The 288,358-nt window shown below is 42.5% G+C and overlaps 2 protein-coding genes and 1 long non-coding RNA gene across 7 annotated transcripts in view; 1 reads left to right on the forward strand and 2 right to left on the reverse strand.

The window, feature by feature from the left end:
* Positions 1 to 3,953: 3,953 nt before the first annotated feature.
* LOC122462357 lies at positions 3,954 to 17,369 on the reverse strand. Its single transcript, XR_006284854.1, has 3 exons — positions 17,262 to 17,369; positions 7,997 to 8,006; positions 3,954 to 3,966 (listed from the first exon to the last, which is right to left on the reverse strand). It is a non-coding gene; the product is annotated as an uncharacterized LOC122462357 (long non-coding RNA).
* A 9,849-nt stretch (positions 17,370 to 27,218) lies between these two features.
* GRAMD4 (GRAM domain containing 4) lies at positions 27,219 to 164,875 on the reverse strand. 2 transcript variants are annotated; one of them, XM_037889086.2, is made up of 20 exons: positions 164,605 to 164,875; positions 127,811 to 128,021; positions 111,286 to 111,406; positions 63,251 to 63,371; positions 55,767 to 55,828; positions 53,425 to 53,557; positions 52,549 to 52,574; positions 50,980 to 51,071; positions 49,133 to 49,224; positions 47,674 to 47,722; positions 46,674 to 46,745; positions 44,635 to 44,678; positions 44,422 to 44,531; positions 41,785 to 41,939; positions 36,985 to 37,002; positions 36,235 to 36,382; positions 35,630 to 35,723; positions 34,388 to 34,472; positions 32,476 to 32,544; positions 27,219 to 31,195 (listed from the first exon to the last, which is right to left on the reverse strand). In XM_037889086.2, the coding sequence occupies exons 1-20, from the start codon at positions 164,631 to 164,633 to the stop codon at positions 31,094 to 31,096; spliced, it is 1,833 nt and encodes a 610-aa protein (XP_037745014.1). In that variant the 5' UTR covers positions 164,634 to 164,875; the 3' UTR covers positions 27,219 to 31,093. The 2 variants fall into 2 exon arrangements, with proteins under 2 accessions (XP_037745014.1, XP_037745015.1); XM_037889087.2 differs by lacking the exon at positions 36,985 to 37,002.
* Positions 164,876 to 226,796: 61,921 nt separating this feature from the next.
* CELSR1 (cadherin EGF LAG seven-pass G-type receptor 1) overlaps positions 226,797 to 288,358 on the forward strand; it is a 262,839-nt gene continuing 201,277 nt past the window's right edge. For all 4 annotated transcript variants that reach the window (XM_037901572.2, XM_043551096.1, XM_043551104.1 and 1 more), the window contains exon 1: positions 226,797 to 234,294. In XM_037901572.2, the coding sequence (XP_037757500.1) occupies positions 230,553 to 234,294 (3,742 nt within the window). In that variant the 5' untranslated portion in view covers positions 226,797 to 230,552. The remainder of the gene's footprint in view (positions 234,295 to 288,358) is intronic.

The following is a 288,358-nucleotide window of genomic DNA, read 5'->3' on the forward strand; positions in this document are numbered from 1 at the left end:
AACACCTATCTTCCCAATCAAGCTTCAAGCTCCATACCAAAAACTTTAGGCTCACACAATTTAGTTACACAAGACATCGCTGAGTTTGCGCTTGGACTGAAGTTCTCTGTGCTTCTGAGGGTGGCCTGGGTGGAGGAAGGACAGTGGACTTGGGGCCTCCAATTAGAAGGCACCTTCTGGAATTAAATTCCTTCTCTTTGGCCCCTGCCACCCCATCATCTGCCCCCTGCACAATCCTTACCATCCAGGGCTGTCCTGTTAAAAAGCCATCACTACAAAAGGTTTCCCCCCACACACACACCCCGCTTCTCCTGCTCGTAATAGCTCACCTTACCTGATCACTCTCCTCACAGGGTGTATGGTAACACCCATTGTTTCATGTTCTCTGTGTATATAAATCTCCCCACTGTATTTTCCACTGAATGCATCCGATGAAGTGAGCTGTAGCTCATGAAAGCTTATGCTCAAATAAATTTGTTAGTCTCTAAGATGCCACAAGTACTCCTTTTCTTTTTGCAGATACAGACTAACAGGGCTGCTACTCTGAAACCTGTCAAGTGATAATGAAGCCATTTAACAGGCATTTGCCAACCCCCAGATATATACCATCAGTTTTTGAATTTACTGACAAAAACAGTTGTGCATTACTGTAATATTTACAGGACTAGATTTCCATTAAAAGTTTCTTATCTACACTCAGACTTTGTTCTGTGAGTGGAGAAGTATTGCCTTTCAGAGGCACCCTGGGGTGGTGTGTAATTTTCCCAGGTTACTGGGTGGGGGCTTGAGCCAGGTCTGTGTTGTATTGTTGAAAAGGAGCCCTAGATATTGAACCTGGCCCTGGTTGCTGCCGGCTCCACCTAGCAGAAGGCATTATACAGTTAACATTTACCAGTTGTTACTACAGATATTTTCTGTTCTAAATTATGCCTCTAAGTTATCGCAGATGTATTCTTTGCTAGAACTGTGAGAAAATTGGAATTTCTGTCTTACAAGAAAATCTGATTTTTAAAAATAGTTTGTCCCAAATCAGGTTGAAAAGTTGAAATATCAGGGATTTTTTCATGGGATTAAAAATTCAGAAAAGTTTTTGATCCAGAAACATATAAATGTTTTGTTTCCAGTTAGTTCTACATTAAACTGTGCCTGCCTTTGATGCTGCAGTGTCTCATGGAAGTTGTAATTCAGGTACCTCTTGTCCTGGACTCCCAGGGTGGACTCCATCTCCCAAGATGCACCTGAATGTCACATGACTCCCATGATGCTCCACATGGCTCAGTCATAGGGGAGATGGTGGGGCAATCTCATGGGAGATGTGGTCAGTGAAGAACCCAGCCCACAGGAGAAAATATGGGCATGAGGTACTGCAGCAGTTTAGACAGATGCAATTTAATGTTTAACTGACAAATCTAAATGCTTACTTTGTGTTAAATCAACCCAAACCAAAAATATTTAATTTTAGGTTTTCCTGACAGAAAACTGAAGCCCTTTGGAAAATTTTGATTTCATGGAAGCAGTTTTCTGTTAAAAAATCATTTTGAGAGAAAATTCCCAACCATGGGAAGACGACAGAACAAGGAGCTAAAGAAGGAAAATTTTAGGCTAGAAATTATGAACAAGTTCTTAAGAGTAATTGGGCAGGGGAGCAATAGGCTAGACTACCAAAGTACAGTTAGCAAACTCAGGATTACTGCAGATGTTCATGAACAGGTGAGATAGACTTCAAAGGAAATCATATAGTGAGCAAGCCTATAAACATGTAAGGGATCAGAATGGGCCAAGTGGTTTCTTCTGGTCCAATTATATAAGAGTCTGGGAAAGAACATTCTCTGCAATATGTGTGACCCTCACTCCTTTCTGCGGTTAAACTGTGAATTCAGCTCTCATAATGTGAAACATTCTTACTAGCCCTTTTCAAGCTGCAAACATTAAAAACTTGTCATCTAGATCTGTTGAAGGAATACTGTCAAGTGTGGTTTAGCCACAAATGTAAGCCCTGCTCCTGCAATGTAGATCAACTTGAGGCCTAAATTTGGGCCAAACTAGAACTGATAGTGTCCCTTGAATAGATATGGGGCCCCATCTGGGTACAAGGGTTGACTGTGTAGATCTGACTGTAGGATCAGTAGTGTTCCACATGTGACAGGTTGCCTCCCTTCAAGATGTCACCTGGTGTGCTGAGATACCACAGAGCCCACCTGTTCTGCCAGCATGGGCCCCCTTTAACCTGTCTTGCTGAGCCAGGCTCTTAAGCCTCTTCTAGAGCACACACAGGCACGGCAACACCCAGCCACAGACACAGACTGAAGTCAGCTCTGTGTTAGAGGATTCACCCAGCACTCATGTGTACACCCCTTTTGGGGAATAAACCCAAAATAATACTTTCTTGCACTGTACAGAAATCTATACAATGTAAGCTCATAAATTTGCCCCCTCCCTCAGTGAGGAGGAGGATATGCACAACTTGTTGGAGGACTCCATTGGAAATTGCACAAACTGAGTTTAATAATAACACAAACAAATTTATTAACTATAAAAGGCAGATTTTAAATGGTTAAAGTGATACAGAACAAAGCAGATTACTAAGCAAATAAAACAAAACACGCAAACTAAGCTTGATTCACTAAAGAAATTGGCTACAAATAGTAATTTCTCACCCTGGATATTGTCACAGTCAGATTACAGAGAGTCTTGAAAGCCAACGGCACTGGCCTGCAGCTTGAAACTTCAGGTATTTCCACTCTCAGCCTGTACGCCCTTTTAGCCTGGGATCAACTCTTCTCCCCCAAGTTCAGTTCTTGCTTCGAGGTGTTTTTCAGTGTCTCTAAGTGGGGAGGCAGAGGAGAACCACGATGACATCACTCCCCTTCCTTATGTAGCTCTTGTGTAGGGCAGGAACCCTTTATCTCCCAGTGGAAGAACACTGGCATGCCAAGGGGTGGGTCCTGTACCAGGTGACTCAGACCCATGTCTCTGGAGGGCTATGGCAGCCATTACTCACAGGCTGTCTGGAGCATCCACAGGAAGACTAAGCCCTTTCATAGTCCATTGTCTTTGCTAATGGGCCATCAGCCCTGTCTGGCTTTTCATTGTTGTACCCGAAGGGCTAGTTGTGGGTGACACCCAAAGTAGCACATTTGAAATACAGGTACATGGTCCATATTTCTAATTTCAGATACAGAAATGATACAGGCATACAAATTGGATAATTACATACAGTAAATCATAACCTTTCCAATGATATCTTACATGAGCCATCTTGGATAAAGTATATTTCAGTTATCGTATCCATATCATAAACATATTTTCATAGAGACTATGGAGTCTAACATCACAACACGCTTTCAGTTTTTATTTGTAAAAAAAAAAATCCAGGAATATTTCAGTGTTTATTTTCCAAGTATTAAAACCAGGTTGAAATCTGGTTAAAAATGATAATTAAAAAAATTGGAAAAAACGGGGGAAAAAAGAAAAAAAACGTTCACAATATACTCATTTTACTACAGTATAATGGAAGCTTTTTTTTAAATGTACAAAAGTATTTTGTCTCTCTCAGAACTAGTAGTTTTTCCAGAAATCCTTATTTGCATATGCTTGCATAATTTTCTCCAAAGTATTCTCACTCATATTGAGGCTTTTGCTGTCTTGGAGGCAGTCCCACTTTGAATATAAGCACTCTGAGTCAATAGATCCAGGGGGTACACTCAAAGCTCTCCGTGCCACTTTGCTGAAGTTGGAAAGAGTGTCTTGATGACTGTTCCAAAAAGCCAGCACATCCAGTTTCACATTGTCAGGGTTAGGCATGTTCATGTAAGTAGTAAATACCTCTTTAACGAAAGGAGAGAAGTCACATGACATTAATAAGGGAAAATGCCACAAGCAGGATTCATATTTACAGGACTAGATTCATAAACAGAATTGTGAGCAGGACACCCACCCCAGAGTGCGCAGGGCAAAGTCTTCTGCCTCATGTTCTTGAATTCTACAACCAAAAGTTCCTTTTCAGTGCCCTCTCCCCCCTGCTCCCTCACCATACCCACTCACAGTGGTTGTCTTTGGTCAGTGAGGACCCAGGGTTCAGAGGTGCATCTGTGTGAGTTCACCTCCAACCGGGGGAAGAATGCACCTAGCTTGCTCCACCATCTGAGCAGACACTGTTCCTCACCACCTGGCCACCCTGACAGCTGCTGTTCCTTGCCACCTGGCCACACCACCAACCACTCCTGCTGGCCGACTGCTCACCACATTTGCTGGCCACTCCCACCAGCCAGGTGTGCTCACCACTTTCACCAGCCACTCCCACCAGCTGCCTGTCAGTCACCTTCTGATGCCACCTGCCTCTCTTAGTGATTTTTAGCTCTCAGCAGGCTGGGCAAAAACACTGCCCCACCACAAGTGATTTCAGCTCCTATTGAGTACTTAAAATAACAAAAGGCTCCTAATGAAGCCTATCTTTGAACAGTGGGGAGGAACAGGTTAAACCAGACTGGGGACCCTTAGGGAGAGTCCATACCTCCTGGCTGGGACACCTGTTCCCATTGATCTCTGCTTTCACAGGGGTCTGGCTTTCACGCTCCTGCCTTAGCAAGTTCCTTTCAAATGAGGGTGACCCCTCAATCAGGACAGGCTCAGTTCAGTTCTGCTCCCCTTTACTCATGCAATAAAGATAACATTTCACTTCCCTTGCATTCAGTACTACAGTGTATTTTAACCCAACACCAGCCAAAGTTGATCACTGTTGAGCAACACAGCTCCTGTCTGCTGGATACCTATGCAGAATAAGTGTGTTCATATAAATACAGTTTGCTCCCAGCTAGCTGTCAGGGGAGAAATCATTCAGACCTTGCTTACACAAGTATTGTGTGAAGCATGCTGCATAAAGTATTACCTCAGTGGATTATATGCTGTAGAGATGTGTGGTCTTACGGGTAGACCCTGATTATGGCTAGAGAAAACGAGTGCACAGTGTTCTGCTTTAGAGATTGTCCAAACAAGATTTGTCCACCACACCTCTAGCAGAACACAAAGGATTAGGTAATAATAGCTCATTGGTTTATCAGAGTCCATTACAATATGTAAACTGTACCCTTATGGAAAATCCAATAGAGATTCAATTAATAGAATTCAAAAGAAATTACTCTACAAACCTACAGCATTTAATTCTGTTCAAATGGTTGTTTTAAGTTAAGCTTTCCTAAAGAAGGGATATGATTTGCTATTAGATTCTATGGGATGGTTCACAAAGAACTTTTCCGTAGTGTTAAATGAGATTAGATTGATGTAAGTATGTTTTGATTAGAAGCAGTTAATAAAATGCTCTTCACTTTTTCTCCCCACTGTTGCTACCCATGGTCTCCCATAGAAACAGAGAACAAAGTCTGTGGCAAACTGTAGCCTAATAGTTTGAGTGACATTTTAAAATAACTCTTCATTTTTGCTATGTCAAATATCCCCTTTAGAAGAAGATCCAACATTTCACACTAGTATTTATGCAAATAACAGACCTCCCCCAACATGCTTAGGGCTCATTTCTGCAGTTCACTGACTTGCAGTGAAGTCCAATTCTATATTTATTAATTACTGAACATAAATATATACCAATAATAAATGCTTTCAGTCTTGCCGTCCTGCTCATTTGTTAATCAAATAAACAGGAGGAAGCTGGTTAATTTGATAGTGTGGAGGCTTCCTTCACTGAGACATCTGGTTATTAGTTGTCTTCCTTTCAGTGATGAGTTATGGATTGCTCCCTCAAGGAATCCAGGTCTGTAATAAAGACAACTGATCTGATGTTACATTTAAAAAAAATAACAAAACAAAACATATCCCTCATGTCTACTGTTAAGTGAACACATTAAGACACTTGTGAAGAAGGGTTATTACAGAAAATAAAATGTAAAATTTATTCACCTTGATCGAGCCGTCCTTCAGCCCTCGTATAGATTGCGCTGATCACAGCACATCTTCCATTCTTCTCGTATCTTGGCCTTCCTTCTCCATGTGTGGCCATGTCTTTTCAAGATAAAATCTTCCCATCTCTTTGGAGGTTGGCCAAGTGGTCGTTTCAGTTCCCATGGGTAGCACTCGGTAACAGCTGCAGTCCATCGATTGTCAGTGAGCCTCGCTATATGCCCAGCCCATCACATTTTATTGTACTTGCTTTCCAAAAGGACATCCTGCACTCCACTCTGCTGCCTGATCACTTCATTGGGGTCTTGATTATGGATTGACATTCCCAGAATTCTTCTTTCCATCACCCTCTTCATGACAGACAGTTGCTGCTCCTCTGTCTTTGTCAGCACCCATGTTTCGCTGCCATACAACATTGCTGGCAGCACTGTTGAGTTGAAGAGGCTGGCGTGTGTTGCTCTGTTGATTTTTCCTTGGAGGACATCCCTGCTCGAATTGAATGTGCACCAACCTGCTTTCTTTCTTCGCAAAAGTTCACCTTCCTGATCGTGGCGCATGTTAATTTCTTAGCCCAAATAGAAGAAGTTGAGCAACGTGTCTCCCTTGATTGTTATTTGGGCTGTTGGCAAGGTATCAGACTGCATACATTTAGTTTTGGAGTCATTAATTTTCAGTCCAACTTGGCTGCTTTTTGTGTTGAGTTGTCAAGGTTCCTCCCCCACTCTGAACTCTAGGGTACAGATGTGGGGACCTGCATGAAAACCTCCTAAGCTTACTTTTACCAGCTTAGGTTAAAACTTCCCCAAGGTACAAATTAATTTTATCCTTTGCCCTTGGAATATCCACTGCCACCACCAAACTCTAACTGGGTTTACTGGGAAACGTAGTTTGGACACATCTTTCCCCCCAAAATTCTCCCAACTCTTGCACCCCACTTCCTGGGAAAGGTTTGGTAAAAATCCTCACCAATTTGCATAGGTGACCACAGACCCAAAGCCTTGGATCTGAGAACAATGAAAAAGCATTCAGTTTTCTTACAAGAAGACTTTTAATAGAAGTAGAAGTAAATAGAAATAAAGGAATCACCTCTGTAAACTCAGGATGGTAGGTACCTTACAGGGTAATTAGATTCAAAACATAGAGAATCCCTCTAGGCAAAACCTTAAGTTACAAAAAAGACACACAGACAGGAATAGTCATTCTATTCAGCACAGTTCTTTTCTCAGCCATTTAAAGAAATCATAATCTAACACATACCTAGCTAGATTACTTACTAAAAGTTCTAAGACTCCATTCCTGTTCTATCCCCGGCAAAAGCAGCATACAGACAGCCACAGACCCTTTGTTTCTCTCCCTCCTCCCAGCTTTTGAAAGTATCTTGTCTCCTCATTGGTCATTTTGGTCAGGTGCCATCAAGGTTACCTTTAGCCTCTTAACCCTTTACAGGTGAGAGGATTTTTCCTCTGGCCAGGAGGGATTTTAAAGGGGTTTACCCTTCCCTTTATATTTATGACATGAGTTCTCACAGCATTTTCTGTAGTTTGATAGTATTTTCAGTGATCAACAATATCGTCTGCAAATCTGAGATGGTTTAACTGCTCTCTGTTGAAGTTGATTCCAGCCTTCCAATTCATCCACCTCATTACCATTTCAAGGCAGGGTGTGAAGAGTTTCAGTGAAACCGTATCTCTTTGTTTTACACCTTTCTTAACTGGGATGCGAAGGGGGGTATCAAATAAAGTTATATCTATAGTGCAGTCAGAATTAGCTTCCTTTGATATAGAGTTTGTGTCGATGTCCTGCTCTGCAAGAACTTTCAATACTGCATTGATCTCTACGCTGTCAAACGCTTTTTCATAGTCGATGAAGGCAATACATAAAGGGAATTGGTATTCCCTTGAGCATTCCAATAGCTTGTTTATAGTGAAAATATGGTCAATTGTGTTGAAATTCCTTCGAAAGCCTGCCTACTCTCTCGGCTGCTGCTCGTCCAGACTCTCCGAGAGTCGTTTTGTTATTATTTTGGTGAACAGCTTATGGACATGTGAAAGCAGGCATATTGGATGATGGTTCTTTAGATCTTCACAGTTGCCCTTCTTGTATAGTGAAATGGTGTTGGACTCCTTCCAGCTAGATGGTATCTTCTGCATTTCCAAGTAATGGCTAAACCTCTGAGCAAGGGTTTCCCAGAGGTCTTGGCCTCCAGCTCTTATTTTGATTGTCAGTCCATCTTTATCTGGGGCTTTTTCTTCTTTCATTTGGTGAACTGTATGTCGAACTTCACTGACAAGGACTGGGAGCACATGCTCGTTGGTCTGTTGAAGTGCTGGTACTGGGACATTTATCTGAGACACAAACAGTTCAGTGTAGAAATCTTTGCAGACCATCTCTGTTCTGTCAGTTACTGGTTTTCCATTCCTGTTCTTCAGCACCATTATTGTAGACCTGTACAATGTCAATTCCCTTTTGCATTTTTTGAGGCTTCTGCCATCTTTAAGAGCCTTTCATTTGGGTAGCATAAACACTGCCAAATTAAATGTAAAAATGAAATAAGAAAAGCCAAAAAGGAGTTTGAAGCACAGCTAGCCAAAAACTCAAAAGGTAATAAAAAATGTTTTTTAAGTACATCAGAAGCAGGAAGCCGACTAAACAACCAGTGGGGCCCCTGGATGATCGAGATACAAAAGGAGCATTTAAAGACAATAAAGTCATTGCAGAGAAACTAAATTAATTCTTTGCTTCAGTCTTCACGCCTGAGGATGTTAGGCAGATTCCCAAACCTAAGCCGTCTTTTGTAGGTGACAAATCTGAGAAATTGTCACAGATCAAAGTGTCACTAGAGGTGGTTTTGGAATTAATTGAGAAACTTAAAAGTAACAAGTCACTGGGACCAGATGGCATTCACCCAAGAGTTCTGAAAGAACACAAATGTGAAACTGCGGAACTATTAACTATGGTTTGTAACCTGTCCTTTAAATCAGCTACTGTACTCAATGACTGGAAGATAGCTAATGTAACACCAATATTTAAGAAGGGCTCTAGAGGTGATCCTGGCAATTACAGACCATAAGTCTAACATCAGTACCGGGCAAATTAGTTGAGGCAATATTAAAGAATAAAATTGTCAGACACATAGAAGAACAAATTGTTGCTCAAAAGTCAACATGGTTTCTGTAAAGGGAGATCGTGTCTTACCAGGCCCAGTGCAAGGACGTTTCACGCCCTAGGCGAAACTTCCACCTTGCACCCGCCACCCCCCAGGAACCCTGCGGCAGCTACCCACCGCCCCCCTCCACCCTGAGGTGCCCCCCCTGCAGCAGCTCCTCTCTGCCGCCACCCCCCCTACGCCCAGGGAGCCCCCCCTGCAGCAGCTCCCCACCACCCCCTCCCTTCCCTCGGCCCCGGGAGCAGTGTGCGGCAGCTCCCTGCCCCAGCTCACCTCTGCTCCGCCTCCTCCCCGAGCACGCTGCTGCTTCTCCCGCCTCCCAGGCTTGTGACACCAATCAGCTGTTTGGCGCACAAGCCTGGGAGGGAGAGAAGCAGAGCGGGGCGGTGCTCAGGGGAGGAGGTGGAGCAGTGGTGAGCTGGGGTGGGGAGCGGTTCCCCTGTGCGCCGCCTCCCCCCCCGTTACTTGCTGCAGGCGGCCCTCCCCGTGCCCCCCCAGCTCCAGCTCACCTCCGCTCCACCACCGCCCCCAACCACTTGGCGCCCTAGGCGACCGCCTAGTTCACCTAGTGGTTGCACCAGCCCTGTGTCTTACTAATCTATTAGAGTTCTTTTAGGGGGTCAGCAAACATGTGGACAAGGGGAATCCAGTGGACATAGTGTACTTAGATTTCCAGAAAGCCTTTGACAAGATCCCTCACCAAAGGCTCTTATGGAAATTAAGTTGTCATGAGATAAGAGGGAAGATCCTTTCATGGATTGAGAACTGGTTAAAAGACCGGGAACAAAGGGTAGGAATAAATGGTAAATTTTCAGAATGGAGAGGGGTAACTAGTGGTGTTCCCCAAGGGTCAGTCCTAGGACCAATCCTATTCAACTTATTCATAAAAGATCTGGAGAAAGGGGTAAACAGTGAGGTGGCAAAGTTTGCGGATGACACTGAACTGCTCAAGATAGTTAAGACCAAAGTAGAGTGTGAAGAACTTCACTAAGATCTCACAAACCTAAGTGATTGGGCAACAAAATGGCAAAAGAAATGTAATGTGGATAAGTGTAAAGTAACGCACGTTGGAAAAAATAACCCCAACTATACATACAATATAATATGATGGGGGCTAATTTAGCTACAACTAATCAGGAGAAAGATCTTGGAGTCATCGTGGATAGTTCTCCGAAGACGTCCACACAGTGTGCAGCTGCAGTCAAAAAAGCGAAGGGGATGTTAGGAATCATTAAAAAAAGGATAGAGAATAAGATGGAGAATATTTTATTGCCCTGATATAAATGCATGGTACGCCCACATCTTGAATACTGCGTACAGATGTAGTCCCCTCATCTCAAAAAAGATATACTGGCATTAGAAAAGGTTCAGAAAAGGGCAACTAAAATGATTAGGGGTTTGGAATGGGTCCCTATGAGGAGAGATTAAAGAGGCTAGGACTTTTCAGCTTGGAAAAGAGGAGACTAAGTGGGAATATGATAGAGGTATATAAAATCTTGAGTGGTGTTGAGAAAGTGAATAAGGAAAAGTTATTTACTTTTTCCCATAATATAAGAACTAGGGGCCATAAAATGAAATTCATGGTCAGCAGGTTTAAAACAAATAAAAGAAAGTTCTTCTTCACTCAGCACACAGTCAACCTGTGGAACTCTTTGCCTGAGGAGGACTATAACAGGGTTTAAAAGAGAACTGGATAAATTCATGAAGGTTAAGTCCATTAATGGCTATTAACCAGGATGGGGAAGGAATGGTGTCTCTAGCCTCTGTTTGTCAGAGGGTGTAGATGGATGGCAGGAGAGAGATCACTTGATCATTACCTGTTAGGTTCACTCCCTCTGGGGCACCTGGTATTGGCCACTGTGGGTAGACAGGATACTGGGCTGGATGGACCTTTGGTCTGACCCAGTATGGTTATTCTTATGTTCTTATGTACTTCTTGAATTCCTCCTTTAGTCTTCTTCTTATCAACTTGCAGAGGAGAGAGTACTCAAGTTTGTCACCATCATTTTGCTTCATACTCCTTCGCTTCTCTAGAAATTTCCACATTTCCTCCAAGATTCTTCCCTTCACTCTTTTTGGTCTCTCTTTCTTGGTTAATTTCACGCATTGCTTCAATTTATCATGAAGTTTTTATAATCCTCATCGCAGTTATCTATAAGACTCCAGTCTTCCTTGGAAATATCCGCTTTCAAGATTGTCTCATCAAATATTTTTGGCCACTGATTTGCTGTCTGTAGTGCTTTCTTCTCTACCTTTTCATTGAAGTTGAACCTACTCTGAGCAAGCGATGGTCACTCCTAGTGTTAAATGATGGTACTACTGAGATGTCTTGTACAATGTGCTGCTTATTGATCAGAACATAGTCATCTCATTCTTGTTCTTCGTGTTGGGCGCAATCCATATCCACCTCCTCTTGGCCTTCTTCTTATACCAGGTATTACCAATAAATGTATGACCAACTTTAATCCATTTTGAATTTTTTATTTAGACCAGTTCTCCTGGCACAATGAGCTTAAGCTCTGGAGAAGCTGGGTTTCTTCTACAGCGCTCTGATAAGCAAGCCTCATGATGCACTGAAGTGTGAAGAATCACAGTTCTGGGCTGAATCACTAGATCAACATGAAGATGGAACAACGCTAGAATTAGATGCACTATCAAATATATTGATCCAAACCTTCACTCAGAGTCTCTTACTTTTCACTTCCTCATGCACCTTTTCCTTCCGCTGGCAAGCTGTCCGTTTCCAACTCTGGCACTTTTATGATGAAGTGCCTGTTGAATTTTCAGATATTTCAAAGGCATTGTGGCTTTGTTGTTAATTTCAGCCCTGCAATTGTACTTTACCGTTCACACTGGAAGTCTCATATGGTTGGATGAGATATCACGTTTGATGGATTTTGAGTCAAAACAAAGTTGCTCTGCATCCCAGATCTGCCAGGTGGGGCTATTACAAACATTTTAAACATCCCTGCATTTCTTCTGCTTTTGTGAATGAAATCACAGGCTACTTTGATCTTTGCCAAGTAAGTGATGATTACTCCAGGCTGCACAAAGAATGGTATTTTAAAGTAGCTGAAAGCAATTATGCAGTACACCCATTAATTTAAATCCAAATTTACCTCTCATCTACATAAGAGGAAATTACTTACCTTGTGCAGTAACGATGGTTCTTTGAGATGTGTGTCCCTATGGGTGCTCCACTTTAGGTGTCTGTGTGCCCCTGACCCTCTAATCGGAGATTTTTGGTAGCAGTGTCCCGTTGAGCCTGCGCATGTGCTCTCCCTCCCTCATGGTCTGCCTTGAGACTATTTAGCACTGCACGGGTGAACCCCCCTCACTTCCTTCTCTACCACAGAGCCCTGTAGAGAACTCTGAAGTAGAGAGGAGGAGGGCAAGTTGTGGAGCACCCATAGGGGGACACATCTCGAAGAACCATAATTACTGCACAAGGTGAGTAACTTCCTCTTCTTCTTCGAGTAGTGTCCCTATGGGTGCTCCACTTTAGGTGACTCCGGAGCAGTACCCACCACTGGAGGCTGGGACTTGGAGCGGAGTCTTTTACTACAGAGAGTACTGTGGAGCCGAAGATGGTGTCAGCGACCAAATCTTCAGTGATCGCATAATGTTCTGCGAAAGTATGGACAGAGGCCCCAATCATTGCTCTATAGATTGGGGAGATTGAGGTAGGAACCAATCTCATAGAGTGCGTATGGATGGAAGCAAATTGCGCCCTTGCTAAGTGATTAATGCAACTAGAGATCCATTTGGATAGTCTTTGAGGAGATATCACAGAGCTTTTGGATCTTTCTGTGGATGAAAGGAAGAGTTTAGGGGATTTCCTGAAGGCCTTAGTCCTGTCCAAGTAGAATGCTAATGTCCTTCTAATATCTAGCATAAGCACAATTGTCTCCCAGTTGTCACAATGTGGTTTTGGGAAAAAACAGGGAGATGGATCTGTTGATTCATATGGAAAAGTGCAAAAAAATTAGGGAGAAACTTGGGATATGGCCTTAGAGTTTGTTTAAAAAAAAAAAAAAATGTAAGGCCGTGAACGATGGGTGTGCCATCAGGGCCACTATTTCTCCTATGTGCCTAGCTGAGGTGATGGCAATTAGAAATGCCGTCATCATGGACAGGTGTAAGAGAGAACAAGTTGCTGTGGACTCAGAGGGAGGTCTAGTCCAAGCCCTGAGAACTAGATTAAATGCCCCCAGACAGGGAAGAAAAGTGAAGTTCTTTTCCTTTTTCTCTTTTCTTTTTAAACCAAAGGAATAAAATAAAACAGAACACTAGCCTGAATACTTTTAGGGAGAACAAAGGTAAAAAAAACAAACACTGCTTATGCTAATGACACAGATAAAGAAGGGACAGCTGCTCCTTAGGTCAGAGGCCGAAGGTGGTAGATAAGGAAGCGAGGGGGGTTCCCCCGCCCAGTGCTAAATAGCCTCGAGGCAGACCATGAGGGAGGGAGAGCACATGCCCGGGCTCAACGGGACACTGCTACCAAAAATCTCCAATTAGAGGTGCAGGAGCACACAGACACCTAAAGTGGAGCACCCATAGGGACACTACTCGAAGAAGAAGCCTGCTGTCGTCTGATGGTTTACTACATGCTCCAGACTGTGGTTATGCCTCTCCTGTGCTGAGCCAGCAACGGTGATCAGCACCTTTGTGACACTTCCATTGACCAGCCACAGCGTGCTCTGATCCAACACTTGCAGTCTGTACAGAATGTAGCAATTCCATTCTTATTAGACGGACTCTGCGCCCCCCTGCCTGCTGTTGGGCTCCCTTAACTACTGTCTGCATGGGCAGATCTTGGTTTTAACTTTTAAGGCTTGAATGGTCCCAGATACTTTTTGGACTTCTACCTCTGTTTGCCCTGCAAGGGGATGAGGCTTGGCTTGCCAGGCTTGCAGGGGAAGTGTCTCTCTGCTTCTGTGGCCCTGGGATAGTGCTAAGGAATGCTCTTGCTTCTGCACTGAAGATGACCAAAGAATCAGATCCATTTAAAGCCCTTTTTAATTTGGGAGTTTTTTAACATGATCCATTCATCTGATATATGGTGATATATTGGAGGAAATTAGGGGGAAAAAACCTTCCATTCCCCCCCACCTCTGGATTTTCCATTGCATCCTGTCTTCGGTGTGTCTACTTTCCAGAACAGGGGTTCTCAAACTTTTTTTTGCTGGGACCCCCATTGAAAATATTTCAGGCTATGATGTTGCCCCCATACCATGCCATGCTTACTTCTGTGCTGCTGATGGCACTGCCTTTACAGCGGGGCATCCAGCCAGCTACTGCCGCTCTCTGGCTGCCCAGCTCTGAAGGCAGTGCAGAAGTAAGGCTGGCAATACCACGACCCACCTACAATGGCCTTGTGACCCCCTTTTGGGTCGGGACCCCCAGTTTGAGAAACGCTGTTCTAAAAGAAACTCTGCTGGAGAGAAACTGTATTATATTGCATTATACAGCTCCGAGCATACTGGTCAGCACTACGCAATTTAAATGATAATGGGCTTGCATTTATTTCATTCTCAGCTATTTTTAGTGAGTTAGGGCCTGATTCTCCTTTCACTTTACACAAGCTTTATGGCACAGTAACTTCAGCATATGTCCCTTGACTTACAACACCATAAGCGAGACAAGAATCTGGCTCTTACCTGTATTTGTTTCATTGTAGAATGTCATTGCAGACAGACACTATATAAAATATTCTGGAAATTAAAATCCCTTATAAAAATGCTAGTCACATTCCAACACACTAGAGCATTTGGAGCCAATACGGTGGAGTGTGTTCTAATAAGTATGAATTTAGAACTGACATGAACAGATGCATAAAACCAAGGCTATAGGGAAATGCATATTACAAGGCAAACTGTAGAATATCTATTGTGGAATTAAAGCATTTTGCACCCAGAAGATTTTTCATTTGCAGCACTAGAAAAATAAGTGTGTAGCTATTGAGATTTTTGGTAGTGGTGGTGGTGTTTTACATTGGGTTTTTAGAATGAAACTAGCAATTGTCACTGAATAAAAATCTTTTGCTTTTCCTATAAAAATATTGAATTGCAAATGCCCCCTCCCCTTGCCAGTCATTTCTATGATACTTTGCTTATAGCTATACAACAACTTTGGTAGCGATGAACTAAGGATACTCAGAGCAACTGTAACAGGCACTAGAGCAGCAGCTGCAGTGACATATGTTGATTCAACCTGACAGTAAGATCAGATGTAGCCTATTAGCTACATTCAGTAGTGAAAGTAGGGCAGTACTCTCCAGTACGCAGTACCAGCAAGAGATTTTTTAGCGGGTACAGGGTACCGGAAAGACTTGAGCAGAACAAGGCTAGGGAGGGCATTCATTCTTGATATGGCTTTAACAGCACAATACGTATGCTAACAAACTTAAACAAAGGCTTTAAGTTTGTTAGCATATGTATTGTGCTGTTAAGTTAGGAGTCCTCAAGAGGGGAGAGGTGGGTGAGACAGAAGGTGTTTAAACAGTGTTTTTGATTCTGTTTCTCCACATTGGTCTGAATTATCCATGACATTCACACTGCATCACATCAAGTCCAAATCATTAGAGCAGGGGTCCCCAGTGTGGTGCCCGCCGGGGCAGTTGTGTGCGCCCTCAGGACACCGTGCCACCAAAATGCCGCCACCAAGCGTGGCCACCTGAGAACTGTCCTCCGAAATGCCGCCGAGAAGCATTGCCGTTTCTCGGCAGCAAGGCTTCTTTCCGCTGCTGCTTCTCAGCAGCATTTCGGTGGCGGGGTATTTGGCACCTGCCACAGTCGTTTGGGAATAGGAATGTGCTATTCCCACAGAAAGGTTGGGGACCACTGCATTAGAGGAATGCTTCTGCTTGCACTGACCAGAGGATGTTTGGATTCCGATGTCAGCCCAGTTCTGCAGCCTTTCAGGAATCAGGGGGTTTCCCCAGTGTACACAGAATTCTTCTTTGCAGCCAAATTAATCTAACATGCATTTTGTTAACTGGAACTGGAGCAGCAAAACAAAGAAAACAAGTGCCTCATTTTCCAGCTTTGTGGGTGAGAGAACTGTAAGTGAAGATTATAATGCTGGACACTGACGGCCTTAAACCAGCTGCCTCAGGAATCTGCCAAGAACTTTGCTGACAATATGTTCCTCATCTTAGCAACGGAGCTAAGACTTATCACACATCTGCCCACCTTTATTTGAATGAAGCTCCTTCTGATCCGACAGCTCAGCCATTGTCAGTTTCATCCAGAACAATTTACAAACTTGGAACCTAATCCTGTAAACCCTTAATCATTTGATCAATCAATCAAGCATGTTGATGTTTGTATATACAAACACACATTTCATCACTGTACCAAAAAATATAGCTGAAATTAATTTTCTATGGAATTTGAAGAAAGTTTAACAGCCCCAATTGTTTTCTGTGTTAATCAGCGTGTACCTGAAAACATGACATGCCTTCTAAGAGAACAGAATCAGTCTACACTAACTGAAAAAAAATTCCTTCCAACTGGTGTTCAGAGGAGTGCTACAAGACACATACATAACCTCATGAGCAGAGGGTGGAGAGGAGACCCGCCCACATTATGACCAGCAAAAAAATTAATAATAATAAAATCTCAAAGAGGCAGTGATTCACAGATTTGCACACCTAAAAACCTGTGTTATGCTTTAAACCACCTCAGCATATAACTTTTTAATGTTCATAAACCTGGCAACTGCAAAGGAACGCTGAAGCCCCTGATCCTGAATGTGTGCCAGCCAGTCTGCCCTCGCCGACTAAAGGCTCAGTCACACCCGAACAGCTAAAAATTAACCTTGCCCTTTTAGGCTTAACAGGGTCACGTCACTGGCTTCATCTCTGTTGTTACATAACAGATAACAAAACTCCAGTGGGGCCTGGTGCTGACACATAGGGTCTCAGGTATGTGGTGTGATTTTGCAGAATCTCTTTCGGGAATATGTATGTGAAATAGCTGGTACTTATGATTATGCTATTTCTATGCATGTATATTCATCTCGGTATCTGAAGTTATGAATATTAGCTGTGTTTACTACATGTTTGCTCCTGTGGTAACACCCACAAGGTATTTAGCCAGCACATAAAGGGACAAGTCAAGTTGAACGGCCCATTAAGGAACACTTAGCTCACAATGGACCCTGAAAAACACCTGTCTACACTAAATGGACTTTTTGTGAACGTTCTAACTAGAATATGGGTGGGGGGTGATGGACATGTAACTTGCCCATGTGACTCCAAACACCATCTTTCACAGTAAGAACAGATTTCACTTCAATTAACACTTGGCAGAAGCTAAAAGGCCCTGGCCTGGAAACATCTCCATTTTGCCTCTTTCCTGCTCCAGTCTCTGGCCTATGAACATACACTAATGGAAGCATTCTAACCAAGGGACTGAGGACTTTAAGGTAATCTGGAGCCTTCATATTTCCTTGATCCTTTGCAGATGGACTTATGAGTTGGATATGGTACAGAGAGACTGTTCTAGCCTCATTGATTGCTGATTTCTCCCTTGCAATGGACAAAGATCAGGTGTCTGCTGACTTTCTCACATGAGCCAGCAGCCTTTGATACCTGGGGTATAAGCAACATAGCCCTTGCTCGAGTGGTTTTTTTCTTTCCTCTCCAAATGTCAAAGCCTGTTACCATTGAACTCAACAGCAAAACTCCTTTTGATTTCAATGGGAACAGGATTTGGCCCCAAGAGATCAGAGAATGTGATTTTGATCAATTGCTTATCTGTCCAGAGACAGTTCTCATGCATGTTCTGCCAGGCTGATTTTGATTGCCCCTCCTGTATGTCAAGCTGAAGAAAATAATAAAACAGTTTGGGCTGTAGTTCTATCAAGATGTCGATGGCACCCACAGTTCTATGCCTCTTTTCTGTCAAACCCAAATGGCGCAGCATCTTTGCTTTCCTCGTGCCTGGCAGAGAGCAATACTTAGATACAGGCAAGCTGGCAGAAGCTTAGATTGGACATAAGGGAGGCACTAATAGTGTGTTAAGGGAAAGTGGGGTGATTGTCCTTCCTACCCTCCTTTCATTTAAGAAGTTTTCAATTTGGGGTGCTGCCGGATCCTCAGTGACACCTGGAAGTACAGGTGGCACTGGGGGCCCAAATCATAATTTTACAACTGCATCTGTTTAACAGTTGCAGTTGTAAAATTTTAGACAGGTAAAGGGAGTGTCAGAGGGGACGGGGAGAGCATGGGGCCCCGGGCTGGGTGGGGAGGAATCACATGGGGAGGTCACGTGCCCCGCCCTTGTGTCCCTCCCATGAGTGCAGTACCAGTAAGAAATTATTTCTACTTGCACCACTGGCTACATTCACAAGTAAAAAAGGGTCTGAGTTCTGTCTGAGGCTCTGATACTACTCAAGGAAAACCTTAACTTAAATTACAACAAACAAACCTCAGTTAACGTCAAAGGAAAACCCGAGGAAGGGGATAGATTTGGCTCATCTCATCTGCAGTTTATATGTATTGTGTCAGAAACAGGGTTGAAATGCCATCTGCTTGCGGACCAGCTAATGGCTGTCTTTCAAAGGGGCTAAGCAATCTGTTTAAGTTGTAGTTATAGCAATAGTTACCATAGTATCTAGTTGCTATATCTTTGCCCATGCAAATTAGGAGAAGGAAACTAAGATTGGACATCTGGAGAAAAGGAACACTGGAGCTAATCCAAAAATGTTGTAACACAAATCCTTTTAGTTTTGAGAGCTGGGCTACACATACTAATGAAGACTTCTAACACCTGGACTTGCAAAGCCACACAAAAACAAGGAAAAAATGAAGAGACACTATCTTTGATGGGACGTGACTAAGGCCACATTTTAGTCACGAGTATTTTTAGTAAAAGTCATGGACAGGTCACAGGCAGTAAAGAAAAATTCATGGCCCGTGACCTGTCCATGACATACTATATACCCCTAACTGAAACTTGGGCCAGGTGGGCCATGGGTGCTATGGAGGGGCGGCCCTGGTGGGGGTGCTGCAAGTGCTGGAGGGTGGGGCGGAAGCACTCAGCCCTGGACTCCCGCTCATACTCGGGGGGAGGTTTGGCAGGCTCCCTACCCAGCTCCCCAGAAGCAGCCGGCATGTCCCTGAGCTCCTATGGAGAGGGGAAGGCCAGAGGGCTCCATGCACTGCCCCCGCCATGAGCGCTGCCTCTGCAGCTCCGATTAGCCAGGAACTGCAGCCAATGAGAGCTGTGGGGTGGTGCCTACAGGCTGGGGCAGCACACAGAGTCCCCTGGCTCCTCCACCTAGGAGCTGCAGAGACATACCGACCGCTTCTGGGGAGCCCTTCCCCCGTACCCTAACCCCCTGCCCCAGCCCTGAGCTTCCTCCCACGTCCAAACTACTGCTGCTACTGGTGGGAGGGGGTGCAGTAGCCCAAGACTGCCCCAGCAGCGGCCAATGTGGCTGGCCCAGGGCTGCCCGTTGATCCTGATGATCTAGCCAGCTTTCTATCCACTGTATAGTCCATTCATCCAATCCATACTACTTTAACTTGCTGGCAAGAATACTGTGGGAGACCCTATCAAAAGCTTTGCTAAAGTCTCTGTATATCATGTCCACTGCTTTCCCCATATCCACAGAGCCAGTTATCTCATCATAGAAAGCAATCAGGTTGGTTAGGCATGCCTTGCCCTTGGTGAATCCATGTTGACTGTTCCTGATCACCTTCTTCTCCTCCAAGTGCTTCAAAAGGGATTCCTCGAGGACCTGCTCCATGATTTTTCCGGGGACTAAGGCAAGGCTGACTGTCTGTAGTTTTCTGGATTCTCCTTCTTCCCTTTTTTAAAGATGGGCACCATATTTGCCTTTTTCCAACCATCCGGGACCTCCCCCGATCACCAACCGTTTTCAGAGATAATGGCCAATGGCTCTGCAATCACATCAGCCATCATGTTCATCTCTCTTTAAAACGGGTTTTTAAAAGCACACATTAGTCATGTTTCATTTTATATGCCTTCTGCTATGTCAACTCTTAAGTTTCAAGGTTTTTTTCTGCTGTCTTGAGGGTTGGAAACATTTATTTTAAGTGAAACATAAAATTGTCATGTACTCCCATGACTACAGGAGCTGGGGATAGAAGACACACACTAAATCACAAGCCTCAATAAAATCATACAAGTTGGCAACAATGAGCCTGAATTAAGCAATTTCTGACAAAACGGAGCTCTGACCCAGAGCTGTTTATCACACGGGTTCCCACACTTCAGAGTCCTGTCACTTTACTTACACACCTTCAAATTATTTCAGCTGAGGGATTATAGGGCTGCCCAGCAGCTGATCTGTTTATGAACAATGTAATGAGATTACTGCAATAAAAAAAGCTGACAGGTTGCAAAACATTCTTGTTCAATTTGAGCTGAGTAACTCCTTGTCACCAATTTAAAAAAATAGCCTTAATTCCTGAGTAGTTATGAACACACACAGGCAGCCAAAACATGATCATTATAGTTTTCTGTGATGGTCAGTGGGGAAAATGTTATCAGCATCTGATGATTATAATATACAGCCAGTAGGATGCATCTAAGCATTCCAATTACAGAAAAATATAAATAGCTTAATGTAAAGCAACTCATATGAAACCAGCTTTCACACCTACTGTAAAACTTTCTTCCTGTAAACCACATTTAAATTCAGTCATTACATTTCAAATATGGAGAAATATTTTAAAGGCGCTATTTCAACAGCAGACATAAGCCCAAAATCCCTTCGTGACTTCCAAAGCAATTGCACTTCAGAAGGGCAAACATAAAATTTTTAGACTGCATCCACTGTAGCAAAATATTGCATGCTTGAGTCTCTTTCAGGCTAGTGCCCTCCTCCACTTTGTAAAACCAATAGAACAGAACCAGAAAGACTGGAAGGTTCAGGAAGGCAAGGCTTCCATTAACTTTCTTCTGATGCAGGCTGGCAGCGCTGAATTTGCATCTACTGCCAACTCATGCAAATCCAAGGTTGATCCTTTGAAGTTTGCTTAAGAATTTTACAGACCATGCAACACAGCAGCCTTGGAAATAATTTAAGGGCGGGAGAACATTCATACACTTGGGTTTCCTCTGGGCACCTGAGAAAGCCCAGGTTATTCCATTCACCAAAATCATTTCTAAGGCTGGGGAGCCATCCTGCCCTGACTTTTATCAAGACAGCCGCTCAGGTGCCACCCACCCACGTGCTAGAGCCCATATTTCACGCAGACGCACTTTAATGGAATGCTAGGACCCTAACTGCTTTGCCAGAACTTGCCCAGTCACAGCGTCGGGTTGCCCCTCGAGGCTCTGGTGATAAAACAGTCACCTCAGGAATTCTGCTAGTCACCTCCCCCTTTTGGCTGCTTGAGGCGGCTTATGCTTCAGGCAGCCATAGCCTCTGCCTCCAATATCAGGGCATCCCTGTGTGCTCTGTTGGGGAACAAGCAACCCTGGTGTGATCTCAGCCTAACCCCCCACCCCACCCCACCGTGGGCTAATGGAAGTAGGAATCCAGGGGGAAAGGTGTGGAGCCTGCAGGGAGGTGGGAGCTGGGGAGTGAGAGGCTGCTGGAGCCGGCCTGGGTGGTGATGGAGCAGGGAACAGAGGCCTGGTGGCAGCCAGGAGATGCTGGGGAAGGGAGCAGGGGCTGCAAGTCGGGAGGATTAGGCAATGGGAGGGAATTGGAGAGCACAATCACATTTGTGTGCATGCACATTCTGAATGCGATTTCAACCTGTAATTGTGTCTGTCTCTCTCCCACACACACCGACGCCAGGAAGGGGAGGTGTAAAAACTACCCAAATCCCTATTTTGTTTTTCAGTCTCATGACTTTGGAGTGCTGACTCCGGAGTTTTAACTCTTCCTGGGTGTGGCGATACTGCCCAAAGCTAATAGAATACCTGCCCCATCTGCATGCAAACACCATAACGTACATAACACTAGAGTGGTCTTTCCCTTGACAGGGTTCAAAGATGGATAAGCTGGTTTCTATGCACACAGCTTCTCCAGGCGTAGAAAGTCTGTTCCAAACTGACAGGCCAGTGGCCTGCAAGTCCCAGTAGAGGACCAGGTCCTCCAAAAGGAAACCGGTAGGACAGAATGGGGGAGCAACAGGGACTCAAAGGAGAACCCCTATACTTCCTCCAGCCTGTGCCCTTTGGAGCCCTCTCACCTTTCCCTCTCTTGATTACAAAGCCCTAAGGTAACTAGCTGCTCTGCCTCCTCCTTGCTCCATATTTGCTGGGCATCACCAGAGGGAGCCTTGAGAGAGGAGCAGGTGAAATGTTACCCTGCCATTGGTGTAGATCCCCCAGCAAACCCTTGCAGGTAGAAGGGTAAAGTTTGCTCAGTTCCTGCAGCTCTGCTCACTAGGTGAGACTTTAGCTGGAGCTGGAACAAGCACACAGGAAACTCTAAAGAGAAAAATCTCAATGATTTGCAACCTTATCTCCCAATATTGTAATTAAAAAGATAGGGGCTTTTAAACAGATAGCGGCTTCTTCTACTGCTCTAAGTATTTGAGCAATTGGCTTTTCAGACAGCAAACTGAAAAATGTACAGTTGAAAATTAGCTCATGTGATACCATGCATCTTTAAGTGAACAACAATTACAGATACTACCATGTATCCGATTTATATTGAAAATTTACCCCAGAAATGTCTCTGTATTTTGCCATTGGTCCACATTTCAACAAGACAAAAACCAGTTTCTAGTAGAATACTCGCAAATATCAATTAAAATAGCATGTGTTCCTTAAAATCAATCATTTTTCCTAGACTTGGTTGAATTATTCTTTGCAAATATTTATTGCAAATTTAGCCCTTTTTTCCTGTTCACAAATCTTTTTCAAACTGGAAGACTTTTTACACAGGAGACTAATTAATGATGAGTAGGGATCAGTGTATATACTTGTTTCCATGCAAACACAGGTATTTATGCAAATAGCAATCATTCTTGCTACATTCACCTGAACTAAAACCTAAGGTGGGATTTTCCAAAGCACTCAATATCCACCTAACTTCCCTCCCAGAGCAGAGGTAGGTCAGCACTGAACAATCCCACCCTGAATGTTCACAAATGGGACAGGAGTTCAGAGGGTTGGACAAAGACAGTTGGACAGTGATTTGGAATTCAAACAAATGTTCCCAAACATAATCTTGCAATATCCAGCGTGCTTTAGCTTTTCCCCCTCCTTCAAGCACATGTTCTGCTGGATGAAACCAAAGATTGCATTTGTATGGAAGGTCTTGTAAAATAGTTTGTCTGTCTCTGCTAGAAAGAGCATACATAATATTATGGACCATACTCTGACCTCAGTTAAACCCAAGTTGTGCAGGACCTTGAAGGCAAAGGTGAAAAGTTTAAACTTGATATGATGAGCAAATATGATCCAGTGGAAAGATCAGAGAGGGCATGATGCTGACAGGGCAAGGAAGATAATTTTAGCAGCTATGATTTGTACAATCTGGAGGGGCTGATATGGAGGCCAGAAAGGAGGAGGTTGCAATAACTAAAGCATGAAATGATTATGGTGTACACACTTATTTTAGCTGGCAGGGCAGGAAGGTATGGATTGTTTAGATGTGAAGATGCACCAAAACGTACTTAGATGTGAAGGGAGAAAGAAGGCAAAGATGAGCGGGGTGACTGACAATGGTTGTAGTGTCCAGAGCACTAGAGAAAGAGTAGTGAAGAAAACATGGGAAGACAAAAGAGCCACTTCTCTTTAGCCATATTCAGTTGAGCTTGCACCAGGCCATCTATGACAATGTGTCAGTGACAGTGGAGTTATATCAGACAGAAGATAGGGCAGGATGGAAGGAGAAGTTTGTCAGGTTAGCATGCAGGTAGCAGGTAAAATATGTAAACAGATGAGGTCACCCAAAACCAAAATATAGAGGAGGGAAAATCACAGAGAAAGGGATAACTGGGAAAAAACAGATGTCAAGGGGCTTGGATGAAGGGCACTCCAGTATGCACTGAAGGCTGGAGCCAGAAGGAGAAGATGACAGGGAGAAATTAGAGCTGGTGCAAGAGAAGTCAATAGAGAGAAGTGGGTGAACCCCAGAGGCCAGGTAGCAAGCAGGACACCTTAGGATCAGTAACTGGTAGAGAAGAAAGGGTATGGAAAGAGGCAGGTTGAAGAAAAGTAATGCTATATACCAGGATTGGCAAACTTTTCCGAGAGCCACATCGGGTTGTGAAACTTTATGGAGGGCCAGGTAGGGAAGGCTGTGCCTCTGCAAACAGCCTGGCCCCTGCCCCCTATCCGCCCCCTCCCACTTCCCGTCCCCTGACTGCCCCGCTCAGATGCCCCGACCCATCCAAACCCACCCTGGTCCTTGTCCCCTGACCACCCCCTCCCGGGTCCCCTGCCCCTAACCACCCCCCAGGACCCCACCCGCTATCCAACTCCTCTGCTCCCTGTCCCGACTGCCCCGATCCCAATCCACACCCTCACCCCTAACCGCCCTCCCGGGACCCGACCCCTGACTGCCCCCTGGGACCCCCTGTCCCTTATCCAGCCCCTAACTGCCCCCTTATCACACCGCTCAGAGCAGCAGGAGCTCACAGCCATGCCGCGGCCCTGCCTGGCAGGAGCAGCGCGCCAGAGCGCCGGCGGTGCAGTGAGCTGAGGCTGCAGGGGAGGGGGGACAGCAGGGGAGGGGCTGGGGGCTAGTCTCCCCAGCCGGGAGCTCAGTGGCTGGGCAAGATGGTCCCTCGGGCCATAGTTTGCCCACCTCTGCTATATATGGTCAGTTTTCTCCTAAAAGTGGGCAAGGAAAGTGGAGAAGCTAAGGGAATATTGCACCCTTTATTTAAATCCCAAATAGAGGCATTTACCACTGACTTGATTGTAAACTCAATAGCACAGAGGTAAAGACCATGTAACCAAATAAGGGCAGCTTAGATATCTATAAATGTCCAAAGACAGGGAAGCCTCCAACACGTCATTCAAATACAGAGTAAATCCAGCTTTAAAGAAATCTTTATATTCTCAAACCTACATGTTGAGAATAACTGTCTCCCTAAGACATCCTATTAAGTGCACGTGCACTTAAAGGCTGCCAGCAACTGAGTTGGGGGGATTGTTCACTGGAAAATACCCTACTTCTGTCATTCAGAAGACAGACGGAATCACTTACAGCTTTAGTAATTTGTTTATAATGTAGGAAAGACATTTGAATCTCTTAAAGGAACTGGTGGCCTGCTGACAAACTATTTTAGATAGTTATGATTAGCTAACAGGAGTGTTTGTGCATCATAAAGATTTCTGGTGAAGATGCTGTTATTGTCAACCAGACTCCCATCTCTGGCTCTAGAGGTCATTTTAAAAAGTACCCAAATTCAACTCTGGTGTAAACTAATGTAAAGGCCATGAAGGTTCCCATGAAGCCTATAGGATGCTGCACCACAGGATACCATGGTTTCCTATTTCCTAATTTAAAACACAGAATACATTTATGATGCTATGCAAGTAAGACCTGGCATACTTGCTTTCTTCCCAGCCCAGTTAAAGTTGTGTGAATAACCTGTAATAAACAGTTCATTTAATGAATATAATCACTTTCACAGACTGTCAGAACAATCACAATTTTCATGATTTTATTTTAGGAAAGATTGAGAATCACAAGTTTTGTTTACTCAGTAGCTTGCTACTGGAAGTCCAAATTCTGAACATGTTCATCAACATTTGTTTGCTTCAAACATTTAAGTGTGCATGCCTCAGACTCCGGCCTGCCGATCAGAATTCACTTTCTGAGTACTGGTACAAATAAAACCCATTTTGCACAAACAGTCATGGAAACACACACAAAAGGGACATGAGCATGTTCAAAGAAAAAATTTTAGAACTGACAAATTTCAGTCAGGAAATTGCCAGCTGTTTTATTAGAATAAGAAGGTATCCGAATAAAGGAAGCAAACGTACTCATTTAAAAGAAAAATCATGATGGAGTGAAATGCACGAGGAGGATGGTCGTGGCACAGCAACATGGCTGGACTAGTTAATCTGTGAAGTCTAAAACCTCTGATTTTGTATTTCTAAATCAATCAATTGGCTGCAGAGGCATGTGTCGCCCAACAGGCCATGGAACGGTGCAGTGCTGCTGCACAAGAGGAGCAGGATGTAGTGAACCTGTGAAAAGTCTCTTAACACCATGGACACTAGAAGCATGATCTGATGGAAGCTTCAACCACAACAGTGCAGGGGCTGAATCAGGTGCAGGAGTGGCCACTGGATCAGTGATTATGGGATTTCCTAGCGCCCCCCGGCCCCTTACACAGGTAGTAGGGTAACTGCAGCCCATGGCACAACCTGACCTGGAAGTGCAATTAGGCCCTGTGGAACTCTCCTGGGAAAAATCCAGCTAGTATGATTATAGTGAGGGACTGGAACTTAGCCCTTAATAAAGGATCAGAACAGAAAAATGTTGTGAATTTTGTTTTGTGAACAGAGTTTTTGGGGGCAGGGGAAGAAAAGGAAAGGAGTGGTGGTAAGGGAGGCGACTTTCCAGAAACTAGGGAAATTTGCATTATGTATGGGTAATATTTATTCCTCATTTACATTCATTTGTGTTAAATGCAATATAATGTAGACACTTCAAATGTTTAGCAAAGTTTTTAAAAAATTCCCCATGTTGTGTTGATAAAACATTTTGAATGACCATACTTTTAAAAAACAAACATGCATACCAATAGATAGTTACAGTGGGCGGGCTGTGAACTCTTGCCAATTGTAACATTCATGGTGTTTCTTACAGTAAATACAGCCATGTAGAAGGGAATACATCATATTCTCAGGTAAGACCAGAAAATGTTAAGGGCCACCACTGCAAAAAGAATTTGTATGAAAAAAAATATCTGAACAGCATGAAGACAGAAAAATGTTTTTTTTTTTTTTTAATCTCAAACAAGTTATATGAGCTAATTCAATAATGGTTTGTGGATGTAAAAATTCAAGCAACAGCACATAAAACTGCTACTTATAAAAACCTGTTACCTATTTGATCTTCTTGATGGGGTTATAAACATACCAAAAAAATATTTTTTACTAACCTTAATCTGTGGAAATAAAGAAAGACTATGTTCACACTATCTGAAGGATGAAAAGTTGTTAAAAAATACCTGTTAGCACAAAGCATTTGTAGGTTTATTTAAATAAAAATTATAATTTATACAATACTTTTTTTAAACAAACAAGATTCTTAAAAAATGTACAGGCAAATTGTTTCATTATTTCAATTCTTCACACAGTATAAGTCTTTTGTTGAACAAAAGTTACACTGCCAATGCATAATTATTTACAACTTCAAAATAGACAAACTTCAGACATAAAAACTATTTTAACATCCATTCTATTTCAGTGATTAGTAATAGAAATTAAATATCAGCCAAAATTTACAGAATTCGATAAAAACTACCAGTTTTCTTTGCAGGAGTTTAAGTTGCCAAAAAAAATGTACACACGTTCACCTCTTAACTCTCACGTAAAATATCTTCTCTCTTGGTCTGCATGGACAGTAATAAGGTTTTGCTGCTGGCTTTTTGTGCAATGTTGCCACTTATAAGTAGCTCATTTATAGTCAATCTGACCTCACAAGAGTGATAAAGTACAGAAAAACATGATGATGTATCTGAACTTTTCATCAGGAATTTGTATTTAAATGGTCACTGATGAATAATAAATGTGGTAAGTTTTCATCTCCCTTTTTTTCTTGAAAGGAACTCAAACTAACCACTACACTTCTAGGAAAGAAGTTAAACCAATTAAATGTGAATGATCCAACAATAAACCACATACATCAACAGAATTACAACAAATGACAGCAAATGAACAATAGTATGGCAAAAACATCACTTTTTGCTGTCAAAAAGTAACACTTTACATTAAGTGGCACCACTCAATCTTGAATCAAAAGAAGACTATACTGCATATTGTATGCAGGAAGGTAAATTTTAAATTATTAACCTCAGTGCAATTACCCAAGTAAATTATGTATTTGTCACTGCCTCCCAGCATTTCAGGACCCAGGAGAAACAAAAGTGTAGCAATACTCACAAGTAAGAGCACTGAAGTTATTGTTTAGTGCCTTTAATTATGTAACACAAGAGCAGTTACTCTGCAGTAATTCATATAACCTAATGTAAAGTGAACTTTGCAAAATATATACATGAATCTTTAATCAGTTATATTACACATTTTACTCTTTAAAAAAATCCAGTTCATTTTATTTTTATCAGCATGAACCAATGTTGCATTGTAGTTTGCAATAAGTTTACTGCTTTAACAATTTTTTTTAAAATACATATTGTTAAAGTGCAGATTAATTTTAAAGGACAAATCAGTATTAGTAGGACGGTTATCTTTGTTGACCAAACTAAAGTTTTAAAAAAGTATATTTTCTGTAGGAGGATTCTAAGTCTGGGAAGATGGCAAATGACTTATTATTTCTTTTAAAATGAGTCTTGTTAATTGTCCTGGCATCATCAACATAACAATATTTTAGTCTTTCAGGAACCAAAATATAGGACAATTTTACATACTAGTCAGCCAGTCGGGGGGGGGGGGGGGGGGGGGGGCGCGTGTTGGGGGGTAATAAGTGCAGTTACCAGCAATTACACTAAAACCACTGCCTTATGATCAGAGTGAAGGTAAAAATTACACGTGAAAATGATACAAAAATAAGAAAAACCACTTGCTCTGTAAAAAATATAATCTTCTGTTTCTTCAAAAAAATGACAACCTCACAAACACCCAAGGGATTTTAAGACAAACTGAATGAACTATGAATATGACTAAGTTGCACATAACATTAAGCTATATTAATGCTTATTTATTCGCCACTTATTGTAATTCATCTGCCACTTTGATGCTTAAAGGAGGCTTTATAAAAGTCTAACTATATAATAAATTGCTGTTGTATAAATGACAATTTCTTCTCTTTAAATCAAATTGCTTTTTAAAAAAAATCTTCAAAATTAAAAGTAATAGTTTTACTTAAATATAAGCCTGTATATGCCAAATGAATATCTATTTGCCAAATGAAAGTAGCTTCAAAATGGTATTTGGTTAACATCCCTGTTATACAGTGGGTAATTGGATCACCTACCAATTTAAATTATACTCTAAACTTTCAAGGCCCTGGTTCAGGAAAACATCCCTCTTCGTACTGTATTTAAGCATGTGCTGAGGTCCATAACTATTCAGGACATTTGAATACATGATTAAGTGATTTCCTGAACTCAGTGCATGGATATTAATTTTAAATTATTTAAGATGGATTGTGCTACATATTTATACAACACAGAGCTTTAACATGAACAACTTTGTGCCTTAAATATTCAATTGAGTGAGTCCCAATGCACATGAACTTTAAATACAATATGGAGAAATACTGTCATTAACTATTCATATTAATATTAACATTATCTTCACTGCCACTTCAAATAGGTTTCTACAGTTTCAGAGTGCCATTTTTCCCTGGATCTTTGTATTGTTGTTATCCTTAACTGAATGTAACCCTGGAGTTCGTTTAAAGATCTTCTGTGTAATGATGTCCCATAAAACTTGTTTAAATAGAAAACACATGGCTAAGAAGTGTATTGACTTTAAAATCAACACTTTGTAGATCGGCTAACAGAATTATCTTCTTGATCTGTCTTTTGGGAAAGTTTGTGAAATAAAAATACTACTAAATTCAAAAGTGCAGTAGGGAGAAAATATACTGGGGAGCTAGTATACATTCTGCTGTGCCTTTAGGAGAATGCAAATGAAATCCTAAACTCTCAGATGGGCTTTATATTACATGGAATATGCCAAGCTTTCAAAATTTAAAGTAAGACCAATATTATATGCGTTGCCCCTCAATAGAGAAAAACTATGGAGAAGGCAGGCACAGTGTCACTGCTCCATTTGACAAAGTCAGGTTCTATTGTTGGAAAAATGGAATAAAGAAAGGGGAGATCAAAATAGAATAATTTCTTCTGGAAATAATGTCTTCATTTGTTACATTGTCCTGACATTTCTGTTGTAAGGGATTCTCGCAAACCCTCCCCGCCCCCACAATCCCAAATATAAATGAATATATAACATACAAATCTGATCTCAAGTTTTGCTTGGGTGTAATTATTCCAACTTCCCCCTGCATCAGAAAAAGATGGTCATTAAATCTTTTTGCATGAACGTACGTGCATCTTGCTACATTATATGTACAAGTACAATTATTGAGCCCTTCCATGACAAATATCAATAGGAATACAAATATATGTTGCCTAACATTTTATGAACAAAGTTTTGATGCCCTCAGAGAACAAGTAGTTCTTTTCTTCCACTTGGGTTGATCAGAAAAGGAAGGTAAGGTTCCAAACATTTCCTTCTGCTTTGTAATGCTGAATTCACTGTACAAGGAATTTGAAACTATGTATGCACCAAAAATTGAATCAGGTCAAACTGTTCAAAAATAAACCCTTTTATAATACAGAAATCAGCAAGAAAAATTGCCTTAATATCAATATTCTTACCAGCTAATAGTGATATTTCGTAGGTGTTGATACTGGTTTGATAAAGTACCCAATTCAGTGATTGTTGTACTCAAGAAACATACACCAGACTATTGTAATGTGTTTCTACTCATGCAAAAACAACAGACAGTGGGCAAAATTAATCCCTGATGATATCAATGGAGGTACCCAAGGGATGAATCTGTCCCAGTGTCTGATATTTAGGCAGTTCTCCAAGTATCGTCCTAGCTTTTAATGTCAGTAAATAAACATTAAAAGTGCTTAATGTGCAAGGCTAATAGTGATGATAGCACTTTCACTGTTTTTTTACAAAAACCTTAAAAACAAACATGAAGGCATATATAAAATACACTTGATTCATGTAACAGACAGACTATAAACCATGTGACAGGAAAAATTATTGCAAAATAGATGAGGATGTTCAATTATTCACTACCAAGTTGTAAAATAAAGTCTCCTCTAGATCGTCTGAAGATAAGACACTAGCTTTCACTGTTCGATGCTGCAGAGATTATTTTCACATACTGGTTGAAAATGGTCTCAAAAGCTTCATCTCTGTGTACCATGGCACCAAACACTAATGGCTACAAGACAAAAACAAAACAAAACAAAAAATGAAACCAAACTATAGGCTAAAGGAAATCAGAAAGTTTCCTGAAGTCTTTAGAAAAAAGTCTGACCAGGTTCTTTCAAATTAACACCCTTCTCCCCCCTTCCTTTTTAATAAGCCTATCTTAGATTTTTAGGTTTTTTTGGTCCAGTGAAACAAACAGGATTCGAATGGAAGTTATAAGGGGCTTTTTCCTAAAAGTTTAAGAATCCGTTCAGTGTTCGATTCCTAAGAAAACCTCCCCCAGGTATTCCATTTCTATCTCCCATTTTCCTCTGCTAGTGCACTGGATCACAACTATCATTTGCACAGAATGTTCACAGATGTTCTATACCAATTGTTCTATTTCACTTTCCAACTGTTTGGGACCTATAAAGCCTTCCTGATAACCAGAGACAGAGCTTTTTTAAGATAGTCTTAGGATTTCTAAAATGGTGCAGTGGCACTGAGTTTTAGATCACTAGATTTCCAATTTAAACATCCTGAGTAATTAGTTGTCTATTAAAATTATCTTAAAAAAAAAAAAATTTTCAAATGCATGCCCAGGCTCAGCACACTAACTAGCATATGAATCAGAAGGAACCTCTTTACAAGGAAGTAGTTTGATTAGTTATCAAGGTTCAGTAATATTTCCCTGCTTATTAAAATGGCTTTTTGTAAACCTGAAATGCTTATTAAAAACTAAATAACGTTCATGACTTTTTAGTTTATTTTTAGTTTAGTTCTTGGAAAGTCACAACATGACTAAAGCTGGAAAACTTGGTGGATTTCAGCCACGCTTTGGAGGACCTGTCAAAATCATATTGGCCTTCAAACTACCCCAATTATACTACTCTTCAGGTGCACTGTGGACACTGTTACCCCAAGGCACTATATACAGAGAATGTGGCCTCCAGTTTCTAACATGTTTGCAGCAGTGTTACTAACAGCTCCTATGGTTGCCATGAAGAAGGTTGGTAAGAAAATGGTCAATTTAAGTTTGGAGTAAGAGAGCTGTGGGCACCACAGGTGAGGGGATGAAGTAAATCCATTTTAAAACAATGTCAACTATACTATATAATAGATATACTCAGCTTCCAAAATATATTAAACTGAATAAAACATAGCAGAGTGAGAGCAAAAAATTTAAACGTGTACCCCCCCCGACACAAGCTATAAAGAAATGGAGGGCATTTATGTTGCTATTAAAAGAGAATAGGATCCCTGAGCACATGAGGGTGCAGTGCAGCGATACGGACAGAGCAGGCTACTTACTTTTTGTGTAGCTGGTGTTGATACTGCAATACCCATCCCTGATCCTGGGAGAACAGAGAGCACTTTGTACTACAAAAAACAAACGAAGATACTTTACAGGCTGAACAATTACAAAGGGGCATGAAAGAGAATGTGATGTAACCTGTCTACTGTGGATCCTCCCACCCACCTCTGAAGCTTGCCTAAAAGCTGCCTACTTATACTGTTTAAAAGTGTCAGATGTGGCTGGTATATTTGGCTTAAGTTGGTCCTAACTTAAGCCAAATATATCAATGCAATAAGTTTTCCTTGTACTTTTAACATGTTTGTGCACAGCTTGTTCTAAGATCATTGGTGGAGGTCTGCCTCGGCAAGTGCATTAAGGAGTTCACAAACTGATATGATTAAGGTGAAATATAGATAAGTGACAATTCAGAGAATCAGTACGGGAATCATGGCAGGAATCATAGCTTCCTATTGGGCTAAAGAACTCTCATCACGCGAATGCAGTACACTGAAAATCCAACAATGTACTGTACGCTGCCTTTCGTAAGTACTGTAGCAAGAGTGGACCGCTTGAATAGAAACCAAAGCCAAGCAAAAGGAAGTGCCAGCAATAATATTCAAGAATGTAAGTTTCTTCTGTGGCATGTTTTTTGTGGGACTGTTCAGTTTTCAGTCTCTTATTTCCTACCACCTAAAGGCCCCACATGAGATTAAACCCTCATTCTTAATGACGAGAGCTGGAGAGCATCTTTGTCACTGTTGGATCAGTATGAAAGAGGGCAGAGGAGAGAGATTACTGGATTTAAGAAACAGGATTTAAGGAAGTATTTAAAGTAGAGGAAAAGAATACTCAGACAAAATACTGGAGATAGCTGTATGTATGAGAGGCTGGATAAAGATTTGAAATCAAGGGGGAGAAGGGTACGGAGCCGCATTCTGGATGGGGTGGAGGGGGTGAAGCGAGAAGCAGGATACAGTAATCCATAGGACAGGGATTTGGCATGGATCACGATTTTAAGAGAGCAGGAAAAGGGTAAAATTTTGGTGACAAAGTTACTGTGATGACATACTAAGAGACAGAAGAGAGAGTCAAGCATAACAGAGGCTGAGAGTTTGAGATGGAAAGGGCAGTTCACCTGTCAGTAGCGATAAAGAGGCCTCAGGAGGAAAGAAGTTCAATTCTGGAGGGACAGATTGAGAAGGAAGTGAAAGGTAACCTGGGTATATCCCACCTAATCAATTCCCTGCCACTTCAGGGGCCACAGGCCTGGCATGGGGACACCTCAGTCTCTCCTGTTCTCTGGTGCACAAAAATTTACTTTCCCAAAGTAAAAAATTTACTTTCCCAAAGATTGAAATGCTTTAGTTTAACCCACGTTATCAGGCTCAAAACAGGGGATGAAATTTAATGGCCTGTGATATATAAAGGGTCTGACTAGTTGATCTAATTGTCACTTCTGGCCTTTAATTCCATGAAATCAAATAGGGAGGAATGAGGATTTCAGGAAACTGAACTAGAAGAACCCAGTTTCCAACTTAGTTTTATATTATAATCAGTCTTCAATAGGAAAAGACTATTACCAGAGGAATCACCAGAAAAGAACCCTAATGTTTGCATTTGAGCTATTGTGAGTTCAAAGCACGCCATATACTCCTGTAAACATCTTTTGCTGGAAGACTCAAGTTGCTTTGCATTATTTCACATTCACCCCAATTTTGCATTAGGAAAACCCCAACGTTCAGTTAAATAGTTTTATGAATTTGTCACCTTTGCTCAGATGATTGCATATCTACTTGCATTATAAAATCTAAAACCCCACCGTCTGATTCTTAAATACACACTCCTTGAAAACAAAGTAAAATTAGCAATGGAACAGAAAAAGTGAACTTCCCAAATTACTATACACTCAACAAAACAGATACATACCTTCTGAATATCTGTTATCTCCGTTAGTTTAATAACTTTATTTCTCTTAGAAGAGCCAGATTTGGAGCTTTCAAAGCATAAGTAACTGAAGACAAAGGGGGGGAAAAGTGTTTATTTGGTACAATAATCTGAAAACCAAAACTCTTAAAATTCTGCCTTCTTCCAAAGAGCTTTGAAATTCTCTAAATTAAAAACAGCTTTGCAAGGAATTGTGTGAAAAACGTAATTTCCAATTATGATTTTATGTTAAATCAAAAACTTTCATAAATTCCATCAGTTGAACATCTAATTCCTCTGAAGGATCAGTAACCTACTGCATGCACAAATATTTCATACTCATATTCTTACAGTGAAAGTCTATGTAATGAGAACAAACATACAAATCTTAAATGACAGCAAAAGTAGGCCACTGTACTGAAAGTTAAAAAAACCCACTAAATCCATATAACCTCCTCCCCTTCCAAGTGAAAACTAATGAAAAGTTGGACTTAGCTGCACACTACTGTAATGCAGACAAACCTGAAGATGTGCTAAAATAATGCTTGAAATTCTAGATGTTAGAAGAATTATTTCCATCACTAGAGGGCACAGTATACAGATAACCTAGGTTTAGTTCCACGAGGTTCTAATACACTGAAGGAATTTCAGTTTAAGATCCCAAACAGCATTGGTAATACCCATTCAGTGTGTGCGGAGAAAACGGTTTTGATCTTGAAACCAAAACTTAACTTACTCAACTGTATTTTCTGTTTTTAAAGAAGCCATACATTCATTTTTAACGGGGTTTACACAGCACTCAAAATACACAGCAAAACACAGAACATTTGGTAAACTATAATGAGCAACCATTTGTATCGCACTTAATAAAAGTAGCTAGTGCTTTAAATTTTCATAATTTAGTTGTCCCGTTCACCGTAACAAGCGCTAACATACTAAACACTGATGCTACGGTTTCCTCATCTACAAACATTTCGGACACCTAATGCATTTGTTAAATCCTACCATGCTCCAATTTCCAACTGTCCTTACCCTGTACAGTTTCTCTATATGTTTAGTATTATGAAAAAACATTGTACATCCAAATGTCAGGAGGCTAGGTAGTTAAAAGCTTTTCCTATAGGATTACATTTAAATTTGCATTTCATTGTTTAACTGTATTTACAAAACAAAATGAGTTCCCAATAAGTTTGTTCCCCTGTCCTCCCTTCCCAAATAATGTACTGCCAAGTGCCAATGACTTACTTTTCTGTAACATAAAGAACCCCATTCCTAATGTAGTCCGTGGGCATCTTCTTGTCTCTGTTAATCAAGCAGCAGCGCCAACCATTTTCACATACTACCAGAAAATACAATACACAAAATCAAATGTGTCAAGGAAAGAGTTTTAGGAAAGAAAGAAAGATACAAGTTTTAAAAGCAGAGAGATGGCTCCCTATCAATTAGACAGTTCTCCTATAAAAAGCAGCATATTCTGCAAATGAAGCTTCATGTATGTTGTGATTGCAAAGCTTTTGCTCTATAGCCAAACGTGAAAATATTTGTTTCAAAGAATGGGTTAAATTACTTTCTCTGAGTTGACTAAGCATCTTTTGTGGTAATACAAATTTGATAGGGGGGAAGAGACAAGCCAGGCTGTGAGCACTGGGTTCTTTCAGAGAATCTTATGGATAAAAGATTAACTTGATCTCCCGTCTATACCAGTTTAGAGTAGATAATATTACAACACAGTTCATTTCTAAATAGTGCTGGGATATGCAGACAAGGGCCCAGACTTCAAATTACATGTCTGACTAGTTCAAAAGAGTTAATTTTTCCCACGACTGTAACCTTAATATCTGTACAAATACCTGCCAAAGGACGCTCATTTTCTGATAGGTTAAAGACTTCATAGAAATTGCCTCTTTTGGTGGTATGAAAACGACTACTGTCTTCATCTTTGTTTACTCCAGCTGGGGCACCTGAGCCCACACAACTTCTCGATGATGCTGTTTGAACCTGCAGGGAAATAAATTGGATTAATTTGAACAGCAATATTTAATTGCACTCTTTAAATGATTAGTTAATTATTAATTTTAACTTTCATTTAAAGTCAAATTAAAAAGGATAGCTAAAAATAACCTTGAATAGCATTCTTGCTGTCTCCAGCACAAATTGGACTTGGTACAATACCATAGTATTCTTGCTATACCATAATGCACTAATATCCCATCTGAAGATAATTTTTAAGGGGTGTTGGTTCACTGCAATTTTATTCTTTAGACAGATGCTGTCTCATGCCTCCAAAAAACATTCTGCAAGAGGTATCTGTATTTAAATACAGTCTCTGCACACCAAGGAGTACATCAGATTAGATGTGGATATGTCACTGCACACAACCCAAATTAATTTGCTAGGGGGGACTTCCCCACGCCCAGTTAATATATAACCAGTAGCAGTATTTAAGATTTGTCTTCGAGACATAAAAACCAAACCCAGAACACTCAGTCTAAATAAAGAACAAAAAAAGCAAACATTAAAAGCACACACAAAACAGCATCGGCTCATTATGAACACAAATGCCCAAATTGAAAGAAAGTTTTCCACACTAAGATCCATACCTTTTCATGCCCTGACAGCTAGCAGGAAAAGAAACAACAAACACAAATGTGACAGTGACAAAAGAAAAAAAGTGAAATCTATTTAACAGTATCATATACAGAATAAAACATAAATCGAATGAAGCTGCAAGATCTTACTCACATACCAAGAAATTGCACACAATGAATGCAATTTAAAACAAGTTATCAGTGGTTAGAGCACACCATTTTAATTTATTCATATTATCTTAGGGTGGGCTGGCCTTCCAACTTTGGAAGCTGATCTGAATTTCCCAGGCTAACACTCTTAAAACTGGCATGGTTATTACTGAACACTGATGATAGGAATGGAGATTTCTCAAACATGTTCTAAAGCAAAATCAACTTTCAAACAAAGCTCCTAAGTCATTGGATGCTGCCCCATAATAAAGGGCGAGATCCACAAAGCGACTTAGGCAGCTAACAGCCACTTTAGGCACCTAAATCCAACATTTAGGTACCCCCTTTGATCCTTGAAACCCCTACTCAGCTGTCGCCTAACCCTAGTAGGCATCTGCAAAACTTCTTAAGTCCTGATGCCGCCGAACTGCTCTGAATCCTAGTCCAGGTGCGATTCTCAAACGAGGCATTCCCTCTCCTAGTTCACCTGCAGAACCCAATCCAAGGGGCCTGCTCAGAGCACAGGCCATACACAAAAGACAGCCGGGGATGCACATATCGGGAATTTTTGTGGCTAGCTGCGGGGTTCATGATTAATATCCAGTAGCCCAGTGGTTTGGAGTACTCCCCCAGCATACGGAACACAAGTTCAAATCCCCACTCAGTCAGATTTGGAGCAAGAAATTGAACCTGACTCTCCCACATCCTAGGTGAGAACTCTAACCACTGGGCTACTGGCTACAGGGGACCTCTCTCTCATTTTTTGCCAGAAAGGGCTGACCTGGCTTAGGTGCCTAAATCAAGGAGAGGATTCATAGCTGGGAATCCCGAGCACAGGGAGCCATAGAATATTACGGTTGGAAGAGACCTCAGGAGGTCATCTAGTCCAATCCCCTGCTCAAAGGAGGACCAACACCAACTAAATCATCCCAGCCAAGGCTTTCTCAAGCCGGGCCTTAAAAACCTCTAAGGATGGAGGTTCCACCACCTCCCTAGTGAAATAGTGTTTCCTAATATCCAACCTAGACCTCCCACACTGCAACTTGAGACCATTGCTTCTTATTCTGTCATCTGCCACAACTGAGAACAGCCTAGCTCCAACCTCTTTGGAACCCCCCTTCAGGTAGTTGAAGGCTGCTATCAAATCCCCCCTCACTCTTCTCTTCTGTAGACTAACCCCAGTTCCCTCAGCCTCTCCTTGTAAGTTATGTGCCTCAGCTCCCTAATAATTTTCGTTGCCTTCCACTGGACTCTCTCCAATTTGTCCACATCCCGTCTGTAGTGGGAGGACCAAAAATGGACAATACTCCAGGTGTAGCATCACCAGTGTCAAATAGAGGGGAACAATCACTTCCCTTGATCTGCTGGCAATACTCCTACTTATACAGTCCAACATGCCATTGGCCTTCTTGGCAACGAGAGCACACTGCAGACTCATATCCAGCTTCTCGTCCACTGTAATCCCCAGGTCCTTTTCTGCAGAACTGCTGCTTAGCCAGTTGGTCCCCAGCCTATAGCAGGGATTCTTCCTTCCTAAGTGCAGGACTCTGCACTTGTCCTTGTTGAACCTCATCAAATTTCTTTTGGCCCAATCCTCCAATTTGTCTAGATCACTCTGGACCCTATCCCTACCCTCCAGCGTATCTACCTCTCCCCGCAGTTTAGTGTCATCTGCGAACTTGCTAAGGGTGCAATTCATCCCATCATCCAGATCATTAATAAAGATGTTGAAAAAAACCGGCCCCAGAACTGACCCCTGGGGCACTCCGCTTGATACCGGCTGCCAACTAGACATCGAGCCATTGATCACCACCCGTTGAGCCCAACGATCTACCCAGCTTTCTATCCGCCAGTCATCTCCCTCTGCCCCAGAGTTAGGTGCCTAGCTCCCTTTGAGGGCGGGACTTGGCATTTCCTACAAGCTAACTTAGGTGGCTCCCCGCTCAGTTTTCTGACTTCTGAGAATCCCCTTCTTGAGTGCGTGACTCTTCCCATGCATTGTAAAGGGAGCTCAGGCACTTAAGTAAGGGCTCTGACTTCTGTCTGCAAGCAGGGCACCTAAGAATTAGGCATTGCAAGTCTTGTGGCGCTTTGTGGATCTAGCCCAAAGCCTGAATTCTGACAAGGCAGCGCACAGCTGAATTTGGAAAGCTTTCTTGCACTTTATTTTCTTATGTCTTGACTGGTAGCACAATGCACAGTTCTACAGGCTGGCATTTCTCACAGAAATTACATATGAAGGGCTCCATTCTCATTCTCATCACCCACATGCATCACCAGCTGGGTAATGCACACATGCCCGACATGTGGGTGCAGGATTGAGCCCTTAATCTATAAAGAGACAATCCTGGGAAGGGTTGACTACCCTTTGCTGCTTCTGATTTCTCTGTAAGTTCATGGTACTCTCAGTATTGAGCCCTACAAGATGAAAAAATTCAAAACGAATGACATCTGTGCACTGAAACTGAATCAAGTTTTACAAAACAGCTAAGCAGACATGGGCTATTTATCATCTTGCCTTTAGGGTTATTGTAGTACAAGGATGCCTCAGTGGAAAAGGATAGGAAAGAATAAAAAAGCGGTAAAGTGCAAGTCTTACACTCGTAGTACATGGACTGTATTATATCCTCATTCTCAGCCCCTTGCTTAAGGAGCAAGCAGCTGGTTTAATGTTAGCACTACTTTTAAACAGAGCATGAGTCCTCCTGTCAGAGATTCAGAAAAGTCTTGAGTCATGAACATTTTATCCCCAGTTAAGGATTGTGTGGAGAGTAGATGGGTTTGGGATAAAGTTGGCTACCACTTTTGGTTTCATTCAGTAATTTTACAGATTGGATCCATAGCCAGGTTCGTTAAACCTGACAATGCCTCTCTCTACGAGTGCTAGTGGTTAATTTAGAAACCAGACACTATCAAAGTGGGGAAAGCAGGGGGCAGGGGAGGAATCACATCTATTGGAAAATATTGTACTTTTAGAAAACTAGTATTTTAAAAATCTTTCAGATAACAAAAGAGATAATACTGTTCTTTAAAGGTTGATTATAGTCCTATAAATCAGTGGTTCTCAATCTGTGGTCCGTGGATGCCTGAGGGTCCGTAGATTATGCCTAAGGGGTCAGTGAAAGGTTGTCATTACCATAGAAAAGTGATTTTCAGACTGTGGTCCGCAGACCTGGAGGTCCGCAAACTATGTCTACGATTTCCAAAGGGAAATCCATTTGAAATTTTTTAGGGGTCTGCAAATGAAAACAGGTTGAGAACCACTGCTATAAATGATTGTCAAAGTACTCAGATATTACAGTAAGGAGCACTATACAAAATTCTAAGATAAAATTCTATTTCCATCTAGCTCTATTTCATGTAAGCATTCCTTGTAAGTACATCTTCAGCAAAGTTTTACTGAGCTTGGCAGTGTTCACAACAAGTATGTGGAAAAGCATGTTGCATTCCAACTTGCTTCATGAATCAGCAAAGTTATTGTTTCTTATTCCAAGAACTGTACTGCTAGTAATTATGTACAAAGCAGAATAAGATTGCAGTTTATATTAATGGTACATGTATCAATAGTTTATAAAAGAGTTAATAATGTTTTAATAAATGGTTAATCAATTGTTAAAGCCCAAAATGTTGAAGGCTCTTTATGACCATGGGTTTATACTCATCTACCATGCTTTTTACTGAAGCACTTATAACCATCTCTATAAGACATACTACTTATATCTAGCATTCTTACAACCATCTATTAATCATTTATTAAACTAAACTATTAAACTTAAACTATTTATTATCCTATGGGTACTTTTAAGTGTCACAGTGATTCTTTATCTAGGTAACCCAAATAGCACATGGTAAATAGGCCTAATGGCCTGTGATGGGATATTAGATGGGGTGGGATCTGAGTTACCCAGGAAAGAATTTTCTGTAGTATCTGGCAGGTGAATCTTGGCCATATACTCAGGGTTTAGCTGATCGCCATGTTTGGGGTCGGGAAGGAATTTTCCTCCAGGGCAGATTGGAAGAGGCCCTGGAGGTTTTTCGCCTTCCTCTGTAGCATGGGGCCCGGGTCACTTGCTGGAGGATTCTCTTCTCCTTGAAGTCTTTAAACTACGATTTGAGGACTTCAATAGCTCAGACATAGATGAGAGGTTTTTCGCAGGAGTGGATGGGTGAAATTCTGTGGCCTGCGTTGTGCAAGAAATCAGACTAGATGATCATAATGGTCCCTTCTGACCCTACTATCTATGAAATAGCACATTGAGTATTCACTTCTGGCATATGGAAAAAAACCCTTGTTTTTACTTGTGATGTAAGCAAATTTCTTATGGAAATACAGATTAATATGGATACCTATATGTTATTTTTAGTAATTTTTCTGGTTATAAACATTAGAACCCCCGAACCCTCCACCCTTTTTTTCGTTTTAACTAAAAGAAAATTCTTTGTCCACAAAAAAGCAAGTCACTTGATGAATACTGGGACCCTGGATTTAAAAATAAAGACACGTCAGACTGCCATTGAAGTGTAAACACTGAAATTAGGTGTAACAATTACCCCTCCCTCAATGTGCTCTAGTCACTGGGGGGGCGGAGAAAAAAAAAAAAAAAAAAAAAAAAAAAAGAAGTGGACTTTGCCTGATATGTAAAAACATGAAACTTTACTTACCCGTCTTGACACTGTAGCATTAGACCTTTCTTTGAGTTGAGGATCTGTAGGCAAATTTGTCCAGATGATATAAGGAGTATCATACTTAGCTCGAAGTCTTGGGCATCGTTTGAAGATAAAATCAATAAGGAAAAACTTAATTCCAGCATAAAGTCCTGAACAATTGAAAAAAATCTGTTTTTAGCAAACACAGTAACTGGCATTAAGATTGTCAGATTTTCCATCACTTTTCCATAAAGTCCATCTATAAACCATATTTTTGCAATTATATTTCTAATCAATGTTGTATAAAAAAATATAGCACACCCACATACACACTTTCATCTCACAAAAGTAATTTAAGTGGAGAACGTGGGAGCTACAACTGCAAGATCTCTGCAGCTATAATTTTGGTTTCTTTGCATAAGTTTAGTATTTAATGCTGAGAAGTGTTAAAAAAAATTCAAACATCCATCTGCTGTTTTCAGAACAAAACCGAGAAATATGAGAGATGCCCTTTTGCCTATTTTTCTATTAAAACAGTAATCCGCTATAATAATCTAAATAGTAACAGAGAGCTCTTGGACAGCTGATTATGTCCTTTTATCTTACACAAAAGATCCTCTTCCTTTATGCTAGGTTACTGAACATATTTCAAACCTCTAATCTCTTAACAGAGACTAATGATTTTAAAAGGAGTCTTCAGAGTGAGTGAAATCTCATTCTGAAAGCCATTGGAAAAAAAATTCCAGCCAGTCAATTCAACCAGCATATAAAGTGACCCAATATGTGTAGTAGGTGTTTAATCTAATGCAGCAGTGTAAAGTCAATGCCACATTTAAAATATTACCTACAGTTTAAGAACTGCACACGACAGTCACAAGCTTCATTACAGAGACATGGTAGCAGGGGTGCTGGAACAATTTGTATAGTGGGGGAGCTGAGAGCCATTGAACCAAACTGTAAACCCTGTACATAACGGAAACCACTTCAAGCTGGGGGGTGTGGTAGCACCCCTAACACTCCTAATTCCAGCATCTGTGCATGGTGGGCACTCCTAATTCGTAGGGCATGGTTACATGTTACACAGAAGAGGCTTTTCTCTCCTGACTTCTCATTTCAAAAACACCCCACCTCGCCCCCCCATACTTCAGAAGCTTAGTATACTGAACGCAGCAGCCAAAAAGCATCCTTGGCCACTGCTCACACAGCTTTCCTTCCTATTCAAACCCTCTACTGACTACCCCTGGCCAAACCAATCAAATATAAAGAGGGACAAATGTAAAGGGACAACTTTGCCCCTACTATTATTGTTCATTATGTCCTCGTTCTACCAACGAGGTCACTGCTCTTTTTTTTCCCAAATATTCTCAGCTTCATGACTTCTTCCCTGCTGCCCGCCATGCCTCACACTTACATCCCAAGTTGCCACTGTTTTACACACTTCCTGAAAATCTGAGAGGTCTTCAAACTCTAACCCAGTGTTTTTCAAACCGTGGGTCGCGACCGAGTACTGGGTTGCCTCGCTCTGGTCAGCACCGCTGACTGTGACGTTAAAAGTCCCATCAGCGGTGCTGCCCAGCTAAGGCAGCCTACCTTTTCTGACACCGCGCTGCACCCCAGAAGCAGCCAGCAGCGGGTCTGGCTTCTAGGCGAGGGGCCATGGGGCTCCACGTGCTGCCCCCGCCCTTAGCACTGGCTCCGCACTCCCGTTGGCTGGAAACTGGCCAATGGGAGCTGGGGGTGGGGGGAGGAAACAGTGTCTGCAGGAGAGAGTCGCGCTTCTGCCTAGGAGCCGGACCTGTTGCTGACTGCTTCCAGGATGCAGCGTGGTCCGCGGTGCCAGGAGAGGTGGGAAGCCTGCCTGTGCACCTCGGCTGCACCACTGACCTGGAGCTGCTGGAGGTAAGTCCGAGCCCCAACCCCACATCCCAATCCCCTGCCCCAGGTCTGAGCCCCCAAACCCGGAGTCCCTTCCTGCACCCCAAACTCCTCACCCTTGGCCCCACCCCAGAGCCTTCACCCCCAGCTCAGAGCCCTGACCTCCCTCCTGTACCCCAACTACCTGCCGCAGCCCTAAGCCCCCCCCCCAAACCCAGAAGCCCTTCCTGCATCCCAACCCCTCCATCCCTGGTCCCACCCCAGAGCCTGCACCCCCAGCCCAGAGCCCTAACCCCCTCCTGCACCCCAACCCCCCAGCCCTGAGCCCCTCCCCCAGAAACCCCTCATACCCAGCTCTGCTGAGTCGCGGGCATCAGCAATTTTCTTCAACTGGGTCCCCAGAAAGAGAATTTGAAAACCATTGCTCTAACCCATGTCAACAGCACATCATCACCATGCCTATTTTGTACAACGTCCCCCACTTCCCAAAGTTACCATTCACTAGCTCTCCTGGTACATTGTCTATTCTGTCTTCTAGACTGTGTGCCTCATGGGGCAGGGACTGTGCCTTTATTCTGTGTATCTTACACAGTGCCAAGAACAATGCTGCTGCTTTAGGAAATATGGTGCTTTAATGTATGGACTTAAGTTTTGAAGGAAGGATGACATTATCAAAACATTTTCTTCTTAAACTGGATGGTATTTCAAGAAACAAACTCTAAAATGTAAAGAGCTACATCTATCCTATGATATAAACATCATATATGTAATTTTTACCCATTGCAAGCCCTATAATCCTGTAGGGAAAGAAGCAGGATGCAATAAAAGCTGCCCATAGAACAATATATAGCTTCTGTGTTATTTCTGGCTGGACCCACATGAACAAGCTGTAAAAACAAAACAGAAATAATTGTTACAGCATTTTGTTTTCAGCTGGTCAGAAGTTGTTCAAATGGTTTATTTAGGAGAAAAAGAAAAATATAAACTTACTTCTTGATTTTTTCCAATATGTCTGCCATTTTGCCAAATAGGTTCTGCATTAAAAGCAAGAGACAGTTAATTTGCAATATACTTTTTGCCTGCAGAGAACTTTGCTTTCCACCAGTTTCAGTTATTTTCTATGTTAAGTGATTCTTGAAAGCCAACCACTTAGTTTCTCCTGGCTTTAGTTAAAAGTCTAGAGAATTATGAAATATGCACTATTAACAACATGCATGTTTTCCCTTTAAAATTTATTTAATCAGCATTCAGGGGATTTCCATTTTGTTGTCTACCTCGTTCTTCAATTTCTGACCTATTAATCACTGGTTATTTTAAGAAAGTGGAAGGAATTGCTTAACTTTATTGTTACGGCTGGAAAATGCGTGTGTCCTGGTCGTAGTTTCAGAATAATGGAGAAGTCAAAAGACAAACTACGTAAGTAGACAACACGTCAAATCTGAACTAATAGGTTTTCGATGGGACTAGAATTTTGGGAAGTCGTTATTGTAAATGTCATGGTTTGACCATTGGCTTCTTTGGTTTGGAGTCAGAACCCACCTCTCTCATGAGGGTGGTGGATCTATTTGAATGGTACACTCTTTGAAGCAGATTGAGCCTGTTAGATTCTGACAGCTCTGATGAAGAACACTGTTTATCCAATACGTAACCACTCTACTGATGGCCTAGTAGAATTTTCTAAAGATCATTTTTCCTTGACCCTTGCTATTGAGGCACCATAAATTACATAGTTTTCAATAGATCCCACATTAGGCTCTACTAAACATACTGAGGGCATGGTCTCTGACTGTTGTGGGAGAAACAGATAAATAGTACATTGATGTTGGCATCAATGATAACAGAGAAGGATGAGGGTCTGTGAGGAGAGATGAAAAAAGACAGATGTGAATAAATGAGGGGCAGAATTACACAGGAACTGGAAGACAGACAAGAAGCTTCAACTTGATGCAGTAGGGGAGAAAGTGGGGGAGAGGGCAGAGGCATTCAAGGTATTGTGAGAACAACAATGAGCCAGGAAAGTTCTTAGCAGCCATGCTTTGTACAGAACAGAGGGGTTGATGCAGGTGTCAGGGAGGCCAGGGAAGTCGCTGGAGATGATGAGGGCATGAATGCGAATTTTAGCTGTTGGGTGAGAAAGGATGTCAGACCATAGTGGTGTGGATGAAGAGGTAGTAGAATTTGGAGACTGCTTGGAAGGTGTTGGCTGAGGAGGAGGAGGGAGGAGTTGATGATTCCCTTCAGGCTTAAGTTACATGACAGATGGTAGTGTGTTCAACAATCACAGAGAATGGGGTGAGCACAGAGGCTGTGGGATGAAAGATAAGGAGTTCAGGTATGATCAATTCAAGATGATGGCAAGACATTTAGGAGGAAATGTCAGACTCCCTAAATGAAGCTGCATGTCTGTGTCATCTCAAGATTACAATACTGCAACATGGGTCTACATCTTGGGACCATTAGCTACAGTTAAATAAAGCTAGTGCAGAATGCAGCAGCTCACTTATTAATCAAGTTTTCATAAAGAGCACATTGCACCAAGGGAGCCCAGAACAGAGCGTGAAAGCATATTAACCACGAGGTGGCATTTAAAGTGTTGGTTTAAGTTATTAACTTTCCCCAGGAGGCCACCTATTTCCAGCTTTTTTTAAAAAAAAATAAGGGATGGTGGTTGAAGATGGTGGGCTCTTATAGGGGGTTATTATTTTACTATTCTGGGTTAATATTATTGGTCTGGATGGCCAGGAAGTTCACTTGCAGCAGTTTGTATGTTGGATTTTATTTCTTTTTATAGTTTATTTGAAGTTTTCTTATCTACTTCAGCATGCGGTTTTCATAAAATCGAAAGCGGCTTAGCATGATTCCTACCTCTCCATTACAGGGTATTTCTTTTAAATATATAAGGGTACAAGAGATTACGAGGTAAATTAATTTGTTCTGACCCATTTTCACACATTGTACACTACGTTCTTTCAAGATGTATCCTCTCTTCATTCAGGAAACACAGACGAAGTCTGAGTGGAGTACAGTACCTGTGCTTTTTGTGCCACATCTAGAACAAGCTGAAACTTTTCTGACACTGTCAGGTCTTCCTTTGGAGGTTCCTTGGACAAGACAAAAAAAAATCCAATTAAATATAACTTTCAGCTTTGTCACTGCTCTTTATATTTTAGAAAACTGCTAGTGACAAAAATAAAAATATTTAATATACAATAAAGCCACCGAGTGTACATTCTGTATCCTAAATTTACTACATTCCACTTACGGGTTTTAGTTCTTCTGTGGCTAGCCATGATTTGTATTAGCAGTAGCTAACAAATTGCTCTCCTCTGACCTAGACAAATGTTGTGCAAATTTGTTGCCCTTCCTGCTCTAGATACTAATCATTTACATTTCTGTTTAAAAACTATTTAGTAAAGTTGTATGTCTAGAAACTTATGATAAAAATAAATATCTTTTGTCATTTAAGACCACAAGGTTTTCCCTGGAATCCCAAAATCCTCAATACATCTTACTGAAAGGTGTGTCATTCAAATAGCTCTTTATCTATTATCAACAGTTGTTCCCAGAACTCTTGCAGATAGTGTAAATTTCTGGGCTGTTTTTTATTAATTTTCACATGCTGAAAGCTACTGACAGCTTCACGCTGTTACAGTGGACTTTCAACAGCAGTATAAGCAAGTTTCCTGAACTGAAAAGTCCATTGGATTCAACTGTGAGACTTATATCAAATCTCAGTTTAAACCAGAAATTCAATTTACACTTTCATTTATGACACTGCCAACGTTTTCCAGTAAAAAAAACAAACAGAAAAAAAACAAAACAAAAAACAACCCACAACCAATGCTGGCTTCGAAAGTGCAAGTAAGAAAGACCAAAGAGTGGCAATAGCTGTGTATTTTTACATCCTCCCAAACTGAATGATGAAAAATGGGAAAATCCTCTGAAAGGACAATTTTCACATAGGCATTTCTGTGTGTGTTTTGGAATAGCATTACAACATGCAGTGCAAAATGAGGATTAAAGACTTACAATGGGCTCAGAAACTTCAGGCACAATGCTCCACTGTATTCTCCAACCCCTAAAAGTCAAACAAACAAACTATGTAGATATCTCTTCTCCACAAGTCTACCAAGCAGGGTTTAAAATGCTTTTCTGCAACCAACACTTATGTGGCTTTAACAAAATAATGATGTTTTTAAATATCTATGACAGGGTAGCTAACAGTGTCCTTTCAAATCTACACACACATTCTCTCTCCAATAACCAGTCACATGGCCTTGATATTTCAAACATTTTACACGGATTTATGGCAATGAAATGATAGCCACTTGTATGTTTAGAATAGACATCAACTGTTCAAAATCATCATTTGTGCTGGGAGTTCTATTTTAAAAAAATAAGCACATCAACCCCTTTCTGACAATAAGCAGTAATTAAGGAATTACAGTATTGTTCCATAAATATATACTAATGCTGCACAGGCCATTTGCAACTGAACCATCAAAGTTTATATTTTTCTTCTTAATAACTGAATAATTATACATTATGGTTCCAAGTCGGCACTGGTTTAAACAGATGAAGCTGTCATGAAGTCACTGGAGTTGCACACCCCCACACAAACTAAATTTGACCTGGTAAGTTCTAATTAGAAAAGGCTTTAGTGCAAGGATCTGAGCTTTCCCCCTTCCTCTGCAGAACTGTTGATATATATTATAGCTTGAAATAAGTGATCAGTATTGGAAGCGAGACTTTGCACTCTTAAGAGTCCTAAGCCTGACACTGAGGTTTTAGTAGGAAGGATTTTTCATGACTCTCAGGAAATGGACATTTTCAAATACCTCAGTTTCTCAGAACAGTCAGCATATACTGTATTTTTAGGTTTCTTGTACAAACAGATTTTATATAGGGGCTGAGTTTTACATTTACAACAAAAAATGCCATGACATCTAAGAGCAGGAAGCCTAGTTAGGTTTAAAATTGTGAAAAAAATGAAATATCTTTTCATTAACATTTGTATCCAAGTTAAAATATTAATTCAACCTGTGTTATGCCTGGATGAAAGAAAAAGTTCTTTCTATAAAAATGTGAACAGGCTTCAGCCTGTAACGTGCTGCTCTCCAATCGCCTCCAGTACTCCTGGAAGATGGAAACTGGCTCCTTTGGGGGATTTTACTATAACAATAAATCACTGCATTAAGTGAGTGAATGTGCAGCATCCCTTATGGCGACCTGAGTCATTGCAAACCAAAAGTATTACTTACAAGGGTGATAGATCTTTATGACAACAACAAGACTAGTTTGGATTCTATGCCTTTTCATATTTGTCATAGCTTTAGAACCACAAATTTATTTAAACCCACATTTTAACCCTTGCTGATAGCAAAGTTAACAGCTTAAAATTATTTCAGCGTAAGAACAAAATAAAAGCCTGTAGATAAATTAAGTTACACGAATGGCTAAATCCTTAATATTTAAGCAAAGTAAATACCTGGCTATGAGGTAATTTAGGGATAACCTCAAAATTGCTAAAAATAAGAACATAGGAATGGCCCAGCCATGCCATACAGCATTCATGTAAATCTGCAGATAAAAAAGGAAAGAGTTGCAGATTACAAGCTAAATTACAATGATTTGCATGAAACAATACCTGAGCTGTGTTACTAGGTACACTGCTAAAACACAACTCCCCAGGCTATTAACACTTAAGGGTGTGAAAGCACCCCTGTGACGGATGAAAACACAGCAGATTCATACACCCAGGGTCAAACATTAACTAGGAGATTCAGTCAATCACAGTGAATTGCTACTTCAGCAGCCCTGAGCTGCATGCATGGCAGATGAATCTCTCATAGTCGCTTGAGCACAACAATAACAAAAAGTCATTAGATTAACAGAATTTAAGACAGCAGGGGCAATATTATGATCATCCAATCTGACCTAGCAAGGCCACACTAGCAGTGAGTCAGAGTGCTGAGTGGAAGTCAGGGTAGTTCTAGCGACTGGGCACTTGAGGGAGAGGAAGCAGTATGAGCGCCAAGATACTGAATTGTATTTTATTCACAGAAGCAATACTCCAATGTGTCACCAAGTTTAATACCATTCAGGGGAAGGAAAAGTGAGATGTCTAAGAAGAAAGGGGAAAAAATTATTTAGCACTCGCATAACAGATTACACTTCAGAAGTGCTTTACATACATACATTACTCCTCTCACCACCTTTGCAAAGGCCACTTTATGGACAAGTAACATAGTAAGGTGTTCTACTCGAAGCCACACAACAAGACAGTGCCCAGCCAGTATCAGGACTAGCAGCTCCCAGATAAGGCTCTTCTATATATATAGCAGACCACGCTGCTTCTATATAAATCACTTTTCAGATGAGAAGCAAGAATTTGTGAGATGAAGAGATGAAAGAGGTGGATAGAGGTTTGGGAAAAGGGGTGTAGAGGCAGTGTTAGAAGGGGGTAAGGGAGCCCAGAACGGAGGTGATTCTTTTTAATGTTCCTTGATTGGTGTATTAAAAAACAGTATTAAATCAGCAGCCCATGTAGACTTACGGGGTTACAATCAATGAAAGTGCAGCTGTAACTACATAAAATAATGAAACTTCACTTGCATGTTTTAGGATATTGCTAGAACTCTTCCATTCAGTTATCTGTAATTTATTTTTAAATTAGAATTTAGATTTTTCCAACATATTTTAAATTAGATGTGGTGTGGATAAAGTGTGCCACACAGACAGATCTAGAGACCAAAGTTCTGTAATTATCCACAGACAAAGCAGTACAAGTCCTCCTCACAAAACTCTCACCAGTGTACATCAATTCTAGTTCAGTCTGTATGCCTATTCCCTGGGCCTCCCTTCTGACAAAGGGCGCCAAATTAATGCAAACTATGTTGTTATGGTGGGGGTACTGACAGGAAAGACTTTCATTTGATGTGGAACTGTCCACCCTAGGAACTGGACTGAGATTGATAAGATATTTCACAGAGGAACATCAGTCAGATGATTGGACACATTTTCCGGGGGGCAGGGAGGGAGTGGTGGCAAGCGCAGGCACAGGATGATATCCCACTAGGCTGTAAACCATTGCAAATATGGAAACTTTTGTTTTAATATCTGACATTGTTAAAAAATGAGCAAAGAATCCTAATATTAAAAATAGTTCTGAAATAAGAAAAATCATTTTAATATAGAACAAAATTACACTACACTGTTTTGACTTTGCCATGTTTGCTAATGCTGAATTATAGTAGACACTTTCAAAGAATGCCACTAGGTGATGGCTATAGAGTTTTCAACCGTTATTACACCTGGAAGAAAAGGATAACTTACAATAAAGGCAATAGCAGAAGTGTAGATAGAATACCAATCTGATAAGGCAGAAAGATTCTTCACAAAATTAGTAACAGGTTTGGCACCTCTCTCTAGGCAGAAGAAAAAAACAAATGTGGTAAATAATTAACAGCAATTAAATCATTTGTAAAACAACAAAAGTAAATTGGGAATAATCTGAGATCTTTATTGAATGTTAAAGACAGATTTATGGATTGGATTACATACATTTTTATTTAAATGCAAGAGCTGCCCAAAATCTCAGCGCCCAAATTAGTTAAAAAAAAAAAAAAAAAAAAAAAACACACACAACAAAAGAAAGACTTCAAGATTACTGAGCAATTAAAGAGAATCACACTCCCACAAACTAAAAAGGTTTTAACACAAAGAAGTACAAATATGATTTGAACTGTGGTTTAGATCCTTTAAATACTCTTCTCCTTCCAACCCTGTACCCTGTTGATGGGCCCAGTCTGATCTCCTGTCGTCCTTAGTCAAGACTCCTGTTAACTTCCAGGAGTACAGGACAAGGCCCTTAATTTCTATTGCTCAAAATTCAACTATCCCTGCTATGCCTTCCATGGGAAGTTCTTAAACAACCAGGGCTAGATTTGCAAAAGGGTAGCTCTAAGGACCAACATCACATCCTAAGGATTGCATGGAACTAGCTGGGAGGGCGATAGCACCAGAGGAGCTCATTGGTTTAATTGCTCTCTACAGCAGCTACTGTCAACAGTGCTGTACTGCATTAAGATGGCTGCCCAGCCTTTGCAAGACCCTCAAAAGAAGTTAGCACTGCTTGCCTTCCTTTGTACCTAGGCACAAGGAGTCTGGATGGCTTAGGGAAATCTTTACAACCCCTTACTTAAGTCAGTCAGTCTAGCCCTCACTGCTCACCTGAAGGAATTAAGAACTATTCGGATCTCCTACGTAAATATCAAGGGTGCAATCTTACATTTTTTACTCAGACAGGACTCCCCTGAATTCCTAATAAGGAGGACAAGCCATAGAATAGTCTCCCAAAGCAAATGATGGAAGCAACACACGATGGTAATTTTACTTTAAAAACTAGGCTGTACAAAGCAGTAGGATAGATGGAAACAATGAAGTATTCCTCCTGGTCAGTTAGGGTTCATGCCTGCAAACTTTTACTGACTCTAGAAGGCCTCTATCTCTGCTCATAGTTCCATTAACTAAGTGGTAGCAAGGGTATGTAAGATAGGCTTTCAGTCACCCAGCTCTGAAGAGTTAAGTTTCACCAGACTGGGTATTTATTCAGCATACCGTATTACAATTTTTATGGGAACGTCCTGTTTACTTAGAGCTTAACAAGGGAATAGCTTCTGCCACTATTTAATAATGTGGCAGACAGCATCATCCCTGGTGTTATACTCCTTACTTAAGTTACTATCTACAACAAAGATTAATTCAAGGCTTCAGAAATGCTTCCACCTATAAACTGACAGAAGAATTTCTCAGGACTTCTGCATGTTTATATGCACAAATATTAAGTTAAGTGATAAAAAAATCTGATTTAATGTCAAGACAGTGATGTTGCTGGATACTTACTTAATCTTCTCATATTTTCAGTTAACCTAGAAAAATATGGATAATACAACATGATGTTAGGCAGACATTAAGCATTTCAGTGCAACTCAACATACCTGTACTTCTGTTCTAGTACAATATGTACAGCACATACATTAGACTGCATGTGTATCAATGGTGTAAAGCTACTCTCAGCTGCCAAAATGCATTTAAAAATGAATTACAACTAAGCCCTATCTGATATCAGATCAAAACTGAAGCCAAAACCAAGCCTAATGAGGTACTTAGCCTCAGTGCTAAAGGAAAACTTTTCTTGCACCCTGCGGACCCAGTAACTAGTTTATGGGTATGTCTACACTGTAGCTGAAGTATACTTTCCAGCACGACTAGACAGATGTGCTAGCCCTGCTTGTGCTACCATGCTAATAATAACAGTGTAGCAAGGAATAGCATGAGTGGCAGCTTGGGCTAACCACCTGAGTACAAAACTGCCTGGACCCTCAGGCTGGCCACCCAAGTATGTACTAAAGTTGCCACCTGTGCTATCCCTGGCTACTCTGCTATTTCTGGAGTGCCCAGCTTGAGCGGGGCTAGCACCTGTCTGTTTACCCGAGCTGGAAAGCACACACAGAGATGCAGCGTGGACATACCCCAAGTCTAATTTCATTCTAGACATGCAGAAAAATATGGGATTTCAACTCTCTGCTGTTAACACTAATTTAGAAGCATACATACAGAGCCAAAATTAGCCCTGCTTCTTCAACTTCTATAACTTTTTATACAAATATATTTCCTTACATGTATTTCATTATAGTAGAATCATTTGTGACAAGTTTTATGCTAGTTTATTCAAAAAGAAAAAACAAACAAACAAAAAAGTTCTACAAGTATTTTTACCTTCTAGCGCTAAGTGGCTCTTCAGTTTCCACTGTGTTTTCCTCCGGCTGAAATCTGAAGTCTTCAACATACTCCCCAAATTTGTCATAAAACCACTTCTGGACTCTTGAACACATCATCTGACTGCGTTTATCTATAAATCCGAACAGCATGTTTTGTATGTTAGACAAAAAACAACTTTTGAAAAATCAACTGAAAATAACTCATTTTGTAACATGCAACTAGAACTGCTCCGGATCTAGTTTTTCTTTGTAGTTTAGTGGCATTCTTTGTAAGTTATCACCTCCCTCAAGAACCCCACTGCAGATTCCAATGGGATTGAATGGTTCCTTCTCCACCAACTCTGGAAATTAAAAACAATCTAGAGCCATCCACTTTTTTAAATTAACATGTGTCTCCTGGTCTTTAAGGAGAAATATTACAGTTAAATGTAGATGCTTCTAGATAAAAGTTTTATTAAAAGTAGCAGTAGTTCATCTAATTTGTATGTTTCTTCTGGATTGCTTCTCTTTCAGATACTCTGCCAATTATATACAGTAGGCAACTACAGGCCAGTAAGTCTAATTTTAGTACTGGGCAAATTGGTTGAAACTATAGGAAAGAACAGAATTATCTGACACATAGATGAACATAATTTGTTGAGGAAAGAGTCCACGTGGTTTTATTTAAAGGGAACTCATGCCTCACCAATCTATTAGAATTCTTTGAAGGGGTCAACAAGCATGTGGACAAGGATTATCAAGTGGATATAGTATACTTAGATTTTTCAGAAAGCCTTTGACAAGGTCCCTCACCAAATGCTCTTAAGCAAAGTAAGCGGTCATAGGATAAGAGGGAAGGTCCTCTCATGGATTAGTAACTGGTTAAAAGACAGGAAACAACAGGTAGGAATAAATGGTCAGTTTTCAGAATGGAGAGAGATAAATGGTGGTGTCCCCCAAGGACTGCGACCAGTACTGTTCAACATATTCATAAATGATCTGGAAAAAGGGATAAACAGTGAGGTGGCCAAATTTGCAGATAATACAAAACTACTCAAGATAGTTAACTCCCAAGCAGACTGCAAAGAGTTTCAAAGGGATCTCACAAAACTGGGTGACTGAGCAACAAAATGGCACATGAAATTCAATGTTCATAAATGCGAAGTAACGCACATTGGAAAACATAATCCCAATTACACATATAAATGATGGGGTCTAAATCAGCTGTTACCACTCAAAGAGATCTTGGAGTCATTATGGATAGTTCTCTGAAAACATCCACTCAGTGTGCAGCGGCAGGCAAAAAAGCTAACAGAATGTTTGCAATCATTAGGAAAGGGATAGATAAGACAGAAAATACCATATTGCCTCTATATAAATCCATGGTACACCCACATCTTGAATACTGCATGCAGATGTTGTCGCTGCATCTCAAAAAAGATATACTGGAATTGGAAAAGGTACAGAAAAGGGCAAAAATGATTAGGGGTATGGAACAGCTTCCTTATGAGGAGAGATTAATAAGACTGGGACTTTTCAGTTTGGAAATGAGACGAATGACAGAGGTCTATAAAATATTGTGTAGTGTGGAGAAAGTAAATAAGGATCTGTTATTTACTCCTCATAACACAAGAACTAGGAGTCACCAAATGAAATTAGTAGGCAGCAGGTTTAAAACAAACAAAAGGAAGTATTTCTTCACACAACGAACAGTCAACCTGTGGAACTCTTTGCCAGAGGATGTTGTGAAGGCCAAGACTATAACAGGGTTCCAAAAATAACTAGATAAGTTCATGGAAGATAGGTCCATCAATGACTATTAGCCAGGATGGGAAGGGATTCAAAACCATGTTCTGAAGTGTTCCTAGTCTCTGTTTGCCTGGGAACAGGCGACGGGATGGATCACTTGATGATCACCTGTTCTGTTCATTCCCTCTGAAGCACCTGGTATTTGGCACTGTCAGAAGACAGGATTCTGGGCTAGATGGCTGTTCTGATGTACTTATGTTCATCTTTGCTTTTAGAAGAGGACAAACAAACATTCTACTTAATGTCAAATACTAAAGAACATTTTAACACCAGCATTCTCATTTAACTTCAAAGGAAATCAAGAGTGACACAGAGCACTCTTTCCTTTCATCCTGTAAACTTAGGTTTGTTAAGTTAAACCATGGCTGTGTGAACAGAAGAGTATATCCACATAATCTTCATACGTAGCTTTCCAGAAGCCTAAATAAAGAACCAACAACTAGTACAGAAATGTTCCAGTATCATCTTGCAGATCAGTTCTGAGAGAAGAGCTTGTGTGAATAAAAACTGATAAGTGAATTAAATCACTAGTACTGACTTAGTCAAAACTACCTGTTCCATTGACTTGTGTTGGTGGTTTTGCGGGTTGCTGTGTTGTAGGCAGCTCTTCTGTTCTATAAAGAAAAAAAGCAAAAAGAAGAGATGAATTCCTGTAGAATCAGAGTATTTCATGCTTATAATTTCCCATGAATGAACCAGATGCATATTTTCATGCTGCAGGACTGCCTCTGCTGGGGAATGGGAGAAGTGCTGTCACTGTCTGTTTCCATGGCCGAGGCAGCACAAGAGCGTGGGAGGAGGGAGGCAGGAGGAAGAGTTAGGTTTGTTTCCATTGCAGTGCAAGCTGTGCTGGTAGCCAACGGGGAAGTAAAATATTCACTGTAGATTTTCACAGATTTTTAGAATCCGTGAAAACAGAATACGTTTACAGCGAAAGGCTAAAGCATGCCCCTCTTCCCTGACTGTTCAATTCCTCCTTCCTTTAGCTCTACAGCCAGCCATTCTACAGTTCATTCCAAGATATCTCTGTACACGTGTCGCATGTACAGTACAATGATCCAGAACTGATGTTCCCAACATGCATCAGGATTTCCTGACCATGCTTCCTTCCAATACTGCTGACTGGGTGGGGGATTGAGAAGCACAGTTCTAGAACAATACTCCAAAAGGTTTAATTATGCCATCATTACTACTAGAGCCACCAGCTACTTATTTTCATTAAATTAAGAATAAGACAAAGAGTTTCTTTAAATATGGTACTGTTTAAATTCCTATACAACAATACAGAGTGCACAGATATCAACTTATGATGAAATTACTTTTAAAACTTGCTGTAGTTAAGTTAATCATTCTTTCACTAGTGGGAAAATACAGGTTATGCAAAAGCTCAACATTTCTGTATATTGAACATACCAGGAGAGCTGAGGTGATAGATACCTGAAATGCCTAGAGCAAACATGATTGGTCATAACAGATGAGATCAAAGGTCCTTCAAGTCCAATATCCTGCCAGTTTGAAAAGTTAACTTTGGTACATTTATATTCAAATGTTATCACAATGTATTTAGATGCATATACGTGTCTGTTCCCATACCTAGTTTTCCATTTTGTTATTTTTACACTAATTTTCAGCAACTCTATTTCGATCCATAGCCAGCTGCTGTTAGGATGCTCTTCGATAAAACTGTGACCTTCAGGCATCTTCCAATCCATACAGCATGGCTCTGATACCATGCAACTAAACTGCTCCACTGGAGAAGTTACTCTGACCGTGTAGGATATAATAAGAGCTTCTTTAACATGAACTTACATGATTTCCAAACCTACTGCTTGAAGCAAAGGTATGATAAGTCACATACACGCATTCTCAAAGTTTTATGATATAGGTGCTCTCAAGTGTATTTTTCTCCATAAACACTAAGAGCCAAATCCTGCCTAGGTCAGCAAACTGCAGATGAACCTTCCTCTAACTACAGGAATCATGCATACAAGGCAGAATTCCACCGGATAGTCTGTGGGGCTCAGAAGTGCAACTAGCCCGATGCAATGCTGCTTATCTGTACAGGAGCAGCGTTCACCCCTAGCTGCTGATCACTGTAGGCTGCAGCATATACAGCACTGGGGAAGAGGAAGGATCCTGTAACAGATAGAACATGGCCCCTCAAAGACATGATGCATCAGTCGGCCTGCTAGTCAGCTAGCAGCAATTAAAGGTTAACAGATTTCCCAAAGGCCCAGACCCTATTGTTGCATGGGGAAGAAGCTCCCTTCCATCCTCAAGTGGTGCACCGCAAGATAAACCTATGCAAATCATAACATCATCCAACCTGGATTAAACCCCACTACAGCCAGGGGAGGAACACCAGATATAATGTGGGCAAGCCATTGTGGAGATTAAGCATGAGGAAAGCCAGGCAGCTCTCTCCATCAAAGATGTCCAGAATGCAATTTGAATTCAATGTCTTAGTGAGCTAACTGACTACAGTAAAAAAAGGATGTGAGGCAATGCTTCACAAGCCTCTGTTATGCACAACCTAATTAAATTGCAAAATTGATTTACAAGGATTAGATCCAATACCAGAGATCTGAAAGTTTCTAGGTCTTGCCAACTAACTGATCTTCAGACAGCCAAGTTATGTCACTACCTACCTGACCATAAGGAAAGGCAAAGAGACACAATTATTTCTCTGTGAATATGAAATGCAAAGAACTCGGCAACATGACACTATTCAGAAACAGAACTGAACATAGAGAACAAATGAAGGAGGGGCAGGTAATTTAGATCTCAGTTCCAAACATCTTTATATATTCTAATATTTTACAAACCTCCTCTATCCTGAACAATTCCCACAGAACTTTTACAGATTCAATATTGAGGAATAATTCACTTTCTGAAATGCAGACTACTAAAATTACAATTTAAAAAATGAAAGACAGTGATGTGCCGCCTACTCCTCCCTGGGCCTTTTCCATGCTGCATGGCATTCCTTTTTCAGCATCAAGCATTTTAACTCTCCTTCAAACCCTTTCTGAAAATTCATTAATTTAGTCTTATTGCTTAATTATGACTTCTGCACATGTATTATCTACTTCTCTAGTCTTGCCCTATTTATGTTTAAGCTTTAGTCACTTGCTATACAACAACTCATTTTCTCCCTCAGCTCTCTTTCCCTACCCAACTCTGTTTTACTTCCTGTTCCGTCAGCCTCATTACAGGCCTGCTCATTTTGCACTACACATGATGGTGTTTGCAGAATCAGGCATTTAGATTGTAAACTCTCTGTAGCACAATGTCTTTTTTAATCTGTAAAGCAATAGATATTAATAATGCCACCAGCAACTTCTCCTACTGACCCTGAAATATCAGGTTTAGGTAGGCAGGATATAATTATTCAAGCAAGTATTCTGCCAGGACACTGGGGTTCACACCTGCATTCTTACAAAGACGTACACAAAAGTGCCGCAGGAACCAATGGCCATAAGCAGTCAGGTCCTCTGCTTTGAATCTTATTTGAAATACAACACCATGAGCAGCACAGTGACATTTTTTGTCACATATTTCTCGGAAGGAGAAAGGATTTTAACTTATGATTTAAAATTAGTTCTGAATGCCAATATGAATAAGATTAATGCAACCTTGGGTGGTAATTTCTTGATATGACTAAGCTAACATCTGCTTGCCACTCACCTCTGCCCACAGCCTGACCGCTCAGAATCAGGATATGAGATGATAGTCCATGGCAGCTTTGGTTGCATCTGGGGGGTGGGGGTGGGTGGCACAGGGACTGTAATGAATTGCTTCAGACAGATTCATAGGGAGAAGCCATGAACTCCTTTGTTTCAGGCTTGTGCACTTCTAAAATAGTGGACCAAGTACTAGAACTAGGACACATTGAGTAAACAGGCTGGGTTGGAGACATCCTCTCTTCTCTGCAGCTCCTGAGCTCCTCCTTCAGCCAGGGAAATCCTGAGGCACACTGGCTTAATCATTGTCCCCACAACTCCCATGCCACCTGGAGCTGGGCAGCATGGTACAAGCTTCGTAAATCCACTCCAAATCCAAATTATCACATCAGTTCTACTGCAACTAGGAACTCCCACCCAGAAAAATGGGGAGAGGGGAAGGGCTAACTCTAAGGGGTACTAGCGTTAAGATTACAGTAAGTCATATGCTTACTCAACCTCAAATTATCTGCACTTGAACGCAAGGACTGACTAAATTGATAAAAAGGCCACTGTACCCAATAGAAATGCAGATCTTTTTTAAATGGGTTCATTTGTGCTTAAGCATATTGCAATTAGGAAAGCATGAAATGTCATTTATAGCTGTTCGTAAGTAGCAAATGACATGTAATATTACACAGTGGCAAAGTACAGGGTCACATGCTTCCACTCAGTTCTGAACCATGGAAACACCCTGCAACAACATCAAGATATTAGTAAGCATGAGTTTTATAGCTGCATGCATGATGCATAAATTAAAAAGGAAACCTGACACCAGACATGCTGGTTATTTACTCCAACATTCTCAAAGTGCTACGCAAACCCAAGTGTTTTTTTGGAAGTTGCATGACATGACCATATCATTACAATTTTTGCAGGAAAATTTTTTTTAAAAGATTGGAGCCACTGTATACCCATTCTAACCATACTGAGGTACTTTGGAATTAAATTAAGTGTACTTTGCCACAAAGTGCATCAGGTTGTGGACAGAACACAGAGGTGGTCTCCAAAATGCCAGTATTCTAACATCAGCACTTCACTGGTGACATAACTGGCCTCCTGATGACTGCTATGGAAGCTCAGAGAAGCAGAGATTCTAGCCCTGCATTTCTTACTGCAAACAAGTTCAGGGTTAGGTTATAAGTGTCCTCCAACCCTTGAAATATATTTATTTTAAAAGGGTGTAGGTAGACAATGACACTATTCTTCTCAAACTGGGGCAGGAAAAGTGTCATCCAAATTGTGCCCATGCAAAGTAAAGGTTTCTGAACTTGGAGTAATCTTACGTACGGCAATAGGTGAGTTAACACAACAGCTACATATATTCTGGATTTCACTCCTCTTGTTTGAATACACCCAACATTATTTTCACGTTAAATTTACTTCAGAGGAATGATTAAAGATTTACAAAAAATACACTGACTTCCCTTTCTCCCTGCCCACCAAACACTCCCATACTTGTAAACATCTAGCACACTTTATGTAGCTAACATCCTATGCTTGTAGGTTCTTTGCCAACAGAAACAGGACCACACAGGAGATCCTGTCAACAAAACAATACTGGTCCATGTGTTTTTAGGATGAACAGATGTTCCTGGGATGTTAAAAGGTTTCACAACAGATAAAAACATTCTCAAGAGTAGTACTGTACATGCAACCTATCACTATCTCAGGCAGATTAAAAATAAATAAAACAAGAAGTGCAGCCAACTGGATGTTTCGCAGACGGGTGTTCTGCACTGTCATCCAAAAGAGCCAGATAAGAATCTGTGATGTGGGTCCTGGTCTCTCATTTGCTAACCTGGCAGATCAGTTATGCATCATTCCACTGGCAAAGCACTGCAAGCTGCAGCTGCTGTACCAAAGACTGGGCAGTCCAAGGACATCCCTACAAAAAAGCCTCTATCTGGGTGCCCTCATGTTCTCAAACAGTTCCTTCCCAAATACTGTATGTTGGTGTGGGCACCACAGCTTCAAAATCAAGAACAATAGAGAGAAACAGAAGAAAGAAGCCAGGTTTTTGACAAGATGGTCCTCTTAAGCATCCCTTTTCTTGCCTTCACTGAATTGTAGTTGCAACATCTGTATTTGTCTTGGGGTACTTACAGGACCCAACAAAACTGTAGTATCTGAGTACCTCCTAACTAGTTCAAAATGGAAACAATCTTCTTCTTTCTACTCTACAGCTTGATTAGTTTTGGTTTTGTTTGGCTGTTCACGTTTGTAAGCAAGAGCTGCATTATGTGTCTGTGCGTGAAAATCATTTAAGGTGTTTTAAAATACACTTTGTGTTACGCGTAACTGATCAAAAAGAAATAAAAGACACTTAATTCACTCAAGTGGAAGGCACCTTAAAATAAAGACTGAGCTGACATGAGCATAAACATGGAAACTTTCCCAGTGCTGTTGTCTTTTTGGTCTTACACACATCTGCATGCCTCACAAACAGAACAGAGGGCAGAACTGGTGAAACAGGAACAAACTTGGGGGTTCTGACAATTTGGGGAATCCATGTGCAACTTTTGAATTCTGTTTGATATTATGGACTATGTATCTATATCAAACTACAAACCCCATTTTGATTGTAAGGCTGGTCTGTGCCTTCTCTGCCTTTTTAGCTCCATCTTGATCTGAAATTCCAATGGGTGGTAACACAAGGATTACAGTGGTCTTCTATTTAAATGGAGGCACCCTAGTTCAATGAGCTGGCTACCATCAAGAAGAACCAGTCCACCCAAGATGGGCTGGAATCCAGACAACTGATTGCCTGACTGGGGGTTTGAGGCTGAACAGAATATCACCTGATAAAGGTGGCTGGAAGTCATAGAAGGAAGGAAGAAAGGAAGGCAGGCAGGCAGGCAACAGCCATTTTACAGAAGGAGAACGAGAAGGAAACTGGCTACAAGAGTGAGAGCTGACTCCATGTTACAAGGAGAAGGCATAAACAAGACCTGGAACCCTGAAAAGACACTAATCCTGACCCCAAAGAACACCTACGGTGGCAAGGAAACTGAGGCAGGGAATAGTGTTCAGGCATTTGTTTTTATCTAGATATATATTTACACACTTCTTGTGGGGTCTAACGCAAAGAGCGATCGTTTGCAGAAATCCTTTTGCACAGTCTGTGCCTAAGCTTTAACTATCACATATTCCCAAAGACGTAAACTACGTATCAGTGTCTACAGGATGAAGCTCTGGGAAGGAGTGTACTTGAGCTACTGGAGTTTCTTGGGCTGTCAGTACTGGCCCTGGGGGCTTAGGGTAGCTGGGCCTCAAGGCTCCACTTCCAAAAGGGGTATCAGACAGTTTGGCATACAAGATGTGTGCCAGAGAGGCTGGACCAGAGACAGTGCTGGAGCCTACCCAGACCAAGGGAAACTTACAAATTACATAAGCCCAGCATGTGGGTCCAACTACAGCATTCTGATGAGTGTCCAGTAGCAGGAGCTCAACCAGGGCTGTGACAGGGATCATGTTAGATCATCAGCTGAACACGAGCTTCCAGTGCAACTCTGTGGACAAAAGGACTAATGCAATCTTTGCATGCATAAACAGGAGAATTTTGAGTAGGAGTAGTGGGGCTTACATTACAGCTGTATTTGGCACTGTGTCCAGCTTCAATATCCACAATTCAAGAAGAATATTGATAAATTGGAAAGGGTTCAGAGAAGAGCCATGAAAACGATTAAAGGATTGGGGGAAAATGTCTTATACTGAAAGACTCAGGCTGAACAGATTGAGCTCCTGAAAAGACATTTAAGGAGCAACTTAATCAGTCTGTAAGTACCTACATGGAGAATAGAAGATTAAAGAGCTCTCTTTCAAATTAACAGATAAAGGCATAACAAGATCCAGCGGCTAGAAGCTGAAGATAGACAAATTCAGACTGGAAACAAGGCATTTAAAAAAAGAAAAGAAAAAAAAAGAGGGTGTGTGTGTGTGTGTGGGCGGAAGGATTATTAACAAGTGAAACAGTTCACCAACTTATTCCAACGGTTGCGGTGGATTCTCCATCACTGGAAATTTTGAAATCAAGACTGGATGTTTTTCTAAAAAAACATGTTCTAATTCAAAAGAATTAATTCAGGAAAGTACAATGGCCTGTGTTATGCATGAGATCAGATTAGATAACCACAATGGTCCCTTCTGAACTTTTTAATCCATCAATTCTGACTTCCCTATTCTCTCTAATGAAACCCTGGGTGAATAAACAAGCATGAGTTTTTTTAATGTTTCTCTGTAACTCTTCACTCAGTGCCACCCAGATAGTTCAGCTGACACTTGAGCTATACTTTATGCAGTGATTTCTCTTACCTTGTTTTAAGTACTTCATTGACCTTTTGTTCTAGTTCCAATCTCCTCTGCCGTTCTTTTTCTAGTTCTTGTTTTAAGGTTTCGGCGTTTGTTTCTTCTCTGAGCTTCCTGAGCTCTTCCTCTGTTAAGAAAGGAAGGAAGAAAGGTTTAATTACCTTGAAGTGTTAAGAAAAATCTAAAAGCAACCCATCAAGACAAATAAGTAACCAAATGGACTGCTTTACATGCATGTCTATGCAAATATATTGTCCAGAAGAACAGAAAGACCAATTTATATAATATTTTGTTATTGCTGTTGAATATGCTCTTCATAAAAAGGAAGTCTATTTTTCAACATGTCCATATGCACCATAGAAGGGTAACATTGGTTAACAATTATTTTAAAAGGATGGGGTTAATTACAATGCACTTGCAAAACAGTTAAAATAGTAAAAGAAACATGAAATAAACTTGAGGCATAAGCTATCAGTACCCAATACAGTTTTCTATATTGGATCCCAGGAACAGGGAAGTTTCTCAAGTGATAGAAGGGTTCTTCACAGCACAGGAAATACAAGGCAATTTTTTATTTTCCCTTTACATTAGATATAGGTCCAAACCAACACCCTAGATCTGAGCACTTTTAAATTTGGGCAAGTTTTTAATATAAACTTTGCCACTGAGGCCCATTCCTACCCAGGATGTAGGTTACATTTTTATGGCCAATAGGGTGTTATGATACATGCTTTTACGAAAAGCCTGTTGTGTTGAATCAACCAGTACAACCAATGAAAAGCCTACTTAATGACTAATTAATCTTGCAGTCTGGGAGGTTGGAGAGTTTACTGATAGTATCCTTTTCACAATTCCATATTAGTCTCCAATGAACAAAAGGATTCAATGTCACTTCCAGCACATCACTCTGAACAGATGCACAAAGGCATGAAACAAAACAAGACAGGAATTCGCATTAAATTTTTAAAAATGAAAGTTACTCTGCTCAGTATTTTGTTGCTTTTTTTTTTAATTGCCTTGACAATAAGCAGCAGAACAGCTGTAATGTCTCAAACTCAAAGCAAACCAGACAAGGGAAACCAGCTAATCCTGCTATCCCCACAGAAACAGATCTATGCTATAAGTTATTTCATACAAACTAACAACACATGCTTATAACAATATGTCCTGTCCTCTGGCTAGCTGTTCTGTGCCTATCCATATCACTTCTTGTAAGTCTGTACTAATCAGAGGGTTGTGCAATTTGCAAGAACATTTTAATATATTTTAAGTGAGTTGGTCGTAGATAGAGAGATGTTCTGTCCACTCTCCATTTCCCTAAACTCTGAATACACACTAAATGTTTACAGTACATTTGGGGTAAAATAAGTGACTCAAGTGACTGATCATAGGATACAGCTCCATTTATTGCTAGGTTACTGGTTCAATTTCCACCCATGTCTGGAGGGAATGAAAATTTTTATACCACTGATGTCTTGTAAGGAGTCCCTACAAAAAGACGGTCAAGTATTGAATGAGCATGGAAACAAAGCCACCCTCAAATCCCTAAAGGAGTTTCCTCTGTGTCAGTGTTGTGGCACATTAGGGAAAGAAGGAGGAGGAAACTTTGACAGCTATTGCACAAACTGTATCTGTTTTGTAGATAAACAAAACAGTTTCAGCGTAACAGTCAATGAGCCGGGGTGACAATTCAGAGTAGTTAAAAGTTAGTGAAATATTGCAACAAAGTATCAGGTGAAGCCTGAGTGCTGGGTAAAAATGTAATGGGCCAGAGCGAATGAAATATACAGATTAACATTACAACGAAGAAAGACAAAATGATTTTACAGTGTATATGTACACAGCAGACCCACCAAGTGGTGCATATAAACCTCAATCACCATGAAAGATTGTTGCTTAGACCCTATTTCCTTTCCACAGTTTGTTTTCATTGATTCAGTCATACAAAATTAAATTGAAAAAAGTCAAGCATGTGAAAATCATACACGTTGCCTGAATCATCACACAATGTATAACTTATGAGTTCTGGTAGATATTATAAAGTTATTATGGAACTATTGTACCATGGAATGCATAAATATAGATGTGGTACTCTAGGGGGGGATTCTGTGCCAAAAAAATTACAAATCCTGAAAATTTTGTCAAAACAAAACACTATAATCTCCAGTTTCAATTGTTTTGGTAAGTTATTTAAACTACAATACAGAAAAAAGTCACGAATAACTATTCAGCATTTCCTAAATACATAAAAGTTAAGTTACAAAACACTTGGTAACTAATAGCCTGCATTTAAATTACATTACAGAACACCAAACAGCAAAGAAAGAAAGAACAGAATGTAGTTTTAAATTGCTCAGACTTTCACACATGGAAGTCATACAATTTCGCTAATCATTGTCCTGGACCTGGCTGGATACTTTGGGAAGCATTTGGTTCTGATTTTCCTGACATTTTATTTACTGCTTGGTAAATGTATTATTTGCCCTCTTTTTTTTAAATGAGTAAGTATAATAAATCCTGAGCTGTAATCTAACCTCATTGTGCCACTCTGGCACAGGAAAAAAGGGAGAAAGCACATAGATCTGCCTAGCTGATTCCCTTACTGTCATTTATAAGGCTTTACCTCACTCTGGCAATGGAGGGGCCTTAAAGGTTTTACAGAATGGGAACAATTAACTAACAATAGGAACATTAACAATGTTACCAAGCTGGCAGGCTGCTGCACATCTGCCCCAGGGAATGAGATCAATTAAGCATCAACAGCAACATTAACAAAATGTGGGGTTGGTTTTTTTACAAAAGCTATTTTCTTTAATTTCAAAGCAAACAATTTTCAGTAAAATGATACTATTTAATTGGGTGTTTTTCGATTCTCAAAAAGTTACAGGCATGTTACTAGGCAGGCAGGCTGCTGCATTTCTGCCTCAGCAAATGAGATCAATTAACTAGCAGGCAGGCTGCTATATTTCTGCCTCGGGGACAGAGTCTTGCTCATGCGTAATAAAAAGAACTAGCCCCCTCCACGCCCGGCGAGCCACATTAGTAAGCGAGAGGGATAGTCTCTCCCTCGCTTGTTAGCCAGCCCAGCCCCATGACAATGATTAACATCTCCCCCATAGGCACGCCCAGTCCCCTCCACCTGCAGTGATTTGCGTCTCTGAGGCTGCTCCAGGCATGCCGGAACAGATGCACTGCCTGGGCTGCTGGGGAAGAGGCATATGTCCCCCTGCAGATTTCTTTTGCATTTTTCTGTACAGGGGGACACAAAAATATGCAGACCGGAGCATAGAATTCTGTCAGGAGTAATGGAGTCTGCCATGTGCTGTCAGTGCTGTAGTGTGTCCCTCCCAGTTCAGGTGCAATGGTGGATTGTTGGACCTATAATTTTTGGTCACCTATTCAAATAGAAGCACTTTGGGACAATGGGTTGGCTAATGCCAAGGGAAATCAATTTAATGAAGTTTTGTTTGCATAGGGCCGTAGAAGTGGAGAGTGAAAAACCCTCAGCAACAAAATAAAGAAAGCAGGTTGTTGTTGGGACATGTAAACTGGAGAGAGCCAGATGCACAGGAAATTTGGAAAGGAGAGGGGAATGCTTTCATAGCAGAGGGTCCTGCTTAACTGCAGGACCAGCCAGGAAAGAAGAGTGCTAGCTGACTTTAAGAGGGGGACTCCATGATCCTGGACCCCTCAGAGGTCTCTGCCCTCAATCTAAAGGACTCTCCAGAACAGTGACAAAACTGACGCAGAGAAATGTGTATAGGTGTGTTTATTATTTTGTCTAGATTTGTATTTCTTGTAATATCTAAGTAGAGTGATTGTGTTTAAAATCCTATGCAAAAGATGTCTGTCTGGGTGTCTGTTGGCCTTCACTTTCACATGGCCCTGAAGAATTAAACTGCAAACCCAGAGCACCCTCTGAGCTGGAGTTCTGGGAGAGCATGTGCTTAAGCTATGAGCAGAGTCTGAGGAGTCAGCACTGTCCCAGGTACAGGCAGTTGGACTGCAGGGTCTCATTTCTCAGAAGATAGTGCCAGATCAATCAAGAATATGCCTAGACAGCCCAACCAGGGGCAGTGCCTGGACTTTGTTCAGATTCAGAAGGTTTAAAGCACACAGCCCACTTTGCTGGGCCCCAACACAACCACCTGGTGAGTGTCCAGCCAGGAGGGGCTCTACCACTGCTGTGTATGACAGTTAGCAAATTCCTGAATATAGGTTTCATGTGGAACCTTAATTCTGCTCTCTTGTGCATTCATCCTATACATTGAATGAGGCAGGGATCCTATGGGAAAAAATATGTGATCATCATATTTAAGACTGTACAATAAAGCATATGCACAAGATAGCAAAATTAAGATTGCAAGGACAACCATAAATCTGACATTTCCTAACTTTCAAGTTCATAATTTTGGAACTCAAATAATGTTCCTTTAATGTCGACTTTTAGTATGTGATTTCCTAGGTTTTTGGGGAAGGTTTTTCTAAAAGGAAAACAATGGTAAAAACAGCCCCCATATCAGAGGAGTTTGAACTCTAGACATTCAGAACTGCAGCATATAACTAACTACATTAGGTAGAATCAGCAGAAGACCTATCCCAGAAGGGAAGCAGAAAGGGACCATGCACTGGTCCAGGATATGTTGGTGTTGAAGACGACACCTCCTTCCCCCAATTTCCCACCAATACAGCTGCTTTGGAGCAGTAGCAGACACTCCCAATGCAATGTCTGCTACTTTTGACAGCAGTGTAGGTCTGGCTCTTTAGAACGTTCATGTGCAGTTAGTTTGGCATGCTTACAAATCCTGCTAAGTAACTGAGGAGTAAGTGGTGGTTTTCAACAGTTTATAACTCAGGCAAATCTGAACACAATTTAATGGGACAAAGATAGACATGTCTCTAGCTCCAGCACTTTGTCCCTGCAGAATTTCAACGGTCTGCTGCACACAATGGAGTTCTTAGAACTACTCAAAAAAAGTCCACAAGAATCTTTTACAGGGGAAAATTCTTCAGGGTACACAGCAACTTGTCTGTAAAGTATTACAAATGGGTGAATCCTACTGCACCCTCAACAGATGACAAAAACTTGAATTAGTACCTGAAACTCAGCCCCCCCTCCTGTGATTTGATCTTAAAGATCCCACCCGCAGTTCCCAGAATACAGATACACATACACACGCCAGAAACCTCAGTTTAAGTTGGCTTTTGCTACAGTTTTCTTCCAGGACCTTCTATGTTGTAGCTCCTTACGTCCCTCTGGCCCAAACATACACTCCCACACACTTTATATACTGGACCTACCTACCAGCAAAACTTTTCAGTAATTACAATGTACAGTTTTAGCACCACGACCAAAGGTGATTTTAGAAAAGCGCCCTGCAATTTTTTCTGTAACAGGGTCATGTCTCATTCTATTACAAAGACTTGGGTGTTGTATAAATAAAAATTATTTTAAAAAAGTCATTAAAACAATGAAGGGAAATTATCTGAACAAGTTTAAATCGTAAGATTTAAGTACAACTAAATAGTTTATAGTTTAGGCTAGATAAGTATATAGTACAATAGACCCTAATAGCAGAAATCATCAGCAGTAGGATGAGATTCCAAAACAACTTTTGGATGCAAGATGAGATTCCAAAATAAATTTAGGGTCTTCAGTTTTTCCAAAGCATCCCCCCTCTCCACCAATGCCTTCCTCAAATATTATAGCCAAATTCTGTATGCCTTAGATCTAGAACTTCATATGACAACAGGAAGTTTGTCTGCATCAAGAATTTTTGTCTGCACAATAACATCTTGATGCCAGAATAAAATGTCTAGAGGTTGTAATGATACAAAAGGCATTTAGGTCAGTCAGACATCTACAGCTCCGTGCAGATAATGCACATTTCAGTGTTTTCCTTATCAAATATCCTTTGATGATACTAGTTAGCTAGAAGACCACCTTTTCATTAGATTGAATACTTTTGAAGTGAAGCAGGTAATTTTTGGCAATGTCTGTATGTAAAATAGTAACATAGTACATTATAGACTAGGAAGACTCATTATGGCAGTAAACTAGATTTCTAATCTCGTCACAAATGCACACACGGTAAGGAGGACAGTCTTCTCTTAATACCGATCATAAACTGCTGCAGTATCTATTGTGCCTTTTACCAGATAATCTATGTAGCAGCACTGCTTGCTAAATATAGAGGTATGTGACACACTGGCAGACCAGGTGCCAGCTCATTCCAAGGTCACTGGGCCGCACTGAACACTTAACTGACAAATGCATAGCTGGAAACCAGTCTGGCTCGCCTGGGTCCTAGTGTTGTTAAAACAGACAGTTGTAAGAACGTGTTTAGACATTATGAAATGCTTGTCAGATGCTGCATGTAGTAATCTTATTTAGAATATCTGTATCCCACATTATAGGGTAATATTTAAGTGTTTGCTCTGTAACTATAAAAACATTTGATAAGACTATAAACCCCACAGTAAGGAGAGAAGCATTACTAAGTGTGAAATACCAGTTTACCACAACTTGTGTCATCTCCTTCCCAACAAAAGAAGGCCTATAGACTCAGGCCAAACCATTGTTGAACATCAGTGGACAAAACACTTTGTTGATTGCTTCCCCCACACCCATGAAGAAGGTACGTGCATAAGCCCTCATCCCATCACAGCTTGAACACTGGGAGAAGGGAATAAAAACCCCTGCTAAGGAGAAATTGTTATCACTATGTTGCTTGGAATTCAAAGAGGGCAATATTTATAAGCATAAGCAAGGGATCCCCAAGCTCCTTCGCTTGGGTTAGCCACAAAGAACATATAGAGAGCTTGTATGCAGTGTTGTGGTAGCTTTGTCAGTCCCAGGATATGAGAGACAAGGTGGTTGAAATAATATATTTTACTAGACCAACCTTTGTTGGTGAGAGATACATGCTTTCAAGATTATACAGAGCTCTTCTTCATGTCTAGGAAATGTACTCAGATTGTCACAGTTAGATACAAGGTAGACTTGCATATTACAGCAGTTACTGTTAACTTTTGAAACCTAAGTCTGTAACTCATTTGTGTGTGTATGTTTACCTGCATTAACTTTTTAAATAACTAGTTCCTTTCTTAGTTAATAAATCTTTAGTTAGTTTTTTTTACAGGATTGGCTATAAAGTGCATACTTTAAAGAGAGCTCTGCAGTGCAATTAACCTGGGGGTAAGTGATTGGTCCTTTGGGCCTCAGAGTAATCTGAATATTATTGTGATGTAAGGGACCCTCTATCACAAAGGCAGGATTGCCAAGGTGGCAAGATAGAGCGGAATATCCAAGGGGACTGTGTGATTCCATGTTAAGGCTATTGTAGTGCTTGTGGAGTTCATACTTGTTACTTAGCTGGCAAAATCTAATTATAGAACATATAACCGATTTGGGGTTTGTGCCCTGCTTCTTGACAATCTGCCCTAAGTTGGCACCCACATTCATGAGCCACTCCAGGCAGCCTGACAGTATGTTTGTGTGACAGTACCTCAAATTTCAGGGCAGTGCTGGAGTACAGCCCATAAGACAAGATTTGTGTTTACCAAAGCAGTACAGTATCAGGCACTGTATTATACTGACTTTGAGGACAATAAGTTGAATAAAAGTGGCAATGGAAAGGTTAAATATATGCTCTGGTTATAGACAGTTAAACACTGATGTTTCCCAGTGTAAGCTTAAGACAGAAATAGTTCCTCTATGTCCGTGTTAATTATGGCAAATCCGCTATGACTCCCTGAATACTATTTCAGTTCAAGCATGTTGTGTAATTGGTACAGACTAACATACTAAATCCCAGTCACACACTGGGAAACTGGATCCGTCAGCAACAATGGCAGTGCCAGACACTGTAAAATAATTTTAACAAGTACTTACTACCATTGCCAGCTTTGTTTTTTCCCCCGAAGCGAACATTTAAAAGTTTTCCAAGAGGGTCAGACATACAGTACTGCTTGCAGAATGTCAGCATCTGTCTGACAGAGTTCAGAGTAGGACTCTTGACATATTAACTACCAGGCTTGTTCCTATTTTTGATACAGATTTCAATCAAAGCCAGTAACCCCAATATCAGTAATAAAATAAACTATAAACTAACATTTACATATTCAGTCAACCACAGAGATCAATATCCCATTTCCCCCTATCTCCTGTGGTGTATCCAATTGCTCAAACATTCAGAGGAAAGCTCATTTTCTGCCTGAGGAGAAACACAGATGAAAGCCTAAAAGGCATCCATGCCATTGCTTGTCATTTTCTAATTCACAATATTTAGCAGCCAGATCTGCCAAAAGAAAAAACTCCATAAAAAAACCCCAAATTGTTTTTTTGTCTCCTACCACCACTCTACCCTGGGCAAAAGCAGGAAAGCTTACAATTCCTTGAACATGGGAATGAGTTTGTCCACTCCCAGTACATATTCTTCAAATAAAAAATCTGGCAAAACATTTTCCAGTAGTGATCTGCCTGGGAACCATAGTATACTACCAAAACCTGAGAACAAGGGTATGGACGAGGGTATGGACAAGCGTGATCCAGTGCACTTAGATTTTCAGAGAACCTTTGACAAGGTCCCTCACCAAAGGCTCTCACGCAAAGTAAGCTGTCATAGGATAAAAGGGAATGTCATCTCATGGATCAGAAACTGGTTAGACGATTGTAAACAAAGGGTAGGAATAAATGATCAGTTTTCAGAATGGAGAGAGGTAAATAGTGGTATCCCCTCACGGGTCTGAATTGAGACCAGACCTATTCAACATATTCATAAATGACCTAGAAAAAGGGGTAAACGGTGAGGTGGCCAAATTTGCAGAGGATACAAAACTACTCAAGACAGTTAAGCCCAAAGCAGACTGCGAAGAGCTACAAAGGGATCTCACAAACTGGGTGTCTGGGCAACAAAATGGCACATGAAATTCAATGTTCATAAATGCGAAGTAACGCACATTGGAAAACAATTCCAACTATACATGTAAAATGATGGAATCTAAATTTGCTGTTACCACTCAAGGGAGAGATCTTGGAGTCATTATGGATAGTTCTCTGAAAACATCCATTCAATGTGCAGCGGCAGTCAAAAAAGCTAACAGCATGTTGGGAATCATTAGGAAAGGGATAGAAAATAAATAGGGCCCTACCAAATTCATGGTCCATTTCGGTCAATTTTATGGTCAGAGATTTAAAAATGGTAAATTTCATGATTTCAGCTATTTTAATATGGATTTCACAGTGTTGTGATTGTAGGGGTACTGACCCAAAAAGGAGTTGGGGGGGCGGGGAAGTCACAAGGTTACTGAAGTGGGGGTTGGGGTACTGCTCCCCTTGCTTCTGCGTTGCTGCTGGTGGTGGCGCTGCCTTCAGAGACGGGTGCCCGGCCAACAGCCACCGCTCTCCAGCAGCCCAGCTCTCAAGGCAGCGCAGAAGTAAGGGTGGCAATACCGCAACCCCCCTGAAACTCCCTTTTGGGTCAGGACCACCAATCTGAGAAACACTGGTCTCCCCCTTGAAATCTGTATAGTATAGGGTAAAAGCACACAAAACACCAGATTTCACAGTCCATGATGCGTTTTTTCATGGCCACGAATTTCGTAGGGCCTTAATAAGACAGAAAATATCATACTGCCTCTATATAAATTCATGGTATGCCCACATCTTGAATACTGCGTGCAAATCTGGCAGCCCCATCTAAAAAAAAAAAAAGATATATTGGAACTGGAAAAGGTACGGAAAAGGGGTAACAAAAATGATTACGGGTATGGAACTGCTTCCATATCAAGAGAGATAAATAAGACTTGGACTTTTCAGCTTGGAAGAGAGACAATTAAGATGACAGAGGTCTGTAAAATCATGACTGGTGTGGAGAAAGTAATTAAGGAAGTGTTATTTACCACTTCTCATAACATGAGAGCTAGGGGTCATCAAATGAAATTAGTAGGCAGCAGGTTTAAAACAAACAAAAGGAAGTGTTTCTTCACACAACGCACAGTCAACCTGTAGAACTCTTTGCCAGAGGATGTTGTCAAGGACAAGACTATAACAGAGTTCAAAAAAGAACTAGATAAGTTCATGGAAGATAGATCCATCATGGCTATTAGCGACGATGGGAAGGGACGTAATAGCATGGGAGCGTCCCTAGCCTCGGGATTGCCAGAAACTGGGAGTGGACGACTGGATGGATCCATTTGATGATTGCCGGTTCTGTTCATGCCCTCTGACGCAACCTGGCATTGGCCACTGTCGGAAGACAGGATACTGGGCTAGATGGACCACTGGTCTGACCCAGTATGGCCGTTATGTTTTTAACCTGCTACAAACAAGAGCCTGTGTAAGTGGGGCATCTCCCTCTGCAGCAAGACCTCACACAAATTCCAATTTCCTACTTGCATGTGTAGTATTAAACTAATCCTCCCTTTACCTCTACCTAGCTGCTGCTATATACAGCAACTGTCTCCCAAAACCAATACTCTAGGCTCCTCATTTCCTCTATTTCCTGTTCCCTTGGTTTCTTTACCATCTCTCTGCTTCAGGCCTTCTTTCATGTTTGATTTCTACGCTTAGCGCTGACCCTCCCCTCTGCCCCCTATTTCATATATGCCTTAGCATTTTATAGCAGGCCTGAGAAACAGTTTCCATGTCCCTCCTCCCTTGCCTCCAAAATGTAACCAATTCTTGTCCACCATCATGCACAAATACTAGCAAGATGAGTCTGAGAGACACACCAAACTTAACTAGCTCACTTTACATAAAAATCCTGCTTCTTTCCTCTGGAGAAACTTTGCTACAAACTGAAGCTCTGAACAAAGGACTGAATGACCTATCCAAGCTGTGGATGTATTCGTGACTTGACCTAAGCCAGCAGTTTATTCCATCACTGCTACAAGCCTGAACCAAGAACTTTGTCATTACTGCATGTAATTGATTCCTTTAACCAATTTTAACTCTCACCTTTCTTTCTTTTTATAAATAAACCTTTAGATTTTACATACTAAGGGATTGGCATGATTTTTGGGTAAGTTATATATTGACCTGGGTGTGTGGCTGGTCCTTTGGGATCAGAAGAACCTATTTCATGAGACTAGTTGTAAAGAACCACTCATCTCTGAATCTAGTGTTTTTGGTGGCGATATAAGAACTGGAATGCCTGAGGAAACTGCCTTTATGTTTTCTTGTTAGCCAGTGTGGTGAAACAGGAGTCTACTTTTGTTGCTGGTTTGGTATATCTTATAAAAGATTAAACCACCAGTTTTGGGTTGTGTTGGTCCTATTTCTCAGCAGTTTGTCCTGAATTTGGCATCCTCAGCTGTGACCCACTAAGGCACAGTTACACATGCGCACACACGCTTTACACTCTACCTACACTGCTGCTAACCTGGAGCCCAGGTACTTATTTTCTTTTAAGCCTAGCAATCACTGTATAATTTCAATGCTATCCTTACAAGGAAGTGGGCTAGGAATACACACACATACATGTATCCGGAGATTTTCCTTTACATTTACAGCTCCCTTAAATCAAAGAGGCCCATAACTGTGGACTTTGCAGGGCACAAAGACCAATTCTGGCATCAAAAAACCTTCCTCCTCCAAATTCTTCCTTAAAACTCACTTTGGGGAAGTTTTCCTAAATTGACCTTTTTGTACCCATACCATGCCACTTTGCTTTTGTATTGCTGCCTCATGTCTATGTTTGAGTTAAACTATAAACCTCTTGGGACAGGAACTTTCTGACTTTGGCCAAACTTGTTGCTTTGAGGGTGGGGACAGGGTGGGAACAGGAGGGAGAAAGGGGTTGTTTGTTTGAATCTATATTTAGATATCCAGATGAATGATGAGTAAACACGGATCTTGCCCTACATGTTTTTGTGTAAGGGTGTATACTTACAGCAGGCTAAATATTGCATGTATCATTCTCTTCCTGCTTATGAGCCACTTGAGCTATCCCTGTACACAGCACAAAACAAAGGTTACTACAGTGTTGCATGTATGATGAATGCTATACAAAACTGTTGCAATTCCCAATGTATTGGTGTCTGCAACAGCTTCCCCATTCTTACTTGGCTGAGAGTTCCAATGAAAACAGAATTAAAAACATAAAGTCTTTTTTTCACTAAGGGCCTCTCCCCTCACCTCATTCATCATCCAAATAAGTCAAACCGCACTACTCTGTTTAAAATGTACTAGGATTCATTTTTCAATCAAAAGTCAGTTTTCAGGGCACATATAATCAAAGTAACGAGTGTCAGATTCATTACTACTTCCTAGAATCATTTAAAATTGAGTTATAATAAATATATTGTACAGGAAATTCTCATGGTTAGTTTGTTCTATTGAGCTGTCATGAGCAGCATCCTACATTCAAGATGTAATCCTAATTGTACATATTAATTTACAGGAATAATGTCTTAGTGACAATGTACTTTAATTTCAAATATCACGTGTGTTTAACGAGACTCATTTTGGTGAACTGCCAACCATTGCAGATACGCAATGTTGGAAGATACCAGATTTTACCATCTGAAATGGAAACCCAGACCTGAAGAAGAGCTATGTATAAGCTTGAAAGCTTGTCTCTATCACCAACAGATGCAGATCCAATAAAAGATATTACATCACCCACCTTGTCTCTCCAAGCACTGCAGAGTCAAAAGATAATGTAGGTCAGCATATCCTGTGTCATTATGATTGTTTTATTAGAGACATTTATCTGGTGTAAACCTCAACAGAAGAAAGAAATCCATACATAATGCAAGATAAATAGGTGGCAAATGTGAAAGACCTCAAGCAATGCGTGCTTAGAAATAATAAACATGCCTACCTAAAAAAGATGACAATCAGACCTGCCATTGAAGTCAAAATTTGTTACCGGTGCACAGGAAGTGGAAGAAACAAAAAGGGGTGAGGGGAAAGAGGATTGCCTGCCTGAAGAACTTCAGTGTGATCTTTCAATAAATGGGCATGACTATTATTTTTTGAAGTGGCAGATCACTTCCTTCTTCTGCCACCTCTGCATGTGATAACCTCTCTCTGTCTATCTTATTCTTAGTTATTGTGAACTATTTAACTTTCTCAAATACAAATAGTTAGTCCACACAGCTAGTCAGACCTGTTTGTAGTGAGAGAAAAGGAAGTGTTGTTCACCTCATTCAGATTTCCTCTGAAATGCAATCGTGAATGGTAGGAAAGGGACACTATTAGCTTTTCTGTCTGAAGTTTGACACCCACTAGTTTCAGCAGGAGAATAGTAAGGTATTCAGAAACTAAGGTGATAAGGGCCATGAACAGGACACAGTCCCTTATAGGTAGTAACAAAAATACCTAAAGTCATTATACACAAAAGATTAGAGAGAAAACAGTTCTCTGCTAGTTTTGTTTACTTCATGTGTTTGGCAACATACTTGTGTATTGTCAATTTAATGAATTCCCATGTGCAGGCAGGCAGTCTTCCTCTTGCCTGCATGGCTCTTTTACCCAGTAACTAGTGAGAGAAGCATTTTTAAGAATAGGAAAACATGATTTGGTTACAGCCATAAATATTGGCAGGGGGCAGGTGCTGTACCTGAAACTACATTTAGATTTTTTTTTTTTTTTAAAAACGGATTAGATTTCAAGTGCCTGTTTAAAATGCATGTAACATTTTTCTTCTTTAATATCTGCATTTCCTCCTCCCTACCAATCCCCTCCTCTACCAAACAAATAGTTTAAACTATTTCCATACGATGGAAAGTATGGGTGAACCTGACATTAGTAGAGACACAAGGTGGGTGAGATAATATCTTTTATCGGACCAACTTCTGTTGGTGAGAGAGACAAGCTTTCAAGCTTACACAGAGTTCTTCTTCAGGTCATTTGTAGAAAGAGAGAGACTTGTATGACTTCACAGAATCATAGAATATCAGGGTTGGAAGGGACCTCAAGGAGGTCATCTAGTCCAACCCCCTGCTCAAAGCAAGACCAATTCCCAACTAAATCATCAAAACTGGTCCCAGGACCAACCCTTGGGCACTCCACTTGATACTGGCTGCCAACTAGACATGGAGCCATTGATCACTACCCATTGAGCCTGATGATCTAGCCAGCTTTCTATCCACATTATAGTCCATTCACCCAGCTCATACTTCTTTAACTTGCTGGCAAGAATACTGTGGGAGACCCTATCAAAAGCTTTGCTAAAGTCAAGGAATAACACGTCCACTGCTTTCCCCTCATCCACAGAGCCAGTTATCTCATCATAGAAGTCAATTAGGTTAGTCAGGTAGGACTTGCCCTTGGTGAATCCATGCTGACTGTTCCTGATCACCTTCCTCTCCTCGAAGGACTTCAAAATTGATTCCTTGAGGACCTGCTCCATGATTTTTCCAGGGACTGAGGTGAGGCTGACTGGCCTGTAGTTCCCCGGATCCTCCTCCTTCCCTTTTTTAAAGATGGGCACTACATTAGCCTTTTTCCAGTCATCCAGGACCTCCCCCGATCACCTATATAATAAAGATAATGGCCGATGGCTCTGCAATCACATCCGCCAACTCCTTCAGCACCCTCGGATGCAGCGCATCCGGCCCCATGGACTTGTGCTCATCCAGCTTTTCTAAATAGTTCTGAACCACCTTTTTTCCACAGAGGGCTGGTCACCTCCTCCCCATGCTGTGCTGCCCAGTGCAGCAGTCTGGGAGCTGACCTTGTTCGTGAAGACAGAGGCAAAAAAATCATTGAATACATTAGCTTTTTCCACATCCTCTGTCACTAGGTTGGCCTCCCTCATTCAGTAAGGGGTCCACACTTTCCCTGAGCTTCTTGTTGCTAACATACCTGTAGAATCTCTCCTTGTTACCCTTAACATCCCTTCATAGTTTCAACTCCAATTGTGATTTGGCCTTCCTGATTTCACCCCTGCATGCCTGAGCAATATTTTTATACCCCTCCCTGGACTTAATTGGTATTTTCCAACTCAAGCTGATGCAGGGTTCACTTGCATGCAGGACTCACTTCAGAAGTGGTAAAAGGAGGAAGTGATCTGCTACTTTAAAAAATAACGGTCATGTCCATTTACCAAAAAAAAAAAAAAAAACCACCAACCCACCCCACAACATCCTCAGTCAGGCAATCCTCCTTCCCTCTCACCCACGCCCAGTTTTTGGTTCCGCCACTTCCCTATGCCTGAATTTGCTTTTCTAGAGGCCTGTCACTGACCAGAAACAGATTCTGTTGACAAATTATCAGTCTTACTATGTGTCTACTTCTCCACCTCCTTTTCTAACTACAGATATTTATCAAACCCTATCCTAAAACCCTACTGACAAACAAGCTATTGTTCTTTCCAGAGTTTCCGAAGGGGTGCTTTTAGGTCAGTTTTTGGCCCACAGCAATACAATTAAAAAAAATTCAGACAGCTTCACCCAGAGTCATAAACAAGGAATTGTATAGGGTCAGATCTACTTTAAAAATTCATCTCTTAGGTAAACTGATCTGGCCCCCTCCTTCGTTGTTCATGCAGCTTCCAAATACCTTGTCTCCCTGCTCCCCACACTCCGATAGGCACTGATGCTGAGCTATCACCCACAAATATGATTTCCAGGGAAATAATTTTTCAATTTCTCTATTTAAGAAGTTACCAAATCCATCTAAAATCCTAACAACAAGCTATTATACTTTCCATAGTATTGAAATATTTAAGGATTGCCATTATGTTTTGCTTATGTGCATAACAATATTTAAATCTTTTAGTATGCGAAGTGAATTTTGTTATTAGAATCAACTTTTGGAACGGCACCTGCATTAGTTTCTTTTTCTTAAAAATAAAAAAAGTTTGCCAATAAGTTAAAGAATTAAAATGTGTCATTATGATATATATAAAATAATTATACTAAAGGTTTAGGAGCAAATGTACTATGCATCTATATATAAACCTGCAGTGGTTCTGTACACCTTTCCTCCTATGTTTCTATTACTCAGTAATTGTGATAAAGGTGCAAAAATCCTGAGAAATAAGTGCCCCTGGTTGGCAGAGAGAGTTTCATATATGAAAACTAGGTTTCCCAGGCTGCTAAATGCTAAGCTTAGCAAGATACTTTGAACATCAAGCCTGGTTCAATTTTAAATTTAATTGTAATGGTTGTGATGGGTTTGGGCCCTTTGGGGTGTCACCTGATGTGCTGCGGTGCCACTGAGTCAGCCTATTCTGCCAGCCTGGGTCCCGTTTACCTGGCCTTGCTGGGTTAGGCTCACAAGCCTCTTCCAGCCAAGCACACAGGCAGGGCCACACCCAGCTGCACAGAGACATAGAGACCCACTCTGGAAAGATTCAGCCTTAGCGGCTTGCCCCAACACCCTGGTGCCCACTCCCTTTAAGGGGTACCAACCCAAAGGTTTTATGAAATTCGACCCCTCCCTCAATCTGGAGGGAGATATGTATAACTTCTTGCCTCTCCCCAGTTAGAAATTACATAAACTGGGTTATACACCTCTACCCCGATATAAAGCAGTCCTCGGGAGCCAAAATAATCTTACCGCGTTATAGGTGAAACCGCATTATATCGAACTTGCTATGCAGGGCGGGGTAGAGAAGGCTGTGCCTCCCCAAACAGCCTGGCCCCGCCTCCTATCCGACCCCCACCTACTTCCCGCCCCTGACTGACCCCTCAGAACCCCCGACCCATCCAACCCGCACCCCCTCGTCCGCCACCCGAGACCCTCTGCCCCTTATTCAACCCCCCCAGCCCCCTTAACACGCCACTCAGAGCGGCGTGTCAGAGCCAGACATGCTGCCGCCATAGGCACCGACTCAGGGGCTGGAGCACCCATGGAGAAAAATTGGTGGGTGTAACTCCCCGCCCCTCCTCCGCTACCTCCCCTGAGCGCGCCGCCGCTCCGCTTCTCCCCTCTCCCTCTAAGGCTTGCGACAAATCAGCTGTTTGGCGCGGCAAGCCTGGGAGGGAGGGGGGAGAAGTGGAGTGGTGGCGCGCACGGGGGAGGAGGCGGCGCGGAGGTGAGCTGGAGCGGGGAGCAGTTCCTCTGCTCCCTCCCCCGCCCCAGTTACTTGCTGCAGCCCTCCCCGTGCGCGCCCCCCCCCCGCCGCCCCAGTTCACCTCCGCTCTGCCTCCTCCCCTTAGCGTGCCGCCACTCCGCTTCTCCCCCCTCCCTCCCAGGCTTGCACAAGCCTGGGGGGGGGAGGGGGAGGAGAGGAAATGCTTTACCGCATTATATCCCAATTTGTGTTATATCAGATTGAGTTATATTGGGGTAGAGGTGTATTATAAACAAGAAATAAGTTTATTAACTACAAAAGGTGAATTTTAAGTGAATAAGAGATAACAGACAGAACAAAGCAGATTACTGACCAAATAAAGCAAAATATGCAAGCTAAGCTCAATATACTTAAAAAAACAGGTTACAAAACGTAAATTCTCACCCTAAATGTTATTTTAGGCAGGTTGCAAAGTTTCTGTGGTTCAGAGTTCCATTTATATTCCTTTTCAAACTGGACCCGTCTCTGTCTGGACTCCCCCCTTGCCTTCTCTTCAGGTGGCTTTAGCAGTCTTTCTTCTTGGGCACACAGGCCGTGAAGAGGATGAGTCCTGTTTACATTCCTCCTCACCCTTAAAACAGGATTTACATAAGGCAAGGAATCCTTTGTTTCCCAAACTTGACCCCCCCCCCCTTCCCTTCCAGTGGAAAGTTACAAGTCGTCCCAGGTAATGTTTAGTATCAGGTGACAAGATCACCTGATTCTGTAGTATCTGCAGGATCAGCGTCCTTGAGTCAGTGGCAGTTTGGAGTGTCCGCAAGAAGGCCAAGCCTTTTCACAGTCCATTGTCCTTGCTGACGGGCCACCAGCCCTGTCTGGCTTTTCCATTTTGTAACTGAAGTGTTAGCAGTGGGCGTCACCCAAAGTAGCATAGTTGAAATACAGATACATAGTCAATATTCCTAACTTCACATACAGAAATGATACAGGCATACAAATTAGATAATCACAGTCAGTAAATTATAACTTTCCAATGATATCTTACAAGACCCATCTTGCATAAAGTACATCTGTTATGTCATATTCATATCATAAAAACGGTTACTCACCTTCTCGTAACTGTTGTTCTTTGAGATGTGTTGCTCATGTCCATCCCAGTCAGGTGTGTGCGCACATGCACAGTAGCCGAAAGACTTTTCTCCTAGCAGCAACCGTAGGGTCGGCCTGGGCACCCCCTGGAGTCGCGCCTTCCTGGCACCCAATATAGAGCTCTGCCGACCCGCCACCTCCTCAGTTCCTTCTTGCTGGGTACTCTGACAGAGGGGTAGGAAGGTGGGTATTGGAATGGATATGAACACCACATCCTGAAGAGCAAAAGTTATGAGAAGGTAAGTAACCGTTTTTTCTTTGAGTGCTTGTGAATCACCTGATTGGAATTGACAAGCCCAAGTTCAGGAGGCGGGGTCAGAGTCTTCCACCGATTGGAGCCCTGCTCACCCGAAGGCCGCATCATCTCTGGCCTGTTCCATAATCACAAAGTGTGTGGTAAAGGCACGGATGGAGGACCACGTCACTGCTCTGCAGATTTCCTGAGTAGGGATCTGCGCCAGGAATGCTGCTGATGAAGCCTGTGCCCTGGTGGAGTGCGCAGCGATCGGGGGTGTGGGAACATCCCCCAAGTTGTAGCACTCGCAGATGCAGGATGTGATCCATAATGAAATGCATTGTGATGACACAGGTAGCCCTTTCATTCTCTCTGCCATGATTAGCTGAATCGATTTTCTGAACGGCTTCATTCTCTCGATGTAGAAAGCTAGCGCCCTCTGGACAGCTTGTGAGTGGGATCTGCTCCCTGTCGCTAGAATGGGGTTTAGGGTAGAACACCATGAGAAAGATGGCCTGGTTAATGTGAAACTGGGACACCACCTTTGGAAGAAAAGCAGGATGAGGTCTGAGCTGCACCTTGTCCTTATAGAACACAGTATAAGGAGGCTCTGATGATAGGGCCCTGAGTTCAGACACCCTCTGGCCGAGGTTATCGCCACCAGAAATGCCACCTTGTAAGAGAGGTAGAGGAGGAAGCATGTTGCCCAGGGCTTGAAGCGTGGTCCCATGAGTCTAGAAAGGACCAGGTTGAGGTCCAGACCGGGACAGGCTGACGGATATTATGGTATAGCCTGTCGAATCCTTTTAAGAACCATCTGACTCTGGGGTTAGCAAACCCCAAGCGGCCCTCCTCACCCAGATGAAAGGCCGAGATGGCAGCTAAGTGCACCCTTACTGATGACAACGAAAGCCCCTGCTGCTTCAGATGGAGGAGGCAGTCCAGAATAAACAGCACTGATGCTAGTGTCAGGGACGAATGGCGCTGCGCCAACCAGACTGAAAATCTCTTCCACTTGGCAAGGTATGTGGCTCTTGTAGAGGGTTTTCTGTTGCCAAGTAGACCTGTCTAAACTGGTCTGAACAGGAAAGCTCCATCAGGTTCAACCATGGAGCTTCCACGCCATGAGGTGAAGCGACTCGAGGTTCGGATGTTGAAGACAACCATGATCTTGGGTCAAAAGGTCCGGGAAGAGCAGCAGGGTGATCGGGGTTTCCATGGACATGTCTATGAGAGATATGTAACAGTGCTGACTGGGCCAGGCTGGTACTATCAATATGATCTGAGCTCATTCCCTCTGGATCTTGAGGAGCACCTTGTGAACGAGCAGTATGGGTGGAAAGGTATATAGGAGACAATCTCACTAGTGGAGGCGGAACACATCCGTGCTGGAGCCCGGGCTGTGATTTTGAAAGGAGCAGAACTGCTGGCACTTCTTGTTGTATTGCATGGCGAACAGGTCTATCTGGGGAAAGCACCACCTCTGGAAGATTGAAATCATGACGTTTGGGCGAAGGGACCACTCATGGCTGTGAAACAACCTGCTGAGGTGGTCCGCCAGCTCGTTCTGTACCCCAGGGAGGTATGATGCAGTATTGAACGTTCTACACAGAAGTCCCACAGCATGAGGGTTTCCTGGAATAGGCGAGAGGAGCGTACACCCCCGTTTGTTGTCCATCATGACTGATGCATATTGTCCCATTAAGTATGCCCGGAAGATCTGACATGCCAGGCACACCACTCTCAGCTCTCTGACCTTGATGTGGAGAGCCAGATCTGCCTGAGACCTTGAGTACTGCAGTCTCCTAGATGTGCTCCCCAGCCCAAGTCTGATGCATCCGCCACTAGTGACAGAGACAGCTGTGGACTGGCAAAGGGAATCCCTGAGCATACCTCCTGAGGGTTGAGCCACCAAAGGAGGGAGTCGAGGACCGGGTGAGGCGGGATCACTATCCTGTCCAAGCTGTCCCTGGCTGGGTGGTACACTGTCACAAGCCATAACTGAACAGGTCAAAGCCTGAGTCTGGCATACTGTCCTACGTAGGTACAGGCAGCCATGTGTCGGAGAAGCTTCAGGCAGTTTCTTGCTGTGGAAGTGGGAAACTGGCTGAGGCCTCGAATGATATCGGTCAGGGCCAGAAATGTCGCTTGAGGCAGGTATGCCCTGGCCTGGGTCGACTCCAATACTGCCCCTATAAATTCTATCCTCTGGATGGGGGACAGTGATTTCGCTTTGTTTAGGAGACCCAGGTTGTCAAAGGTGGCTCTGATCAATCTGACCTGAGCTTCCACTTGGGTCTTGGAAAGGCCCTGGATCAGCCAGTCGTCGAGGTACCCTGCCCTGTACCCAATGCCTGTGCAGAAACGCAGCAACAACTGCCATGCACTTGGTGAAAACACAAGGTGCTGCTGACAGGCTGAATAGGAGGACTGGAAATTGGTAGTGGGTGTTGTTCACCACGAACCTGAGGTTCTTCCAATAGGGCTGGGTGACCGTGATATGAAAGTACGTGTCCTTCAAGTCGAGGGAGGCATACCAGTCTGCTGGATCCAATGAGGGAATAATGAAGGCCAGAGAGACCATGCGGAACTTGAGTTTCTTCACAAACTTGTTGATTTTTCGCAGATCCAGGATTGGCCTGAGGCCGCCTTTGGCTTTCAGTATTCGGAAATACCAGGAATAAAAGCCCTCGCCCCTATGCTCCTGAGGAACCTCCTCCACTGCCCCTAAAGATAGGGGTGATTGCACGCACCTCCTGGATAAAGAGCTGCTTATGAGAAGGGTCCCTGAAGAGGGACAGGAGAGGAGGGGTGGAAGGGAAGGAGGGCACAGAATTGGATGGAGTATCCCCCCTCTACCGTGCAAAGCACCCAGCGGTCCAAGGTGATACGGGACCATGCACGTAGAAAGGGGATAGTTGGACAAGAAGGTAAGATGGGATGGATCCATTGTCAGGTCTGGTACACTGTCCTCGACCGTGCCTTCAAAAGGCCATCTTGGCCCCCCTGAAGATGGCTTCGGTTGTCACAAGCCCTGGCTAGAGGGTTGGCGCGGCATTCTCCTGCCATTCTGATTCCTCCTTCTGGACCCGTTTTGGCGGTTCCGCTGACCGAACCGCTGCTGGGGCTGTGGATGGAAGTCTCTGCTGCTTTGAAGGAATATAGAGGCTCAGGGGCCTGAGGGTGGCTCTGGAATCTTTAAGGCAGTTTAGCCTTTTGTCTGTCTTCTCTGAGTCTTGGATGGTTTGCTGTACCTCATAGGGGAGGCCAGAAACCTGGAGCCACGAGCCTCTTCTCATAGCCACTCCAGTAGCCATAACACTGGTTGCCACATCTGCCCAGCGAAGTGCTGCCTGTAGGGATGCTCTGGAGATCAGTCTCCCTCCCTCAACCAAAGCCAAAAATTCAGCACAGGAATCCGAGGGGAGCAACTCTGAATTTAGCCATTGCTGAGCAGGTATTGTAGGCGTAACTGCAGACGATGGACTGCTGGTTGGATATTCGGAGTTGCAGTCCCCCCATGGAGTAGATCTTTAGCCTGAAAAGGTCTATTTTTTTGGTGTCCCTATTCATCCGCGAAGGGCCTTGAAATCCTTGCCTCTCCTGCTGCTTAGTGGCATCGACCACCAGGGAATCATGTTGAGGGTGGGAATAGAGGTGTTCATAGCCCTTGGAGCGCACAAAGTACTGGTGCTCATTGCGCTTGGCCAGAGGTGGGCAGCGAGGCCGGGGTCTGCCAAAGGGTCTTGGTCATCTCCATGACTGTCTTTATCAGAGGTAAGGTGGTAATGGGCAGGGCCAGAGGGAGCCAGGATGTCCACCATAGGGTCCACATCATCCACAACTTCCTCCACCTTAATGCTCAGACACCCGGGAGTCTTCCAGAGCTAGGGCTACTGAAGTGCCCACTTGAGACTCATCTGGTGAGGAAGAGACCACCAGGGGAGGTGGTTGCTCCCTACCATACCCACCCGAGGGATCTCTTGACCCCGTAGAAACTGCGGTAGGTTGGCCTGGTCCAGGAGCTGTGAAAGGTGTGGTGTCGGTGCCAATGTGGGGCCCCGTGCCGGTGCCTGGTGCAGCATGTGTGCCAGGGTTCCTGTATGTGCCATCGCAGCCAATGCCAATGACGCAGGCGGTGTCTGTGCTGGCACCCGTGTCATCGTCAGTGCAGAGGGTGCGTCGTAGCTGCAATCAGGGCCGCTGATTCCTCCAGTGCCGAAGCAGTCAATGTCGGTGCTGCAGTCAGCGCCAGTGCTAATGACCAAGGCACTGGATCTGGTGCCAACAGTGGCGGAACCAACGTCATAGACGCCACTGATGCTGCACCCGATCGGGAACCCTGGCTCCGACCCTGGGCTTGATGGAAAGCCCATGGAGTATAAAAGGTCCACTGTGGCAGATTTTTCCATTGAGGGGCCCACTACATCGGGTGGGACTGTTGGATCATATTAAAGAAGTTCTGTATTAAAATCACAAATTAGTTTGATTCCCCATAGTTTAAATTCCAGGGTATTACTAATTAAGAGGTCTCTTGGTTTTTGGTACTGTTTCTCTCCCTCTCTGTCTGAAACTTGCAAGCTGCTAATTGTGTTAGTACATCCAAAGACAGAGTCTGTTCTTAAAGCAATACTTTGTAACAACAGAAATAGGACACAGACCCCCCGCCCTTTCGTTGTATTCATCTCGCTTTGTTAACAATTGTGATTAAAATAGTGATAAAGGATGTATGTGGATGGATGCTTGGCGTGAATAATAAATGAATGATCAGGGAGGTGCCAGCCTAAGAATACAGTGTCCATCAGCGGAAGAAGGCGGCAAGTGGAAATAATCAGAGGACCCCTGGAGGGCAAACTGGAATCCACCCAACAGCCTCAAGGATGGGAGAACCGAAGAACAAGATAACATCTGGCAGCACAGAGCCGTCAGGAATGTGCCATCTGCTGATTGATTTAGCAACAGCATGATGAAGCAATTCCCATAGACTGGCATAGGAATAAACTCCTATAAAAATGGACTCTAGAAACTGAGAACTTTGGGGTCCGAATCTACAAACCAACTTCCAGGAGCGTCAAATGTACATCTGACAAGGCCCTGCTCCCTCCTCGTGTCCAGACCACCTGGCCAGTGGCTTGACATGAGCAACTCTAAGGCTGGTAACTATGATAACAACCTTGCAGATCCTGTGTGTGTGTGTATGAATGAATGTGTGAATAAATATGAAATTGAATGGAATGTTATAGATAACTGCTTACTATGATTCTTTCTATATTCACAATAAATGTGGCATTTTGCCTTTTCCCCTTTAATAAGATCCTGCTGGTTTTTATTTTATTGGTATAACATTTTGGTGGAGAATTGCGAAAGGGGAAATATTGGTAAAAAACCTCAGTTATTGTAAATATTGGTGTGCACACCACCAGCTCTATTGAACTTGGCATTTCTATTTGGTTAACCAGCCTTCTGGCCTCCAGGAGGCAGATGTAAAACATACAGAGCTCATATTACTAAGCTACGATTACAGAATCCAAGTCCTATTGTTCACTGAAGTATCAGGGACAACAAGAAGGCCTAAGGGCCAGGCAGTGCTGCTCGCTGGAACAAGGAGTAGCAGGATCAGAGAATCTAGGCTGTGTCACTTGCTGACCTGTGCCAGGTGTGATGAGGAAGTTTGATGAGCTACGATTTCAGAATCTAGGCTGTGTCACTCGCTGAGTAATACCAGGAATGACAAAGAGATTGAAATACCCGTGTTAAGATGTTTAAAAGAAAACAGGGTAAGCCGGTACCAGAGGGAGGAATGGAGTCAGAAGGAACTCCAACCTCACCTTTTGTTAAAGAAATTACACCTTTTAAACAAATCCTTCAAAAATCTGGGCACAGCCCTTGGACTAAACAAGCCCTAGCTGATGTCTGCACTATTTTGGACCTAGAGGATAGATTGGCTCAATATATCCTCATATACATACCTCCAAGTGCTACCAAAAGAGATGCAGCAGCAATTTGGTTGTTGTGGGAGGCATGTAATGATTCCTACCTCTGCTTGTCTTCATGTAAAGAGGAAAAGGCATCTGTCATAAATACAGATGTGGGGACCTGCATGAAAACCTCCTAAGCTTACTTTTACCAGCTTAGGTTAAAACTTCCCCAAGGTACAAACTATTTTACGCTTTGCCCTTGGACTTCCACTGCCACCACCAAACATTTATCTGGGTTTATTTTTATTAGGACAGCGTTGTTTGGAAACGTCTTTTCCCCCCCAAAATCCTCCCAACCCTTGCACCCCACTTCCTGGGGAAGGTTTGGTAAAAATCCTCACCAATTTGCATAGGTGACCATAGACCCAAACCCTTGGATCTTAAGAATAATAAAAAAAACCTTCTATTAAAATCCTTTTCAAAAACTGAATAAGTAAAAAGTAAAAAAGAATCACTTCTGTAAAATCAGGATGGTAAATACCTTACAGGGTAATTAGATTCAAAACATAGAGTGTCCCTCTAGGCAAAACCTTAAGTTACAAAAAGACACACAGACAGGAATAGTCATTCTATTCAGCACAACTTAATTTCTCAGCCATTTAAAGAAATCATAATCTAACACATCTCTAGCTAGATTACTTACTAAGTTCTAAGACTCCATTCCTGTTCTGTCCCCGGCAAAAACATAACACAGACACAGACCCTTTGTTTTTCTCCCTCCCCCCAGCTTTTGAAAGTATCTTGTCTCCTCACTGGTCATTTTGGTCAGGTGCCAGCGAGGTTATCCTAGCTTCTTAACCCTTTACAGGTGAGAGGATTTTTCCTCTGGCCAGGAGGGATTTTAAAGGGGTTTACCCTTCCCTTTATATTTATGACAGCACCTTTACAGGAAAAGCTAAACCAAACGGAAAAGGGAACAGACAATTGGAAGGTGCTGGCTACAAATACCCAGAGTCAGCTGGAAATAGTGAGAGACACACTCCAGGAATGCACAGAGAGAAAGATTCCTGGCAGACCAAGCTAAAGCCTCTGAGAAAATTGAAAGAGAATCATGTGCTCCAAGGTACAGTGAAGAAATTAACCTTGAAGCAGGGCAGAGCACCTGCAAATCACAGTTGTCGTGAGAAGAGTCAGACAAAAATTGGACTTTGCCACTAACCAGGTAGCAGCTATTACAGTGGGTGAAGGGGGAGAATGTCCTATATACGGCACCCCCAGGCAAAACTATGAAAAGAAAAGAGTGAAAAGTTAACTCTGCAGAGGCTGGAGAGAATTAAGCAGTTAAACTTTGTGAAAATGTTAAAAAGAAAAAGCAATGTTAGAAACACTGAGTCTTAAAATGGCTCTGAGTAATCAGACGGTCACTTTGATAAAGGTACATGAAAACACTGTAAGCACAAAAGAAATAGTTACACCTTATGTAAAAACTGATAATGGATAATGTTACACTACGGAAGTTACACTACGGAAGGAATGCGCATTTTCCCCAGAACATGTGCAGTGTATATTGTATAAGGGGCAAAAGAAATGCAAACATACCATGAAACCTAATTAAAATGCTATTAGGGCTCCAAAGGGAGCCACAATAGGTTGGGTTTTGTTTTTCAGATTACTGTGGGTTTTGGAAGCAGAAGTTAAAAGTAATCAAAACTCTGGTGAAAGTTAATTGTGTCCCTTTTACGATAGTCTCTGAGCTGCTGATGGCTTTAAATCCAAAAGCAAGCAGGAATAGTCTGTTAAAATGCAAATTACCTAAATGATAAAGGAAGGAAAGAACTAGCAGCACAAAGGAGCTGCAGACAAAGGACATACCTGGTCAGCAAACAAACTGTCTAAATAAAAGGCATGGTATAACAAGGTAACTTTAATAAATTTAATGATAATAAGTACCCCTGTAACAATGCATAGTGTGTATGATTTTTGGAAAAATCCTTTAAGGTCATATGGTAATGATGCTTCTCAGCTATTACCTGTAAATAAACGTAAAGCTTAACACAGCAGGAAAAACATTATAAACTTGGTCTACTGTATAAGAAGGGAAACTGAGGTACCCCACCTCAGGGATTTAATGACTAAACAGTGGGATAATTTCCCCATAACCCTTAAAAGATAGAAGCTATTGAAACCTGGCTTGCCTATAGAACACACACAGGAAAATATGGGGGTAATTCCTCTGTTTTGCCTGCAATCAGCAAGGGTATTTGTAAAAGAAATATTTTAAGCAATAATCGGCCACCCCAAAAGGGGTAGAAACATGTTCTTTTTGTCTTTCAGAAAATCAGAAAAAGCTGATGCCAGCTGAAGAGCAACCCAATACCATGAATCTACTGTCACAACAGAAATTGTGTTTTGTTCTACGTTTTGTCTTTTGTTTTGTCTTGTTGCTAGCACTGTTGTGTGTTTAAAAAAAAAATACCGCAGACCTGCAGGTAATTAAGAATAAATTAAGCTCTCTGTCCCAGCTACAGGACAGCCTAATGCAAAAGCAAAGAAAGAGATCATTGTTTGACACTTATCAATATGAATGGATGCAATCCGTTTCCAGTACTGTAAAACCAGACTTGTTAATGGGAGATATTGTTGTCAAAATTGTACACCAACAGTCCCTGGAGGCAAAGGTATGGAAGGTTAGCCCATTCCCCATATTACGTATGGGATCCTTCTGGCTACCCTGGACCTTGAGCCAGTGGGCTGGGGAGGGAGGAAAGCTACTGGACACTCAAGGTTGTACCAAATGGACTCCTCAAAAGTGGGTGTGCCTCACCTTGCCTGTTCCAAGAACCTTGTAGTAAAGATACATCACTAGGATCACGTATGTGGGATGAATTGGAATCACAAACTCAAAATACCCCACAGTACCGTCTCTTGAATAGGCTACATAGAAAGTGACACTGACGATTTTAAATCTTAATGTCAAAAGGGGGATTATGCTGGATCATATTAAAGAAGTTCTGTATTAAAATCACAAATTAGTTTGATTCCTTATAGTTTAAATTCCAGGGTATTACTGAATAAGAGGTCTCTTGGTTTTTGGTAGTTTCTCTCCCTCTCTGTCTGAAACTTGCAAGCTGCTAATTGTGTTAGTATATCCTAAGACAGCATCTATTCTCAGAGCAATACTTAGTAACAACAACTACTCACACAGAGAGACTCAAAGCGATACTCTGTAACAACAGAAACAGCACCCAAAGACTCCCCACCCTTTTGTTGTATTTATCTCGCTTTGTTAACAATTGTGATTAAAATAGTGATAGAGGATGTATGTGGATTGATGCTTGGTGTGGATAGGTTTCAGAATAGCAGCCGTGTTAGTCTGTATTCGCAAAAAGAAAAGGAGTACTTGTGGCACCTTAGAGACTAACCAATTTATTTGAGCTTAAGCTTTCGCGAGCTACAGCTCACTTCATCAGATGCATTCAGTGGAAAATACAGTGAGAAGATTTATATACACACAGAACATGAAACTATGGGTGTTTATCATGCACACTGTAAGCAGAGTGATCACTTAAGATGAGCTATTACCAGCAGGAGGGGCGGGGGGGAAACCTTTTGTAGTGATAAAAGGGGAGGGGAATAAACAAGGGGAAATAGTTTTACTTTGTGTAATGACTCAACCACTCCCAGTCTCTATTCAAGCCTAAGTTAATTGTATCCAATTTGCAAATGAATTCCAATTCAGCAGTCTCTCATTGGAGTCTGTTTTTGAAGTTTTTTTTGTTGAAGAATAGCCACTTTTAGGTCAGAAATCGAGTGACCAGAGAGGCTGAAGTGTTCTCCGACTGGTTTATGAATGTTAAAATTCTTGACATCTGATTTGTGTCCATTTATTCTTTTACGTTGCGACTGTCCAGTTTGACCAATGTACATGGCAGAGGGGCATTGCTGGCACATGATGGCATATATCACATTGGTAGATGTGCAGGTGAACGAGCTTCTGATAGTGTGGATGATGTGATTAGGCCCTACGATGGTGTCCCCTGAATAGATATGTGGACACAGTTCGCAACGGGCTTTGTTGCAAGGATAGGTTCCTGGGTTAGTGGTTCTGACAAATCAGATGTCAAGAATTTTAACATTCATAAACCAGTCGGAGAACACTTCAATCTCTCTGGTCACTCGATTTCTGACTTAAAAGTGGCTATTCTTCAACAAAAAAACTTCAAAAACAGACTCCAACGAGAGACTGCTGAATTGGAATTAATTTGCAAACTGGATACAATTAACTTAGGCTTGAATAAAGACTGGGAGTGGTTGAGTCATTACACAAAGTAAAACTATTTCCCCTTGTTTATTCCACCGCCGCCGCACCCCCCCCCCCCCCGCACTGTTCCTCAGACGTTCTTGTTAACTACTAGAAATGGCCCACCTTGATTATCACTACAAAAGGTTTTCTCCCCCCCCCCCCCTCCTGCTGGTAATAGCTCATCTTAAGTGATCACTCTCCTTACAGTGTGCATGATAAACACCCATTTTTTCATGTTCTGTGTGTATATAAATCTCCTCACTGTATTTTCCACTGAATGCATCCGATGAAGTGAGCTGTAGCTCACAAAAGCTTATGCGCAAATAAACTGGTTAGTCTCTAAGGTGTCACAAGTACTCCTTTTCTTTTTGGTGTGGATAATAAATGAACGATCAGGGAGGTGCCAGCCTAAGAATCCAGTGTCCATCGGCGGAAGAAGGCGACAAGTGGAAACAATCAGAGGACCCCCGGAGGGAAGACTGGAATCCACCCAACAGCCTCAAGGATGGGAGAACCGAAGAACAAGATAACATCTGGCAGCACAGAGCCGTCAGAAATGTGCCATCTGCTGATTGATTCAGCAACAGCACCATGAAGCAATTCCCATAGATTGGCATAGGAGTAAATTCCTATAAAAATGGACTCTAGAAACTGAGAGCTTTGTGGTCTGACTCTGCAAACCAACTTCCAGGAGCATCAGAAGTGCATCTGACAGGGCCCTGCTCCCTCCTCGTGTCCAGGCCACCGGCTTGGCATGAGCAACTCTAAGGCTGGTAACTATGATAACAGACTTGCAGAACCTGTGTGTGTGTGTGTGTATGAATGAATGTGTGAATAAATATGAAATTGAATGGAATGTTATAGCTATTATGTTATAACTGCTTACTATGCTTCTTTCTGTATTCACAATAAATGTGGCATTTTGCCTTTTCCCCTTTAATAAGATCCTGCTGGTTTTTATTTTATTGGTATAACAGGACTGCCTATGGTGCCACAAGGAGGATCTTCTGCTCCTGCTACAGTCGGAGCGGTTTGAGTCAAACTCTGACGCCAAGTAGGAGGACCAGGGTGGCGCTGCTCCTCTCGAGGTAGAGCATTGAGAAGCAGGGGACTGACTGCGCTCCTGGGATGGCGGTGCTGGAGATTGGCGTGCCATCATCGCCAGCTTTCCCTTTGACTGCACAGGGTGCCGGGATGGAACCTGCGGTGCCAGGATGCTCTCCTATCTCGGCGACGAGTACGGCACCATGAGCCTCAATAGGTCCTGCACCACCTCGAAAGCCTCTGGGATGGACGGGAGAGGTAAATGTTCCGATGGGAGCCCTGAGCAAGACGGGCCTAGACTCGACAGCCTCACTTGGGCAGGAGTCAACGTGGCCCCACTCTGAGTCTCCGAGCCGTGGCCTGACTAAGGTGCCACTGGTGACTGTTCCCTGAGTCTTGCCAAGGGAGATCGGCCTCTCTCTAACCTTTTTTACTTCTGTGCCGGTGATTGGGACCAGTGCCAAAGGCTGGAATGTCCCCGAGACGCTCCATGCCAGTGCTGAGCTTCCTTGCCAGCATCTTTCTTCGGCGCCGGATCCTTTGAAGACAGCACTGGAGTGCTTTGCACTGATGATAACATGCTGGGAGCAGGGGCCCCAGTGCCTTGATCTGACTGAGGTCGGAGAGCTGCCTCCATAAGAAGAATTTTGAGACGCTGCTCCATTTCCTCAATGGTTCGCAGTCAGGAATTCCCGACAGATCTTGCAGCAGTCTTTCTGTGACCCTCACCCAGGCATCGTAAGCAGGTGGTGTGGGGGGGGGGGGGGGGGGGGGGTTCGCTTTTTGGCATGCATTTTGCGTAAATCTGGCAAGTATTAAAGCCCAGGGATCGCAGCATGCCCTGGTAACAAATATGGGGGAGGAGATGGGGCGGGGCAGGGGGAGGGGAAGGGGGAAGGTAACTCCCTGTAACTGAAGCTTATACAGAACTACTAAACTATAGTAACTACTGGACACTAACTATGTACAGCATACAGCTAAAGCACTGCTACTCCACTTGCTGAAGCAAGAGAAGAGCAAGGGGAAGTTCCAACTACTGTCACTGGCGGTAAGAAGGAATTGAGGGGGTGGAGGGTCGGCAGGGCTCTATATTGGGCACCGTGAAGGCACAACTCCAAGGGGTGCCCAGGCGACCCTACAGTTGCTGCTAGGGGGAAAATCTTCTGGCTACTGTGCACATGCATGCACACACACCTGATTGGAATTAACATGAACAAGCATTCGAAGCAGCAGCATATTTTCATAAAGAATATGGAGTGAAACATCACAATGATAACTGAAGTCAAAGAATTCCAAGTACACTACTTCAATGCTCACTTGTTAGTTTAGGGCTGATGTAGCACCTGAGGTCTGAAACACAGTCAGCCAAGTTAGGCCATGTATTAAAGCAGATGCTTACAAGTTTACTGTCCAATACCTGACACTGGCAAAGGTACTGCTAGTGTTACTAAAATACAGGCACTCCTAAGAAGCAACAGATACTGGGTACTGTGGCAGAGCTCTGACCTTGTCCCCATGGGTCCCACACTTCCAGGTGGCTTATGCTAGCCTCAGAGGCTCATTGTGACCCTCCACATAGCCCTTCTCTCTCTCTCTCTCTATGGCCAGGGTACAGTTTACTGAGCCCTTTTCATCATAAGCCAGCAAGGAGGTTGGTGAGAGAACTCCCACAGTCTCTGTTGTTCCTACGGCTTATTCCAGAGCAGTTTAGCCTCTTGTCCTGACAGGGGCCTGTCTTCCCCTCCCAGGTGGTGTTTCTGTAGTGGTGGGTTGGGGGGAACCTGGGCCCGCCCTCTACTCTGGGTTCCGGCCCAGGGACCCTAATGGCAGTAGGTGTTGGCAGCCGACCTTTCACTGCCAGAGTTGCTACATTTCCCTGAGCCTCTTCCCCACAGTTCCCCTGCTTCTTTCTTTCTCTTAACGCCTTCTTCACCCTTACCTTAGGGCTCCCTTTCCAGGGGTTTGAGGGTGTCTTCATTACCCAGCCCTTCAGCCACACTTCCTCTTCTCTGGCTCCCTTCGGCCTGACTGGAGCAAGCCCTCTTATAGTATCAGAGGGGCCTTAATTAGAGTCAGGTGTTCACATTAGCTTAACAGCCTCACCTGACTCTTTGCAGGTTAACTGGAGTCAGGTGTCCACCCTAGCCTGGAGCAGCCCCTGCTCTGGTCAGTCAGAAAATAGAAAACTACTTATCCAGTGGCCAGTATATCTGCCTTCTATTACTCTGTTGTACCCAACTGGCCTGGGTCTATCACAATATGTACGTGAATACACTCCAAAAGATTAGACACTGTACATCCTGACCTAACATAAGGTAAGAGGATTTGACAGAAGTGATGAATAGGGATGTTTTGCCTGAGACATCTGGAGCAAGGTACAAGGGGAGGTAACAAGCAGATGTCATGAAACACGTAAGGTGGTATGTCAGTTGTCTCAGCCTATAAATTTCAGGGAACCTCACCGTAACCCTTTGTCCAGCATAGGGAGCAGTGGAAAGTCCTGCCGCTGACTCAGCTGAGTCCTTGCCACTGGGCACTCATGTGTTAGTGTAGCTGTAGACATTGATCCGGGAAGCCAGTACTGTGTCCTGAGGACAATAAACCTGGCCGAGCACCTTCACCACTGAACCAAGTCTATGGTCCTTCTGGATAATACTATCGAGGTCTGCTGGATTGGCTATCTGTGCAGAGCCGGGACAGCACATGGCGAGAACACACACACTTGCCAACTGACAACAACTGCTACAAAACACCTAGCTGCAATGTTTAAAAACTATGATTACAAATAGTGTTTTCACAGCTATGAAATAGTTGACAGATGCTTTTCAGAACTATTATTTTATTTAATGGATCTATTCACTGTAGCTGAAGTGTTAACTCTTTCAAGAATGATTTCAGTGCTCTGCTCAGTATCACAGAGCAGCGATAAAAACTAGAATGTGGGTTTACTATATGAATCATACAAAAAAAGAGAAGAAAAACACTAAAGGTGAACAGCAAAGGGTGTGAGAGGTGTGTGGGGGGTGATGATTGGGTTTTTTTGGGTAAGAAAACTGGTTTGCTCCCCTTTCTTCTTCTTTATGATGTATAAGGGCACCAAAAAGGTACCCTTCCCTCAGACCTTGTTTTTTGTTTTAGTTTCTGGGTGTTTTTTACCTTAGAAATATCAGCAATATCTTCCCTGGTTTTGTTAGAGGACAATATCTGATCCCATCCTGCTGCCAGTGCATGATTCCTCCCTACACTGGTGCATTGGGGCGAGGGAAGAGAAGAGGACCCACTTCTCAGCCTTTCCTGGCTGCCATGCCTAAAGGCTTGCTGGGAGCACTCCTGAAAATTGGCAGCTTACTAGCTCAGTCTAAGACCTGATGGAGAAGGTAAGTGTGAATCAGCAGGACCTAGCAGCGGGGGAGCAATGCTCTCTAACTACAAGCCAGGGCTGTCTGAAAAGCCCACTCACTTTGTCAATGTACCTGTCCACTGGAAAGAGAATAGGTGCTTTTTTTCTAGTACAGCCTAAAGCCTAGATACAGTGACTTCTTTTGGACACAATTATCACCTGACTCTCTAGCTGACACAGGCTTGTTCAAGATTCATTGTTCTATTTCGCTAACTACCACAGCACTGTTGTTGTGTTCAGTGAGCTAGCAGCAAAGTGGTGCTCCCTAAAATGCTGCTCGCTGAAGTGCTGGCAAGCAGATTTTCTGACAATAGGATTTTAGACAATTTCACTTCAAAAGTCAGAACTCACAATGCAGCCAGCACTATAGCGACGTATCATAGAAACTGAACGGAAACAAGGAAAAGAAATATAAGGAGTGGGATAAGATTTCATTCACTTCCTAGACAGTCAAGCAATTTTATATTGCACACAAGCTCCAATTCCACAAAAGTACCCACGTGATAGACTTTATTTATGTGAGTAGACCTATATGAGTTAACTCAATGGGATTATTTCCACAGTAAAGTTAGTCAAGTGAGTAACTATTTGCATGATCAGAGCTATAGTTAGGCATACAAGGGAGAACACATATTCACACTTCAGAAATCACAAAACAGACCCCCCTGAAGACATGATCATTTTTAAACCAATCATTTTTTTAAAAGCCTCAGAGAAAAACTCTGCTTTCCCCAATTCCACGTATGCATTTCAGGATGAAAATTCAGGCTTTGATGTACGCACGCAATTGGGCAGGTCTCCCCCTCTTCAACCCTCCCCATCTATCCAAGCTCTCCCCTGTTTTCACTTGCAAGCACTGTTCCCTGCTCTCTGCCCTGGGTACAGACACAAAGCAGCAAGACTACAGCACTCCCATTATCAAGTGAATTTCACTGGCTCCCCATGCATATCAAGCTCCAGTATAAAGCTGTAGTACTGCAGGACCCAGGGGCCACAATCAGGATCCCTGTGTTAAGTACTGTACAAACACACAGGAAAAACGAACAGTCCCTGTCCCCAAGATCTTAGAGCTAATTGGAGACACAAGTGAATGAAAACAAAAAATGGGTAGGGGCACAGGTAAAGGAGAAAGAAAAGGAGTACTTGTGGCACCTTAGAGACTAACACATTTATTTGAGCATAAGCTTTCGTGAGCTACAGCTCCCAGTGAGCTGTAGCTCACGAAAGCTTATGCTCAAATAAATGTGTTAGTCTCTAAGGTGCCACAAGTACTCCTTTTCTTTTTGCGAATACAGACTAACACGGCTACTACTCTGAAACCTGTCATTATGCAAGGTAAAGGAGAGGAACTGATAAACTCATGCAGTGATAAGAGGCTTGCTATGTGCACAATTTGATGTGGGAACTTCCCACGTGTATTCACACAGAGTGTGGCTGAACTGTGCCACTGTGAAAACCTTAACATCTCATTCTGACTTGTGTTTAAATTTGAAACATTAATGGTACATCGAATAGTTAAGTATTTAATTTCCTTAGTTTTTTAAATTTATTTATTTTGAGGAAAGTGACCTCAAAAGCATTCTTTGTTGATTGGGTTAAAGTTTCTCTGGGGGGTGGGGATCTGGTGCACTTCAATATGGTGCCACAAAGGAGCCCTGAGCAGTTTTTCTTCAAAGAGAAATTTCCCTAATGATTTTTACCTTAGAAATATCAAGAATGCTATACCTAGCCTTCCTAGAATTGCTGGAAGACATGGACGTCTCGGGAGCAAGGGGCATTTAATCTGTAAGGAAGACAACCCTTTCTCCCAGAGCATGTGCAAGGATGACACATTAAACAGTGACTAAAATCCCCTTCCCTCTCAATTGCTCAGGTTTGACTGTCTTGTAACATCATATTTTCACTAGATATTCAAATGCCATAGAGTTCTCCAGGGTAGACAAAACCTATTTCTAAAATTAAAAAAGGAGAAGGAGAAAAGGTGGGTTTTTTGTTAAAGAGATTAAATTGAATGAATTGATAGTTATGTGGTTAATTATAGTGTCACCCCCCTTACGTCAAGCATCCTGAAGCCTTGTGGGGCTAAGCTGAAATCTTACAGGCCTCAGCCTATAGGCCTTGCATTACAGTCATGCTTTACTTATATATATGGCCTATATACCACAAACACAGTTACAGCATGTGAAAGGCAAAAACCAAAAAGGCACAAGACCAGCTAGTTTTCCTTACAGATCACCTTTAAAAGAAAAAAGCTGCCTACTAACATTTAAGATATCCTAAATAGTTTTAGACATGCAAACCTTACTAAAGTAAATGTAATGTGTGGGGGTGAGGGAAAGAACAGATACGTTTCTATCTTGCCTGCCAGGGACACATTACAAACCAGCAAGGTTTTTAATTAATGGTTGTAAAGTTCCAGACATTTATCAAATGCAGCAAAAAAATGTTAGCTCCATGGGGCAGGGATAGTCTTTTTGTTCTGTGTTTCTACAGTACCTAGCAAAAGGGGTCCTGATTCCTGACTATTGCTCCTAGGTGCTACAGTTAATACAATAAATAAATTGCTGAACCTATTTAGAACTGCAGGAACTACAAAATTTTCTGTTGCTGTTAATGCTTTTTTATTGTATTTTATTTCTTGTGCTTAAGAGTTTCAGTGAGAAAGAGTTTTCTTCAAGTGAACTGTCCAGGCAGTGAGGCAAATCTGGGTTAGTACAGATGGAGAGGGAGAATAAGAAGCTTGTCCAGCCCTTTAGCAATGTCACACAGGGCATGGAGGGCTCTGTACACACTACAGCTTATGTCGATATAAGTTATGTCGCTCTGGGGTGTGAATAAGCCCCCCCCCAGCAATGTAAGTTACACAGACTTAAATACTGGTGTGGACAGTGCTATATTGGTGAGAGATTGTCTATTGCTAACATAGCTACCGCCGCTTACAGAGGCTGGAGTAATTAAGTTGACGGGAGAACTCTCTCCCGTCAGCTGAGAGCATCTGCACTGTAGTGTAGCCATAGCCTAAATGTCTTAGCTGATTGTGACAGTGGCAGACCAGGTGCCAGTTCTTGCCAGGGCCTCAGGCCTCACTGAAAACGTACAAATGCATAGCTGGAAACCAGTCTTGCTTCTCTGTGTGTTAGCAACATCTAGTATTTATTTTGATAATAAGTTGATAAGAGTATGTGTAGTGTTTTATAAAATGCTTGTAGGATGTTGAACGTATTGTTCTCACTCAACTATACCCCATGTTATAAAGTGATAGCAAGCATTTGCTATGTAACTCAGACAGGGAAAAAGCCTTGTATAATGCAAATGATGGTCCCTAACAACATGTTAAATCCTGTTCATTAAACGCAAATGAGCCACTGTGCGAGATCAAGGATCAAAGACTTAATTAAGTGCATTCCTCCCTGGCTCCATGAAGAAGGGACCTGAATGGAAACTGGTGCTGTCAATTTGTTTTCTGAGAGAAGATATAAATATGGTCACAAGGAAAAATTCTTCCTCTGTTGGCTGTTTAGATTCTAATAGGGCAGAGAACTGAACAAGGAGGTGGAGATTCCCCAGGTATTCTGGGTAGCCCTGAAAAACACTACATCTCTGCTACCTTTTGAAATTATAGACTGTGACTTGCCTGCACATATATTTTACCCACTTTACCCTCAATAGCTCACATTCTTTTTTCTTAATAACTCTTTAGTTAGTTTACTACAGAATGGACAACCAGTGCTGTCTTTGGTGTGAGATCTGGGATGCAAATCGACCTGGTTGAGTGACTGGTCTCTTGGGACTGTATGTAACCTGAATATTTTGTGATTTTTGGAGGAACTGACCATCTATCACATAGTCCAGGTTGCCTGGGTGGCAAGATAGACTGGAGTGTCTAAGGAGACTGCCTCAGACTCCATTAGAAGACTATTGCAGTACTTTGGGAGTTCACATTTGTTACTGGTTTGGTGAAATCTAATTATAGCACATACCACCAGTTTGGGGTTTTTGCCCTGCTTTTGACAGTCTGCCCTAAGTAGACACTCATGGTCGTGAACCACTCCAGACAGCATATCACTGATCTCCAGCAAGGATGATCAAAGTGATTCTTTAATCATTCGCAACATTAATTTACTCCACTTCCCCCAACTTCTCAAGGACTCCCTTGTGGAGGAAAGCTGCATACAAAAGTTTGAAGATTGAACTGGAAAGCAAAAAAGTATTTTTTTTAAAAAAGTGGAAATTATCTCCCTCACTGTTCTGTAACTCTGAAATGGCCAAAATTACTTTTGCTCAGACTTGTAAAAACAAAAACACAAAACCAAAAAAGTTAAAGTCAACTCTAATCTGAAACCAAGCATGGGAAACGCCTACACAAACAGGAGAATATGACAAAAATACGGTAAGTATGTGCAAAAAGGTGGCTATATAATGGAAACCAGAACTTAGTGCTACCTGTAGTTTTTCCACGAGCTCTTAACATTTGGCTAAGTTTTTTTTTTTTTTTAACATATTTAACAGCACACTCTGTAATAGCCCCTCTAAGATCAGTATGAGCAGCCTCCATACTCCTCATTTGTTGAATAATATTCATAATTAACTCCTAATGAAAATCCTTATATAAAAAAAATATATCTCACATAACCCACATTTCCTTAAAAACCAGAAATATCCCAATTTGTCTTTCAGAGCCCAGTGCTTTTATCATTGTTTTTAATCAATCCCTGGAGATCCACCAAGTTTGGAGGCAGGCGCCATGGCCTTTTCTGAAGGGGCTGGGGGGCACATAAACACTACTGGGAGCAAACTCTATTCCTGTTATGGAAAGTTTTGAGGGTAGCTCCAGAAGGAGACCCACATGCAGAGTTCCTCACCCAGAATCACCTACTGTGGAATGGGAGGATCTGGGCCCTTATTAGATGGGAGACTTCCATTTCCAACACTGATTCTCTGTATTTCTCTGTGCAAGTCACTTAACATACCTATAAAACCACCATCTCACAGGTAAAGCTTGACATGTCACAAGCACAAAACTAATCTCTAGTCATTAATATATAAATTCACCATTTTCTAACGCAAAAAATGTAAAAAATCTGAACAAATGTAAACTAAATGATTATTTAAATGTGTACACATATAGTGTACCCTCTTTGGTAGCAAAAAGCACCACCAAATCTAGTGTAAAGGCTATATTAAGTTGTAAATCAAAACATCTTAATGGTTGCTGTCAAGGTTCCTTCCCCACTCTGAACGCTAGGGTACAGATGTGGGGACCTGCATGAAAACCTCCCAAGCTTACTTTTACCAGCTTAGGTTAAAACTTCCCCAAGGTACAAACTATTTTACCCTTTGCCCTTGGACTTCCACTGCCACCAAATATCTAACACTGGTTACTGAGAAAGAGTTCGTTTGGAAATGTCCTTCCCCCCCAGAATCCTCCCAAATCTTACCCCCTTTTTTTCCGGGGAAGGTTTGATAAAAATCCTCACCAATTTGCATAGGTGACCACAGACCCAAACGCTTGGATCTTAAGAACAATGAAAAAGAGAATTTTAAAAGAAGAAAAAGTAAAAAGAATCACTTCTGTAAAATCAGGATGGTAAATACCTTACAGGGTAATTAGATTCAAAACATAGAGAATCCCTCTAGGCAAAACCTTAAGTTACAAAAAGACACAAAAACAGGAATATACATTCCATTCAGCACAGCGTATTTTCTCAGCCATTTAAAGAAACCAGCATCTAACGCATATCTAGCTGGATTACTTACTAAGTTCTAAGACTCCATTCCTGTTCTGTCCCCGGCCAAAGCATCACACAGACAGACCCAGACCCTTTGTTTCCTCCTCTCCCCCTCCAGCTTTGAAAGTATCTTGTCTCCTCATTGGTCATTGTGGTCAGGTGCCAGCGAGGTTATCCTAGCTTCTTAACCCTTTACAGGTGAGAGGATTTTTCCTCTGGCCAGGAGGGATTTTAAAGGTGTTTACCCTTCCCTTTATATTTATGATAGTTACCAACAAATGAGAATTAACCTTTCTTTAATTGTGCATTGTATTTATACTAGTTATTTTCCTAAAGTCTACAACTTAAATCAAGGTTTCCTGCTTGCTGATTTAAATCAATCCACCCTGGCCAGGAGTAAGCCACTTAGAGAATATGTATTATATTAATTATCTGAATGATGCCCAAAGCCAAGATCTGAGGGGGATGTAAATTCTATGAGATAAGAGGTTAAAAGAGTAAACCAAAATGAAGCATCTACTAAAATAACTAATTTTCTGGGCTTGATATTCATGATAATCAGTGTATCAGAGTTGAGGATCACATCTGGACACCTGATGAGAGACTGAGTAATCTGCAAATCTATTAAAATAATTACACTAAGAAAGGTTTCAGAGTAGCAGCCGTGTTAGTCTGTATCTGCAAAAAGAACAGGAGTACTTGTGGCACCTTAGAGACTAACAAATTTATTAGAGCATAAGCTTTCGTGGGCTACAGCCCACTTCATCGGATGCATAGAATGGAACATATAGTAAGAGACAGATAGATATAGATACACATACAGATAAGTTGGAAGTTACCATACAAACTGTGAGAGGCTAATTAGTTAAGATGAGCTATTATCAGCAGGAGGAAAAAAAAACTTTTGTAGTGAAAATCAGAATGGCCCATTTAGACAGCTGACAAGAAGGTGTGAGGATACTTAACTTAAGGAAATAGATTCAATATGTGTAATGACCCAGGCACTCCCAGTCTCTATTCAAACCCAAGTTAATGGTATCTAGTTTGCATATTAATTCAAGCTCAGCAGTTTCTTGCTGGAGTCTGTTTTTGAAGCTTTTCTGTTGCAAAACTGCCACCCTTAAATCTTTTACTGAGTGGCCAGAGAGGTTGAAGTGTATTCCTACTGGTTTTTGAATGTTATGATTCCTGATGTCCGATTTGTGTCCATTTATTCTTTTGAGACTGTCCGGTTTGGCCATTGTACACAGCAGAGGGGCATTGCTGGCACATGATGGCATATATCACATTGGTAGATGTGCAGGTGAACGAGCCCCTGATGGCGTGGCTAATGTGATTAGGTCCTGTGATGGTGTCACTTGAATAAATATGTGGACAGAGTTGGCATCGGGCTTTGTTGCAAGGATAGGTTCCTGGGTTAGTGGTTGTGTTGCTGGTGAGTATTTGCTTCAGGTTGCAGGGCTGTCTGTAAGCGAGGAATGGTCTGTCTCCCAAGATCTGGGAGAGTGAGGGATCATTTTTCAGGATAGGTTGTAAATCTTTGATGATGCGCTGGAGAGATTTTAGTTGGGGGCTGAAGGTGACAGCTAGTGGCGGTCTGTTATTTTCTTTGTTGGGCCTGTCCTGTAGTAGGTGACTTCTGGGAACTCTTCTGGCTCTGTTAATCTGTTTTTTCACTTGAGCAGCTGGGTATTGTAGTTTTAAGAACGCTTGATAGAGATCTTGTAGGTGTTAGTCTCTGTCTGAGGGGCTGGAACAAATGCAGTTGTATCTTAGAGCTTGGCTGTAGACAATGGATCGTGTGGTGTGACCTGGATGGAAGCTGGAGGCATATAGGTAAGTATAGCGGTCAGTAGGTTTCCGGTATAGGGTGGTGTTTATTAGCTTATTAGCACAGTGTCCAGGAAATGGACTGCTTATGTGGATTGGTCTAGGCTGAGGTTGATGGTGGGATGGAAATTGTTGAAATAATGGTGGAATTCCTCAAGGGCTTCTTTTCCATGGGTCCAGATGATGAAGATGTCATCAATGTAGCGCAAGTAGAGTAGGGACGTTAGGGGACGAGAGCTAAGGAAGCGTTGTTCTAAGTCAGCCATAAAAATGTGAGCATACTGTGGGGCCATGCGGGTACCCAAGGCAGTGCCGCTGACTTGAAGGTATATATTGTCCCCAAATGTGAAATATCCTGAAAAATGATCCCTCACTCTCACAGACCTTGGAAGACCGGCCAGTCCTCGCTTACAGACAGCCCCCCAACCTGAAGCAAATACTCACCAGCAACCACACACCACACAACACAACCACTAACCCAGGAACCTATCCTTGCAACAAAGCCCGATGCCAACTCTGTCCACATATTTATTCAAGTGACACCATCATAGGACCTAATCACATTAGCCACGCCATCAGGGGCTCGTTCACTTGCACATCTTCCAATGTGATATATGCTATCATGTGCCAGCAATGCCCCTCTGCCATGTACATTGGCCAAACTGGACAGTCTCAAAAGAATAAGTGGACACAAATCTGACATCAGGAATCATAACATTCAAAAACCAGTAGGAGAACACTTCAACCTCTCTGGCCACTCAGTAAAAGATTTTAAGGGTGGCAGTTTTGCAACAGAAAAGCTTCAAAAACAGACTCCAGCAAGAAACTGCTGAGCTTGAATTAATATGCAAACTAGATACCATTAACTTGGGTTTGAATAGAGACTGGGAGTGCCTGGGTCATTACACATATTGAATCTATTTCCTTAAGTTAAGTATCCTCACACCTTCTTGTCAACTGTCTAAATGGGCCATCTTGATTATCACTACAGAATGTTTTTTTTCCTCCTGCTGATAATAGCTCATCTTAACTAATTAGCCTCTCACAGTTTGTATGGTAACTTCCAACTTATCTATATCTGTATCTATATCTATCTCTTACTATATGTTCCATTCTATGCATCAGAAGAAGTGGGCTGTAGCCCACGAAAGCTTATGCTCTAATAAATTTGTTAGTCTCTAAAGGTGCCAGAAGTACTCCTGTTCTTTATACTAAGAAAGTGTCACAGTAGATAAAATAAGGCTTTTAAATGCAAAAGAACCAAGTAAAGCAGCTCACAGCCTTTCATTTTTTACAAATTCTTCCTGATATTCAGCCTAAAGTTTACCTGCCCCTCAATTTCTTCCTTCTATGACTAGTTACAGCCTTGTGTACCACCCTAAACTATTCCTCCAAATCCTCGCTCTTCACACCCTCAAATTATTTGTAGGCTATGTCTCTCTACCAAATCACTGCTTAGCCAAGCTCTACTTCTTTCACTCTTAAGCTTTCCTTGTAATTTAACCACACTAGTTCATTGATAATTTTTGTTGATCTACTCTGAATTTGCTTCAGCTTCTCACTCTTTTAATGTAGTGCACACAAGTAGGCACAATATTCCCAGTATGGTCAGACCAAAGCTGAGTAGAGAGAAAGTCAGTTACCCTCCTACTGTATTAGGTAATATATTTGCACATACAGCCCAGAACTGTTTTGCTGAACATGTTTAACATGTGGTGAATTTGCCAACACCGTGGTCTCTTTTCACTATTATTGCTTCCCAAGTTTCTTCCTCACAAGATATATTGAGCAGAAACATCTCATAATTTAGCTTCCATTTTTCCAAATAGCATCTCATTTTGTTATTTGTTGTCCATGTTTCTGATATGGTCCTTCTGTATCATTTTCTTTGGTCTTGAAGAGTGTTCACAATTCCAACTTTAGAATCAACTGCAAATTCAATTAACATGCCATTTTCTTACCTTTTAAGGTCATTATATTCATAAGTTCAGAGCAGTCTGTTCACCAGTCCTTGTAGTACCCCTCTAGAACTATCCATCCAATTTGATACATTGCCAGCTCACCTTTGTTTAGTCTTCTCAGCCACAGGACAGAGTTTCTATCCTTTTAATAAACAGAGTTCCTATTCAAGCCAACAGTTAATTTTTTAAACTAAGAACTTGAAAGACATAATATCAAATGTTACATCCACTGCATTTCCTTCATCTACCAAAAGGAGAAATTCAGGTTTGTCTGAACACTCGTACACTATAATATATAAATATATACTGTATCTCCTATATAAAAGGGAGACACAGTTTTTCCCTTAGCCCCAGCTGATGCCATGACTCATGTTCTTATAACAAAATATTATTTGGCCATGCTAACAATTTAAAGACATTTTCAAAGCTTTTACAAAATCTCTTTAGGCTTCAAGTTTAATTCCAGGACATTTGCTAAATTAAGCAAAAACAACTATAGGCGGGCACACACCATTTGCCTTCCATCTCTTTGTGGTTATTCAAACTTGCAGCTTTGGTGAACTGGATGGATATATTGTGCAACTAACATTAAAAACAGAGCCACTGAAGGCCATATTTCATCAGATCCACAATTTTAGCATCTCGGTTCTAGTGACAATGAATAAAAACATTTACTATCCAAAGGAACATTTCTGTGCTTTATTGTATGTACCTTTTCTATAAACCTGATATATACATCAATAAATAGGTACTGCCTCCTCCTTATGCAATGAACTTAATTTGGGATCTAAAAAGTGAAGATTTATGGTTCCTTGCCATTACTCAATAATTCTCAAGATTATCTTTGCCTGAAGCTTGTTGTTTTGCATTGAGGAAGTAGTTAATTAAAACTGAGGTTTAGAGACATTCCAAAGGCTAACTGACCTAACCTCAGCCCCGTGTTTTCTTGCTGACAAGACAGAAATGTGTTAACTAACCATATGAGAGAGAAAATATAGTATGATTCTCCAAGCTGCTTTGGACCCTTTTCTAGTACATACACAGCATAGGAGCATTAGTTTAGTATCATGTTGTGGTGACACAGTTGGCGCTTTGCTAAAATGTAACACATACAGATATCAGATATCTAAGGGCAACATACAACCTTAAAGAAAAAACTGCCTAAGCATCAAAATAGGATGTATTAGCAAACCTACCACAGTAAGTGTACTAATTATAAATGCACTAATTTATACAAGTCACCCAATTATGTATTACTATTTAAGAATAAGTGAACAAGAAACTGGCGTAGAGCAAGTTCTGAGTGCATCAAGGTAACCCAGATATACCCTGGTACTACCCTAAGCCACTCAGATGGACTAACTTAGACTTCTATCATCCTCTCCACTGCTTCACTCCCTCCACACACCCAGTCTTTTCTGCATTTAATATTTCAAAAAGAAAAAGTGTCCCGCATTAGTCTTAGCCTTTGATCACAAATAAAAACCAGTAAAATATACCCATAAGGAAACCAAGACCACAATTGCCATTAAACCTGCTTTTTCCACCTACAATCAGTCAGGAAACAAAAATTGTTTCTGAAAGAGACCCTCGTTGGTGCTAACTGGAAGAAAAAGTCATACGTACATATATTAACAAAAAATGGACACCAACACTTCTTTGCTAACTGTAAAGACGTTCTAAGATATTTCTCTTTCACAACACAGCTTTTTTGTTTGGTCTGTTATCTAAGCCAGTCCTGTATTTGAGACATCAAATTCATTGCCATGGAGATGTAAAAGTCAAAAATTTAACACAACAGGTCAAAATTCTGCTCCACTTGCACCATATGTGCATCCTCCACTAACCTACATGGAATGGAAATGCGCAAAAAAATATGGCCCTTTACAATGTTTCCTCTAATTTTTTTCATCCATGTGCACCAATATTGGCGTAATGTGCAGATGTATACCACCAGTAGAAACAAAACACCAAGATGTAATATATATTTTTAAAAAGTTACCATTGGGATAATTACTCCAGCCAGGACAGGTTAGGCATTTTAGAACTCACTACTCAAAGAATTAAAAAAAGAAATAAAATTATGAAATGCATAGACCAGTCGAAAAACTAAAATAACAGCACTTTGAAAGAATAAAATTACAGAGGCGTGTGTGAGACCCAGAGAGAGAGAGAGCGAGCTAGCTGCTGGGGAAGCATATGAAAGACCATGCGCTGTCTCTTTAAGCAGACAGAAAAGGAGTACTTGTGGCACCTTAGAGACTAACCAATTTATCCGATGAATCCGATGAAGTGAGCTGTAGCTCACGAAAGCTTATGCTCAAATAAATTGGTTAGTCTCTAAGGTGCCACAAGTACTCCTTTTCTTATTTCCCCTTGTTTATTCCTCCCCCCTCCCCACTGTTCCTCAGACGTTCTTGTTAACTCCTGGAAATGTGCTGGAAATGGCCCACCTTGATTATCACTTCAAAAGGTTTTCTCTTCCCCCACCCCACTCTCCTGCTGGTAATAGCTCATCTTAAGTGATCACTCTCCTTACAATGTATATTTTTTCATGGTCTGTGTGTATATATAAAATCTGCTCACTGTACTTTCCACTTTATGCATCCGATGAAGTGAGCTGTTGCTCACAAAAGCTTATGCTCAAAATAAATTGGTTAGTCTCTAAGGTGCCACAAGTAGTCCTTTTCTTTTTGTGAATACAGACTAACACGGCTGTTACTCTGAAACCTGTCTTTAAGCAGACAGGCACTCACCAGTCTGAAGGCTCATTCAGACCTCAGCAGCAGCAGCCACATCTAACTCCCAAGCCTTGTCCTTCCTTCCTCTGCAGAGATGGGGTACCTGGGCGGGGGGAGAGAGACACCCTGACATCAGCACCCCCTCCCGCTCTGCTCAGCAAGCAGGAGGGTCCCGGAAGCAGCTAGCCAGGGGCTTCAAGGAAGAGGGCAAGAGCAACGTGGCTGCAGAGGGGCAGGGGAAGGGGCATCTGAATGCAGTTGCTGGATGTGCACAGCTCTGCTAATCAAGTGCTCGGCACTTGATTGACTCTTGGCGGCTGTCTGGCTTAGAGGGAACACTGACCCATAAATTCTCTATGTTCAAACAGAATGATTATTCAGCATGCAGTAGCGCCCAGAATACACTAGCTTACAATCTGGAAGGAGAAAGGTAATGAAGGGGAGGAAGGGAAAAGATACAAACAGAGGGTTCAAAGGCTGACAGTTGGCACACATATTGGTAGTTCCATGGGGCTGCCTTTTGTTTATTCATGAACTATCCCCCAATCATCCTCCCGTCTTGTCATTATTAGCTGACTAGTTTCTTGTAGGGTTCCTTGGGGAAAATGGGAATGAGATGTAATAGAAGAGCACTTTTTGTTTATACATAAATGACTCTTAAGAAATATTGGTGAAGAGAGCATCCATTTATCCTACTTTTCAAAATATCAAATTCCCTCTTTATACAAGATGTATTTTGCAGACAGCTGCATGACAAGCCTCCCTTTACTGTTTTCTATATTTTACTTTTGACAGCCCCACTCTCGTCCTCCATTTTGAAATCTATCCTCCAAGGATAAAGTAAACAGACTTCACGTTTCAATCATATTCTTCTATTCAGCATGTATCTCCCCCTGGAGGCAACCAAACACTGCTAGAACCACAGGATGCTCACCATTATCTGGGCTGATACCATAATCTATAAAAAAAAACACCACCACACTTAGCATTTGTTCAAGCTAGAGAGCATGAGCAAGGGGGGCAGGGAATGGAAAGGAGAAAGGAACCATATCAGGAAAATAAATTCTGGTCTGGTACAATAGATCAGCAGCCAGATTAGAATAATCAGGCTAGAAATGTATTTTAAGATGTAAAATTTTGGTGATTTCTTCACTACAAATCCCCTTTTTGTATCCATATTTGGCTGCTACCCAACCTCAGTCAGGACAAGATTCTGTCACTGCAGCATAAGCAAGGCTGCTGCTTTGACAATACGACAAGGGGTTTCTTACAAGGAGCGGGGGAAAATTGATCTGGATTTCATGAGTAAGGCTATGATTTTGTCACGAAGGTCATGGAAGTCATGGAATCCATGACTTCCAAAGACCTCTGACTTCAGCCCCAGTGGCTGGGAGCTGCAGGGTCCCACCACCTCCCACAGTGGCACGGAGCTGTAAGGTACCCCCGCTGCCTGAGGCAGCGAGCCTCCAAGCTCCCAGGCCATTGCAGGCAGCAGGGTTCCCCGCAGATCCCTGGCCGCCACTGTGGGGTGGGGAGCAGGGGGACCTCCGCAGCTCCCCGGCTGCCACAGTGGGGAGAGCCGGGGCACCCCCACAGTTCCCCACTGCAGTGGCAGCAGGGGGGTTCCCATAGCTCCCCGCTACTGGGGAGGGGGACCCTGCAGTTCCCCTGTGCTGCTGGAGGCAGAGGGACCCTGGAGCTGAGTCCCCATGGGTGGTGGGGGCCCCAGAGCTGGCAGCTGCGGGGTGGCTGGGCAGTCCCTTCCCATTTTATCATGGATATTTTTAGTAAAAGTCAGGGACAGGTCATGGGATTTTATGAATTTTTCTTTGAAACTTAATATTTTGAAGTTTTAAAAAAGTACATTAAAATTGCCTCTTGTAGGGAAGCAATTGAGCGAGAACACCAACTTTGACAATACATGAGCACCAAATTTTATGATCAGTCAGAAGAAGAGATTTTCTTAATATCAGCTAAAAAGAGAATTTTTTGCCTTTCACTCCTATCCTTAATGTTTGTCTTAATGTAACTACCTGGCAAATTTGAACTCCAATGTTACTAACATAGAAGTGCAGTCAGATTCCTATAGCTTTTCTATTCCACAATACCGTAACTTCTGGGTATGAATGGGAATTCTTTCATGCCTATATTTCATTTAGTTGCTATTTTACGGACCACCAACGTTTTATATTTAGTAACAGTTTCCATATAATTAAAAGAGAAAAACATACATATTTTAAGATGTGTCTGGCAAAGCAGAGCACTTGCTAAGGAAATGCTTAATTTGACTTATTTAAAAAAAAAAAAAACTTTTCCCCCTTCTCATAATTAAGCTACTAGGATAAGGGAAAAAAATAGCACATTGTTATTTTAGAGCTACCCTCAGATGTCAATATGTATGAAACATTTACCAACTGCATATAGTACATAAAATATTTGAAAGAAACACTTATTTTTTCCCTTTTCCTACAAATTTATAAATAGATTTTTTCAAAAACCTACCGCCATTCTGAATTATTCTGATGAGGCTTTTTTTTTTTTAAAAAAAAAAAAAAAAAAAAAAATACACCTTGTCACTTTTCTGAAGACCACCTTATATGTGGTACACATCTTGCATCAAACCCAAAGACAGACGGCATGCACCAAAAAACCTCAGCCACTGCCAAACAGGTTTTCCATATTTTCCTACTCTCCATGCACGCCAAGCCATATTTCAATAAGCTCGGACATTTCTTATTCAAGAGCATTCTTTATTACTTACGTAAAAAGTGTTTTTCCAGTAAGGCGATTTCCAGGTGACCTTTGATCTCATTTAATCTATCAGACTCTGTTCTGTTAAAATCCTGGACTCCTGATGCCATGTTGATGGTCCCTGGACCAGCCTATGAAAAAGGATGGGGAGGGGATGGGGAGGGGGGTGGGGAGAGAAAAAAACATTGACAACTCAGAAGGAAGCTTCTCCCTGAAGTGTCATTTAAATACTTCAATTTACCTAAAAGACAGTAAACAAAGAGCTGTGTGAAAAAACGTGTAAGCATTTGAAGCCAACAACTCAGCAACGCTCTTATTCAGCATTAGAATTACTGAAAATGAATCAATAACAGCTGATCAAACATACATCATCTCCCTCAAACAGGTTTGCTCAGTGTGCTTGCCTAGAAAGATTCTATATTTGCTGCAACATGACGATCATTTCACTTCCCTCCCGCTGGCTGAAGGTGCATTTCAAATAACGCCCCTTTCCTTTTAATTTGACACATGGCCAATTAAAACAAAAGAAAATCCAATATGCACACAAGCAACAATCTTTGTCCTGGTCTACACTTAAAACTTAGTTTGACATACCTACAGCTCTCGGGGCTGTTAAAAAGCCACATTCCTGAGTGCCACAGCTATGCCGACCTCAACACCCAGTGCAGACACAGTAAGGTTGATGAAAGCATTCTTCTGCTGACCTAGCTACTGTTGCTCAGGGAGGTGCAGTTACTACAGGAGGAGTTACTTCAGTTGCGGTACTGTCTGTCTACACTATGGTGTCACAAAGGCAGAGCTGCAGTTCCATAGCTATAGTGCTGTAATCCCCTGTAGCACAGACAAGCCCTAAGAAAAACAGATTTTCTAAGCACCAACTACCATTCTGTACAAATCCTCTCTCACATATATGTGAATACTTTAGCATCAAGACATAATCCTGAAAGAAGAAAATCTACAATCCTGATGCAAGAAAGGCAATAAAAATCCAGCAGGGCTATTTTGTTTCATTTTTAAATGAATGTGGGTAGCGTCCAAAAGATGATGCTGCAGGACAAAAACTCTAGGCTCTTGCATCTTTTGGAGGTGATCTATCATCATCTTTACCAGCAGTGGCCACATAAACTAAGCACTGGAAATTCTGCAGAATGTGAAAATCAAAGAATGCATGGTTTCAGACTGAAGCAGCAGCAGCTTGCACAAAGTGAAACAACAAAGGAACAGACGTACTTTCATAGTAAGAGGCAGGTGAGTATGCTCCATTTTTGGAAATAGAAGTCTGTTAAATTACAAGGAAGACAGATTTCTGTTTTGCAAGACAGTTCATTAAAACAACATGTGCACTCACAACTAGCAATGTACAAACCCTATAGATTGATTTTGGGTATAAGCTCTTGGAGCTACTCCGGGTATTAAATGCTTACCAGATGCAAGCTTTTTTAGTATTCATTTTATAAGTAAAGCAAAGGTGAATTTTTATTCTTAGCCCATGGTTGTGTCATCTGTATACATTCAGCACTCAAGTGAGAACATGAGTACTTTTGAAAGAAATGAAACATTTTCTACAAAAATAAAATCCAGTAACTGAATTAATATAATACGATCTAAATATAGTCAAGTAATTCAGCAAGTTAATAGAACTGTTTTAAATTTTAAAATAAATTAAATGTTTAAAAACAAAAATATTTAGTTTTAAAGTGTTCTTTTGTATGTCATCCAAAAGTTTTAAAAGCAGATCAGTGATTTATTCACAACATACACAGCATATACATTTTCACTGTTAGGAATGATTTACACTTTTTAAGTACTCTGTCAATGTACCTGTAATACAGAGGTCCATTGGTGCCAACAGGCAAAAGGGTTCACTGTTCTCTATGATCAAGTCCTATATCAGACCCCTCTCGTCCCCTAACGCCCTTACTCTACTTGCGCTATACCGATGACATCATCATCATCTGGACCCCTGGAAAAGAAGCCCTTGAGGAATTCCACCATGATTTCAACAATTTCCATCCCACCATCAACCTCAGCCTGGTCCAGTCCACACAAGAGATCCACTTCCTGGACACTACAGTGCTAATAAACGATGGTCACATAAACACCACCCTATACCGGAAACCTACTGACCGCTATTCCTACCTACATGCCTCCAGCTTTCACCCTGACCACACCACACGATCCATCGTCTACAGCCAAGCTCTGCGATACAACCGCATTTGCTCCAACCCTTCAGACAGAGACAAACACCTACAAGATCTCTATCAAGCATTCTTACAACTACAATACCCACCTGCGGAAGTGAAGAAACAGATTGATAGAGCCAGAAGAGTTCCCAGAAGTCACCTACTACAGGACAGGCCTAACAAAGAAAATAACAGAACGCCACTAGCCATCACCTTCAGCCCCCAACTAAAACCCCTCCAACGCATTATTAAGGATCTACAACCTATCCTGAAGGATGACCCAACACTCTCACAAATCCTGGGAGACAGGCCAGTCCTTGCCTACAGACAGCCCCCCAACCTGAAGCAAATACTGACCAGCAACCACATACCACACAACAGAACCACTAACCCAGGAACCTATCCTTGCAACAAAGCCCGTTGCCAACTGTGTCCACATATCTATTCAGGGGACACCATCACAGGGCCTAATAATATCAGCCACACTATCAGAGGCTCGTTCACCTGCACATCCACCAACGTGATCTATGCCATCATGTGCCAGCAATGCCCCTCTGCCATGTACATTGGTCAAACTGGACAGTCTCTACGTAAAAGAATAAATGGACACAAATCAGATGTCAAGAATTATAACCTTCATAAACCAGTCGGAGAACACTTCAATCTCTCTGGTCACACGATTACAGATATGAAAGTTGCTATATTACAACAAAAAAACTTCAAATCCAGACTCCAGCGAGAAACTGTTGAATTGGAATTCATTTGCAAATTGGATACAATTAACTTAGGCTTGAATAGAGACTGGGAGTGGCTAAGTCATTATGCAAGGTAACCTATTTCCCCTTGTTTTTTCCTCCCCCCCCAAGACGTTCTTGTTAAACCCTGGATTTGTGCTGGAAATGGCCCACCTTGATTATCATACACATTGTAAGGAGAGTGGTCACTTTAGATAAGCTATTACCAGCAGGAGAGTGGGGTGGGAGGAGGTATTTTTTCATACTTTGTGTGTATAAAAAGATCTTCTACACTTTCCACAGTATGCATCCGATGAAGTGAGCTGTAGCTCACGAAAGCTTATGCTCAAATAAATTGGTTAGGCTCTAAGGTGCCACAAGTACTCCTTTTCTTTTTGCGAATACATACTAACACGGCTGTTACTCTGAAATATATCAGACCTGAAACTCACTACACCTAATACACTGTTTCATGATAATTTATCCACAAGGAGTAGCTTATAAGGTCTCTACTGAAAGCTTGTAACTTATCATCAATACCCTTAATAATTACAAGATGTGTGTATGGAGATAATATTTAAGGAATAATGTAACTGTTGAAAAATTATACCCTTATGGTCCTGGGTGAGTGATCCAGGGAATCATGTGTCGGTAACGACCCTTTCAAGCGGGAGGGAGTTGTTACCCCTCCCTGGCAGGCCAATTTTGTAATATATGGTTCAATCGCCTACCCTTGCCCCATCCCCGAACAGTCAATGGAAAACTAACTGTAAACAATCAAAGCCATTTGAAGGTAACAAGAAATATTATAACAGACTTTGTGGCTGAGTGGTGTCAATATCCTCAGAAGCAGAAGACACAGTTCCTAGTCTAAGGAGTTTGCGAACCCTGTTAGGCCTGATCTACACTAGGGTGGGGGGGGGGGAGGGGAATCGATCTAAGTTATGCAACTTTGGCTACGTGAATAACGTAGCTGAAGTCGTCATACTTAGATCTACTTACCGTGGTGTCTTCATTGCAGTAAGTCGATGGCTGACGCTCTCCCGTTGACTCCGCCTGCGCCTCTTGCCCTGGTGGAGTACTGGAGTTGACAGGAGAGCGCTCGGCGGTCGATTTATCGCTTCTAGACTAGATGTGATAAATTGACACCCCACCCCCTCCCCCGGGATCGATTGCTGCCCGTTGATCCAGCGGGTAATGTAGACAAGCCCTTAGTGAACAGAAACAAAAGACTGATTCAGTATGTGAGAGAGAAGAGAAAGACCTTCCGTGCATCCATTCACTGAAGAGATATCTTGTTGAGCAGGTGTTTTTCCATGAAACCTGACTCTCAGTCCTGGGTACCTCAAGAACCATCACAGTACCATTTTATTAAATGTACATGTTTTCTTGATTGGAGTTATAAAGATGCAGAACTTGAATTTCACACTAATGAACTGTAATATAACAGATTCTGTTCTTACAAGACTTCAAACCAGGATTGATAAAAATTGATGATTAAAAAAAAAAATCTGATTTTTTAACTTCAAAGGTTACTTTTAAAAAAAATAAATATAAAATTAAATTTGAAATTGATAACCTATGTTAAGGCCTAAATTTATTATAATCTATTAAAATCATTTAATATTTTGTACTTAATTTAAACAGTACATTTTTCTGCCAAGTTTTAAAGAAAGTCAGACAACAGGAACCAGAACTTGCTGAAGTGCTAACCCAGCTTTCGATAGCACTAGCCTCTTCTGCAGGTTCAGAGAGACTATTTTCTTCATTTCAGTTTATTCACCTGGTTCAGTTCGATGACTACTTCATTCAAAAGTTAAGTAATGTCACCTGGAAGTTTAAGAAGTAGGCAAGGTTGTTTTCCTCTTCCAATTTATGAATAAAAACTAAGCGTAAGAGAATCAGATCTACTAGTTCTAAACTGCGGAAGGACATGATTACCAGAAACAAGCATTTCAAAATATTAAACTACAGATAATACTTCCTCTGTTTAGTAAATCAGTTTTCAATGCCAAAAAAATGATTTCCCTTATGTACCCAGCAACTTTAAAGTTAGCTTTATTTAATTAGAAAAATAAAAATAAACAGTTGTTTTTGATCATTAACTGAATTTGAATTTCAATCCTAGTAGAGCTTGACACAAGTCTCAAGATATTAATCTAGTAAATAAGAAATGAATCATTCACCATTTTCTAATAAAAATGTAAAAATTAAAAATCTCAATACATGTAAATTAAGTTATTTAAGCAATTATATAGGTGTGTGTAGATACTATATATCCTCCTAGCTAGCAAAAAGAAGCCCCAAATTTAGAGTAAAGGCTATATTTAGTTGAAAAGCAACATATTTGAATTGTTATTAACCAATGAGAATCAACCTATCTTTTGGAAAATTATTAAGTCTATGATTTACAAATCAAGGTTCCCTGTTTGGTGATTTAAATCACTAATTTAAAAATCAATCCAACCTGTTTAAAACCATTGTTGAAAACTATCTTATTGGCTAGTTTCCTCATCTGTAAATATGGATCATCTAGTACACTTACAAAGCTGTTACAAAACTTCATTTGTTATTATTTGTAAGACATCTGAAGAAACTCAGGCCTACTCTACACTTAAGACTTAGGTCAACATAGCTACAGTGCACAGGGGTGTGAAAAAGCCACACCCTTAAGCATCAGCTATCAGTTATGCAGTCAGCATCAAGCACTTACAAGTGACAGATCCTCAACTCCCAGTGTAAAAGAGATAATACAGGGCTGTTTAAGGAACTGTGCCACAGCATACCACACATCAAACTGCATAATGTCACAGAACAGGATGCCATACCAAGCAGAAATATTCACTGGCCAGCAGAACCATATCAGGAAATCTCTAAGGACACTGCTTTTGAAGAGCTACAACCCAGTCCCCACTATTCAATCACTCCACCAGTCTATTCCATGTGATTCTGGAAGCCACCATGGGATTATTTTTTCTTAGTTTAAAAAGAAGTACATTTCAAAATTGGATTAATATCAAATACATAATACATCCCTGAATGCCTGGGAGCAACCAGGAAGGGGGAAGCAAAGCTACCAGTAATCCAGGATACAAAGGAGTTAGCAAGGTTTGCCAGTGTGGCCAAATGCAGGAAAATTGCTCACTTTAAAAAGGAAGCGGAAGAGGGAGGCAGGCAGAAATCAGGCTTATGCCCCTTCTTGCATCTTTGTGATATGTAGAAAAAGCCTGGAAAGAGATTCCCAAGCAGAATAGTTTTCTGCTAATTTCTCACATTAGGCAGTTCAGTTCCTCTCTAGCCCATACAAAATTAGGACTATTTGATATGATGCTGACCACAAAGTGTTCCTATATACAGAGTTGTAGGAAGCATCACGGTAGTTAACATTTGAACACAATTAAATTTTATAGTGAAGACAAGGTCTAAGATTTTATGACAACATCACAAGAGCCAAGAGAGTGACGGCTCAGCAATGGAAGGGAGTAGCGCGAAGGAAGACAGTGGCACACATGCTTCAGATCACCACCAAAGTTCTGTGGTTTGAAGCAGTAACCCACCAACTCAGGATTTAAAGGGTAGTGCATATAAAAGCATTTCACAATAAGCATCTCTCAGCTTCAGTCTGCATTCAAATTCAAATTGCAAACTCCCTAAACCAGAAACTATGTGTCTTCTGCTTGTTTAATACTGAGGATATTGACACCACTGTCACGAAGTATGAGAACGGTAGTTGGCAATGCATTACATTAAAAGCAATACACAAGTTTAAGGGCTACTCCTTGGGGAATTCTGCACAAAATTAAAAATTCTGTGCACAATATTTTAAAATTCTGCAAATTCTGCATATTATAATCTGTACAATGTAATCAAGCTGGTTTCAATTATTTTGGTAATCTATTTAAACTACAATACAATGGATGGAGAATGGGACTGGGGAGCATTGGAGGAAATCACCAAACCCCCTTTCTCTAACAGTAATGGAGCTCATGTTGACCCGTTTAACTTCTAGTTATTAGTCAACAAATATATGCAGCCATATGCTTAGTGTTACATCATAGGCAACTGAGGGCTGGGGAATCAAACTCACAATTTATACTAGCTACTGACCATCTCAAAAAAAGGTCAGTAGCAAACAGTTCATGGAGCACATTTTGATAGGAAACTTTTTCAGTCCAAACATTTAGATCAGTTCTAATCACTAAAGCACCATAAGCATTTATAAGGCCACACTGTCCTTTACAATAAGGCTCCTTTACATCACTCTAGCAACGTAAAGGAGCGTTAAAATTTTTTACACCTGTTTTATAGTCCTGGGGGAATTCACTAAGAACAATGGGAACAATTCACTAAGCAGGCAGGCTGCTACATTCTGCTCTGCCTGAAGGAACAGAGCCTGCCCCACGCCTACCTCTTCAGAAACACCTCAAAGCCCTGCCCAGTGTGCCGCAATAGCGAGCGAGAGGGACAGTCTCTCTTTCACACACACGACTGCCCAGCCCCAATCCCCCCTCACCCTGGCGGTGATTTATGTCTCTACTGGCTGCTCTGGCTGCCCAAACCAACCTGCCTGCACTGCCAGGGATGGGGCACATGACCACTCTTGCGGCTTCCCTTTGCTTCCCTATCAGGAGTCATTTTTCTGCAGGGAAGCAAAGAAATCTGTGGGGAACATGAATTCTGCACAAGCACAGTGACGCAGAATGCCCCCAGGAGTAAAAGGCAACAGACTTACTCAAGGCTATATTCCACCAATGTCTCATTTTTCACTCATTCACATCGAACATCCAAAGCAGAGATCTTAACCTATTATTTAAAGAAATGATAAAAGACGTATAAGATGTTGGCCATTGACCTCACTGACCAGAGCACCTAGCCTCCTCATTCCCAATCCTGTGCTTTAGCTATTAGACAACGGTGCCTCTTATTTAATATAAATATATCTTAATATGGTGAATATTGTGCACTGTTGGTCAAGGAGGGTAATTGTAGTTGTAATTTGCCTGGCTTGATGGTTTGGTTTATGGTAAATGGCACAGTTCAGGCATCTGGTATTTTTTCTTGCCATGTACTTTGCATAATGTCTAGGACACCTTCAATATATGATACACTTTCTAGGAAGCATAAATCTAAAGGAGTTAAAAATACAAAAAGTTCAGTACAATCAAAATACTATGTACAAAAATGAGCATCTGGACATTTGAGTCTGCAGCTAATTTTGAGCACCTAGCCATGGAGAATGAAGAAAACCACAGTTTGATTAACTGGTTTAGGATAAGAAGAGTGTGTCAGGTCAGGCTTGCAAAACTGCACTGTAAGCTAATGTACTTGCTTGTTCTATGTGTATCTTCTTAGATACTGACATCGTTCTTAAGTTGGTCTCCTATTACCGAGGGCAACAACATGTGAGCGAGTGACAAGGCAGCATACCAAGCCCTTGGGAGATAATACCACTTGTCATTTCAAGGTAAACTACTTGGCCATCCAAAGAGTGGCCTTGGTTATAAAGGGAGGCAAGTACTGCCCAGTACTTCTGACTGGAAGGACGGTGTGTCTGGAACAAAGGGCTCTGGGATGTGTTAAAAAAAAAAAAAGAGAGAGAAAAGTGAAAGGAAAAGTGGGTAAGTTGGTAAAACTCTCTGAATTAACATGTAGAATTTGGAATTATTTCCAGAGTTTGAAGAACAGCAAAAAGTTAAAACTAGGGACCCTGTTGCATGCCACACAACCCCAAAAATCTAATACTATTCTAGTTTAGATATTAAATACTGAAAGATATTTTACAGAACTAGTAGCATACACATGGTGCTTTGCATCTTCAGAGCAATGTAGAAATAGTTTGGGGACAGTAATGTTAAAGGTTCAATTTAAAGTGATGCTCAACAACTAATTTTTTTTACACATTTTATACACTACAATAACTCAGTCAGATTTAATCCTAGGAGTCAGGTGGTGGACTTTCATTGTAAGTAGCACTACATTGTGTTTTCAGATGACATGCCAGTTACAAAAGAGTACCCAGTTAAGGACAAAGTAGCAGCATCAATTTGCAGTCCTCACTTTGTCCGTTCAATGCAGGTTCTTAATAAGTTTTGCACAGAACCTTGGTTTTTCCAAGAGACTATATGAATTATCAACAAACCAACCGCCCACGGTTCCTTTGCACACAAATATCAATTAATCCCATTAAACAGCATTTAGCACTGTAAAATGTTTTCTCCATCCTTTGGACACAAAAAGTTTTACAAAAGTGAATAAGCATTACCATCTTATTTCACAGCTAGGAAAAGCTAAGGCACAGAAGTCAAGACATTGGCCAAGGTCACAGCAAGTCAATGGCAGAGCTGAGGAATAAAAGGCAGATCTGTTGTTTCCAGTTTGAAGCCCGAGCCACTTTAACAGGTTGCATCTTACCCAACAAAGCAGCAACAGTAATGTTTTAATGCATTTTAATACAACCAAATGCAAAGTTATACTGTCCATCTAGGAATAGGAAATGCAAGCCATACCTACAGAATGAGAAACTGTACCCTGGAAAGTAGTGACTCTAAACAGGATTTAGGAGTCTGTGCACAAACTCAACATGAGCTCAGAGTATGACATGGCAAAAAGGACTAATGCGGGATCCTTGGATATGTAACAGCAGAGTAGTGAATAGGAGTAGGGAAGTGATTTTACCTCCATATACAGCATTAGTGAAAGATACTGGAATAATGCATACAGTTCAGATGTCCACTTCCTAAAAAGGATTCTGAAACATAAGAGTGCAGAAAGGAGCCACAAAAATTATTCAAGGTAAGGCATTTTCTCCATCCACTGAGAGATTTAAACAGCGCAATCTATTTAGTTTATCACAAAGATTACTGAGAGGCAACATGGTTACAATCGGGGTGAACTGATTTAAATTAGTGATTTTTATCAACAAACTTTGATTTAAATAACTAATTTGAATCAATTTTCCTAAAAAAAGGTCATTCACTGGTATCCACAGAATCATACAACGATAGGGTTAGAAGGGACCATAAGGGTCATCTAGTCTAACCCCTGCCAAGATGCAGGATTTGTTGTGTCTAAACCATCCAAGACAGATGGCTATCCAGCCTCCTTTTGAAAACCTCCAGTGAAGGAGCTTTCACAACTTCCCTAGGCAGTCTGTTCCATTGTGCTAATGTTCTTACAATTAACTAGTTTTTCTTGAGATTTAATCTAAATCTGCTATGCTGTAGTTTGAACCCATTGCCTCTTGTCCTGCCCTCTGTGGCAATAGAGAACAACTTTTCTCCATCTTTTTTTAGACAGTCTTTCAAGTGTTTGAAGACGGCTATCATGTCCCTCCTTAATCACCTCTTTTCCAAACGAAATATACCCAGTTCCTTCAGGCTTTGCTCATATGGATTGCATTCCATCCCTTCGATCATCTTTGTCATTGGTCCTTGGATCTTTTCCAGTTTCTCTACACCCTTTCTAATATATTGGTGACCAAAATTGGACACAGTACTCCACCTGAGGCCTAACCAGACCCGGGTAGAGTGGTACTATAACCTCCCATGACTTGCATGCTATGCCTCTGTTTAATGCAACCCAAAATTGCATTTGCTTTTTTTTTTTTTTTTTTTTGCAACAGCATCACATTGCTGACTCATGTTGAGGTTGTGATCCACCACAACTCCCAGATCCTTCTCAGCAGCGCTGCTACCAAGCAAGTTATCTTCCATTCTGTATTTCTCCATCTTACCTACCAAAATGTCATGTGGGACTGTGTCAAAAGCCTTGCTAAAGTCCAGGTATATTATGTCCCCCTGCATTCCTTCTATCCACCAAACCAGTTACCCTACCAAAGAAGGAAATCAAGCTGGTTTGGCATGATTTATTCTTAGTAAATCCATGCTGGTTGCTAGTGATTACCCCTTCATCCTCCAGGTATTTGCAAGTTGAATAACTCCCCACGTATTGAAGTCAGGCTGATTGGTCTATAGTTCCCTGGCTCCTCCTTTTCCCTCCTTTTAAAGATGGGCAATACTCTTCTCCACTCTTCCAGGACCTCTCCTGTCATGCATGAGTTTGCAAATATTATTGCCAGTGGCTCTGAGATTTCTTCAGCTAATTCCTTCAGTACCCAGTGGTCAATAGCATCAGGCCCTGCTGACTTGAATTCATTCAAATTGGTCAGAAGATCTCTGATGTGTTCTTCACTTATCCTGATCTGCATCCCTTCCCCTTTACTGTTTATGATAACTTTGCTAGTTGTCCAGTCACGTTATTTGTTGTGAGAAGACTGCAGCAAGACAGGCATTGAACAGCCCTGCCTTCCTATCATCTTCCGTTACCAGCTCACCTTCTCCATTGAGCAGCAGACCCACATCTTTTTTTTTTGTCTGATTTATTTGTAGAACCCCTTCTTGTTGTCACAAACATTCTTTGCCTTAGCTTTCCTGATTTTGTCCTTACACACTCGCACTATTCCCATGTATACTTCCTTGGTGACATCACCCTCCTTCCATTTCCTGTAGGTTTCCCTTTAGGTTTTTTGATAGCTAAAAAGCTCCTAGTGCAGCCACACTGGCCTCTTGTGGCTCTTATCTTTCCTCTGCATCAGAGTACCTTGATGTTGAGCCTCTAGTATTATATCTTTAAAACTGCCAGCCCCTTTTGACTCCTTTTCTTTCTAATTGCTCTTTCAATGGGGCCTTTCCTACTTCTCTCAGTTGGTTAAAGTCTGCATTTCTGAAGTCTTGTGTCCTTGTTTTGCTGTTCTCATGTCCTCCTTTCCTTAGGATCTTGAATTCTATTAGATCATGATCCCTTCCTTCCAAGTTCCTGACCACCTTCATGTTTGCAACTAATCATCCCTGTTCGTCAAAACCAGATCCAAAATGAATGATCCCCTTGTTGTTTCCTCAGAAGGTTGTCCCCTACACATGCTAAGAACTTGCAGGACATATAATATTTTGCTGTAACAATCTTACAGCAGATATCAGGAAAGTTAAAATCCCCTATTAATACTACTACTAGCTCAGGTGTGTTAGCTAATCTTGTCATCTGCTTGCAGAATGACTCATCCACTTTCATTATAAAACATGTACATTTGCAATTAAACATAGCTTTCATACTAAATATGATACTAATTACCAACCAGGATAGTACACTATAGCCACACATTTATTTAAGCAGTTATGCAGCTTACAACATATTCAGATTCTTAAGTTTCACTTCTATTATCATTTCTTATTTGATGGTGATTGATGATTTTTTTTATTTTTTATTACAAAGCTCTGTTTGGATGGAAATTGGACTTCAATTAAGGCACAGGAACAGCATTCTAAAGTTGTTTTTCATTAGTTAAAACTAATTTAAAGGTGCTGGATACATAAGTAAAGTTTATCAAAACATGTTTTGCATTTAAAACTGATTAAGCGAAGGTTAACTGATTATCTGCAGTTAATCCATTGATCCTATTATGTCTGGTCACCATAACCTTTAAGATTTTACAACTAGAAGAACTTATCTTCACACCTTATTTTTATTCATGATTGGAAAAGGAAACAAGCTTTCCCTCTTTTTCAGCCACCAACTGGTTTCTGAACTTTGAATAAACTACTCACTGAAATGAACTGAATGAAATTAAGAAAATAGTCTCTCTTCACTGACAGATGAGACTACTCCTAGGCTGGTGTAGCACTTCAAATTCTGGTTCCAGGTATTTAGCCAGTGAATTCTACCAGTTCAGTGGTCGGGCTTTCTTTAAAACTTTACCAGCAAACCTTGGGATTTTGATATTTTAGAGATTTCTTTTCCTCAGGTAAAAGAGTTAGAACACAGAGTTTAAGGCCAAAAGGGACCATTAATCATCTAGTCTGACTACCTAAGTTCCCATTAAGCTGTGCGGCTGCCTATTAAGTGCCGCGCAGGCGCTTAGGGCTGTGGTGGGGAGAGATGCCTCTCCCCAAGCCCTGGACCTGCCGCAGCACCCCGACCCAGCCCAGCATGGAACCTGCCAAGACTGGGGGAAAGGCACCCCTCCCCCGGCCCTGACCCAGCCTGGCCTGGCCCTGCTGTGGTGGGGAGAGGCACCTCTCCTCCCCCTCCCCCCCAGCCCAGGTGCTGCTGGGGATGGGGAGTCCTCTCTCCCCACCATAGCCCTGGGAAGCCCCACTGAACCTATCCCCTCATCCCCAGCCCCATTCCAGAGCCCGTGCCCCCAGCCAGACCCCTCACCCCCCCAACCCTCTGCCCCAGCCCTGAGCCCCTCATCCCTGGCCCTACCGCAGAGCCTGCACCCCCAGCCACAGCCTGCACCCCCACCCCGTACCCCAACCCTCTGCTCCAGCCCTGAGCCCAGGCCCACACTCCAAACCCCTCGGCCCCACCCCACCACATGAATTTTGTTATGTGCACCATATTGGTGCACATAACAAAATGCGTTCCACACAGTAGTGGGAAAAATTAGAGGGAACATTGTTAATTACCTGTACATCCGAGGCCATTCAATTTCACCCATTTATCCCTGTATTGAGCCCTATAATTTGAGTCAATACAGGGATAAATGGGTGAACGTTTGAAAGAGCAACCATTACATTTTGTTCAGCGTTACAAACAACCTCCATTCCCAAGGTATTAACTCTGAGGTTCTACTGTACTCACATTTGGTAAATAATCCCTCCAATTTACAGTCACTGTCCTTAAAACCAGGCACCATTTATCTCTATCCCTCACTCTCTCACACGTGCCACACACACACACACACCCCCCTTGTCAGTTAATAGGAGTTTTGACAGCAGGACCTACATTTTGATTAGCAGTTATACAGCCCCGATCACTGTAGTATTGGAATCTCAAACCATTAATGTACTTATCCTCCACACCCCCTTAAGGTAGAGAATTATTTTATCCCCATTTAACAGTCCACTACCTTAAAAGCAAAAGGATTTCTTTCCTCCCTGATAAATCTGATTATTTGTCACCCAGGACAAACATTACAGACATTCTTATCTTGCGCCGATATCACTGCCACCTTAGGTGCAGTTTGGAGTTCCATATTAGTCATAAGCAGGGCCAGAAACAAAAGGCTTTTAATTTTAACTAGAAACTCTGCTAAACCCTAGAAGGAAAATCAGAGTAGCTTTCTTGCATTTATATAGTCAGTATGGAAAGAAACCCTCTCTTACATAGACCAAATACAGCGAAGCGCCCATTTTTGAGAACATGGAGCTGCCGGAACATAAGCACATACCAGAGTGCTTTACAGCCTAGAAAGTCTAATGGGAAGAGGTACAGTCTTAACTTTATATGCAGAATGACTCAATTCCCTGTATAGAAAGAAAGATACCCTTTCTGGTGTACTTTTCCTGCCCAAAGCAATGCATAGCTATTGATTTCGACGTAATTTAAAGAGGACACAGAACTAAACTCTTGCATAAAATTTAGGGAAAAAATCCACAACCCAAATTCCTGTTAAATTAAGTGACATGCTTTAAAGAAATAGCAAGACATCTGATAGGATATGGTTACTTAAAAGCCAGATAGCTGTTGAATTTATCAACACATTATTATATTTCATCAGCAACATTACATTAAAAATACATGCCTTGTGCTGATCAAGCTAATCTGATTTAATGTAAGGTTGCCAGCAGCCTTTAAGTAAAGGGGATAGAGTAGAGATAACCACTGGACATACAGGTACAGCAGAAATACATCAACACTGAACTAGTGTCCCAGAAAGTAGTTAGAGAGCACCATTTCAAATTTCAGATAACATGTAAGAACAAAGACCATCGGTGGTCAATAAAGATAATACAGCATATTTCTTAATAAAAGGGGTGAGAGTTCTGGTGTCCAGGCCCAACTCCAACTCTGGAAACTTGTCTGTACAAAAAAGTTCCCGTGCAATTTACATTGTACACAGTGGCCAAAATTTTTAAGAGTAACTAGTGATTTTGGATGACTATTTGTGGACATTCAATCTGAGACAACTTAAAAGTGGATTGATTTTCAGATGACAGATGTTCATCCTTTTCTGAAAAGTCACTCTTTTTTTAAATGTGTCTCAGTCTGGGGACCCATAAACAGAGGTGTCCAAAAGCACTAGTAACTTTTGAAAGTCTTGACCTGTGTCCTTCACCTCCCTTCCTCAGCTGCTGCATAGTGTTAAACAGGCCTTGTGTTTCACACCAAAGGCTGCTGCATTTCATTAGAGAATTAAAAAGTGACACACCCCCACCCCCCACACAGGGCCACTGCAATTTTTAATGGCCAGATTTTCCACAAGTCCTCAGTACCTCTTATTATTCTGAATGGAAATAGGGCACTTTTTAGATCTGGACATTGCTGTTTAAAGCTTTTTGAGTTTCTCAGATTAAAGGCATATAGCAGTTTCAAGTCGATGCATCATGGCTCACATAGCGATTTATGCCTTATACCCCTTTGCTGTCTCTTGTCAGTACACCCATCCTAGTAAGAGGGTGTGGGTCTCCACTTCACTCAAGGAAGCATCCTGCAGCTCTGCTACTGTTAGACTGGACCCCTAGGCTTCAGCCCCCCTCCTCCCATATTTCACCATGGCTCCTTTAGCAGAGCCAATTTGGCTTGGCTCCCTGCAGGAGTCTTAGAGGAGGGGGAGAGAGAGAGAGAGAAAGCGCGCGCTTTGTAACCAGAAAGCGTATGCAGCAACACAGTGCAGCCTTTTCAAAACAGAAGGTTTATGTATTACTCAACAGGAATACAGTAGTTAGAGAAATGGATTAAAATAACAAGGCGGCCTAAACATGCATCTTAGCCAAAACTTGCATGAGGTTTAGGTAAGTTCCACTCAGCCTAGAGACCCCTACTCCTGCACTGGGAGAGACACAGCCAGCCCCAGCAGCATTCTCTAAGTGAGGCTTTGGCCTGGGACAAATAAACTAGGCTTTGGCCTGGGACAAATAAACCTTTTGACCTAGCAGGAGCTAGGCAGATGGGTATCTCCCAGTTAATTGCTCCCCCCATTGTTCTGCTGGTGTTCTCTCTAGAGGTATCTTCCCTTGTCAATGTTTCATTTGTTTTCCCCTAACAACCTCCTGTGATTTAACTCAACGGCAGTCAGACAGAATAATATCAAACAAGTAAATTAAGGGACAAATATATTCACAGAAATACAAAAATCTCCCACATTCTCCACAGTATGTTAGTTTGTTGAGGGAGACTTGGTTAACATTCTGCCACCACTTAACTGTCCCGAAAAATCCGAGCTGGTGTTGCTAAGCGTCATTCTCCTTCCTTTCCTGTGCTAACTACATCCATAGACCTATGGGCCCACAAAATCCAGGGGAAGCAAGAGCGGACAGCATGAATAAAGAAACACCACATTTTAAATACAACTTTATACTTCCATGACATAGATAGCAGTGGACCATTAGAGTAAATAGGCTTAACGTCCACAAACAAAAAGGAAGAACTGAAGTCGAGTTACAAAAACATGAGCATGTTCAAAACTGCGCACCTCTTTTATTTGCTTTCTTAATCCTGAAATATTACTTCCAAAAATAAAATAAAATAAAATCAGGAGAGCAGCATTAACAGCTACCATGTTCCATTATTTTTTTAATCTGATAATAGCTTTAAAAATGTAGCCAGATTGAATACTTACAGGGTCTCTTAGTTCGTCATTCTCTCTGAGTGACGTTCGAGGTATTTTCACTGGGATTTCATCTCCACATTCAGTATCTGAAGCATTTGGAGACTCTGCTAAATCAAGGAACTCATCTCTCCTGTGACCTCTGAACCTTATTTTGTCTAACCTCTTTAGCATGTTCAGCACTGCACTTTTCTGCTTTACCTTAACATGACGGTTGGAGTCCCTACAAGAAATAAAAAAACAATATGCTTTATTAAATGATTATTATTAAAACATTTGCAGTATGCCTGAATACAAACATTCTAATTACAAAGAGTGCTTTTAATCATTTTTCAAGTGCTTTCTGGTTAAACAGTTATTTATAGAAGGAAACACTTTAGCGTTCCAAGAAGCACTTATTTTCAAGTATGACAGTGAGCAGAGCCTTTTTTTAATAGCTGATAATTGATGGCGACCTTTCCCAGCAGGTACCAACCTGCTAACTCAAGTGACCCACAAAGGATTTTGTTTGTTTGTTTCACTTGGATTTTCTGCTTTTTTATTAAAAGTCTATTCTGAGGGTAAATTCACACACACACGGACTTGCTGCAACATCTAATCAAGATATACCACTCCTCCACTGAATAGCTGAGATCACATTTTTCAAGAGACTTACAAATCATAGCAAGAAATTGGTAGTTTAGAGGCCAGCACATTGCTAAAGTATTACTCAAGGACTTGCATAGATACTGCATAGGATTTACTGAAGAAATCTACTAGACGACCAACTGGAATCAAAGACTTCATCAAAATTAAGAGTATTCAACAGAGGCAGTGACCTACATTCAATCTGTGCAAGCAGTCATCAGATCCATCTCCAAAACCACCACTGCTCGCTGATCCACACAGAATTCTAAAGAAACAAAGCCTTGCTAAGAGAGACTTCTTCTCTCTTGCTTCTCCGGGATGGGGGAGGGAAATTAGTCAAACCATTATTTTTTAAAAACACTTTATTTCATGAAGAAAAGCACTGAAAAAATGGAACTGAGCAAGACACATAGCTAAGAGTTTTCTATAAATGGAATAGTTTGGACACCATATTAACATGTGAAGAATTTGTGAACTCAGTCTTTCATCAAAGACGAAGATATAAGTTAGTTACCATCCATAACATCTCTACAGCTAATGTCTGTTATATTTTAAAACACGGGTGGAAAAATTAACGTCTGAGGTTTAACTGCTTTCCCTTCCAGTTTGTATCCAGGCTAAACTTAAACAGGGAAAATCCACCCATTACACTCAAGATATTTTCTTGGTGGGAGAGGTTGATTTTTGAGGGAGCACATTTTAATTCTTAAAACAGATTCAATTATTTGAGGCAGAAAAGCATTTGATTTCAAAAGATTCTTTTGAACAGGATGCAGCTTGACTCACAAAGCCAAAAGCAAGCATATTTGTTGTTTACTGAAAGACTGGAGCAGGGCAGACTTCCTGGCCCTCTCCTCTTTGTATCATATAGAAGCCTGAATGTTCCCTCCCAATCCTCAGGAAAATGAACCTCCCCACTTCAAAACCTCCTGTCAGGACTGGAGGCCCCCTGCCCCCTTCTCATGCAGTGTGCCTAACACAAGTTAGCCTTCCTTGCTATCCAACGAGTTTTCCCTTACCTGCCTTGCCCCTACTGTCACCCTCAGCAATGATACACTGCTTGTTCTATTCTTCTTCAGCCTCATATTCCAACACAACATTAGATAATATTGGGAATACAGATTGGAGAAAGAGCCCAGCAGAAGCCCCTCTTCAAATTCCAGCAGCCTGAACCAATCCTTGCTTTCCCAGCATAGCACCTCAGCTAAAAAACTGGTCTCTCCAAAGCAGATGTGAAGTCTTAGAAGGCACATAATTTATATCATGGCAAAAGTCCTTTTAGTATGTTGACAAGACTACTGACACATTAGAGATGTGAATTTGAAAGTGACAAAAGTCCCACAGTAACCCCTTTCCATAGCCTACAAGACATTTACCTATTAAACAAATATGGGCTGGGGAGGGCACAGCAGAGAATGGATGTGTAAGAAACCCATGTAACGAATATTAAAAACATCATCTGTGATTAAAAACAAGTCTTTTCCAAGCTAAGACTTACAGGTCAAGAATCTATGCTACACTAGTTTCATGCATGTTTTGATTCATGGTACACAACAAGTTTAAAGACTGAATTTTTGACAAAAATATTTTCTTTGCATCTGTTAGTGGCATGATGGCAGCTTGATGTTATTTAAATGCAGATTTCTGCATTAGGTATACAATAGAACCTCATAATTATGAGCAGCAGAGTTACAAACTCACCAGTTAACCACACACCTCATTTAGAACAGGAATTGCCTAATCAGGCAGCAACAGTAACAAAAAACACAAATAACCTGTGCTCCCATTTTTATAAATATTGCCGAAGTGTTTAGCAGAAGACTTGTTTTCAGTCTGAAGCTTACTTAATTTTCTAGCTTGGGATGTCCAAAGCTGTGAGAAACTAATTCATAATGCTGATCCTGGGAGTCTACCTAAGTGTTGCCATGTTTGTTGACCTTCACTTTTTTAGCAGCTAGTTGCAGAAGTATGACACTAGGTGTGTTGTAATCAGACAATGCTGCACTTCTGTATAAAAACTGAGTTTACTTATGTCCTAGTAATGTTGCAAACATAGTTTTCTTAAAGGAATAAATTGTGAAGATGGTTGTAGCCATAAGCAATATTACGGAACCAGAAGTCGGGAGTTCTCCATAGTACAGTAGTGTGTTAAATGTAAGCTTTTAAAAAAATAAAGGGAAATTTTAAAAAAAAAAAGACATGGCAAGGTAAGGAAACTATTTCTGTCCTTTCAGAGTAACAGCCGTGTTAGTCTGCATTCGTAAAAAGAAAAGGAGTACTTGTGGCACCTTAGAGACTAACCAGTTTATTTGAGCATGAGCTTTCGTGAGCTACAGCTCACTTCATCGGATGCATAGCATATCGTGGAAACTGCAGAAGACATTATATACACACAGAGACCATGAAACAAAACTTCCTCCCACCCCACTCTCCTGCTGGTAACAGCTTATCTAAAGTGATCATCAAGTAGGGCCATTTCCAGCACAAATCCAGGTTTTTGTGCTGGAAATGGCCCTACTTGATGATCACTTTAGATAAGCTGTTACCAGCAGGAGAGTGGGGTGGGAGGAAGTTTTGTTTCATGGTCTCTGTGTGTATATAATGTCTTCTGCAGTTTCCACGATATGCTATGCATCCGATGAAGTGAGCTGTAGCTCACGAAAGCTCATGCTCAAATAAACTGGTTAGTCTCTAAGGTGCCACAAGTACTCCTTTTCTTTTTATTTCTGTCCTTGTTTCATTTAAATTAATATGGTTAAAAGGCAGCATTTTTCTTCTGCATAGTAAAATTTCGCTTTATTAAGTCAATGCTCAGTTGTAAACTTTTGAAAGAACCACCATAACGTTTTGTTCAGAGTTACAAACATTTCACAGTTACGAACAACCTCCCTTCCCGAGGTGTTTGTATCTCTGAGGTTTCACTCTATTTAAAACATGGTCAGGTTGCTTAATTTGCCACTCTAATTGATATGTCCACCTTTAATTGGGTTATTACCACCTGTATTTTAAAAGTAAAATACTAACAAACTTGCTCTGCTGATCAAAATAAGTCTTCAATTTAAATTTTAAGCTCAAAAATAGGCTACCACAAGATACAAACATTGGCAGGGACCAAAACAGCTTATCAGGCTGATCGTTAAAAAGGAAAGGAAATAGTTCTTAGTCATTTTCCTCTCTCTTTTTCAGGAAAGATGTTACTGGTCAGAAGTATGATTTTTTCAGTTATAAACTGAAAACGGTGGTACAAATTAAAGCAGCATTTTTTCCAGTACAGGTCTGAAAACTATGGAGAACTCCCGAATTCTGGTTCCGTAATATTGCTTATGGCTACAACCATCTCCTTTAAGAAAACTATGTTTGCAACATTACTAGGACATAAGTAAACTCAGTTTTTATACAGAAGTGCAGCATTGTCTGATTACAACACACCTAGTGTCATACTTCTGCAACTAGCTGCTAAAAAAGTGAAGGTCAACAAACATGGCAACACTTAGGTAGACTCCCAGGATCAGCATTATGAATTAGTTTCTCACAGCTTTGGACATCCCAAGCTAGAAAATTAAGTAAGCTTCAGACTGAAAACAAGTCTTCTGCTAAACACTTCGGCAATATTTATAAAAATGGGAGCACAGGTTAGAATTAGATTTACTGGTAAATTACAGATACATTGCAAACATGCACAATAAACCCCCACCCTGCCCCAAAAGATTTGCCATGCATGTCCCAATCTCCACTGTCAATTTCATACTGCTTCTAGTCATTTTTCCCCCACTAGGGAGCAAAGTTGATAGCTGGATTGTGTATGCAGGACTATAGGAAAATAATCTTCTAAAAAAAACCAAAAACAAAACCCCACTACCACACAGTAGCAAGCCAGAAATATCTGCTTATACGGAGTTTTTCAGGTGTATATTTATTAACTTTAACACAAAAAAAGCCATTCCTACAAACACATTTTGAAAAATAAAGTCCTCAAAACCAAAGATGTAGAGCAATATTTTCCCCGCAACTATATAGTTTAAATAGCTTCCCTCCTCCCACCTTTCCCTTTGTGAAGTTAATTCTGGTAACAGGAAACAGATTACACTGCCCATCAAATTTCCACAGCATGACAAAAGGAGTCAAACTCACAATTCTAGTGGTTTATGAGATTTATGAGCTTAACTATCACATTGTTTTGAAAATTGTGTCCATTAGATTTTCTTTTATTTACATTCTCATGGTCAAGAACATCTGCATGGTCCAGCAACTATATTATACTACTATGTAATGAATGGTTTTGTTTTTACCCATTTCTAATTTCTTACCAAGTACCTACAATTCCAGAAACAGGTAACTAGTTCAGTACTGGCTCTGTGGTGAAACATTCCTCCTTACAATTACAATAGACTAGTTTTAGAACATAAGCCCTAGGGAAAAAAGCACACTGCAAAATAAAAGTGGCAGAGTGTGTAATTTACATGAAAAGAGTGTTCAAAACAGTGTGCTGCAGATGACTCAGTTCGAAGACCTCAGCTGTTCTCAAGAGCAATGAAATTAATAGAGAGCAACAGACTTCTGAATCACACTCAGCATAGTAGGTTAAGGGGGAAAGAATCATGTCACTCATATTTAAGTGATTAAAATTAGGTTCCATTGCTACATTTCACCACCCAGTTAAAAATTTTAGCCCTTAATTCTATCTTACGCTGCCATGAAAAAACACTCCTGATGCTTTGTATTATACTGTAGGGTAGTTATTTTATTATCACATCATTGCCACTAAAAGTTTCAAGCTATTCTGATTTTCTTGTCTTTTTTTAATTGCCATTGCAAGATAAACAGAGGTTAAATCTTTGAAGGCATCAGAATTGTAAGAATCAAGCTGCAGGACACTTCATTTTTCAGAACATTCAACAAGAAGAGACATCTAGGAATATCAAGAAGCTTTCAAAGAGATGCATTTTGAATTAACTAGTTAAAAAAAATCAAACTTCTGATCCTGCAACCTTTAAATAAGGGGTCTTGAGATTTCCCTGAACTTCTTCATAAAAAACTGTTGTTTATGTAAGGGTTCTTCCTGCTTCCCTATAAAGGAACTTTTCAGCAAGAAACTGTTGGCTGGCTCAAGAAAGAAGAGAACCTGCCCCATGCACCTTAATAGGGTATTAATTGCAAGACACACTGCTGCGGGGAACCCGTCACTACTAAAGCGAGCACAGTATGCAGCAGCAAGAGAAGAACACAGCAAGTCTGGCAGATTTAACCCAGATATTGGTGTATGTACTGGGGAACCCCCTACTGACATCCCTGCCTTTCCATTATAGACAGACATCTGCTATTCCTGAGGTAGAGGGAACACCTGCTGCCACTCCTGAAGTACAAAAGTGGCATCCTCCCTACTACCACCACCTCTCTACATGGTGGAGAGGGCCACAGAATGGAGGCAGAGCCATGTGCGCCTACAGCTTCAGATTACCTTAATCCAGCCCTGGGTGGAGGATCTCTTTAAAAGTGGATTATAGATTTCCATTATTTTTCCTTGCACCTCCTTTATGGCTACCCCTGCTTTTTGGCCACAGGGAATCTTAAAATCAGAGGCACAGCATGATCTAGTGGATCAGACTGAGGGTCAAGAGTTCTGCCTAACTCTGCCACTGGCAATACGAGTGATTTGCCCAAGGCAACAGAACTCATTTTCCCCAAGCCACAAAATTGCGTAGGGAAGGGGAAAACTGAACATTGTGAGCATTATTGTTTTTTATTGATCTCCAAAACTGGAGAGTATTCTGGGTTAGTTTTACATCTGTACAAAGGGTGTACTTCCTACACCTCTGAAGCCCAGCATTAAAGGACATGAGAGTGGTTCGGGGCCCGTATGGGCCTTTTGCACTAGAATTTCACTGTGTGCATTGTGACCAAATAAAGTAGAGATAGTGTCCCAGAATGCAGGGTGTTGGAAATAATTTTCCTTTTACCATGACTCAGTTTCCACCCAAGCATTCCTTTACTAATCTGAAGGCCACTTGATGCTGGCTACATCCAAAATATAAGTATAAGCACATACACACCCCTATATTCTATATCCTAGCAACAACAATTATAAGCTTTGGCCAAAATACTTACAACAGGTTCAATCGCAAGAGACACCCTCCCATCATGGTGTGACTCCAGATGGGCAAGTAAAATTCTGACAAAGAAACCCCTGAGAAAAATTGATTTTATACATTTTAACAAACAAGTAATGTTATTACTGGTTATTGGACTTCAGCCAAAGACAGAAAGGGAGTCTTAGCGCTGAACTCTGCAGCTGGTACTCAATTAACCATGTTTTCTAGATTTCTATTACTTTATCCCAGACCGTCAATAAGATAACATTGGCATTTCCAGGGTCAATACATATGTAACACAAACAACTCTTCTTTTTCATGATCTTACTCTTTTGGTCACAAAAAGCAAATCACAAAGGTTGTGAGGTACTGAACTTTTTTTCTAAAACTACAATTTAAACTAAAAAAAAAATCTTGCTCCCCGCTCACCCTCTGGAGACACTGATTATAAACACACTTACATGAGCTCTAGGGAAAAAGAAGCTTAAACATGAGACAGTTTTGGCAAACAAATCTGTTTAAAATATTATTAGTTAAACCTATCACATGATGACTAACAAGAGTTTGTTGGAAGAGAGTGACCACTTCCTGTGCATTTTGACAAATTGCTCAGGGGGGAGGGCACGCAATGGTGATTCAATATGTTGCAAGTTTAATCAGTAACTACAGTCATATTACGGGCATATTGCACTAAAAACTTAGTCAACCTACGTTAGGTTGACTTATAGCCACCACAGTAATTACCTGTGGTGATTCATGTCCACACTGCCCTTCTTCAGTAGATGGTGTGCGTCCTCACCAGGAGTGCTTCCACCAACCTAAGGGGAGCAGCGTGGGGGACTGAAAGCCTCAGCTCCAAGCACAGCTCCCCCTGGGAGCCAGGCTACCCCTGGGCTCCCTTGAGACTCCTGGCCTCCTCAATGGGAGCCTGGGGTCTGCCTGGATTTCCTGCTTGGAGCCGGGCTGTTGCCCTGGTTCCCAGCTCCCCTGTGGGCTGCCCCCATGCTTCCCACTCCCTGGTGTGCTGCCCGAGGCTCCCCACATCCCATTCCCAGCTGCCCGAGGTTCCCTGCTCCCTGCCAGGAGCACAGCAGACACCAGGGCTGTTGGCTCCCCACTCTCTGCCAGGAGCACAGCTGCCCCTACCCCCTCAACACCCTGCTTCCCGTTGGGCGGCTGCCATGCTCCCAGCAGGGAACGGGGAGCCAGGAATCCGAGCAACTGTCCAGCTGGGAGTGGGGAGCCCAGGCAGCAGCTCGGCTGGGAAGGGCAAATCAGGACCCGGGGGCAGCCCAGTTCAGAGCAGGGAGCCCACTATCAGCAGTTACCAGTCACCTCTGCTTGAAGAGATACTACAGCTACAGAAGAGTGAGATGGGTTTTATTCCTTTTTGTGTGTAAGAATTCTAATTACACAGTCAGTTACATCTGTTCAAACCCACTGCATTCCATAAGTTAGCCTGTAAAATCTTTGTTACTGGTGATATGCAAGAAAGAAGCTCTACTTTCAGATTGAGTTGGCAGCAGTGTCTAAATAATCTTTTCTGCATTTCTAAAGACAGCACATTTTATATAGAAACTAAGACATGGCCATTTTGGTAGTTCTTTGCAAGGCAGAATTTTGAAGTCTTATTATCCACAGAACAGTTACACCTTTTGCAGAAGCATTGCCATTATCCCTATCCATCTACCCCAACAACGACCAAGAGGATTGAGGCACATTAGCTCACTGCCATTTAGATTTAAACCAAGTCAATTTTGGCTCTCTGATAATATTAACAAAATGTGTATGTGGTGGCAGTGGCAGCAGGATGTGTTTGGCAAAGAGGAGCAATTCATTTACACACCCAGAGAACCACGTTCTCCAAATTCCCTTAGAGAGCAAAATCAGTTGAAAGTTTTCTAGACAAAAGCAGAAATTCACTAGATTCTGGGAACAGGCCTGGTTTAGGAGGCAAAACCTCTCAGAGTCCAGGTGTTAAAACCTCAAACCGAGGATCTAAATAGTGAATGGTGTCTTGAAAAACTGGCAGGATCCAGGATTAGCAAAACAGACCCCTAAATAAGTCTGGGGAAACACATGCATGCAAGTCAGCAAGGGGTGAAAATTCACCATCTTAACTCAGTTCATTTTCTTGGCCAACCTAACAATTGGAGAGAACATAATAAAAGGCATAAATCAAAAGACTAATTTAGGAGAATGACTATGCATTCACGCCCCCAACCTAGGATAGGCAGGCTGGTTATAGGTTTCCCAAGTATCTCTGTGCCTCCCCAAAGTACCACAGAGTCTAGCTACAGCCATTTGTATGTAGCTACATTGCTGGAGCAGTGATCATTCACCTTCCTGTTTTCATTCACCCCTACCTTCCCAAGAAATGCATATGACATAGCACAAATTGTGCATGCACACGTTTATAGGAAAACTTCACAGAATTGAATGAGTCACATGCCCCAGCACCTACACATGGGATTGTGTGTCACATTTTAGCATGCAGTAAATTTTTACAAACAACTTACCGAAAGGTGTGAAAACAGAAGAGCTGTAGTACAGCCACAAGAATTAGCTTTTGTGCAGCAGGGTGGATAAAAATAATTTAAAAAAAAATTTTTTTTAAATCAGATTTTTTTGATAAAATGCTTTGAGGAAAAAACCTATCTAAAGACAGTTTTAATTAAGATACATTATAGCTCAAAGATATCTCATCATGGAATAGGGATTATAAATTCTAATTCTATAGTAGGAGACAATATATTCATGTAATGTTTAAGAAAAGTTTTGTAAATGAGTTACAATAGTTCATGGACTAGGGACCCAATCTCATGGGGTTCCAGGGGCTTCTGTATAGAAGCATTAACCTAAATCATCTACCCACCCAATGGGACTCAAAACTCAGTCTAGAAGATAAAATCAGGGATGCTTAGTTTTGCAGTCTCAAACTGTGGATTTGTGTCTCTAGAGATAACATGCTTGTTAACAGCAAAAATGTTTTTAAAATAAAATAAATAAATAATATGTTGAGGTGAGAAACAACAGACCTTAACCCTATTGTCCCTCTGCAAATTTGTGTACACAGAGTCAATCCCTTATCCCTCTCTAAAAGTGCAAAGTTTCTAAAAGTTCAATGAATAGAAGATTGTTGGGGGCAGAATACATCTGGACAAGGAGAAGTAGTCTGGAGATAAATGAGAGAAGGGAGGGACAGGCAGTAGAAACAAAAGTGAAACTGTTTGAGCAGCATATTCCAGAAGTCTTGAGGTCTTTCTGAGTGTAGCCTTCATTGATTTGAGATCTACTGTACCATTCTCTCACTAGAAGGGAAAACCTATAATGGCAGCAGGCCGTAAGAGAGACCCAGTTTGGGAATATTTTAATGAAGTTCCTCTATCTGTGGGTAAGACAGGCACGCGTGCAAAATGCAAACAGTGCAACAAAGAAATGCAAGGCCTGATTGCCCGAATGAAACATCATGAGAAGTGTTCCTGCTCAGGAGGAAGCTGCACTGAAGATGATGAAAGGAACATCACTTTAAAAATGTATAGTGTGTACCTTCTAAAAATGAAACCTACATCTATCTCTGAGTTGTGAAGAATATGTATTAAGGTTATAACAACCAACAACAATGTACTTTTATGTAGAAATCCATGATTAAATCGAGTCTTCCTGACTAGTGATTTAAATCAAATCCACCTTGTACAGAAGCTCAAAGAAGCAGAGATTCTAGCCCTGCATTTCTTACTGCAAACACATTCATGATTTGGCTACATGTGTCCTCTGACCCTTGAAATATATTTATTTTAAAGGGGTGTAGTTAGATAACGACACTATTCTTCTTTAACTGGGGCAGGAAAAGTGTCATTCAAATTTAAATCAAATCCACCCTGTTGTGCAGTGAAACAGATCTTGCTACATAGTACCACCGTTATCTTCCTCAGTCCTCAACACATTAACAGCAGCGAATCCAAGAAGACAGAGCCCTGCATTAACAACTAACATTTCTGCACTGACCAGGAAATATATTAGGAAGATTCTTTCCCTACCCCACCACACACACAATTTTCCATTGAAATTTTCTCCAAACAGCTCTATTAAGTAGATGTTTGTTGCATGAATATCTTTTGCGATCAAAGGTGATCTTTCACAAGAAATCACACATTTCAAGGACAGTAGTAACTATGAATAGAACATTTGCTGCTAACCTGTAACTGCATGGTTCTGCAGTTTGAATGAGATTCTTTTAAACATTAAAAAGAAACTGGACTGTAAAAAAAACACGAAAATGTTATCCAAACAGAGACATGTTATTTAATTAAGCATTCCATTTCAGTGTCTGAAGCCACACAGCCCTCTGCTAGTTGTACAGTCTGCCCTCGCGGTTCAGGAAGGCAATTTTCAGTTCATTTGAGTTTGCTGCCCAAGGTTTAGGTCTCCCTTCCCCCCCCACCCCCACCCCCCCACCAAAATCCTTGCTTCCATCTTAGCAAAAGATACAGAATCCCCTAATTTTTTATATTTTTTAACAGCAGCAGACAGCAGCAGAGTGACTATTTTGTTTGGAGTTAGTCAGGGCATTGGTCCTTGGCCAGAAAAAACAATCTTCTGGAGAAGTGTCACCAAATATAGCAGAGGAGCCAGCATAGTGCAATAAGAGGCCCTAGGTTTAAAGTACTGTGAGCTTAAAAAACCTAAAATCAACATATCTGAAAATGTAGGAAGACATCCAAAAATATTATACTAAATTTAAACTGGTATTCTAGTATTAACAGTGCAATTAAAACTGTGATTAATCATGATTTTTTAATCAAGTTAATTTGGTTTGAGTTAATGCTTGAGTTAACTGCAATTAATTGACAGCCCTAATTTAGATTCTGTTTAGAAAAACAAGTTTGTATCTAGCTTGACAATTTGCATGCAAAGTTTCAAGCAAATGAAAATAAAATTGACCAAATTACAAATATATAGGGCTAATGTGTTTTTAAAAAAACACTTCTAAACTGCAGGATCAGCTGAACATATTTTCCCTTTGAGATTGAAACAAGTAGAAAGCTCAAATATTCGATATCCTAGAACAAGTCTTAAAGCGAACAGGGTCAGATGGAAAAATCCAAGCTCCCCTTCCCCCATTACATTCATTCATATTCTCTCTCTCTCTGAGACAAACACACACCTCTGAAATGAACTCTGATACAGCTATGTCTGGAAGCAACCTTCCCCCAATAACAGAGTGTAGCATCAGGCATCACCATCTCCCTGGATATCATTTCTTTCCAGAACACACTGCCATAGCAATGGTGCTTTAATACACACATACAAGACAGGCTTCGGAGGAATGGGGTGTTTGGAGATAAGTCTCACAGGTAATTTAGGTTTGGCTTTCAATTTTAAACAAGTTTAGTAACATAGTTATTTACTGTTTGAGGAGCACCACTTCAGATGCTAAAGTGAACACAGTACTATACCCATCTCATACTCCTTGATCCACTCTGTTTCTGACATGCTCTATTTTAAATAGGCTCAGCAGAATTCAATTTTAAAAAATAATTCCAGTGGATAATATATTTTACATGTTTTTTATATTTCTAATAGAGTTTAAATTCAGTTACCAAAATTATGCATGTTAAGTATTTCCCCCCCCCCCCCCGATTTTTATCAACTTATTTTCACAGTTGTGGGAAATATTGTCTGGACCCCCTCCACCCAGTTAATTAATGACAGACACTGAGATTCAAAAAGTTAAGGCTTTATAACCATTAAAACACCAATTGTCAACATTAACATGGCACACACTGAACAGATGAAAAACTAGCTCACAGAGAGGTCTCAAAAATCTAATTGTAAACAGGGAATCGTCATCAAGCAGGTCTGTTTCAAATGGCAATCTGCAGCAATCAGTTCTTTGCCCCTTTGCTGTTCAACATTTTTATCAGTGACCTGGAAGAAAACAAATTCATCACTTAAAGTTTGCAGATGACAAAAATTGAAGGGTGTGGTAAATAATGAAGAACACAGGTCACTGATTTAGAGCAATCAGGATTGTTTGGCAAACTGGGCACAAACAATATGCATTTTAATATGGCTAAATCTAAATGTGTACATCTAGGAACAATGAATGTAGGCCATACTTACAAGATAGGGGGACTTTATCCTGGGAAGCAGAGACTCTCAAAAGATTTTGGGGTCATGGTACATAATCAGCTGAAACTGAGCTTCCATTGTAGCAAAAAGAGCTAATGTAATCCTAAAATGCATGAACTGGAGAATCTCAAGCAGGAGCAGAGAGGGTTATTTTACCTCGAATATTTGGCACTAGTGTGACTGCTGCTGGAATACTGTGTCCAGTTTCTGTGCAAACAGTTGAGGAAGGATGTTGATAAACTGAAGAGGATTCAGAGAAGAGCCATGAGAATGATTCAAAGATTAGAAAACATGCCTTACAGTGATAGATTCAAAGAGCTCCATCAATTTAGCTTAAAAAGAAGATTGAAGGGTTACTTGATTACAGTGTATAAGCACCTGTATGGGGAACACATTTTATAATGGGCTCTTTAATCAAGCAGAGAAAGGTATAACACAATCCAATCACTAGAAAATGTATCTAGAAAAATTTGGACTGGAAATGAGGTATACATTTTTAATTATGAGAGTAATTAACCAACGGGACAGTTTAGCAAGGGTCATGGTGGATTCTCCATCCTTGACAATTTTTAAATCAGGATAGAATGTTTTTCTAAAGACAGGCTCTAGGAATTATTTGGAGGAAGTTCTATTGCCCGTGTTACACAGGAGGTCAGACTAGGTGATCACAATGGTCCCTTCTGGCCTTGGCAGCTATGAAAAACACGTGTCAAAATATACAAATAAGTATCCTTAAGTCAAACATTTTCTGACTTGCCTATCATCATCATCAATAGAAACATTTTTTTCATTGGCTTGGGTGTGTACAGTGAAATCGACGTTTACTGACACTGAAAAACCTAATCCTTCAAACCCAAATTTTAAATAAAACATTTTCCTGTCCCACAAAAGGAAACAAAAGCATCATTAGTGTTATGTAAAACTGTCAGATATCTGAAATGTTGCAACAGACTAAGGAAATTCAATTGCTGGTGAATAATCTAGCAATTCTTTGAGACTACATAAATCCTACCTCAGAAGTCTAATAAATTCATACAAGAAGTTTAAGAAAGAAATATATAAACCACACAATAACAGAAAACAATTAATCCACTCTTGAGCTTAACTATAACCAGACCAACCAGTTTTCAAGCAAGCTGAAGAGTGGTTGATATTTATGCCTCTAAAACTGGGAGCAGAGCAAAAATTATACCAGTCAGAATTTAAGGATGTATTTTTGCTATGCTGACACTTCAGTTCATAATGACAAGGTCCAGAGATCAACGTAGTTTTTATTTATAAACATACTTTATCTGCCTAAATAGTCAAGAAAGAAAATAATGCAACGCAGGCAAATCAGAAGCCACAGAAAAACATTTTAGCTATATGCATTCTGAGAGCTTAATATATGTAGATGGATAAGGTGCCTTTGCATAGATGCCCCTTCCCGCCAACAGATACACTCCCCTCCCCCAGCCCGATATTGGGATCTTCTAAATCTTGTGCCACTTCAGCAAAGAGAAGCAGAAGATGACAACTCCATCTCCATCCTCCATCCCATGGCAGGATCATAAGAGCAACTTCACAAATGAAAACCCAGTGTCTGCACTCCCTATAAAAGGAATTCCCCGAAGAGAGGAAATATTAATATCGTGTATGTTCAGAAACTGACATTTGAGGAGTAGAAATTAAACTCCAGAGAGCAGTGGAAATAGACAAGCAGTGGCCTTACCTGTTTCTTTGTTATTGTTGCTTTAAGTCAGTGGATCTTAACCAGAGGTCCAAGGCCCCCTTAAGAGGCCATGAGCAGGTTTCAGGGGGTCCACCAAGCAGGGCCAGTGTTAGACTTGTTGGGGCCCAGGGCAGAAAACTGAAGGCCCACCACATGCGGCTGAAGTCCAGGGCCCTGAGCCCCACCACCCGAGGCTGAAGCTGAACTTAGCTTCGCAGGGCCCCTGTGGCATGGGGTCCCAGGCAACTGCCCTGCTTGCTACCCTCTAATGCTGGCCCTGATTTTTATATGCAGAAAGCCAGTTGTTATGACGAAGGTGGGCTGTGGAGTTTTTATAGGATGTTGGGGAAGGGGCTTAGAAAGAAAAAGGTTGAGAATCCCTGCCTTAAGTGACAGAAACGAAGAAACTTCTTCCAAATTGTAATTTACCTGTCCAGTTTGGCATTTCCATTGGATTCATGTACTCAATGCCTGAAATGTCACAGATATCTTGAAATATTTAATGAGACAATGTGTTAAAAAGCTTTTGAAAGCCTAGCCAGCTGTCAGAGTTGAGCTCTGGTTTTAAACAGGTGAGATATCAAGCTGAAGTGCTAGCCATTCCGCTTTATCTGAGTACACCAATTTTTCAACATCATATTGACAGATACGCACTTTTCCCCCTCATTCATGCAAATACAGAGGTTAGAACCCAATACATTACAAGACCCTTGAGTACTTGAGAAAAATACCTACACTACAACAACACAAGCAATTAAGGAACAGCAGTTTTTCACTTGAAGATGAAAACAATACGTTTTCCTCAGCTTCATCAATTGCCTTTTTTACAGATCTCCAATCCTGTCACTAGCGGGACAAAGTTCCTACTGAACCCTTTGGGATTATTTTTCCCTTATATCCATGTAATTTTTTGGTTTTATTAAGTTGCACTTAAAACAACATTTATATGGAGGTTTTAACCATGAGGGAAAAGTCATTTTTCAAACAGTGGTTACATTCTACCTCATATTGATATTTCACTTACAATAGGGTTTGTTGCAAACTTATGTTTTTTTTTAAAAAAAAAAAAAAAAAAAAAACACTTTTGTATTGTAATTCGCAGTTTACAAACACATGACTGAAGTTCACTTTCAGACTGAATGAGTTTCTCCAATTTGGTTAAAACTCCTGAAAACAAAGCACTTTACACACAGTTTAATAGTCACTAATTAACATGCCTCTGCATGACAACACCCATGCACTGGAAGCTCCCATACCCTTTCTTTTACTCCTAAAAGGGGTTAAAGTTGTTGGTTTTGTTTTTCTAATTACAGAAAGGTGTACTGAACACTATACAATAAACCAACAGCTGTAACCAGCCCATAAAAGGGATTTTCAAAAGTGCAGGAGAATCCCTCATAGTCCAGGTTTTCTTTTTTGCTGCAGCTCCACTGCCCAACAATGTGTCATTTAGATGTGTCAGAGCTCCTAATAACTCATTGTAACAATGGATGAATTTCATGAGGATTCACTTACTGCTGCAAGTGCTGCTTTGAAGAATGTTTGCATGTCCTAGAAGGTAGACTATTTTTGTTTATATGCAAACTATGGTAGTGTCCAGAGGGTTCTTGGTACCAGTACAAGAATCAAAAGAGAACAGAATCGTAGGAAGGCACGGTTCCTGCTCCAAACATCTTAAAGTCCAACTAAATAAACATTGGGTATGGCTGGGAAGGGGTAGGGAACAGACTCTGTGTACAAGTGAAGGGGCTAAGGCAATGCTAGTTTGCCTAGCAAAGGCACACACATGCTACTGCGACAGTCTTCCTTGTGCTATATTTAGGACAGAGGATACAAACAATTAAAGAGAAAATAGTCTAGGGATGCTGAAGAGAATTGGGTTTTGGGTCCCAACAGAAAGACTGTGTCCCATTCAGTAAGGAAACACGTTTTAATTAATAAGTTGCTGCAAGATTTATTGTATTTTCCTGTTCTTCCCCCGAACAACAAAAAACAAAAACAAAATTGCTTTGTGAACATTTATACCTGCAAAAATGTCAAAGCTATTCCAAATACTGACAGACATGATTAGAAAGCTTGTCATCCCATCTGGAAAAGAGGGTGAACAGTGAGGTGGCAACATTCACAGATGATACAAAATTACTCAAGATTGTTAAGCCCGGAGCTGACTGCAAAGAGTTACAAAGGGATCTCACAAAACTGGGTGACTGGGAAAAAAAACGGCAGAAGAAATTCAATACTGATAAATACAAAGTAATGCAAAATAGAAAATATAATCCCAATTACACATACAAAAATCATGGAGTCTAAATTATTTGTTACTACTCAAGGAAGATCTAGGAGTCATTTGGACAGTTCCCTGAAAACATCCACTCAAGAACAGCAGCAGTCAAAAAAGCTAAAACTGTTAGGAACCATTAGAAAAGGGAAATATAATAAGATAGAAAATATCATGTCAGTTTATAAATACATGGTGTGCCTATACCTTGAATACTGCATGCAGTTCTGTGTGCACCCCATCACAAAAAAGATATATTAGAATTGGAAAAAGGACATAGAAGGGCAACAGAAATGCTTCAGCTTCCATATGAGGAGAGATTACAAAAAACTGGGACTGTCCATCTTAGAAAACAGATAAAGGGGAACATGATAGCGCTGTATAAAATCATGAACGGTGTGGAGAAAAGGAATAAGGAAGTGTTATTTATCCTTTCACATAACACAAGAACCAGTGGTCACTCAATGAAATTACCGTATATACTCGTTCATAAGCCGAATATTTTTGGTAAAAAAATGACGCATCAAAGAGCGGGGGTCGGCTTATACATGGGTCTACACCAAAATTTCATTCTTTTAAACTCTATGAAATCATTGAATTGAATTTCTAATACACTGTCGTTTTGTTTACCCGGAGCGTCTGCAGGCATGGAGCCCCTCAGTTCCCTGTGGCCGCATTTCGCCATTCCCAGCCAATGGAAGCTGCGGGGTGTGGCTTTATTATCAAAGATCGCAATCCAGCAGTTTAGCAATGGCACTGAAAGGGTTTAAATTTGAGGTTCCCAGACCAAGCATTTCAACAGAAGCTAAGACCAAAAGTACTGCATCTATTTATTGTATAAGCAAATATTTCAGCCACTATTAGCATCGTATGTACTGCATTTTAAAAAACAAAGCAAAAACTCTGTAAGTTTAACTATATAAAGTATTGTAAAATGTTTTTATATAAAATAACATTAATTTCCGATCATAAAAAAATAAAAAAATAAAAATATAATTTACAGTATATAAAAAATACAATATATAAAGTAAAAAAGGGCCTTAAGCAACATAAAAAAAGGTTGCTCTCTTTTCTCACCAATGTAATATGGCCATAAAAAAAGCAAATACGATCCTAGGATGCATCATGTGATATATTTCCAGTACAGCTAGGGAAGTATTAATGCCTCATTTGGAATATTACATGCAATTCTGGTCACCCATATTCAAAAAAAGATGAATTCAAACTGGAACACATGCAGAGAAGAGCTAGTAGAATTATCGGGGAATGCAGAGCTGACCTTAGGAGAAGAGACTAAAAGAGCTTAGTCTTCATTTTGCTAGGCTAAACAAGCCAAGAAAGCATATGATTGCTCTCTATAAATACATCAGTGAAGGAGAAGAGCTATTTAAGATAAAGAAACAATGCTGGCAGAAGAACAAATGGGTATAACGGGCTATGAATAAATTTTGGATGGAAATTAGAAGTTTTCTAACCATCAGAGGAGTGAAGTTCTGGAACAGCTTCCCCAGCAGGAGTAGTGGGAAAAACAAACAACCTAATTTTAAGATGGAGGTTGATAAATTTATGAACAAGATTATATGATAGTGTTACCTGAAATAGCAGGTGGCTGGATTCCATGACCCAAGAAGTCCTTTCTAGATCTATATAAAACAGTATGTCTGTAATCAAAGTTTTGCACTGTGATCCTTTCAGGTCTCAGAAGCCAAGTAGGGCTGTGCTAAGTCACCGATATCTTGGAGGTGATGTTGGCGATTAGATAATGGCGTTTTTATCTCCAAGTCACTAATAAATCAGCACCCCAGCACGGTGTTAAGGAACACTGCTCCTGAATCTCACTTGGGATGAGAGACAGAGGTCCTGACAACTATAGAAGTCTGTAATTTTCCTAAGAGGCAGCAACTCACTCTGCCTATCTGTAATTTGTTAGATACGATATTCTTCATTTCCTGACTCAAACTGTTGAGTAACACTGCTGTCAAGCTGCTATGTCTCACTCCAGAGGTGGCTGCATGAAGCAATCCCACATGTCCCTCAAGAGGGTTGGGCACTGCAAATTAATGTATAAAAAGTACTTTGAAGTCCTTGAATGAACGGTACTATAGAAGTGCAGAGTTATAAATTACGGTTAAGAGGACTGGAATAAAGCCTAGAAACAGTTTTTAAATACAGTTGTATGCGTCAGGTTAAGCATGGAGGCAGTTAGACAAATTCCATTAATGCTTACCCCTCCCAATGGTATTGGTCCTAGCTATACATTCAGCCAGAGTCGGTATATGGCTTCACAATATAATAAAAATAGGCTCCAGACCAATCAGACCTGGGATTTGAAGATCAGTATCCAAAGCCACCCAAACATTAGAGTTAGCAGTAGGACATATAAACCTGTAGTCACGCAACTGTCCCTGTAGCAGCAATAGTGGATGCGGCAGAGGGCCTCCCTCCAGAAGACAAAGAAAGGCTGGAGATAGAGGAAGGCAGCTCTTTCACCCACCACATCATCTTGTAGGAAGGAAAACAGACTCCAGCATTTGTTTCTGCCACATAAAAAACAGAAGTTCTAATCTAGATACTTCAAGTTTCAAATTATCTTTGGTTTAGCTGAAGACTGTTATATACACAGGTTTGTGTATTCCTCATTGAAAACTCGAATGCCAACTTTCAGCCGTCAAAACTTGGTTTTGCCTTTATTTTGTTTTTTAAATAATAAATTCAAAACATAAGTAAAAATAACCTCATACCTGAAAGGGATATGAGATGAAAGGGAGAATGATTTTTAGAGGCAATGTATAAATGGTAAGTAATAATATGAGGCTCTAACGCAAGTCTCTGACACAGTCTTATATTACAGGGCTGATAAGACAAGTTTTTTTATAACCCTAAGCGAGAACGTCGCAACGCTGTAAACTGCCAGTGTAGACAAGCCCTTAGTCAATCACAGGATGACTATACTAATTACAGGCCAGGCCTCAGCTAGAAATTAACACATGGAGGGAGGCCTCATTTCTTGGATGATAGAATTAGGAAGGTTTCAGAGTAGCAGTCGTGTTAGTCTATATTCGCAAAAAGAAAAGGAGTACTTATGGCACCTTAGAGACTAACCAATTTATTTGAGCATAAGCTTTCGTGAGCTACAGCTCATTTTATCGGACACATTCAGTGGAAAATACAATGGGTAGATTTATATACATAGAGAACATGAAACAATAGCTGTTACCATACACACTGAATGAAAGCGATCACTTAAGGTGAGCTATTACCAGCAGGAGAGTGGGGGGGATTGGGGGAGACCTTTTGTAGTGATAATCAAGGTGGGCCATTTCCAGCAGTTGACAAGAACGTCTGAGGAACAGTGGGGGGTGGAGGGAGGGAATAAACATGGGGAAATAGTTTTACTTTGTGTAATGACACATCCACTCCCAGTCTTTATTCAAGCCTAAGTTAATTGTATCCAGTTTGCAAATTAATTCCAATTCAGCAGTCTCTCGTTGGAGTCTGTTTCTGAAGTTTTTTTGTTGAAGAATTGCAAATTTAGGTCTGTAATCGAGTGACCAAAGAGATTGAAGTGTTCTCCAACTGGTTTTTGAATGTTATAATTCTTGACATCTGATCTATGTCCATTTATTCTTTTACGTAGAGACTGTCCAGTTTGACCAATGTACATGGCAGAGGGGCATTGCTGGCACATGATGGTATATATCACATTGGTGGATGTGTAGGTGAACGAGCCTCTGATAGTGTGGCTGATGTGATTAGGTTCTATGATGGTGTCCCCTGAACAGATATGTGGACACAGTTGGCAACGGGCTTTGTTGCAAGGATAGGTTCCTGGGTTAGTGGTTCTGTTGTGTGGTGTGTGGTTGCTGGTCAGTATTTGCTTCAGATTGGGGGGCTGTCTGTAAGCAAGGACTGGCCTGTCTCCCAAGATCTGTGAGAGTGATGGGTCGTCCTTCAGGATAGGTTGTAGATTCTTGATGATGCATTGGAGAGGTTTTAGTTGGGGGCTGATGGTGATGGCTAGTGGCTTTCTGTTATTTTCTTTGTTGGGCCTGTCCTGTAGTAGGTGACTTCTGGGTACTCTTCTGGCTCTGTCAATCTGTTTCTTCACTTCTGCAGGTGGGTATTGTAGTTGTAAGAATGCTTGATAGAGATCTTGTAGGTGTTTGTCTCTGTCTGAGGGGTTGGAGCAAATGTGGTGGTATCGTAGAGCTTGGCTGTAGACAATGGATCGTGTGGTATGATCTGGATGAAAGCTGGAGGCATGTAGGTAGGAATAGCAGTCAGTAGGTCAGAATTAGGAAGGTAAACAGGTCATTAGGCTGAAAACAGAAATCTGTGCTAAATGAGATAAGCAAGCACTTAGTCACTAACTGTATGCATAAGAGTAGCATGGAGTGCATGGCTTTGCTCTCTTTAAGATAAATATTGCCTTTCCTCTCATGTTATGCAACTATTTTTTGCATATATGTATTATGCACATATAACCATAGCATATGAAGATGCAGAGCAAAGAGAAGTGATGTAAATGTCAAGTAAGTTTGCCCTTCCCTTGAAGGCTTTAGCTAACCTTCTTCACATACATTTCTGATCTACTTTCCTGCTCTTTCACATACATAAATCTTCATACTTTTCTGCTCGCTCACTTTAAAAAAAAAAAAGCCACTTTCATATCTTATTTACTACCACCTCTACAGAAGAACTTTCAAGCCTGTACGACCTCTGCCAAAAGCCACCTTAAAACCAACTTTCAGGAGTTCTTCCTCTTTTCACTAATAATTTCACCTCAATCTCCTTTATCTGAATTGCTGTGGTGGTTGTTTTTCTTGTATTTCCCTCCCTCCCTCTCCTCCAGTTAAGCTCTTCAGGGCAAGGAACTTCTCTAAATCTTTAAAGTACACCTTGCAACACCCAGCAATTTTTAATACAAGTTAATACTTTGGCAGCTTTGGATAAAATCAGGTTTGGTTTTTGGATTTTTAGTATTTTGATGGCTACCCCAAGTATACTGAAAAGGCTGCCCATTTTTGACACGGCTAGCAAGTAGCCTGGCAATATCCAACACTGAAATGCTTTTTTCACATGCTGTAGCTATACTCTCTCACATGACTGGAAAAATCCACCTGCCAGAGGAGAGTGGAAAGCTTCTCCAGGGCATTACCCATAAATGTCTATAGATTTTAGTCTTCATTTTTTTAAATTGAGTTTCTAGCTCTTATAATAGTAGAGAACATCCTAAACATGAAGCAAATGTTATAAACTGTTATATATATGCTGCTCTCTGTTCTCAAGTCTGCCTGCAACCCCAGTACATCCTTTATGGATCATAGCATTGCTACCCAGAGGCAGAGGGAAGTTTACATGACTGTCAGGTTCACTGCTGCTGCTTGTGGGTAGCAGTGAAACTTTCCATCGTGACAATTTCATGATGTTGGCCAGGAAAAGCCAGGAACGGAAGCAGAGTCTTGAGTTATTCATGAAAGAGACCACACCGAAAAAAAGCTAGATGTGAGAGTAGAACAACAGAGGAGGAGTACTAGAGATTGAGGATAATTGTGAGGATAAGGTGATGCTTCACCATTCAACCCCTCACCCCCAAAAATCCTTAGCAACAGCCCTATGAAGAAAAAACTGTTAGGGCAACAAGTATTTCATGAGACTTGGTGGGGAGAGGAAAGAGAAGGGAGCGTAGTTCTACCAGTAGTGAAGCTGTATTTGCACGACAAGGATGTAGCGCTCTTTATACCAATGCCAATATTACTAGCTCATCCATCTGTATAAATAATATTGTGAAGGCTCCACTAGAGTCCACAGACATAAAAAGCAGGGGGAGGGAGGGAACTTGAACTTCACTCTGTTTATCTCCATTTTTAAGCCCAGCGTTGACCTCATTAACGTCTTTAGCCATGTCATTACAGAATTCAGTAGCCCAAGAAAATAGTTATCATAGGTTATTTAGTCTAGGGGCACTCCAGTTCACCTGTTCCTAATACAACTCACCATTTCTTCACCAAGTAACATAATTACATCCATTACTGTGCTTATCCAGTGAAGCTAGACATAGCATAGCATATATCTCACCAAGCCATCAAAAACTGTACACTTGTGTTCCAACAGTAGCAAAGAATTTAACAAAACAAGATGGAGTTAAAATAAAAACTAAGCACGTCTACAAAATAAGGGTGAAGTTACCAGACAAGAGGTGGACTTACATTACAGCTATATCTAACAAATACCACTTAAATTTGTGTTCAGCTTAGAAAGTCCTACACTGAATTTAACCAACATTTTACACACAATGGTTTTGGTTTTTGTTATTTGGTGTTTTGAGACACAGTACCCATTTGAAAAAGCTTTCGGGAGGGGGGGAGGGGGAGGAGAGAACACGCTCTCCTCACCTTGTACAGTTAATATCACCTCACTCATGACTACGGCCCTCTGCAGAACACTAAAAAAAATTACGACAGTGTAAATATCAAAATACTGAATTTCACAGACCTTTCTTTAAATGAATTTTATGACCAAATTTAGTCAATTTGAAGGGTAGGATGAATTTACAAGTACGGCTTTACTTTCCACCCTTGAAACTGACTAGCCTAAGGTAACTTTTTTTTATTAAAAATTTTGTTGCAGACATTTTCCTTTTTCAAAAATAATATTTAAAATATCACAGTTTGAGAACATTTTCATGATTTCTGTGCCCTTAGTGAAATCTTGATTTAGACAGCATCTTAACTCATGATTTCTAGAGCATGAGAAATGCTCACTCTGAACTGCAGCCACGGTGGATTGATTTAAATCGTGATTAAAATCAGTGATTTAAATCAGCAAGCAGAAACCTTGATTTAAATAACTGATTTTAAAACTACTTTTGCATTTATACTTTAGATATTTTCCTAAAGAAAGGATCATCCTCATTGATAGGTAACCACTAAAACAGTTGCTTTGCTATTAAACATACATTTAAATTAAACTTAACACTTTTTGCTAACTTATGTTCTTATATAAGAACGGCCATACTGGGTCAGACCAAAGGTCCATCTAGCCCAGGATCCTGTATTCCAACAGTGGCCAATGCCAGGTGCCCCAGAGAGAATGAACATAACAGGTAATCCTCAGGTGATCCATCCCCTGTTATTCATTCCCAGCTTCTGGCAAACAGAGGCTACAATATCCCTACCCATCCTGGCTAAGAGCAATTGATGGACCTATCCTTCATGAACTTATCTACTTTTTTTTTTTTAACCCTGTTACAGTCTTGGCCTTCACAACATCCTCTGGCCAGGAGTTCAACAGGTTGACTGTGCAGTGTGTGAAGAAATACTTCAACTTGTTTTAAATCTACTGCCTATTAATTTCATTTGATGACCCCTCTTCTTGTGTTATAAGAAGGAGCAAATAACACTTCCTTAATTACTTTCTCCATACCAGTCATGATTTTATAGACCTCTATCATATCCCCCCTTAGTTGTCTCTTTTCCAAGCTGAAAAGTCCCAGTCTTAATCTCTCCTCATATGGCAGCTGCTCCATACCCCTAATGATTTTTGTTCCCCTTTTCTGACCTTTACCAAGTCCAATATACTGGTTTTTTTGAGATGGGTCGACCACATCTGCATGCAATATTCAAGATGTGGGCAGACCATGGATTTATATAGAGGCAATATGATATTTTCTGTCTTATTATCTATCTCTTTCTTAATGATTCCCAACATTCTATTAGCTTTTAGACTGCCGCTGCACACTGGGTGGATGATTTCAGAGAACTATCCACAATGACTCCAAGATCTCTTTCTTGAGTGGTAACAGCTAATTTAGACCCCATCATTTTATATGTATAGTTGGGATTATGTTTTCCAATGTGCTTTACTTTGCATTTATCAACGTTGAATTTCATGTGCCATTTTGTTGCCCAGTCACCAGGGTGGATAATAATCGATGAATTTAAAAATCGGATTTTTTGATAAAATGCTTTGAGGAAAAAACCTATCTAAAGATAGTTTTAATTAAGATACATTAGACCTCAAAAATATCTCATCGTGGAATAGGGATTATAAATTCTAATTCTATGGTATGAGACAATATATTCACGTAATGTTTAAGAAAAGTTTTGTAAATGAGTTACAATAGTTCATGGATTAGGGATCCAATCTTATGGGGTTCCAGGGGCTTCTGTATAGATTATTTAGGTTAATATTTCTATCTACCCAATGGTACTCAATACTCAGTCTAAAAGATACCATCAGAATGCTTAATTTTGCAGTTCTCAAACTGTAGATTTGTGTCTCCAGAGATAACATGCTTGTTTACAGCAAAAAATGTTTTTAAATAAATATATAGAGGTGAGAAATAACAGACCTCAACCCTATTGTCCCTCTGCAAATTTGAGTACACTGAGTCAATCCCTTACCTGTCTCTACAAGTGCAAAGTTTCAAAAAGTTCAATGAATAGAAGACTGTTGGGGGTGGAATAGGTCTGGACAAGGAGAAGAAGTCTGGATATAAATGTGAGAAGGGAGGAACAGGCAGTAGAAACAAAGTGAAAAAAATTAAAAAAAAAGAGTCCCACAAAAAGTGGAAACTCTGTCAAATTACAAAGGATGAATATAAATAACACAAGTGAGTTGTAGCTCACGAAAGCTTATGCTCAAATAAATTGGTTTGTCTCTAAGGTGCCACAAGTACTCCTTTTCTTTTTGCGAATACAGACTAACACGGCTGTTACTCTGAAACAAGTATGTAGGGACAAAGTTAGAAAATGAGGGGAGAAAGACAATAACAGAAAATGTGGAAATGGCAGAGGTGCTTAATGACTTCTTTGTTTTGGTTTTCACCAAGAAGGTTGGTAACGATTGGACATCTAACATAGTGAATGCCAGTGAAAATGAAGTAGGATCAGAGTCTAAAAGGGAAAGAACAAGTCAAAAATTACTTAAACAAGTTGGATGTCTTCAAATCACCGGGACCTAATGAAATGCATCCTAGAATACGCAAGGAGCTGAAGGAGGAGATATCTGAGCCATTGGCAATTATCTTTGAAATGTCGTGGAAGACAGGAGACATTCCAGAAGACTGGAAACGGGCAAATATAGTGCCCATCTATAAAAATGGAAATAAAGACAACCCGGGAAATTACAAACCAGTCAGCTTAACTTCTGTAGCTGGGAACATAATGGAGCAAATAATTAAGCAATCAATTTGCAAACACCTACAAGATAATAAGGTGATAAGTAACAGTCAGCACGGATTTGTCAAGAACAAATCATGTCAAACCAATGGGATAGCTTTCTTTGACAGCGTAAAAAGCCTTGTGGATGGGGGGGAAGCAGTATATCTTGACTTTAGTAAGGCTTTTGATACTGTCTCGCATGACCTTCTCATAAACAAACTGGGGAAATATAATCTAAATGGAGCTACTGTGAGGTGGGTGCATAACTGGTTGGAAAATTGTTCCCAGACAGTAGTTATCAACGGTTCACAATAAAGCTGGAAGGGCATAACAAGTGGGGTCCCGCAGGTATCGGTTCTGGGTCCAGTTCTGTTCAATATCTTCATCAATGATTTAGATGATGGCACAGAAAGTACACTTATAAAGTCTGCGGATGATACCAAGTTGGGAGGGGTTGCAAGTGCTTTGGAGGATAGGATTAAAATTCAAAATGATTTGGACAAACTGAAGAAATGCTCTGAAGTAAATAGGATGAAATTCAATAAGGATATATGCAAAGTACTCCACTTTGGAAGGAACAATCAGTTGCACACATACAAAATGGGAAATGACTGCCTAGGAAGTCTGGGGGTCTGGGGTCATACTGGGGTCTGGATCTGGGGGTCATAGTGGATTACAAGCTAAATATGAGTCAACAGTGTAACGCTGTTGCAAAAAAAGCAAACATTCTGGGATGTATTAGCAGGAGTATTGTAAGCAAGACAGGAGAAGTAATTCTTCCACTCTACTCCACGCTTATTAGGTCTCAACTGGGGTAGTGTGTCCAGTTCTGGGCACCACATTTCAGGGAAGATGTGGACAAATTGGAGAAAGTGCAGAGAAGAGCAACAAAAAATGATGAAAGGTCTAGAAAACATGACCTACGAGGGAAGATTGAAAAAATTGAGTTTGTTTAGTCTGGAGAAGAGAAGACTGAGAGGGGACATGGTAACAGTTTTCAAGTACATAAAAAGTTGTAACAAGGAGGAGGGAGAAAAATCGTTCTTCTTAACCTCTGAGGATAGGACAAGAAGCAATGAGCTTACATTGCAGCAAGGGCAGTTGGACATTAGGAAAAACTTCCTAACTGTCAGAGTGGTTAAGCACTGGAATAAATTGCCTAGGGAGATTCATCACTGGGGATTTTTAAGAGCAGGTTGGACAAACACCTGCCAGGGATGGTATAGATAATACTTAGCCCTGCCTTGAGTGCAGGGGAATGGACTAGATGACCTCTCGAAGTCCCTTCCAGTTCTATGATTCTATAATTCAGTGGTAATGTCACGGGTCCAACACCTCTTGTCAGTTAAAATTAGGGAAGTAAAGTGAAAGTAACTTCCAGCAACACAATCAGAACTAGAGCTGAACAAGAAGCCATTTTTCCATCCCAGGAAAATTTGAGATTTTGAAATTTTTTCCCCCAATCCACATAAAAGTGAATCTCAAAAATTTCTACCTACCAAAAATTTAAAAAAATAAAATATAATTAGTTCAGGATAAAGTGTTCTGTTTTGATTGGGGGGGAAGGTTAATATATACCTTAAATTTCAAAATGCATAGTCATTTTGAACCAAAAACACAGAACTTTGTTTCAAAAATGTCCAAATGGAACATTTTTCCAATTCTGAAGCTTTTCAAAAAAATCTGAAATGTGAAATTCATCAACTTCTTGCCAGAAGTTTTGGTTTTGATGAATCAGTATTTTTGATGAAAAACATTTTGCTGAAGGATTTCCAATGAGCTCTAGTCAGAATGCCATCTTAGAGACTGTTTATAGAATATGGGCTGGTACTGGAAGTGGGGGAAATAATCATTTAGAAAGGAAGGGAGAAAAGACAGTGGCACAGAATACGGGCATGAAAGCTTTAGAACAGCCATTTGAACTTTTAACTGTTACCTTTAGACCTTATTCTCCAAGCCCATATGGGAGACCGGCAAGCAGAATCAGGTCCTTATACTGTAGCTACTGCTTTAGGAAGGTTCAGTTACTGTTGGCATCGTTAGGCTTGATAAACATGGGGGATCCTGACCAGCTAACTAGCTTTAAAGAAAATTTCAGCCAATCATGAGTGGCCTAGGCAAGTCATCCAACATTCCTAAATGGCGTTCCAAATTCATAAACACAAAACAGCAGCAGAGAAAAGTCTTGGAAGCTATGATTTATATCTGCTTGAACAGAGTAGTTTCACTTAAAAAGAGATTTAGTTATTGGAACTGTTTGCAGCGTTGTTGTAGCATGTTGTTCCCAAGATACTAAAGAAACAAGGCAGATGAGGTAATATCTTTTATTGGACCAACTTCTATTGGTGAAAGAAACAACCTTTTGAGCTTCCAGAGTGTCACAGCTAAATGCAAGGTGGAACAGATTCTTTAGCTTAAGTAGTTAAGACATATGACTACTGCCCCAATGACAACTATATGGGTGAAACCAGACAATCACTACATTCTCAAATGAACTCACACAGAAAAATAATAAAAGACAAAAACACTATTGCTGTATGTAGTGTTGTTACAGCTGTGTCGGTCCCAGAATGTTAGAGAGACAAGGTAGGAGAGGTAAAGGATATTATCTCACCCACCTTGTCACTCTAAAAACACCATATCACCCGTGGGCGAAAGCTTTTTACAAAATGATCAATCCATATCTGACCTCTCAGTCCTCAAAGGAAAACTACACAAAACCTTCAAAAGATGAGCCCAGGAGGTTAAATTCATAACTTTGTTAGATAATAAAAATCAGAGTCTTAATAAAAAGACTGGATTTATGGTTTATTACAACTATTTGTAACCCACTAAATCCCCCTGTTTTGTCCTACATGTGCATTGGTGTTAACTGGCCACTTCACCTTGAATGGTCTCTTATATATGCTAGCTATTTATGCTAAACAATCTGTTCTACCTTGCATTTAGCTGTGACACTCTGGCCTTGCCTATACTACACAATTTTGTCAACGCAAGTTACACCAACATACAGCCACCGCTGTAATTAAACTGCTGTTGCATGCCCACACCATGTTCCTTGTGTCAGTGGAGCGCATCCACAATAACAGCTCTTCCATCGACACAGAGCAGTGCACGGTGGGTAGCTATCCCACTGTGCAGTTGGCTGCAGGTGCTTTGGGAAGGGTTTGCAATGCTTCATGGGAGCAGGTAGTGTGCTGAGCCTGGCACTGTTTGCTTGCATCATGCTCTGAACCTTGTAATTACTGCTGTGTGCGCCCAAAAAGAAAGACATTTTAAATCACTTTTTAAAGTAGCACTTGGTAATCTGACCAAACTGACATTGCTGAGCACTAACACAAGAAGCGCAAAGAAGTGTGTACGTGTGTGGAGGGGAGAGTGTGTGACAGGCGGTGTGAGAGAGAGAGAGAGAGAGAGAGAGTGTGTGTGTGTGTGTTGAGGGAGTGAGAGAGACTGGGGAGGAATGTGTATATGAGAGACAGACACAGACAAGAGTGTGTGTTGGGGAACTGTGTGTCAGCACGCTGCCTCCAAGTTCAGACATCTGCAAGAAGCAACCAATCCCAAGGCAGAAGCGGATACACAGACAGCTGGTGTCCCCCGTTCCCCACCCCAGCTCAGCAGAGACCAGTACACCAACAGGGGGCGGGGGACACCCTGATATCAGCCCCGCCTCCTTCTCCAGGCTCTCCTCCTGCCCCCCACAGCAGCAGCAGCAGCCGCCGCCCACCCTGCCTGCCTGCCGCTGCAGTCCTAGTGTTGGGGAGAGCAGAATTACTTGTTAATGTTTTGATTCCGTGATTCCTTCTAAACTCTCTCTCAGCCTCCTCTACCCACAGACCAAAGAGATCCACTCCTTCCCCTGTAGTCCAGGCAAGAGTAAGTTTGCTGCCAGTAGCCGGCATGCTAAGCTGGGTGGTAGCTATGTAAGCTCTCGATGCTGGGGCTTTGAAAGGGCAGGGGTGCATGACTGTGTAGCTGGATGCAGGGCAGTGGATTCAAAACAGTGAGCAGAGCGGTCATGGTGGGATAGTCCTGAGGGCCAGTTACGGTGATGTAACGAATGTAGTGTTTACACTGATTCTTTCATAGAATCATAGAATATCAGGGTTGGAAGAGACCTCAGGAGCTCATCTAGTCCAATCCCCTGCTCAAAGCAGGACCAATCCCCAATTTTTGCCCCTGATCCCTAAATGGCCCCCTCAAGGATTGAACTCACAACCCTGAGTTTAGCAGGCCAATGCTCAAACCACTGAGCTATCCCTCCCCCCAAATCTAACTTTGTCAATCTAACTTTGCCCCAAAAAGCTCTGTACTTCTGATCAAGGTGGTTTTATTTTGTCAGCAAAGCAGGAGAGTTTTGTCGGCGGGAAGAGCATTCTAGCGTGTACACCTCCACTGTTTTATCGACAAAAGCTGCCTTTTGCTGACAAAACTGGGTAGTGTAGACAAGGTCTCCGAGTACCTTTCCCAGATCTGAAGGGCTCTGTTTAGTTCAAAAGCATTTCTCTTTCACCAACAGAAGTTACTCCAATAAGAGATTATTATAACTGGAAAATCATGTAAGATGGATCCTTTTAGCTCAATCACCAACTGTAATACAGTTAGTTTGGTAGGTTTCAGAGTAGCAGCTGTGTTAGTCTGTATCCGCAAAAAGAAAAGGAGTACTTGTGGCACCTTAGAGACTAAAATTTATTAGAGCATAAGCTTTCATGGGCTACAGCCCACTTCATCGGATGCATAGAATGGAACATATAGTAAGAAGATATATATACACATACGGAGAAGGTGGAAGTTGCCATACAAACTGTAAGAGGCTAATTAATTAAGATGAGCTATTATCAGCAGGAGAAAAAACTTTTGTAGTGATAATCAAGATGGCCCATTTAGACAGCTGACAAGAAGGTGTAAGGATACTTAACATACGGTAAAGTCACTACCAACTGATGGCTTTTTGGTAGCCTACATGAAATGAAGTGAGTGAGTCCATTTCCTGGTTGATAGTTCACACCAGAGGTGGAATCACAGGTTTTGCCATCCCAGCAAGAGAAGCCAGCTGAATAGGTTTGGAGACTGAACAACTCACTTCTAGAAGTGGCCCCTCCTAGTCAAGTTTGAAGCCACTAGGCACGGCACTTCAAAGAAACGTATGTATTCTGTGCATGAAGTTCAGTCTCCAGAGGTCAAGTACACCAGGACTTTTCAAGGGCACTATATTCATTCAATTAAAAAAAAAGTGGATATGGAGATTTAAAAAAAAGAAATATGTAAACACAAACTTACTTGGAGAAGAGTTCTGTGTATGCTCAAAAGCTTGTCTCTTTCACCAACAAGAGTTGGTCCAATAAAAAAAGATATTACCTCACCCACCTTATCTCGATCACATCCTAGGACCAATACCACAACAACAACACAGCAAACATTCTTGAAATAATACAGGAACTGCCTAAGATAAGAATGTATGAAAGGTTTGCAGTGTTCATCACATACTGAGCTATGAAGTCATTGCTTCAAGATCATCCTGTGAGATCTGTATATGGAAAAACATGCTACAAGTTATTCTATGCACACTTTAGTTTCTGCCTTAGTATGGCTGAGCTAATACCTTGTGTTAAATATCAATGTTCTGCTTGAAATGACAGAGAGACCATTTTATACCTAACAAAGGGCTAGCTTAGCCTTTCCCGTGGAAAAAAGCAAGTGGAGCAGGACAGAGAAGCTGGAAAACTGAAGCTGGACTCAGGGTCTAGGACCTCCTACCATCACCTAGCAGAGGTTTGAGAAGAGATCTCAGGGAAAGAAAGAAAAAGGCATGGCCTACTAATCCTACAGTCTAACAGCAAGTGACCTCCAGGCATCTCTTCCTGCTGCTCCTCCAATTACCTCTACCCTGACAGCACAACTCCAGTAGCAATCGGCTGTCTTCATCTGATTCCCCCATAACAATCCAAAAACCTTGCCTTGCGGGGGCGGGGAGGGGGTGGGGGGGGAGCGAAAAGGGGGAATGGGACTCCACAGGAACTGGTTGCTGTGCTACCTGAGGCAATGAGCTCTACAGGATATATCTGCAAAGCCAGATAGGAACAATGCTGCAGGAGACCCCTTCCACTCCATCCCCCAAAGCCCCATCAGTCACTATGGGGTCTGATCACTGTGATGTACCTACAGGAGCCAGGGTGAATGAAAGACAAAAGCTGTTTTCCACTTAAACAAGTGTGTTTGGATTTAAGGATATTCTTGCCAAGTTTACAACCAATGGCCAGAATCCTGAAAGGAACAAGGCGCATAGGGTCTGACAGCATGTTGCTCCTTGCTGGAGCAGGGCCTAATGTGCCCCTGTAGTAGGGCATGAGAACCTGAAAGTGAACTAGAAAGTCTAGTTTCAGAGTAGCAGCCGTGTTACTGTATTCGCAAAAAGGAGTACTTGTGGCACCTTAGAGACTAACAAATTTATTTGAGCATAAACTTTCGTGAGCTACAGTGAGCTGTAGCTCACGAAAGCTTATGCTCAAATAAATCTGTTAGTCTCTAAGGTCCCCACAAGTACTCCTTTTCTTTTTAGAAAGTCTAGTTCATCTACCCCATCCACGTTAAATGTATTGCACACTTCCCTCCCTACTCCATAACAGGCAGCATAAGGAAGTGCTGAAATGTAAATCAGATTTTTAGTTAGTTTGCATAATTGCTCATGTTACTAATAACAGTTCTAAAACACTCATTCTCATAAGTTTAAAACTGCTTTAAGCTTAAAAAAGATTTCCACAGAAATGTGTTGCTGGAAGCCAATGCACTTTCACAAGGATATCACTTTCCTGCATTTTTAGTAATTGCAGACATATACACATGGAGGTGCTCAAGAGAGAGTCTGGTTTGCTGTACAGATCTCTACTATTTTAAAGGGAAGAATCATAGAGTATCGGGGTTGGAAGGGACCTCAGGAGGTCATCTAGTCCAACCCCCTGCTCAAAGCAGGGCCAATCTGGGCCCAACTAAATCATCCCAGCCAAGGCTTTGTCAAGCCTGACCTTAAAAACTTCTAAGAAAGGAGATTCCACCCTCTCTCTAGGTAACCCATTCCAGTGCTTCACCACCCTCCTAGTGAAAAAGTTTTTCCTAATATCCAACTAAACCTCCCCCACCGCAACTTGAGACCATTACCCTGTGTTCTATCACCTGGTATCACTGAGAACAGTCTAGATCCATCCTCTTTGGAACCCCCTTTCAGGTAGTTGAAATCAGCTATCAATTCCACCCTCATTCTTCTCTTCTGCAAACTAAACAATCCCAGTTACCCACAGCCCAAAACTGGACAGAGTATTCCAGATGAAACCTCACCAATGCCGAATAGAGGGGAATGATCACGTCCCTCGATCTGCTGGCAATACTCCTACTTATACAGCCCAAAATGCCATTAGCCTTCTTGGCAACAAGGGCACACTGTTGACTCATATCCAGCTTCTCGTCCACTGTAACCCCTTGGTCCTTTTGTGCTGCCTAGCCACTCAGTCCCTAGTCTGTAGCAGTTCATGGGATTCTTCCATCCTAAATGCAGGACTCTGCACTTGTCCTTGTTAAACCTTGTCATAAATATAAAGGGAAGGGTAAACACCTTTAAATCCCTCCTGGCCAGAGGAAAAAACCCTTTCACCTGTAAAGGGTTAAGAAGCTAAGACAACCTCGCTGGAACCTGACCAAAATGACCAATGAGAAGACAAGATACTTTCAAAGCTGGGAGGGGGAGGGACAAAGGGTTGTCTCTGTGTGTGTGTGGGGGGGGGGGGGGTTTGCTGGGACCAGAGCAGGAACACAGGTCAGAACTCCTGTAAAGGGTTAATAAGCAATCTAGTTAGATATGCATTAGATTCTGTTTTGTTTAAATGGCTGATAAAATAAGTTGTGCTGAATGGAATGTATATTCCTGTTTGTGTGTCTTTTTGTAACTTAAGGTTTAGCCTAGAGGGATTTTCTATGTTTTGAATCTGATTACCCTGTAAGGTATTTACCATCCTGATTTTACAGAGGTGATTCTTTTACTTTTTCTTTAATTAAAATTCTTCTTTTAAGAACCTGATTCTTTTTCCTTGTTCTTAAGATCCAAGGGTTTGGGTCTGTGTTCACCTATGCAAATTGGTGAGGATTATCATCAAGCCTTCCCCAGGAAAGGGGGTGTAGGGCTTGGGGGAACTTGGGGGGGGAAAGACGTTTCCAAGTGGGCTCTTTCCCTGTTATATTTGTTAGACGCTTGGTGGTGGCAGCAATAAAGTCCAGGGACAAAAAGAAAAATAGTTTGTACCTTGGGGAAATTTTAACCTAAGCTGGTAAAAATAAGCTTAGGGGGTTTTTCATGCAGGTCCCCACATCTGTACCCTAGAGTTCAGAGTGGGGAAGGAAGCTTGACAAACCTCATCAGATTTCTTTTGGCCCAATCCTCTAATTTGTCTAGGTCCCTCTGTATACTATCCCTACCCTCCAGCATATCTACCACTCCTCCCAGTTTGTCAAACAAGTATTTAACATCCATAGATAAAAGCTCTAAGGCAGAAGTCTGCAGCAGCTCTAGAATATCTGACATTCTAAAGTACTGTAACTAGAATCTTTAGTTTAATAAACGTGCCCATCTCCCTCCCCTAGCCAGACATGAAAGCTAAGGTCTAATGCAATCAATCTTTCCCATCCTTCCCCCTCACTGCCCCCCCCCGCAGCACACACATGCTTAAAACTCAAGTTTGCTCAATCTAAAATGTATTAGTATAGAAGAGTTTACAGCTTCAGTAATTGAATTAACTCTTGATAACACTTCACAAAAATTTTTAGAGAAATCACTTACTCCTTACCTACAAATAGACTCAAAAAATGCTGGAGAGAGGAATCTACCGATATATTTGTGGGCTTACCCACCAGAAGACCATTTCCTCAATAAATTTACTGGCATACAGCTACGTTTGTCTATCAATGGAACTCAGATGAGCCTCTACCCTTCAATCCATCCTCCTCCCTTCACTGTCTGTTTGAAAGAAGGAAATCCTAGACACAATTATTTGCTGCTATCATTCCTTCACTCTTCCTCTGCTTCCTGCTCCACATTGTCAGTCATTTTTCGATATACCTTACTGCTAAGATCAATGCATTTCAGATAATACATTGCTGATACTGCATTTAAGCATGCTTATTCAAACTGAAGATAGACATTCAATCTCTACCTAGTGAAGTAACTAGACAATGCCTTGCAGTAGGTCTTACTCCACTAGGTCTTTATTTTCAAATGAAAATTTAGTCAGTTTGCATGAAATGACCAGATTAGGCTCTTTATACAAGACACTGGTGATATATGCAGGGCAGTAGTGTGCAGGTCACTCCTGTCCTTCACTTCTTCTTCAGGAGAGACCCTACCAGCCACCCCAAAGAATGCATTACAGTGCTAAAGAACCAGCTTCCACTTGCAGATCAGAGAAAAGTCTCAGGATCAGAAAAGGGGCAGGTCTGCCAGGGTCACTTTACCATCAACCCCAATCCTCACTACAAAAAAACGAATGCATCCTGCAGGAGAGGTTGTTATGTAAGAGTATCCCTATGTGCTTAAGGAGCATCTGAAGTATCTTCATCTCCCCCAGTGTCTGATCTTTATGGAGATTATTAGTGTCCTGCATAGTGTACTGACACAGCACTATTAAGTCTTACTTCATAGCTACTGAAATACTAAGGGAAACAAAAATAAACTAGTTCATTAGATTCTTCTTTTTTTGTAAACCTTGATTTACCTAACTCTTTGAAAGGAATCTAAAGCCAAATACTCTCCAACATGAGAAGGGCCAGGAATAATTTTCATAACAACTTGCATCGGGAAGAGCGGGACAACCTTCCAAAGCAATATGAAAAGAAAGCATAAAAAAGCAACAACCAGGCCAAAAAAGTAGATGGAGAGAATCTCTGTTTTACACAGTGAGAAACATAAGCCCAGAGAGGATAGATGCCAGAGGTCACAGAGCAAGTAAGTGGCACAAAAACAACCCCCAAGGTTCCCATTTCTAACCACACTGCAAATAAACTGACCAGACACCTTCCTGCTCTCACGTGAGACAGGCAACAGCATACATACTTACAAACCGGCAGATACACCACCCCATCACCCTCACAAAAAGGGATTCTGCTTCCATGCAGTAAGACACAAAACACTCACCAATACTCAGGATGCTGATGTCACACCCAGCAGTGAACCAACAATCCCCCTACACATAACCCCCAGTAGTGAACAATCCCCTCCCATACATAGCCCCAATAGTGAAACATACACGAATCCACACAATACACCACTGCATGCAAATTGTGAAGCACAACATAGCCGTCCCCTCCCCTGCTCACATCCAAGAGGACACAACAACCCCACACAATATACTTAACCCTTCACATCCTGAAAGCACTACACAAATGGCATTGGCATCTACACAGGGCGCTGCTCCCACAGGCCAAGGCAAGGGCGGGGGGAGGGGGTCACACAGAAAGGAGTCAGCCCCTTCCACAAGGTCTCTCTGGGGCTGAGCAGCTGCTCCTCCCTCCCCAGATGCCAGACAAAGGGCCGCAGAGAGACAATGGCCCCACGGATGGGAAGGCAGCAGCTCTCGGCCCCCTTGGGCTGGATCTGGGGGGGCGGGGAGAGGGTGTCTCCTTGTCCCCGGGAGGGAGCAGGGAACTCGCAGCACCGGAGAGGAAGGGGGAGCTCCTGGGATCTGGAGGAAAGGGGGCGTTCCCCTCACGCCGAGGAGAGAGGGTCTCCACCATCCCGCCCCGGGGCGCTGCGGACTCACCCTGCCCGGCACTCGGGGCACACTCTCATTCACGCGGACGGCGCGGCTCTGTCCGGCTCCCCGCCGAGCCCAGGGGCCGCTCCGCCCGCCAGGGGCCGCCCGGCGCGGAGAGACCCCGCTGCTGCTACTGCTACTGCTGGGCCGGGCGGGCCGCTCAGCCCCTGCACCCAACCGCTGGCAGGGAGACGCGCGCTGCCCGTCGTCTGCCTCCGTCCTCCGGCCGCCGGGCCCGCGCCGCCGCCGCCACCGCCAGCCAGCCCTGCCCCGCGCCCTGCGCAGCCGCGCCCCGCCCCCTCGCGTCAGCGCTCCGAGGGGTGGTGCTGTGGGGGCGCGGCCGGCTCCGTGACCCGCGGACCCCCCGCGGCCGCCCGCCTTGCACTAGGGGGTGGAGGCCGGTCTAGGCGCTGCGGGAGGCTCGTGGGAAGGGGCTGGCTGGCTGGAGAGGGGGGTCCAGGCAGTTTTTAGTCCTTCCGGGTTGTTGAGAGAGGCGCGTCGCCGGTGCACCTGCTGCCGCGCGGAGCCTGCGCCTGGGGAGCGGCTGCGAGGGAGTCTAGCCGGGCGGGCTGGGCTGCCTCTGCTCGGTGCCTAGGCACGGGCTTCCCTCCAGCCGCTCTGGGCCGCGGCCCCGCGGCGCCCCTCTCACGAGCCGCTTGTGTTGTGGTGGCGCCCCGAAAGTCGCCAGCAAAGTACGGGCCCCGTTGTGCTCGGGGCTCTACCAACACGCAGGGCGGCTGTCCTGGGGGGACCCCCCACCCCCCCAGAATTGTGCTTCGCTTCGCGCGCGTGAATAGCTCCCTTGTAATCAGCGGGACTGCTCGCAGCCTGAACGTTAAGCGCACACTCTGTGCAAGGGTGGGGTTCCCTGCCCCCAGGGCCTCACCGTCTAAGGCTCTGATCCTGCAAACATGGATCAGGTGAGTAGTCCCATTGGTAGCAATGGTGCTATTCCTGTTAGCGAAGTTACTCCCGTGCATAAATGTTTGGAGGATTAGGCTCTCAGACGACCAGGACATAAAGAGGGTGGGAGGAAAATCATTCAAATATACACATTTTATATCTACATTATAGATATATATGTACTGTAGTTATTTACATACCTTTCTTATACATTATATATAATTTACACACTTTATATCTATATATATATACAGTTTATGTATTGTAGTTATTTAGTAAACATTACGTACCTTTCTTATACATTATATTTTATCATGCATTATTTGCTGGATATTGTGCTGTATATTATCTTTTTTGTACACTGCAGAATATAGACCGTTATACTACTTAAGGCCCTCTTATACCACGTTCCTTGTACATCAAAAGCTTCTTTTGACTTTGGATACACAAGGAATACATAATTGGGCACTTGTGCAATTTAAACCATATGTCATACACTCTTTGTGATGCATTAATATACCTCATTCTTCGTCTCTAGTAGAATGGAGACAGGATTTAGCTTGTTATGTGTTGTATCCTTCAGACTCCTGCAGGGAATGAGCTTGACTTTTTTATATTTTTGCAATCTCCTTTGAGGGTGGTGGTGGTTGTTGTTGGATGTTTTGGTTGGGTTTTTTTTGTTCACTTGGTGATGATTCATTGCATGTTCCTTGTCCTCCAACATTATTGTGTTTCATGTCATCTTGTGCCCTTTTGGTCACATGATGCTTTTGACGCTAACTTTTTATTTTTATACTATCAAGAATTTATGAATCAAAAGGTGGGGGAGTCAATCTGTGCAGTGGCTGAGTCAGCTGGTGGAAAATCAAACCAAGGAGGAAGTTTGTGCAATTGCATATCACATTTACAAATATGGTTTCATTCAGCCTCATATGCTGCTTCTGTTACTACTAATAAAATTCTGGTTTCTCAAACTGGTCTACACTGGGAACCTTGTTTGGTCTTCCTGGGGTTTTACCCCATTTCCTCAGTATCAGGTTTATTACAGCCTGTTCTTTTCCTGTTTTTTTTTTAAATATTTCACAGAATGCATGCTAATTACAGTAAGAATTTCTTAACATGAATGTACATCCTACACCCTTCTTTGTTCATAGTATTTGATGTGCAAGGAAATGACGGTTTATTTACCCAGCAGCAATTTAATTTTTCCTTACATACTGGTAAGTTTTTCTAGTTATTTAACTTTTCTCTAAATTCCATCCTTCTTTGTTTCTTAATTCTCTCCTGAACTATACTGCAATGGTGATGTGGTAATTTTGGAGGAGCAGGAACTCTAAACTCAGATGTTGAAATATTTTAATAGAGCCCAGGAACATAAGGGGACATGGGGACAAAGGCTGCTTTAGCCATAATGAGGTCCAGGAGCACATTCCTGACATGTAGGTGTAGCCATGTATTGGCACTGCTTTGGACTGTAACAGGAAAGCATGTTGAAGCCAATAAAACAGGGACATTAATCATTCTTCTTCCCTTTGGTCTCTTCTTTTATGTCCTACTTGAGATCAGGAGATTATTCTCCATCTCTTTTTTTAATCTCCTGCACTTCCTGTTGCCGGAATCGTCCCTCCTTGAAGCAGCAGTGCCTCCTCTCTGTGACTGTCAAAAGTGGTGTTCTAGCAGGATACGTTTTCTCCAGCCCATCTCTCTTCCGTTTCCTCAGCTTCTTGTTTTTCTTTCTTTTTCTCCCATCTCCTCTCTCCTGCTTCTCATCCATTGTTTCTCTCTTCTTCCATCCCACCTAATTGTAGGTCAGTTACTTCAAACTCCTCCCTTCTCTCCACTTTTGCCCTCTCATGCCTGCTCCCTCATTCTCTAACCCCCTTACTGTGTCCTCCCCTTCCTTCTTTTCTCCCTCTATCCCTCTCTGCTTTTACATTTGCTCTCTGCCCTCATTCATCCCACTTCACATGCCACAGTTTTTCTCTTTTTGCTCCTTAATTCCATGCCAGTTTGCTATTCTGTCCCTCTCATTCTGTTCATTCCTTGCTTTCTTGCCCTTCTTCACCCCACCCCACCCTTTCTCCAGGTTTACACACCCATGTTAATCCAGTCCAGATCTTCCATTTCCCAGCTGTCACATGGGTGCTGACTCACTCTGCTAGTCCAGTCCTATTGCATCTCCTGATCTGCACTTTGTCATATTCTCAAGTACTCTGCTCCCTGCCCTGTCAGAAACACATGTACAGATAAGTAACAGGTAGAGGGAAGAATAGGGAGCACTGACTGGACTGAACGTTCTGGAGGATTCAGGCATGGACTTCTGAAAGTAGCATGTTGAGCCTACAGTGTCAACGTAGGGAAGCAAGAGGACTATCCTGCACCCCTCAAAAGTGCTAGAGGACTACTCTGGACCCGCCACACCCATGACTATGAGCACTGTCTCACAACTTCTGGGTTGTTTTTTTTTTGTCTCTGGTTTCTTTTGGGTTGAATTCTTTAACCCTTTAGATGAACAGGATACTGTCAACTTAAAAAAAAAGTCACACTCCTGTCTGAATTTTTCCACTGAATGCATCCGATGAAGTGAGCTGTAGCTCACGAAAGCTTATGCTCAAGTAAATTTGTTAGTCTCTAAGGTGCCACAAGTACTCCTTTTTGTGAATACTTTTAGTTACTGTTGTTACAAGTAAGAGTGTGGAAATATGTTTCTCTTGCCCCCTGTCCCCAGTTTGCTTCTTTTGTACAATGGGCAGCATGTTTTGTATAGTCATGGTCAGTGTTTCCCCCCTTCAGTCAATTAGGCTCAGATCCTGTAAAGAACTTGGTGTGGGTGCAAGATCTGCCTCTATGGAGGTAACTGCAGGACTGGGACCTTAGCTAGTCAATTTCCCTGGTTTTCATACAGCAGCTGGTGAGAAAAAAAATGCTTTCAGAAATGGGAAGATGTGATTGTGGAAACACATGTATCTCCAGAGGGGCAGATGTGTGCTGTTGGAAAGCTACAGTAGACAATGTCCTTTAACTCAGTGTGCACTAGTAATTTGACTGAGTGCTAAAGCCAAGTGTTAGGTTTGGATCTTTAAATATAAATCTTAATAAAAAATCTGATTAACAATTTAACTGTCTTCTCCTTACACACACTCACACACATACACACACACACACACACACACACGCAGTTGGCTGGAGTCAAAATAGTTCCATACCACAGTATCCACCTCCACTTTTTTGGCAGCTTACCTGAGTCAGAAAGAGAGGGGGAATTTATATGCCTCCTACAGCAACTCAACGTTTTCCTTTGTGGCGAGTGTTAATCATCACCCTTATCATGTCATTTCACAGACCCTCTTTAAGATATGATCTGTCAAGGTTGAATATTCTTGTACAAACATATAGGATACAATATATATATCACAAAGAGCTTAACATTGAAATGAGACATGACATTTCAGAAATATGGTGCATAAGTTGGAAGGTCAGTCTCAAAACGATGCAGAGGATCATCACCAAAAGGCTTAGTGAAAGAAATGTGTGTTGAGGAAGGAGATCATTTGGAGTTAGCAGAGGGTGGTTCAGGTATAAAGGGTTGCTGGGAAGAAGATATAAAGATGAGAGTGAGAGAAAGATACAATGGTGTCAGTAAGGTGGAGGCTTAGGAGGAACATCCTGTAGGCATTGGGAGGGAAATTAAGAGGAACTGAGCACAGAAATGTAGGGAGTTGTATAGAGTCTCAGAAATCAGGTCAAGAATATTGTATTTGACATGGAAGGTGAGAGGAAGCCAGAGAAGGGAAAGGAAGGCTTTAGCAGCATTTTGTCACTGGAATGAGGTGAAATCAGATGCAGGGAGGCCATAGAGGAATAAGTTGCAGCAGTTGAAGCTATTTTGAAGTTGAAACAAAACTCTTAGCAGTAGGGAAAGATCTTTTATAAATGTTTATTACTCTGAAACAAAGTTAGGCAAGAGAAAGGATATTGATGAAGGTGGAGTGGGGAAGTTCATATCAACATAATGTTACAAGCTTGGCTGAAGGGAACAGAGAGTTACCTACAAAGACAGAAAGGAGGGGAAGATGAGGTTAGTTGCCAGCATGCTGAGTTTGAGAGGTGATAGGACATCCAAGTGGAGATGTGGAGAGGCAGTGAAAGATCTGAGACTGTAAACTCTGTGGGGTAGGGGCCAAGTCTTCCTACATGTTTATATAGCACCTAGCACAAGAATGCTGTTTTGTTGATTGAGATTTATATAAGCATTAAAATATGTCTTTACTACATATTAAAGATACAGGAAGAAATGCAGAAGCCACCTAATCTCCCCCTGCTCCTTAAAAAAAAGATTCTGTGCCTATTCAGGCCCTCAGCCCAATGCTGATTATTGTTCTCGTATTAATAAATGAGCATAATCAATGAGGGAGAGAAGTCAGTGTGAGGAGATAGATTTAGGAGTCATCAGTATAGAGGTGGTAGCTGAACCCATAGCATGAATGAACTCACCCAGGAGTGAATACAGAGAAAGAGGGGATGAAGAACACAATACTAGGAACCATCAACAGAAAGTGGGAAGGAAGGGGGAAAGGCAATCACCAACGGATATGATGAAGAAGCAAGTGTGGAGAGCATAGTCATGAGAACAAGTGGCAGAGGTGGGAGTGATCAACTGTGTCTAAAAGGAGACGTACTGTCAGATACACTAAAGCAAGTTGTAGATGATCGGGCTCTCACTGGCTCAGTCAAGGACAGTTGGTTGCTCTTAACTCATATGTTAGAGCTGCTGCTTTTGAACTAAGAAGGTCCTAGTTTGAGCCTAAATTGCAGTAATTTTCAAGGTGAGCTCAGTTACTGGTTATCTGAGCTCAGTCACTGGTGATCTGCTCCTAGTTTCTAGCCATCAATTAGAAGTCAGTCAGGAACTACCCATCACCCCTTTTGCAGCACATATTTTTCTACCTGCTCAGTTGATATTTATCTCTGGCATAGTGGTGGCAGTGAGGGAGACTGTCTCAGGTTCAGAGCTCTTAGCATCCTTGCTTGATATACACAGGCATGCATTCCAACTTAGACTGTGAACTGTTTGGGGCAGGGAATTTTTGTTTTGTGTCTGTATGGCACCTATCACAATGGAGTCCTGGACAATGACTGTAGCTCCTAGGGACTACTGCCGTACAAATAAATAAAATATGCAAGCATGTTAATTTGGCAATCTACACTCTTGCTCATCTGTTTAGCTGGTGTAGTTCCAATGGTCAGACCCCTCACCTAAGGCTGTATAGCTACTTAATAATGTTGAGCATTGGCATTACGAAGATACCTTTGATTTTGATTACACGTTAGCATTTATAATAGGTATTATAAGAATAAGTGAACAGTAAAGTGAGAAGTACATGAGGGAACTCAACATATTGACAATGTCCCTTTAAATACTGTAGTTCTGAGATAACCTTTAATACCAATATTTCACCCAAACTGGGGGCAGTTGATCTAGTGGAAAGAGCAGGTTATGGGCATCAGTAGTCTTGCGTTCTATTCCTGTTATTACTGACATGCTATGTGACATGAGGAAGACCACTTAACTCCACTATCTCTTAGTTTCCCCATCTGTAAAATGGGTTGTTATAATATTTATTCTCCTTTTTAAAGTACTTGGAGATATTTGCATGAAAGTTGCTATGTAAGTGCCAAGTATTATTAACAATGTATACATTAAAATTATCACTACTTATTCAACGCTTGGTTGTAACACTGAATGAAATCTCATGATCTCTACCAATCTCTTCCATGTAGTTTCTGGCAGAGTATGTAATAATTTTGAGTTTGTACCCATTGTGATACAGGAGGGCCACGGAGCAGTGGGAGAGTGCTAGAGGGGAAATATATAAGCTCAAGGCTAATTAAGGCGTGTTTCCCTGTAGACTAGGGAAGGTGGCTGCAGGTTAATTGGACCACCTGCAGTCAATTAAGGCCCTGTTAGGAACCTTATAATAAATAATAATAAAACCCCTTGCATCAGGCAGACAGGGGAGGAGGAGGAAGGACTGGGACTGGGACTGGGACTGGGACTGGGACTGGGACTGGGACTGGAGGTTGGATGTGTGTTGAGAGATTTGGAAGACCTGAGAATTGAAGTAAGGGAGACCCTGCCCAGCAGGACAGCGAGACTCCCTTTCCCCCAGCATCTAAGGACTGAGGGTAACCCCACCTAAGGGGGATGAGGGTAAGAAACCCACAGGGGTTGAGAGGGGCTGGGACTCAGAGCGAGGAGCAAACCCAGATCCCTCCCCTGCTTCCCTCCTCTACCACCTTCCCAGGCTAGTAGCGGGGCCCTTGGCACCCAAGAGCAGGGGCAAAGGGTGGTATCTTAGCTCCCCACCAAGAAAAGCGCAGGACCCACCAGACTTAAATCGGCCATCTTGCCACACCATTTACTTCTTTTCTACTTCAGCCAAAATGCCTGAGTTTAAATTTTATGCTCTGAGGCAGCCACAGTTTACAGTAATGATAAAGAAGCCTTCACTTATTCCAGACCTTTTTGTTAATAGCCCCCACTCTGCTAATCTTTCATGAGTCTTCTGAAATGAAGAGAGGGCTGTATACTTTTGGGCAAGGTAACTTGAAAAATAAAACCTGATTTTAAAGTTATTCATTTAAAAGAAATTTCACTAATGATTTATTACTGGTATACAGGGACCAGCCACAGCCTCTCTTCAATCTCCAAAAGGAACACCCTTTTATACCATTAAGAATTCCCTGCATAGAATAAGTGGTTCATGGTATTTATTGCCCAATTGGCATCTTATTTGATTGTGTGTGCATATGTCACATGTACACACATGACATTAAGACAGTTTAAAAGTCTTTCTATGCTATACTTTCTACGATACAGAGAACTGAACTCTCCATTACAACAATGCATTACATTGTTGTGGGCATTACAATCATTGCAACTTCTCTAGGCCTTAGTGGCAGTATAGGTGTGATCTTTGCCCATATTCTTCCATCTGGTTTGGTAACAGATAGCTGTGAATAGAGCCCTGAGTTTTTTGCAAGTGTGAAATAAATGAAAAACAACTCATAAAATTAAACAAAAAAACCCACCTTACCCCACGTTGGCTGCTCTTGTCCTATGGGTCTGGTCCCAGCTCCCCACTCTGGGTGTTGTGCCTGGTGCACGAATCGCAGCATTGCTCAGTTTTGGCCTGGCTGCTCCTCTATCATGACGGAGCTTCCAGGCCAAATCTAAGTGAGTGGTGCTGCAATCCCATGTGGCAAGTCTCAATGCCCAGAGTAGGAGAGCCCAGACCAGCCCTGTGGGGCAGAAGCCACCACTGTGTGTTGGGCTCTCTCTGCAATGCCACCAGCCCTCCCACACACATCCCTGCGGTCAGGATCAAACACCCACCCTCTGGGCCTCCCACCCGAACACCCAGTGGCAGGACCTGACACTCCAGGCCTCTGACAATAAAATAAAACTGAAAAATTATACAAAGTAAAAAGAATGTCTTGGGGCTTTAGCTATGAAGGCTCTATTACAGGAGGTTTTTTAGATCCATGCATATTTCACCCAGTCCAACTGGTGTGACCACAGTAAGTATTTGGGATGGGGCCAGAGCAGCATAAAAGGGCACTAAAAGCCTCAGTTTGGCTGGAGGAAGATTACCCTGGCACAAACACTGTGGAAGACAGCCAGGAGAATATCTTCCAAGAGTCCCCTACCAAGCTTTGGCTGGGGCCAGAAATGACATGTCAGGGATAGCACCACAACTCCTGTGCTGTGGAAATTCCTATAAGGCAACCTGAAGAGCTGGCTGAATCAGGCCTCCAGGTGACTTAAAGCTGCCTTAACCTCCCCTCCTCATGAGTTGCAAGTTCTGGGTTGTGCCTCTTTTCCCCTATATATTTGGTCATGGCTGGCTATATATTTTTTCGTCACCAATGTACAATATAACATGGGACTTCAGTAGTCTTTCCATTATGAAAAGACCGAATAAATGGTTCACATAGAAGGTATAATAATAATAAATAATAATTAATAATAAGTGGACTGATACCACTTATTCGTACTATTGGTAGCACCAAGAAACCAGGGCCCTGTTGTACTAGGTGCTAAACAAACATAAGAGAGGGAGTTGGAGTATATTCTTTTACTTTCCCCAATGACTGTAAATAATTAAAAATATAGTGTGATTTATAAGAGCCTTGGTATTGATACTTTAGCAGGAAACATGCGTATTTTTCAATTCTCTGATATTTAATAGCAGTAGAACTGGGTATTGTGTAATAAGTGAGAACTTGTTAATATGTATGATGTTGTAGATATTATTCCAGAAGCTGGTTGCCTATTCACATCCATTTTCATCCTTCAGATTGGCATCTCTGTAGGCTTTGTAAATGCTAAAGAAGATTTGTACAGGCTTGGGCACTATTATATGGTTGCTGAGCTACTGGGATGCTTTGTTTTCTTTTTTCACAAAGCTAGATTGCTGCAGCTCTGTTTGAGGTCATCTTCCTAAAAGAGGCTGGCGGACCGTAAGACCTGTCTGAGAATGAAGGACTCCCCAGCTAAATCACCCTCCGGGCAGGTGCTAAACCCTGCATTAAGATTTATGGTAATTACTACTGACAGGTTGACAGGTGAATCTAGTTAGCTCTTGCCAGGATATAAAGGGGTTAGGAGCCTCCCCTTAGGTAAAGGGATCTAGGACAAAGGCGAGCAATCCCAGAAACAGTGAAATGTAGAGTAGCAGGTTCTGTTGTCATAATTTAATTTACTAATAACACCAAACTGGGAATGAGTTTGGACCCTAACTCAGGATCTGTGTGCTTTGTGAAGTATGGTTTAGGGACTCAGCCTATGCACACTCCCCTTAATGTAAATACATCTTTGCTTTGAATGCTTCAGGACTACCCTGGAAAGTGAAGGTTCTCCAAGGGTAATATACCACACATCTCAAAGCCCTGGATCTCCTTTGGGGAGAACTAGCTGAGTGTTGATTTCAAGCTTCTGCTATGTACCATACTAGAAGTACTCTTAAAACATTTTATGTGTATTGATCTGTGGATGACATTCAACGTGCCGCCTGATGTGTTGAGATACCACTAAGCCCGCCTGTTCTGCCAGCATGGGCCCTCTTTAACCTGTCTTGCGAAACCAAGCTCTTAAGCCTCCTCTAGCGCACGCACAGGCAGGGCCATATCCAGCTGCAGAAAGACACAGACACTGAGATCAGCTCTGGGAAGACTCAGATTAAGGGCTTGCCCCATCACTCAGGCGCCCACCTCCCTTGGAGTACAGACCCAAAGGTATATTGTCTTGCGCTGTATAGAAAAATCTGCACAGTGCAAGCTCATAAAAATTTACCCTCTACCTCAATGTGAAGAGAGAGAAACAAATAAATAATAAACAATAATAAACAAAAATTTAACAACTATAAAAGACAGATTTTAAGTGGTTAAAGGGATAGCAAACCGAACAAAGCAGATTACTAAGCAAAAAAAACACACACGCAAAACGCGAACTAAGTTTGATTCACTAAAGAAATTGGCTACAAATAGTAATTTCTCACCCTAAAAGTTTTTTCAGGCAGATTACAGAGATTCTTGAAAGCCAGCTGCATTGACCTGCAGCTTGAAACTTCAGGTATTATGACTAACAGGCTAGACACCCTTCCAGCCTGGGCTCAACTCTTCTCCCCCCAGTTCAGTTCTTGCTTCCAGGTGTTTCCTAGTGTCTCTTTGGGTGGGGAGGCAGAGGAGAACCACGATGTCATTCCCCTGCCTAAAATAGCTTTTGTGTAGGGTGGGACCCCTTTGTCTTCCAGTGGAAAAAACACTGGCATTCAAGGGGAGGAAGGGGTGGGTGTCCAGTAACAGGTGGCTCAGTCACATGTCTCGTAGGGTCATAGCAGCCATTACTTGCACGCTGTTTGGAGGGTCCACAGGAAGACTAAGCTCTTTCACAGTCCATTGTCTTTGCTGATGGGCCATCAGCCCTGTCTCACTTTTTCATTGTTGTACCTGAATGGCTAGTTGTGGGTGTCACCCAAAGTAGCACATTTGAAATACAGATACGTGGTCAATATTCCTAACTTTATGATGATACATGAATATAAACTGGATAATCACATTCAGTAGATTATAACTTTTCTAATGATACCTTACACGAGACATCTTGCATAAAGTATATCTTAGTTATGCCATATTCATATACAATATTTCTATGAGGAATATGGGGTGTAATGTCACACTGTGGAAAACATTAATTCTTTTTTTGCATGTATTAGACTTTAGTCAAGCTGTGCATGATAATGAGCTTCCAAAATGGACGCTGATAGTGTTCTTATTAACGTACAGCTAAATGTAATTTTTAAAAGGACTTTTTTTAAAATGCTCTTATTTATAATAACAAAATCCTCAAAAAATACAGAGCCCGATTTTCAAAGGTGCTGGACATTCCAAACTCCAGCTGAAGTTAAGGTGAATCCACCATCTCTGAAAAATCAGACCCCTGGAGTTCAGTCCAGGTTAAACATTACTTGTTTTCAATAGCCATCATAAAGACAACAGTGTTTAGCCTACAGAGAAAAGCTTTTCTTCTACCAATAATGTGCTTTTCTATTAGTCAAACATTTCTTTCTCCATGTGTTATAAGTGGAGCTGAACTTTACTTTTTCTTGTTTAAAAATTCAAATTATACATCCTGTATGCAGCACCGTATGACGCTCAGATATCTTTGCTTGTTCATTTGCTATGATGTCACAATAGCCCTGAGAATAGTTTGCAGCTCTGGCAGAAGGAATATGAAACGTTTTTTATGGGCCTCACAAAAATAGCTATTCTGGTATTTAAAATATGTATGTTTTCCCCAAACTACAAACAAATACTGAGATAGGAAAACACATACAAGTATAAGCACAGTCATGTGGCAGGGAACAAAGACCTCTGGCTATAATAAGTCATAAAATTTGTTTCTTATAGGTTACATAGGATTTGTGAAAGTATTAGACAGGCTGGCAGCAACTCAGAAATCCTTGGTTGTTTCCAGCCTATGTAACACTCGCATATATGCAACTCGAGGGCAGGTAATATTCTAATCTTCTCACAGTCAAAAACATCTGGTTAGAATCAATAGGAACTGCCTTCATTTACCCAAATATAGAATTTAGCTGTCAGTGATTAAATGATCACTTTGTAAAAAATGCCATATTTCAAATACAGTGGATCCTCCCTACTAGATTATTTTTTAAAAATTATGGTCTGTTAAAAAGGAGGCCTAGAAAGAGATGAGAAGGATTGGTATCTACCAATCCCCATGCTCCTTTGCAATTGCAGGAAATTAGTCATTTGGGATAAGCTCATCTTATCCTAATAAATGGTCCCTATTCAGTGTTCCAAAAGAAGGCAAATATAACAACACCACTAACGTTTCTCACAATATATGACAGAGAAAATAATTCCTTCTGATTTGAAATGTGGCAATCAGTTCTTCATGTGAGCAAGCAAGCCCTCCTGCATCACAATGAATCATCAGTATTGGAACCCATTTATACCCTGAGATACACTTAAGATCCAAGTAATCTCAAAGTGTCCATTTCTTTTCTAGAATTCCATTAATGTGAGTCCTAACAGTACGTGTTAGGGTTAGATAATCCAAATGTTGAGTGCCTTTAAGAAAGAATACCATGTATTATAAAAAGGAATGGATTGAAGTTTGTAGTAATACAGTATTCCAATAATAGCCCTGTCACTTGATGGCAGTCTGGCCATTCCTAAACTGCATTTTACAAACATTTTGTCTGTGCTTTTATAAATGTTTCTGAACAGATGAAAGAACCCATTACGACAAGCTTTTATTTTCTTTCCATGGGAACATACTGTAATTTGCAGCCCTTCTTTGTGCTTGGGAGATGATAACACAAAGAGTAGCAGCAAGTTTCAATTTAAGTTCCTTGACATGTAGGATTAAAGCCAGATTTGCTTGATTTGTTTCTGCAAGAGGAATTAAATAAAGGAGAATTAATTGGACAGAACTAACAAAACAATTCAGCTGTAAAGAGTTGAGTAAATGGCAGTGTCCAAATGGCTTTTATTTACTCTAGAAAGAACTAAAATAGCTTGCCAAAAATTTAACAAATATCAGGAGCATTCAAACTCTAATAAAGTTTGAAGGCTAAGATCTCATGCTTTTCCCAAACATGCTTTTTTTTTGTATAAAAAACTCAGAAAAACAAAGAAATTATTATGCCAATATAACTTGTCAGGTTCATTAATATATTATGACTGGAGATCAGCTGTGGATTTAGAAAGGGCTATGGAGCTGAACAGCTCGAGGTCACTGCTTTGAATCTGGTCCAGCCTGATAGGAATTGAAAAGCTGACAGCTGTTTGGCTCCATATGTGAAAAGTGTTGGGGCTCATAGTCTAAATGAGCCAATAAACTCCCCTCCTACCACAGTTGGTACTAGCTGGCACCTTGTTTCAATTGCATCAGTGAGACCAAAAATGGAAAGGGCACAGACACTGAACTACCATCTCAGCCCTTAAGATGGCTCTCTCCAGACAGGGCTGCAGCCAGGATTTACGGGACCTAGGGAAGATGTAGACAGAAATAGGCTTTTCTGGGTTGATGCCTCATCCCATTTTAGACCCCATTGGTATCTAGATACTATAGTGATTTATGTTTTATAAAAAAAAAATAGACATTTCTTCAGCTTGTTTCCTTCCCCACTTTGCTTTCCCCTCTTACCAGGAGAGCCAAAAGCATGTGAAGTATTTTCTTCACTTTCTTGAAGCAAATTACAAATGGCACAGAGCTGGACACATCTAACACCTTTTACCAACCTGCTGATTATCCTAGATGTGGAGGGTAGTAGCAGCCAGCCTGGTTGGGAAATGGCTTTTACTCTGCAGAAGATTTTGATGAGAACTTTAAAAAGTCATTTTCATCAACAACAAAATTGCAAACCAGAAATTTCCAGCTGAAAACCAAACATTTCTATTCAGAAATGCTGCCTTGGTGCTTCATGGGAGTTATAGTTTGCATGCTTCATGTCCCTGTTCCTATGGGCTAGGCTCTCTAGCTGGACTACATCTCATATGATGCACCATGGTTTCCCCTTTTGGTGAACCATTGCGATGCACCATGGGAATCCCTGGCTGTGGTGTGTTATGGGAAATGTAGTCTGGCTGGGGAGATCAGCCCAAAGAGGAGAATGAGGGCATAAGTCACCCAAACTACAATTCCCAGCAGACCTTGCGGCAGCATTTCCAAATAATTTTTTGGTTTGCAGACTGCAAAGTGTTCAGATGTTTTATTTTTTAATATGGTGTGATGGGTTGTGCATACCCCACGCTGGGCAGAGAAGGGTTAATCCCACATTATCGACGGAGGAAGTCCCGTCCCTCAGACCATAGTGAGCATGCTCCAGCTGCTGCACTAGTATAAAGGAGAGCAGCCCAGCCCAGCTCAGTCTGGGCAGAATGCCAAGAAAGAAGGACACTTGGTGGAGGCTCCAGCCCCGGATCCGTTAGAACCCTTGTCTGCGGGAGCCAGAGATCCCGAGACCCGGACCGGAGATCTGTTGCCATCGGAGTCCCAGGGAGTTACCTGTGCCGAAGAGCCCAGAGACCCCGATGCCTTATAGACTGCTGCTTCAGGAAGCCGGTAGGAAGTCACCCAGCAAGGGTGAATGAACGGTATCTCCCACCCTTGTAAGGTCAGTGTGTTGTAGTTGGATTCCCCACTTTACCCGTTGGCAGATCACTCTGACACTGTTAGAGCCCTGGGTTGGGACCTAGTGGAGTCGGGTGAGCCTGAGTCCCACAACCCAGGCCATCACTCCTTCTGTTGGTGGCTCCCTGGATCTGGCCACTAGGCTACACAGTCCTGCATTCGAGGCCACACTGCCCTGTACCTGAGGGCTGCTATAGTGACACTGGCCTCTAGGCCACGCTGCCCTGCATGCAAGGGCTGTGGTATTGATTCCAGGCATTAGGCCACGCAGCCCAGAACCCAAGGTACACTGCTTTGACTCTGATCCTTGGATCTCATTGTGGTGAGGCCCAAGACCGTCTGGTAGACAGTAACCGCAATGTTAGCACATCTACTACCCACCCCGACAGGAGACGGGGTATGCATACACCGCTACACATGGAAACCAGACATTTTTTGCAAAAAAAGAAATAAAATAAAATAAAATTGTTTATAACCCAGGTTTTAGTCAAACTGTTTCGGTGGGAAATTTTCAGCTAGAGCTGCTTATAGTGTTACTGGTAGCCCGTTCAGCCATTATTAGTATTATTTATTTTATGCTTACACCTAGGAACCCTCATCAGGTCAGGGTCCTATTGTGTTAAGCACTGTACAGACAAATTACAAGGAAGGTAGTCCCTGCCCTAGAGAAATGATAATCTAGGGTGTTGGAGAGGGCACATCAGAAAAACAGGGACAAGGTAGGAACTGAAAAGGTGAAGTAACAATTAAGCAAATAGAGCTTAGCTTAAAAACAGATGTCTGAGCTATGACTGGAATGAGTAAGATCCTACCCACAGTATCCAGGAGAGGGGTTAAGCAAGTTAATGGGACAGTGTGTTGCCCATGCTCTACCTGGCTGATAAACAATCTGACATCTTTCAGGAGCACTGTGTTCGCTTTGAAACTGGGGCAGAGGTGGGAATAAAGATTAATAAATATGTAAAGAGCACATTAAAAAATGCCAATGTGAAACATTCTTCTAGACCATGATTGTGATATTTTTCTGTCGAGACGCCAATCCAAGAACGGGGACAAGCACACTGTTGTTTATTTTCTTGGAAAAATGCTTTCCCCTTGAGAAGAAATATCTCCAAGTTTCCAAACAAGAAAGAAAAGTGGAATGATTTTTTCCTCCCAAGTTACTACCGAGAAAGAGGCCCACAAAAGGTGAAAAATAAGCTGTTTAAGTAGCTACGTCTCACAGCTTCTAAGCATGCCCAACATTTTGAGGGCCAACACAGGATTTTAAACACCAAACCCCTCTGTTCTACATGAATTTTTCAAACATGTGTGACACTTGTAGACCAGGTGCCAGATCTTGCCAAGGCTGTCGGAGTCATAGCTGGAAACCAGACCAGTACGTTAGTATTGTTCAAGATAGGTGTTAGATTTGTAACTATGCGTTTAGTGTTTCGACTCGATAAAATGCTTCTCAGTTGCTGCATGCATTAATCTTATTTGTAATGTCTGGATCCCATGCTAAGGCAATATGTAAGTTTTGCTTTATAACTGTAAAAATGCCTGCTCTGAACTTCAGAATCCAGGCAGAAGGAGTGGTTCCCCCCACCCATCAAGAAGGACTATCAAAACTAATTGGGCCATTGTGAAACATCACAATAAAAAGACTGGGATGATGGTCCTCTTATACCCATCAAGATGCTACATGCAAGAAAGCTAGTCCCTATGGTCCTGATACTACTCCCAGGCATCCTAAAGTGGAAGGACCCCCAGGTGGGCATAGCTCCATCATGGGCAGGTGCTGACTCCCCACATTCTGCCCTAACCTAACACTGGTTTCACTGAAATCAGCACCTTCCAGGGCACTTATTTTGGTCAAAAGATTTGGCCCTTCGTGTCTATTGTAATGAGGAATTGTTGTCATTAGGATCTCTCATACAAATGGGGTGCTGGAGGCTGCTACCATCTGAAAGTGGTCAAGCAAACCCGACATGGTGCGGCAGGGTGTCTGCTCCACCAGAAAATACTGGCAACTTTTGATATACTTTGGTGCAATGTGGTTCATTTCAACCATGTTGTATTTCTAAGCACAGCTTGGCCATTCTGTACAAATTTGTATATAATGAGACAAGTCTGGCCCAACGACCAAAAAGTCTGCCAGGCATGGAGTGAAGGGCCACACCTCCTTCCCTCCAAAGACAGAAGGAGAACAAAAACTTACTAATCAAATATACACCTAATTTGATCCAGGGTTTGTTTTTTTGTACTGTAGTTCTGTGTGTGTACATACGCTTCTTGTTCCTCTTCTCTCTTGTGTTTGCACTCCATCCCCTTTAACATGCATTTCAGCCCCATTCTCATCAGTCTCTTCTGCCCTCTGCAGAATTCAGATCACAAGCCAAGTTCTGTTGGAGCCTGTAAGAGTGCATGGCCATCCCTCCCTGTCAATCTCTGAGGGAGGCCACACCTCCTCCCTGGCACACCTGTGAGGGTGATCTAAAAAGGAGAATTAGCTGCTCCTAGTGTTCAGGCCCTCAGGCCAGGCAGAGCAATAAAGCTCAGTCAGGGCGGGGTAGCAAATAGTGTATAGGGCTCTGGCCTGCAACCAGGGCAGAGCAACAACATCTGGAAGCCCCAGGCCCTCAGGCAGGGGGTGCGCATCAAAACAGTCTGTGGGGCTCAGGCCGGGGTGAGCACTAGCACAGTCTAGTGTCATGGCTCAGCGGAAGGTACACTAACACAGGCCTCCTGGCCTAAGGTGGGGAGACTGCCACTGCAGGGGCTAGGGAGACGCAGGCCCGCCTGACTCCACCACCTCCTAGCCCAGAACCCTAACAGTGGCAAAGTGTTCCGCCACTGGGTCAGTGGAGATATGCCCGCAACACATTGACCTTGTATCAGGCCAACAGTCAACCAGACTGTTGTCTAATTTCCCTGGACTACTTCCTACATCCCTGGGGTTTGGTACCTCTACGTTGTTGTCCTCCGTCTCCCCAGAGTAGGTGGCCAACAGCAGCCCCAGCAGCTCGTCTGGGTCTCAGTCGGCCAATGGCTCTGGGAGCTCTGGCCAGTCTGCAGGAGGCAGTCCCAGCAGCTCCTTGGTGTCTCTGGTTGGGCCAGGGTCCTCTTCAGGCTCCATCAGGATGCATCTGTCTCTCTTGACAGCTCCAGTCCATCTGAGCTGCCAGCCGACTTTTTATACTTCCTCTTCTTGTACTGCTGCTCCTTTTCCAGCAGGTGGGGCTTGGCCTTCCTAGCTCTGCCGAGCAGGTGGCAGGTTATGGTCCCTTCCTGTCAATCTCAGAGGGAGGTCACGCCTCCTCACTAAAGAGCCCCAGCCATAGGTAGGTGTAGGGAAAGAATTTTTGCAGCAAAGAAGAAGTAGGGTTGAGACTATACAACAGCAGGTTGGGGATGAAGCTGGAGACAGAGCAGGAACAAGGGGCAGGAACATTGCTTGCAATGGAGGTCTCTTAAGGATTCAACTACAATACAAAAACATCGAAGTCAGGAGACTAGGTTACAACATATTTGTCCTTTGACCCAGTAAAAACACACAAGATTTGTAATGTAGATGTGGGATTTAACTGAATTCTAGTTATATGATTCAGTTAGTTCTTGGCCATGCTACAAATTAAAATGCTGTATCTGCGTCGGGGAACAACTGTGTTGTACTGGAGTCACCTTCAAACTTGTTTTTGTCACATTGATGGGTCCCACACCATTGAGAGCAGTCAGAGAAGGGAAAAGAAAACACAGGAATGTAGAAGAAAAGGGATCTGATCCCAAGGCCCACCAGAGAAATAAGTTCTATTACAACAAGAAGTGGAAGATTGGACAAATGACCAGGGAGGAGTATAAAAATATTGCTCAGGCATGCAGGAGTGAAATCAGGAAGGCCAAATCACACTTGGAGTTGCAGCTAGCAAGGGATGTTAAGAGTAACAAGAAGGGTTTCTGCAGGTATGTTAACAACAAGAAGAAGGTCAAGGAAAGTATGGGCCCCTTACTGAATGAGGGAGGCAACCTAGTGACAGAGGATGTGGAAAAAGCTAATGTATTCAATGCTTTTTTTGCCTCTGTCTTCACGAACAAGGTCAGCTCCCAGACTACTGCACTGAGCAGCACAGTATGGGGAGGAGGTGACCAGCCCTCTGTGGAGAAAGAAGTGGTTCAGGACTGTTTAGAAAAGCTGGATGAGCACAAGTCCATGGGGCCAAATGCACTGCATTCGAGAGTGCTAAAGGAGTTGGCGGATGTGATTGCAGAGCCATTGGCCATTATCTTTGAAAACTCATGGCGATTAGGGGAGGTCCCGGATGACTGGAAAAAGGCTAATGTAGTGTCCATCTTTAAAAAAGGGAAGGAGGAGGATCCGGGGAACTACAGGCCAGTCAGCCTCACCTCAGTCCCTGGGAAAATCATGGAGCAGGTCCTCAAGGAATCAATTCTGAAGCACTTAGAGGAGAGGAAAGATCAGGAACAGTCGGCATGGATTCACCAAGGGCAAGTCCTACCTGACTAACCTAATTGCCTTCTATGATGAGATAACTGGCTCTGTGGATGAGGGGAAAGCAGTGGATGTGTTATGCCTTGACTTTAGCAAAGCTTTTGTTACAGTCTCCCACAGTATTCTTGCCAGCAAGTTAAAGAAGTATGGGCTGGATGAATGGACTATAAGGTGGATAGAAAGCTGGCTAGATCATCAGGCTCAATGGGTAGTGATCAATGGCTCCATGTCTAGTTGGCAGCCGGTATCAAGCGGACTGGTTTTATTCAATATCTTCATTAATGATCTGGAGGATGGCGTGGATTGCACCCTCAGCAAGTTTGCAGATGACACTAAACTGGGAGGAGAGGTAGATATGCTGGAGGATAGGGATAGGATACAGAGGGACCTAGACAAATTAGAGGACTGGGCCAAAAGAAATTTGATGAGGTTCACCAAGGACAAGTACAGAGTCCTGCACTTAGGACGGAAGAATCCCATGCACTGCTACAGACTAGGAGCCGAGAGGGTAGGCAGCCATTCTGCAGAAAAGGACCAAGGGGTTACAGTGGACGAGAAGCTGGATATGAGTCAACAGTGTGCCCTTGTTGCCAAGAAGGCTAACGGCATTTTGGGCTGTATAAGTAGGAACATTGCCAGCAGATCGAGGGATGTGATCATTCCCCTCTATTCGGCATTGGTGAGGCCTCATCTGGAGTACTGTGTCCAGTTTTGGGCCCCCCACTACAAGGATGTGGAAAAATTGGAAAGAGTCCAGCGGAGGGCAACAAAAATAATTAGGGGGCTGGAGAACATGATTTATGAGGAGAGGCTGAGGGAACTGGGATTTTTAGTTTGCAGAAGAGAAGAATGAGGGGGGATTTGATAGCTGCTTTCAACTATCTGAAAGGGGTTTCCAAAGAGGAAGGATCTAGACTGTTCTCAGTGGTAGCAGATGACAGAACAAGGAACAATGGTCTCAAGTTGCAGTGGGGGAGGTTTAGGTTGGATATTAGGAAAAAAATGTTCACTAGGAGGGCGGTGAAGCACTGGAATGGGGTTACCTAGAGAGGTGGTGGAATCTCCTTCCGTAGAGGTTTTTAAGTTCAGGCTTGACAAAGCTCTGGCTGGGATGTTTTAGTTGGGGATTGGTCCTGCTTTGAGCAGAGGGTTTGACTAGATGACCTCCTTCTTCCAGCCCTGATATTCTAGTCTATGAACTACTATGTTCTTTGTCAGGGTGCCTGCTGGTGACTCTCTTCTGATGTTTTGTGAACAGCTTCAGTCCATGTTTGCCAATGAGACTTCTGTGTGTTATGGTTCAGCCGTATGACCCTTGGCACTAGACTAAGTTCACATGGATTTGAGTATCTGTGCAAAAACTTCCAGCTCTCGTCTCTAGATTAGAAATGTTTGCAATGGGCCTTGGGGAACTTACCTCAGACTTCAGCGAATCTTATAACTTTCAATAAGATCAGTCATCAGAGGAAGAGATAGAATAGAGTTTGATATTATAATGTACTTTTCAAGCATCTCACAGTGCTCTACAAAGCAGAGAGATAGATGGCAGAATGACAACAAATATTTAGACAAATAGCATGGCCATTATTACTCAACTACAGCTCACAGCCTTGGGTTGGACATTAGAACCTGTTCATTGGGAGAGGAAATATTGACTGGGATACTGGTTTATTTCAGAATCTTTTCAAAATGTACCGGGGTCTGAAATTTAAAACTAACAGACGAGGTCTTTGTCTAAAGTTTTATCTAAAGGACTGGTTTCAATATATTAAGATTCTACTCTGTACAGTTTTAAGGGATCTGTATTTCTGGCTTCTGGGTAACCAGTAAAGTATTGTAGAATCTGTTTTGCTGCTATCTTGGTGAATCTAAGTATTAGAATAGCCACCAGTTTGGGAGATTGTCTGCCCCATTCTTTGCAGTTTGCCCTTAATGAGCAGCCTCAGCGTGGCCCCCCTGGGACTCTGGTCACAAAGGCTACTGTCCTCAACATGAAATATTAACACTGGTTTCTCAATGCCCATCTGTCCTTCAGCTATACAACTGGGCCCACTTTACAAACAGAAGGGATGAGACTGATAGCAATAGAAAGGGAGTATATCATGTAGAATATGTACAGAATAAAATCAGTGTTGATTAAAAACTATGTTGATAATATTGTGTGATGCTTGTTTTTTAAAAAAAAAAAAAATCTAGCTGCTTAAACGATCCACCCAGGCTAATAGCAGGTAGATGCGCAGGAAAATTTCAAGCCCTGCTCTTCGCTCTACCTCCAAACAGTGAGGAGTGAACGAACAAGCTATGCCTCAGTGGAGAACTCAACCCCTGACCCTCCTGTAACCCAAACGGGATGTTTTGGCGTTGCGGGCTGGCTCACATTTCTTGCTGAGATATGAGGGCAGGAAAAATGGGATGTTTGGATTGAGTCACTCCCTTGTCTCCTGGCCACTTACCTCTCTTCAGGGACCCAGCTGTTTGTGCTAGTCTGTGAGGAGCAGCAACAGAACCTATCACAGCACCCCTTGGTTGCTGCCTCCATGCTGCCTACTTTCCTGGACCAAGAGGTGGTCTGGCTAGAGTGATAGGCCACAGAAGCTGCAGAGGGATAAGAAATGAGGCTGGATAAGATGGGCTAGAGTGAGGGAATCCCTGCAATACTGTGCCCTGACTTGAGAGGGTGCTCTAGCAGTGAATGTGCCCCATAACACCTAGTGTAACTGATGGGTAGAATTTAGCACTATATTTTCATTGCAGGATTAAGCGGAGGGGAGGGCCCAAGCCTGCTCTCATTGAACTCAATGGTGCAAGTTTGGGTCCTCAGAGAAGAGGCCCTTATCTGTATTAACAAGAGTAATTTGCCTGACTGTCTTTGACCCGAACTTCTACCCACATAGCTTTCTGCCTAGCTGTAGCCCTCCGACCCAGATGTGGCACATTTCGGTAGTGCTGTGTATACTGTAGATATAGAAGCACTTCGGAATTCTTTGGTATGAAAGGTGATATAGAAGCACTTCGGAATTCTTTGGTATGAAAGGTACTACAGTACACACATGTATTACCGATTTTAATTATTAATCATTACAATTAGCAATATCTTTGATCATTAGAAAATGGGAGAGGTGGGGCTATGAAAGTTATGGAGATGGTGACTGTTGACTACAGTATATGAAAACTCCCTAATATGAAAGCCTTTTTTAAAAAGTGAATGGTAGTTACATCAAAGTGAATAGCTTGTCCGTGGGACATTAGCATGATGATTTATCCAACAAAATGGGAGACCAGTACTAAAACAGGTGTTACATAGTGGAAGAGAATTCCAAATATCCAAACACGACTTAAAATAGAAATAATAGCTAAGGAAATAGTGAACATCATCTTGTACACTAACTGGGTGATGATTACATTTTCTGGGCCCCTAGGGCTAGTGTAATTAGGGGAGAAAGCATTTTAAGAATCTATAATTTAGTAATCTGAATTTGTAACAATCTTCCCAGCAGATTCTTTTTTTCTTGTAGACTTTCCTTCTTTTTGTCTTGCTAATTTGCACAGCAGGACCCACACTGCTCTTCCAGCTTTTTGCTATTTCGCTGCAAATCTGGCTCTTGAGCTCTGGAAAGAGTCTGGGTTTCTCTCTCTCCCCCACCCCCATGTGATTATCAAGCCAAGCAGGATTTTACAAGGTTTGGCTCAGTTTTAACCTCCATACTACTACTACGTAGCCTATATTCAACTTCACCAAGCATGTCGGGTGGTAAGAGAATTATTACAGCCCACTTAATAATTTAAGGCGAGGTTGTACTGCTAGGATATGGATCCATGTTGGGGCAGTGTGGTGCCCCAGAGAGGTCTGGAGGGCATTGTGACTGTGGCAGGCTTCATGCTTCCCAGCACCCCTCTTGTGCAATGGGAGTTGCCTGCTGCACCATGCTTACCACCCTCCTCTCACTGCTTGGGCTCTCACATAAGGGCACAGCACAATCTGGTCTCTAACTGTTTGGCAAAACACACTTTTCTCCTCAGGCCTGGGAAAGCTACTAGAGCAAGGATTTCTGCAGAGCTTATAAACTGGATAGCATCACAGAAGGTCATTGGTTTACAAGCACTGCAGGTTTGAGGCTGTAATCAGAGCTTCTGCCTAGCCTAAACTAGTGCAGGAGATGAGTTTTCTGGCAGTTCCTCCCCCCCCCAGCAAACTACTAAGCCAGGATGAGACAAAAGCTGCTATTTGTTGGCTCTGATTCACTACCATTCATCCCACCCCTACCCATGTGCATAAACTCATCAGTAGGCCAGGTGAATGCAATCCGTAGAGTGAAGAGATTGTGCACAAAAGACAGTCTCAAGAATTTTTGTATAGATGGTGTGAGGAAAGGAGAGAAGTGAGGCTTTTGATTTCTTTTAGAAAATTTTTCAGGAAAGTGTTAATTTCCTCACACCCAAACAGTTGACTTTTTAAAATCAACCCAGAATTCCAAGACTTTGTGTTCAAAATAATAATTACAACATTCTAATAATATCAGAATTAACTCTCCTAGCCACAGCCCAGATCACATACTAAGGCGGCGTGGGATGACCATGCAGAGGAGATTAAAAATTCTAGACAATCCACCTGACTTGTAGTGTTTCCTCTGTTTTGTTCCATCCGAGAGAAAGGCTTTATTCCCCCACCCCCATCCCACTACAAATGGAATGTCCAGGAGAGTCAGCAGTTGAAATCCACAGGTCCTGTAGAGATCTGTGTATTCCTTTCACAGAGGCTTTGTGCCTCAGCACTTCCTCTCCTGCTCCCTGCCTTCTCCTCTGCTGCCAACAAGCTCTTCTACTGCCCAGTGCTCTGGAACTAGCCTCCTCCGCCATAGCGAGCCTTAGCTTTTTGGAGGCAGCCTGCATAACTGTTTTTGATTTGAACTGATTTCTCCCTAAGATTAACCGTTCTCCTCAAGCCTGAATGATAATCAGTGATTTTATTCTTTGAGCACTGCTTCATGTAACTTACTCAATTTATATTAAATGAGAGGGGGTTCTTTTGAGACATCAACAGCCTCCTCTGATGCAGAAGAGATATGAAGCTGCTTTTACTATTCTCTGCACAGTCATCAACATTACAAATAAAATGTCCAAGTACTGCTTTTTAAATAAGCCTGGGCACCACTATGGCCCTCATCCTCTCTAAGGATCTGTAGAAGACCAGGTTAGAGTGCCTCTTCAAGGCTGAGCATGGCAGGCTCTCTCCTCTTTAACACTCCCTGCTGATGGTCACTCTGGCCCTGCAGTGGTCTCTCTTCTCATAACTCAGCCTTCCCACCAAGTCACAATTTAGTCCACTCCTCAGGATAACAAGAGTCCAACAAATAGATACTGTTTGTAAGATAATCCTTACAAAAAGTTCTTCAGCCCTAACTCTGGGCCCTGTTCTCGTTGCACCCTTCTCTCAGGTCTCTCCACCATCTTTGTCTCCTTCTCAGGGCCTCATGCCACTTTACCAGTGGCTGGTAAGGGAACCCAGGCCATCTCACCACACCAGGTTACAGTCCAGGGACCCTAGGATAGGCAGCCAAGGTTCACTGCACCAGACTTCTTTTTACCAAGCATTTCTCAGGCCTTCTGCCCAACAACCTCTCTAGGTTCACCCTCGCTTCAGGCCCAGGACTCTCAGGGCCCTCCCTTGGAATCCCCCAACAAAATCCCAAACCAACAGGTATAAACTTAAACCCACTTCTGTCGTACATGAGTTTGACCTTTCATCCCTTTCTAGCTTCCCCTGGTCTAATCCCCAGTTAAATCCTTCCCAGGACTCTCTTCGTAAAGGCTGCCTTTTTTTTCAGGGCACACCATCACAGCCTGCTCCACCCCAGTGGCTGCCCTAAGACTAAGTACACACTACAGCTTACATTGGTATAAGTTATGTCACTCAGGTGTGAATAAGCCACTCCCCTGAGTGACATAAGTTACACCTGCCTCCCGCCAACATAACTACCGCCGCTCAGGGGGGCTGGAGTTTTATTTTATCATAAATTCCAAATCCACAACTGGAGAGACAGCTGTCAAGCTATAGTTTCATTTCCAAGACTAAAGATTTTAGATTTTTCCACTCATTCCCTTTCACTCAAGACTCTTACTCACCTTTTTGACCCTGTTAGCATATGGTGCCTAGTTACATCTTTCTTTTCTTTTTTTAAGCTTAGGAACTAAGGGACCAATTCATTCTTGAACTGATGTTTGCACCTGTCATAACCATACAGCTAAGGGTAGCCTAGAATTCCTCCTTACCTGTAAGGGGTTAAGAAGCTCAAATAACCTGGTTGGCACCTGACCAAAAGGACCAATGGGGAAAGAAGATACTTTCAAATCTTGGGGGAGGCTTTGTTGGTGTGTTTTCTGGGGAAAGCAGAGAAGCATCAGGTCAAAAAACTCCTTCTATAAACCATCCTGTACAAGTCTCTGATACTACAAAAAGAGTAAGTAAATAAGGCAAGGCGCATTAGATTACCTTTTGTTTTCAACTTGTGAATTTTCCCTTTGCTAGAGGGAGGTTTATCCTGGTTTTTTATAACTTTAAAGTTTTGCCTAGAGGGGAATCCTCTGTGTTTTGAATCTGATTACCCTGTAAAGTATTTACCATCCTGATTTTACAGAGGTGATTCTTTTACCTTTTCTTTAAATAAAATTCTTCTTTTAAGAACCTGATTGATTTTTCATTGTTCTTAAGATCCAAGGGTTTGGGTCTGTGTTCACCTGTACCAATTGGTGAGGATATTATTCTCAAGCCTTCCCCAGGAAAGGGGGTGTAGGGCTTGGGGGAATATTTTGGGGGAATAGGACTCCAAGTGCTCCTTTCCCTGCTTCTTCGTCTAAATCATTTGGTGGTGGCAGCATACTGTTCAAGGACAAGGCGGAATTTGTGCCTTCGGAGAGTTTTTAACCTAAGCTGGTAAAAATAAGCTTAGGGGATCTTTCATGCGGGTCCCCACATCTGTACCCCAGAGTTCAGAGTGGGGAAGGAACCCTGACAGCACCCATGTAGGAACAGAGGAGAGGCAATTTGCACCTTCTTTATTCAGGGGCTGCAGGGACCAGTAGTTCACTGGTATAGGTGATCTACCCTGTTTCATTGTACAAGAACAAGGGGATATTGAATGAATTGGCAAAGGTAGCAAAGATCAAACTGATAAAAATCAAACAACATGATTGGCCTGAGGAACTCCTTGCCACAAGGTATTATGGTGGCCAAGAGTTTAGCAGGATTCAAAAAGGGATTAGACACTTATATGGATGGCAAAAACATCCCATTTTAATAGCAAATACTAAAACATAAGATTGGAAAAGATACAAACCCTCCTGGTTCACTGCTAAGGCAATCTATAACTACCGAGGGTCCGGAGGAAACGTTCCCTTGGGACAGGTTATCCCATAACTGCCTGCTGCAGAGACTCTTCGAACTGCTTCAGAGGAAGTTGCTACTTGCCACTGTTGATGACATGATATTGAACTGGATGATCACTGGTCTGATCCAATATGGCAGTTCCTACATTCAGTGTTAACACTCCATTGAAACTAACATGAGCTATTGGTTCAGTCTGTTTGGAAGAAAAGTTTCCATTTGGATCATGTTTTTCAGGTTTTCTTCACAACCACAGGAACTAGAAGCATAAGAGTATTGTCAATGAAATCTTAGATTATGGATCCAATTCTGAAGTAAGGGTGAATTCCCCTGTCCATCCAAAAGGACCATAAAAATTATTTGGGTTATTGCAGGACAAAAGCTTTATTTGCCCCAACCACCCACAGAGAAGTATGTGCAGAAGGCAGGCAGCGATTGATCCAGCAGGGGTCGATTTATCACATTTAGTCTCCTGTCACATCAACTCCTGTACTCCACCGCCACGAGAGGAGCAGGCAGAGTCGACGGGGGAGCGGCAGCAGTCGACTCACTGTGGTGAAGACACCACAGTAAGTCGATCTAAGTACGTCGACTTCAGCTACGTTATTCACCCGGCCCCTCCCCCCCACCAGTGTAGACCAGGGCTTTGAATGCTGGACGAGGGAAACAAAAATAGCTGACATGAAGATTTTTCATCTCTTTGCTGTTGGGACTCTCACAAGGGCTGGAGCTAAGAAACAAAAAGAGGAGACCCACAGGGCGTTAAGCCCTAAAAAGACATTCAGTGCTGACAGATTACTACATCTGTCATCTTTCTGAATCAGACATAGGGCTTCTCTACGCTTAAAAAGCTGCAGCGATGCAGCTGCACTGACGCAGGTGTGCCACTGTAGCACTTCAGTGAAGACACTACCTACACCGAGGGAGGACTTCTCCTGTTGGTCTAGGCAATCCACCTCCCTGAGATGTGGTAGCTATGTCAACGGAAGAAGCCCTCCTGTCAACACAGTGCTGTCTACCCCGCACTGTAGGTCGATATAACAGCATCGCTCAGGGGTGTGGAAAATCCACACCCCGAGTGACTTAATTATACCAACATAAGTTGCTAGTGTAGACCAAGCCTGAAACTCATCTGTGTGTAGGCTTGCTTACTTTAATCTGTAAATAACTCATTTTCTTTTCCTAGTTAATAAACCTTTAGTTAATAATTACAGGATTGGCTACAGGTGTTCCCTTTGGTATGAGAGTTAAGGTACAAATTGATCTGGGGTAAGTGACTGGTCTCTTGAGATGGGGAACAACCTGAATATTTTGTGTGTGTTCAAGTGGCCGTGTATCACTAGGTCCAGCTTGCCTGGATGGCAAAATAGGCTGGAGAATGTAAGGGTACTGTCTGTAACTCCAAGGTAAGACTGTTATAGTGATCTAGGAGTTAATATTTGTTACTAGGTTGGTGAAATCTAAGGTCTGGTCTACACTACGGAATTAGGTCAACATAAGGTAACTTACATCAACCTAACTCTGTAAGCGTCTGCATTAAAATGTAGGTCCCACCAATGTAACTTGCCCACTACACCGACCTAATAATCCATCTCCATGAGAGGCATAGTGCTTAGGTCGATGTAGTTAGAGCAACGCAGTGTCAGTTTAGGCACTACGTTGCTTACATTGACTATTGCTGCCTTTCAGAAGCTGTCCCACAATGCCCTGCTGTAGCGGGGTAGTCACCCCGCTCCGGCCCTGAAGGGGTTAAAGCAGCCCTGGAGAGGGGTGTGGCTGGGAACAACTAGGCTGGTTGGGGAAGCAGCCACAGCTGTGGCCAGCCCAATCAGGGCCCAGCTGACCCTGATAAAAGGGCTGTGGGCCAGAAGCTGGAGGAGTCTTACTTTAGCCCTGGAGTGGGAAGGGCTAGCTGCCTGAGAACAAGGTACCTGAAGCGGAGCAGTGCTGGGGAAGGGCAAAGGGAGGTGGGGAGCTCCAGCCTGGTAAACCCCCAGGCTGCAGGCCTTGGTGAAGGCCTACAAAGGTACTGGGGCTGCAGAGGGGCAGCCTGGGAATAGGCAGAGGCCTAACTCCTTGCCAGTGATGAATGGCCATTACGTTGCAGTCTGCCCTGGTGAGTGGGGGTTAGCTGATGACTGGCAGTAGCCACTGAGGCAAGGTGGGTTTAGAGGGTTGGGGGTTGCCCAGGGAGGGGAGACCCAGAGTGTGGGGGTACTGTTGGGGCAGAACCGCACCGGGGATAAAGGGCACTGGGGTCCAGGAGGGACACGGGGCCAGCAGCAGGCAAGACACTGGCCTGCAGAGGGCACTCTGAAGGCTGGAAAGAGCTAATTCCCAGGATGACCAGCAGGAGGTGCCACACTGGTGAGTCTCACTTCGCTACACCCACACTGACAGTAAAATTGGTGCAAGGACTCCTGGGGAGGACATTCACCATTGACGCAAGGAACATGCAAAAGTGATTTAATTAATACAGTGGCTGTATGTCAACGTAACTTAGGTCAACTTAATTTTGTAGTGTAGACTTAACCAAACTGGTGGTCTGTTCTGTAGTTAGGGTGTCTGCCCTGCTTTTGACAGTCTGCCCTGAGGTTAGCACACTCAGTCAGGAGCCACTCCAGATCTCCTAACACTCTAATTGTTTCCTTCCTTGTTAAAAATCTGGCCCTTGGTGCCTAAATGCCTTTTAGTCTGCTAAAGATCCAGATAGATGCCTAATTCCCACTAGGTTCCTAGGCACCCACGGGGATTTTCAGTGTCTATCTGCATTCTTAGGTGCCTAAATACCTTTAAAATCTGGTCCTAAACTCTCTGCCTAGATTCAGGATGGAAACCTGCCTTTTAAAGTGCCTAGCAAATTTTTTGGCACTATATATATTATGAATTATAGTAGACACACTTTTATACAACTTGCACATTTATTTTTCCATTCCCACGTCCCAGTTTACACTTTGTCATAGAACTGTAGAACATTGTTAACCTGACGGCGGTGAGCAGGCACTGACCCTGACATGTGCCAGTTTTTTGTCATTGAGAACTGTCTTTCCTAGGCTGTATTGCATGTACCTTCTGCATAAAGACGGACCCAGAAAAGATAACTACCATAGCAGGCAATCCCCACAACCCTCTCCAGCCAGCCAGGTGTATCAGATACTGTATTTAAATGGGTATTATAGGAGATTTATCTCAAGGTATTGCAGATTAACTGAGCTTCTGATCACTCTTACTAGGCAGGATGTGGGTTTCCTGGAAGAGCACGTCTGTGACAGACAGGGCAATTTCCTGTGATATTCTTAACATCTTATTGTTTTAAGTTTATATATTATTGGGGGCCAGGACTGCATGTAACCTCTCAGGGCATGGGTAAGGGTAGGGGGAGATGTGAGACCTGGGAGTTCAAAAGACTATATTGAAAATGTGCCAAACAAATATGGCCTTTTGGGACAATAAGTATTAAGTGGATTTCCTAGGGAATCCCTAAAGAGAGAGTAATGCAAATTCCCCAGCTCTGGTTATGCAAAAACCCAGACTTCTAAAGCTAAGCCCTGAGGACAGGATAATTGTCCGCCTTCCTGCTGACTATTTTTACAGAAGGCCAAGATCAAAGGCTTGAGCTGTATAATAAAAAATGGCTGATCTGCCCAGTCTCTGTTCTGGTTCTGGATCTAAAAAGGCCACAAACCCCATCCATGCAAAACCATCAATAACCTCTTGTGCGTTGCCAGGTTTTATAACATGGCACAGCAGCACCCTCTTCATAGCATCGCAGACATCCATGACAACAGCCCTGACAGTCAATCTACCAACACCAAACTGTTTAGCTACTGATTGGTTGCAATTGGGAGTGGCAAGATTCCAGATGGTAATGACATCACCCTTCTTCACATTGGGGGGAACTGCCATGTTAGTATGATGATACTGCAGTTCTAGGGTGAGTGCTAAACAGATTTCTAGAAAAATTGCCCTTATGATCCAGAAATTCTCCTGCCACTGCTGGTCACCTCAGTTCTGCATCACTACCATCTTCTACTAGTCACTCCTAGTTGGTTGAGGCCAGAAGTGGCACTCCGCTGGGTAAAGCAACTCCAGATACGTGCTCTCCTTCATCCTCTTCCATTAGCCCTATCACTGTAGCATCAACAACCCTATGAAACTGCATAGCCAAATCCATCTGCCTGCATGATTCTAAATGCAACATCCTGGTCATATTAACAGACCGAGGGGCTCAGCAGTGTGTCCTCCATGTGGCCTGATACCAGTCTGAAAAAGGCACTTGCAAAATTAATGAATGCCAGGAGGGGAATCGGGAGTTTGACTCCCCCCAGTCCCAGTATTCCATGCGCACCAGTGGGTTATGCATACAGCTCCTTTTCAGTCTGAGAGGTTAGTTATGTAATGGAAAATACAATCTGTTGTCTTTTGCTCTTTACACAACAAAACAAATATGAAGAAACCACATGGGTCTAGCTGGGTGCCAAATAACTAAATATACACAAACATCTAAGACCTAGCTTCATACGTGTTGCTGTTCAAGCAGATTCTCAAACACAGAATCCAGTGAATGCAACTAGAGGGATCACAAACTATCCCATTTCAATACACTGCACTGTCCCGCTGCAGGGACTGGGTATACCATCTTCACAATGTGAAAACCAAATGTTTTGACAAGGCTAGCTGGATTCTTGGTATGCCAGGCTCTGAATCTTCAGCTACCTCAACCTCACACCATAGTGACATGTCACTGGTGCTAGTCTAGTGCTGCCCCTTTATGTATTATTGTTACTATTGTTGCCGGCACAGAGTGCCCGAGGCAAGCAATAGCTGGGTTCGTTGCCCAGTGTGCGTCACGCCAATGACCACAACGGGGTGGAGAAGCAGAGAGTTTTATTTGAAGCTTCAGATATGGCGCAGGGAGACTGAGCTGTCTCAAATCCTGCAGCCCCGCATGCAGATTCCAGTATACATTTTATACCTTTGCCTACTTCACTACACAAGCTTATGCAACCAATTACCTGTTGCCCCGTACAATACCATAGCCAATCAGCTAAAGCAGCCAGTTATGTTTTTCCTCAGTAGCATTGCCTGAGCCTTGCCTTATTTGGATCTATTTGTTACTGGGTTTTGCTAAACATTTCTGCCTTATCTATACATTTCCCAGGCCGAAGCTGGCCTTGGCTGGCGAGCCGTGTGCAAACCTGTCTGTTTGTGTGCTAGCTTCCTCATAGTTGTGCAGGGTCACAGAAAGTTCAAGGAGCAGAGGGGCTTCAGTTTGCCTGGGCCTAGAGCAAGAGGGCTTCCACCCTCCTGAGTTACCTAGAGTAGTGCCCAGTGTCACCAACACTATTAATAAATAATTTTATTACAATAGTGCCTGTAAACCCCAGTCACAGACCAGGTCCCAGCTGGGCTAGCTGCTGTACAAACACGGAACCAAAAGATGGTCCCTGCATCAAGGAGCTTACAATCTAAGCTTAAAACAGGAGACAACAGGTGGGAACAGGCAAGACAGAGGAGTATAAGGAAACAATAAGGGTGGATTTGACCCTCGGGGACCATCTTGCATGTCAGTTATTAACATTCTGTACTAATTTATCTTGGCCTTTAAATGGTGACTGTGTGTGTGTGTGTGTGTGTGTATTTGAAGTTACAAATTCAATTGAATGTTAAGAGACAGTGGGCAACCTGCAGCCCACAGGCCGCACGCAGACCGTCAGGGTAATCCGCTGGCGGGCCGCGACGCAGTTTGTTTACATTGACCGTGCACAGGCACTGCCACCCGCAGCTCTCAGTGGCCGCAGTTTGCTGTTCCCGGCCAATGGGAGCTGCAGGAAGCGACATGGACTGCAGGGACATGCTGGCCACTGTTTCCTGCAGCTCCCATTGGCCTGGAACGACGAACTGCGGCCACTGGGAGCTATAGGCAGCAGTGTCTGCGAACGGTCAATGTAAACAAACTGTCTCGCAGCCCGCCAGTGGATTACCCTGATGGGCTGCAGGTTGCAGGGTTCAGGCAATCTGAAACCAGCGCACACTGAACTGAGGTGGCAAATTTACTGCCCTTTGAAAACATCATGTCTATTGTTCTGTTTTTAATCCTATTCATGAAGCTTACCTGCACTGCTTTGCCTTCTAAAGGAAGAACCTTTTCACTTAAGGGAAAACTGAAGTGCTTATTTATAATCCCAGAGAGAGAGAGAAATTCTTCCTGTATGAGAAAATACAGGGCAAAAGAACTTTCAAAGCAGTTTTCATAGGTGCCTGTCACCACTGTTGTCTCCCCTCAGTGAACAGTTCTGAACTGGAGCAGACACCCTGGGATGGATTCATCCTTGTGCCAACACTTGGGCTGATGTTGGGACACAGGAGAGGCTGCTAATACCTCCCCTATTCACAGCTTCTGGAGGCCACTGTGCAAGCGAGGGCAGCCCTGAGATTGCCCTAACCTATGCCTTGTGCTGCCACAGCTCCTATGAGGTTTGAGGCAATGGAGAAGAGCTAGGGGCCAAGTCCACACAGGTCATATCTTCCTCCTCCCTCCCCCCAGCTGACTCTGTTCCATTGGGAATTTACCCCAGGCTGTGCAGCCCCTTTACACCCACTCTGTGGCCAGTAGCTACAGGGCAGGAGCAAACTTCCCCTTTAATCTTCAGATCAGACCTTGTGCTGGGAAGTAGATAAAGCTACAGGAGATGATGCTCTGCCTGGAAAGGATGAGACAGGTACAGACTCCCACAGCGTCAGCAGAACTGATTGAATAGTGTTTGCTCACTCTAGTATTTTAAAATTTAATAATTTAAAGAATATTCCCCCATCATTTCCCCACTTCATAGCACTGGGCAAATCATTCATTAATAACATCATAAAAACAATTCTAGGAACACATCGTGATGAATAACTTTTTCCATTGTTCACCTAGCTCCTGTTGTAAGCTTTATTCTTTTTGGTTGCTGCTATTAATTTTGGCTAACTTATCTCGCCATAGTTATACCACTTTAAATCTGGATCAACTCTCCTGATGTAAAAAGTGTTGCACCAGCATAACTGACAGCAGAATTTGTATGGAATGTACTGTAATAATTTGGCTTTCAAAAGCTATGAAAGTCTCTGCTTTTTTCATGGTTTTCAGTGGTAAGGTGCATTTCTTGTATTTCTTACTAAATCTTCAGCCTCTCAGATTGATGGCTTCCTGTTTGATTTTTTTTTTTTTTCATTTTCCTTGTAAATTGTCAGACATGTTTCAACATCTCCAGTAATTTACTCTTCTGATTAGAATATCTCTGATTTGCAATTTCCCTTAAAGCAGTTGTGACCCTGGCAACATGTGATCCCTTGTGATCAATGACTGGCTGGAGTTAGTGGCCTACAGCTGTGTGTGCACATCTGAGATTTCCAAACACTATACAGTGTAGATTTGTACATGCTGTGACAAAGAATAAACACTTATACTTTGATCATGGTAGCAAAAGCAAACAATCCAGGCTCCCTGGCCTTTTTCCTCCATCATTCCAATGGCACCTTCACTTCCTGCTCTTGGAACAAGTGGGAACACACATTAAAATAAACAAATATCCACCCAAATGTTTGAGTTGGGCTCACAATATAAAGATGTAATATAAAGATGTTTGTGCTACCAATAAAAAGTCAATAAGTAATTCATGTACGGCCAAAGCTCCTTTTATTCTCATCTCTCTGATGCTTTCAGAAATCACTCTAGCAGAAGTAATGCTCGGACCAACAGGAAGCTATTTGCTGGCTCTGAATGTTACTTGATCGTGCCAGAGCTTGAGTGGCTTATTGTCATTCTTTGGAAAGCAGAGAAGGAGGATTGATTTGTAGCTGTCAACTCTACACCAGTCTGCTGGGTGAAAGGTAATACATGCCTGACATTTTCAGGCATACCTATATATGGAATTAGGTTAACTCAGCTCTTCATCACACAGTTCACTTCAGCTCAGTTTTGGACTTCAGGAGAACAGAATCTGAACAGAACTACACCAGGGATGAATTTGCCACATTGTCTTCGTTTCACATTACCCGCTTACCTGAAATGTGGTGCTTGAGTTAGACTGCACAGCTGCCAAACACAGGGAAGTAAATCATTCTTATATGCAATAGATTTTTGCAGGACAAGAACGTGAGTGATCGTGTGAGTCCACATTCTAGTGAATCAGATGGAGCAGACTATGGCACATAGCTCTTTATGGCCTTTGCATGTTCCTGTTACATTCATGTCACTGCACATTGGGTTTTTATACCTATCTGTGTAGCAGGAATTTATTCAGCCTGGCTTCAGGCCCATCCACTGCCTCACATCAAACAAACTGCGATTCCACAATACTGGCTCCTGCTAGGTGTGGTTAATAAACATTCAAAACATTCTAGCCCTCTTCCCTCGGCTCAATTAGTCCTTTCAGCTTATGGTGGCCCAAAAGTCTTAACAGTCCTTAATGGGGACTTCCCCTGCCTTTCATCTCCCTCCAGCTCAGTCCTTCGCAGCCCTCCTAACTTGGGTTTCTTACCCAGCAGCCTCCTGCTCCCTACAGGTCCCTCAGCAGAGGCTTCTCTTTCTCCCGGGCTTTATACTTGAGAGCCATGGAGAACTATCACCGACCCTTCTCCCACCAGACTCCCTTCCCAACTCAGAGTGAGGCGGCTCAGCACGCCCCTATATTCTGCAGCAGGCCTGAGTTAGTCTCTTGCTCCTCCTTGGCATGCATAGCATGCCCCTATACTCTTTCCATTCACTGGAGAGCTGTGCCTAGATCCTCCATATCAATGCAAGTTAAGGGCCTTTGAGGATCTGGGCCTGTCATAAATATAAAGGGAAGGGTAAACACCTTTAAATCCCTCCTGGCCAGAGGAAAAACCCTTTCACCTGTAAAGGGTTAAGAAGCTAAGATAACCTCGCTGGCACCTGACCAAAATGACCAATGAGGAGATGATACTTTCAAAGCTAGGAGGGGGAAGAAACAAAGGTTCCTCTCTGTCTGTGTGATATTTTTGCCGGGACCAGAGCAGGAATGCAGGTCAGAACTCTTATAAGAAGTCAGTAAGCAATCTAGTTAGAAATGCGTTAGATTCTGTTTTGTTTAAATCGCTGATAAAATAAGTTGTGCTGAATGGAATGTATATTCCTGTCTGTGTGTCTTTTTTGTAACTTAAGGTTTTGCCTAGAGGGATTCTCTGTGTTTTGAATCTAATTACCCAGTAAGGGATTTACCATCCTGATTTTACAGAGGTGATTCTTTTATTCTTTTCTTCAATTAAAATTCTTCTTTTAAGAACCTGATTGCTTTTTTCATTGTTCTTAAGATCCAAGGGTTTGGGTCTGTGTTCACCTATGTAAATTGGTCAGGATTTTTATCAAGCCTTCCCCAGGAAAGGGGGTGTAGTGCTGGGGGGGGGAGGGGATATTTTCCGGGGGAGACGTTTCCAAGTGGGCACTTCCCCTGTTCTTTGTGCACCACTTTGGTGGTGGCAGCATTTAACCTAAGCTGGTAAGAATAAGCTGAGGGGGTCTTTCATGCAGGTCCCCACATCTGTACCCTAGAGTTCAGAGTGGGGAAGGAACCTTGATGGGGCCTAACCTCCTGAAAGGCTTGGCTCACCCTGTCACAATCTGCTATTCAAACTAATCAAGCTTCAGGTGCATTTGATAGATCAAGCTATACAAAGCATTATGTATTAATATCCACAGCCCTAAAATGTGCCCTGCAGTCATGCTCCAATCCCACCCTTGAACTGGCAGTGTCCACTCTCCTCCCCAGGAGTGGCAGTAGAGTCCACCCTCCCCTCAGGGGTAGTGTGAGAGGATCCTCCCTCCCCATCTTCAGGAGGCAGGAATGGGAGCAAGGGGGCCTTTAAAGATTTAGGTGTGTGGAGGGTGTTAATGAAAGCTCAGATACTGATGTAATCCTATGACTATAGGAGCTGAAGCCCTAGGCACTGATCTAGAGTACCCATGCCTTAATCTAGTCCTGTCCTTAAATTCTCTGCATAGAAAAAGGCTATTTAGAAACAGGCTATTACTGTATTAACTTCCATACAAGTTAAAGAAGAGCTGAAATGAAACCCTTGAGTTTGATAAGTGTTGGCTCCCTGGCCCAGGGCTGAAAATTCCATGGTGCTGACTGTCTCTCACAAACTCCCAGCTGTAACCCAATCTAATCTAATTCCTCACTGACCTGGTGGTAGCTTGTGACATTTGCTGATTCATCAGTGGCTCACACTGGCATTTTCTGTTTCCCTTCAGATAAGATAAAAGAGAAGAAGCAGCTCCCTTCCTCCTTGTGTAGTTATCACGTGATAATCAATAGGGGAAAATGTATTACATTACAGTTGTAAAAATGTTCTATTAAGAAGACTGGAGCAACTGACTTTGCAACCTAGCATTAACAGTAGTCTGCCCTGTGAGACAAGATCAGTTTTCACAGTGGTTACCAGCAATGGAACAAAAATGCAATTAAAATACCTCATCCCGGGATTTCAGATAGTGCCTAGCATATTAATAAGTAGGGCTTTTTTTACCACCTGCAGCTGAATTGCAATTGCTTCAATGTGATTTGACTTCTGTTGCATGGGTGGGAATACTGGAGAAGTCACCTGTCTTCATTCTCTTTTACCACATGCTTCCTATTTGATTTAGAAGTCTGAAGTATTCATGTGTTTTTTCTGTCAAGGGAAATAAAAAAAAAAAAAACCTGCAGCTCAGTAACACATGCCAGCTGTTACTCCTAGCCATCATGAAAGCAGGCTAACGGGGAACCATTATAGCAGTGGTACAGCTTGAACAGAAGCCAAGCAGTTCCTTTTTCTACACTATATGATATGCCAACTGACTGCCACTAATATTTCCCAGATTGGTATCCTGTACTAGGGATTCTCCAGCTTTTTCACAGTGCTTTACTTTAAACTAAAGAAGTGCTTAAGTGATTTGCTGGATCAGGTCTAAGCTCTCTGAGCTGATGTTCCTTCTCCAGCATTAGATTCTCACCATGACTGCATTTTAATGGTGGGTTGGTAGGTGAAGTGATTTTTTTTCCTACTATATTTAATTTGGGGTTAAAATCATGGCCAAATTGCAAAATTCTATTTGTATAAAAGGATACCAAAACATTTCCACCCAAACATTTCCATGCATTCCCAGAGATGAGGCACCAACCAACCTGCTATGAAATAGCTGCATTGGGAAGGGTATTAAGCCTATTACACATCCCCCTTTTGTTCAGAATTCATATGTTTGCTTTATGTCTTTTGAACTGGAATGAGGTTGAGCCAGGCCAGGTACATGATCTTGAGTAAGTTTTACTCTATCAGGGCTCATCAGTTTGTTTGTTTTTTTGTTTTAAATATAGAAAACTGGCCTGACTGAACATGATACCAAGTATTAGTGGGGTAGCCATGTTAGTCTGTATCCACAAAAACAACAAGGAGTCCGGTGGCACCCATGAAATCTTATGCCCAAATCAATCTGTTAGTCTTTAAGGTGCCACCAGACTCCTTGTTGTTTTTGAATATGATAGTTATTTTAATATCTCAGACAAACCCTTAAATCCCCATCCCCCCTCTGACAGGAAGAAAACAATACAGAACCCAAGTTGGGGGTGGAAGATGAGGAAGCGCCATCTCTGTGACATCATTTCCCCTTTTCTCTGGTTCCCACAAAGCCCTTTGGTAGGGCTGAGGATGCACAGGTGGAGAAGAGGTGCGGTCAGGGGAAACACACTGGCCCTCTTCCACTGCAGCAAAGTTAATAATGAGTCAGTGTTAAGTTTGGCACCTACCCACTCTGTGCAATGGAGCTGTTCCTAACACACCCTAGCTCTGTAGAGTCAATGCCTTTCAGAACATCCTCCTGGGAAACTAGTAAGCCCTTCCAAATGATGAATCTCCCCTTTTGATAGCATCCTGAGGGAGGGAAGCAGATACCTAAAGAGCTGTGAGGCTTTGAAATTTTGGGAACACTTCTGGGCAGAGTGCCAGTCAGAAGAGGTCTGTAACCAGAACCAATCCTCTTTTTGTTAACTTTTGAGTGTTTTTCACACTAAAAGGAGTCAAAATGTGATATCTACATATTAATATCCTGAGTTCTATAGCACTTTTCATCTTCAAAGCTCTTCACACACTAATTAAGGGAAGACTGTTGCTTTCTCAGCACTCCCAAACTGGGGAGTAAATGGGTGTGAGCAACTCCTTACTCCAGTGCACAAGCTACCCAGTAACCACATCACAGGTGTGGGTGGGGCCACTAATCCCAGTCTGCTAGATTGGGCAGGGAATGGACAAAGCCTTGACTCCACTGAATATGCACAGAACTATAGTATTCAAGAAACCTAAAATATGTGTGACCTTCAACTCCTGAGTAGACATCTTCTTGCAGTGCGGAGTCCCAAATATTGTAGCACTCAGAAAGAGATATTGATTTTTGAAAGACATTAAAAAGGCCTTTTTAAAATTTGCAAAAAACACTCTGAGTTCTACTAGCACATTTCAATAGTACTACTCACAGTAGTAAAGTTATTTGCAGTGTTCTTGTAGCTGTGTTTGTTCCAGGATATGCAAGGTAATATCTTTTATTGGACAACTTCTGTTGGATAAGAGAAACAAGCCTTTGAGCTACACAGAGCTCTTCTTCAGGTCTGGGAAAGGTACTCAGAGCATCACAACAATCTGTTCCATCTTCTATTTAGCTAAGCAATAAAATGTTACCTCACTGACATGGTGCTCGGGGTGCAATTCAGACCAGTAAGGGGTTGTGTCACCTCTTACCCCGTAACCCTGGGTGCCTCAAAATAGTTTGCTACTGTAGCTCTCTGCCTGGGATGCTCACATTCAGCAACAAGCATCCAGGTCTCACCCTGAATGTCTGTGTGCTATGCAGCTGGCACTGGTTCAGCAGCTCTGAACCCAGAAGCCTGTCTAGCACGTCTTGGAGGGAAGAGGCGGTGCTGGAGTGGGGCATGAGTGGGGTCTTGGGGGAAAAGGTGGTGCGAGGGCAGGGTCTCGGGGGGGAATGGGCGGTGCGAAGATGGGGACTTGGGAAGAAGAGGCAGTGCAGGGGCAGGACCTTGGGGTGGCGCAATGTGAGCCCCCCCAAAATTTTTAGGGTGCTTCCACCGCTCCTGCTGTCTGCAGCCCTATTCTGACTTCCTCCAGCCTTAGTTACAACCAGCAAGGGGACACCAACACACCCCCCAGCCCTCAGTTTTCCCCAAAACCATGTGCCCTGAAGTGTCCAGCCCTATCCTGGACAGCTCAGAGAAATTATATGGTTTGTCCCTTTAAAGAGACAAAAGCACATCACAATTTACTAACTTTGCTGGGGTAAATAGAGCCTACCCTTTAAACACAGCACTGAGTTGGTTTATAGTAAAAATAAAACAATTTATTAACAAAATATACACATTATTAAGTGAGTACAAGTATAAGAAATGAAGGTTGCGAGAGTTACAAGTAAAACAAAATAAAATGCACTTTTAAAAGTTTAAAGCTTAATTTAACAAGCTACAGGCTTTGTTTGAGATTGTTTATCTCACCAGTCATTCTTCTTCCCAGCCAGGGCTGTCTTTCTCTCAGTCAGGACCTTCCACAAATGTACAAGTTTATGATTTCCTCATCTTCCTAGGTGAAAGATCTTTTGCCTAAGCAAGTTTCTCACCTGTATTCAGTTTCCAGAGACTTCAACACACATGCACCCTGGTGGAAGGAGCCTTTGTTCTCAGCTTGCAAGAACTCTGTTCCCTTGTGTCTGTCTAGTGATGGATGCCCACAATGCTTCTGTCCTCGTTTATATCTTCCAAAGTTCGATGACTTTGTTTCAAAAGACAGGGTGGCCACATGCTGTTCTTTCCTTTCTGTGGGCTTCCCATCCCCTTGTATGTAAATGGGGCTTCAATTGTTTTGATTCTACCAGGCTTAATCCTATTGGAGATGAGTAGACAACTGTTTTCTCTCCTGTCTGGGAGGGAAGGTGTTTCTCCCTGTTTGGCCACAGATTTTAAAGCATAATATCATTAAGTATCCATATTTCCTCAAAGAGTTAATAAATACACTTCACAATTATATCAATCACCAGTGTGTCATTAGCTTCCAGAAAAGTCCTCATTCAATATACTTCTATAATACTGTAATATTGTATACAGTATGTTGATCCAATTGCTTATCACTTGAGGTTCAGACCCCTGTCTTTATAGACCAGTAAACCTTTTAAATTGATTTTTCTGAGGGTTACCCCTCAAGATAAAGTTTATTCAACCTGTGAGAAAGGCAACATGGAATCTGGTGGTGAAGGAAGCTCCATGCTCTCTTCCCCCAGCAGTGTTTGCTAAAATGTAAATTGTTCTGTTTTCTGTCATCTCCCCCCTTGTTAGTTTGATGACCTTGTTTACTGCTTATATGTATTTCATGCTATCTGAAGTGGTTCACAGCCATGAGTGCCTATCTCAGGGCAGACTGTCAAAGAGCAGAGCAGACACCCCAAAGTGCTGGTGTGATCTATAATCATATTTGTTACTGGACTGAGAGAATCTGAACTGCTGGATCACTGTAACAGTCTTACCACAGAGTCACAGACAGCCCACGTGGGCTCTCCAGTCTATCTTGCCACCCAGGCAAGCTGGATTTACTGATAAATAGTCACTTACACACACACACACAAAAAAATCACAGAATATTCAGGTTGCTTTCAGTCCCAAGAGACTAGTTGCTTACTCCAGATCAATATGTACCTTAGATCTCACACCAAAAATAGTGTTTATAGCTGATGCCATTACAAACCAACAAAAGATTCATGAAATAGGAAAAAGAAACAAGAGTTATTTACAGGTTTAAAACAAGCAAACATATATACACACGAGTTTCAGGGCATAGCTACACTTGCAGATATAGAGCGCTTTGAGTTAAACCAGCCTTCGGAGAGCGCAGTAGGGAAAGCGCTGCAGTCTGTCCACACTGACCGCTTCAAGCGCACTGGCATAGCCACATTTGCAGCACTTGCAGCGGCATTGAGAACGGTGCATTTTGGGCAGCTATCCCAGCATGCAGGTGACTGCAACGTGCTTTTCAAATGGGGGTGGGGTGGAGTGTGACAGGGAGTGTGTTGTGTGTATGTGGGGGGAGAGAGAGTGGGTTTTTGGGGGGCTGAGAGCATGTCAGCATGCTGTCTTGTAAGTTCAGAGAGCAGCAGACCCCGCTCCCCCCGCCCCACCTCCCTCTCTCACACACAGCATTCCACAGTAACAGTTGCTTTGTCTTGGAGCAGATAAGCAGCCGGCTGTCAGAAACGGAGCTTTCAAAGGGCATATCCACATTCCTGCAGCTATTCAAAAACAATGACAGGAGTGGCCACTTAACTTAAGGGGATTATGGGATGTTTCCAGAAGCTGATCAGAGTGCAGTAATACAACACCTCATTCACACTGACACACGGGTGTTTCAGCCAAGACGCAGCAAGCGTTAATCTTCTCACCGAGGTGGAGTACCAGGAGCGCTCTAGCTGTGGAGTCAGAGCGCTCTATGTGCCTTCCCAGTGTGGACGGGTAGTGAGCTAGGGCGCCTGGGGCTGCTTTAATGCGCTGTAACTCGCAAATGTATCCAAGCCCTCAGCCTGTGATTCAAAAGGTAACAGATGTAGTAATCTGTCAGAACTGAATGTCTTTTTAGGGCTCAACCCAGGTCAACCTTGGGGATCTCTGCTTTTTGTTTCTTAGCGCCAGCCCTTGTAAGAGTCCAAACAGCAAAGAGTGAAAAATCTTCATGTCAGATATTTTTATTGCCCTCTGCAGCATTCAGACCAATGGGATGAGGCCTTCTACATGTACAGTACCTCTCCATGGGAAGTTGGGGCAATTAACAAAGCTTATATCCTATGATGGCCCAGTTAATTTTGATAGTCCTCCTGCATGGATGGAGGAGCCACGTTTCCTGTCTGAGTTCACAAGTTCAGACCAAGCATTCTTACAATTATAAAACAAACTTATATTTTACCTTGTAGCATGGGATACAGACATGACAAGTAAGATTAATGCATGCAGCAGCTGACAAACATTTGACAGAGACTAAACACTATACACATCTTTACAAGTCTAACATCTATCTTGAACGACATTAAAATACAGGTGAGCTGGTCTGGTTTCCAGCTATGAATTTGTTAGTGATCAGCTGATGTCTTGTCAAGAGCTGGTACCTGGTCTACCAGCATCACAATGTAAATTGAGGTAAACCCACATTCCTTTGTCTAAGGCAGACTGTGCTTAGGCATTGCTTGCCAAACACACTGTAACAATGTAATTCTAGCATATATTCATAACTTTTTGTAAACACATTGTGCATACATCATATAAGGATATTAATGATCAGTGAGTTATTAGTTTTCCAATTATATCTTACATGCCACCTTTTAGATAGAGGTTATGACAACAGTGTGGTAGATGTAAGTATGTCGGGCCTTATAGGATACAGAGTAGTAAACCATAAATGGGCCTCTGGTTCATCCTTACCCACCTTGTCTCTCTAGTAGTAAAGTTAAGCACAGATGTAAGTGTTTGCAGGGATAGGGCCTAAAAGCAAAATAAATATCAAATCTGGGTCACTTGGCTCTATTTATACTATTCCCTCTGAAAATCAATGAAGTCAGGTTCACCTTCTTAGTTCCATTAGTTGTGATATTCATCTGGGGTGCAGTTCTGCAGGCTGCTATGAAGTGTGGAGAGGCAAAGCACTAGCATACAGCATCTGCATAGGGATATCTACAGTATGGAGAAATGTTCAGTCCTCTGCCATGCAATGGTAAGTATCTATGTCTGCACTGAACTGGGTATGGAAGAGTAGGAGAAAGGCAGCACGATGTAGTCACAGGACATAACCAGGTGTGTGTGCATGTGTGTGTGCGCACGCAAGCCTGAGAATGTAAATGACATAGGGCATGTCTACACTACAGCACTACATTGGTGCAGCTGCGCCGCAGTAACACGTCTGGTGAAGACACACTATGCCGACAAGAGAGTTTTCTCCCATAATTACTCCTTCTCCCGCCAACATAGCGCCAGTGTGGACTGTGCAAAACTTGTGTCGCTCGGGGAGGGGCTTTTTCACACCCCTGAGCGACGTAAGTTAGATCGACTTAAATGGTAGTATAGACCTGCCTGTACCTGGTAACCGTTTTTAGAATGTTCACTGTCTCCAAATGCCAAGCAATGATATCACTGATGAAGGCTGCCTCTTAAATGTATGCGAGCCGCCAGTTCTACATATTAACATTTCACTGTTCTTTTAAAAGCTGTTGCTACAGTGTGAATAGGAAACAAACTGGAAAGTTTTGGCTGTTAATTGCATTTTTTTGAGCTAATTAGTCTGTCTTTCCAAAGTTCCCAGTAAATGTGTATATGGGTGAAATTCTTACACTATTGAAGTCAAGGACAAAGTTCCCATTGACTTCAATGGAGCCAGGATTTCACTCACACTGTATTTGTTATATTAGCCTATTAGTCTATCAGTAGAATTTTATTTATTTACTGATATGTTCCCTTAGTTCTTGAGAAACTATTTTGTATATTTCTCCCCCAATAGATTCTAGAAAGCAAACTGGCATATTATTTTGTAAAGTTCACTTCTATGTACAGTACTTTTAAAACATAATCTTATAGCCTATAAAACAACTTGTAATCAGTCTTTTGATGTTTCTCTGGCATCATTTACACCACATTTTAAATGCTGATGCAATTGTACTTCAGTTGCATTAGAAAGCTCCTCAACTTTCAAACATCTTTAAAATCACTTTTGAGTTCAGACGTATGTTTGACTAAGGAATGTGTAGTTTTTCACTCAACAGTTTGAAGGTGCTAGCATGCAAACAAGTAAGGCCCCACTCTTGCAAATACTTACAGGCCTGATATTTATACACCATGCACAGTCCCACTGCTGCCAACAGAACTACAGGATAAAGTACGATGGAATCCTGGTCCATGACGTGAGCTCCCAGATGCTACTGCAACACAAGTAGTAGTATGAATACTCTCAGTCCATAAAGTCAAGCACATGCATAAATCTTTGCAGGATCATGGCCTATGATTTTACTAGATACTGAATAAAGTACATAAGTAAAATTTGTCCTGAATTATTCCATAATACACATTTTAGTTTTTTGCTCCTCATAAAAAAAAAAAACAACAACAACTTTCAAACTGAGGAAAAAACTGGGAATAGATTGTACATTCCTATTTATATTTAACACTTTCTTATGAATTTGTAGCTCCAAGATTTTGAAAGTTTTCATTACTTTTTTAATCAAATCTGATTACAAGAGATAGTGTTTTAGAAATCTATTAACTGGCATATTATTAGGTTGTTGTGCTAACTGCTTAAAAAGGAGACAATGCCTTTTAAATTGTTTCAGAGAAAGCTATTTGAGATGTCAGATATTGAGTTCATTGGTTTGATTTATTTTGTATAGTTGCAAATCAGCTGTATATCCTAAATCAGTGCTTCTTTCCAACATCCTGGATGCAGTGGTGTATAATTAGAGCATGCTTGATACATGTTGTTCATATCTTGGAAATGCCTTCTTATTAACCAATTGACTAGGAGAGAGAATGAGATTAAGAAATAATATTGATATTTGCATGTAGCCAGAATTATTTTAAACAGAACCATTAACACACATTTGTTAGGAGCTTTCATTCAATGACAAATGGATCAGAGTTTTTGAAATATCTGTTGAACCGTCTGAAAAGTTCTTCTGTCATTTTATCTATTTTGTAATAGTGTTTGCCTCTACCCAGTGGATGGAAAGTGAATTGCATGACACTAAACACAGCTTTTGGACTCTGTGAAAAAGGGTCTCTTGGATAAGACGACACACCCAACAGCACAGAAACCCACTAAATTATTCCTACCCAAGGGCTCAGTTTTACAATGCTTGCATGCCAGTATCCAGCACCAATGGTATAATTCTGTACTTCACACCCACCATCAACCTCCTGGAGGAAGGATGACATTGCCTACTTTTTGCATTCTTCTCTCCGCTTGCATGATGAAAATACACTAAGCAGTTTTGCTTTTGATTATAGTAAATTTCCAGTCAGTTTCATTATCAGTTTCTCATACACTAGCACAATGCTAGAGTGTTTAGGTTGCTAACATTGCATGGGAATATTAAAAAAAAACCCTATTTTTGTTATAGGCAGGGCTGGTAGTCTACCTATTATTAAGGTTGCTCAACACTTCCCATTATAAGACCTCATTTTCAGATGCTTGTAACTTTTAGCCAAACTTCAGCTGCTTGGTGTGATGCAGACCAGGTGCCCGCTCATGCACAGGTCCCTAGGCCTTAACACTGTGACAAATGCATAGCTGGAAACCAGTTCTGGTTCACTTGTGTGTTAGTATGTTGAAATAGGTATTAGATTTAAAAAAGGGGGGTTTGTGTTTAGACTTTATGAAATGCTCTTAAGTTGCTGCATGCATACCCATAGTATAAGGTAATATTTAAGTGTTTGCTCTGTAACTGCAAAAGTGTTTGTTCTGAAACACAAACCACCAGTCAGGAGAGAAGCATTACCAAGTATGAAGTACTAGTTTGCCACTGGGGGTGTTATCTACTGCCCAACAATAGAAGGCCCATAGATATCAGACAAACCATTGTGGAACACCAGAGGATAAAAGACCTCGTTGATTGCTTCCCCGCCCCTCCCCCCAATGCCCATGAAGAGGAGACACACAGGTAGACTCATCCAATCAGCTTGAATTCTGGGGGAAGGGAATAAAAATCCCTGACAAGAAGAAACTGTATCTGTATGCTACTTGGATTTTGGGAGGGCAAAATTTCTAAGCATAAACAAACCCAGCTGGGCTAGCCGTAGAGAACATAGAGAGTTTGCATATTAGAGCAGCTTCTATTACCTTTTGAAACTTAAGACTGTAACTCATTTGTGTGTGTATGATTACTTGCTTTAACCTTGTAAATAATTCTCATTTCTTTTTCTTAGTTAATAAATCTTTAGTTACTTTATTATAGGATGGGCTACAAGCATTGTCTTTGATGTAAGACCTAAAGTGTAATTGACCTTGGGTAAGTGACAGGTCCTTTGCGACTGGGCATAACCTGAATATTATTGTGTAATGGACCATCTGTCACAAAGGCAAGCTTGCCTAGGTGGTATTTCCTGACTTTTGAGTGCTTGACTTTGCAACCATAATAATTTTCTTTTAACATAGTTTTTTGTGTAATTTATAGCAATTGTCTCTAAAATCAGTAAAAATTTTTATTAATGTAACCCTTCTGCCAGGCCAAGTTGATAGCAGCAAGGGCCGGGTTCAGTACACAGGGGTTCCCTCTCATCAAAGCAAATGCAAAACTGGCTCGAGCCCCCACCCAGTGACCTGGGAAAATCCTACACACCCCCTGGGCACCTCAAAGAGGCAATACTTCCCCTCTCGCAAGCACAGGGTCTCGGTGCAGCAGAGAATCTTAAATAACATGAGGTAAACGACATCAGCATTAAATTGGGAAAACACCAACTAGTGTTCATTAACCAAACCATAAGCAAAGACCCACCCCAGCAAATTGGGCCACATCCTTTCCCTTGGGTTCTTGAGTCCAACAATCCAAAAAATCACCCAAAGTCCAAAAAGTCCAGCCCCAGAGTTCAAAAGTTCATCTGCAGAGTGTTACTCTCCAGTCTGGCTAAAAATGTGCCTGTGTGGGGTGGAAAGAGGTAAGGGGCACCTTACGTGACCTGAAGCTGACTGCCCCACAGGGCTCCGCTCTGCCGTCTCACGAACACACCGCCAGCCTATCCATGAACAGCACCACCACACTCTAGATATTCCAGCTCCCCACTACTTGACACAGTGCTCAGTGATTTCAGCTCACAGTAGTGGGAGCCTTAGTGCTGGTGCACCATAAGGCCAAAGTGAATTCAGCACAGCACCTGTAGCAAGACTCTTAACAGACACAAAATTAGCTCTGACATTCCACAGTGGAGAGAGACAGAGGTGCAATTGGTGTTTCAGGCCCTTACAAGGAAGCCACACCACCAGGTACTAATGCCTCTCTCAATTCACAGAGTTTTGGAACCCATGTCCCTTGCCTAGCGAGTGCTACTTAGTTGATGGTGAGTACCTCCATCATAACAAAAGGCCAAGTACAGTTCCACTGTCCTTGATTCCCATAATCAGGGTAATAACAATTTATTCTTCCTGCCCCAATAACAGGGACACTGGGGATCCCACAGCAGCCAAAGTGACCATTTGGGCAGCTATGGCCTCATTCTAGGTGGGGTGGGTGTGGCTATGCAAATGAGATCAGCCCCTGAAGTTCTTTTCCACAACTTGCCACACCTCACCACCAGATGTCAGGGTGGAGCTCATCCTGACTCTGCTTACATCAATATAAGGTTTTCCAACCGTTTTTCCTTTATCAAATCTAATTTTGGCTTAAACTGCTTGATGGTGTCCCTTTAAGTCCAAAGTGTGTCCTGTGCATGTCATATTTAGACTCTGATCCATCCAGGGGTCTGCCAGTGTGAATCCTTATGCACATTCTGAGTCCCATTGCATTCCATGCTTCAATTGAAGTCAGGGCAAAACTCCCATTGACTTCAGTGGTTCTGGATTGAGCCTATAGAGCTAACTCTGAGAGATGCTGAGCGCTCTCGACTCCCATTGGTTTGTGGGGGTTCAGCAGCTCAGAAGAAGCTCTCAATATCTTTTGGGAACAGACTCTAAATCCACATTTCCTAACTGATTGGTCAAGCTCCAGGTGGCAGGGAAGCATGGTGTTCAGTCTTTCTTGTTCAGAACTTTATTGTTTCAGTTTGAGTCTTGTAAGAGTTGCAGAGAAAATAGTGATAGGCTCCAAATAAATGCTTGTTGCAATAATAATAATAATAATAATAATAATTTGGATTTCCAGCTACAGATGTTGGGATTGGACCTGGCAGGAAACCATGACTGCCTCTACAGCAGTTATGTTTAAACTAGTAACTGTCAAATCCCTGCATTGTTCTTCCTAACAAAACTGTTAAAATATGACGCCATTGTGGTATGCAGTGTTGTAGCCGTGTCGGTCCCAAAATATTAGCGAGACTAGCTGGTAATATCTTTTATTGAACACACTTCTGCTAGTAAGAGAGACAAGCTTTTGAGCTTACACAGAGCTCTGCGTAAACTCAAATGCTTGTCTCTCTCACCAACAGAAGTTGGTCCAATAAAAGATATTACCTCACCCACCTTGTCTCTAATATATAGTGCAGCAGTCTAGATAAATGTTGGAGGTGAGGACAAGCAGGAGAGGACTGCATGGCAGCTGGTTGTGATTAGACATTCAAGCTGCTTGGGAACAAGTATTTCAATTGTATGTGATGGCCATAACCTCCTGTCCCAATCACAAGAATTCAAAGATGGATGAAAATGGAAAATTGCTACAGAAGTGTTGGGTCACAAGTCACACCTGTTGGATTCCAGTATCACTGCCTCTGCATGTCTACAAGAAGCCTCTTGTTCATTCCCAGAGTTGGTGGATTCGTGTAGGGAAAGAGCAGAGGGAGGCAAAGCAACCTAAACAGAGATATTGGGCCAGATTTTCTGCTGTACCCAGATTCCATTAGGTGCAGTGGAGTGACAGGAGGAGCATCAGGGAGCTGGGTAGGGCTCCTTGACTCTAGGCATGGATTAGAGCCTGAGGATACTCTCAAATGCACCTTCCAGCAATGATCACTAAAGGACTATCTGGCAATTGGGAATTGCCAGAGCAGACCAGGCTCCAGCCATACCCCTCTCCCACTACAACACCGCCCCTGCACTGGGGCTATCTGGAGAGGAGACATAAAAGCTAGCTTTGCAGCTTTATATCTATATACCTCCCTTGACACAGGTATTATTCCCACCTACAGCTTTGTGGCCAGTCCCTGTCGTTGCATTACATCTCAGTAACTTCTGAGAGAGGTTCAGTTGAGATACGCCACAAAAATCCGGATGGTTATTGGTCTCTCAAAGTATTCTGCTTTCTTCCCCATGTCTGTGATCCACCCTTCACCCATCCTTCTTCCCACTCAATCAGCTGCTTATCCCCTATTCCATTCCACCCTCTATTCTATACAATTTGCACCCTGATCCATAACCCTTCCCGAGTACCATCCCTCTTGCAGATGTTGGTCACAGTAGGCCAAATTCTGCACTCAGTTACGCCCAGCTAGCCCCAGCTGAAGTCCAAAGGGTTGGCTGGATGCAGGCAGAATTTGGCTCCATTCGCCAAGCCCGTACTTTAGAGTTGACCAGTGGGTTTCATAAGCATGAGGCTTTCTCTTGGCCAGCGCACACCTTACCAAGGCTGACTGTCATTTCTCACTGAAGAAGTTTGTGTGACATTTTTACAAAAATCTTCTCCAGCATGAGAGGGAGTGGTGAATCTGAGGCAAAGTGGCCCTCCACAAAGTAACAATTAAGCAAAACAAATCCCTCAGCTGTGCAGGATTAGAATAAGAACACTGCAGAGCTCATCTCTGGACAGAGATTACATTTCATTTAATCTAGCATCCAACAAACCTTTCATCAGATTAATAGGCGAGACTATTTCCTGTTATATTTCACAAGTCTTTGAAAAGCGCTATCCCATGGCTTTATGAACTATGTGCTGAAAAGTAATATGTGCTGTAAGGCATTCGGAGGGGTTTCCTACTGGCACGGTTACACGTGTGTTTGTGGACTAGCCTAAGGGAACATTGCTTTTGCCAGCTGAACCATGACCAGATCCTCCAGGTACCCTGCCTCGTCAGGAAAAACGCAGCCTGGTTTGTTTGTTTAAGGCTTTGGAGAAAACAAGCGCTCGCAACTCACTATAGCAGGGGCAGCATCAGCTTCAAGAATATTTTCACTCCTGTCTCTCAACCTTCTAGACATTGTTTCCCAAAATGCTGTCCATGCCACCGTAGTTAGTGCAATAAGCCGTGAAGGTCATGCAGGCATCTTTTTTTTGCACAGTGCTTGACCTTGGTGATTAATAACTCCCTATGTGATCATGTGTATATGTTACATGTGGTGTGTGGATGATGGCCTGAGACTTCATGTGGGGCATGCAAAGGCAAGGAGCGTCTTTGCTGTTTTCCTCACATCACAAGGACAGAAGACAGCTGAAACAACAGCTTAAGGATGAAGTTCCATAGCCAGCTGGAAGTCTCCATTCTACAGACATGCCCAAGGGGCTTTCTGGAGCTAAAAATGTTGCACGTGCCCTTGCTGTCAAGCACAGATTAGACGGGCAACCCTCCCCCACTCCCTACAATCTGGTTAGCTGATTTGTAGACATACTCTGCCATTCTGAACTAGCCATTTGCCAAGTCATTGCTGAGTAGTGCAGTAATAGTGCTGCATATTTGGTAACTGCAGTTCTGGCTGATGTGGTTTCAAACTGAATAAGACACTGAGAGTATCCCATTGAACATAAACATAGTGCCTGTGTCACTGGATCACCTGAACCAGTGATGTGTCTCGCCAAGCAAGCTCCCTTTAATTTTACAGCAGGCAGTTGATGGCCACCTGGGCTTTAAATTCCACAATGTAAACCAAAACAATCCTTTGCTGGCTCAGTCAAAGGTGAAGTCAGAGGTAGGCCCCTGACCAAGTTGGGCTTTTGGGTTAAGACAGGGAAAATCCTTCCTCCACTGGCCCAGCTTCACCCAAAACTGCCCCTTGGAGGAAGCAGATAGCACTTTTTACCTTGCCTCCTGGCCTCTGATTGGCTACTGCCTGCTTCCAGCCCTTCTAGCTGCTGGACTACTAATTCTTGTTGATTCTGCCAGCAGGTGATTCTGGATGGCGTCTCTAGGCATTTCTTGGAGGTCTAAACTCACTGTTCTTTTACCCTGAAGGACACCTTTGGGCAGGCTGCACCAAAGCAACAGGGCCTCCAGCAGGGGGCATCAGATGCATGGTATATCCCATCACAGCTTGACCCTGCTCTCACTAAAGTCAGTGGGAATTTTACCACTAAGTTCAATAGAAACAGGATCAGACCATAGTCTGTAAACCATTTGCATGTAAACTGAGTGAAAACAATGGCTTGTCAACATGGATACAGAGTACAAGCTTGACGCTGTTCTGCCCTTCTCATGCCCGAGGCTGTACAAAGTTTGTAGGAAGGATGTTTTCATGAACAAAGCTGGAGGCTCCTGGGATCATTCTTGTCCTCTTTCCTCACTTCAGCTTCCAGGCTAGAACATCTCAAGATAATAGGATGTTTCTGGGAATACCAGACAATGCAAGAAATTACCTGTGGCCAGACTTGGAGAAAAAAATTCTCCTCTGCACTTGACTTGCAAGTTGCACATCCTCCACCCCTTACTTCAGCAGTGAGAAGAACGTTACGTACAAAAGGCCCTTTAGTGCATCTAGTGTTGATTAACCCTTATTTATAAGGAGCATTTGGAGACCTTCCCAGATAATAATTACCTATATAATGCTAATTATACTACCTAACCTCTACCTCAGAATCTGACTCTGACAAGTAAGGCAGAGGTGACAACTAAATGAACTGAAGTGGGAGGATTACTCCATCTCTTTTTATAAACCAATACTGAGTGATCCCTCCAGAAGTCTGGCAGCTGGGGCTACCTGGCTGGCAAATACGTGCTCAGCCTCAGCCACCTAACACAGTATGTCAGATGGGTATGACAGCTGCCCCATCAGTGGAATATGCCACAAGCCTTTTGCCCTGATGCAGGGTGACTGGTCAGTGAGAAGAAAAGTCTACAGCACAGATTTAAAGGTGACCTTCAAATACTGTACTTTGAAAATGCAACAGCATCAGGTCATGTGAACTGAAACCCAGTTCATACAGTATGTGCTGAGTGCTTCAAAGACAGAGTGCCAAGGGTACAGCCAGTACATGATTGACGTGTAATCAGAACATAAATTTCCCCCAGTCCTGATAGCCAGACTTGCACTCTCCTACCCATTGTGATTCCCTACCAGGCACTCTGCTGGTGACATCACAGCTATCATAGAAATCTTGTGCTGATGGAGGTGACCTAAGCTTAGCTACATGTTTATATTATTATTATAATGTTGTACAGTTTCTTTTAAAACATTAATATTTTTTCATACAGATGAAAACATATTGATTTTTGAGGGGTGTCTGCAAAGCCCGGGGTATGATTATGAATATTCAAAAATATGTGAACTAGAAGAAGACAGGAATTTAAAATGAATTAAGTCATTCATGGAAAAGAGCTTTTTCTAAGCCTCTCAAATGTGAGGAGGCAAATGTGGTGCAATATTTGTTTCCATTACAATTATTTGATAGTAAGGAGGAAATTCACAGTCATACTCCATCTATTAAACAAAGTTTAACAAGGGGGGATAAAATAAACATCGGTCATTCTGTGTGCAGTGCATAAAATAAACTTACTGATGAAAAGCTGATCTGTTTATTCCAAGCTCATAACTGTGGCCTTTTTGCTGTCACTGCCAAGAAATGTCAAATAAGACCATTCAATTCCATTTCACCAAACACCTTTGGTGTCTTCAGTCTCTAATTTCTAAATGTTTGAGTTTAAACTATTATTTCTGGTCAAGATCAACTGATCCCTAGTCTTGAAAATGTTTCATTACTGATACACTCCACCTTCCTCAACAGCCTGAACCACTTTAAGACTTGGGGTCAATTGGATTCCTGCAAAAATGACAAAAATGGTTTAATATTCTTGTGTTTTCATTCTTCCTTAACCTGGACCTGGGTTTAGTTCTTTGTCTCCATAGTCTATTTCTCAGATCGTGATTTACAAACAGCTGCTTGAAACTCTCTAGCCTGCTTTTCTGTAAAGTGCAGTCATGCTAGCTGTATCGTTGGACAGTCAAAGAATACAGTGTGAGAGGACCAAGATCAGGTTTATATATTCTAGAAATAAAGCAGTTCCAGTTGCAAATTTATAATCAATCATTTCTTCTCACTGTTCAGTAGTACCAGGGCAATGCTGAATTGCCACCTTTAATCTTCCAGCCTGAAATCATTCAGAAGGCACACTCAGGACCAGAGCCTACTCTCACTGAAGTCTTTCTCTCTCACCTGTAGGACAGGTTGTTTTGCAAAAGCTGCTACAGCAACAGGACTACAGTAGCCTCTCTGTGTATGTATACACTGAATCTCAGAGTGCGCCACCAGCCTGGGTCCACAGACTTGTGATAGTGGGACCTGCGCTAGCTTGCTAAAAAGTAGCTGTGTAGACATTGCTGTGATATTGTGGCTCAGACTGGAGCTTGGGCTCTCAACCCCTCCTTGGTGGTTACGCACTTCATGTTTGTAGACTGTCAAAATGCCCTGCCCTGCTCCTGTACCAAATTTGTCTCTTAGCCAAGCTAAACATGGAATCCTAGAAATGTAGGACTGGAAGGGACCTAAAGAAGTCACCAAGTCCAGCCCACTGCACTGTGGCAGGACCAAGTACGGTGACCAGATAGCACGTGTGAAAAATCAGGACGGGGTGGAGGGTAATAGGCACCTATATAAGAAAAAGCCCCGAATATTGGGACTGTCCCTGTAAAATTGGGACATCTGGTCACCCTGGGATCAAGTAAACCTAGACCAGCCCTGACAGGTGTTTGTCCAACTTGTTCTTAAAAGCTTCCAACGATGGGAACTCCATGCCCTCCCTTGGAAGCCTGTTCCAGAGCTTGACTACTCTTCTAGTTAGAAAGTTTTTCCTAATATCTAACCTATATCTCCCTTGCTGCAGATTAAGCCCATTACTTCTTGTCCTACCTTCTGTGGACATGGAGAACAAATGATCACTGTCCTCTTTATAACACATTTCTCTTACCCTTTTTTCTCATAAATTAATCCCTCAACCCCAAATCATATGACTGAGGCCAGGAAATAAAGATTAGGCTCTCTTAGCAGCACTCCTGTGTCACACCTCTGTTTCAGTGGGCTGGCAAAGAGAGCATTCCTTTCATCAGCTGCTCCTGGGTCCCTTATAAAAAGCCTCTTTACTCAGGTTTTATGCAGAGACTTGAGGCAGCATTTGGCCTTAAGATCGGAGATTTCATGGGGGAAGAGTGTGAGAGCAATGTGGAGGGGGATCTCCAGGAGCTTGACATTCTTGCTTTTGTACTAAAGTGGTCATCAAGGGGTCAGCTGGGTCACTCAGACTAGTATGGGTTGGAGCTATGGTCTGCCTCTCCCTCCTTCCTGTTTAGCTGGTAGGTATTTCCACCACACTGCACGTGTCACGTAGTTGAATAAAGCAGCACATTCTCAGCCTGCAGTAGTGCAAGTAGAGCGTGTTTCTTGTGCATGGAGCAGTCCCTTTACAAAAGTTTTGACACAATTTTTCCAGAGACATCTGAAGGGTAACTTGAAAGGGATTGTTTTCCAGTCCAGACGGTTAAACAGTCCTGACAATAAAAGAAAATTAGCCCCCCCCCCCCCCCCCCCCCCCGCATTCTTTCCTTCTACTTCCCCCCACCAGAGCTGTACGTGAGATCTGGGCTTTCTAAGCTGCTTCATTTAACTTTAAACTTTATTCTTCATTTCTAGTGTCATTAATATCCAGTGCTGATGTATTATTTCAGTATGATACGGTTGGAGGATTAAACAAATCATGTACTGGTGCCTGCAGAAAAAAACATTGCATTTCCTGTTGAAAGGAGTGTTATGCTCTACTGAGATTGTAATTGCTCTTGGCTATCGTGTAATGTCTGTTCTTGAGGACTGCTTTTTATTTATCTAGCTTTTTGCAGGTTTGTACTTGCTGAATTTTCTGCTAATCTTTGAAAGAGAAAATTAGGGCTTGTATGTTTAGAGTGTGGAAAATAAACAGGTAATGTTAGTGTAGGGTGGAGAGGTGCTCCTGAGGGTAAATTCTAAATGGAGCACAGCAGGTGTAAAGAACTAAACAAGTTAGGAAACAACTAGCTCTCCTCCCCACCCAGGATTTTAAAAGAAGCAGCACGTTGATTGGATAAGTCAAATTGACCGTTGAAGAGTCAGAAGTGGGTTGTTTTTTTTTAAATTAATAAGCTAAGATACTATGCAGTTAAAAGGCCTCAGCCAAGGTCCTGAAAATAAAGATGCCAACATTTGGGAAGCCTCTTCTTGGCTTTAGAACAACTGAGGTAGGCAGTAGCAGGGGGGCGGGAACTTTTCTGAACCATTTCCAAATGTGAGATTGGTACCTGGGATTGGTGAAAGTTCAGGTTGCTTCTTGTGAAGCCTGAACTGGTTCTTCCATTCCTAAAATAAACATAGCTGAACAGCATGAGTAATACAGCTCTGCTCATTCAAGCTTTACTTTTTACTATGTCTTTTAGCAGTTAGGACTGTGATTCTCTAAAAACCATGCTTCATGTCCCCCCCCCACAGCAAAAATGTGCTGAATCTTAACGGGGTGGTGCTGTTGCTAGCTACCTAGGCAAGAATATAGTTCAGGTCCCATGGATTAAGCACACTTATGTTGCCATGAATCTAAGTTTGGAGTGCCAACAATGTAGCCCAAGCCCCCTTTTTGTGGTCCCATCTTGTCAATGTCTGAGCTCATCTCAGCTTCTCTCTTGCTCTTCTCCCTTCCTCACCTCCCACTTTACCGGAGTACTGTTCTAGCTTTTGCAGCAGGGGCACCACCAGTGCACATGTGTCTGCATGTGATAGCCAATCCCTCCAGTATGTCTGCTGTCATGAGTTAGAATTCTGAAAAACCCAGTAGCGTAGTGGTCTGTTTTCAGGGTGGGATAGTAGATTGGGTGTTCACAGGCATTTGGAGGAACATTAAGTAATATCACACTGGATAAAGACTTACCATAGGCCCCAGTTCCTCAAAGATTTCAAAGGGGGTTAAACTTCTAGATATCACTGAGGATCTGGGCCTAGATTGTTAGGCCATCACATGAGCAAATTATTTGTCATACTTCTGTATTTTTCCTTAGTACTGTGTTAGTTTATATGAAACCATAGCTGTTAAATGGGAGTAGGGGTTAAAATGATTTGCCATTCTTCTAAAGTCTTGGGTGAAGTAATAGCTACTGAACTTGGCCAACAAACTTTCCAAAAGAGGGTCCTTAGCTCTGTCACTTGTTCTCCTCCTTGATCTGCCTAAGCCCAGGTTCATTAATTTTTTTTAAGTATGCTACACCGCTCCTCTTTTCTCTCTCAAGTGGCTGGTTGAAAGAGAGAGTATGCTTAGAGGCTGGTTCATTAGGGGTTGTTATTATTCTTTTCAGAAAATATTATTGTTGGGAGATCATTAGTGTATTTTATGAACTACATTCATTTTGTATTTTAATTGTTGAACAGATAGCTAGACGCTGGGATAATTCTTCCCTACCTTCTTCTGCCCTTCCCCCACAAAAAAAGGAAAAATAAATATTAGGAGAGAGTGTCAAAGTTTCAAAAGAATACAAATGTCCATTTTTACATGACATTTGAAAAGTCACTGCCACCTGATTTTCCACTGGTTTAACATCATTAACAAAGTGAACCATCTACAACAGCGTTCCTTCACTATACAGCCACTTCTAAACTTCTTTTGTTCAAAGTTCATTACTAACGGGTACTTAGAAGGCCCATGGTTTTCTGTAAAATAAAGAATGCTTTCTGTCTTAGAGGGATTTTATAATGAATTGCTTTGTTGTGCATCTGCAAAAATCACCACTACATTCTCAGCTCTAGCAGCAAGCAAACCCGTCTCTGGATTTTCCCCCCCCCCCCCACTCCGAATTTGAGATATTAAACTAGGATTTAAATTAAGGAAACAAATATTACAGTATGACTCTTTGTGCTACTCTGAGGGTCCTTCCCCACCCTCATAAATGTAACGTTTGGAAAAATTCCCTTCAAATCTCCACCCAAATTTTGGATAATTGAGCTGTGAATAAATCTAGGTAATCAGCACTGTCCTGTACTTTTATCATCTCTCTCTCATATCTATTTTGAATCTACTTTGGAGTTAAACTTGAAATGCTTCACTCCTAGACAAGTTGAAACAGCCTTTGTTAAACTGTGAAATGAATGTCAGTTACTGCTACCAAGTAAACAAGAGCTCCTGCAACATCTTACTCAGACATATAGACCAACTGAAATCAACCATCTTCTTGAACCCAGTGAAACTTCTTGTGTGAGTAAGGACAACTTATACCAAGAAAGGGTTGCAGTATCAGGCCCCAAATGGGTAATTGGTTTTACTTCTCAGAGGGCACCTTTGGTTGAAATCTAGTAAATTAAAAAAAAAACAACACTAAAATTACATCTCTCATTTTCTTATACCTACTACCAAGTCTTCTGGTGCTTTCTGGAGTTATTTCCCCCACCCCCTTTCCTACTGTATGAAAAACTCAAACAAGCAGCAGGGGCAATGGACAAACTGTCTCCAACCCTAGTGATCTCCAATCAGGATCCACTAGCATGGACTGCTACATTGCTACGGAGCCCCATACAAGATGATGGGAGTCCAAACTGGTGCAGGGCTCCCTGCTAGTGGAGATGATGCATCTGAGAATGATCCCAATTCAGTAAAGCGTTTATGCACTTGCTTAAAAAGTTATGTTTCCCTTGCACGCATATCAGTACAGCAAAGCACTTTAGCGGAGATTTTTTTTAAACTTTGTGTATAAAAAGCGTAATTTCTTTAATCTCTGCTTTAAGTGTCACTTGTAAAAGGTAAAAATATTTCAGACAGAAGTGTGATTGTTAGTGTAACAGTGACTCTATAAGCCTGTGCTTGAGAAAGTATTTTTCAGAACTAGCAACAGTGGTTCTAGAGATAAATCCATTTGGTATCTAAATAATCTCAAATAATCTATGATCATGAATAGCAAAATAAATACTCTGTGATAAGTCTTCAACTGGCTCTTGGCAAGCCAATGCCTCATCCTTACTGCTGAGAACATAAGATTTATTTGCACTTTTGCTCCCACAGTTGAGGTGTGTTTTATCCTGGTATGATTATATGACAAGTTATAAAAACAAAGTAGTTGCAAAGCCACAGTACAGTGAGAGGGGATTTGGGGACTGGCACTATGGGTTATGTAACTAATGAAAATACAGTGGAAGGTCAGATGGAACAGGCCAAAATTAAGTGGTGCTGCTAAGCATGAGGAAACAGCAGGCCACTCACACAAACAAGAATTGAGTCTAGGATGCTTTTGTAATTAAGTACTTATCACTTAATTGTTCCTACCCTATCTTTGCTTTCTAGGAGTTCTGGACACTAGTTTTCATGTAACAAGATGGAATGAAAAATGTTTTTGTGGATTTGGCTAAACGAATGAAAACTTTTGAACTCTGGCTCCAGCTCTGTCTAAAAGGTAGAGCAGAGGATTGATTGTTCAACAACAAAACCCGATATTTTAAAAGGTATAGACGTTAGCGTCCATAGCAAGGAAATTCAGAGTTAATACTGAAAAATATGGGCTGACAGTTTGGCTTTTGTCCACACTCAGTGTCAAAAAATTAATCTGTCTAGATTTTTACCATCACTGCAAGTTGCCTGACTTTTCTGTTGTAAGTCAGGCCTCAAGCTTGGTGATGAGAAAGTTTAAGATGTTTTCAACTAATCCCCTTCCTGTTATTCTTGAAGGGCTGCCTGGTTTCACCTGAAGATCTGAAAATGTAAGTATGCCCCTAAATTCCAAGGAGGGCTAGAAGATTTTTGGGTAAAACTGCATGAATCATCTAAACATCTTTCATAGCTAAAACCATTGATGTTTTCTGTTTGCCACAGACGTTAACAATAATGGCTTTCTTCCCCCCTGAAATAATATACTTCCAATGTTGATAGCAGCTGTGAGAATCTAATTCTTCATGGAGATAGTCTCACCAATGGACTAATAGAGGACATGCTAGACTGACAGGAACAGCTTTTCCTGAACACCGCCTTTTCGTGTTCAAGTTTTCAGAGTTTCAAATACCTTAACAGTTTATTTAACTTTCACAGAGAGAAAGTATCCTTAACAAGCAGTTTTTATAGTTAAAAACATCTGTTATGTATGGCATGATGTACAAAACACAAGTTTTTCACATTTTTGCCATTGGTTATACACATTTTGATGGCTTGTGTCACACAAACACCGTTTCAAACGCTGAAAGGTCTGTATGACGCTTGTATGGTACTGGCTATATGAGAAACAAACTTCCGTCTTGGCCACTAGAGGCCACTGCTGCAGCAGGGATCAGGAACAGCCAGGAAAACAGAGTGAAAAAAGTATTTAACACAAATTAAGGTGTACATCACGTAGAACTGTCATCTTCATTAGTGAAATAATTATATTAAAATGTGACTTTGCTTTGCCTAACATAACACCCAGCAAACAGATCTAAGTTTGTAACACTACTTCATATATAGGTATCTATTGCTACAAGAATCAAGTCTTTAATAGATGGGTTTCAGAATAACAGCCGTGTTAGTCTGTATTCGCAAAAAGAAAAGGAGTACTTGTGGCACCTTAGAGACTAACCAATTTATTTGAGCATAAGCTTTTGTGAGCTACAGCTCACTTATGCTCAAATATGCTTATGCTCAAATAAATTGGTTAGTCTCTAAGGTGCCACAAGTACTCCTTTTCTTTAATAGATGTTCCAGAGTGTGTGTTTAAACATTTTATTTAAATGTTTGCACAGTAAGGAACACAGCATTAGCAGGTCACCATGAGATGGTGGGACACATTGTGATCTCTATATCAGAGCACACATTATATACAAAACTTTCCAGGAGGCTAGTAGAACAAACCTCCCCAAAAATGTTTTTGGCTGGAGATGGCTAAAAATAAATCTTGCTCAGCTTACCCACACAAGCAGGCCCATTGAATTTCATGGGGAAGAAGAGAGGGAAGCCAATCTCTCGCTCTCCAAAAAGTATCTTAGCCTTCTTCTGGGCCACAAAGACAGCAAAATGTCAATCATGATTATTTCATGGTGTCATAAGAGGGCATAGTTTGGGTGCCTTTAACTCTGCATGTCCATGCCTGGCTTCCAACCTACCTTCCACATTTGTTTTGGAGATACCGTAACATATAACAATACAACTAACAGGGTTGGCCTCTTGCAGCCTGAGCACCTCTGTCTCCTCCCCACCATGGCCAGAGAACTCTTTGCAGCACCCTGTCTCTGTTCCCCTCTTCAGGGCCCCTAATGACTCACTCTTCCCAAAGTAATTAAAATATTCCCTACCTAAGGTCCAATTTATTTAATCCTTACACACTGGCTCTCCATCCCCCAACCCCAATTGGCTGGCTCTCTCCCCCTTAGATAGGAAGTCTCCAGCCCTTTCTCACAAACCTCAGTCCTAATTTGAAGTCTCTCTCCAAGCAAGAGTTTGTCCCTCTAAGCCCAAGCCCCATTCAGTGTCCCCCTCCCCTTAAATAGGGAGTGTCCAGAAGAATCATAGAATCATAGAATATCAGGGTTGGAAGGGACCCCAGAAGGTCATCTAGTCCAACCCCCTGCTCGAAGCAGGACCAATTCCCAGTTAAATCATCCCAGCCAGGGCTTTGTCAAGCCTGACCTTAAAAACCTCTAAGGAAGGAGATTCTACCACCTCCCTAGGTAACGCATTCCAGTGTTTCACCACCCTCTTAGTGAAAAAGTTTTTCCTAATATCCAATCTAAACCTCCCCCATTGCAACTTGAGACCATTACTCCTCGTTCTGTCATCTGCTACCATTGAGAACAGTCTAGAGCCATCCTCTTTGGAACCCCCTTTCAGGTAGTTGAAAGCAGCTATCAAATCCCCCCTCATTCTTCTCTTCTGCAGACTAAACAATCCCAGCTCCCTCAGCCTCTCCTCATAAGTCATGTGCTCTAGACCCCTAACCTTTTTTTTTGCCCTTCTCTGGACTCTCTCCAATTTATTCACATCCTTCCTGTAGTGTGGGGCCCAAAACTGGACACAGTACTCCAGATGAGGCCTCACCAGTGTCGAATAGAGGGGAACGATCACGTCCCTCGATCTGCTCGCTATGCCCCTACTTATACATCCCAAAATGCCATTGGCCTTCTTGGCAACAAGGGCACACTGCTGACTCATATCCAGCTTCTCGTCCACTGTCACCCCTAGGTCCTTTTCCGCAGAACTGCTGCCTAGCCATTCGGTCCCTAGTCTGTAGCGGTGCATTGGATTCTTCCATCCTAAGTGCAGGACCCTGCACTTATCCTTATTGAACCTCATCAGATTTCTTTTGGCCCAATCCTCCAATTTGTCTAGGTCCTTCTGTATCCTATCCCTCCCCTCCAGCGTATCTACCACTCCCAGTTTAGTATCATCCACAAATTTGCTGAGAGTGCAATCCACACCATCCTCCAGATCATTTATGAAGATATTGAACAAAACCGGCCCCAGGACCGACCCCTGGGGCACTCCACTTGACACCGGCTGCCAACTAGACATGGAGCCATTGATCACTACCCGTTGAGCCCGACAATCTAGCCAGCTTTCTACCCACCTTATAGTGCATTCATCCAGCCCATACTTCCTTAACTTGCTGACAAGAATACTGTGGGAGACCGTGTCAAAAGCTTTGCTAAAGTCAAGAAACAATACATCCACTGCTTTCCCTTCATCCACAGAACCTGTACAGGACTAGTGTAGAGCCCCACAGCAGGTCCAGGATCCCACAGGGCCCCATTACCATAACAGCAGGAGCAGCATTAAAATTAGTCCCATGCAGGGCTCTAGTCCCCAGCTCTCTTTCCTAGAGCTGGGTCCTAAATTCAACAGTCACTCCTAGACTTTACTCGGCTGGAGTCCTGGCTCTGACTTCCATCTACCTTAGCAAACTATTCCTAAGTCCTCTTAGCTAGGACAACTCTCCTGGTCTTAGGGGCTTTCCTGCAAGAGCCTTACCTCAGTCATTGCCACAGCCTCCTGGATTCCCCTCTCTATAGCTTCATGCTGCCCTTTATAGGGGAATTAGCTGCCCTCCATCAGGCCCGTTAATGACACAAGTGGGCTGGAGCAGTCCCTTCAGTAATCAGGGTTGGTTGGGCCCAGCCTCAGTCCCTTAAAAGGAGCAAGCCACCCTGTATCAGGCACCCTTAAGTTACTGATAATATCTCAACTAAATGTTGAGCTTCTAAATAGTTCATGTTTTTATAAATATCTCCTTTTCCCCTAAATTACTGATATGTCCTTTTAATCTTAACTCAATTTTACCTTAGCTTTACGCCTGGGAATTAGGACAAATTCCTAATTCAGAGGGTTACTATGGATAAATTTATACAGCATCTATTTATCTTAAACTTTTGCAATGCATTTATTATATCATACTAAGAAAGTGATACTCTTGCATGCAACATTAGGTGGAGCTAGACCTACTAGATAAATAGTAAATGGACAATGTGCCAATGTATATAGTGTGATACTATCTTATTTTCTGATTCCTGTCTGTCAGCTCAACAGTGATGATGGGGCTGAATGAAATATTTCCACCACTTTCTGTTTTGTCCTAGCTTCATGGTTTTGTTCATCTTTAAATTTTTTTTGTTCTCTGTTATTCTTTACGGTGTCTATCCAATGCATCCTTGGTCTTCTACTTCCAGTACCTTCCACGCTGGCATGTATTGCCATGTATGGAACCTTTTCTGGGTCCATTCTTGACAGGTGTCCAAACCAATGCAGTCATCTTTCTTGAATCTTCTGTAACAGTGTTATTTCTTAACCTAGCAAGGGTAGTTAGTAGTGATTGCTAGTGAAAGGGCACATCTGGTCCTGCAAGTGCATAAAGTCTTGTACAGCAAAGATTGCAAATAACTTCTAAACAAAAGTATAACATTGGGAGAAACAGTATTGCGGCAAGCTAGTGGATAGCTTAGAGAGATGTTGCAGAATGATTATAATACACTGGTGAACCACAAAACCAAGGAGTCGTGATCTAACACCTGGCAAATATTGGACCATAGAAACCAAATACATTACTGTCTAACTGACCAACAAATATATCTCATTTTCTTCATGTACCAGTGTATGTTTATTAAACTCCATTTCTTCAGAACACATCATGTTTTCTAGATTATCTGCTTATTCTCTTAGGGCCTGGATTCTTATTTACAATAAAAGATACTTTACATCTTTTTGGGAGTAAATTATATTTAGGGTGTTCTGGAACTTTGTTTTATTCTTCATCTGAAGATGGCACCTCCAGGGACATAATGCTCTTTACCATCCAACTGTGACATTGGTTCAGAACTGCTTTAGATGAAAGCGTACCATCAGGGGCTAACCTTCGGGGAGGCTAACCCACCAGCCCTCCCCCTTCTGACCACAGCACCCCCCCCACACACACAGTGGGAACCCCGAGGCCTCCTTCCCCCAGTGGCCAGAGGAGCCCTGCCCCAGCCATCCCAAGCCACTGGCTGGGCTGAGCCACAGGCTAGCCCCAGTGCTGGACCAAGCCTCTGGCCTGAGCACCGGCTGCTGGCAGACCCGAGCTCCAGGCTGTTGGCTGGAGCTGAGCCCCTGCCAGCTTCAGGGGAGAGGGGGAGAGAGGCAGGGCCTCAGGTAGAACATGGGTAGAGCCACGGCCTGGGGTAGGGAAGGCTTAGCCTGCCCTGCCCTTTGATACCCGCCACCCGTGCATACCATTTACTGATCACCAAACCCACATCCTGTAGAATGGAGTTTTTCTAGCTGTTGCAGTGAACACGTGGAGAAGTTTAGCTCCAATTACTCCAGCAGCGAAGGGATTGTTTTGTCCATCACTATCTACAATCCCTAGAGGGTGTAGCAAGATGTCCTAATGCAGTCCAGCCCATACAGAGGTTGGTCACAACTCTTTGATGGACAATCCCCCTTATTACAGCTATCTCCTGCACAATAGGCTAGGTGGAGAAGGTCTCCCAAGCAATAAAAAGATGAAGGACAAGGGAACACCGATTTGGAAGTAAGATTTTTTTTCCCCCACAGCACACAAAACTTCATAAATGTTTTCATATTCACAGATGCCATAGATAGGGGGACAGGTCAGTGCAGGCATGCTAATGCCCTTATGACGGCCAGTATCGGGGAGCAAACTCTGAGCTGCACAGCTCCAAGAATAGTCCTTCTCATTTTTTTGCTTGTGCTCTCAGATTGGGGTCTGCGCAAAAAAGCACCAGCTTCCTGCAAACAAAAACACACCAAAGCAAGGCATGTTGCCTATGGGCATGCTGCAGGGAAGCTGTTGTAGTGCATGTGATGGCAACCGGAGTTCAGCTGGAAGGCAGGTGAGGCCGAGGTTGCTCTCACAGCTCCATGCTCTGAGGGAGCTGCACCTGGCTTCTGGAGACTAGGAGCTAGCACATGCACAGCCAATGTCAGTAGGTCTCTTCTGCAGGTCAGCGGTCTGCACACGGGGCGTGCCAACAGCCCGGCTCTCTCTGATCTCTGTATTTGTGTCCCGGGGCCAGCAGAGAGCTCTGCACCCCCACGAGCCGCAGAAGAGTCATCCAGCGCCACCGGCTATTCTCTCACAGGCTCATTATATCTTTTGCACCCGCTCCGGCCACGCCTCCGCCCTTCAGGTTGCAGCTGCACTGAATGCAAAGGGAGGAAACTCCGCCCTGGGCCCTGGTTGCAGCCTTCTCTCCCCCGAGCCAGCTTTAGAGACCTGTGGTCTCCATAGAGATAGTAACACCCTGCACCTTTCAATCGCTCTCCGGGAACAATACAAGGGGGGAAAGGCAGAGAGAAGCAGCAGCAGGAAATCGCTGCGAGCTGATCTCGGGGCAACTTCCCCAGGGTTTTAAACGCACATGTTGCTGCTGCCGGACACAAGCAAACTCCGCGGCACGAGCCAGGCGACCCTGCCGGGTGTCACTCCGCGGCCACCCCAGATCGAGCGCCTTTTGTTAACGCCAACAAAGCTTCTCCGAGCCGCTCCCCAGGACGGACTCCCGCTGCCCGTGCGGAGCAGCCCCGGCCGCGAGAGCCAGGAGCAGTAGCTGGAAAGGGGAAGCCCCGCTCGGGAGCAGGAGCGGGCTGAAGGGGATGCGTTTGCAGGGGACTGTGCCTCTTGGAGAGGGAGGCGAGCGCTGATCCCAGAGTCGCCGCGGCCCCTGCGAGGATTTACACCGGCCCCTGCTCGATTCACTTTCTGGAGGGCAGCGTGCGCTGCCGCGGCGGGTCCCGCGAGCGGGGAGCGGGTCCACGGGGGCTGCGGGCGGGGAGAGGCTACCAGGCGGCAGGAGTGCGATTGTTTTTGAAGCAGCAGGTTTATGCTAATCACCCTGCCGGGAGCAGCAGTGGGAGGAGGAGAGGAGCCATTTTGAACTCACTTTAAACTTTACGGTGGAAAAGTTGGAATTCTCCAGCCGGGTCCCGAGCGATGTTCCCCGCCGCGGGGCTCTGAGGGAGCGGCCCCGCCTGGCAGAGGAGGACGAGGCCAGGGTCCCCCGGCCCCGCTGCTCATGGCTGAGGGCGGATGAGCCGCCCACGGGGGTGGATGGATTTTGCAGGAGCCCTTTGGCTGGGATCGCTGCTGCCGCCTAAGACTCGGAGATGCTGCCGGTGCCCGCAGCCGCCTGGCTCTCGTGGCTGGCTCTGCTCTGCCGGCTGGTGCCCGCGGGGGGCTGGGAGCTGCACCTCTCCTGCGGCGCCGGGCGCGCCGGGGACCTGCTGCTGGATGTCTCCCTGGGGCCCGGCTGGCTGTACAGCGTGGACGAGGCGCTGACGGCCCGCCGCGTGCGGGAGGCGGTGGAAGTGACGGCCGCGGGGCAGCTGAGGCGGAGCGGGGCGGCCGGCGGGGGCTGCCCGGCGAGCCCCCCAGGCTGCGCGCGGCTGGAGCGCAACCCGCTGCCTCTCCACGTGCGCATCGCCGCCCAGCGCTCCGGGGCGCTGCTCTCGCTCCGCCTGGCAGTCTACGTGCACAGCCCGGGCTGCCCCCGCCGGTACCGGGGGGCAGGCAGCGGGGGCCAGGCGCGGCCCCGGCTCGCCGCCCGGCTCTCCCCTGGGCAGCTCCCAGCCCCGCTCTGCTTCCCCGCAGCCAGCCGGCACCTGCCCCCAGGGCCCGCCGGGGACCTGCGCTCTGCCCTCATGGCCCTGACCAGCTTCCCTGCCTGCAGGTGCCCGGACCACCGCCCCCGGGGCTGCGGCGAGCAGGAGGCAGGGGGGAGGGCTCGGTGCTGCCTGCAGCCCGCCGGGGAGTCCCCTCTGCAGCTGGTCTGTGCCTTGAGGAGGACAAGGGGGGAGATCCTCCTCCAGCTGGGGCTGGAGCGCGCCCTGTCCGCCGGGGCAGGGGCTGGGAAGGAGGCGGGGACTTGGGGGGAACTGGAGCCCGTGGGTGCGAGGGGAGAGGAGAGAGGGGCGGTGGGTGCAGGGCAGGGGGAAGCGCCCACCCTGCTGCTGGGGCCCCAGGGATTGTGGACAGAGGAGCGGGGCGGCTGGGATCGTTCTCTCCAGGGGGCTCGGAGGAGGAGAAGAAGTGCGAACAGCCCTCCGCAGTTCCAGCTGCCCAGCTACCAGGTCTCCATCCCCGAGAACGAGCCTGCGGGTACGCGGGTGATCGGCCTGCGGGCCCAGGACCCGGACGAGGGGGAGGCCGGCCGGCTGGTGTATTCCATGGAGGCGCTCTTCGACGAGCGATCCAATGACTACTTCTCCATCGACCCGGAGACGGGCAGCGTGGTTACCACGCGCAGCCTGGACCGGGAGACCAAGGACACCCACGTGCTGAAGGTGACTGCGACTGACCAGGGCTCCCCCCGCCGCCGCTCAGCCACCACCTACTTGACTGTGACTGTGAGTGACACCAATGACCACGGGCCGGTGTTCGAGCAGCCTGTGTACCGGGAGACCATCCGGGAGAACATGGAAGTGGGTTACGAGGTGCTGACTATCCGTGCCACGGATGGGGATGCTCCGGCCAACGCCAACATGCTTTACCGCCTGCTGGAGCCAGGTGCCAGGGATGGCGTCTTTGAGATCGACCCACGCTCTGGGGTAGTGAGGACCTGTGCCCCTGTGGATCGTGAGGAGGTCTCTGAGTATCACCTGGTGGTAGAAGCCAATGACCAAGGAAAGGAACCAGGTCCCCGTAGTGCCACAGCTACGGTACACATCACTGTGGAGGATGAGAATGACAACTACCCACAATTCAGTGAGAAGCGCTACTTGGTACAGGTGCCAGAGGATGCCCCGGTGAACAGCCAAGTGCTGCAGGTGCAAGCAACTGACCGGGACCGGGGCAACAATGCCCAGGTGCACTATAGCATTGTGAGTGGCAACCTCAAAGGCCAATTCTATATCCACTCTTTCTCTGGTGCCATCGACCTGATCAATCCTCTGGACTATGAGACCATCCGTGAGTACACACTGAGAATCAAAGCCCAGGATGGGGGCAGGCCCCCTCTGATTAACTCTAGTGGAATGGTATCGGTGCAAGTGGTGGATGTGAATGACAATGCCCCAATCTTTGTCAGCACCCCCTTCCAGGCCACAGTGCTGGAGAACGTGCCATTGGGCTACTCGGTGCTGCATGTTCAGGCAGTGGATGCTGATTCTGGAGACAATGCCCGTCTGGAGTACAACCTTATAGACTTGTCCCCATCTCCTGGCGTGGTGTCCCCAGGTGGGGACACTGGGTTCCCATTCCAGATCAATAACAGCACTGGATGGATTACAGTGTCAGCTGAGCTGGACCGAGAGACTGTGGAGAACTATCACTTTGGGGTAGAGGCTAGGGATCATGGAGTGCCTGTCATGACTTCCTCAGCCAGTGTGGCCATAACGGTCCTGGATGTCAATGATAACAACCCGACTTTCACAGAGAAGGTCTATCAGCTCAGGCTGAATGAGGATGCGGCAGTGGGCAGCAGTGTCCTGACCCTGATAGCAGTAGACAGGGACATTAACAGTGTAGTGACCTACCAGATCACCAGTGGCAACACTAGGAACCGCTTTGCCATCACCAGCCAGAGTGGGGGTGGGCTGATCACCCTGGCCTTGCCCCTGGATTACAAGCAGGAGCGGCAGTACGTGCTGACAGTTACTGCGTCAGATGGTACACTCTTTGACACTGTCCAGGTCTTCATTAATGTCACCGATGCCAACACACACCGCCCGGTCTTCCAGAGCTCCCATTACACAGTGAGCATCAGTGAGGACAAGCCCATAGGCACCTCTATTGTGACCATCGGTGCCACCGATGAAGACACAGGGGAAAATGCCAGGATCACATACATTTTGGAAGATAACATTCCTCAATTCCGCATTGACCCGGACATGGGCACTATCACCACCCTGATGGAGCTAGACTATGAGGACCAGGCCTCTTACACGTTGGCCATTACAGCTCGTGACAATGGGATCCCTCAGAAATCTGACACCACCTACGTGGAGATCCTTATCCTGGATGCCAATGACAATGCCCCCCACTTCCTGCGTGACCGTTACCAGGGCTCGGTCTTTGAAGATGTGCCACTCTCCACCAGTGTCCTTCAGCTGTCTGCCAACGACCGTGACTCAGGCCTCAATGGCCGCGTCCTTTACACCTTCCAGGGTGGTGATGATGGTGATGGAGACTTTTACATTGAGCCCACTTCTGGAGTGATACGCACGCTGCGCAAGCTAGATCGTGAGAACGTGGCTGTCTACAGCCTGCGGGCCTTTGCCATGGACAGAGGCAGCCCACCTCTCAAAGCCTCTGTGGATATCCAGGTTACCGTGCTAGACATCAATGACAACCCGCCTGTCTTTGAACAGGATGAGTTTGACATCTTTGTGGAGGAGAACAGCCCAGTGGGCTCCATCGTGGCACGGATCAGTGCGGCCGACCCAGACGAAGGGACAAATGCACAAATCATGTACCAGATTGTGGAGGGTAACATCCCTGAGGTCTTCCAGCTTGACCTGCTCAACGGTGATCTCACAGCCCTGGTGGATCTGGATTATGAGAGCCGGACGGAGTATGTGATTGTGGTGCAGGCCACCTCAGCCCCTCTCGTCAGCCGAGCTACCGTGCACATTCGCCTGTTGGATCAGAATGACAACCCACCTGTGCTGCAGGACTTCCAGATCCTCTTCAACAACTATGTGACCAACAAGTCTAACAGCTTCCCCTCTGGGGTGATTGGCAAGATCCCAGCCTATGACCCTGATGTGTCCGACATCCTGGCCTACACTTTTGTTCAAGGCAACGAGTTGAACCTGCTACTGTTGGACTCTGCCACTGGGGAACTCAAACTCAGTCGAGATCTGGACAACAACAGACCCCTGGAGGCTCTTATGATAGTGTCAGTTTCAGGTAAGAAAACTTGGCAGGGGATAATAATGTATGAGAATTTTGTTTATTGGACCAGCATACTGGTACAGGCAGCAACATGCTGTATACAACTTTTAATTTCCTGGCGCAGTGGCTTATTTGTGAAATTTCTGGAGAGGAGCCACAAAAATGTATCAGAGCTATGTGCTGTGGACTGACATGAATAGTATGTTGAGGTGTATTGAGCCAGTGATATTTTGAATCACAGGGAAAAACATATAGAGGTTGAGGGCAAAATATATTCCCTGGGCATAGTTAGCTATTTAGGCTAAAACTTTCAGATGTGGATGCATAGAGTTAATAAGTGACCTGATTTTTCAAGATGCCAAGAATGCACAGCTCTCATTGATTGATTTATATTGAATATTTCGGCTTACTCCTATAATTAGTTATACATAAGAACAGTGAAAAGTAAAATTAGTGGGTGCACTGTACATATGAGTTGGGGGTTTGCTATTTTTTTTTTTTAAACAGCAAGATAAAAGATTTGATTATTTCTCTTTGAATACTGGGAAAGTTGGCTGGTAAATCTCCTTTAGATTTTGGGTCATATTTTCTACTAAAGTTGGTGGAGCATCACCCATTTGCACCAGCAACCAAAATTTTTGCCTTTTGTTTACATCCTTAGAAAATGACTCCTACAAAAACAGTCAGTTATAGCTGTATAACACAGTTAATTTCAGTGGGGTTGCTTTGGTATAACTGAGGATGTTTGTTGGCACACAGTGTCACCAAAATAAGTATTGAAAGTTTTCTTTTTTGTCTTTTAGGCTTAACTAATCTAGTATGTAGTCACAGTAATTTATTTATTGTGCTAGTGGTGGCTTTAAATTATACAGTGAATTGACATATGGATGCAAGTCCTAAATTGTTACTGTTTTGTTTTACAATACAGTAGTTTAAATAACTTGAGAGACAATCCCCAGAGAAAAGAAGAGCACTTTCTCCTCAGTTTCTTGTTTATTATGGAATTACTCTTTGCAATTATGGTACATACAGTGCATCAGTAATGCAATGACTAATCTCCTCCCCAAATTCCACTATGCTGTCTTTATCATGGGCCTGATCCCGCGCAACTCCTGTTGTCTTCAAAGGCCCATCATGAGCAACATTTTCCCTGCAGCCTATCACTGATATTTGTATTCTTTTATGTGAAACAGGGTATGTAAGTACTAAGTGTGTGCAATGACATCTTTTCTTAACACAAATCATTCAGATATCTAAATACAGCACAATCGTGGCAACACTTGCTACTGTTAGTAGCGTCACTGGGATAAGTGGGACCTCCTGGTAGATAGCACTATGCTCTGTCAGGTTTGCACGATCAGGGTCTTTGTTTGCTGCAGGGTAAAGGAAAGTGGTGTTAACTCCAGTCACTGGGGTTATTAGTGTGTGTCATCTGGCGATGGGTTCATGTTTCATGCAAAATGCTAGAAGGGAACTATTTTGGTAAAATAGCTCATAACTGTTACTTCCACATTCTTTGAAAGCTTACAGAGAAACAGGCAATTGGCTTGCATGTTTGAAATAAGGCATACATGTGATTTACATGGTCACAATCAGCCTGAACCAGCTGACAGAAAGCAGTAGCTTCTTATCTAACAGCAGGAGATAAAGAACTGGACAAAAAGCAAGAAGGCTGGAAAGGTGATTAAAATGGGCTAGGTGGGGAGAGCATATGGGACAGAAGTAGAAGATGATAGCATTCCTTTCTCATGCTAATAATGTCTTCATCCATTTATGCAGATTTCAGTGGGTGAAATACATATAAAAATATGGAAACGAAGTCATGAATGCTTAGAGCACAGTTAAGCTGCTGCCTTATGAGGTCTCATGTAATACAACTATGACGAGTAATGCATTGTTATTACATTTTGTGAGAATTTGAGCTCTGAATAATATTAAAAATTAATATTAATATTCTGTAATATTCAAAACTTGTTATCCCTATCACAGCTGCACCCCCACCAGGGATATTTCAAAGAGGCGTTTTCATCAGTTAGCATTCTTAAGTAATTTTGGCAGGCATCAAAGTCAGTTTGATACTGTTTTTGAAAAGTTTTCTGTGTGTGGGAAAAGATTGCTTCATAGAGGTATTTAAGAGGACAGAGGTCTACAGAGCTTGTGATTCCATTTAGGAAACTCTCACCTCTCCACTTTCTCCAGTTTTCTTTAACAAGTGAAATGGAGAGAAGAACAGCCTTGGAGTGAAATACTCAACATTGTTATCTGTAGTTAACTGAAAAATGTGTCTGCTGGGTGGTCATTAATCTACCTATCAGGCCAGGGAAGCAATCCTGATGCAGGCAAAAGTCCTGTCAGAGTCTGTGGGAGTTTGAGCTGTATATGGACTCTTAGGGGACATACGGAAATGCTGTTGCTGCTGTGCAATCGTGTTTTCACCTACTGACATGGGCTACATCTGAGGTTTGCTGCGAGGGCTCTGTGGATAAGTGTGTGTAAATAAAAAATTAAGTTTATCAGATGTGATAGGTCTTAGACAAATGAGAGGAGACATACTATATCAGGTGTAGCCAAACTTACTGACTCTCCGAGCTGCAGATGACAACAGAATTTTGAGAGCCAGGTTGCCTGCCAGGGCTCAGTCCTTCCCACTCCTGCTTCAGCCCCGAGCCCGGCCAGGTGCACCCCATTGGACTGAAGACCCTACTCCACCACCCCGCTGCAAGGCAGAGGTCATGAGCTCCCCTCACTCCAGTCTGGTAGGTGGAGAATGGGGAGGGGTGGGGGAGGCTCTGCAAGCTGCACTTTAACTGTAAAAGAGCTGCTCATGAGCCAGGGTTTGACCACCCCTGTACTAGACAATTACATTAACTTGGAACTTTGACATTTGGATAAAACAGCATTCTTTTATTTGATCTGTAATTGACTTCAAAATGCATGTTTTTATTTCACAAACAAAAGTCCAAAGTTGTCAAAAAAATCTCTGGAAAAAACAGGAAACGAAATTATAGATTTAGTGAAATTTGAATATGAGAGACCCACTTCATTTAAAAACATGGTCACCTTCAACAGCATAGATATTTGCAGAAGCCATACTAAGACTATGTCTACACTACTGCAGTAAGTCGACCTGTGCTACGCAACTCCAGCTACGTGAATAACGTAGCTGGAGTCGACCTACCTTAGGTCGAGTTACCGCGGGGTCTACACCACGGGGGGTTGACGGGAGAAAATCTCCCAGTGACTTACCTTTCTCTTCTCATCGGGGGTAGAGTACAGAAGTCGACTGGAGAGCGCTGTCGATTTGGCAGGTCTTTACTAGACCCGCTAAATCAACCGCTGGTGGATTGTCCTCAGAGTGTGGATCCCCTCTGTAATGTAGACCTGCCCTAAGAGTCTGGCCAGACAGTTCAGAAAGAGGGATTCCTTTCTGTGTGGATTTTCCTGTGCTGTGGCACTGTTTCTCCTTGCTCTGGATGCCTCTGAAAGCCCACCACAAAGTCTGGGGTAGGTGCACAGAGAGGAAGCCTAGCAGGGGTGAGGTTGTGTGAATGACTGTTACTAATGTACACCTTTTCCTCTGGCAACGAGCAGGGAATCTTTGTGAAAGGCAGAGGAAAATTAGTCTTTGGACTGGTCCCCTCCATGTGTGAAACCTCCCTTCATAGGGCATGGGCAAATGGCAGGGGAACCAGGATAGCAGTGGATCTCTGGGCCTCAGCTTATTCTGCAGGAAAATGGGAAGAAATCCTGTGCCAGCCCCCACTGCTGGAAAGTTTGCAAAGAAATCTCACAGTTGTCCTCTATTTTACACCTGCTCTGGACTTTTCTACAGGAAGCGGTGGTCTGGACTTATATTTCCCTCGCCTGTGTGTGGGATCACAAGGTGTGAATTTTTGAATAGTTGGGATGAAATATTCGCCCCACTGAAGTTAATGGGAGTTTTGCCATTGAGTTCAATGGGGTCAGGATTTCATTGTGGGGATCTAGAGGGTTTTGAATTTTAGAATCTGCAATTGCTTTAGTGTTGTTAAAATCATGAAATTAGTAAAATTATCAGGATTATGAGCTGATATTCTTTCTCTTCACCTATAACAACATGAGCAAAAATTAAAGGGACACCGTCAACTTGCAGTCCAGTCAGTTTGTAAAAATGAGTTAAAGGTAGTTCAAGATAAAGCATCTGCCCCTAATTTCCCCCTGCTAATTTTGACGGTTTATAGTACAATTGTCCTGTATTAAAAAATTATATATATTTTTTTCCTCTTGTGCTGTGGGTAGCGGTGCTGGAACACTTTTTATAGTGGGGATGTTGAAAGTCAGCGAAACTGAAAAGCAGTGGTCCCCAAACTTTTTACTGCGCCACCCGCCAGAGCTGGGGCCTGGAGCAGGGCCATGTCTTGGGTTGGGGTGGGGGAGTGCAGACAGGGGCAAGGGGGCTGGGGCTGGTAGCCAGGACCCCAGGCGCAGGGCTGGCAGCTGGAATCCCGTGTAAAATCTGGGGATTCTGCAGCACCCCCTCACCCCCATCCCACACCATTAGTTTCCACGCCTATGGCTGTGGGAAGGAAAATACACAGGAGTGGGAAACGGATTCTGGCCCCAATCTTGCATAGGGATCCACTTGTCAGTTGAAGTCAATGGGACTTTAAGTGCCCGATCCCACAAACAGTTGTGCCCGCACTTAACTTTACTGTCATAAGTATTCCCATTGATCTCAGTGGGACAACTTGCATCAGTAATGTTCAGTATATGTACCTGTATTTGCAGGGCCGAGGCATAATGAATACAAAGGTAAAATAATGAAAATAACTGTACACCAATGTAGTCAAATGGACAAAATAAATGGGAAAAAAATTCTCACATTTCTCTCTCATAACAGTCTTAAATATTACTTGTAGAAAAAGTAGTTTAAAGAAAAACTCTCAGGCAGAAGTGTGATTTTTTTTTTCTCTCTCATTTGCTGGTGCCTCTTTAATCAAATCTCTTTTTCCAGATTGCAGTAGAGATTTTTGGAGGTATTTTTCAAAGGAGACTTTTAGTGCTTGGTTTTGTGTCTAAAGTGTTTTAAAACCAAATCATAATATTTTATTTTTTCAACCCACTGTCCCCAGAACACGTAATTTTAGATTCTGAATTCTGGGGATACATCAGCTTGAAACTGCCAAAATGTATTAATATCAGGTTGTGAGAAAATGTCCTCAAAATATATTTTTAAAAGACAAAAGAACATTGCACTATGTAACTTCTCTTTTAAGAGTTTAAATATTTCAAAATTTAAGCATGATGCTAACTCCAGTTGCAGAGATCTAAAGGTATGAAGATTGAATATTTTTACCAAAAGCATTCAATCATTTAAGCGCTTAGGGATGACAGGAAACATGGAAACTGGATAAAAATAACAAGGTTTATGGGACTTTCAGCTGCTTGTTCTGATAAACTTTTCTACTTGTTGGTGATAGGTGAATTTAAGTTTGATAAATGTTATTTGAAACTGTTTCCCTAGTAAACCTGTGATGATTCTTCTGGAAAAAAACAGGACTATCGGAAAAAATAGAGAACCCTAAGCAAAAAAATTAAATGCCAGCAGTCATTTTGCACCAGTTGATTTTTCTTTTCATTATGATTAGTTGGATTATTTCTAATCTGTTCTGATCATCGCTCACTTTGAAATTATTGCCATTTTATTTTTTTGGTGGTTATTGGTGCTGCCATTTGGTAGCATTAGAAACAAAATCATCACTTCGGGAAAGTGGGAGAAACTTTCTGATAGGTCATAGAAAGTGGAAAGCAAAGATAGCTGAATCAAAAATTAATTTGTAAATTAGAGGGAGTATTGTAGGACTTTTTCTTTTGCAAAATTCCATTTAGAATCCTTTTCAAAACTTGAGGTTGAAGTTTAGGGTCAAATTTTCAAAAACACCTAAAACAGGAGCCATCGTCCTATTTTCAAAAGTAATTTAGAAGCCTAAATTCCAATGGCTTTCAGTGAGAGTTAGGCTCCTGTGTGCCTAAGCCACTTTTGAAAATGGGGCTTTGACTCTTCAATCACATAGGTGCTTTTACCAGAAGTGAATAATTTTTTGTAAATTGTTTTCCATTACGTGCTTGGTATCATGGTGATAAGTGTTCTAAAAAGACCTAGATGGAGATAACTGTGAATTATTTCCTGTGGACCTCAGTTCATTGCCAATGTAGCTAAGACCCTGATCCTGCAATTTACAGTGTGCAGGTGGAATGCTGTGCCTTTGTGGAACCCACCTTGGTTAACAGGTCTCTGACAGGAGCCGTAGTCTACCTGTCCAATGCAAATTGCAGGATTGGAACCTAAAATACTATTTTTCAATATTGAAAGCAAATACCTAAATTCAGTACATACGTTTCTTAACATACCGTGCATCTAATTTACTACTAATTTTGCACATCACCTACACTTTAATTGTAAATGAGTTTTGTTATAATTAAGGCTACGTTTTAGTCACGGGTATTTTTAGTAAAAGTCATGGACAGGTCACAGGGCAGTAAACAAAAATTCACTGCCTGTGACCTGTCCATTACTTTTCCTATATACCCATAACTAAAACTTGGGGCAGGGCACCGTGGGTTCTGGGTGTGTGTGTGTGTCCCAGGATCCCTGCTGGTGCTGGCGAGGGGGAGAGTTGGCAGGGCTGGGAGGCTCCCTACCTGGCTCCGACCGGCATGTCTCTGCAGCTCCTAGGGGAGGGGTGGTCAGGGGAGCTCTGCACGCTGCTCCCGCCACAAGCGCTGGCTCTGTATCTCCCATTGGTTGGGAACCACAGCCAATGGAAGCTGTGGGGGCAGCATGCGCAGGCAGTGTGTAGAACCCCCTGGCCACTTTGACTAGGAGCTGCAGGGACAAGCCAGGGAGCCCCCCACCAGGTAAGTGCCGCCCTGTACCCCAATCCCGTGCCCCAGCCCTGAGCCCCCTCCCACACACTCAAACTGCTGCTGTCCCCGGGAGCCAGCAGAAGCCGCTGCAGAAGTCACAGAGATCACAGAAAGTCACGGAATCCATGACTTCGGTGACCCCTGTGACAGACATGCAGCCCTAGTTATAATTGTGATGAAATGTAGAAGTAAGGAACTTCAATGTGGTTTTCTTTACCATTGTCTTTATAGCAGATAAGAGCAATTAAATTATATATCAAGTTGTTGTTATTGCTGGCATTTTATAGTTATGTTTAAAGAAGGCAGTGCTTAAAGTTTGTTTTCAATTATGTGCTTTAAATAAACCACTGAGTATGTGAGCTAACAGTATTTCCTTTTATGTTCTTCTGACCTTATGTTAGATATTAAAGTGGGATTTAATGAAGTCACTATAACACCAACAAACCAAATTAAGATAAGACTCATGTAGTGGTGCAATAAACGTTTATTATTCTAACTCAGTGATCGTCAAGGGATAATTTTCATTATTGTAGTTAAAAAGTCATTATGCCAATGTTACCCCATTACCAGTTTGGTCACTTTCTATACAAATAGAACAGAAGGTTGTGCACCTTGTTGTGTATTATTTGCATATTGGTGAAGTTAGGGCTGCCGTTTCCTCATGGACAGAGGGCAGATACTACAGTGAAAAGTACTGTATAAACACCTATGATATTTTTAGCAGGGTTTGAGGTTAAAAGAACAAAAGGCATGGAAATACAACAGGAGGAATTGGGGGAAAACTTTGCAAGGTCATTTTTGGTTTGCAAAGAATGCATGATCTGACCCCAAGTGATGAGGTCCGGTGTTTCATTGCTTTATGGAAGTGTAGACTGTGTACATCTTTGGGGTTTTGCATCTCTATTTTATGGCTGATTTTGCTTTATTAGATTCATGAAGAATTGTGCCAGTAACTTCAGTGATCTGGGATCAGGCCCTACAGAGATGCAGAGGGCTTGAGGGTTTTTTTGTTTTTTTTGTTTCAGCTATGCAGAGTAACCAGTTCTTTTATGGGTGATGTTTCTGCCTTTTTGCAAGAACTTGCTTTCATTTCAATCATTCACAAAGTTACTGGTAGCTTGGGGAAAAGGTCTGGTTTCAGGTATCAACAAAGGAAGGAGTAACACATGAACTGCTTGCTGCGACCTCCCTGTAGCCACTAGGGAAGTAAATTCTGTAAGTGTAGAACATCGTTGGCCATGACATCCCAGCAGGTTATATACAATTACGAGATTACAGTGTACTTATGAATGAATGACCTTTGATGCTCCCCATTCCTATCATGATGCTTGGAAAAGATGTACAGACACATCAGGTTTCTTACAAAATGATCATGTGGACGCAGAACCCACTTTGTAGTGGGAATATCCTAAAACTGTAATTTAGAATTGAAACATTCTTGTTGGTCTTGAAAAGCTCTGAAAGTGCAATAGCTGGCACATCCCATGGTAAAGTAATCTGAGAAACAGCAATAATCTGAAGACTAAAAAAGACTAGGGAACAAGTTGTGTTTGTCTGTGAAAGACAGCTGCATGATTATAGTCCATAATTCTTACTTTTGGCTGTGTGTTAGAAGATAAAGTCTTCTAACTCCGAGTTGTAGGAAGTTTACGTTACTCAAATGATGAAGGAATCATCATAATTATTTATTTAAAATGTGGTAGTGTCCAAATGGCCTAATCAGGATTGGCACTTCATTTTTGCTGAAAAGTATACAAACAGAAAGGGATACAAATGGTTCCTGCCCCAAAGCTCTACCTGACTGCATAATGACAAGAGACACTCCATGGGGCTATGATCTGTCCCACTGTGTGATGGGTTGAGCCCCCCATCCGGTGCCACTTGATGTGCTGGGGTCCCACTGGGTCCTCCTGTTCCACCAGCGTGGGTTGCCTTACCCTGTTCCGCTGTGCCAGGCCCTCAAGCCTTCTGCAGCACACATAGAGGTAGGGGCACACCCAGCTGCAAATGGACATTGGGATCAGTTCTATGTGGGAGGAATCAGCTCGGGGATTGCCTTGCCCTCACATGCACACCTCCTTTGGGGTATAAACCCAAAATAATATTGTCTTGCACTGTATAGAAAGATCTGCACAGCGCAAGCTCATAAATATTCACTCTCTCCCTCAATGTGGAAAGAGATATGCAAGCTTCTTCCCCCTCCACCCCCCATATGAATATATACAAACTGGGTTATGTTATAAACAAGAAATAAGTTTATTAACTACAAAAGGTAAATTTTAAGTGATTATAAGGAACAGCAAACAGAACAAAGCAGAATATTGAGCAAATAAAACGAAACACGCAAACTAATCTTAATACACTAAAGAAACAGATTACACATAGTAATTTCTCACCCTAAATGTTGTTTAGGCAGGTTGCAGAGTTTCTGCTGCTCAGAGTTCTAGTTATATCTCTTTACAGGCTAAACCCCTGTTCTCAGCCTGGATTCAGCCCTTGCCTTCCCCTAGCTTAATTCCTTGCTTTCTTCAGGATCTTTCAGCTGTCTTCCATCTCGGGTGGGGAGGCAAATGGAGAGCCCAGATTGCATTGCTTCCCATCCTTAAATAGAATTTACATAAGGCAGGAAGCCTTTGTTTCCAGTGGAAAAGTACCAGCAGTGTTTTGTACCAGATTATGTTATCACATGACCTTGTAGTGTCAGGACAATCATGAGACAACGTTTATTTGCAAGGTCCACAGGAAAGAACTCCTGGGAAGATGTGGGATCCACATCTTTGAAGACTCATTATCTTTTCCTAATGGCCCATTAAGGTTGATTGTTTACTCCCTGGTGGGCGTTTCCCAAGCACATACAACTGTGTGAGTAATTGTTACATGGATAATATTCCTAACTTTAGATACAGGAATGATACACGCATACAGATTGGATAAACACATTCAGTAAATCATGACCTTTTCAATGATACCTCACATGACCCATCTTGCATAAAACATATCTTAGTTATGTCATATTCATATCATAACAATATTTCTGTGAAGAATAGGGGGTGTAATGTCACACTCCACACCACACATCTTCACTGCCAGCCGTGAGGGGAGTGCACAGGCTGTAGCAGTTGCTGTTTGTGAGAAAAATACTTCCCAATGTTTCTATCTCTCCTCTGAACCTCTCCTACTGGCCAGTGGCTGCTATTAACACAATCTACCTTTAACAGCCAAATTTTCAAAAGCGCCTTCTAATTTTGGTGGATCAGTTTTGGGTGCTCAGTTTTAAACAGCGTGGTCTGATTTTTCAGAGGTACTGATATTGTCATCTCTCATTGACTTCACTTGGGGTTTTGGGTGCTCAGCCCCTCCTGAAATCAGACCCAAGTCAGTTCAACTTGAGGACACAGAAACTGTAGCATCCAAAATTGGAGGACAATTTTGAAAACATTGGTCTAAGTCAGTAACACCCAAGCAAAGAACATCAGAGTTTAAGGTCCCAGTATTCCACTGGCTATACACCTAGGCATGATGGGTCATATGTACTCCTGAAATGTTGCAAACTTCATTCTCCAGACTATAGACTGATGTTTTGGGGAACTTTTCTTTTTAGAAAAGTGTCTGGAAGAGTAGTTCCAGTGTCTGGAAGAGTAGTTGTCCTGAAGTATCTTTGGCTGCCATTCTCTGCCCTCCTCATCTACTTCCTTGGAGGGCAGAGAGGTGGAGGGGATATTAACTGGTGGTCAGCATTGACCTACTTCTGGAAATCTCACAGAGTTGATTAAGAGGATAATTGTAGAAAGAGTGGCCCCTCCCTATTTATGGAGCACTTGTGGAGGTTATTCTAGGGGTTCAGGAGAAAGTGGGGAGTATGCAATAGAACTGGTGCATCCGTCTTCCCTTTCTAACCCATGCTGTTTGTTCCACTTCACTTGGGGAAGTCGAGGGGAACACGTGGCCCTTATAAATGATTGTATGTGCCTTTTGTTTTAGTGTCTGTTGGCTCACAAGTGTAGAGTAGCAGACGAACTCTGGACCATACTATTCTTTAAAAAGTGAACATTTTATTTGGGTATTTTTTTCTGGTGATCACAATTAACGGAAAAACAGCTAGTTTATAGCTGTGAGTTATCTGTCACTGTGCCTAAGTTGTTGTTGTTTTTACCTTTCAGTAGTAGAGATTCCTTTATCTCAATACAGCATTATATTGTCAATATGTTTCCATGAAATATTTTGCTCTCCTAGCAGTAAATGTTTTCCTGTCTATTGAAACAAAAATATACCACTCCTATGAGATTCAGGAATTAAATGGAAGGAAACACATATTAAAGCAAAATGACAGCAATAGCTTTTTGCCAATTGAAACAGATCATACAAAATGGTGAGAAGGTAAATGTTTCTCTATTTATCATAATCCTTTTGAAAAGTGTTAACTGTGAAAAGTAACCAGCACTGAAGATATTTGTTTCTGTCTATATCTCTATGTATACATTATGTGTTGCATACCTCTATTATTTTTGCTACACTCCTTTAATAAGACATTTTTACACTAATAGGTCATTGACTAAGATGTACTGAACACAATATAATTGTATTTCTGAATCTCACTCCACAAAGTCTAAAGTGTATAACTAGGGCTGTCAAACGATTAAAAAAATTAATAGTGAAATTAAAAAAAAAAGTGTGATTAATTGCAGTTTTAATCACACTGCTGTTAATATAATTCCAATTTAAATTTATTATAAATATTTTTGGATATTTTTCTACATTTTCAAATATACTGATTTCAATTACAACACAATACAAAGTGTACACAATACAAAGTGTATATTTTATTACAAATATTTGCACTGTAAAAAAACAAAAGAAATAGTATTTTTCTGTTTACCTCATACAAGCACTGTAATTTTGTTCAGAGTTACAGACCGCTTCCATTCCCAAGGTGTTCGTAACTCTGAGGTTCTACTGTATATGGCATATTACAGTTCTCTCAACTCCCCCAAATTAAAAAAAAAAGCCAGACATGTAAATCTCTAAGAGGTGAATAAAATATGTGTAGTCACTCATTTTTAGATATGAGAAATAGAGTGAAAAGTCAGCCGAGTCAAAATTGTAAATGAAATACAGAGGTCTTTTCTCATGAGGGCTGTAAACTGGCTATCTCAGTCCAACATGTTTTGTGTTCTATTTCTGCTGTTTAGCAAGACATCAGTTGTTATTTGGAATTGTTGAATTGCATTGGAATAGTTTGTCTGTGCTACTTGTGATTACAGAGGTTTAGTGCTCTTTTTATCCATTTGGATACATTACTGTAATGGACTCTTTAGACACACATAGGCATTAATGGAATACAGTTGTCAAAAGAACACTTTTAATTGGCTGGTGTTAACATTAAAAAGGTGCTGTTTATGTTGGGAAAGAGCAGCTGGTAACAACTGTAGGATTCATTAACTTTCAGTGAATCGGATGTGCTGTGAAGAGTGTCTGACTTTTTCATTTTTAAATTCACAGACACAGCAAATGAAACATTAACAATGGTTAATTCCTCAATTCTGCAAACATTTAACTTTATGCGTATAAGTATTCTCATTGCACCCAATCCCAGAGTTCAAAGTTAAACATGTGGTAAATGTTTGCGTAGTTTATGTGGATGTGAATTTACATGTTGTTGGGGGTTCCTCTAGATCAGTGTTTCTCAAACTGGGGGTCCTGACTCAAAAGGGGGTCACAAGGCTATTGTGTGTGTGCAGGGGGGTTGCAAGATCACAAAAAATATTGCTGGGGGAGAGGGAGCTGAGGGTGGGGTACAGCAGCCTCCATTCTCTGGCTGCCAGCAGCAATGCAGAAGTAAGGGGGGCAATACCATGAGAATGCACCTATGAAAATGTACAGTAATTTGCTATCACAGGGGTCGTTACAGCCTGAAATATTTTCAAAGGGGGGCCCAACAAAAAAAGTTTGAGAATCCCTGTATATGACATGAAATGAAAAATGACTGACACTTCAGCAGTTTTACGGAGGTTGGAATTAAGATGGCTTTACACAGTGAATACACTGCCCTCAGTATAACAGTGGTTCATTTTGTAAGTGTTGACATTGTACTCAGTGCACCATAAAAGGAGGTAGGAAGGGGAGTAGGAGAAACGAGGCTAGAGTTGTAAATGGAGGTGGGGGAGGTAAAGATAGGACTTCACTGATGAAAGTCACACCAGATGTGGTAGTTAGAGTTGGAAAAGTGATTCATTGTGAATGATTTGTCTGAGAAATGTAGCCCTTTTTCTGTTTTCAAATTATTTGCAAACGAGCAGGGATTTCTAACACGTTACTTCTGATTAGAGTGGTAATTGTGGGATCACGTCTGTGAAGAAATTTCAGTTTATGGATTGTTCAGGAATTGGTTGTTATGTGTATTTAGTATTTGTGAGTAGCACTGTGTGATAGGTCTCTTAAGGGGGGAAGAGATGTGACAGTGAAGGAAGAATCACAGTATGAAAATTATGTTGCTGCCCAGTAAAGGCAGAAACAATAACTTTGGGTTATTAAGCACCAGATCGTGTCCCAGACTTCTGCAACCACTCAGGGGCATAAAGGGGGACCCTCCCCATGTTCTTGCATGATCTCTCCGGAGCTTGGGTTGGGGAAAAGTGGACCCCAGCTCCTTTATTACTCCTTCCTCCTCACTGTAAGAAAGGGGTGGGAAGGGGGAGAAGCCTGGGCTCTGACCTTCCAGTGCACAGTCCAGCTGCTGAGCCATGAAGAGAGAAGTAAATGACTTCTGGGAAAGGGCTGTCACAGGCTATTCCCTCCTGGAGCAAGGGGGAGCCAAGGTCATACCTCCTCCCCATGGTGGTTCATACACTGTCCCTTCACAAGCCCCTGTGACTTTTTTCTAACATGTGCTACAGTTACACTACTTTTTTAAAACAAGAAATGTAGGGAGAGATTTCCAAAGGCACAAATGGGAGTTAAGTGCCAAAATCCCACTGAGTTTGGGTATGCATCCGATGAAGGGAGCTGTAGCTCACGAAAGCTTATGCTCAAATAAATTGGTTAGTCTCTAAGGTGCCACAAGTACTCCTTTTCTTTTTGCTAACTCCCTTTGTTAGTCCCAGCCATAATTTTTAAAACACCAGTAGTAATTCCCTGGGGGGGATTGTTGGAGAATAAATAGGGGGTTTGATGTGTGACTAAGTTCTAAGGACCCTTTCTAACAAATTTCCATAGCATCTCTAATAGCTTTTATCCTGTTGATAATTATTCTGGACTGATTTCTATGATTACGGCATTTTTCTTGGATTTAAGGCTGTATAGTATTCTGGCTACATTGACACCTGTATAAGAAACATGCCTTTTTCCATTTGCGTGAGTTGGTGGCATTCTGTTGCCTTTTTCTGTTTTTCAAGACTATCTTGCAGTTAGACTAAGTAAAGCAGAGTGTGAAATACGTTGACTTAGGGGCTCACTCCTGGAAAGCCTTACTCACAGAAGTAGCCTTGTTGAGGTGCAGATTAGAATAGCCGCATGTTTGCCACTTGATATTTCTGTGGCTGGTGGCGTATTTATGTTGTTTGCTTTCTTTTTAGGACCTCTCTCTTTCCAGGAATGGAAAATCCTAACGTGTATTTCTTGATGTGGTGAAAGTTTCCAAAACTCATCAACAAAGAGAATGGAAACAGCATGGAAAATATTAAGGCCTATTATAGAGATTTCCTGTTCATCTAGTACATTCCTGTTGTATGTCAGGGGTGTGTGTGTAAATACAGGCCCAGCCTTCATGGGCATTTGTTGACTTCAGTGGGGTTCCTGTCAATTACAGTAGAGAACCCAAGGTCAGAATTTGGCTCATCGTGTACATATAGTTGTGGAGATTCCAGGAGAGAAAGTTCTGTCCACATTTCTAGTAATTATTATTTTGCAGTAGCAACATTGTGCCAAGTACCGTACAAATATAGAGTAAAGATGACCTCTTCCCCAAAGAGCTTACAGTCATAGGTACTGACTTCATGGGGCTGGAGCACCCACGGAAAAAAATTAGCAGGTACTTAGCACCCACTGGCAGCCAGCTTCCCCCCCTCCCAGTGCCTCCTGTCCGTTGGGGGCCCCGCTGATCAACCCCTCCCCCTCCCTCTCAGCGTCTCTGATCCACTACGATCTGCTGTTTCGTGGCGTGCAGGAGGCACTGGGGGAGAAGTGGGGATGGGCATGCTTGAGGGAGGGGGCTGAACTGGGCAGGAAGAGGCGGGGTGGAGATGGGAAGGGGTGGGGCAGGGTCTGGGGAAGAGCTGGGGCAGGAAGGGAGCTGGGATTTGGGGGACGGGGGCAGGTTGGGACAGGGCCTGGGGGGTTGAGCACCCCAGGGGCTCAGGAGAAGCCGGCGGCGCCTGTGCTTACAGTCTAAACAGACAAGTTAGAGAAAGGGCGGGGGAAAGGACTGTAACGTACAGAAGGGGGGGTTGCCAGTGTCCTGTTAGTTCTGTGAATTTTTTGGTTGTTTGGAGTTTCTGGGTTTTTTTTAAATAATGTTTAGGTGGTTTTTTTGTTTGTTTATAACTCATTTTTCAGTTTTGTTAAGAGTTCATCACTCCATGGGGGGGGAGGTGGAAACACTTTTAGGGGGAAAAATTGGTATTGCCCCATAGGAAGGGAATTCTTTTAAAAGATTTCATAAAAGTTGTCATTGTAGTTAAAGAAAAACAATTGGACAGATAGTTAGGATTCATCTACACTATGGAAATTAAGTGGTTTTAACTTTGTCTAAACAGCCAGTTAAAACTGCTAAGTTACAACAGTCTTCTTACCTATTCCTGCATTTACAAATCCCAAGCATTAAAAAAACAAGGCAGTAAAAAGTTAAGGACATGTTAAATCTTATACTGCCTACATAATGAGCACTGAACACATTATCCTTATCAAGTACAGAGAAATCTATACAGGGCCAGTCTGTTTTCAACACAGTTAAGAAAGCGTGAGAGAGATCACTTCCACCAGATCTCTTGTACACTTGGAAATGATTTGGCTCCATCTGGACAGAATATTTCAACACCATTTGAAGGAGGGAGGACCCATTGTTAACAACCTTTGTCAACACTGGGTCCCTTTCCTAGTGTAGACATTCTCACAGGGCCTGTTGCTTCCATTCATTTGCAGGGGGAACAAAACTAGCTAGAATTAAGGTGGAGATTGTGGAAGGGGGTACAACAGGAGTTATATCGCAGAATTGTGACTGCAGAGCAGAGTCTAGCACCTTCTCTTTGCAGCTCCACCCTTAGGGACCTGACGGATTTCTGATTAGAAATCTTCATTAGAGTTAACGCTGCTACACAAAGGAACTTAACGTTAAAGCCCCTCCATGGCTTTTTATCTACTACCTTGGAGAGGGGGAGAGAGAGCTACTTCAGAGACTGAGGAGCAGCCAATGGCAGCAAGTCTTGCCATGTGGGCAGGAGCAGTGGTGGATCTGTAGGGTTTGTAGGTTGTTCCCTCTCCTTGCATTGATTCCAGGTTCTGCCACCCTTATTCCTGTTGAGCAGCACTAACTGACGGAGTTAACGCTGGTATCCAGACGGGTCACAGCTAACCCTTGTGGAATCTTTAGCATTTACCCGACTGGGTTCTATGACTCTGCAGGAGGCAATTTAATACATTGAGTGCAATTTTTCAAAGTTAACTTGCTGGGTTTTTACTTTTTTTAAAATAATGTGAAGGCTGTGTCACAAGCTGACTAAAGCAATGATGAGCATGTTTTAGACAGAAATATACCACATGTCCTCCAGCCTCCAGACATCACAGGGCACGGGTTTAACTGCTGCCAGTGCTGCCTGCTTGGCACCCCTAACAAAAGGCGTTTTAGCTCTTTTCAAGCCTGGGCACTAAGATCTTTTCAGAGTCTAAGGGCTGGTCTTCACACACACATGCATGGAAATAGCAAAAGGAAGGAACTAATACCAGTTCAGTTATTTCAGTGCAAAGTCGGGATGTAAACAAAGCTTGTTCTCTTCTACAACTCCTCTTCAAAGCCTTTCTTTTCTACCCAGCCCACTGGGGTTATCTTGGGCATTTTCATTGTGTTAAAATGGATTCTCTCCCCCTCTCTCCTCCATTTGCCTATGGGTATTTATTTGTATGTCTATTTGAGTGAGTCTCATGACTTTACATGTGGATTAAAGGGTCCCTTACAAAAGGATTCATAGGATCTGCCTAATGAACTGTTCAACAACTAGAATTTAACATATCTTCACCTACTCTTAATCCTCCTCCTCAGTGTAGTGTTGTCAGGATGATAGACCCACCAGTAATTACCTGCATGTTGTTGCTTGTTTCTTAGAGTGTGTGGCTTTTCCAGCAATGCTCATGCTGATGCCTGAGTTGGTAGGTTATCATGACACATACTGTAAAGAAGTTACAGATCTCTTGTCAATAGTGGCTCAGTGAAACCATCTTGGAAATGAACAAATAAATATGCAATATGTAGAAACAGAAGTCATTGAAAAGAGGAAGAAGGTGATTTGAATTCATACCACAGTATTTTTGAGGAAAGTGTGTATTTAACATTGACTAATCTGAGGCTGTTAGGAATATGTCTACCGTAAATGGGCATGTATATCCTAGAAGTTGGCCCCCTTTTTTTTTTTACTATTCTTTTGACTCAGTAGAACGTAATTGTACATCTGCTCTATGTGGTGAGCTCACCATCGGGCAGGTAATTGTTTGCTAATTTAATTCCCTCATCTTAAATTTCTAGCATACACAAAAGCTGCTGGTTTGCTCAAATTCATTTTCATTTTAAACACCGATTGTTAATCAGAAGAGGATTAATTTTCAAGGGCTAACATACTGGTTTAAAATATAGATTGACTTCTTATTATTTAAAGGTGAGATGACTAACTTAATAGCAGTATCAGACAGCTTTCCACATTCAGATTATAAATCTAAAATTCTGGTTTGGGTATTGATACTTGGGCAGTACTTGCAAGTATCATTTGAGGATGCCTCCTACTGTAATCTTCATCTGTTACTTAGAATGACTAGAGGTCAGGAACTAACTAATCCAAGATGCTGATGCCATGGTTTGAATTTGCATTTGTAATTTTTAAGGAAAGTACAATACATATATCCCTAACCATCCAGGACTGAAAATGTTGCCAGGCAGGTGGCTAACTGAGACTCCTGCTTATTATGCAAAAATATGCTAGTTTACTGCTACCTCATCCTTCTTTCCCCCATCATTTGTTTATTTCCCCACCTGTTTTATCTTGTTGTTAATGTAGGCAATTCTGTGTTGACCTGTTTCTGCAATGCATTCGGCATGTGCTTACCCTTCCCCAGGCATACAACTCAATGCAGAGTCGGGGACCTGGCTGGGACAGGGTTTTCCTTGTTACTACATGTTTCTGTGGGACTTACCACAGTGGATTCCTGATTGGGGCCCCGAGGTGCTACTGTAATACACTTAATTAGTAACCACAGATACTGGTAACTAAAAGCCCATGAAAGATGGGTAGATATGGGATGGCAGCATGGTGGACTGCCCTGGAGCCCTGCTGGTGGTTTTTTTGATGCTGGAGCATTTACGCTTGTTAGCTGTTGTCTGCTAAAGTGGGTACTTCCAATTCTATTGATTGCAGCAAGCAAGCCTGCTCTCTCATTCCCCTTCACCCTTGCCTCTGGAAGTTCAGGCAGGTTTCACTTTCACTCACCCTTTCCCCCTTTTGCCTGTCCCTGTCTCCCACACTCCCTGTCTTTTCCATTTGTGTGTATTCAGTCTCTGTATATTTTATATGTGGGTTTGCCCTTCCCTACAGGGCCAGGTGACAGATGGAAGACTTGGGCCATCTGAAAAGATTCACATTGCCTCCTACACGTCTCCTGAGATGTGTATAGATTCATGGGACCTGACCCTCTGTTACAGGAAGTGAAATCACAGACCCCACCCTGATGAAAGACAGGGCCCTCTGTTTTCACTGAAATGGCTATTCCCTGTAAAATGCTTTGGGAATCCTGGATTTTTGTGGTGCTGACATCTGAATACAAGTGGAAGAATTTTTTTGCCACAGCCGTTTAATCCCTGCTTTTTGTTACAGATATTAAAATGGTGTGTGCATGTGTGTTGGAAAATAGATCTATAATTCTACTATGCAGATTACCTAATGGGATAAATTCTGCTTTCAGAGACATTGGTGCTGATCTCTTGACGTGAATGGGAGCTGCACCTGTGTCACTGAGAGCAGAATTTGTCCCAGTATGTATTCAGATATTTACTTTGATCAGCCATTATTCCATTTGACTATTTGCAGTTGCCTGTGTTGTTCAAATCACAGAAGTATCTACTGACGCCTCTTCAGTGTATCTGCTCTTTACAATGTAATTAATGTTGTTTTTGTAATTTAGCACAGATTTAAGAGGTTTCTAAATTCAGCAGTTCCTCTTTGTTACTCAACAGCATTGATGGATGTGAATTATTAACATTAATAAAAGCTAATAGGAGCAGAGAAACAAGAATGTTTGTTACATGGTGTGCAGTGGGTTTTTTCTTCATTTTGTCTATCACAGTTTTATGAAGTTTTAGTACAATTACTTTAAAAATACACATCATGTCAAATCATTAGGGATTTCTTAAGCAAAGTTGACTAATTTAAGAAACTGTTACAGTATACGCATGGCTGTTAGATTGCTATGGAGCCTATATGCTGAGATGAGATAAAATTATCCAAATTCTTTAGAACTGTCGGTAATGGTTTAGCAGCAATGCCTTTGTTTGCTGTGGTGATTCTTTCAACTCAGATAGCTTCACCGGCCTCTGATGTGGTGTCAGTGATTCTCTTGTTTTTGCTGTTCATCTGCTTAATCAGACTGTAACTGTCAAAACATCCAACTGTTTTTTTTTTAAGGCCTAAAGGGAAAGTTAAGTGACATCTTTCATGCCTGATTTAAAAATGCTGCCTCACCCTAATTACTAGGTGTGCGTTCAGACCGAAAAGAGCTCTGTGGAATGAGCAACTAACTTAGCAAGCACATGGAACGTAAATCGTGCAGGGCTCCATTTTACTCTGCTAATACTGCAAGAAGTTGAGGCACAGTCAGTTTTTCCTCCGAAGTATTTTAGCAAGTGGGTACAAGCCAGTAGTAATAGGAAAGGGCCAATGGAATTTTATTAGGTTGGTGACTCGGGATTTTAGGAAACGTTATCTAGTCGATCTACTGAGCTTCTGGTTTTTTTGCTTTATTATTCTGCCACACAGGATACACAATATCACATAATACACAACAGGGCAAATTCTCAGAGTCAATAGGTGCACCAATGTACATTAGCAGAGAATTCAGCTTGACAGCTCTCATGTGCTGCTCGTCCATGTTCACACTGTCCTTTTTGCAATGTTTTACCCATTTTATAATCTTTGAATGATTCCCTGGTTAGCTCTGTCACTGAAGAAATCATGGATCTGACTAATTTTACCACAAGCCATGTTCATGATTCCTCCATACTCCCCACTTCCTGCATCGGGCTAGTAATTTGCTGAAGAAAATGACTTATGTCCTCCCTGTGCTGGCTCAGTTGCGCCATTCCCTGTCCACCCGCTATAGGGTATTGGGTGCACCAGAGTGGTTGCTCAGGAGCACAGGTCTTGTTTTCCCTTTGCCACTGTAGGACACACAACCTGGGCCACAGTCTGCCCCTTAGAGATGATTTCTCCACTTATAAAACCTGCTAGCTGCTCGTGGCAAACTGGCTCATTAAAGCTGCAAAGTAATTTGATTGCTTTGAAAAAGCATGATAGTTAATAATTTAAGAACACTAACAAACGGCCACTGCTTCTGTTCTTTACGAGTACATTTTAAGTATTAAATGTCTATTTTAATAGATATCTTACAGTTTTTAACTTTTCTCTTTAATAGTTTATTGTATTACGCCCTGCCGACATCTAATGGAAGACTTTGAAAAGAAATATTTTAAAGACCATGACACAGACAAATACCTCTCAAATAATCTATATTTCTTTTCTCCTCTTCTTTATTATGGACCTTTGAATCAAGACTTGAATTTGGGGGCAAGAGGAGTCATGCTAATTATGCCTTTCTCTTCTCCTCCCCCTGCCTCCAACTTACCATTGCTGGAATGGGAAATACAAAAGTTGAGACAAAGTTGGGGACTTATTTCCCTTTTTTGGGTGGCATTCCATTGCCTATTCCTTTAAATAAAAAAAAATGGGGGTAGGGTTACCATCACCTTTTTTCGCAGATACTATCACTTTGGGAAAGTATACTGCCACTTGGGAAGCATGCTATTACTTTAGTGAGGTGTGGCAGGATCATACTGAACCACTAGCTGATGCTTAGTCTTCCATGATATCACTATTTAGTATGGAGATGACTATGACATCACAAACAGGATTATGATTTCAGGAAAGGAATAACTAGCAAAGATCCAAGTGTCCTTAATAATCAAAAGAAAGAAAAACTGGACAGTAGATTACAAGGGGAGAAGCTGCCTAAACAAAAGACCAGCTCCTGCTTATCTTGACTATTTGCAAGAAAGAGGCAGGGTGTAGGTCAGAATGTTTTTTTCAGATTCCCGCAAGGCATCTGCAGTTCTTTAAAGGTGATCTGGCAAAAGAACTGGTAATAATCCCTCAGGATTAGTAATGCCTGCAGAGTATCGAGGAGATGGTGATCTGAATAATGGGTCTGGTCAGCCCGGGAGGGACCTAAGAAGAAAGTGGGTTTTAAGTAAATGATGCACTGAATGCACCTCTTAGCCTGGCTATTGGGCACATGCAGCACATACTGATAAAGCTGAGGGAATTCTGATAATTCCCTTTAAAGCATGTGGTAACTTACAGTGTCTTGTTCTGTATATCTTGGGTTAAAACTAAAATGGAATATTTCCTGATATGCCCCTGCAAGCACTGATCTCAAGTTACTTTGTGTGTTTAGCTGTCCAAACATTCTAGTTTAAACTTTCATTTCTATGCTAAATAAAACATTGACTTAATTTAATTTTGGCCTCGATCCTGCAAACTCCTACATATGTTCTTAACTTCAGTGAGACTATTTGCATGCTTAAATTTAAGCACAGGCATAAATCTTTGCAGGACTGGGGCCTTAGATTTGATTTTACCAGCAATTTTGTTTTAACATAAGAACATAATAATGGCCATACTGTGTCAGACCAATCATCCATCTAGCCCAGTATCTTGTCTTCTGACAGTGGCCAATGCCAGATGCTTCAGAGGGAATGAACAGAACAGGACAATTATCAAGTGATCCCTGTTCACTCCCAGCTTCTGGCAGTCAGAGGTTTACGGACCCCCAGCGCATGGGACTGCATTCCTGGCCATCTTGGCTAATAGGTAGCCATTGATGGACCTATCCTCCATGAACGTATCTAATTCTTTTTTGAACCCAGTTATACTTTTGGCCTTCACAACATCCCTTGGCAATGAGTTCTACTTGTTGTCCATGTGTTGTGTGAAGACATACTTGCTTCTGTTTGTTTTAAACCTGCTGCCTATTAATTTAATTGAGTGACCCCTGGTTATGTGAAGGGGTAAACAACACTTCCCTATTCCCTTTCTCCACACCATTCATGATTTTATAGACCTCTATCATATCCCCCTTAGTCGTCTCTTTTCTAAGATGAACAGTCCCAGTCTTTTTAATCTCTCCTCATATACCCAGTTTAGAGAGACCCCTTTGTAACTTTTCACAGTCAGCTTTGGACTTAACTGTCTTGAGTAGTTTTATATCATCTGCAAACTTTGACACCTCACTGTTTACCCATTTTTCTAGATCATTTATGAATATGTTGAACAGTACTGGTCCCAGTACAGATCCTTGGGGGACCCCACTATTTACCTCTTTCCGCTGTGAAAACTGGCCGTTTACTTATACCCTTTGTTTACTATCTTTTAACTAATTACTTCTCCACAAGACAGGTTTCAGAGTGGTAGCTGTGTTAGTCTGTATCAGCAAAAAAACCGAAGAGTACTTGTGGCACCTTAGAGACTAACAAATTTATTTGGGCATAAGCTTTCATGGGCTAAAACCCACTTCATCGGATGCATGCAGTGGAATGCATCCAATGAAGTGGGTTTTAGCTCACGAAAGCTTTTGCCCAAATAAATTTGTTAGTCTCTAAGGTGTCACAAGTACTCCTCTTTTTTTTTTTCTCCATGAGAGGATCCCATGGCTGCTTACTGTGCTTGAGAGCCTTTGGTGAGGGACTTTTTCAAAAACTTTCTGGAAGTCCAAGTATACTACATCTACTGGATCGCCCTTGTCCACATGTTTGTTGACCTCCTCAAAGAATTCTGGTAGATTGGTGAGGCGTGATTATTACCCTTTACAAAAGCTGTGTTGGCTCTTTCCTAACATATCATATTCATCTATGTGGCTGATAATTCTGTTCTTTACTGTAGTTTCAACCAGTTTGCCTGGTACTGAAGTTAGGGTTACCAACCTGTAATTGCCAGGATCACCTCTGAAGCCTTTTTTAAAAATCGGTGTTACATTAGCTATTCTGTAGTCATCTGGTGCAGAGGCTAATTTAAGTGGAAGGTTACGTGCACAGCTATGAGTTCTGCAATTTTATATTTGAGTTGCTCTTCAAATTCTTTTTTGGCCTGCTTAATTATACTTTTACACTTCACTTTCCAGAGTTTTAATTATAAATTTAATTTAAAATGTCATTTTAATTTCAAACTTTTAGTCTCTTCAGGGGAGGAACTGCATCTTCCTCTCTCTTTGGAAATTACCTGGTATATTGTGGTGCTACTGGAATCTAAATAAATAATGACAGGTTTCAGAGTAGCAGCCGTGTTAGTCTGTATTCGCAAAAAGAAAAGGAGTACTAGTGGCACCTTAGAGACTAACCAATTTATTTGAGCATAAGCTTTCATGAGCTAGTGAGCTGTAGCTCATGAAAGCTTATGCTTAAATAAATAATAGATCTCTTCCTGAATTTGACATTGAGGAAGGACATTTTCTTCTTGGACATTGATTCCTGTTCTAAGTACTTGTTTTCTTGTAGAAGTAAAGGTCTAGAGAAAAACCCAGGGTTACACAAATGAAATGCAAAGAAAAAAAGAATTAGAGTATTATCAAGGAGCTGATGTTTTAGAAGTGGGGTTTCTTTTGAGCCATGGAGAAAGATAGTGTACAGGAGCAAAAAGAAGATGCAAGAAAAAGAACTAGAACTATTGGATGCTTTGTGGATCAGTTTTAAGGCAAAATTACAAATCAGAATAAATCCCCATATTAAAAATAAATATGCTACTATATGGAAAGAAATAAAGCGCAGCTGGATTTTTGAGATCTTGCAGCCTTGTAAATCAGTTAACTCCTTGAAGTTCTGACGAAGCTCAGTGTACATACAGAAAAGAAGCATTCGATGTATACAGCTCTTCATTTTCATGGGCAATATTGGGGCATCATATTATTATTTATGTATTTTATTTTATTATTTGCATTGAACTGGACGTAGCAACTACAGACATAGGCGCTGTACGGAGCTATTGGTTTTAAACAGAAATTCCATTTTACTCCAACTGGTGCTGAAGGGTTCACTTAAAAATTAGGGGTACAATGTGCCCATTGAGAAATGCCTTTTAAAGTTTATGGTACGACAACAAAGAGGTTAAAATGAAAATTTTTAACAGCATCATTCTGTTTCCATGTACTTATGAGTCACTTGCTGCAATGTTATACTTTTTATATCCCTACATCTCTTATCAAAGGATCTTAAATTTGGAAGAGATTAAGCTTTTTAAAAAAATTTAAAAATATATGAAGATCTCTTTGTACTGAAATGTGAAAACAAAATAAGTGAACAGAACATATCAAATACAAGGAAAGGGAAAATGACTCTCTATTGACTCCTGAAATTTTACTGCTTGAGCAACTATACCACCATTGCACTTGGCCTGTCCCCTCTCCACACTTGTGTTCTGGGTCCCATTGAAGGGACGGGGAATGATCCATGCATATGCAGAAGGTGCCTTTTTACATATGGATCCCCAAAGGATACTCCACCCCTGATTTTACATGTATGCAACCTCACTGGCCCCTCGTATTTTAATCACTGTGTCATCTAAACCTGCCTAGAGTTTCAGCAGCCTGAGCCTTGTCTACACTAGTGCTCCCACTATTGTTAACTGTTGATGGAGCTGAACCCATTCAGCAAATATGGGGAAGAACGCCTAGTGTTGACAAGACCAAAGAGCAGAATTTGGCCACGTGTGTTCCTCTGAATGTGGCCCTACGCAGCACCAAAGTGTCTTTAGAATTGGGCAGGCCGCCTGGGCATCAGCTAGCTATAATAATTCCTATGGGACAATACCTGCTGAATGGGATTTTGCCAGTACTAGCTTGCATTTGGTGAGTGCTAGTGCGGGCGAGTCAAACCAAGTAGGATGACTCATAAAAGTGTGAAAAACTATCTTATGGTTTGTGAAAATACAGGTCCCACGTTCTTAAACACAACGGGAAGTGGCACTCCACTCCTCTTAGAATCAGTGTTGTTCTTATGTTTTCTTAGAGCTTTTGGGAATGACTGGTAGACTCTGTTACAGTTTGTGGTTAGAGAGAAAAAGGAGGTATTGGCTCATTAGGTCGAAAGTATCTAATTATCTTGGGTTCCAGCCAGGGAACTGATGTTACAACAAGGCAACCACTGACGCTAAGGTTTCTTTTCTTTTCTCCTGAAATCCTCTGTCTAGTTTTGTTCCTTGTCAGAGCTGGAAGCAGAAGGCGTTCTTCATGCTTTTGTTGTCAGACTCCAGGAGGGTATTGCACTTTCAGTGTGTGGCGCACTACAAGTCATTCTTAGCTGTTGCGGTGTAAGGTAGAGAAATAATTGTAATGTATAATGGTAAGACAGCTTGGTGAAGCCCAAGGAAGAAATTTGCTTTAATGTCTCTTGAGTTGTGGGTTTGTTTTGAATAATCCCGTTCTCCACACACTTAGACCTCCCCCACAAAGAGCTCTTAGTGGGTCTCAGGATTCATGGACTGGGGCAGGGGTTCTCAATCATAGGTACTTGTACCCCTGGGGTACGCAGAGGTCTTCTAGGGGGTACATCAATTTATCTAGATATTTGCCTAGTTTTACAACAGGCTACATAAAAAGCACTAGTGAAGTCAGTACAAACTAAAATTTCATACAGACAGTGATTTGTTTATACTGCTCTGTACACTATACACTGAAATATAAGTACAATATTTATATTCCAATTGATTTATTTTATAATTGTATGGTACAAATGAGAAAGTCAGCAGTTTCTCAGGAATAGTGTGCTGTGATACTTCTCTTTCTGTCTCTCTTTTTTTAAATGTATTTTTATGTCTGATTGTGTAAGCAAGTAGTTTTTAAGTGAGGTGAAACTTGGGGGTATGCAAGAGAAATCAGATTCCTGAAAGGGGTATAATAGTCTGGAAAGGTTGAGAGACACTGGACTAGGGGGAGTGAGCTGCAGTGAACAGGACCAAGGGCACTCACATCATCCTTTCATTGGCCCCGTGGAGTTTATCAGGTAAAGGTAGTGTAGCCAGAGGTCCTCTTCCTGTGGTAGGGAAGCCCTGGTAGTCTGACTCCATTTGATCTGCACAGCCAGGGAGCATGGCAGGTGGGTGCCAGGGGTCCAGAACATTTGGGAATAGCTTTGTGAGACCACACATAAGAAAAATAATGGGAAAATAGCAAGAATTATTCTAGTTAATATTTTCCTGTTGTGTTTTGGTAGAGTACTGATTGCACATTTAAGCACTGTAAGATTATAGATGGTCTGGTGTTTCTAATCTCCATAGGAAATATGGGTTGCCAGTCAGTGGTTGCAGTTATGCTGGTTGCACACGTTCTCAAATGCTGGGTGGCTGGCTAGCTCAGGATGCTGTGAGGGAAGGCACTCTGCTATACAGTCGTGTATTATGCCCCCGCCATGTCCAGCGAAGTAACAGATTACAGAGGTGTTAACTGCATTGTTCTAAGATGCTTTGAACTTTGTGTTCAGTGTATCATTTTTATTATGTTTACATCATTCTTGAAAAATGTCCATTGCAAATCCTATGTAGCTTTTCCCTAAGAAACTCCCATCCATTGACATCTGTTGCCACTTGCTGCTGCTGAAACATGTCAGGGCCCTTCATTTTATACTTTGTTGTTCTCTTTGTTCATCCCTCAGAGTGGGCAGCTGAGATACAGTTACTATGAATTTCAGTACTTGAATATTAACTGTATCCCAAACCTCCACTGCCATGTTTGAGCAAAGCTTAGGGGTCCTGACTTCACAGAGAAATAAAGAACCAGTTGCAGTGGAGGTATTTTTATATTTTTGATTGGTGTTTGCTGGCAGCAAATTGGCCCCTGGATTGCCAAAAGAAAGCAGTTTACAGTAGGGTTATGCCTAGCAGGGTTTACTCTGGAGCCACAAAACCTGAGCTTTCTGCATCCTCTGTGCTCACCACTCCAAGGTGATTGATTAGTCCTCCCCTTACTGTAGATGATATAAGTTAGCAGTGACCGATGAGCTTCTGTACAATGTTCGTGTTTGCTCCTCTATGTGCTTTTGTTTCTCCCAGTTTCCTTTTGGCCTCCCTCAGACACAGCACCCTGTGTTCCGTAAGATAGTTGGTCAGAAAAATGATGAGGGAGGCAATGCCTTGAATGCTGAAACCTTCCCTCCCTACCACAGCTAGCTCAATATGTGCCGGTTCAACTGACCCACTACCCTATCTGCTGGGTTGAGAACTAAGAGGAGGGCAATGTATTACTTCATCCACTGGAGAAAGGTTTGGCTCCAGCTAACTTGAAGCAGGCTATAAAGTTCAGCGCTTTCTACTCAGAGAAGTAAGATTGAGGACCATTTATTTATTTATTCATACTTTCCCTGAGCAATTAGGCAATTAATCTAAACCTAGTATTTTACTAGGTTTAGAACATTTTACTAGTTATGTGATACAACTTTTGAATCTTTTAGAAAATTCCCTGTATTTTTCTCTTACATTCAATGTAGTTTCCGTAGTTGAGATTTCCAATTTGCCAAGACAGTGAAAGCCCTGGCTGCCCTACCCTTTAAATCTTTTGCTGAATCTTTCATTGTGGAAAAGCTAGGTTAGTAGTGCACTGTTACAGTTCTATTGAAGAAGTGCCATATACTTCCCACTAACTTCAGAGAAATTTTGTAGACTTGTTTAAAAAATATTATCTAGACCAGGGGTGGGCAAACTTTTTGGCTTGAGGGCCACGTCGGGGTTGCGAAACTGTATGGAGAGCCAGGTAGGGAAGGCTGTGCCTCCCCAAACAGCCTGGCCCCCACCCCCTATCCGCCCCATCCCACTTCCTGCCCTGACTGCCCCCCTCAGAACCCCACACCCATCCAACCCCCTCTGCTCCTTGTCCCCTGACCGCCCCCTCCCGGGACCCCCACCACTAACTGCCCCCCCAGGACCCCACCCCCTATCCAACCCCCCTTGCTTCCTGTCCCTTGACTGCCCTGACCCCTATCCACACCCCTGGCCCCTGAAAGCCCCCCAGGACCCCACGTCTATCCAACCCCCCCTGTTCCCCGGCCCCTGACTGCCCCCCCCCCAGAACTCCCACCCCATCCAACTGCCCCCTAGTCCCTATCCTCTGACTGCCCCCCCCGGGATCCCCGCCCGCTCCCCGCCCCCTTACCATGCAGCTTAGAGCAGCAGGAGCTCCCAGCCCCGCCGCCTGGCCGGAACCAGCCTCTCTGTCGCACTGCCTGGCAGGAGTGGTGGGCCAGAGCCCTGGCGGTGCAGCAAGGTGAGGCTGTGGGGAAGGGGGAGCAGCGGGGGAGGGGCCAGGGCTAGCCTCCCAGCTGGGAGCTCAAGGGACAGGCAGGATGGTCCTGTGGGCCGGATGTGTCCCGTGGGCTGTAGTTTCTCCACCTCTGATCTAAACAGAATGAATTAATTTAGGAAATCTGAGAGACTGTGCTTTGGGAGTGGCACAGTAAAGGGGCTCTTTATCACAGCACTGTAGAGAACAACAGTTTTACTGAAAGTTGGACCTCGGGGCTTCCTCCTAAAATTAAAGGGAAGACGATTGGGTAGATCTTGTCCTTAGAGGATTAGATTTGAAATTGTTTCCATTTACCAGTTAAACCTGTTCAAAAGGCTTCAGCTGGAAAATATTTGCCCTGCGGTGTCTTCCTCTCATTATTGTGGAATATGGTGTTTATATGTTTGTAGTGTCTAGCACAAACAGGTCCTGATCCTGATTGGGGCCTGTAGCTGTTTCTAGAATATAAATTATTATAACAAAAATGTTGCATGGCCTTAAAGAGGACATAACTGAGCAGCTGTTTTGTTTAAAAAATATAATACAATATGTATGTTTAGCCTTTATTCAGCCAGTTGTGTTAATAGATGGGACTTTTAAAAAAAATATTACGAATATTGTTTCCTTTACAAATGACCAAGCAGCAAATTATTAACTCAGCATTAAAAATGGACACAAAGATTACAAGAGTGCTCTTGACTGTGTCAGCTTTGAGTGAAATGTGCCTCTACAAAAGTTGCGGAAAGTTCAGATTGCTTGAGACTCTGCCAAAGGGCTGTCAGCTTTGTCTCTTGACAGACATGGGCCACTTCAAACAGAGCTCATAAAGAAAGTCTGTTTTAATTAAACTAAATTATGCTAATTCTGTGTTCCAGAGTTGTATCACAACAACCCTCTTCTAGATCAGTATCATGGATAATTAAAACTGTATACCATAATCTCCCCAGGAACAACATCTCCCTCACCCGGCTGAACGAAATGCGTGATTTCCTAACAAAAACCTCACAGAGGACTTGCTCCTGATCTCATTGGCATCAATGGCAAATCTCTCATTAACTTTATCAAGACCAGACCTGAGCCCATAATACATACAAAAGTGAAAATGATCCTTAAGAATATTTTCTGTGTTAATATAGCTCTTTGTGCAGTATATAAATACTTATGAGCCCCACATGGCTTGAATAGCCTCTAACATTATAACACAGACTAAGAAGCTCATGACCAAGGATATTCTGAAAAGGACACAATGGAGGCTGCTAGACTCTATACAGAGAAGAGACATTAATGAATTCCTGTTGCATAGGAATCAGTGTGGAGACAGTTAGGGTTGTGGTGTGTTTATAAGTTTCTGCCTCTTGTTTTGTGATGTCTGGCATGTTGTGGTGTTAATGAAGTGCACGCTGTCTGAAATTATTATTTCTGCCACCTGGAATACTAGAAAGTAGTTCATGGAGCCAGAAAGGCTTCCATAATTCAATAAAGAAATTAGCAGAGTATTTATAATCCAGTGTACACTACAAGAGCAATTGCCTTTGCTTGGTTTAGAAATACAATTATTTTACGATTTGTGACAGGGTCAGACCAGATGGGTACAGGAGAGTGATAGAAGGTAGATATATTAGCCCCAGATTAAGCAGGTCCCTTTTCCCTGAGTAAGATCATGGGCTGTTCCAGCACAATCAGGAAGTTGCTGGAACCAATTAAGGTAGGCTAATTAGAACACCTGGACCAATTAAAAAGCTACCAGAATCAATTAGGACAGGCAGGCTAATCAGGGCACCTGGTTTTAAAAAGGACCTGACTTCAGTTAGTGAGGTGCATGTGAGGAGCTGGGAGCAAGAGGTGCAAGAAGCTGAGTGTGAGTAGGTGTACTGCTGGAGGACTGCGAAATAGAAGCGTTACCAGACATCAGAGGAAGGTCCTGTGGTGAGGATAAAGAAGGTGTTGGGAGGAGGCCATGGGGAAGTAGCCCAGGAAGTTGCAGCTGTCACGCAGTTTTTACAAGAGACACTGTAGACAGTTGCAACCCACAGGGCCCTGGGCTGGAACCCAGAGTAGAGGGCGGGCTCGGGTTCCCCCCATCTCCCTCAACTCCCTGTTTGAGACAAGAGGAGGTGACCTGGACTGAGGCTCCCACCAGAGGGGAATGTCCCTGGCCTAGCCCCCAACCCACTAGGTGGGTCAGCAGAGACTGCGGGGATTGTTCTCCTCCCTTTCCCCATGCTGGCCAGTGATGAGGTTAGCTGAGTGAATGGCAGGTTTGAGCCACTAGCAAAAGTGGCCAAACTGAGGGCTGCCGTGAATCTCTGAGGCGAGCAAATCCACCAACAAGCGCTGGACCCACCAAGGCAGAGGAGAAACTTTGTCACATATTGCTCACATACGTACACTGTCAGTCTTAAAATTAATTCATATATATTTTAAAAAAGAACAGGTTTAAGCAGTGCACTATCAGTTATTGTACTAATGATCACATAGCGGATAGCCTGCCCACCTCACTCATCCACTGTGGCAAGAGGTTCTTGCTCTGAGTCTCACAGATGTTATCCAATGCACAGCCTGCAGCAGTAAGTGTGGGAATGTTCAACTCATTGAGATTTAGCCTTGTCATAAGACACTTCCACCTGCCCTTCAGTCTCCAAAAGGCCACACCACATTCATTCTGCAACTGCTACAGTGATAGCTAAACATTTCTTTGTTTTTTTCCAGCTTATGATGTATGGCTTCATGAGCCAGGGAAATAAAGGGTAGGCAGGGCCAGCAGAAACATGATTGGCACAGAAAACCATCTGTGTTAACTGGATGATGCAGAAAAAAAGTTCCTGCTTTGAGCGTCTAAAAATGTCTGGTGTTTCTAAAAGTCCAAGTATTGTGGGCTTTTCTGGACCAGCCAATGTTTATGTCAGAAAAGTATCTATGGTCATCCATGAAGGGCTGCATAATCATTGAGAAGTAGCCCTTTTAGTTGATATACTTAGAGGTGAGGCAGGTTGGGGATGGAGAGTACAGAATAGGGATATGTTTCTCATCTTTTGCCCCAGCACGGTTAGGGAAGCCCAGCTCACTGAATCTATATGTTATTTCCTGCACATTGGCCAGCCTGATGACCCTGTCTAGCAGGACATGCTTTATCACCTTGCACACCTTGGTGATGACTAAACTCTCCCCCACAGTGGATTTTTCCAACATTAAATTGACTCCCCACCAATCAGGGGTTGTGAACTTTCGCACGGTGAGCACCACTCATTTCCCCACGATAAAGGGAGCTCTCATATTAGTGTTTCTGCGCTGCAGGACTGGAACAAACTCCAGAAATGTACCTTTCCACGTCCAAAAATAGTGGAGCCTTGCTGGTTATCCCAGAGTTTGATGCTCAGTGGATGGGCCCAAAACTACCACTCCACTGACTGCCTTTGTTCCATGAATAGTACTGATGACGTGTCTGAGGGATTTGCTGTCCAGTCATCCTCAGTTGAGTCTTGAGAGCTGCACCCTTGCAAATGTAACAGGATCATATGCAATTCCCTTGCAATGGTAAAGAGCAGTATATTTTCTCTGTTCTGCAGCCATGTTTTCAGTGGTGAATGTGTAAAAATGTGGGAGGGGAGGGGTGAGCAGTTGATTATGGGATAGAACAGAGGGAATTCCCCAAGATACATACAGGTATCCATCAATGTACTGCAATTGTTCCACAATACGCAGTAGAAATTTCGTGCAAGATAGCACAGCTCTGCGGATACCAGGAAGCCTTCACACAGTACAGCAGACTTTTTGCCAGTACTGCTTGATGGCACACAGTGCTTTGTGGACATAATGCACTGGCATGAGTGGATGAGTGTGAATGCACTCTCCTGAAATAGCTTTGTCAATGGCACTGTGCTGGCAGAACCTTTACTGGGACAACTCTCTAGTGTAGATAAGGCCACAGAGTAAACATTGTAACTCACCATGCTAACTCCTGCTGTGGCCCTCACTGGACCATCATCTTTATTGAGGTCCTTGGGGGGTGGTGTTTGTTTCCTTTTATGATTATAACAAGATCAGGGGGGCTGAGTTTCCCTTTTTCTGTACTTTGTGCCTCAATTGAGCTAGATCAGTGGTCCCCAAACTTGAGGCGCGTCCCTTGGGGGTGTGCAGAGGAATGTTTGGGCGGCATAGCAGGGCCCAGGCCAGCCCCAACAGGAGGTGGGGAGGGAGTGCCCCCCCAGCTCTGCTCCAGGCTAGCCCTTAGCAGCAGCCCGCTCCCGGCCCTAACCAGGGCCTGCAGCTCTGCTCCCGGCCCTGGCCCCAGCCTTGGCCCCTGGCCACAGCTCCGCTTCCAGCCCTAGCCCCATCCCAGCCTTGGGTCCCTTATCCCTGTCTGCTCTGCGGCTCCCAGGGGAAGTGGGCATGGATGGCGGGGAGGGGCGACGTGAAAAGTTTGGGGACCACTGACCTAGATGGACGCTTGAGGGCCATTAACATTTAGGCCCTTCGGAATTCTTCCCTACTCCTCTAACTAGATCATGCCCAGCAATCAGCCTCCATTCTGGAGGACTGGACAAGACTTCCTTCTTAAACCCCTCAAGAGCTCTTGATTGGCAGGCTCTGTTGTCTGTGTACAATAGCTATACATAGCCCTGCCCTGCTGCCCATTGAGCAAGAGGATAAGTTTCAGAAGTGTAAGTTAGCTCTCCCATAATTCAGCATAGACCACCTCTGGCATGCCAGCCCAGATTTGCATTTGTTTTTGTCCATCTTTAATAAACTGTGTTAAAGTGCCTTTCTGCTTGGTCTGTGGAATTGAACATGCAGGCCTCAGTGAATGTCATCTTGAATTGAGGCCTTACTGCTTTTTTCTTTAAAGCTCTAATCTCTTTGACAGTAAAGATGATGGTCCAGGGAAGGCCACAGCAGGAGTTAGCATGGTGAGTTACAATGCTTACTCTGCAGCCTTATCTACACTAGAAAGTTGTCACAGTAAAAGTTCTGCCAGCACAGTGCTATTGACAAAGCTATTTCAGGAGAGTGCATTATTTTAGCTCCTTATATAGCTCCCTGGGGGAACAAATACTAGTGAAAATCACAAATATGGGTACAGAGATATTCAGATTTATTTGAATTCCTGCAATATTGAAATGCACAGCCCTAATATCTGTATGTGTACCTAAGGCCTGGTCTACACTACGAGTTTATGTCGGATTTAGCAGCGTTAAATCGAATTAACCCTGCACCTGTCCACACAATGAAGCCATTTTTTTTTTACATAAAGAGCTCTTAAAACCGATTTCTGTATTCTTCCCCAACAAGGGGATTAGCGCTGAAATCGACATTGCCGTTTCGAATTAGGGTTAGTGTGGACGCAATTCGAAGGTATTGGCCTCCGGGAGTTATCCCACAGTGCACCATTGTGACCGCTCTGGACAGCACTCTGAACTCAGATGCACTGGCCAGGTGTACAGGAAAAGCCCCAGGAATTTTTGAATCTCATTTCCTATTTAGCCAGGTGAGCTCATCAGCACAGGTGACCATGCAGAGCTCATCAGCACAGGTGACCATGCAATCCCAGAATTGAAAAAGAGCTCCAGCATGGACCAAACGGGAGGTACTGGATCTGATCGCTGTATGGGGAGAGGAATCCGTGCTATCAGAACTACGTTCCAGAAGACGAAATGCCAAAACATTTCAAAAAATCTCCGAGGCCATGAGGGACAGAGGCTACAGCAGGGACGCAACATAGTGCCGCGTGAAACTTAAGGAGCTCAGACAAGCGTACCAGAAAACCAAAGAATCAAATGGACGCTCTGGGACAGAGCCCCAGACATGCCACTTCTACGCTGAGCTGCATGCAATTCTAGGGGGGCCGCCACCACTACCCCACCCCTGTCTGTGGACTCCGATGATGGGGTACTCTCTGCCATGCCTGAGGATTTTGCGGACGGGGAAGATGAGGAGGAGAAGGATGAGCTTGAGGAGAGCACACAGCACACCGTTCTCCCCGACAGCCAGGATCTTTTTATCACCCTGACTGAAATACCCTCCCAACCCAACAAACCCGGAGAAGGGATCTCTGGTGAGCGTTCCTTTTAAAATATAATACATGTTATAAAAGCAAGTGTTTTTTAATGATTAAGTAGCCTTGAGGACTCGGGATGCATTCGTGGCCAGTACAGCTACTGGAAAAGTCTGTTAACGTGTCTGGGGATGGAGTGGAAATCCTCCAGGGACATCTCCATGAAGCTCTCCAGGAGGTACTCTAAAAGCCTTTGCAGAAAGTTTCTGGGGAGAGCAGCCTTATTCCGTCCTCCATGGTAGGACACATTACCATGCCATGCTAGTAGCAAGTAATCTGGTATCATTGCATGACAAAGCCTGGCAGTGTATGGTCCCACTGTTTGCTGGCATTCAAGCAACATCCGTTCTTTATCTCTCTGTGTTATCCTCAGGAGAGTGATATCGTTCATGGTAACCTGGTTGAAATAGGGGAATTTAATTAAGGGGACATTCAGAGGTGGCTGTTCCTACTGGCCTGTTCGCCTGTAGTTAGCCACGCAGTGGGAGGGGGGGACATTGGAGCTGAGCTGTTCGGGTTTGGCTAGCAGAGATCTTCCCTGATACCAGCCACGTGGTCCGGGGAGGGGTAAAGCGATCATCCCAGAGAATTGGATGGGGGAGGGGTTAGTTTGGTTTCTGCTGCTGCACGTTAACAGGAAAACCGCAGCACTAAATGGCCAACTCAGCATGCTTTGCTTGGTATGGGAGAGGAGGGCGCTGCTGTTATGAAGGTTGCAGAAGCCAAAAAGACTATGGCTTACCATGGCCGCCTGCAAGCTGAATTCTGTTGCCTGGCACTGCGTGTGTGACCAAAGCCGCAGACACTCAATTTAAGATGCAAAGTGCTACCTTGTACCAAAATCACATGTGCTATGTAATGTGAATAGTGTTGTTCACCATGAAAGAGTATAGCCATTGTTCTGTAAAATGTATCTGTTAAAATACTTCACTCCCTCTTTTTTCCTCCAGCAGCTGCAAATGTTTCAAGCCTCCCTCCTCCGTCCCAAAGGCTATCTCAGATAAGGCGGCGAAAAAAATGCACGCGCGATGAAATGTTCTCTGAGCTCATGCAGTCATCCGGTATTGACAGAGCTCAGCAGAATGTGTGGAGGGACACAATAGCAGAGTACAGGAAAGTGGCCGATGAGGAGAGGTGGCGGCAGGAAGATCAGAGGAGGCATTAGGAAACGCTGGGGCTACTGTGGGATCAAACGGACATGCTCCGGTGTCTGGTGGAGGTTCATGAACAGCAGCAGGATCACAGACTGTTGCTGCAGCCCCTGTTTAACTGCCCTCCCTTCTCCCCAAGTTCTGTAGCCTCCTCACCCAGACGCCCAAGAATGCTGGGGGAGGGGAGGGGGAGGCTCCGGGCACCCAACCACTCCACCCCAGTGGACAGCCCAAGCAACAGAAGGGTGGCATTCAACAAGTTTTAAAGTGGTCTTTTCCTTCCCTCCTACCCTCCTCCCACACCCCACCAGGGCAACCTTGTGAGTTATCTCCCTATTTTTATAATCAATTAATAAAGAATACATGTTTTTTAAACAATAGTGACTTTATTTCCTTTGCAAGCAAGCTGTGATGGAAGGGGGGAGGGCAGGTGGCTTACAGGGAATTTAGAGTCAACCAAGGGGGCGGGTTTTCATCAAGGAGAAACAAACAGAAGTGTCACACAGTACCCTGGCCAGTCATGAAACTGGTTTTCAAAGCTTCTCTGATGCGCAGCGCTTCCTGCTGTGCTCTTTTAACTGCCCTCATGTCTGGTTGCGCATATTCAGCAGCCAGGCAATTTGCATCAACCTCCCACCCCGCCATAAAGATCTCCCCCTTACTCTCACAGAGATTGTGGAGCACACAGCAAGCAGCAATAACAATGGGAATATTGGTTTCGCTGAGGTCTGAGCGAATCAGTAAACTGCGCCAGTGACCCTTTAAACCGTCCAAATGCACACTCTACCACCATTCTGCACTTGCTCAGCCTATAGTTGAACAGCTCCTTACTACTGTCCAGGGTGCCTGTGTACGGCTTCATGAGCCTGAGTATTAAGGGGTAGGCTGGGTCCCCAAGGATAACTATAGGCATTTCAACATCCCCAACAGTTATTTTCTGGTCTGGGAAGTAAATCCCTTCCTGCAGCCGTTTAAACAGACCATAGTTCCTGAAGACGCGAGTGTCATGAACCTTTCCCGGCCATCCCACGTTGATGTTGGTGAAACATCCCTTGTGATCCACCAGTGCTTGCAGCACCATTGAAAAGTACCCCTTGCGGTTTATGTACTGGCTGTGCCAAGATAGGGATATGCGTTCCGTCTATAGCCCCACCACAGTTAGGGAATCCCATTGCAGCAAAACCATCTAGTATGACCTGCACATTTCTCAGAGTCACTACTCTTGATAGCAGCAGCTCAATCATTGCATTGGCTACTTGCATCACAGCAACCCCCACAATAGATTTGCCCACTCCAAATTGATTATCAACTGACCGGTAGTTGTCTGGCATTGCAAGTTTCCACAGGGCTATTGCCACTCACTTGTGAACTGTCAGGGCTGCTCTCATCTTGGTATTCTTGCTCTTCAGGGCAGGGGAAAGCAAGTCACAAAGTTCCATGAAAGTGCCCTTATGCATGCAAAAGTTTCGGAGCCACTGGGAATCATCCCAAACCTGTAACACTATGCGGTCCCACCACTCTGTGCTTGTTTCCCGGGCCCAGAATCGGCGTTCCATGGCATGAGCCTGCCCCAGTAACACCATGATCTCCAAATTGCTGGGGACTGCGGTTTTAGAGAAAACTGTGTTCATGTCCTCATCACCGCGCTTCCGTTGCCTCCTCTCCTGGTTTTTCAGGTGCTGGTTCTGCAAAAACTGCACAATAATGCACGAGGTGTTTACAATGGTCATAACTGCTGTGGTGAGCTGAACGGGCTCCATGCTTGCTGTGCTATGGCATCTGCTCGGGCAATCCAGGCAAAAGGGCGCGAAATGATTGTCTGCTGTTGCTTTCACAGACTGATAGGGTTGACTGATGACATTTACCCATAACCACCCGTGAGAAATTTTTGCCCCCATCAGGTATTGGGAGCTCAGCCCAGAATTCCAGTGGGCAGCGGGGACTGCGGGAACTGTGGGATAGCTACCCACAGTGCACCGCTCGGAATGTCGATGCTTGCCGTGGTACTGTGGACGCACACCGCTGAATTAATGTGCTTAGTGTGGACGCATGCACTCGACTTTATACAATCTGTTCCCAAAAATCGACTTCTGTAAAATAGGAGTACTTTCGTAGTGTAGACATGGCCTAAGTATGGAAGAGAAGGTTCAGTACAATGTCACACTCTTATCTCTCTCAGGGAATCAAGTGCCACCCAAATACCTTATGCAATATATTCTATACAGAGACCTCCACCAGAAAACTGCTATTTTTTCCTTTTTAACATTGTTGTGTAATGCCAAAAACGTCTGTCTGCACTCACTGAAATAAAAGTTATGCAATTCTCTCTGGAGCACCTTTGTCATTTGGATCATCCTGGGACCAAAGCAGTAGCTTGGAATATGCTGATAACACTTCTCGTACTTCAGATTCTAGAACAACAGCTGGTAGGAATTTTGAGATGGCTAGAATTCTTAAAATATTACATGATGCAGCAGGCTGAATTCAGACTCTGTATAGCAATGAAGTACATTCAGAAACTCCTGTGTTCTAATCATGGCTTTGTCACTGACTTGTGTGACCTTGGGTAAGTCATTTAACTTCTCTGTGCATTAGCTTCCCCTTCCATAAAGGAAGTAATATGCAATATGTTTTAAAAAAAAAGTAGAAAAGAATTCATGTTCTCTCAAATCATATTTGATTGTTGGATCAGTGCTGTGGCTTTTGAAGAGTCCATTCTTTGATCATGCTTCTAAAGTTTGATACTTAGGGAATAATAAAATGAAGTGTAGAATCACTAATGAGAAAAACCCTTCATTTGCTTAGTCTAGTTAGAGAACATGAGAAATGGCAATACAGTACAAGAAATGTTATCTAAAACTTCTTAAAAAGTTGATTCCATTTTATCTGATGGACAGATACATAAACCTGAATACTTTGCTTGGCAAACTGAGATACTGACGAGTATTAAAGAGGGCCTTTGTTGCAGATTAAAAGAATCTATGGATTTTTTTGTCACCTCTTGTACTCCTCGTCTGTCTGTACACAGAACATTTTTGTTGATTTCCAAACATTCAGGATGCCAAAAATATTACTGAACTAACATTGCTTTTTTAAAAAAAACATATTTTTTTCTCATTTAATGTTTTCTTTCCCTTTGAGCAGCATTCTTTTTGCCAACATTCACGTAAAATTCCCAGTTTTCTTAAAGAGCCGATGTTTGCCAAAACAGTAACCTCATAGATTGTTTTCTTGTCAGTAATGCTTTTAATCATAGTTTTGGCAGAGCCTTGAAACATGCCCTTTCTTAAGAAAGAGTTGTCTGGACTAGAGAAATATTGGCATTAGAAAAGGGTTGTCATAGTGATTGAAACTTCCTCAAAGACATTCCTCCGGAAAAGTAGGCCGCAAGATGCAGCTTTGTAGAGCTTTTTTTAAAGCAGGGGACCCTTTAAATTGAAGAGCTCATTTCATTGTCTAAATGCAGATTTCTGTCACTTGTAAAACAATGGTGCTCTGGAGAACTGTTTGTGTATCAATGCTTATTTTAATTACTTTCAACAAGAAGTGTCTCAGTGGGAATTAAGTTTCAATTTCACTGGTATTGCCAGGCTCAGATTTTTAGGTCTATGCATGGATCACAGCTTGGTTCCCTAAATTCATAGAAAAAAGCCTCCAAGAAGACACTCAGATTTAATAGTTAGCCATGAATGACCAGCTATGAGCAGGCTTGAAAAGCACAGCTTGGGAAATCTTCCCTGATAGATGTTCAGTTGTTTGAGAAGACCTAGTGAAGGTCCAGCATTACTGTGATCTCCCAGGCCCACAGACAGACAGTCATGGCCACTGTGAATTATGTATGCTAGAGAGATGTGTGTGTAGTTTATATTTTTAAATTTTATTTAGAGCATATTGAGGATACTAAACAATACATTTATAGACTAAACCCAAGCATCTTTACATAGAAAACACCATTTGGCTCAGCATACCCTACATATATTTAAATCATTGTTACTTCTGTATTATATTGGTATTTACAGAAAAAGAGCACAAAGATATTCTTAGGATAGGGTCTTATTTGTGCAATAAAGTATATCTAGTTAGATGAACTGGGATGAAGCAAGAGCAGTACTTTTGGCTGGAAAAGCATGAGAAAGGGGGATATAAAAATTCTTCAGGCAGAAAGTATCCATGCATACTTGGGCTCCTCTGGTATGACTTATTACACTTTTATTAAGGGAGAAATCAGAACTAAGGTTCAACAAGACTAAATTCTGGTCAACATAGGCCTGTATGCCAAGGGCCCATTTTTTTGACCTAACCATCCCATAGAAAAAGTCTGATCCCGTGCCCTTTGAGGGCAATGGCAAAATCCCCATTGATTTCAGTGGTGCAGAATCAGGCTTTAATACTGCACGCACCCCAAAAATCCAACCTGACATCTAATCCTTGCTGACATGAGGGAGAGAAACAGATGTTTTTGTATATTTAGTAATTTCTGGAAGTGCTCAAGTCCTGCTGTAATGAGTACCTAATAAGAACCTAGCTCTTGCTCCTCCTGAAATCAATAGGTTTTTTTTGCCATTGACTTTAACAAGAGCAGGTTGGTCCCTACTACTGTATATCTCTTGATTTCTGAAAGAGTTTGTAAGGATTTTCTTCAAAAGTATATTCTTGCAGAAGTGCTCAGCCGTGACTCACTTTTTTACTTCCTTTCTGTAAATGGAGCTTTGCCAAACAAAAGATGGTTACTTCATTATTCATGTGTTGGGAAAATACATCTGAGGGGGAGCAGGGCCTGCTCTTTTGACTGCTGTTGGACTTACATCTGGTGTGTGTTTGGAGATATTAAAGGTGACCATTTAGTTTTTCAAACTGTGCCATACATGCACCCTCATCACAGTGCCCATGCTCCACTCCCTTTGATACCCTTTGGCAATCTCAGTGGAGTTTCCAAAGATTGAATGGTCAAGTAAACTGAACCCATGCTCCTAAAAGTCCCCCATGGGTCAGCATTGGAGCATGTTGTGGCTGTGTGGAGAAGCTTGTAAATTTGCTGTTGCCTCTCTTAAAACTCTACAACTGTCAGTCTGCATAGTTGCTCTATCCTTTCTCTGGGGCTCAGCAGTAATGCAGTATAACTTAAATCTGGTCTGCTTTATTATCTTAGTGTACATCTGTGCTTGTCTAACATCCATTTCCTATTTGGTGCCCAGATGCGTAGTGAATGGCTCACTCAAATGCTTAGGTTTCAGAGTAGCAGCCGTGTTAGTCTGTATTCGCAAAAAGAAAAGGAGTACTTGTGGCACCTTAGAGACTAACAAATTTATTTGAGCATAAGCTTTCATGAGCTACAGCTCACTTCATAGGAATGCATCCGATGAAGTGAGCTGTAGCTCACGAAAGCTTATGCTCAAATAAATTTGTTTGTCTCTAAGGTGCTGCAAGTACTCCTTTTCAAATGCTTAGATTACTATTGTGGTTTATATAGCTTAGTGGCCCCCACAGGCTCCAATCAGGATAGACAGATGCTGCTATTCGTTTATTTAATTAAAGTTTGTGCCCATAACACTTGCAGTAACTATACTCCTGTTCCTGTTTTTATGTCACACTTCAAAAAAACCAATGTTCTGCCTTTTGTGCAAGTAGCTGTGTTACAATATTTAACAAGATTCCAATTCTGGACAAATATAAATTAATTTCAGTGATGGATTTTAGGCAGCACAAAATGGTGATATTTGAAGGAGCTCCTTCATAAAGTAATCACTATAGATTAATTGTAATTCAAGTATGTTATTCCAAACAAAACAGATCTGACCTTTCTCCTCCAGTTTCCTAATGTTAAGGGAAATTCAAATCTGGATCCAGTTCTGAGCTTTGTGGCTTGAGTGAATACATACCTTACTATTCCATCTACATTTATTATCCACATGAGAAATTACTACAAATACACACTGTAAAATCCTTTAAAAAGAGCAATAAAGGCAGGCAGGGAAATCAACTTTAATATTCTCTTTATTATTGCTACCATGAGCGCATATATCCTCTCCAGCTGCAGCTAAAATTTGCAGGTTTCCTTGTCCACCTTCACCAGTCACCATGTGAACACATGTATTTGTTTCATTCTGAAGACTTTTCTCCATTTCCCTGGTCTGTCTGGCATTTGGTAATTTGAACAAGTGCTCAGTGAATATCATTGTCTCCTTAGTTACTCATAAACAGTCTGATTGGCAGACCTGCTAAATAGAAAAGGACTGAGCCTTTCAGAGGGCTCACCCGTTACTGTGGTAACCAAGAGTGCTATGCTACATTTGTAAATGTGATCTTTGACCATACTAGAGGGGTGTGGAGGAATTTTCACAGCTCTAGAGAAGACAAAACTCTAATAGTTAGGATGTAAAAGGTTATCTGATACAAACCAGATGAAACAGAGGCTTGTTCTGTTGAAAAGTATACATCTCTGCTTTGCAATGAGAAAGAGCATCAAATATGAGTGAGGACTTTTTTCCTCTTCATATTTTTCTTAAACATGTTTCCTTTGGCTCTACTGTGAGCCTCAGGAATGATGACAGTGCTTTTCGCCATTGATTAATTACACGATATATAAGGCATTTGAGTTGGCCATTATGCCTGTGTGTATTAGAAAGAAATTTAATTTCTGTGTTCTCATCAGTGCCAGTTAAGTGATCTCCTTTAACAGGTGTGATCAGTCCAAGCCTCAGAGTAATTATCATGTTTAATACCCTGAGCAAGAAAGTGTACCTACAAAAAAACCAGCTCCAGGCTATACACATACAGATTTGGGAACAAAATAACGCACAGAACAACACTTCATTACTTCATGACTATTCAGCAAAAAAGTATTTTAGTGTAAAAGGTCTGCAGCTATTCCACCTATGAAAAGAAAGTCTCTGTCCATTTTAAAATGTCCGTTGCTTGTCCTCAGCAAAAGGACATTCAGCTGGATAACACGAATCAGTGCTCTGGAATTCTTATAGTATCAGATACCCACTACTTAACACCATTTGTGGCTGTGGGCTTGCCTTAGAGACACTCATTATAATATTGCTTTAATAAGTTGATTTTTTGTAAGAACTGTCATGTTTGTTTGAAATAATTATCTAATGCTGGATCTATCCTATTTCAGGTAAATATGTGTCTGAATTATTATTAGTTAAAGATAAAATACTTAGAGGCAAACTCTGGCTCATCAGGTTTATAAGGGGCAGGGAGACCTTGCCGTTTCCTTTAGCCCTTGAAGAAGGAGGCTAGAATCCCAGGGTTTTGCACTCTGGGAGCTCAAAGTATGTAGTGGGAACAGTAGCTGTGTTTGCAGTTAGTAAATCTCTGCCTGTCCCACTTCTGCATCAGATGGCAAGTCCAAAGATGGTTTAGGGGTGTGTGCTTGCTTGTAAAAGGAGTAGCATTAGCCGTCCTGGCATGTGCTTTGGGAGGCATTCTGCCTGCATATGTTTTGTGCTGGAGGAATGTCTCCAATCACTAGCACTGAGGTAATATCCCTTTCACTGTCAAGCTGTGCCATTTCTTTTTTTAAACCTTTAATATAATTTACTTTTTTTTTTTAGTGTGACAGAAGTAGTGAAGCTTTGCTATTACCATACATTAGTAGTTTTCAGCATTAGTTTACTGCCATTGATATGTATCTAGCATCCTCTGATTAATTTCATTGAAGAATTCTATCCACAGATAAATGGTAGGCTGTTATTAATATTTATTGTTTCAAAACACTTACAAGTACCCTCAGCACTTCAGAGAGAACACTTACAAAGCAGGTCCCTACCCCAAGGATTTTACAATCTGAACGATGGATTAGACAGGCAGATGAGGGTGTCACAAGTGGTGCAGTAAGGAGGGAGATGATTATGTAGGTACTAAATTTAGGGATTAGATACGGTTTTTGATAGTTTGGAAGTCTGCTTTTTTGTTTGTTTTTTGTTGTTAAATATATTTAGGACCCAGTCCTCAGTCCCCAATATGTTTTGTGATGCATAGGGTACATAAACAAGTAGATGGGAATTCTCCTTCCACAGGAGCATCCCTAGCTGACATAGGCTATGTCTACACTGCAGGTAAAAACCTGTGACTGGCCCCTGCCCGCTGACTGGGGCTTGAGCCGCAGGGCTGTTTAATTGCGGTGTAGACTTCTTGGGCTTGTGCTGGAGCCCGGGCTCCGGGATATTGTGAGGTGGGATGGTCCAAATGTCTACACTGCAATTAAACAGCCACAGCCCTGTGAGCCCGAACCAGCTGGCACCAGCCACGGGTTTTTAATTGCAGTGTAAACATACCCATAGAGCTTTCTCCCATTCCCTCTGAGGGCTTGTCTACACTGAGAAGTAATTTCGATTAAGGGGGTGTATTTAAAGCAGAATAGCTATGTCTGGTTAACTTCTGAACTGTATTAAGATAACTTTGAAGAAGGCACTCTTATTCTGGAATAAGAGTATCCACACAGGGAGTTAATCAGGAATAGCTATTCTGGAATAACTCATTGTGTGGACAAGCCCTGAGTCAGACTAAGGGGTGTATCACAAGCAGGAGGATGTATGTCCAGAGTACCGTGTGCTCCACTGATTCTTGGCTGCATAATGGCCCCTGGTGAGATGGTACCAGCCAGTTTAATATAATTTCCATCAGGGGCCAAACTGGTCCCTACTTCTCCCAGAATTAGAGGAATGCAAGGGTGGCTCTGTCCTCCTCCCCCTGTTTGGGTCTTGTGCCAAACACAGCTCAGGATGGCGGGGAGTGGCGTGGGGTTAGTGTTGACACACTTTTTGCTTCCAAAGTCATGTTTCAGAGGTAGGGTTTGCAGAAGGAGATGAGGATAGAATTTAGGAGGATGTCCCAAGCAGAAAGTACAGAGATGTCTGTGTTGGAAGGGGAATCAAGGTATCAAAATTGGTGTGGTTGGTGTCATTTGTGCATCCTTATGGGCTAAAGTGCCCCAAACTGGAGTTAATAGTCCAGATATGGCCAGACCATGGCTTTGTACCATAGCATACTGGATTCCGTTTAGTGTAGCCAAGAATCCTGTTAGCCCTTTTTCCCCTTGATAGCTTCTGTCCTTTTAATTCGCAGTACATTTTAGTTACCCAGCATCATATATGTTGTTTTAGATGTCAACTGCATTACTTTAGATTTGCTTGCATTAAAATCCATCTGCTATTTCATAGGCCACTTTATTAAGGCCAAATCCTACTCATTTTAGAGAATCACACAAGTTGTCCTGCATAAGTCGGTGGCTCTTTTCACAAGAGTGAGGTGATCCCTAATGTATTCCTAGCCTTCTGTTACAGTCTGTTACTGCTTTCCTTTAACTTTTTTTTGAAGTTTAGCAGGACTTTGTAAAATAAAAATAGTATACACAGATTAAATTGAAGAGAAAGTATCTCTCATCCTGATAGACCTCTCAATAAGTCACTATATTTTTCCTGTTTCTAGAATGTAATATGATGCTGAGCTGATACCAGTTTCATAAAATAAATGCCTCCTTTCAAATGTAAACTAGTTTATGGTAGGTTTTAGCTCAAAGAACTTTTCAACAATCAAGTTGGAAAGGGCCCAGAATAGTTTTGAAACACAGAAAGTACAATGGCACGTTATTTATATTACCACTGCTATGGCAATAGTAAACAGGAATAATTCTGGAAATGCAAAGAAAACTCTCATGCTAAGATCCTTGTGTCTACACACACAGAAGTGCTCCAAACTATTTTTGGAGCAGTTGTGCTTTTATCAGGGTTAATTCTCACTTTTAATTTTAACTTTCAGCCTGAACTGTAGAATGTATAGTTAGAGGCCAACCCGTTGCTTGAGACAGTTTAGGACAGCACTAGTATGGATGCATGGCAAAGTTGCCAGTGTGAATCATGATTCAGCCTGACTGGTATGGGTGCAATGCATGGTTTCCAGTTAAACCAGTACAGTTACAAATAGTGAAATTACCCTGTAGTGCAGACAAGGCCTTAATAGAGATACCTTAACACTATCATGTAGCTTCAGAATTCTGTAACCATGAATAATTTGGGGTCATTTCCATCAACTTTGTGATGAGATCCTGCAAACTTTTACTCATGTGAATAGTCCTTTCTCACCTGAGCAGCCCCATTAAATTGATTGGGATTATTGGTGTGAGTACAGGCCTGCAGAATCTCACAGTCAGACTTCATGTTCTCACAAGACCATGGAATTTATTACAGGCAGCTGATCTTTCTACTGTATTCTTTAAATGGTTCTTTTACAATTCTGACCAGTTGCTTGATTGTCCTGTTTTTATGCTTATTTTGCCTTTCTGGATATTCCTCAGTGTTTATGCTGGTGAGATCCATTGTTATCAGAAGCAATATTGTGATAAAAGTAATGTCCTAACAATAATTTCTGTAACTGAATTACTGAGCTTACTTATACAATGACTCTAAAAGGCTGCCGTATCCTGTGTATTTGTCTCTGGTTAGGATTAACTACTTTTGTTCATCCACCAGGAACATCTGTTCATCATTTATACCCTGTCTGGTTGTTTTATAAAGGCTGTTACACTGATATAAATTCCTTGGGACAGGGACTAGCTTTATTTTTTTGTTTTGTGCTGTACAGAGCACATAATTGATGTCTTATTAACAACACTAATGATAATAGTAGCGAGTTTCACTGAGAAGCCAGCAGACCTAACAGGCAGGCGATGGCTTGACAGTTGTTGCACCCTATAATGGGTTTCACTCAGGAGCTAGCAGGCCCAATGGGAAGACAATGCTTGTCAATTCCTTGGTGCCGTAGATGGACAGAGGGGTAGGGGGACGGTAGTGGGACCTGGGCCTCGCACGAGGTTCTGGCCCAGGCCTCAAGAGAGGGCATGGAATGACTGTCGCCTTTTCCTAGTGCTCCTAATGTGCTTCCTGTTGCACCAGATTTCCCTGATTTCCTGCTTCCTATCTCGCTTTATCTTTGGTTTGGGGTGTGTCGCAGCCTGCTTTCCCCCCAGCAGGAGTCCCCCTCCCTAGCTGGGGTCAACTGGGCATTCCCCAGCTCTTTTCCTAGGGTCCAGTTATTCTCCCTCAGCAGGGAGTGGGGAGGGAAAAGGGTAATTCCTCTACCCTCTCAGTTGGGTCTCACCTATAGTTCAGACCTTCTCCTATAGATCAGTTTGTCCCCAGAAGCTGCAAACTGGCTTCCTCCCTTCAGACAGCCTCTCCTTCACTCTCCCTCCTTGTTTGACCGTCAGAGTCCCCTTTTGAGCAGATCCTCCAATTGAAGCAGGCACCACAGCTGCTGAAGGATGGGGTCCTCTTGGCCCAGTACCGCTCCTTCACTCCCTTAGTCTCTGTGTGAGGTCTGCAAACCTTACTACACAGTTCTAATTAAACTCCCATTAAAATCAGTTGTTCTGGAGGGCACTCAGCCCTTTTTCAAGATCAGGCCTTGTAATGTCTTTTTTACTTACAGCAGGTCAAACTAACTAAATCTACTAGCTAGCTGACTGTAGTAGATTCCTAGGCCAAAAGGGGCCATTGTGATCATCTAGTCCAGTGGTTCTCAACCTATTTACCATTGTGGGCCGCATCCAGTACTACCTCTGTGGCCCTGAGGATGTCACATGGGTCGCAGCTCTGTGCTGATTGGGCCACAAGCAGCCCGCGGGCCACAGGTTGAAAACCACTGATCTAGTCTGACCTCCTGTATAATACAGACCATAAAATTTATCCAAAATAATTCCTAGAGCATATCTTTTAGAAAACATCCAATCTTGATTTAAGAATTGTCAGTGATGGAGAATTCACCACGACCCTGGGGAATTTATTCCAATGGTTAGTTACTCTCACCATTAAAAATTTACGTCTTATTTCCAGTCTGAATTTGTCCAGCTTCAACTTCCAGCCATTGGACTGTATTATACCTTTCTTTGCTAGATTGAAGAGCCAATTATTAAATATTTGTTCCCCATGTAGATACTTATAGACTGTGATCAAGTCGCCCTTTAGCCTTCTCTTTGTTAAGCTAAATAGACTGAGCTCTTAATCTATCACTATAAGGCATGTTTTCTAATCCTTTAATCATTGTTTTGGCTCTTCTCGGAATCCTCTCCAGTTTATCAACATCCTCTTGAATTGTGGGCACCAGAACTGGACACAGTATTCCAGCAGTGGTTGCATCAGTGCAAAATACAGAGGTAAAAAAACCCTTCTGCTCCTACTTGTGATTCCCCTCTGTATGTGTCCCAGGATCGCATTGGCTCTTTTGGCCACAGTGTCACACTGGAAGCTCATGTTCAGCTGATTGTCCACAACGACCCCCAAATCTTTTTCAGAGTCACTGTTTCCCAGGATAGAGGCCCCTATTCTGTAAGTAAACACAGGAAGTCACTGGGTTCTATTCTGCCATGGTTTATGGTACATACAGCTGCACTGAAGTGAATGGGATTACACAGTATGTAAATCAATGCAGAATTCGACCCATAGTTTTAAAGATGCAAATGGTCCTGCCATTTTTATTTACTCAATTATAGTTTGTGTGGTCACTCAAGGAAATTAGTAGCTCTTTCAAGAGGATTTTGGTTTTGCTTTATAAAATGTTTTATTTTTCCCCGGTGTTTTTTATAATGAATTACTGAAAAGATCAGCAGCAAGATTCATTGGGTGTACATTGGATATACTTCCATTGTCATTTAATATAACTGTCTTGCTAAACATCAAACAATTTTTTGAATCAAAAACCTTCATTAGGATACATTTAGGACTGAAAGTGTGTATCTGTGGCATCTGTCTGACACTCAGAAAATATCGTATAATTTCAAGAGAGTAACTCTTCTGCCTCAAAAACATTTCAAAAGTATGTAAATTTGGAAATGAACAGTTAAGAGACACAGCAACTTTATACATACGATACAGTTTTTCGCCATTTACTGTTGCCCCATGCAAACTGCCCTATGCGAACGTGTGGCCTGCAAAATTCCTTGTGGAACGAGGGTAAAATTCAGACTCCAGTGAAATGAATAGGAGTTTTGCTACTATCTTCAATGGCCCCTACTTAGAGCCTTAACTATTGAACGACTACTACCGCTACAGAATGGTGCAAGTTATATGTTGATGAATCTGGAAAAGACAAGTTTAGATCTAAAATTCTGACAGATAAGGTCTGTCCTCCAGGTTAAAAGTTTCTTTTTCTGAACAGTTTCTGAACTGATGCAGAATATCCATGATTTATATTCATCATTAGAGCTTGCTGTTTCGTATATAGTTCAGGGAATGAGGAAAATGTCACAATGGGCCTGATCTATCCCATCTCTGGAAAAACCCATGTGGGAGGGAAAAGATGCTTGAAACATGATATAAGGGCCTTGGTATAGTATGGCTGTCATGTTGCCCCTCCACCACATGACATTTATGGCCCTTTGACAATCTGTTGGAGTTGATGTGTGATATAAATAGCTGGTGCTCTGTGTCTTTCTTGCAGGGCACCATTAGTTAGGATCAGATGCTGATTTAATTTATTCTGGATGTACACTGATGTGAACTCCACTAGAGTCCATGGTATGACTCTGGATTTATACCAGTGTAACTGAGATTAAAGTTTGTGTCTTATTTCATGGAAATCTGATTTAAACAGGCATAACGGAGAGCAGAATCAAAGCGATCAAGTGACTTTTGCAGGTAAAATTTGGGGATTGTGGGTGGTGATTAAATATGAACAGTGGGAGGAAAGCAGGAGCATTGAAGGTCTCACATTTTCTTTCATAATTTCTGACACTCTTTGCTGTAGTTACTAAAGCTAACCTGTGACCAGGTAAAAGAAAGTGAAATGGAGACTAGCTTTATTGGACTTGATCCTCAGAGGGTGCTAACTTCAGTGGGAGTTGCAAGAGCTCATAATCTCTCAGGACCAGCCCTTTGTATCTTATCCTTTGTCTACACTGACTGGGTGGGGTAGGGTGGGGGGGGGGGCGCGATCGATCTAAGTTACGCAACTTCAGCTACATGAATAACGTAGCTGAAGTCGACGTACTTAGATCAATTTACCATGGTGTCTTTACCGTGGTGAGTCAACTGCTGCCGCTCCCCCATCGACTCCGCCTGCTCCTCTCGCGGCGGTGGAGTACAGGAGTCAATGGGAGAGCGCTCGGGGGTTGATTTATCGCGTCTAGACTAGACGCGATAAATCAATCCCCGCTGGATCGCTCTCTGCCCGCCTATCCAACGGGTAGTGTAGACATACTCGTAGGCCCCTCTCCCCCATTTTGTGTTTGTAGTTTCTCAGTTGGGGATGATCTGACTGCTCTAAGCAGATCACTGGTTTCCTTTGGTGCAGCTGATTAAAGCATTTGCAAAATGTGAGCGACTGTTATTGGGTGACTGTGTGTGTACTGTAAATGGTGATAATTTAACTGTGGTCTTTAAATAAGCTCCTATACCAGTTTAAGGTATTTCTGTTACAGTTACTGGGACTTCGGCATCCAAATTCTCTAGGCAGCTTTGAACTTCTCAGTCTAAATTAAAAAAGAAGGGAAGAAGAAAAAGGCTGCTAAGCTAATGTTAGGGGGGTGTCTAATTTAAGGCCACAAAAAGAGGATTCAGCACCATTATCTCTGTCTGTTGTACTTGGGTATTACAGCTAATATGATTCTTTACAAGAGGACCTCAAACCAATGTGTGATCCAGGCCTTGAATAAAAAACTAATCATGTTAACAAACAGATATGTAACACGTTCTGTACGAGATTTCTCAGCCTCCTGTGTTTTCATTTCAGAATCCCTTGCTTTTATTCAAAAAGATCTTTCAGCTACATAACATGAGGCTCTTTCAGCTGTACACCAGGTTGCGCCAGTTTTAATACAGAACCTAGGGCCCACTTCTGCCATCCTTACATTGAGCGTCCCTTTGTTCCAAGAGTAGTCCTAATGAAATTACTGGAAGTACGGTGTTACTCAACATGAGTTAATGTGGCAGGACCAACTGTTAGTAATCGATTGGCCTGGCCAGGAGGCTCCTGCTCGTTCAGCTGAAGCATTGACCATTTCCAAACTCTGATATATGGCCCATATCAAAACTCAGCCAGAGCTGTTTTCAGTCAGGATATGAAAACCACTTTTGTCACTCAAAGAACTACTTAGGGCTAGTCTACACTGGCAGTGCTAAAGCTGCTGTGGCAGCACTTTAACGTGGCGTGTGTGGTCGTGGCGCAGCGCTGGGAGAGAGCTCTTCCAGTGCGCTAAAAAAATCACCTCCGTGAGGGGCATAGCTGATTCTTCCTGTTGACCTAGCTACTGCCTCTCAGGGAGGTGGATTAGCTACGCTGATGGGAGAACCCTTCGTGTCAGCATAGGTGGTATCTACATTGAAGCGCTACAGCGGTGCTGCTGTAGAGTTTTAAGTGTAGATAAGCCCTTAACTTGCTGAAGACCCAACCGCGCAACTCTTATGGTAACGAGCATTTACTTTTGTGAATAATCCCATTAACTTCAGTGGGGTACTCACAGAGTAAGTGCTTACCAACTTGAACAAGAGTTGCACAACTCAGCCCTAAATTAAAATTCATCAACTAATTTACGTGATCATTTATTTTAAATGATGCAAGACAAGACTTGTGTGCCATATTTCAGGCTGATGAGATCTGAAGAGCCTTATCATAAAACAGCGACAGACTGTAAACTACAGCAGCACTGTAGGGGACAGCTATAATTAGGTGGAGCTATAAAATGGTGTACTGTGAGCATGCATTGTCAACATACTCCACTTTCAGAATTTTAATTAGGAGTTAACAAGTTTACATTTGATGAGGAAAATTCTCCTCTCAAGCCTATGCACACAGCTCCTATTAACTTCAGTAGGATTTGACTTCAGTGGGAGTTGCGTGCATGTTTCTGATGGCAGAACTTGGCTCAATGTATTATGTTCGCAAATAACTCCAAGAGGGAATTTTATGCCAGAGACCACTTTCTAATCTGTCTGATTTAAAGATAATCCACTCATTGTTCACGTGGTTTTCATAACTTTTCTCACTGTGTTTTGCTAAATACCACAGAGATTTTCATTTGATTAATGTCTTCTCCCTGATAGCACTTTTTCTCTTCCAGTTGATCTTCCAGTAGAGCTGTAGGGCTAAATTCTGCCCTGACTGACCCCTTGTACAACCTCCTTGACCTCAGTGGATTGCGCAGTGTATAAATCAGTACAGAATTTGGCCTGTAGTATTGAGTTTGTAATATATTAATAATGTAATAAACTCAGGAATATGACTTTACTGCAGGATCATGCAGGAGTAGCAATGCTTTGAGGAAGAAAGCCCTGATTTGTCATTTTAATATCTGCAATAATGGCAAAAGAGTCACAGAAAATTACTTGCCAAATACAATATATTCCTTTTAAAAACATGCTTTTAAAAACTTGCTACAGTTTAAAAGTCTTTCTTTAAAAAGTACTGCCAGACTTCAGCAAAACTTATCTACATTTTGTACAAAGCTAGTTCACCCTCATTACTTTTTCTATGGAGCATTCTCTTTTCCTATTTATCATCATGAACCAGGAGAAAAGTGGGGTGTGAAGAGAAGCTGTTTCCATTCTAATCAGCCAATTAATTTGTGGCCCTATTGTGATCCCCTTGCATGTGTTGGTTAGCAGTGATTCACATGAGTAGCCCCACTGATTTCGACAGCATTGCTGGGTTAGGTATCTCCTGACCTCCATGGTCTGTAGGGCAGCACAGCTCCTGCAGGTTGCCCACTGGCTACTGCCCTGACGCTTCTCTTCAAAAGCTTTATGTTTCTGACATTTATGTGATGAGGATTTGTAAGCTGGTTAATACTTCCTAATTAAATAGTATAAAAATATATTTATATTTATTATGTTTTAATGATGTTAATCTCTTCAACTACATTGCCCTGTGGAGATGTCCCAGAGAATGAGTTGGTCTCTCAGACACCTGTGTACCAAACTGTAGTTTAAGACTATGACTTTGAATTTGGACCTGACATGAATGGGAAGCCAGTGGGGTTGCAAGGCCCAGACATGTACCGCTCTGCGTGGATACAAATTTATATCCGTGGATATAAACCAGTATCCGCGGAACGGCAGGGCTCTCCCGGGAACCGCAGAGGCGAAAGGAGCAGAACGTGGGGCTGTTGCTCCCAGGAGCCAGTGCCCTGCGCCGGCAGCTCCTCTAGCACGGCTGTACTGGCCCCAGCCCCGCCTCTAGTCCTGCCCCTGTCCCTTCGACGCAGCTGTCTGTGTCTCCTGTCCGGGGACGTGTGCGCCGCTTGAACACAGCTGCCGGGGAGCCTGGTGCCCGCCCCAGTGGGCAGGGATGGGGCCGGTACAGCCGCAACGGAGGAACGGGGCGCTGGCTTCTGGGAGTGGCAGCCCCACGTTCTGCTCCTTTCGCCACTGTGGTTCCTGGGAGAGCTCTGCGGTTCCATGGATACCGATTTATATCCTCAGATATCCGCATCCGCGGGTATACATTTGTATCCGTGCAGGGCTCTACAGATATGTGCTTGCACTGGCCTATGTTGGTGATGTTCAGGATTGTAGCCTGGTGAACTGGTTGTAACCTTGATATGGCAGTTACATTCGATCTCAGGTATAGAGAGCTGGTGGTGGCTAGAGTGTGGAGGACTGCAGGGTAGATTATTGTTTGGGAAGAAAAGACACCATCTCCTTAAGAGAGCAAAGTCTTTGTGTGGTATCCAATTTAATGTGGTTTGCTTCAGTTACAATAATTAACTCAGAGCACTAGGAAGACTTGATGCAACAACCGTATCCAACAAGGTTTAGCAATTTCTATCCTAGTAGCTGAACGGACCCTTTTTAGGAAGTGGAAGTCAGGATCTGCCCCTCAGGTCCTCAAGTTTTGCAGCGTTACTGAGTGAATGCCCACCCGTGTTGTTATGTCTTTTTCAGTTGTCTGTTCCATAGCCATCACCCTAGCAGCTGATGGAAAAGATGGCTTGATCCAAGGACTAACTGAAAATAATATGGAAAGATTTGGCTGTATATGAAGGAACTACATACTTTAGCTTCCAGCCCGAAGATCTCTTTGCCGCCAAATCTCCAGTCCTCAAGGGCACACAATGTGATTTTTTTGTTCATTGTTTGAAGTTTTTCTGGGACCAGGGGAATAAGGAAGTGCATAGTGTAGGGCCTCTTTATTTTTAAAATACTTGTCTTTGTGTATTTTGTATAACTTGTGCTGACTATCTTCG

Source organism: Chelonia mydas, chromosome 1 (assembly GCF_015237465.2).
Source record: "Chelonia mydas isolate rCheMyd1 chromosome 1, rCheMyd1.pri.v2, whole genome shotgun sequence".
Classification (NCBI taxonomy): Eukaryota; Metazoa; Chordata; order Testudines; family Cheloniidae; genus Chelonia; species Chelonia mydas.

Bases quoted from the DNA above. Each gene is read 5' to 3' on its own strand.
- GRAMD4 (XM_037889086.2), bottom strand. From the start codon at position 164,633: ATGAGAGTGTGCCCCGAGTGCCGGGCAGG. The intron at 41,940-44,421 runs GTAAAAATTACA...TCAATTGTTCAG, and splicing joins GATTATAGGGCTTGCAATGG to GACTTTATGCTGGAATTAAG. The intron at 35,724-36,234 runs GTATTTGTACAG...ATTTTCTGGTAG, and splicing joins AAATGAGCGTCCTTTGGCAG to TATGTGAAAATGGTTGGCGC.